We start from the raw sequence: 274,583 nt of genomic DNA on the forward strand, positions 1-274,583 counted from the left end.
CAGTTAAGACAGGAGAGTTAACATTAATAGGCCCATAATCACCATGTAATAAGACCTAAAAACAAAATCTTCATCTTGCAATGAAAAATGGCCCCAACGCAAACTGAAGGGCAATGACTGAACATATGTAAAACTTGGACTGCGTCTTGATATATCCCAAATAGATGAAGATAATTAGAAACTAGGGGGCTTTGATTGCGATCCCCTCGCTGCTCTTAGAACAGCTAATCAAGCCCTCATCATGCATAATAACGCGCTGATGGTTTGCAGGACAGCTGCTTCCATGACAAGTGATTCATGCAAATAGACGCTTTTAATGCAGGCTCTACATGTGTGCCAGTTTGCGTCATTCTGGGACTGTCACATCCATACTGATGATATTCAGTACTATAATACACTATAGCACACACCGTGAACTGGGCCTGCAGTCTGGCTGTGCTCCATGTGAGTGATCGCCTTGCACAGACACCAGAGAGAAAAATAATAAAGCTTTATGGTTTCAGGAAAGGATTCAAGCGTTAGGCAGTCTGTGACATCACAGAATCGTCCACAGAGAGGGAACATTAAGTTCTGAGTGGTGAGTGTTTCCCTTTTATTCCCCACAAATAGAATACAGTCAGACACCCCACCCCCATCCCCCCACTCCCAAACCAGTTTTGTCATTAAACAGTACCTAGACAAAGGCAATCCTCAACAACAAACCCTGTTTAGATAGCAGGTGACTAGAGCCATGTAGGGAATTCATTGTGGTAATTAAAAAGTCTGGCTGGACTGAAATGATGAATGTCAGGTACTGACACACTGTCAGGCAGGCTGCTCGTGTGTTTGTGTGCTGATTTTGTTCCAGTGTAGCCGGGGTTGATTAAAGCTAATGACGCAGGGCCTTCTCAGCATCTTGCTTCTGTTCCAGCCTCGCATAATTAGGAGTGAGAGAATAATGGTCTAATCACACAACTCTAGCTTCTCAACTACAGCTTTCCTCTGCAGCTTGTACAGCAGTCACCTGGCCCTTGGCTTCATCTGTGGTCCATCAAAACAGCCGAGCCTGCATCCGCTGGGAAATCAAAGATAGCTCCTTCCATCGAAGATTTAGACTTAATAACAGGATTCATCCAGTAATATAAAAAAAATTCTGATGATGTATGATGGCCTTGACTGCCAGACTGACTAAAGGCCAGTATTTGTTGTTTGTTTCTGTGGATTACTGTTGGAGGGCTCAGGACTTTACACATGACCGATTGCTGACAAAGCTCAGATTTTAGAAGTGATTGAACTCTGACATCATCAGATGTGACCCAGAAGTATTTCAAATTTTGAGATGCATACTCTATAGTGTTTCTTTTTGTTGTAACATCCATGATTAAAAAAAAAAGAAAAAGAAAAATCATCCAAGAATATCCTTCAAGATCCTAACATAACAAACTTTATTATTAAAATAATTTTTGCTGTCACTCTTATCCCTAACGTACATAATATTCATATAGTTGTTATGATCTATCCATCCATACAAACACTTCTGAACTGCCTTGGAGCCAACACCTGACATTGGGGTGAAAAGGTACAATTAGTACGAGCCAAATAAGCAAAATTTATGGCTTATTAAAACCTATTATAGTTTTTTTGGATTAACATGTAGTGTCTGTGTCCTTTAGCACAAACACAGTAAAAGAAGACTTTTGTGTACAATTTGTCCATTTTGTTGTACAATTTGGTATTCTAATTTAACATTGCTCACAAACTAAATCTGCCCTCGAGCTAAATATAACATCTTCATGCTCCCAGTGAGCATAGATGAAAGGCCAGTCCTTCACTGCCAGGTCACCTCAACACCATCTTTTGCATCTGTGGCATTTCTGGAGGCAGGGCCCATTTTTAAGGTGTTGCTGCTTTCCCCAACCCATCTCTGACATTCAGCACAGTCTCACACAATCCCTTTCATCTGTAGTTAGAGGGTACCTTTCCAGCAACACAAACTGTATAAGGTGGGACAGCCACTGAAAACAGAGAACAGACCATCTGAGTGCAAATAATAACCTATTATTTTGACATTTCTGGCATTTTTCTGCTCCCATTCCTGCTGCCCACTTTCAGCATATGTTTTCAGGCAATACTATCCACTTTTGCTCTGCGCTACAGAGTTTCTACATGTATATGCAATGGAAGTGTAATGGAGATAGCATGGCAGGGGCACCAAAATCTATTTCCTGTTTGTCCTATCTGTTTTGTCACATAGCACAGGTTAACTGAATAACGTTCCTCACTGGCTATTGGTATCACCAAAGGTCATCAACAAATTCTGAAGAGGCATACACATCTCACAGTATGTTAGCTTTCCACTGTTAAAGGGACCTGACCGTATGGTGTGATGCTCCACTACAGCCAGAACCTCATACAGGAAACAGCTTGTATGTCATGTGAAATGGCAGCATTGCTCAGTACCTCTGTCTGTGAGTGTATGTACTGTGAAAAACAAAAAATGTGCTTTTTGTGGAGACGAAACATCAGAGGTTTTTTTGGGTGGGGGTAGTTATGGTTCCCTTTAGGTGTTCACTGTGACTGAGCAAACTGTCTTTAGTAAGTGTTTCAGCTGATCACGTGTTCACAAGCCAAATCTCACTCTGCTAGCAGCTAGCAACTGTAGCTGTCCAATGTAGTAGAGTATAAATGCTAATCTTTCTCTCTGGAATATGATAATAAGAAAAAAAGTAGCATAAAGTGAAAACACTTAAAGTAAATACTTTATACTGAAATATGTTAATGATAGCGTTTCACTTGTCAATGATTAGTACGCTGGTGTTAGCATTTACCTTAAGCAGCCTCAAGAGTTGAAAGCATGATTGAAAGTCATTTAGATTTGTTGAATTAGGTAATGAGTGAAATGCAAATCCCTGTATAGCCAAGAAGAATACATTATACAGGATGGTACAACATAGTAAATTTTTCAGTAGTGCCAAGAAAAACTACTAATTTTTCAGGTTTCTCCTGCAAATAAAAACTAATTTGCTAAATGTAAATTGCAATGCAGCTTCACTACAAAATCAATGCCAAAGTAGCAGCGCTTGATATGATTTCAAAATATGATGTTGCATATTATTGCCTCTAGTAATGCTTATGTGAATGCGTATTCAGATACTTTCCACTTTTTATTAACTATATCAGTCTATAGGTTCCACCCATGGAACATGAGATCATGTTGAATTTTTTTCTTAACTATTTTACATTTTATCTGAGATTGTATGCAATATCTCCTAGGCAATTTACTCAGACTTACACGGATGAGAAATTCATGTTTACTGCTACCCAGTAAGTCTCAAAGCAAATTAATTTGTGCGCCACCATTTACATTTTTATGATTGGTGTGAGAAAAGACACGCACACACAACCCTAAATGTTATTGCTGCAATAAAGTGCCTCTTTAACTAATTTCTGATTAATGGATTGTTGTTCCATGTGATGCCCATTGTGTAAGCTCATGTAATTTCTAATTTTCTAGTGCGTCCCTTTTGTGTTCTGTAAATGATCCAGAGTGAAATGCAGCCTATACACAAGCCTTTCCTTCAACTAAACAAGCTGTTTCTCAGGAAATGTACTGTCTCCTTTATTTATTTATAAGTGAGCTCTGGGGTGTTCAGGAGGGTAGGCATCACAGGCATCTGTCATCAGCGCTCAGTCTTCAAACTCCACGTGGTGCTCATCGATTTTAGCCTCTCACTGCTGAAGAGCCCTATCAATCAATACAGTAACAAGTCTTCATTTATACTTGAGAAATGCTGTTTCCAGCTCAGCGGGCATGAACTCCTGGTGTTGTCAATGTAGCCATAAATTTTCAATTCTGAATTTAAAATTTTGGCTTTGGGCCTTATCTCTCTAACATGGCTGTACATCATCTGGTCATGGCACAACGAAACATAAGTGTGTGAAGGCTCATCTGCCTTCACACACACATGAACTTCAGTGACATCCCAATGTGTTTAATATGTCGGCGCACCTTTTGCAGCCATAACAGCTTCCAGTCTCCCGGGAAGGCTTTCCACAAGGTTTAGGAGTGTGTCAAATTGAATTTTTGACCATTGTGAGGTCAGACACTGATGTCGGATGAGAACGCCTGGCTCGTCTCTGCTGTAATTCATCCCAAAGGTATTCTTTTGGGGTTGAGGTCAGGACTCTGTGCACGCCAATCAAGTTCTTCCACACCAAACTTGATCATCTATGTCTTTATGTACCTTGATATGTGCCTGGTGTGCAATCATGTTGGAACAAGAGGCGCCAACCCCAAATTATTCCCACAAAGTTAGTAGTATGAAATTGTCCAGAAATGGTCCACGCACCTCACCATCTGCTGACTCTACTCTGTGATTTGTGGCTTTGTTGCCGTCGTTCCTCGTCGCTTCCACTTTGTTATAATACAGTTAACAGTTGACTGTTGAATACCTAGTAGCTAGGAAATCTCACGACTATACTTCTTTCACAAAGTTCGTAGAATTCAATGATTTAGATGTGTGACTGAATACTTTTGGCAATATAATGTATAATAATTCCTTCCTGCACCACATGGTTGCATCCCTGAAACCACTTTGCTGTCTACAATTGCTATATTGTATTTTGTCTCTTCTAATACAATCAATCAATCAAGCCTTTTATTTGTCACATGCAAAGTTTACGCCTGCAGTGAAATTTGTGTATCGAAGGAGCTTCTTTTGGTGTGCAGTACTTTACTCTTGAGACTGATATTGTTTGAGCATTTAGGAATAAATTAGGTAAGTCATCACCTCTTGTGCATTCAATAATAACCTAATATATACACTACTATACACAGCAGTTAACTTTAACCTATCTGTGGACTGTAATTAATACAAATGTTATTTATTTTGATGAAATTTGTAAATGTACTTAATTGTTAGTCTGTTCACACAGCTAAAAATAATTAAGAACACTCTAAAGCACTGCTCTGCCTATATTATAGAAGTTCTAGTACTTTCAAGCATTTCTTTCTTCCCCTTTGTTTTTCCTTTTTTGTACCCTTTGTCTCACTTTTTACCGTTCCACCAGTGTACCTCTTGCTTCAAGCTTATCTGACAGGTTTAGTTAATAGTTTCTTTACAAGTTAAGATATTGAAACACCTGCTCAGTTTATGCATGTTCATACATTTCAACAAAAATTACTACTAGTGGTTATGCCACACTTTTTATGGTATACTGCCGTACCTTATGACATTTTGCTTTTTTTATTTTTACTCAAATACATAAAGTTTTATTTATATCTCTAATGTTTATTTTGTATTTAAAAGTAAATGTGATAAATGACTTCTTTTTTTGACAGCCTGTTAATATTATTAGTAGTAGTAATATTAGTATGGATATCATGTGATCATTAGCTGGAGCCAGAACAAACCCTAATAGTTCCACAGTCGTAAACCCGTTTAAGCTTAGTGGGTCTGTTTTTGCTCACTAGAATCGTGTATTTCTTCCTTATCTGCAGCCACTGTGTCATTTTTATTCCTGCAGTGTATCTGAGAATGACAGCTCTCCTCCTTCCCCTCCCCTCTCCGCTTTCTCCGCTCTGCCGGGACGCCTGCCCGGTTTGGTTTGGTCCGCTCCTCCCCTCTCCTACGTCTCACCGATGGTAGTTTCTATTGGGAGAAGGTCAAATGACTCCGCATGTATGCCTCTGTGTACATTCCTGCCGTGGCGCACGCCTGAAGAAGAAATACTTGTAACAGCATCGCGAGTGTGTTTGCGAGCATCCGAAAGGCGTCATCGCGCAATGTTCCTCTGAAAGTAAGTACCGATGCGCAGCGACATGTTTGTTCTCTGTCAAACGGATAGCCCGGCTTCTTCTTTCTTTTCTTTTTTCTTTTTCACGTGTGGTCGGATAAGTCGTTTCCTTATAAAGCTTTAATGTTTGCAAAGTGTAGTGTTTCTGTGCGGATGCTACAGCTCAGGAACCCGGATGGTTTAAAAATAGTTCCTTGGGGATGCTTGGAGTCTTGTGATGCTTTCAGCGGTGCAGGTGAAATTCAGGTGAAGGGAGGCTCTTATTCCCACTAAACAAATAAACTGAGCTGCTTGTTCTTCATGCGCCTCAGCGGTACTTACATTAAGATCCGTTTTACCTTTGGCGCTCCTGCTGCATTTTCGCTATCCTGAAGTACATTATAGGAGCTTAATGAACGAATACAGCTCTGAGCAGCAGTAATAGGCCACATTTAGTTCTAAATAATGCAGAGGTAAAGGGAAGGTTAACAGTAATCAAAAGAAAATGGGAATTCAGACTATTCATCAGCACAAAAGTGTATTTGAACCATGTTTACATTATTTACTCAACAGTACATGTTATCTTAGGTCTGTGCTAATGTGGGAGCATGGAAAGTTCACTCCTCAGCAACTAGAAAGCTCTTAGGAAGGTAGACTTAATGAAGTGAGTCATCTGAGTGTGGCCACAACTCCCCTCCCCTCCTCATCTTCCCCTGCAGAGTAGTATGTAGCTAACTAAGCCTATTACACCATTGCATAATGCAATAAGGTATTCCCATAAGGTGCAGAATGAGCTGCCTCTGGGAGTCAAGTGGTGGAAGCCTGTGTATTGTCCTTTTAATCACTTATTATACATGCTGGTAAAACATATAAGGGAGAAGGTAGTCACGAACACAGAGCTAACTAAAGGGAGCTGGATCACTGTCCACAGACACGGTGGCTTCACTGATGCGAAAGGTAGCTTGGTCAAGGCCAGCGAGACGTTCAAAGTCAAATCAGAGTGAAAACAGGGAGAGGAGTTGTCAAGTAAAGTGTCTGATTTTTGTGATCTTGTTTCACTTGCTCAGATGATCCTTCATGCTGCTCAGGCAAACTGTTTTCTAACAATGCTGCCATCAATCCATGTAAAAAAAAAAAATCTTTAAAAAGAGCTACAAAAAGCATTTTCTAAAGAATAATCTTTCAAAGGTTGGGAGAAGTTAAACAAGAATACCAGTGTGTTTCCCGTACGCTAATGCAAAAATCTCTTAATTGCATGTTTTGTTAATATCCTGTAAAATATAAGAAAACACAGTTTGGTAATGTGGTATTTTGCTTAAAAAGTAACTTGGATTATGTAATTTTTCATTACTATGGACATTTATAAATAAAAAAAATAGTTCAGGCATAATTCAAACCTTATATATTCTCGTAAACTACAACACTATATTTAGACTGAGTGTTAACTTTCCTGTATATATAATATGCTCAAAGACAATGATATTTGAAAAGCCATAATGGTTTTTTTTTTAATATACAGTTGTTGTTTTTCCCATGTCATAGACTAAATAATGAATTGTTTAGAAAAAATATTTGTCAGTTGAGCGTTGTGTTGTAGTAACTGAGTGTTTAGCTCTGCTACCAACATTTTAGAAATGTCAAGACTAGGGCTTGGTACTGAGATAGGCCAACGATCAACAGTAAAAACAACTATCGGATTAGGTACTACTTTGCAACATTTTCAGTGCCAGCAGTGCTGTCTTTGCCTCATCCAGCTGACACACAGCTTCCCACAGCACTGCTGCAGACAGGCAGACACACCGCCCTCCCTTTAGTGGCAGCATGAACTGTAGTCTGTGTTCACAACCACTGAACAACATTTTATGAGGGTTTTCAAGGAGTCAGTAAAGCTCCCCTTTCAACAACATTGCAGTATTAAACAATTAACATACACATTAACCTGTTCAACTATTAGAATCTGCCATGTTCTTTACCATAGAACTGTTACTACAGTAGAAAAAATGGTAGTGACACACACACAGACACATGCGCACACACCTTCAGTCATGACTCTTATGATGAAATCATGCACGGTCCTGCTGGCTTTGATTAATCCTTCACCCTGCAAACATCAGGGAGTTCTTGCCATTACCAATTGATTACGGCATCGAGATTCACGTTGATGAAACTGAACTGTATTCACTTAGTGGAAATGATTTTATACATGCTGTTTTAAAAAGAAACAAATTCAATTAGTTGGCTCCTAATAAAAATATATCCTTATCTGTATTTCAAGTGCATCAAACTGCGCTTTTATGCTTTCTGATCTTTTATTTATTTTTTTCTCCGTGCTGATAAGCTGAAGCTGTGAGGGACGAGGCTTGATGTCTATCAAGATAGCCACGAAAAAAATCGGTATCTCTCGACTGTGTGAGGCTCAACAACAACTGCAGCCTCCTCTATCTCCTCTATCTCTGCACGCTCATCAATGCACACAGCTCTCAGGTAGACTGAGAACTTCTGCACTACCCTGAGAATACAGGCAAAAAATAAATTGCTAACATGAGATCAGACAGTGTTTCTTGAAAGCACTCTTTGGGAAGACTTATTTAAAGTGCTGCTAGTAGACTTTTAAATAAGCCCTTATATGTAGCACAGACTGCTTTTACCGTGAGGGCATGCTGTGATGTAAAGGTCAAGGTGTAGGCGATAACCCCGTGAGGCTTCGTGCACATATAAGTGGTTCCACTGGGATTCTGTGGTTTCTAAGCACCGCAGTTCAATGTAAAGTTCCTTATTATCCCTGATTTATCATCATATAGACCCCTTTGCTGCCTACGTCATCAAAAGCATGCGTGTGTATTTTGGCAGCGGAGGTAAAGCGTCATCCCATTAATTCAGATAAGGATGACGAGACAACACAGTTGTAAAGCTTGATTTAAAAGTGTTATCATCATAAAAATGTTGGGTTGTTGCGTGTTTGGCTGTCAAAATCACTCCTCTACAAACAGCGGGTTGAAGTTGTACAGAATTACGACGGGATCCCAGCCGTTTCTGAGAAATCTGAGGCGTCTGTGGTAGCAAGCCATTAAACGTGTTGACGAAAGCTGGACTGAGGACGCAATCAGAAATGCTCGCATTTGTAGCGCCAATTTACATCAGGTAAGTTATTTATCTACTCTGGTTACACTATAACTCCTGCTTTATATGAATAATAATATCTAAAGTAAGCTGCATTAGCAGGTTTGCTATTTGGCTATTAATCAGTGTAGTGTGACTGTCTGGATCAATGTTCTGGTAAGGATATATATTTTTTAGAATCAACCAGCTTGTGCTGTTGTGAGCTTGTGCCTGCATATCCTAACTTTTCATATTTCTGTATTAAAGCTGAAGAGGATATCCCAGTCCCAAGGAGAGAATATGATGATCTAAACCTGAGATACACTCAGCTTCAGAATGACTGTGTGAACCTGCAGCAGGAGAAAAACCTCAGGCTGAAAATGCAAAGCTTAGAGAGGAGCTGAAAAACTCTGCGTCTTCCTATGCCACTATTAAATGCAAAACGGGGCAAATGCTTTCTTTCACAGGACTTACCTCCTTTATCTTTGAATCTAACAGACAAAATCACAGACAGTGTAGAAATAATTTGCCAAAATCTCAGTCTGCAGGATCATCTTATTGGTTTTTGCTAATGAAATTAAGAGTGGGCTTAAATAACACTGATTTAGCCTACAGATTTAAGGTATTAAAACCCACCATATCAAATGTATTGTTGCATTCACTATAATGTTGTCTTGCTGTTTCCTCCATGGTTTCACCCTAAAGAACAGATGGGACATTTAACTTGGTTTTGTTGTTCTGCATTATATCCATAATTAATTTTGCTGTTTTTATCCGTTGTGGTCACACGGTGAAATTTAGTACGTGTAGTCCGATGGGTGTGCCAGTGGTGTTATCTTGACGCATTCTAGTGTTTCAAATTGATGATGCTGCATTTAAGTTTGTGAAATGTTTCTTCACTTTTCACCTTTATTTCCTGTGGTGAGAGTTCCCTGAGTGAGTGTTAAATAAAGCAGTCAAGGGCTCCGGCAAGCCTGGTTGTTCCTCCGTATCAGTGTCCAGTGACGTTGTTTCTGTGTCACTGTTCCCTAGACTTGTCAGCACTGCAGCATCTAGGTCCACAACTTTTATTTCCCGGATGTCATCATCGGTCAACTCTGATGACTGGGTAATAAGAATACATAATTATTATTATGCCGAGTATTTAAAGAAATATAAAAAATATATTTTATGAAGCTTGATCATTTTTGTTCAAAACTCATGAAGCAGAGCATTAAAACATAAACGGTACACAACACTGAGTAGCCAATCTAAGGAATCCAAGTTACGAAATAAATAATGTGAAGGCAAAGCTCAAACAAAGAAAAAAAATACTGAAATGACTGAGTGTCTATAGGTCTTTATGATTTTTTTTTAAAAAAATCATAAAATAAATTGCCATTGGGGAAAGTCTTTATTCTTCAAGCTCGGGTCCTCTACCGGAGGCCTGGGAACTTGAGGGTCCTGCGCAGTGTCTTAGCCGTTCCTAGGACTGCGCTCTTCTGGACAGACATCTCGGATGTTGTTTCTGGAATCTGCTGGAGCCACTCACCTAGCTTGGGGGTCGCTGCACTTAGTGCTCCGATTACCACTGGGACCACTGTTACCTTCACCCTCCACATCTACCCGAGTTCTTCTCTCAGCTCTTGGCATTTCTTGAGCTTCTCATGTTCCTTCTTCCAGATGTTGCTGTCACTCGGTATAGCTACATCTATTGCTCTATCACTGACTGTATCTGGAAGTCCCACAGGATCTTAGCTTGGTCATTCTCCACCACCCTAGGGGGCATCTCCCATTTTGACCTCGGGACTTCCAGGCCTTGTCGGCTTGTTCCTGTACACTATGCCGACCACTTGGTTATGCCGTTCCATCTATGTCCTGCCTGCTAGCATCTTGCACCCTGCTGTTATGTGCTGGATTGTCTCAGGGGCATCTTTACACAGCCTGCACCTGAGGTCTTTCCTGGTGTGATAGACCCCAGAACTATTGCTCTTGTGCTGAGAGCTTGTTCCTGTGCTGCCACAAGGAAGTCAGTTGCCGGTCATCAAAGTTAATCTGTTTAGATAGTTTGCATGATCTTTTGTGGATAATCCCTTTGTCTAGATTGACAGACTCTTACATCTCCTTTCCCAAAATGTGTGCACATCCTTACCTGTGTTATTACTGTTTACAAATTGTTAAAGGATCTATGGCATTTATGAGGATCAGTGTTGGGACTAACGCGTTATTAAGTAACGCGTTACAGTAACTACGTTATTATTGTGGTAACGAGCACGGTAACTAGTTATTATGCCAAAATCAGGAACGCGTTAGTCGTTACTGGGATTTAGATAGGGTCGTTACTCGTTACTTCGTGTGGTGGCATCGCGGAGCTTCCACAGATTCTGTAACATTAGCAAGTGGTGGAGGCAGCAGGTGGATGAGGGAAAGGGGACGCAGAAGGAAAAGAGACCCGAGGCAGCCGCCGGTCCAAGTGTGAACTGAACTTCAGGTAAGAAGTTATGACCTGCAGTCTATCTGGGTCAGATATAAACCAAGTTTAGGTGGAGTTTATTTTCGTTATTCTGACTTTTTCCATACTGCGTACTAGCTAGCATGACGGAGTTTCTATACAGCTGGGTGGGTGCTATGAAGTTAATGATGTTGAACTTTATTTTGTTCATAAGTTATTAGAGTTGCCAACCGTCCTGTCTGGTATTCAGAGAAAATATTACGCGTTTCTTATTGAGGTGAAAAGGAACAGTTTGTCCCGTAATTCAGCTACAATGAAAAAGGCACAAAGCTGGAGTTATTCTGTGTCTTTGCTGCACAGCTGCCTCTTCTTATCTCGTTCTCCCCCCTCCCTCTCCCGTTTCTACTTCAATCATGAAACTGATCAATGATCAGCTGATCGGCTCTCTTGTTTGTTTATCGCCCACTTTGCGCCAGAAAGAAACCAGCCTATTTCGCGTTAAACAACAGCAGCACGTTTAAGCTTGATCAGCTGTTAGAATTTATTTAATATTAATTTCTAGTATCAGCTGATGTTTGCTGGAGCCACAGCTGTAAACCTGCTGGTCATGATGTCGGTTTGTTTATCTGGTGAGAGGGAAACATGAAGATGAAGCCAGGAGATGTCCTTATGAATCATCAGAGCTGAACAGGTGATGGAGAAACAGGTTTACCTTTTAGGTGACATAAATGAGTTGAAGGGAAGTTATGAACTGTTTCTGAGAGACAGATAACCCCAGGATCCTTTTTAGGTAGCTGACAGCTGGTAACTGTGCAGGGGCGGATCTAGCAAAGCTTTTGCCAGGGGTCCAGGTAGGGCATTAACAGGGAGAGGGGGGCACAAAGAAATACTTTTCTTTCTTATTCTCATTTAAAATGTCTGGCTTTTAAAAAATAATTATCTGAATCTTACAACAAAGGATTGATAGATTGATACATATATACCATCAAAACAGTGAACATCACTGTCACAACAGCGTTTGTTTTCATTCAAAGGCTTTATGATTTTTCCTATAATGTCAGGCCGGTCTCTAGTCAAAATGCCCGGGCCGATTTTTTGTCTCAGTCCAGCCCTGTATGCAGCTCATCTGCAGTCTGGTGTTACCTACATCTTCCTTTTCAGAAGGCCGAATTTCTGAGTTCTGAGTACAATCAAAGCACCACGACTGCAGTTTTTAAAGTAACTTACCCAACACTGATGAGGATACATGCAGCTGCATACAACCATATAAGCCACTTAACCAAAAATAATGCAGTTTGACAGGCATAATATAGTATCTTTTGCAGCGACAGCAACAAGTATAACAATGAGTGACAAGACAGTGATCCCATACTGCTAATGTCCAAAAAGCATGCCTGGATAGAAAAACACACAGTGGAAAACGATGTGTCATGGATTGGTCTCTCAGATTCAGGACCTCAGCATTATTGAAGGAGTACATGATCACCTTGATACCATATGGAAGAAAGAAGAGTTTTGAATGTCCTTCAAGAAGCCTGGATAATTATTCCTATTTGAGGTATACCAAAATACACAAGAAGTGGACTGAAAACCAGTGGCAACAGATCTACTACAGTGAGTGTCTACAGCCATCTGTAAACACAGTGGAGGCTTTGTTAAGGAACAAAAATCATTCAAGAAGCCTGTAGAACAATTCATGTAGACTACTTCATGAAGAAATTACAGAAAGCTGTCTAAAAAAGTTCAGGCTGTGTTGAAGAAACAGGTGGCCATACCAAGTATTGACTTTCAAGCCCAAAACTCTGTTTTTGCCTTATTTACTGTATTTCTGTGCATATTTCAATAAATATCTGCACTTATTTCCCATTTTCCCAGCAAACTATAAAGAATTAAGAAGTAGCTAAAGACTTCTGCACAGTACTTTGCAGTGTTCTTTACTTTATTAACCTTTTCCTTATTCTCTGTCACACACACACTTAGTTTAGATTATAATAGGCCCCTTTTGTAACTCAAACAAGCAGAACGTTAGCTATGAAGCACTAATTATGATGCATGATTATTTACTCAATTTTTTGTGTGTTATCTGTTTTTTGGAAATTGTCAATAGATTGACAGTTTGATGTGCATAATTCCTACAAAACAAAAATAGATTGAAGCCAACAAAATAACCAAGCTTATGTCACATCTCACGGTAAATAACACAGAAGCTTTTTCTATATTTTACGACATGGCATAATACATACAAAAACAAAAATGTTCTGAATCACGTTAGTTTTATATTAGTGTTATATTTTTGAACATGTCAATAGGTGTTTGATATTCAGGTATTTGTTTTAATGAGATGTTGCAAAGCACCATTTGCTAGCAGTGGTTGGTGCTGTCCCAAAGTGGGGGGTAGGCCCAGGCTTAGGGTTAGCACATATGATGACTTTGACCTCAGAGGGTTAAATAATATTTTACACGTGCTTCCCGGGTCTATGGTGATCTGCTGTTTGCTTGAAATATTAAAGAATCTATCATTAATACAGTTGACCTTTATGGACAGTTTTCCTTTGTCAAAGACCACAGGAGCACACACTTATTCATGATGAAGCAACAAATCTGACTGGTTGCTTTGAAGATCTGAACAAATACAATTATCCTAACTAAGATCACCCAATCCTGGATCACCAAGTGATTCTTGGATCAGAAGTTTTATGACAGACATATTAGCTAAATGTGGATATATTTAACAAGGAATTACATTTTTGCCTGCTTACTTTTTTTGGCTGCTTTTTTTAAATTTATTTTGTAAGCACTCACATTGTATGCTGTGTTTTCAGTTTTTTGAGTGTACTGTACCAGCAGTCTGCATTGGAAGAATAGGGAAGTGTGGTTTTGGAGAGCATAAACAGAGGGATACAGACAGGGTAAGGAAGGAGATGGTCCTGAGTCCACAACAAGACAATTAGATAATGACAATGTAGTGACACAGATGATTTATTGCCTTGTGTTGTAATGTGATTCCAGGAGTCTAGCTGAAAATTCATTTTAAGCTTTCACAAAATACATTCTTCCATTATGGAGCTTGGTGGATTTAAATAATTTAAAACATTGTTTTCCAAAACAAACAGGAATCTCCTGAACAGGACGGCGCTTTCATGGCACTTTGATGCTTTATATGCACTTTGCTAGAAATAACTTCTCTTTACATCTAGACGTGGTTTATGTTATCTGTAATGAGTTTACTGTGTATCTAAAAGAAAACTGTGATTAGTCAGCCACACTGCAGGCCATAAAGTGGCCCCCCTCTAGTCCTCCCTCATTTTGGTATAAATACCCCGAAGGCTGATTTGTTTTTCTCACCACTCTCTGTACGATTCTTATGTCTGGCTCACTATCTAATGATGATAATCTAAAAAAAACAAAAACATAAGAAGAAAAAACATCAAACAAAAAAACAAAACAAAACAAAAAAAAGACAGGTGAACATTTGGGAGGGCATGAAGAGGAAGCAAAGGGTGTAGCGTACACAAGGGGGGTGTTTGGTTGGGTTCCATAATAGCGTTACGTACATACAGTAAACAGCTCCATGGGACTGGTTGGAGGATTAAAGAGGATTTTCCACGCTAAGCTACAGGAACTCAGCCCTGTGACCCCCCTCATGTTTCCTCCTCCCTTTAGAAGAGCAGCAAACCAGCCTCCTCTCTCCTTTCAGGCTGCTTGGCCCGTGTTGCATCCACCCTGTGACCCACATTGGCGATTATATGGATAGGATAAAGAAGAGGGTGGCACCACCCTTTAGGATATTTTATAGTGCGTTTCCATCAAAGTGATTTGACAGCTATGAATCCTTTGCTCTGTCTTTTTTTTTTACCCAGTTTGACATTTTCTAATAAATCTGCAAATCTTACTTTAATGACAACGCTGATGATAGTAATAGCTGTCCAGGTAAATTAAGGGCACGTTCTGAGCGCCTTTCCCGTACCCGTGAATGGAGTGATAATGTGACAGCCAGATGACATACATCACCAAACGGGCCCCACATAACTGGATGGGAGGAAGACAATGCTGTCAGCAAACTAAAATCTGATTAAGTTGAGTGAACATTGCCTTTGGTTCCACTTTGGGACACTGCTGGAAAGCTAATTGAATCAAAGCAAAGGGGATGGGGTCACTTTTGACTGACACTCTATGGGCATTTGTCTCCGTCAGCCTAACATCATGCAGGGAAGTGACTCAGCAGGGAGCCGTCCCCGACCCAAATGCATGCACGCCCTTAACTCGAACTGACAGTGTTCTAGGCTCCTGTACATACCTTGCCACAAGCAAGACTGCTGGAAAGCTGAGGTTTTCTCTTTTTATTTATACTTTTTATTTTAATTGTCGTCATCATGTGAAGCCCCTCCCCCCACCCACACACAAAAAGCAGAACTAGATCAACCCAGGAAAGCAGAGGTTCATTTTGTGTAAATGACGAACTCAGAAGAGATTCTGAGTTGTTTTCTCAGGGGCCTGTGGAGTGCCTAAATTCAAGGATGTTATGACGAACGTCCTTGACTTGAGCAATGACTTTGCTGCTTGGTTCGAATGACAATATTTGTTACTATTTCTGTAAATCAAACTTTTCAGTGACCATTTAAGTCTTTATGAGAGGTAAAAATGGTTAGGTTGATTCAAGCATATGATTGGGGGGCTACAACCAACCAATGAGGCCAACTATATCACAGTCTTGACCAATTTGTCAGTTCCAATTTGCTGCAAAGATTTTGTCTTTTTTCTGTTTCTTTGCAGCTCCTGTGCAAGTTTTTTCTTTTTAGCAGAATGTAATGCCAAAACAAATAAAATGAAGAAAGACTATTTTAGAAATGGTGAAGAGTTCCAACACTGTTTGCAGTACTTGCCACGTAGCCGACTATGATTCAACTGAGCAAACTAGTACGAGGTCAAGCAGTGTTTTCACAGTAAATTGCAAAGTAGTTTGTGAAATTTACTGGTCAAAAGTAAATGAACCATAACCCCATCAGCTTCTTGATATAACTCAACAGTATACTTTATCTCTCTATATATGTGGGCATGTGTGTATTAGCCCCACACGAGTATGGCCAAAATGATTCTCTCGATTATTGTCGTGATTATTCATTGATTTAAGTGACATAAATGTAATGTAAATATAACACTGCTTTCACATCCTTTCGATCCATTTATTGTACTTCAGCGATGCATGTGAGAGATGTGAGATTCCTCTCTGTTTTCTCTGTGATATTTTGTATACACTGCAGGTTTTGCCACTTTGGAAAAATAATTTTATATCATGTATTTTGCTTAGTAAGTTGACTATTTCCCTTTTTATCTCACATCTTTTGACATCTTTGGCCGAAAGGAATGCAACTCTAATTGTGATCATTGGGCTGGATGGATATGTGGACGCATTGAGCTGATGCTCGATGATTGATGTAGCAGCCATTATTCTTCTTTGCCTTCATGCTTGAATTGTGCTGCAATGTGATGTTTCCAGGTGGTTGTATAAGTTAGTTGTGTTGCTTTGGATATGATTTGTTCTTGGTTAACATCATCATCAAATCTCAAGTATTTCTAAATAGTGCATGATGATGTGAGGACAGATGAAGGACAGTTATTGAATCAGGCAGTGCAGAGGATTAATACGGAGGAAGTGAGGGCACTGTGAAGAGGGTGGAAAGGAGGTTGGTTCAGATGACATACTTATGGAGGTAAGGAGATATATAGGAGGAAGGGCAGTGGAATTTATGATCTGTAGTGAGAGTAGATGGCAGGTGGAAGAGAGCTTGGAGAGGTGAAGGTATGCCCTGGAGAGAAGAGGAGTGAAAGTAAGTAGAAGCAAGACTAAATACATTTTTTGTGAATGACAGGGAGATTGATGGGAAGGTAACTATGCAAGGAGCAAAGGTAGTGAAGGTAAAATGAGTTAAAAATACCGGGGATCAACTATCAAAAGTAATGGATGGTGCACAAGAGGTGAATGGAAGATGGTGGAGTGGCCGAAGAAAAGTGCCAAGAGTGAAAGGGAAGGTTTACAAGATGGTAGTGAGACCTGGTGTGATGTATGGTTTGGAGACAGTAGCACTGACAAGAAGACGGGAGGCCAAGCTGGAGGTGTAGATCTGAAGATGTGAAGACTTTCATTGGGAGTGACCAGAATGACCAAGATTAGAAATGAGTACTTTCAGAGGGACAGATCAGGTTGAGTGTTTTGGAGATGAAGTTAGAGTGACATGATATATGTGGTGGAGGAGGAATGGTAGATATACTGGACAAAAGATGTTGAGAATGGAGCTGAGGCAGAAGGAAAAGAGGAAGAGCAATACCGAAAGTGTGGAGCACACACTTTCGGTATTGCTCAAGTCAAGTCAAAATCTTAATCAAGATTAAAATTTGATTACTTGTGCAGCTCATGTGCATATATAGAAAAGAAAATATGATCAATATATCAGTATTTGGGGTTTTTACTCAATATTACTCACTCAAAAATCTCAATATTGGCAATATCTGCTATTTTAAATGAACAACTTTTACTGTGCTCCGCCTCTGAAATCTCGCTTCATGCGTAACACAGTTCTGATACTGGTGTGAATCTAATCTGCTGTCCTTTGGCTATGAAACGAATTTCCCAAATTATCACTTTATTCCTTCTCTGAGTCTTCTTCTTCTGGCATAGCATACATGTACTAGCCAAATAAGCTTTTGCTTTTGAGCCCAGTGGCAATTCAGAACTATCTTACTGTAATAAAACGTTAGTTTGCTCCTCCATGCAGTTTTTGTGACATCTCATGACAGACAAAAGTCTAACGAAAAAAAAAAAGAGCTTGCCCAGTGTGAACTTGTGTTTGAGAGAAGCAGTAATTTAGGAGACCTGCTATATTTCCCTGTAGCTGGATTTTCATAAGCATAGTTTAGCTTACAGCCAGAGCATTGAAATACTTATCCGTTATAATTCAGGCTACAATGAGACTCCCAGTGCTGTATTATAGGGTAGAATAAGTTAAATTAAACTAAAGAGCTCAAACGTATTGGCTGCAGGGAGCTTTTAAACATGTCAAAGCTATTAGCTTAATAATTATTTCTCTATAATATTTTCATCTTTTCAGTGTAAATCAATATGATTAATTAAGTGAAAGGCACTCGGAATGCGATACAATCAGTTGTCACTTTTAGCATCAATAATGGAACGCTATTACATGAACATGAAACATAATGACTCCATTATCCCTCACGGCTGGCGAGTGGCTGGAAAAATTCTCGTGGAGATGTTTGGTTTGAAGGGGAAAAGCCCTCATGCAGGCAGATCCGGCGTAGCTCCAGCAATGACGCAGTCCTCAAACATATGCCTGTGTTCCTCCGGGAGATACAGATAAGACGCTATCGAGAAGATAACAGCCGTGCATTGCTACCATTAACCCAACACAAATATGATAGTCAGAAATGACAGAGAGGGTGTTTATTCCTTGCCCAGTAATTGACTGAGCATTTCCATAATAGGATTGTGTTTCCTGCCAGGCTAATGTGACCCCTATTAGTTCAGGAAACGTACTGCAATCAGGCTCTGCGTGCGCTGCCAGACAGCCAAGAAAATGAACTGGGGAAAAAGGAGAAATGAGGGACCAGAGGGTGAGAGAGATTTAAACAATGGAGAGATGGAGACAATGGGACAGCCAGAGGGACCAGAGAGGGGAGCAGAAGGGAAGATGAGTCATATCACTGCACCAAATCGGGCCTTGATTGAAATGCCACTGCAGCTACTGTACTTAGATTTTAATTTTGGTTGGCCTAAATTGGATTTTAACTCACCATATCATTAAGCTTACATTAGACATGCTGTTCATACACTTATGCCTTGTGTTTAAGTCAAATGTCCAAATCAGGAGTTGAAAAAGGACCAAAAACAAAACGAGCACATTATTTCCGATATGAATGGAGCAGAAATGTTTGTTTCTGAGGTACTAGAAAAAGAACAGGGACGTGCAGTGCTTAAAATACCCGCTGTATTTATGTGGCAAGTGCTTGAGTTGTTTTCTTTCCTCTGTGCATCTTTGTGGCTGTTACTGATTTAGCTGCATGCTGGCCCAGCTAATCCTGCCCCCGATCGATCCTCTACTACTCTTGCTCGCACTCTGGATTTTATCCAGGAACCATGTTGGCTCGTGTCTTTATCTTTTCATCTCATCAGTCATTCGCAGAGCGAGTGTCATGGAGAGTTTGCATTAACAATAGAATGGATTTGATACAGTGAGGCTGTGGCCTTGCTGGGAACCATTTGGCATGATGGCTGTCTAAACAATGTGCTGAAAAACGTGCTTAGCTCATCTTTGTTTTCTGTAAAGCGGCTGTGTCAGCCCCCAAGCTTAAAGCTTCCTGTGTTATGTCGAACACATCGCCACCGTGTCATTGATGGTTTACGGTCGGCGGCTTTCAGCAGAAGTGCAGGTCTGAGCAGTAGGGATACCTGCTCTCCTGCTGTCAGTCCGAGGGATTCGCCTCAATCCATTACATGCTTGGATGCTGATAGTGTTTGTCAGGATGCTCTGCATGGCAAGACAATTAAGCTGAAACACAAGGCTGACTTAACGAAGCTCGGCAGGAAAACATTTTCAAACACAGTTCTGGCCATAGAGATAGAAGGAGATGAGGTCCACTCATGCCAGGAGAAACCACATGGCTCCATTCTTGCATTGTTGTGGTGTCTGTTCATGCACTGGTGGCAGTGCAGAAAGAAAATATCCACACTAATAATCTTTAGTGAATTTAGCTTAATGTGGCTACAGGTTCTTATGGTGGCATTATCAACTTGAAGAAAAGCTAACCTTTAAGAGCATATATGTTTGTAACGATAGACTAAATATTATAATTAGCTAATGTGAGTAAAAGGTCTACGCCATGATCATCACTTACAGTGTGTTAGCTGAACATCACTGTCTTCCTTGTTGACTCATATTGGCCTATTAGGAAAGACAGTGTCAACGGTTTTGCTGTCTCATTCAATTTTGTGGCTTATGGCTTCACATTGGTATTATGTATCATGTTACTTATCAGTTTTCTTCTCTCATGCCTAAACCGACTTTTCTTCCTGTTAAAGGGAGTTTTTCCTTTCCACTATTGCCAAGTGTTTGCTAACAGGGGTTCCTCTGATTATTGGGGTTTTCTCTGTATTATTGTAGGACCGATACCTTACAATATCACGTGCCTTGAAGTGATTGTTATTGTGATCTGACACTATAAAAATTAGAATTGAATTGAATGACGTCAAAGTGGCTACCTCCATCGTTTATGTACTGTTTATGGGTGTGTCTGTACTTAATATTTCACAGGTCTTTACAAAAGAAAATTATAATTTCTATTATTATTAGTTTGCCTAATAAACTATTTTAAACATTTATGTCTCATTTCAATGACTGGTGATTTCCTTATTTACATACCCCAAGACTAAGTAATGTTTATCTGCATTTCTTAATAAATCAACAGCACATATTAAATTAATTTATTACAGTTATCTTTAAAGCTGTACTGAAACTGATTTGAAATTTGATGCTGTTGACTGATACAAAATCAAATCTGCTAATGATAACAGTAAGTCTTTGCATGGTTCAGTAAAAAGAACTCCTCGTAGCGCACATTTGGTACTCTTACTGCTGGGACATAATTGTTAGCTCCCCTGGTGAAGAACAATTGTTGCCAGCCACCAGTTTGTGCCGGCCTTAGCTTGTGACAACAACAGGGTCTACATCATCAGCAATGTGCACATCACTAAAGAAAGCTTGTGGTCTGTACAGGCTTTAGAAAATGTAAATACAAAAAAAGAGCTTCATTTAGATATTCAATATGTTCACAGCTCACAAAAAAGAAATGCTGGGTCCATATCATCCTTATCTGAATTTCATACTGGCATCCTTTTTCTTTTCTTGTTATATAATATGTTGCTTTAAATAAAAGGACACTTATTAGTCTGGCTTTGAAGCTGGCCTCACACTTAGAAAAAAGTCTAACATTTTCAGTTTTTGTCTTTTTACTGTCGACCCTTGAAAGCTCGGCAGTTTGTTATTTTTCTGAGGGCAGCGCAGGGTTTGGTGAGGTGCTCTGTAATCATTTTAAGGCCCTGCGACACTGTGACGAATGCGAGGATGAGTCACATTTTAACAGCAACGGGAAAGGCAATTGTGGGACTCTTTGAAATTATCTGCCTGTATTCCCTGGGCTCTGAATTTTTCTCTCAAATTAGATAAACAGTTTGCTTTAATGAAATGAAATATTTTAAAATAATTGCCTTTCACTGTGCATGTACCTGCAACCCTTTGTGGTAAGGTTTTTTGTTTTTTTTTCAAAATCTCATTAGTGTTAACCTGCTGTGTTTATGGTATGAAATGTTTTGGAAGCACAGCTGGTAGAAAAAACACTGATACATTGTCGTAGCATTAGTCACCACACAGTTTTGGCTTGAGCTATCTCAACCTTTTTACTCGTACCAATGTGAGACTGACATTTTGTCAGTTTAAAAGCATGCAGTCCAAAGTCGGGTTGTTTAAAAGAAACTATATGAAAGAAAGGAAGGGGGAAAAAAGACGCTGGCTTTTTATTAGAAACTTTCTCTTTGTGTCTCCACAGCTGGGTAGGTGTGTCTGCCTCCGTTTGATTGGCAGCAGCAAGCAGCCTGAGTCCCAGCAGGGGAACAGAAGACGAAGTAAACAAAGTTGTTCTGCGAGTCATTGGTAGACGATGGGATTGAAGAGTGAGGACCACACCAGCATCTAAACAGGCTGAAGTGACATTTTCTGGTGTGTTTATATGCTGTTCAGTGAGCTGCAGCTGACAGACTAATTGGCTAGTTTGCCTGCAAACTGACATTAGCCGTGCTGTTTTCCCCAGCAGATTTTCTTTTCTTTTTGGTGGCTTATTCAGGAGGCCGTGGGCAGGACGAAATGTGTTCACGTTTACAAGTGAGCGTGTAATTTTAATATTCGGCTCTAATTGCAAACTCGTTTTCTCCTATTGCAGCGACACCGCGCAGAATGAGTAACAAAGTTAAATGTGCTAGTTTTCAAGTCCCAGTAGGTTGTCAAAGGATGATTTCAGCTTTTTTCACACGGGCATATTTCCCATTAACCTACACTATACTGCCAAAAGTATTCACTTACCCATACAAATCCTTGAATCCAGGTTTTCCAATCAATTCCAAGGTCACAGGTGTCTAAAGTCAAGGACCTAGGCATGCAGACTGTTTCTATAAACATGTGAAAGAATGTGTTGTTCTCAGGAGCTCAGTGACTTCCAGCATGATACTGTGATAGGATGCCACCTGTGCAACAAGTCCAGTTGTGAAATTTCCTCACTACTGAATATTCCACTGCCAGCTGTTAGTGGTATTATAACAAAGTGAAAGTGACTGGGAACAACGGCGTAAAGAGCTTCTTGGAATACGTTTTCACGGCTTAGCAGTTGCATTCAAGGCTGTTATAGCTGTAAAGGCTGGGCCGACATCACATCAAACCCTATACATGAAAAGTGGGGTGTCACTCAAAGTCATAAGGCAGTTAAGGCAGACAAGGAAAAGCTTTTCTTGTAACTCTGCTTTCAGCTTCAGCTGTGGCAAGTTGCCATCTTACATAGACCTCAGCCTAACCCAAATTTGTTTATGTGCTTTAGGCAGTGTGTAGGTTTCGTGTGTATCCCTATTATAGCCAACATGGTGCCATTACCTGACATAATGTACTCAGCATCATTTGCTGTTGTACTGGACGTGCCCTTCACTTGCTCCAGTGGTTTAAACAATGGTTGTTGCTTGTTACTGCTCAGAAAAAAATCACAGGTTTAATAGTGTAGTAGAAATCAGAACAAGATGAAACAGGAAGCAAAGCAGTCGTGGAGATTTTTCCAAAGCTTTGTCAAATATGTCTCGTCTTTTTCAACTTAGCAGTGAACTCTGTCCATACTGTAATTCATACCTTTATGTATCACATCATGGAGAACTTGCAGCGTGCACCATATTACAAGAAGTGTGATGTGCACAACCAGTAAAAACGACACTCAAGCGCTTTTTTCAGTAGCTGTGACGCTGTCATGTTTGGGACATGCAATAAGTGATAACTCCGTTTATACTGTGGTTCCAGCAGCAGGTTGTCGAACTGAGTTCAGCAGGCTTTAACTTGGGATGGTTACAGATCCTTAGCCTTTTTCATGTGAAGCTCTTGAGCCACTTTCTGATGCTGTGGAAGCCCGGTGACAGAATTTACCCTTATCTGAATTATTGTCTGTTTTGTTTGGCTTCTAACAGTGACACTAGTCTAATCCTTAATTTTCTTAATTGCATTATAGAAGTTTACATCGTTTGAAAATATTACACTGTCAGAGCAATTAACAGGATGCTGTCTCAAATAATGTTGTTGCAAGCTCGGTCTGCCAGACATGATAATAAGAATCATTTTTACTCGTGGCTTCGTGCCCGTGCTCAGAGCGTCTACGAATCCTGGAAGGAACAAAGTTGGCTGCGGCGCAGCCTTAGATTAGTCACAGACCCGGGTACTTCCACTGTCTCCATGTCACCTGAATGAATTATCAGATGTTTCCAGTGTCACACTACTTTGTTAACCTTTCTGCCTGTTCGCTCAACACCCCGCTGCTCTTCGCCAACGTGTACGAGGGAGGAAACACCCTTCAGCTGTTATAAATGAGTCGATGTGCATGTTCGCACATGCCCGCGTGTCTGAGTGATAGAGGGGCGAGAGAGGCCAGATAGGGTGGCCCCTTTAATCGCTTCCCTGCTCCTCCCTCCTTTTTTTGCTCATCTCCACTCGTCTCATTACAGACTGCAGAGGGTGAGAACTGAGGCCTGTATAGACCTTGGCATTAATTATTGAACCCTATCTTCATTTACATCCTCCACAGTTTCTGATAACCTTTACATAAAAGAGCAGAGGCTAACCTGTCAGATATTACCAGTGTGGTGGGTAGTAATAGAACGGTATATGAGAGACACAGAGAAACTCAGTTTGGAGATGCAATTACAAAATCTCTTACTTAATCACATATAAAATGTTTGTCTATATAACCACACACATGCGCACATTTACTGTATATATGTGTATGTCAAGAAAGATATACAGAGATAGATAATTATACCCCCCTCCCCTTTTTAATTATACTTTAGTTGTTCCTTGTTGTTCCAGTTGAGCTTCAGTGCAAATTAATGCCGTTCTGCTTTAAATGGGTTTTGTTGTGGTGGGGTAAGGCAAATAATTATCAAAGCTGCCATTTGACTCCATGCATTGTCTTTGTCATGTTGGCCCAGTTCTGCTCTGCTTGTTCCCTCCTGCCATGCCCAGTCAATTTGAATCGCTCAGTCGGAGGCCAGCTGATGGAGGCCGCTGAGGTCAGCGTGGCCAAGGCTTTCAGACAACTTGGTGGGGGGGCTCGACTGTGATGCTGAAAATCTCATCGTTATCTCCTTCTCTCCCCTGCCTCTGTCTTTTTGCTTTGTACTCATGTGTGTGTTTGTGTGCTTCCTGCAGGTTTCAAAGGGCAGCATCAAACCCTGACCTCCCAAAGCCTCTGAGCAGGAGAAAGAAGACTCTGCCAAGATGTTCAGCACCAAAAGGTCGGCACAATGTCACTTTTGATCAATTCTTATTTGGTCATAAAAAAACCACACACACGCACACAGACACACGCACACACAGGGAAATCTCGGCATTTTAAAATGGTTTCTGCTGATAGTGGCTGACATTTCTGTTCCGCTATGATCCACACATGACTTTGACGTGAAGAAAGGTAATGGTTGATTTCAGGTCAAAAATCACCAAAAAAAAAAATTTTTTTTCTGTTGCAGTCTCTCATCTTGGATACATCTGAGCTCATATTTATATAGTTTGTATTTCCACTTAACAAATCTATGCTAATAGTGTAAACAGCTTCAGCGGGAAATTTAGAAAGCCCAGTTTACAGTAGCCCTCGGTTGTGTGTACATTTTGTATTTTTAATGTGGCGTGTGGTAGTGTACGGTCTGCATAAATCATTTATCGCTCTGGCTTTTTCTTGATGTTGAATGGGAGGTAGAAGTGGTCACCTTGCTAAGCTATTATGTAAAATGGTTTAGGTGTCATGAAGCAGAATGCTTTTGGTTCTTTCTCTTAATGTTTCAATCCCGTGTGTTACGCCTCACAGCTCCGGGTTGGTTTACGTTTCTCTCGTGTTGGGTTGATTACTCACAGCAGCTCATTCAGTCTCCCTCTAAAAGTGCTAATTAATTCCCTTTGAATAATTAATCCCAGGATTTCTAATAGTGCATTTTCAATCGATAAGGTTATAATGTGCAGGCTTGTTTTCAGAGCTTGCAGCTCAATAACCAAGGGAGGTCTTGTGGAGAAATGGCTGCCCCCATGAATGTATTTTTTCAACAGGAAGTGTATCAGTGTATGGCGAAATATCCATGTGGAAAGCCTTTTTCTAGAACAAAAGTCAAAGAATTTAATGAGTGAGATGTTTTAAACACAGGACTATTTCATATCTGTCAAAGGATGTGGGGTCCTTTTGTTCCTAACACATTACACACTCCATATCAGTATAGATATCCAGCAGGATTTTTTTTTTATCCCATTAAGCTCTGGTTTGTTTACAGTTTCCCTCCAAGTGTTCCTTTAATTTTTTTTGAGCAGTGTGTATAACAAGAGTCTTTTTTATCCCATCCATAGTAAAAAAAAAAATATATATCACGTAAAATTAAATAAACTGATACTGAATAAAAATAATCTGAAAAGAAAAAAAGGAAAACTGTTTAATAAAGTTATCTAAGAGTGCTTCAGTTCAGAGAGGTTCATAAAGGTTTAGTTCAGCAGTTCCCAACCACTGGGCCGTTTGGTACCGGCTCGTGAGAGTTGAAGCTCGGGTGTGAAATTTATGGTTTTCAAGTTTTTATCGGGGGGTGTTATTGGGCGTTTTTATCGTTAACTCGGTTCCCTGGGTCTTTTCCCATTTTTTGGTACCGCTACTGGTTTGATTTTGTTGTATTTATCCGCGACACCTTAAAGGCCGGTCCGTGAAAATATTGTCGGGCATAAACCGGTCAGTGGCGCAAAAAAGGTTGGGGACTGCTGGTTTAGTTCAGTAAACTGGTCAGGATTGATCAGCTGTAACAGCTCTGAAAAAGGTTTTCATCTGAGAACTTTTTGACTTGCATACTACACACAGACCCACTGGTCCCATATGGAAATTAATACTAGTGGCAACAAACCCTGTGATTAGAGATTTGGTCATCGTTTTCTTCTGAAGTCTCGACTTGCACTGAAAAAGAAAAGTTGCCAGTGGCCCGGTAAAATATTGATTACTGCAACATTTTGATTGTCACACTTTGAAATGTAAATTACCAACATTTTTTTTTTGGACAATGTGTCAGCACGAACGAATGTATTTACAGTGTGAACTTTTTGTTGAGAAGTAAGAAGGGATAGGATAGAGTGTTGGGCGCTGTCACATCCACGTGTCTCCTTACACTGTGTCTGATCATCACGCTGTCATTGAGAGGATGATTAAACCAAACCGGCCCTCCGTCTTTTGGGAGCTGTGTCAGCACAGTAGATGACACACGATATGCTCGGAATAGCTGTAAAAAAAAAGATGCCATCTTTAAATTCAAACACTAGAAAATCTCATTCACTTTTTTGCTGAATACGAAACAAAGCATTTTTCCTCGGCTAAACTGCTGAACGAGATGTAAAGTGGCTCCTGTGTGCCTGTCAGAGATCCCTGAACACTTTTGTGGCTTTACTCGTGTGTGTTTTAATAATGGTTTTCTCCTTTTTTTTTCTTTCACTGAGTCATTTCCAACAGCTGTAATTAAAAAGTTGGCATGCCTGTAAAATGCTTTTATTAAACTCTAATCGCACAGTCATGTTAAAATAGCCGATTACCTTCGATTTTGATGGAGTTAAGAGTGTGCACCAGAGGCAGAGCTGTAAATCTTGAGCACTTGTGATGGTGTCCTTGCTCAGTGCTCCCTTCTCTGTTTCATTGTTGTAGATAAGCTGAGAGTGCAAAATCTCCACAGCTTGATTGTTTGTGTTTACATATGCTCATTAAAATGCAACTGGAGCGCCGTTAATCTGAGTCTTTCATTCTGGATGGGAACATTTATGAAGCGACGCACCACAGTTATGAATTTGGGTTACTTATTTAAAATCTGCCATGGTACACATGCTTCATGGAGCTCCATAAAGAGAAGAGCTGCACCTCCTTTGACTTTTCATTACATTTTCTTGGTGGAGACGCATGGATATGGCACTCAAACCTCATTTCCTTTTTGGGCAAACTGAACCGGCAGCAAAATCTGTAGCTGTTAGGAACATGTAGCTTACAACAACAACAAAAAAATCTTAATCAGAGTTATTATTGTCTGTGTGTCATTCAGCATATTTCTGTATCTAAGTTTAATGAATCCGGCTAGCTAGTTAACTTGTATGGAAATTGCCTTATCGGTTTCCTGCTTGCAGCTTTGATCCATTGATTGCTGATTGGTTTACCATCAATATCTGGGACACCACATCTGTGTGAATATCTGAACAAATCAGAGAGATGCATGGCTAGAGCTTGCATTACGTCTAACAAACAGCCAGTCTGCTTCCTGATTTAGTTCAGAAGGGCAAGTGAGGGATCACCAAACTGAAACAAATCCAGTTGGATTTGTTTCAGTTTACACACATCCAAAGAATGTGTATATAAGTCAGCTGTACATCACTTTGCCAATTGGTAGTTGACTGATTGTCCAATTGGTGCTTAAAAGCAGTGTCAGTAAATATGTTTTATGGGCGGAAGGCACAATGGCCATGTACTAGTAGTGTATTTGTAATTGTTTAACGCAAACAAAAGCGTCCTTTGCCTGGATTTGTCCGGTTTAAAACAAAACAATGCAATTCTGTATTACTAATCCGCAGCATCCCTCACATGATTACTTTCGTCAGAAATGGTGTGTGCAGCCTCGGGGCATAGCTGCATGCACTGCGCATACAATATATTGGCATTCATCAGTTGTTGTACAGACTATGGCCAGTTGGAAAGTTTTGCATATCAATGAATCCTTTTTTAAAAAAAAGAAAGAGAAAAAAAAGTGAATACACATCAGTTTTCTGTTATGATCATTTCAGAGCTTCAGAATAAGTACAACCTTTTTTGTAGCAACCTTTGCACAGAAGTCTTACGTTTCGTACTTTGTCTATTTTTGTCTTTTCTCCAAGCAAAAAAGGTTTCATGCATGACTCCTTCCTGCAGTTAGTAGAACCAGTGTAGGTGGAAAAGGGCTTTTGCTACCATGTTTCTGGCTTTTTTTGAATTATTTATTTTAAGCTGCCTCATCTTTGTAACTTTTCACATCTAAATGTCATCAGTAGGGATGCACACACTCGAAAGGTAACAATAAAATTAGGCTTCTGCTCTCACACTTGCCTGCATATTAATAACAAACATTTATTTATGTGAATCATGTGAATCTGTTTGCAGTACATTCTCTTAAAAACAGCAGAGCCTTAACTTGATCCCAGGATTTCCAGTCGGAGTCACTTAGTATTATTATCCCGGGCTGTGGAGGTGTTGACTGTCACAAAGTCCGCCCTTGGTTGTCAGTCATGTCAGGTCATCATTTCAAGCTGCCCTCCAGTTTTTTTGTTTTGCTTTTTTTTCAGAAACTGCCGGGATGGGAACAGGAAGTAAGTGTCAGTGCTGGCGGTAGCTCACACAGAGATCTCGGAGAGACAACATGACACAACCGGACCTCTAATTGCTTTCAGTGGGAGCTGCAATGAAATTACCCCAGTATGAGTTGGACTGGTTAAAGGCAAAATGGCTAACCTGAAGAGATATTTGCCAAATCTGTCCACACATTTCCCAGAAGTTAAAGAATGAATACAGCGCTGTGGTTCGGTCGTGAAGTGTGCCAAATATACTGTGTGGGACGTCACGTTACGGTGACACATCGTGGAAAGATGCTTGCCTGGGTGGCACTGTCACTCGGTGACTCATGACAAACAATTCCAAACAATAAAGAAAGTAAACACCTTTATTATTACCTGCCACACCACACACTCTCTCATTGTATGCACAGTTTGCCCTTGACAAACTTTTGTACAGTGATGACAGGACTGAACCTCTATCCTCATTCAAGTATATATATAAAGCATGCCTCATTCATGCCTCGTCATGTTAGTTAAGCTTGTAATGACTTGCTGGCAATGATATACTTAACCAGATGTCTCAGCTGACATTGACCCCCTGATGAATCTTGACCTTTATAAGGAGAAATTGTCGGCTGACTGTAGGTAGCTCCGAACTTTTGATCGACATAAAAGGAGCTTGCACTCGATTACTTAAGTATGCAGGGGAAGAGAATGGCAAGGGAAGTAGAGCGCATGCAGGGATGTGTTAACCCCCCATAAAGGCCTGCTGATCCAATCATGATTTACAGGCTGCCATCCTGATGCTGCACACTGACTCTCCTTGGACTGACCTTGAAAAATGTTGCAACAGTGTGTCTGTGAGTCACTCATTCAGAGGCATCATCCATGTTTTGCTTTGAGGACTCGGTAATGTAATTTACATCAGGTTGGACTGTACGTGATTGATTGACTTGAATACTAAGTGAGTTTGTGTATTTAATTATACTGTAACCTGGCCAGTGGAAAATAGTGTTTTATAAATGGCTTGAAGCTGTCCATTATAATCAAATCACAGGATGCTACAGTGGCTCCAGTCAGCGTTTTAACTCAGGCGGCTGTGCAGTAAGCAAAACATTGTTTCTACTTTGTTCTATAGTCTTTTGCTTTTTAACACAAATTTTAATTTGTTAATCTTATCTTAGTAGTTGTAATCATAATTCTTTTCACCTAATATAAAACTGTACTCACAGCTTTGCAGTCAGACTGGAGGAAAAACAAGACAGTAACAGGTCAGACAGTAACAAAACCAGTAAATAAGCCTTTAGGTTGGCCAGATGACAAAGAAAAGAAATCTTACATCACCAAAGATCAGTATAGGCTCCTGTTTCACCTTTGAAGGCTCCCAGTAGCATGAAATAGGGCTGTGCGATCTGACCAAAATCTCATATCCCAATATAAGACATCTATCGTCCCGATAACGATATAAATCACAAAAATTTAACATTTTCTGTAAATTCGGTGAATCTCGGGCAGCTCGACTTGCGGGAAGTGTTTCCAGCTTTTCTTTGTGAGTGTTTATTACACGTTGTGCTGCGGGGGAAAGCCTGTTCTAACCTCTAAGGTTTATTTTTTAGCACCTGGCGGCTCTCATCTGCACACTCCATGCCATGATTCAGTTTATTTTGAAAAGTCTCAAGAGGACCTTGAGCTTTATTGTGAAAGGTTTATGTGGAAAATAAACAACCAGACACACAATGGTTTTACCATTGTTGTCCGTCTGTAGTGTGGTTATATTAAATATAAGAGAAAGAGAGAACTTTAAGAAATTAATATAGCCACTACAGTGACCATCAAAACGATGAAAACAGTAAACAGTTTATTTTGCGACACCACGAAATAAACGATAGATGTTTTTATATCGTCATCCGATATATATCGTTATATCAAACAGCCCTAGCATGAAATACCGTTCATTCCACATCAGCTTAAAACCTTTCTTTTTGATAAAGCTTATAGTTAAGGCTGGATCAGGTGACATTGAACCCACGTTATGCTGCAATAGGCCAAGGCTGCATGAGTGCTTCCTTTTTCCCTCACTATGTGTTTATACACCACTCTGCATTTAACCATCAGTTATTATTCACCTCTGGCTCCACAGTGTATCTTTGTCCTGTCTGAGCCTGATTCTGCTGGAGGTTTCTTTCTTCCAACTGTCGGCACGTGCTTGCTTATAGCAGGTCGTCTATATATATTATGTGCTATATAACTAAAATTGAATAGCAGTTGATTGGAATAGATGTACAACACTGCTTCCCTTTGCAATGAGAGATTATTGCCAAAGCTACATCCAGAATTACTCCTTATATCTACAGTGTAGCACACTATAGTTACTGTCTACCACACTTTTTTTTCCTGTGAATTGGAAATTTATGTACCTCCAAAGAGCCTTTAAAAATTTCTCTCACGAAGTGAAAAAGTCAAACCCATTAATTTGCCTTTGGTAACTAAATGTCACTTTTTGTAGATGTGGAAAATTACAGTCTTGCGACAGTGCACCTGTCAGCGATGGTGATTAGTGTTAGAGAGAAGCAGAGAGTGAGCAATCATGTGACCACTGTAGTTTATAGCGCACAACTGATTTCCTGAGCACAGCATTACACTGTGTCATGGTGATAGAAACATTTAACTGGTGATATGAGATTCACTCGCAAACAAAGTTTAATTACTACAGTGGCCATAACAACTTTTTTTTTGTCAGTATTGTGACCCATATAACCAGGTATATAGTCACAATGCAACACACAGACTCTGTGATGTAAATAAAGATTCTTCGCTGGTGCAGCCGCGTTAGTGGTTAATGGCAAAAAACTTCTTCTGTTGAGGAATCAAATCAAAGGTAGCTGTCAGGTTTTTGATGTCAGCCTCTAATTGATAAAAGACAAGCGTTTCTCTCCAGACTTGCCATTTAGCTCTGATGTCGAGACATCAAACAGGGCGTAATCCATCTTAGAAAATGCTCAGACAGATGTAAAGCTCAGAAGATCAGAATGCAGTGCAGACGTGTTGCCTTTTAAGTGACAGTCAATAAACCTCAAACTTGGTATGAACTCTCACGGTAATGAAGTGCACTCTAGTGACACTGAAAACACTGCATCTGCTATGCAAGTCTGTGAGAACACTGTGGATACAATCAGCATTTTGTCTGGAGACGCCCCAGTTAGCCTTTACCTGCACTGCTTAGTCGGAGAGTGCCGATGGCAGCAGCATTTTGATCAGGGAGCTTCCGATGCAGCAGATCGTGGACATAGGAAGTGACAGCATCAGTAATAGAGACTGAGGACTACTAAACTCTGCAGCAAAGTGATGAGGAGTTGGATTTCTGCTGACACAGGGAAGAGGGTTGGATCAAATGTCAAGGAACGCATTAATTCTCCTGTTTTTTGTTTTTTGTTTTTTTCCCCCCGTGGGCCTGCACAAAGTAAGACTGCATGAATATGAAGGGAAAAGGTCTTGTCTGTGTGTGTGGGTGTGTGTGTGGGTGTTAGTGTGCCACTGAATGTGCCCCACAAACCATCTACATGTTCTCAGATATGCTAAATGTCACAGACAGCGCGTCTGTACATTATCAGGAGTTAAACTGTATTATCATCTTTTCATTAACTGATGATATTAAATGTCACTCAGTGTTATCTTCCACATCGCCTTGTCTGCAAAACTCACTTTCTCTGTATAATGAGAGCTTTGTTCAGCCCAACTTCTCTTATTGACTGAAGCCAGCGCTCGATTTAACCATCGATTTTACATGCAATTTGAAGAGAGTTTGTTGCATTCTGTCTGCAGACGAATTTGGTCAAGTGATGGTCGATAATCAGTGGCCAGAGATCAAGTCACATCCCTTCTCACGTGCCGAGCATTACGGCCGCCGGACTGGATCACAGTCTGTCAGGCTTGACGACAACATGCCGCTTTCTGTCGTGCTTGAAGGTTAGAGCTTACTGAGCGTCGTGTGCTGCACCACACAGCTGCCATGACGAGGGCAGATGTACATTGTGGTTGTCTAAAACACATGGCCTTGGTCCCTTTTGGAGTGCACTCTATTAGTCTGAAAACTGATTGTGTCCTCCTGCTTTAGACACTATTAGGCTTAGATTGGTGTTCTTTGAGTTCAAATAGCTAAAGTGGCTGTGGCCTTTTCTAGACTATTATTTAGAGGAATGGTGACCTTATTAAAGAGTACAGCTAAGTATAATTTGGGTTTTAATCAGATGTGTGCTTTAGTGTTGTGTGGAGAAAGGCTGTAAAGTTGTTGTAGTACATGTGCATGCAGAACAAAAAAACCTAAAACAAAACAAGACAAAATATGATTTATTCGGCAGCTCAATTGCAGTTACTCAAACATCAACCTTAAAGTTGATGTAAATCATTTTTGAGAGGAATTAAATTGAAGCAAATAATGTTGTCCCCATAAATATATATTTAATATTGTGTAATTATGTCTACCAACAAATTTATGTATGCTAATGAACTTAATGAATTAAAAACACATGTGAGTGGTTTCCAGTTTGTCATCTTGCCCCACCATCTTTAATGCAGTGGCTGAGATGAACATTGCTGTTCTGCCTAATTGAATTTTATGTATATGGTCCTATACATAGCACACCAAAAGTGCAGGAAAAGAGAACTTAGACACGTTTGTTTGCCAAGGAGGCAAATTTAATTTGTGTCTGCAACTTTTAACTCAAGATAAGAAGGATCATACCTATGTTTCATCATCTGCAAAGGGGTCCCCTTCACCGAGGAAGGGAAAACACAAAGACGACAATGCAATTAATGCTTTAACTCTTACTCCTCACCTCAAGCTGTATCTCCTTAACTGAAGCCAAGGTTCCAATACACAAAAATGTGCATAAATTCTGATATTGTCTAGAAATGCCAACTTCCTGTCTCTGCACAGCTGGTTGAACCACAACAACAGCTGGTCATAAGCTAACATTATGCCAATTTTAGGCTCGAGTGTCCTAAAGATCACATTTCCCTCTGATAACCAGTGTGATTACGTTAAGAGGTTTTGCTAAGTGTCCGAGTCCAGAAATGTTACATGGATTTCAAAGAAAGTTCCAGTAATTCTGCCTAACAGTGGCTAACAGCTGCTAACAGCAGCAAAAACAGCAGTGCTTCCATACAGAAAAGTTCAGGATATTCCCACCTACTCACCTCTGTCTTGCTGTCATTGAACAGTTTCACTGACTCATGGATTTGCATCATACTGGTTCCATAAAGTTTTACAGAGTAAACAGATCTGGTCACATATTGACAGCTGAGGTAAACAGTACTGACAGCCCACCCTCACTACAGATGAATGACAGCCAACGTAGTCTGTCATACAGCAGCCACTGTAACTACGATTAAGAGAGGTAATCGTAGTTACAGTGGTAATCAAGTAAAACAGATTTTACTTGATTGCGTCTAGTGGTGAGATTTTACACACTGTACCTTTAATTTCCACCCGCCATAAATTACGACCAAATTTAGATAAAGCAGAGATATTGCTTTTAAAAAAATTCATACTACATAAGCCACCATGTGACTATGGCTACCACTGATTATGGACCACCCTTCTGGCAACACAACTAATGGTTAGGCTCGTTATGCGACTAAGCATAACATGCTCATAGAGCTGGAGTTGTATCAAGTCACTTGAGTTGTTTTTGTAGCTGATATCTGTACCTAATGTTCACAAAGAACATTTCAAACACCCGTTTAAGATAATCTACTTATAGTAGAGCAGGGCGATATGGCCAAAAATATTTATCACTATATATATTTGAAAATTTGCGATAACGATATAACTGACGATATAATTGATGCGAGACAAAATACAACTCCACAACAAAACCCCCTTCCATTTATTTTCACTTAAACACAAAGCTGTTTATGTGCATTAAAGCGATATTAAAAAAACAGTGCAAATGCAAATTCCTTGCTGAAAGTTTAACCAAAAGGCATTTCCAGTAGAAATGGGCTGACATATCCTGAGCATAGCCATGTATAATATCCAGTGAAGTTAAAAAGAGGTGCTTTGCAACATTAAACTGCAGTGTGCCAAATAAAAAAGTCAAATATATTATAACACACATTAAGCGAAACAAAGCAGTCAGATAAATCAAACTTTATTCAACTCATTCTTCTTGCTTCCTCCACTTCTGTACCATTGATTCATTAATGCTGTATTCTATCACAGCTGCTCTATTCCCATGTTGTTGCAGTATATTAATGACTAACCTCGTATTGTAGATGGATTATCTCAGTTGTTCTCCTGACTGAAGTTTGGTCCGTTTACAGCATCCTGCCATGCGATTGCATTTGTCTCTAACCATCAGGAACCTTCACGTTAACTTTTATCGAGTGGAAAAGTGTTAGCGTTCATCCTCCAGCTTCACTGTTTATGTTATGCTAACATAGCTGTGTCGCTAGCGATCACGTAGCACATCATCGGCTTTTTTCTTGTTTTCAGTAGATTGTTGACTTGATTGTTTTCTAACAAAAAACAGTGTGAAACTTAAGTTAGACTTGTGTTTGTAAATGAACCACCCCGTGTTGTGTAGCTTTCTGGATTTTATACTTATTGGGCTACATGTTTATTTATTATACAGGCTATACAGTACATAACATCAAAACTCACATGTTTTATGTAACTAAAGTGTGTAATTATGTGGGCTACAGACTATAATTAAGTTATAGACTATATTTATATGAAAAACGTGTATGCTTACTGCATTTGAATCATTTTAACCACATGTAACCACCTGCATGTGTGTTTGGGGGGGAAAAAGGCTTTGATTTTGCCACCCCATTTGATTTCTTTGCCACCCTCACGCCACCCCAAGAAAATTTCTCTAGATCCGCCCCTGGTTGGAAGTGATAACAGAGCTGTACGTTTAAATTTTTTCAGAAATCTCTCAGTCAGAACATGCTATATCATGCTTAGGTAACTAGCAAAACTAGCGAGCTAACTTCCTGCTAACTTCTAACTCCGTTGAATGTAATAAATTCTGTTTTCATAGATGCCTGGATGTTAAACTTCATAGTTACACCTGGTAAAGCAGCAATGCTGATCGTTTTATTAAAGATGAAAGAATTTAGATAGTGAGTAATTGTCTCAGCCTGGCCACGCCTTTATAAACTGTGGCTGCATGAGGAACCCATGAAGGAAGCTCTTGGTGCATGTGCATTAGAGAGAATGTAAGGCCTGCTGGTTGAACTGGCGTACTTCCTGTTTGCTTTACACACATGAGCAGAATCATAAAGAAAAGTCATAACGCAGCTTTAGACGCTCCAAATGCTACTGAACTCGTAAAATGGTCACTGAATCACAGAGGGATGCCTTTTCCATTACATTTAGTCATCTGAGCCTTTGTCAATGTGAAGATATTAAGTGCAGCTTTTAACGTTAATTATAGTTTTTAAGACTGAAAATGTGGAAAGTGCATTCCATCGAGCCTAGAAATGTCAAGTCCAAACCCCTGAGATTTTAGACAAGTCGCTGAACTCTTTGGTGCCTTTTTGTCTCGCTGTCAGCTGTGTAAACCAGGCTAACGTGTCAGAAATTCAGGGCTTTTATTGATGCTTTTTCAGGATGAATTCAGTCTATACATCACTGGAGGCTAGCGGTGCATCTATTCATAACATGTCTGTTACCCAGCGTTCTCGGGCAGTAATCAACATGAGTGTTAGAAATTAGATGTAGCACCATCCAAAGCGATTGTCCTGACTTCATAAAGCTTCACATCAACACTCAGAAACATCCTAAAGGTCATTGTTTTTAGGATCTGACGTGTTTTGTTGTGTTTTTTTTTCTCTCGGAGGCACACAGTGTGGTATTTGTTCCATTCTCCTCTTCCACCTCGCCTCAGTTTTCCACCCCAACACTTGTCAGTCATTTTGATGTACTGTCTGCTGTCTTACCTCTAGCTCGGGGCTATTAATCGACAAAAAAAGAAAGAAAAGAAAACAGAGATGTTCAGTGTATTTTATTTTTTTTTTAACATGTGCACTCAGTCACGTGTTCCTCCTTGCTGCTTTATCTTGTTGTTGTTGTGACCTTTCTGTGCTTGACAGCTGGAACAACAGCAAACACGCATATAGACACGTGACTTATGATATAAAACACGACCTGATATTTAAATACGGGAGTCGGTGCGTTTTTTTAGCTTTGTGAGAAGGAAGAAAGAAACGGCTTCATCCACAGGACTCCTAATCAGTCAAAATGTATTGCTTCACATATCAGATCAATGTACGGAGGTCGAATGTCACCTAGTGAAATTGGTGAAAGTGAGCCTCCGGGCCATGGGCACCAGCTAATGAAATTTTGATGCAGCTTTATTTAGAACTATTTTAGAGGATTACATTCCAGGCTCCATTTCCAACCTCAAAGATGAGCTTTCACCACCGCTGGGGGTAGCGAGCCTAACGTCACCACTTCTTGCGATAGGAAAGTTCCACACAGTTTTGTGCTCGAGTCCCCCGCCCATCTTCTGTCATTCAGAAGGCTTTCAAGTGATCGCTTCTAATCTGACTCATTTTACTTTTCACTCATTTCCCGCTTTGCTTTGTTAATCCATGAAGTGGGATGCGCAGCAGACTTGTGTGTGGCTCTCTCGATTAGATTAGATTAGTGCTTTCATCACTCAGGGCCAGATGAGCGATAGACAGACAGAGACAGAGAGGGATGGAGTGACTGGAGTGGTGGTGGGTTTTAAAGAACTGCCAGCTATGCCACAGAATAAACACTTCACTATGTACAATGTGTATATTTGATGCTGATGATTCTGCTAATATGCAGTAATGTCCCAGAACTAATGTAACTGGTTGTATTTTTTGGTTGTCTTAGTGTGCTGGGTGTGTATAGATAGAAGCTCTGTTAACTCAAGTCTGCCACATCTGACCTTTCTGTTGGTTTACAAGTCACCCCAGGTGGCACATTTTCTGGAAGAGGAAGCAGGGCATTGATATAAATAAATATGATAGCAATCATTTGGAGACCACACGGTCACCAACTTGTTTTCTTCAAATGAGAAGTGGAGTTATCAGCTAATGCTAGCTAGCTTGATTAACAAGGTATATCAATGATACCTGCAAATTGGAGCTTTTTCCTTCCTTCGACTGGTCCCTTTTGGGGTCACCACAGCCAATCATCTGCCTCCACCTCACCCTATTCCTTACAGCCTTCTCTGCCACACCAACCCTCTGCATGTCCTCCATCATTACATGAACTTTCTCTTCGATCTTCCTTTTTTCTTTCTCCCTGGCAGCTTCTTTTTCAGCAACCTGTGTTCACAACGTACGGGACTGTTGTTAACATCTTGGTGTAGAAATCCCAGCACACCTCCGGGGGCAGCTAAAGGGGGACCAACACAATATCACGCAGATGGTCATAATGTTATGTCGGATCAGTGTATGTTGTAGTGCAGTGTAAGTAAACTACACCAACAATGGCTTTTGTAGTGCCGTTACACTAAAGTTGAAGTAACAAGATAAAAACTGTACAGTACTTAATATTTTCTCATTTTAAACAAGTCATGGGAAAGCACCTGCAATATAGTCTCTCTTAGTTGAATATACTTGAACACAAGTCTCATTTACTTGTTAAAATCAAGCAAACTTTTAAAAAAAAGGTGCTTAGATGCTGTATTAGTATGGGCCCAGTGTTGTGTCCATTTGCTTATAATTATAATACTTGATAAAAAAAAAACTCATGGTGGCTGAAAGTGCTGAGGCGGAGCGATATCTCTGCTACAGCGATAGTTTAAAATGAGTGACGGCAGCGAACGTCATACACCTTCCTTACTTCTCTTGACGATTTCTTCCTTTTCCCCCCTTCTTTCTCTCTTTACCTCCTTGGTGGATGGATAGCTTGCAGCTTAGCTGGGTGCAGCAACTGGCGCCCGAGGAGATTGCTGACCTGGGGTGAATGCCTAAGAAGAGTCAAATTAAGGTTTTATTCCATTACTCACATTGAAACACCAGCAGCGACAGCAGTTCTCAATGTCATCCAGAGGGTAAATGGTACTTAATTGGGGTGGGGGGGACACAAATGTGCACAGCCACATCCCTGTGCAGCACGGCCGTACAAATTTACATATGGAGGGGTTGTTTTTTTACCGTTACTATTAGAATTTTTTGTGATGTGTGCAGCAGCTCTCTATTATGTCATGCAGACAGGCCGGGTCAGCGGTAGCCAGCGAGCAGCAGAGAGAGCACCTCTGGGTGGTTGGATGTGTTTTGTTGAGCACGGTAATTCAGTCTCCCTCGGCTTCAAAGAGACAATGCTTCTGTAACCGTGCAGCCTTTTTCTGTCTAGGCTTTTATCCTTGTGGCCCATATTACTCCATATCTTATATAAGGACAGATTATAGGAAATAAATAAATAACTAAGACAAAACACTCATCCAGACAAAAGGGCTTCAAACAGCCAGCAGTTTGGAGCCAGATATGCAGCTTGTACGCCTATCTTCCTCTGAAGTTGTATCTAACTCAATTTGCTGACTGCTGTGACATTTTTGTGATCATGGAAAAGTGCAGCGGCTGAATTTATTGTCGCCGGGCCTCTGCTTTTTATTTATTTTTATTTTTTTTGATGAATGCGCATCGAGCGCATCCTTTTCCGGCAGCAGGCATTAAAACTTGAATGATCTCATTTATTTTTTTTCCGCTCTCTGAAGCCGACAGACCAAAAATGGCATCTGCACTGAGGACGGCATCGAGGACCCAAAGCTGTTAAAACAGAGGGCTTTGCTTTATGACTGTAGAATGGAGCAAGGTGTGTCGTAAATGTAGGGATCATTTGCTCGTAAAAATAGCATAACCGTTGCATGTACATAAGTGGAAATTTCACACGAGAACAGATGTTACTCATCCAAACTAGAACATTTTCATATATGGCATGGCAATAAAACAGTCCATTATGTTATGTTAAGCTGATCTTCATTTAGAGGACTTCATTTAGAGGCCACTCATACTCATGCACTGTGTCCCCTTTGCAGTCATCCACTCGTAGAGCAAAATGTGTGAGTCACACACAACAAGCTTACCAACTTTAGGTACTGTAGAGCACTAACATGACTGCGTGACACTGACCTCCATCATCTTCATCGAGACTTGATTGTGTAATATCTTTATACTTTCCACAACAACATACATATATGAGCATAGGAACCAAAAATTGGCCTTACCTAATGGTCACATGTCTGATCACCACTTTGATGAGATAGGATATGCAGCCTGTGTGGTTGCTGGCAGACTTTCATACGAGCTTGAATTTACAGGTCTCTGCAATGTGTGAGGAGCAGGTTTAGTGGTCTCAGAGCGCTCTAACTAAACGCTACGACCTTTAGTTGACTGGGAGGTAACCCCAGTGTGACATTAACTACAATTTATGTCTTATAACAGATGGCACAGTAAATTCTTCCATGTCGCTATTCAAGCAAATATCAGAAAAACATTAAAACACTACAATATCTCTAGTGTCGAGCGGCATGGCTCTTCAACCTGCACATGCAAAACAAGCAAATGGATCACTTGAATATGACGGAATTAAAATTATCATAACGCGTCCACGCTGTTTTCGTTGAAGCCTTATGTGCCGCTTTACATGACTGCATTTGTAAAAGAAGCCATGATCACACAGAAAGCTGTCAGTGGCATCACAAAGAGGTTTACAGGTGGAATCCTTTTGACTTAAAAAAGCACTCCAGCCTCCCACCTCTGTACCCAGTTATGACTAGAAAAGAAAAGTTTGACATGCATTAGAAAAGGTGTGGATAAATCATAGCTTATAGACATGTTCAGGGAACGCGTGGGTATTGTGACAAAGGGAAGAAGGTCCCAGTTGTGCTCATTTTACAAAGGGTTCACAGGAAGGTAGAAATGACACGCTCATCAGCGTCCTACACAGCTCCAGCTCCTTGCTCTACTTACTCCGCTGTCTAGTCTGGGTTTTTTTTCTTCCTCTTTCAGGCTTGAAGTAGTGCAGCTGAAGTATCCTGGAAGGAAGGCAGGAAGGACTGGATGAGTTTTCCTAGTTTGCCAAATTTGTCCCTAAATATTCCACAAATCTCACAAATCTGTAGCCAAACGTTCTTTAGTTTGTCGTATATATATCAAACATGTTTGGGCACACTCAGGAATAAAATTTGCACTAATGCTATAGTCACAGTGCGGAAAGTGGTTGGACGTGGTTGCATGACCAAAATTAAATGATAAATTAGATGATGTTTGCAATGTACTTGTGAACTTGCTGCCTTTGATATGGTTTCTTCAAAGAAGTGGAGCAGGTCGACAACTACTCAGAATCAGTTGGGTGCGATTGCAACCGAAAATTGCAAATCTGTTGCAAACTACATACACAATTATGTGTATTAACTCTAATTAAATTAACTCTAACTACTCACATTCACAGAACCGCAGAGATTTGAAACAGAAATTCAAAAAACCTTCCCCAAATAGTGAGATAGACCAGCTACATCTCGTGTCCTCTATCGCAAAGAGAGACAGCAGACGCATCTGTGCAAACTGACACAGACTCAATATTATAAATTCTGTCTGAGAGTGTTGTTGTCACTCTCACTCAGACCATGACTGATTGGAGGTAGGTTACTTTGCACCAGGTGACTGGTGCTTGTGATTGAAAGTGACAAAACGTCAACCTCTGGATGACCAGAAGTTGGTTGAACTATTTGCTGCCGGTCTCTGACAGCAAAAAACCCCCCAAACAAACAAAAAAACACACAAAAAGGTCACTGGGTGACTACAGATTTTTCCTAGAAGCATTTAAGTTACCGTCCTGTTTTTACTATAGTGTGACTGAGCCATAAATAAAGACATAGCTAGTAGCTTTTTATTTTAGCTTACCTAATCTTTATTAAGGTAAGGTGTTTAGCTTAACACAAAGATTTAGAGAAACATCAGCCTCTTAGCCATGGTTTTGTGTTCAGTGCAGTTTAAATGTGGATTTAAGGATTTTTCTGCAGGGCCAGGCTAAGAAACTAAGCTAACTAGCAACTGTTGTTAAATTTATATAGGAAACACAATTAAGCCAGCAGTCATGAGAGTGATATCAGCCTTTGTCATATTCCCTGAAAGGTTAAATTGTAATTTAAAATGTTGTAACATTTCAAAACATAGACAATGTTTTTTTTTTTCATTAAATAGCCGACAGATACAAAGTAACTAGACTAACCCGAGACGAGCAGTAAAACGAGAGACAAGCAGTTGTTGCCAACTGTTGTAGGCGCTACCAAGAGAGTAAGGCCTGACGCTTTCCCCTGGTGTTTTGTGATGTATGCACTTTAGAAAAATTGCATGGTTATGAAATCCTTTTGCCCCCCAAACATGTGCATCTTCACTCACAGACATACATGCCCACATATATATGCATCGAGATATCGCCTAGTTTTACGTTCCACTGGAGCATCTCTAAATGATTTCTGACAAATCTAGCCAGTGGTACAGAGGCATCTTAAAATAAACTGCCCTTTTTCCTCCATCTCCTCCTGACTGCTGCTGAATTCCAATCACATCTCCCTCCCCTTTTTTTTCCTGAGCTCTGTTGCCTGAGGTTGGGCCTGTGACTCATCATAAAGGAAGGAGAGAATTAGATAATGTGGTGGCACACCGAAGACAATGCACACAGCACGCATGGAAAGGAATACTATATGAGAGCAAAGGAATAAGGTCAAGTTCAATCACTGAATGCACACGAGGTGAGCCTGCTGTGAGCACAACCGTATTAAGGAGGGAATAATAGTAGTTGTGTACAAAGACGGCCAGAGTGCAGGTAGGCTTATTCAGTTAGTCAGAAATTAATTAGCTGTTGCATTTTAATATGTGATTTCCTTTTCACCTCCTATAAAGGTTAATAATCCAAGTGTCAAGTAAATAAATTATAGCTATAATTTATTAATATTGTAATAAATTATGAATTCCTTTGCTCGTAATTGCAAGCTAATGATTGTTTGCATGACACAATTAAAAATAAAGTGCAAAGGAAAATATAGGGAAACGTAGGGAGCATCCTCATTGCATCCTAGTCTTTATGAAGACATATCGTTCTCCCAATAGATCATAATGCAAGATGAGCTCATTTCCTATTTCCTTCCAGTAATGCTACACTGTCTCTTCCTGCATCTCCTTCATTATTTGATTGCTGTAAATTGCACAAATTAAATCAGTCAAGGTGGAAAATACAGGATCCATCTCATTTGATTTTGATGGCATGCAGGGCGCAGTGCATATTATTCTGGAGTACACTGTAAATAAACATGGAATACCTTTAATAAGACATGTTACAAGAGAGGTAGGTCAGCATTTCCCAGCTGTCAAAGCAAATCTTCAGCTCGGCGAGCTCTGTTGCTGAAAAATAGAAGCTATTTGCAAGCAGCGCCACAACTGTATCGGAGCGACGAACGTTTGACATTCATCAAACATAAGCTGGATATAAATTAATTCCCAGCTCTGCTCAATGTAAACTTTGTGAACTGCACATTATAGTCTTGTGCATTCTTTTAAAGAGCTTCATACCTTTTTTTTTTTAAACCAGTTCCAAAAATTTTAGCTTGACCTTACCCAGGAATATCTATGCATCTGATCCACAACCCAGCAACTGCAAACACTTAAATCTAATTCTAATCAAATGTAATTCACAGCCCGGACCTGTTAGCTATGAGCTGTCTGCAGTCTGATTGCAGCTGGTGATGTGTTTACAGTCTTACCGTGGTGATTAAGTGCTGGAACGGCTGTTCTCCTCCAGCCGCTGCTAAATTAAAATGGGGACGAGAGATGGGGCCTGTCATCACCAGCTTTAGCACCTCGCACGCAAGAGAGGGAATGTGCCACAGAGTCAGCAGAAACTCACCTGTTATGTTTACAGTAAATTAGTACCATTGCTTTGAAGTTGCTGAAATCAGGAAAATGCACATGATTTCCACAGTAAATTGCCAAACCACCTTCTCCCCATAGCAATTGTCCCATCATATCATATAACAATTACTACTGGAGGCCTGGCAGGTCTGTCAGGCTAACTTAGAGCTGCAATGACAACGGAAAGAAGTTGTCAACATTAAAAAAAACTGCGGCTTTGCCTTGTTTATTTACACTAATATATTAAGAACAGTTTAGATAAAGATGGCAAGCTAAATTATTTTCTCAAAGTTTTCCTCATGGATGAAAAACTACATATTCCAGCAGATTATACTGATTTTTTACTGTGCTTGCCTTCTGAAATTGATGCTCTGCCAATCTGTTTTTGATGTGGTCCCTGAGTGGGCCCTGACAATGGTACTGAGAAATGCATGAATCCTATTTAAAGTACACGAAAAACAACGATTGGACACTTCCACAGAACCCAAGCTGTAATGATCTTTATTCAACTTGATGTACAGCAAGCAACTGTATCCACAGAGAGAGGAAAGCTGCCCTAGAATTTATGATGCTAAGAAAATGGAAAGGTCAGACCAGGCTGTCTGCTCATTTTACTAATCAGCGGTCCCAAACAGCGGTTAGTCTTGAGGAAGCAAAAATGACTCATGGCATTCAGTGTCTTCGCTTTCTTGCAGCTTTCACCCTGACAGAAAATGTGTTAAGCAGATATCTTCATTCATTCCATTTATGTGTTTCTTGTTCCCTTGTTCACAGTGAAAACAGTATTGTTCACCATGTGATGAAATAAAATGAAATAAGATAGAAAGGATTCAACAAAAACAACAGCTTCCTCTACAGACCGGTTTCCTAACGAATGTTTTGCACTCATTCTTTTTGCATCTCTTACACTTTAAGACACAAAAACAACTCAGAAACTTCAGCTCATTATTTGCCTCTATTTTTTGACCCCTGTGTGTGGCTGTGTTACTGATGTCACTTGAAAAGCTGTGTACGTGTAAAAATAAATTTTGGATATCTGAACATTGAACCCACGCCTTTCTGAAACCGCTTTCGTCATCGCCTCCACTCTTCTGTGAAGACGAAATGTTGGTTTAGGGATTTGTTCCCACTTTGACTCTCGTTAGTGATGTCCTACACTAATGTGTGGTAATAGTACCTGGCTCACGTTGAATGATCCACTTTGTCCCAGAGGTGTTCATGGAGTTGGGCTGCTTCCATAGTAACTGCACTATTTCCAATGCTTCAAAGTGGTTCACTAATTCACATAGGTGTGGCCTTACGCCCATTGTTGGCTGTTTAGGCCATCTCAGAAATATCAACCAGTCCGAGAAGTGTTAACAGGACTAAGAACAGGGGCACAACAACAATGAGATTTCCCAAATGGAAAAAATGCTGAACAGACATCTGATTTTCTCCAGCTTGAAGGTACTTGGAAAGCTGTTTCCTTACTATGAAGATGTTTTCGTTTTGAAGCCAGAAATGCTTCTTTTCCCATTAAAACAAAAATAAGAACCAAAGATGTCTAAAAGGCTGTTTCCTGTGAGTGGAAATAAGAAGCTCCACCAATAACTGTCAGTAAAAAGTGTCCCAGAGCTGAAATGCACAAATACAGTGTGTCCACATAGTTCTTACCGTGTAGAGTGGACGCATCCATTAAGAGCATGTCACATAATAAAGGGGGAATCAAAGAATGCACTGCAGCTGTCTACAGTTGCAGTTATATAACTGAAAAGTGACCATACCACCCCACAACATAAATGGGTATATACACACACACACAGGCAATGTGTCACTGATGGTTGCTCTAACAAGCCGTGATAAATGATGTCTTCTCTGACCCCACAGAGAGGTGCGAGAACCAGAAGCTAAAAGCAGGGAAGTGAAAACCAACACGCCTTTTATGACCGCTGCTGGAGCATTGTTACCTTAAAGTTCATGTGTTATATAACGGCTTTGAAAGACTTTGACAGTTGTCCTCAGAGCGATGCCATCCAGAGGACACAGAGGTCCGCTTCTGTTTTTTAAGCTCCCTAATAAAATAATTTGCACTAAGCAGCAGCGTTTCTACTGTATTAACTAGCAGGGCTAGCTTAAACTAGCTATCTAATTGGGTTTGCAGTGCTAGCTATTAGGATTGCTCTGTGAGATCCACCCTATCTGGCTCCCAGTGCATCCAACCAATGTGAAACACGCAACTATGGAGCTGTGAGTTCGACATCGCAGTTTTAGATCTTTCCGAGTTTATCCGATCGTCGTTGATCACTTCCCAACAGCTTTGCTTCTTTTCTAAAACTACTACGAGTTCTGTGAATCTGCCTGCTAGTTCCTATGGTAGAAAATGGTCTTTATACAGATCACACCATGAAAGTGGCCTAAAGTTTGTCATCCAGAGGTTGTCTTCTGTTGCCATATGTGTGTGTAACGTGACTGGAGGAAATAATTGGCTTTAGAGGAGCCACCTGTAAGGAAGAGCTCCTATTTTCAGCAGATGAACCTATTCTGCTCCTCGTCATTTGATATGCTTACCTGACTTTATGTGTGAAGAGGTGTTTTCTTTTTTTTTTCTTCCTTATAGCTGTAATATTTCAGTGTTTTTTAATAATAGATTCCTAATTAGCCTGCTTGAACTGGAAGTGGGGGCGTCTGTCGGTGCTGAAAACAAGGTAACATAGTATGTTTGTTTTTGATTGGCGCCGTTGGGAGTTTCTGTGTTAATGAGACACACGCATCTGCACGTTCCTACTTTGTTTGCAAGTGAGTGAAGGGAATAAGACTACTCAACATCTGCTGTAGAAAACTTCTGCAGCTGCTTCGCAACAAAACGTTTCCCTCGGAAGCCAGATTTTGATTTGGCTGCAGGAGGCATCCGCTGGATATAACCAGGTCTAGAATTTGGTGCTAATCTATGTTTTGACGTTTTTCCCTAATCAGTGTATTTGAACCCACCTCAGACATGCTCAGACAGGTTGAACCCTAACTGATATGATATGGAAAATAATTTGGGTTTGCTTGTGAGTACGACCTATGGAGTTTCATTAGATCAAGTTATAGCTGCAGCTGTCAGGGCAGATAGCGCTGTTGTCCTTGGAGACAGCTTATAAACGCAGGTCCTGGTCTCACTGAATGATAGTAATGTGGTCCCTGCCATCTGTCTCAGGGTCAGTGTTGTTCACAGGAGATGGAAACATGCAAGAGCCAAGCAGTCATGACCCATACACATCACCCTTTTACACAGATACTATCAAATCTAATACTGTCAGAGCTTTGGCTTACGTAAACTCTTTGTCAAAGGATCAACACAGCATCAAGAGTTTTGGTGGTGAGAGGTTCTGGTGCTTTTAATCATTTGATGTGTTCTCTTTAATTGTATAAGTGGAAACTGTCTTTCAGATGACCTTTTCAGATATTGAGGTGGTTGGACTGATCCAAATACCAATAGATGCCATACCAACGCTGGTATATGTATCGGATCAATCCTAGCACAATAGGATTGATAATTTGTTTCTATCCTCTAATTTCAGTATGTATCCCACTGAACTGTGTTAAATAAGTAACTGTTTTGGAAATGAAAACACAGTGCTCTCCCCTCCATAATGTGCCTCTATAGGTTGAAAGTATCGATATCAACAATACTGGCTCCTAAACATGGAACATTTTACCTTGCATTTCCTTTTTAATAGGATTTCCATTGCACAAAGCTAAATAGATTGAAAATTCCATATAGAGGAGTAGTCCAGTAGCTACGCGTAAACAGGCCACAGTCGGTGAACCTTAACTGTGAACCTTCATCTTACAAGCACTCAGTAAAACAGTGCTGAAACCATATAGAAGAGTAATTTGGACCACGCTGAAGAATAATACTGTGAGTCACTCTAATGATTTAAATTTCATATTAGAAACTTTTAGTGATAGAAAGAAAGCAATGCCAAAAATAGTCACAAGCTGTGTAATAGTCTGTTTCATAGTTAGACACTGTTTACACAACCAGACCACCTTCGTCATCTAGTACTGTAATTACAGTATGTGGCTGTGAGGTGAGTCACATCAGATTACGTTTCAGCTGATAAATGAAAACATTGTATTGTTGCCAGTGCACTGATTAATCAGAGGAGGAAATAAAGCAAGCATTCTGTCTTTTTACAAGTTGGGAAGAGTCGTCCATTCAGTCATAGCCATTTGTGAGAAAACAGCACATTAAGCTCTATCTGAATAAATGGATATAGAGCAGGTAGTTTGATATATGGCAGATAGACTCTGCTACGCTCTATATTTCAAAGATAATTAAAGCTAAAACTGATAGGAGACACAAAGGAAAATATAGGCAGTCTTCTCAGGAGTTTAGTCATGTTGGAAATGAATTTAGTGAGCCGGAGATTTCTTACCATCCATAAAAGGTGCAGAAAAAAGAGTGGCGCCTCCTTCGTCTGGCCCTCTTATCCTAGACATGTGTGACTTTCAAAACTAACACAGAGTCCAATGTTGTCATCCCACTTGCATAATATCCACTCGCAGGCTGAAAGCCCAAGGACACTGGACCACAGTTATCATGAAAGGTCATTTAGTGTAGAGGAGCCCAATGCACCCACTCTGCTGCATACATAATTCACAGGAATGAGCTCAGGGGTAAATATATTCTCTTTGTTTGCAGGCTAGCTGTTATATAACTCATTCAAGACTTTTTTTTAAAATGCATGAAAATTATTATTTATTTTTTTTTACTGTTGTTATAAAAATCAGAATCAAATGAGCAAATAGGTAAACATTGGAGCCATACAGCCTTACTCACAGCGTGAAAGGCTTTTAAAGCTCTCAGTTTCCTCCTCGTGGTGTTCCCACTGACAAAGATTATATGACTGAACCCTGCCTTTGGATCATGTTTGATGACTCATATTTGAGGGAAACATATATTTAGCCATTAAATAACCACAGTAAGCATACTTGAAACAGTTCTAATGTTCTAGAAGTTGGAAACAATGTACTCAAAGTGGCACGCCTAAGAAGTGAATAAATGCAATTATGCCTTGAAGAAACCGTCATTAAAATCAGAAGCCCGGTAAATTGTATCAAGGCTGTGACGCTCAGTAGGAAACAACACAAATGCTAATTTAATGTGTCCGTGTGTTTCATATTGATTAGTCACAAATTATTCAGTGATTCTCGTCGCTAACGAAGACTCGTCTCTTGGCTGTGTACCTGTGAGCAGTCACCCGGAGTGAGCGTGCGAATGCAGAATGACACCAAGGGTTCCTCGCAGCTTCGACTTGAGGTGTGAGTGAGAGGAAAGCCGAACATAACACGAGCGATAGTGGGGAAATGTCTCGAGAAGACAAGAGTGTTCGACCCCTTGAGGTTTTTATGTCCACATTCTATTGGATGTCTAATTTAAATGTCAGAAGATTTGAGTTTTTCTCCCGGTTAGCTGAGGGACACACACACACACAACACTTTCTGCTATTTGTGCGTGATGAACAAAGCTGTGTTGTCACTGAGCGTCTTCATTCCAGGCTGTCAAACAGCTGCATTGCACAGTGACATTGCATCATTTGTCCTCACTATTTGTGTGTGTGCGTCGTCCTCACTCCTGCGACTCTCGCTTGAAAGGTGCCATTAGTCATGAGAGTGTTTGGGTGACTGGCTTTCACGGACCTTGTATTCACAGACAGGAAAATGGCTACATAATACACTTGGAAAGGATTAGTGCATCAGTGGCAGAGCTGTTGTGGCATTTTCTTGTTTGGATACTGCAATTCAGAGCAATTACTTGTCTTTGAACATGACAAAGTAATTTAAGGTTCCCATAGGCTGCGAATGTTGTTGCACTTCCTCTGGTCACCAGTAGAGGCCACTAACAGGAGGATAAATACTACAAATGTTGAGGGTTTTTGCAGTTGTTAGCTTCAGCTATTGTTTTCAGTTTGTGAACTATTAATCTGCTTTGCCATCATGATGTAAGCCCTTTCTAAAAATAAATCTGACAAGATGAATGTCTGATCTCATGATGAATTTTGATGCAGCCTAAAACTATTTATGTAACGCTCCCCTCTGCATCCACCTACCCCCCAGCCTTCCTCTGCGCAGGACTCGGCCTTTCTGATTAAAAGCCTATTCTCCGCTGCTCCCTTGTCACAGGCTTTACTCAATACATCACAGAGAGAGAGACAGAGAGAGACGGGGATAAAGCTCTTTGCATTCCTATTTGCCAACACAGGATTTATTTTAGTGTTTACACTGGATGTTCTCTTAACAAATGCTTCCCACGATGTCATTAAAAAAACTGTTAATCAACAAGAGGCAGTAATTCACGTATCACATTTTAAACGTGTGCTACTAGCGCAGGTCACATAAAAAGTGAAAACAACGCAAAAAAACCTATAGTGTAAATGTATTGGTTTAGCAGTCACTTGCCACAGGGTTAGTTTTTGTGCACTTTTTCATGTGATGTAAAACATGTGGGACTCATGAACAGCAGGAGTCCCTCCATCGGATGACGGGTCCGGTGGCCTAAGTTGACCCTGCTTGCTGGGTCTAAGCACTCTTTTAAAATAAAAGCTATACCCATGAAGTTTGCATTGTAATAGCTTAGTTTTAAGCTTACTTAGAAGTTTACGAAGTTTATACAAAAACAGCCTAAGATTAAACTTAATACTGTTTTAGCATTTCAGCCCAGCTTGGTCGTTCTTTGCCATCTGTGCTTGATGTTACAGTCCATATATCCATATATCCATGTTACAGTCCATAAGGTCCATATGAAGTATTAACTGGAATTAACTGGGAATTTCTGGCATTTTTATACATAGTTCCACATGCTCAGAGGCTCATAAGAAACTTGAAAAACAAAACATTTTAAAGGATTTTTTTTCTTAACTGAAGGAAAATCCTTTGCAGTCTAAATTGCCTGAAGTCTAAAACTCAGAGACATCAAGAAATGCTGTGCTTCCCCTCTTGAGATGCTCTGTCAGGCCCTGCTTGCATGTGTCTGCTGCTTGTTTGTGGGTCTCTTTGTCTTCAGGTTGGTCTTGAGAAACTGAAAATACTTTTCTCTTCCCATTATTCTGGTACATTCTGCGCCTAACAAAACACAGCTCTGCTGTAGTTGTGACTCTCAATTAGCATAATATCGGATTGATTACGCAACATCAATTGAGTGCAACGTTAGGTTGGTCAGTGTTGCTAATCTTGGAAATAAGTCTGTACCTGTATTACTCAGTATATCTGACATAAAGTCTGCGTATGAGCATGTTCAGGTAGCACACAGTGGTTGTCTGATCATTGCTCTGGTTTAGTGATGACTCAACTATAGACCCAGTTTTCAGAAAGGGAGCTGACTTAGTGAAACAGCAGCAAAAGCCTGGTTTATCTTGAACATGTGCATCAGTCCTTTTTTCATTTTAAACTCACTGTTTGCAACCTGTACATGATGAACAAAGCATGGAGTGCAGAAGACAGCACCAAGAAAGTGTCATGCAGTTAGTTGTGCTGTTGCATGCTGGAATTTAGTGCTAGCATGCAGCTTAAAATAAATTACAAACAGAATCAAAATTGCTCTTAGGGTGCAGATGCTTTTTATTATATTAGAAGGTGGCAAAGGTACACAGATTCAACTTCTTTACTTTTTCTTTTCTAATAAGTACACGCTCTGAAAAGTACTCTAAGTATAAAAGTAAAAACTTGCTGGATAACTTTTCTACCAGCTAATTTTGTGCAAAATGAACTGAACCTCATTATTAAAATAATAATAAACATCATGTACAGATCCAAAAAATGTCCAGTCTATCAAATGGCACTGAGCAGTCCTTGCGTTTATATAGAACCTCTCTTCTTCCTCTCCTGTCTTTCTAATCTTTCTCCATCTCAGTGAAGTTAGCTACGACCACCAATTATGGACATCTGCACCAAATACTTAATTTCCCACCTCTGATTATATTTACCATGACATATAGCATAGATTTTACAACGATGCGACAATACCGTCTGCCTCTAAAATGTGACACTGTTAAAACGCAAAGTACCTATGCTTCAACCATCAATCCAGCCATCTGTTCCTTTGATTAGTGCACGCTTGCATCACTTTTTGATTGTTTGTAATGTAATGTTCGCCTATTATGCACTAAGAGAGGCTGAAACATCCTGCAGCTTTCACATATAATCATAGATAGATGGATAAAATACAGTGAAAATGTGGGGAGGAAAGCGATGGCATGAGTCAGTTTGTTCCAAGAGGAACTTTTGTTTTGGTATGAAGCCCTTTTTATCCACTATTTCGTGCACTTGGCATCTTATTTGTTACCAGTTATCAACTGTTTCATCAAACTAAGACATAAACAAACCACACTTTGAACTAAAAGAAATTCTTTCTGCTATTTTGTGGGGTAAGATTAGTCCGATATTATCCCCTTTTTCCATTATCTTTCTTTACAGCTCACTCTACTGAGGTATTCACAAGTAGGTGTGCAGATTAAGGATTATTCTGCTGTAGTCTGTCAGGGAGGCATTACAGATCTCAGCCATTCTTCACCCTCTGTTCAGAAACATCATCATGCACTGCCCAACTCAAATCGGTCTAGGATACAGATGGGCCGGGTGGACTTTCATTACCCAAAATATTTCAGGGGAAAAGCATTTCTTGCAAAGATGGAAACCAGCACTGGCCCCAGCATATGCATTCTGCTCTCTGGCAGGACTTTCGCAGTGACAGACAGCCCTGTGGTTGAGTCAGCCATAAAAACTGCTGAGCCATGTGGCTCTTAACAATTCAGTGACAGCCCGTATAAAGACAGTTGAAGTGATTTGTAAGAAAGTGTGATTTTAATGTCTATATAAAACTTCACTGAGTGTCTCGAACTGATGGGAAAAGGGTTGATATATAACAATATTACAACAGTAAAATTCACATTTGAATTCAAGGTAGTCAAATAAAGCTTAGTGATCAGTTTTCACAAAAAAACATGGCCAGATGCAACTCCTGATGGGCCTGGGCCCCTACAACAACCCTTTGTTTAGCCACTAGGCTTCAGCTTTGCAAAGTCTAGTCACTGAATTTGAATGGTCAATTTATTTTGGTGTTGGTACCTTTTAAAGAATTTTAATGAAATTGCATAAAATGCCATCCATGTAGTTCGTGTTGTAGTTTTGGGGGTAAATTTGAGTGTTTCTTTAGCCTTTAAGCACTAATTAGCAGGTCTATACTTCTGTGCTGTGCACCTGTATGCTTTGTGGATGCAGCTTGCTAACCAGATGTGCTAGCCATAGCTAACAGTGCCTCCCTCTGGGTTCCAAAAATCAATTTTGTGGTGTCCAGGCCACTAACACAGAGGCTTTAAAATAAGAAATCCACAATTTAGTGGATTACAATGATGTTACAATGGCTCCTTCATCGTTTTATATACATTATATACGTATCCTGACCATACGTCTATGGTCAGGATAGATTATAATGTATAGAATCTGCAACTTGAGTGGTTTGGAGAGGCACACAACTAATACATGCTACTTTTAAAGATATAAGATGTTAAGTATTAAGTTAATTTGTTGTTGTTGTGGTAAATTTGTATTTTTTTCTACCTTTATACCAAATTAAGCTAGCAGTTTTTCCATCAGGATTTTTGCTGGCTCCACCTTTGTACTTGTATTTACCAAACATAGCAGGTTTATTAGGTCATTAGATTTTCACAGAGGCCTAACACAATTTTTAATTTGTTAAATATGAAACATATTTTTGCAAAAATGATTCAGGGGGTCTTGCCAAAACGTTACGTTTAGTTTCTATGATAATAGTGAATGTGGAGCTGAAATGTTTCTTTCTTCAGTACATTTTGTGACTAGTGTGTCATACCGTTGTTTTTTTGAAAAGCTGTGGGTTTTAAGTCCCGGGACCATAACATGCTATGTGTGTTGTTTCTTGTTACAGTTATAATGTAACAGGACAGCGCGCTCAAGGCCAGCCTTCTGTTTGGCACCAATAGTTATAAATAGTGTCACAATAGGAGCGCCGATCTAGGATCACCAATCAGGTCACATTAATGTGATTTCTTTCTTTTTTTCTTTTTTTTAACACATCAGATGCAGTAACTAGTAAATGTTCCCTATTTGTTAGACAAGAATTTACTCTACACAGTACTTCTATAGGTAGAAAAATGATAATTCACAGTTATATAGTTTTAGTTCGTCTTCTGTGTTTTTAAGAGTTTTTTAAGTTAGTTTTATTTTATTATTTTTTACATTATATTAGTACAGTGATACTTGTCTGTGGGAAGATAAAAGAAGCTTAGAATAGGTATTAGTAAGGGCAAAGACTCTGAATATCTCATCATCCACAGTACATAATATCACCAAAACATTCTGAGAATCTGGAGAAAGCTCGGAGGACGTGGCTAAAGGTCAATACTGGATGCCCGTGTTTTTCAGTCCCTCTGGCAGCACTGTGTTAAAAACAGGAGTGTTTCTGTCATGGAAATCAGTGCATGGGCTCAGGAACACTTCCACAAATCATTGTCTGTGAACACAGTTCGTCGTGCCATCCAGAAACACACATGTTAAAGCTCTATCACACAAAGAAGAAGCCATATATGAACACATATAATGCTGCCTTCATTTAAAACAGACTGAGGCAAAGGTAAAAACTGTTTTTGGATTAAGTAAAATTGTGTCCTTTGGATTAAAGATGAGAGGGACCATCTTGTTTCTTTATTTGAAAGGCCTTCATCTCTGATGGTATGGGGGTACATTAGTACCTGTGATACTAGCAACTTGCACATTGGGAAAAGGAGCATCACCACTGAAAGGCATATATATGTACACGTTTTAGAGCAGCATGTGCTTCCATCCAGACAACATCCAGAAAGGCCTTGGATATTTCATATTTCATTAAGACAATGCTACTACACCACGTACTTCATCCATTACAACAGCATGGCTTTAATAGATGAGTCCAGGTGCTGAACTGACCTGCCTGCAGTCCAAACTTTGACCAACTGAAAACATTTTGGAGCATCTTTAAACAGAAATATGTCCAGAAGAGGTGTTTCTTCAGAACATTATCTCAGAGTAATGACATACTTGAATATAAAATGTCATCACCTTGTCCTGTTAGAAATCCTTAGCATGTTTCGAGTGTATGAATTATTATTATTGTTTTTTTGTTTTTTTTGAGGTTATAATGACCATGACTGCCAAATTCTAATGCATTCACATCTGAGCACTAGTAAATTTGAAGACATCCCCTCAGAGCGTTTGAGAGATATTGCATTCATAAGAATGGGAAAGTGTATTTCCTGCTGCCATTGCTATCTCCTTCATTCACTGAAGCATAAAAACAGATAGCTTGGTTCGGACAATTGTCATGCATAAAAATATTTTCTGGGTGCTGGTAATTCAGCCCCCTTTATTCATTCTTATACAGACACACATTTACTAGAAAATCTATCTTGTGAGATTTTTCCAGTGGGAAAAAAAATCCTGCTTGCTTTTTTTCCAATCTGTGCTACAGTTTTCTGTACAGTGAAGTAAGGCTGCATGTTGGGAGATAGGGGGCAGTAAAAGTAAGGGTGCCACACCAGTCTCTCCAGCATGATAATTGTGTGAGAAATGATACTGGGATTTGAGGAGAGAGCGGAGCGCCAGAGTGTCAGAGTAAAAAAAAAAACCCATAGATTTGGGTCAGCTGTGGCCCGGAGGAGGGGAGCTGTCACACAAGAACAGAGCTGTTAGTTGGCTCCATCTATCTAGGAGGCAGCATGCATGCTGCCATCAGGCATGCACAATACTGAGGAGATTACTGTGTGCATCGCCTCCAGGGCGTCTCCATTACGTTTTGCATTTCATTTGCAGTGCACAGATGCATTTTAAGTTACATTGCTAGTGTCATTTCATTTGTCCCCAGTGGGGTTTTTTTTTTGTTATTATTAATTAATTAATTAATTAATTATTTTTACTAAATGACAGTCTTGCTTACTATATTTTTACACTCACTGATGTCTTCTGTCTTCATCTCTCAGTGACCTCTCTCATATTGCAGATGACATCCAGATACTTTCAGCTTTTACTGATTATGTCTTCTCTGAGTTTACATCATATAATAAAACAGGGTGCTAATTTGCTAAAGGGACAGGCGTGTGCACGCACACACACACACACATTGATGGTAAATGGACTGATTCTTATATAGCGCTTTTCTACTCTCACGGAGTACTCAAAGCGCTCTATACAACATGCCTCACTCACCCAATCATACCCATTCTCACAAGCACTTTATCTACACTTAGTGCTTTCTAACGACATTCATACTCCGATGGATGCATCGGAGAGCAAGTTGGGGTTAGTATCTTGCCCAAGGATACTTGACATGCAGACTGGAGGAGCCAGCGATCGAACCACCGACCTTCCGATCAGTAGGTGACCTGCTCTACCTCCTGAGCTACAGCCACCCTATGGCATACAATCTTATGCCCAGTCAGAGCAAACAAGCACAGAGACAGAGTGACTCATCACCAGATGGCTGAGTGTGAGTGTGGCACATCTCCGCCACCAGGAGCCCTTATGCTTTTACCACCTGGAACAGAATCAAGTGACGTGCCCCTGGAGTCTGGCCACGAGGGATATGCAGCGAGGACCAGGCAAAACAGGGCACATAACAACCCCCATGCCCCACAGTACCTCTAGCCAGCTTCCTCTTCCTCCTCTTCTTCTGCATTACTAGCCTTCTGTCTCTGTTTGTCTTGCTAGCCTTGACAGCTTCCCCATCCTTTTCCCCTTTGTCCTGTCAATCTCAATCTTTTCCTCTGTCATTGTAGCCCCTCCACCCACCACCCAACCCTTCCACCACCCCCCACACACAAACATACACGCACACCTCCTTCCTCAGGTCTTAACTCGGGCTACAGTAACAGGCTCAAATCGGCTTGGCCAGCTCAGGCCTCTTCTTCCTCATTCTCTCTGTGCATCCCTGCTTGTCGAGGTTATATTAAGTAAATAAATTAGCACAGTGCCCCACTCTGCTAATGAGGACAAGGTCACATGACAAGCAGACGCTTAAGTTAAGCAGTTTGAGGGATCGATTCCATTATCTCTTCGGCGCAAGAGTCCATGGAACCCATTGTAGAACGTGCTGGGTATGTACCAACTATTCTCACTAGATTCTCCTTTTTTATCCAAAGGCAATTTCTCTCTCTAATAGTGTCTAAAACAACAAAAACGTAGGTTTGCTTTAAACCGAGGTTTGTTTTGAAGGTAGAAAAAGAAATAATGAGAGAAAGCCACAATGGTAATCATTTATTTTGCTCTGCAAATGGATGCAACGTTGAGAAGGAAAAGTGGAGAAGCCACTTTGTTGTATTCAGACCTTTAATCAAGTAAGTCAAAGAAAGAAGAATGGCGGGGCTTTTTTCTTGTAAGCTTTTTAGTAATTTAATTGCAAATTCCTTAAGTACAAAGGTGAAAACTTAATTTTGCAAGAGTTACGGGTCTTTAAACTAGACCTTTTGCATGATTTGGGAATCAATTCTTCTTTGGCTCTCGGAGGAGGCGGACGCACTTTTTCTCCTCTCCCTTATCTTCCCTGCTTATGTCCTTGTCTAGTCTCGTGTTTTGTTTTTTTTGTATTTTCCCTGGAACACTCTCTCACAGTCTGTTCTCTAAAACCTAAAAGAGGAATTATGGATTGGATCAACTGGTCCCTAAATGCAATTGACACCCCTTTCTCAACGAGAAGTTTGGGCTTGGGTGAGCCTGAGTGCTGAAGATATCTACCTATTCGGAACCATGGTAACAGGGTTCTGGCTGATCGGAGCTGGCTTGGCCCTGACTTATCGAAGAATTAAGAAAGCGGAACCGGCTGTTCAAACCCCCACAAGGCTGCCCGCTGGGATTGGAACGATGGGAGAGGCGTGAGTTTCTCAAAATGGGCTCATTGAGTCAGCAGGGATAAGATCTTGGAGAGGCTATGGCTGCTGTGAATACTCAGAATAAGATCTCTGACTGCAGACTGGATACATCTCGGAAGGGCTAGCCCGGAATAACATCTCTGGGCGCAAAATTGGATGACATCTCGGGGGGCACACTGCCGTGAGTTCTCAGAAATTGGCTCCTTGAGCACAAGAAATGACAACATCACAGAACGCAAGTATGGCGAAGCTCGCGGGTCTCCAACAGGAGATTGAGAGACCAGTGTTGGACTTTAGAACTGCTTTGAAATTCATATGAGCTGTTTGCACTAAAGTAAAAAAAATAACATCACTTATGCGAATAACCTCTCGGCACCAGCTGCAAGGCCGGAGCTGAACAAAACACCCTGATAACGACTGTGTTGAGTCTGTTCCTTCCCATTCCATGCAAGGCCACCTGGGTTGGCTGGAAGACTGTTTACTTAGCCTGGCAGGGTGAAGGACACTGTCTCAGCTGAACTATGGACATGCACACATACATATACTGATACTGATAAGCACTCACTGACGCATCACCCTCCCTACCCCGGATCCAACGCCACCTCCAACGCTTACCTCCCCTCTGATGTGGACATCGGGTCAGTTGGAGGCGCAGTCGAAAGATTGCAGCGGTCCCAGATCAGATGGAACTCTGGAACTGGAACTCTTTCCCATGTTGCTTGTCTGTGTTTATTGTGCTATGGTGTGTTGATATCTGTGCATTCCTGTATTATCCTTTTGTGTTACACATGTCAATGTGTAACACAATTTTTTTTCCTTGCTACCTAGCCTGACCTGTCTCCCCAATGTGATGTTTGTGTATTTTATGTACGGTTGGCAAGGTCTGTCATCTCGGTTGTGGGCAAAAGACCTGCAACTGACAAATAAAGGCTATCTCATCTCTCATCATCTCATTTTCAGTTGGTTTTGCCGGGTTGTCTGGAAAGAAGCGGGGTTTGTGTATTTGTTTGAATAGAAAGCTGCGATTTCATATCCATATTGCAGACTGGAGGTATTTTTTTCCGAAATGGTCACAGTGTCTTTATAGGCCCTCCTGATTTTTTGACACCAGATGGTAGAGTCGTCATTAGGCTGTAGTGACAGGCTTTCTGAAGCCGTGTGTCACTTTACACTCCAGTTTTTCACAGAGGCATCATCCATTTGCAAGTTCATTTCTCTGCTATTGTACGATCGCACAAAATCAGGGCCGTCTGGCTGAATAATTGTAAAGCTTCTGTGCAGCCTCGCCAGCAGATGAGAGCAATATAATGGACATATTGGAGTAAAGGCCTTTTTAATATCATAGTGGTTATAAAATTGAGAAACAGATGATTGTTGCAGGGGTTTTTTTTCCTCGCAGTAGTTATAAAGGAAGAATCGGGTCCATACTTCCCACTGCAGTGAATTCTTTATTCAAAATTTTTTGATTAGACAGACTTTTTTTAAGCAAAAGGAAACTAAGGAAACTTAAAACTACCCCAGAGACTGATTTAAAAACCTATGCAGAGTTAAACTGAACAACAACTCGGGCCTGAATGTGTCAGAACATCACGTCCCAGTATGCTTTGCACAGAGAGTGAGTCTGGAACATCTATTCTTTCATAAAGGAAGCAAAGTGATACGGAAAGAGTGCGTAAACCACATACACAGCACATATATGAAATCAGACGTGAAACGAATCCTTAGAGAAACAGTAAAAACAAATTACTGTCAAAAAACATGAAGCAATCATTTTGACAGTATTTTTTTTTTTGAGCGTATACACAGTAACTGTAGCAAGTCCTTTATATGCATTGTATGTCTAATCAGATTCGCATTTTGTAAGGATTTAAGCATAAAAGTGGCTCCTTTTGAATTTTTTATCCCAGTGAAATATAATGTTCCCTCTCTTTGTATTACTTTCTATTCATACACTATCAATCATAGATAGTGTTTTATTTTTTATTTTTTTCTATGCAGGTATGGTATGCTTTTACTGCACCAGCAGTGTGTTTGGGATCATTGTCATGTTGAAAAATGAACCTGTTGCCAATCTGACAGATCAAAGTCAGATTCTACTTTTCTGTGTTTATAATTCCATAAATTTGGTCAAGACCTCCAACACCACTGGCTGAAAAGCAGTCCTGAACCGTGACAGCGCCTCCACTGTGCTTTACTCAGTAGACGCTTCCCGACACTGTTACTGTTGTTAATCTCTCCTGAACTCTTCCATATACTGACAATGATTCGAACCAAAAAAATTTAACGTTGATTCATAACTCCATAAGACCTGTTTGGTCCAGTTTTTATGTCTTGATGAATGTCTTGATGGACACCGTTCGACTGAGACCATTTCTGATGAGGCTTCAGCAAACATTAGAGGGATGGTCCTGAATTAGGTCTCTCTTTTAATCAAAGGCTGAGGCTGCATCTGTGTGTAACTCTCCTTTAATATTCCACTTCAGAGAACAATTAACCAGGAATGAGGAGGAAATGAAGAAGCATACTTTCAAACATTTTTATTCAGGAATCGCTTACCTCGAACATTTTTGATGCGCACAGCTGACACCTCTTTGGATGTCTTTGAAAAGACACTTTTTACAAAAATGTAACTTTTAATTAATCAGACTGAGATTCATTAAGACAGATTTAAGAGGCAGGTACAATAGAGGAAAGATGTTCACCTTACCTTCACATGTAACATTTGAAATAGTTAAAACAAGCCTGTGCCTAATTTGGCATTAGTCTTTTGCATGCTGCCAGAGCAGTTCAGACTTACCAGGGTGTGAACTCTATAAGACCTGTTGCTCCCCTGTGGTATATGGCATCACACCTTGCATGTTGGAGCCACTGTGACTCAAACCTTCCTGTAAATCCCCTAAACCCTGCCCTACTGTTTCTGAGATGCTCTGAATGAATCATTGTTGCCTTTGCCAAAGTCACAGTTGAAGACTTGTTCACAAGCAGACTGATATATGCCAGACTCTGACATGTGACAAGACAATCCGTATTTATCTATAACCATAATTTATCTGTAGCCATGTTTACATGGACACGAGCAACTAGATTAAAAGACAATTGGAATAAAAATGGTTCGAGCAAACACGTCAATCGAAAGATTCTAAATTTTGCTTGCAGTTGGATCATACCGAGAGTGCATGTAAACACTTCTACTGATGTTCAGGGTGAAATGATCCATCATCCCCCTTTACAGCAGTTAGTTGTAGATGTGGCAGGAGTGAAACAAAGCTGCTCTGTATCCAACACAAACTTTTACTTGAAATCATAAATATGAGAGAGGGGAGAGACTATAATCTGTGGTGTGTTGCACAGTGATGATAAAAGGAGAAATCCAGCAGCATTTGTTTAGATTAGAAATCAACTTCTTCCAGTATTTCCGGGAAGTTAGACGATTCTGCGCCTGTCAGAATGATTTCTGTTCAAATGCTCAATGCATGTAAACGTACGTCATGATCGCATCACTTGTGGACTTGGGTCCATGTGAACAGTGACGTTCTAATCCGAATTTTAATCAGATTGGAGAAATCTTGTGAGCGGTCCTAAAGGGTCACTGGTGTATAAATACCTGCCTTTCGACATGGCTAAAGACACGTGGTACAGCCTAGATGTTTGAAGTGCACTGAACCACACATACTGTGGAGAAACCGTAAGGAAGCCAGCGGTCAAGTTTCCCAGAAATGCATTGTGTAAATCCAAACCTAACTCAGGACAAATTCTCCATCTACCTTCAATCCATTAAGTTAATATCTGCACATACACACAGGTACCTTGGTTAACACCGATCTTGGCAGAGCAAGTGAAATGATCACTCCAGGCCATGCTTCTAATCTTCACCACTGAAACTTTAATCCACTTTGGTCAGAAAAAGTGGATTTGTAAGTCGGGACCTGGTGGCCCACATAGGCTGTCTATACACAGCTCTGAGAGGAAAATGGCACGTGGCCATCAGTGTCGTGGAAACTCTGCAGCAATCTGCTAATGCTAATCAAAACTGTAGACCTTTTCTTTTTCATCCACTCACTTTCTTTGGACTGGAAAATATGAAATACAATGTACAAGTATAAATTATGCTTTTTAGCTGAGAGCAACATAAATTCGTATACTCTGGCAGGCTTTAAATGTATCGGATTTAGATTAAGATGCGGGAAACATGGTGTACACTGTGCGAATGTCAAATCAAAGTTATGCCACATCCAAGAGAAAAACGGCAGAGCTCAACGCACTGTCCAGCAGGGTGAACATGGATTGTGAGAGGAACTGAGAAAGACTCGACTCCTGTGGTTGAATATATAGCTACATGCAGATGCACTCAACATTAGCCCACTCATTACTTCTGTGACATTTGACCGAAAGTTTGCTTCTGTTCCAGAAGAGTGTTGTTGATGAGGATGAGGCTTCACCTGGAATTAATAAACTTTATTTATTCAGATAGATTAACATTAGAGAACTTTATGTTGATATGCAGCATAAAAACAAGAAATCGTTCAGTGACTCAAACAAAGGATCAAGTACTAAAAATGACCAAAACAGATGAAGAAATACACACCGCAGAATCACCACCTGACACAACAAGCATGTATTTGGAGACATGCAAACTCTGCATGGAAAGTCTCCCGCCAGAGGCGACAGTGCTAACCACTGCACTACCGTACCACCCACATAGTATATGTTAAATATATATATCAGTATTTGTATGCAGTGGTGTTTGGATATATTGCTTCTTTCACAGATTGGAAGCTAAAAAATGCAGACTTTCTCAGCTGAATTTTTGGATGCTGATTATTATACGTGAATTAGCCAGAACTGAGTCACATGTTTTCTGTGTACGTGTACAAAGGAGTCACACCTTGAAAGTCATGCATGTTGCAGCTGCATTGTTCTCTGTCAGCTGTGATTAACATTGACCTCTTGTGGAACAGCATGTGCCGTGTGTTTGTATTTGTGTGTGTGTGTTGGTGTGTAGTCAGCTCTGTGTCTGAAAACATTAAGCTGTGATAAATATCCAGCTGTTATGGTTATGTAAGCCACAAAAACTGAAGTTTTAAGCACTAAATGATAAAAATAATAAAAATCTTATGTGTTTGTACATCTGTTCCACACTCTACAAATGCTGTATACCTTTTTGGTTTGGCCTTTGTGCCTTGTAACCAGATCATCACCAGATCAGTGCTGCTGTAGCTCAAAAGCTTCAAGGTTCAGTGTGTTCCTCATACTTTGGTTGTCATTATTTTTATTGCTCCTTTCCTGTTAGCTCCAAGCGGTTTGGCCATTTCACTCTGATCTCTGACATCAGGAAGACATTTTCACTAAGTGAATTGCTCGCTGACCAGCACGTGTGGTACTAACAGCTATTCCACGTTCAGAGACGATTAAATCGCCTTTCTTCCCCATACTGGTGCTCGGTTTGAACTTTCGCAGGTCCTCTTGACCAGTCCTACTTGCCTAAATATATCAAGTTTCTGTTATTTGATTGGCTCGTTTTATATTTGTGTTAACGAGCAGTTTAACAGGTGCATCTAGTAAACTGAACAGTGAGTGTTTGTCATCTGAGAAGCGAGATGAAATGTCAGAGGTTGGAGGTCACATGCTACACCAGCATGTCCAGTCCTTTACGACAGGTGTGATGAATGTAAACCTGCGTGGTCTGCATAACTTGTTTGTTTTGGTCCACAGACCTAACTCAGGTAAAAATCTTGTGAAGTCCACATTACTTCATGTCCTCTGTGTATTTATTTATTTTTTTGTAATATACAAATAAACAGTAGTGGCTTCTCCATTTACTAGCTAGTGATGTAAATGAACTGAGTACATCAGAGGCTGAGATTTGTTTACCTTGTTCTTTCTGATAGAGCTTTGGTGTTAGCTGGCACTTTCCCTCAGGGGCCTCACCGACTCTGAGCGAAACAAAACAGATGTGAACAACAGAGTGGAAAAACATATTAGTAACTTATCATTAAGCTGGTGCACATCTGCAGTTCCATTTTTGGAAGGTGTCGAATTAAGCAACAAGCGCTCGCGTCAACAGCCATTAGGTCAAACACAAACAGACGCCCTGTCTGTTTCTATACAGATCATGGAGCAGATGTCAATACAGCAGCGTCTAGCGTGTTGGACAGCGACTCGGGGAGGGTATGTGTTGTTTCTGGGGAGGTCTGCACTTGTGTGACCTTTGTGGGGAGCTGAAGCCAAAGACGCACTTGTTTATATAGGAAGTTTGCAGGAGATTTGCGCTGATGAATTAGTGGTGGCAGAGCAGTGGTGCAGAAGATGCTCTGGGGGTGGAGGAGTGAGGAAAAAAATTGAGAGAGCAGAGAAAAGTTGTTGCTCCATTGCATCGTGCTCGGCTCCCCGCATCTTAAAACACCCTGCTGGGGCAGAGTGGCGCTGGCTTGGCGATGATTGTGGCATGGGGTACGGGGGAGAGGGAAGGGAAGGAAACAGGGAGACTCGACGTGACAAGGACAAAGCAAAGACGGGCCGCAGGCTTACTCCTTTCTTTATGTTTGTGGGGGTTTTAAAAAGGCAGAAGTCATGCTGTAGATGCAGCATTTCACATTTACTTAGTCCTGCTGCGACCAGTGAATGAGAAAGACTCGAGTCACGGGGGACTCAGAGTTGTGCATCACCGTGCCTTTTGACAGCGTTTGCGGGGCAATAACCTCTGAAATGGTGGCTCAGCAGCTAGAGGGCCCCTGTTGCACATACGCATTTAAATGCGAACCTCCAACTGGTGACATAATCCATAAACTGCATGGGTAACCTTGACCCATTCTCCAAAATAGACCTAATTCGTATTCTAATCCTGGTACTGTATGAGAAACAAGTAGTAGATGGATGAAATAACAAAATAACAAATACATTATCAAATGAAGTCTGATATTTATTTCAGTTTTGTTGTCGTGTTAGAAGACAAAGCAATGACCCAGATCCACTTGTGCTGCTGACTGTTTCATGATTCCTTCCACCTTGAGGGGAGGGTAATTATATTGTCCTCATCTCTATATCTCTTGACCCTGCTATAGAATGTGTGTTTTCACTTTATTTACCTTTAAACGGTTTTATGACCACTGAACACAGTTTCACTGCTAATGAAGATTAACGAAGGTTGTGTAGTTCCAGACCGAGGGATAAGTTAAGGTTGTTCTGTCAACTGTGAATATTGAGCTGATGTTTGTTCATCTTTAATCACAGTTACTTGTACCTTTTCTCCTTATCCAGTTACGCTAAAATAGCCTCTTTTCTTTTAATTAAAGACTTTGTGTGACATTTACATTGGTTTTTTTTTTAATGACACATTAAAAATGGATAAAAACACGCAGTAGTTATGGATACTCGGTTGATGGATCGGTGTTAGTGAGGGTAGTCGAGTAGATAATGAATCCCTACAGCTGAATTTTGTGAGGCACTAGGGATGATAAATCCTAGTTTTTAGGTGTTTCTGATGGAATTTAATAAGTGAGAACAGTTCTGAGTTTTCCTTGGGTACATTCATCTGTGCTCCATTTCATTTTACTACCAAAGTGGTTGCGCATCTGTGCTCGTCGATATGTTCAGATGCATTTTTGTCGCCAGTACTTTGTTTTTGAAGAGTCTCATAAATGGATAGATGTCACAGAAATGTTTGTTCGCAGTAAAGGTAAATTTCTGTCATTTTCACTCTGGCTTGAGATTTCAGTTAAGCGATGTGGAAAGCCGTTAGCGGACAAAGGAGAGAGAGCGGTTGCTTCAGCGAGACCTTTTTCTTTCTGCCATTCCATCAAATACTGTCATTTTGAGCAATCGTGCCTTTTTAAAATAGCAACGTTTTCATGTGAATGATTTGTCTGTCTTCTCAAGAGGCCTGTCCACCGTGGCGACAGTGGTCTTTGATGGAATGACGTCTTCAGTTTAAAGTTCACCCATCAATTGCAAACCTTTTGCCTTTTACCGACAGGAGAGACAGCAAGGTCGCTGGAGGATAGTGGGAGCAATTGTGGGAGCAATTTCATCATTTCTCAGAAGGAATAGATTAAAGGGTGTTTAACTGGATATACCTGTCAGTATTATCTACTCTCAAACTTCTTGAGCACCAGATGTAGTCTACAGCCTCGACGCTGCTGAATTCAAATAGTGGGTCTGTATAGGAGGTAGATTTATAGCTTTATAATCTTGCTGTATCTGCATATATGTTTATTATTCTCACTAGATAAATAATTTACCCAGAATGAGCACACTGTCTGCTCTTAACTGTATAAGCTGTGTTGCAAAATTTGCTTTCTCGCAGCATATTAACTTTATATTGAGTTTCACCAGTTTGCACTGCTAATTAATACCGAAGCAGCTGGGCAGTTCTTCGATGATACCTATAAATGAAGGAGGTATTTCATGGACGCCTTGCTGCATGAAGCTAACAGATGTCCCGTTTGAGCTGTGCTGGGAATGTCAAGTATAGCTGCCTGCGTGGCGCTAGTTGGCTGCTGTAGCAGTAAGGCAGGCTGTTCACTAAGTGATGCCTGATGGGAGAATTAAGCCTCTTCTCTCACTTGTCCTACCCTAGCACAATACTGTAAGTTACTATTGGTCACTCAGATTTAGTCATGTGCTCTAGTAATTTTATTTTTTTTTAGCAATCAAACATAAACATACATTTTTTGGTTTAAATTCTTGATTACAGCAAATATAAAGTCCTCACATAAAACCAAGACTAATTGTTTTTACAATAGGTATTGTTGTTTATATGTACATGAACAGGATGTATTATATTGTAAGCTTTACTGCATGGGATTGTTGTAAAAATAGCACAGACATAGTGCATTGAAACATGCTATGTAAAGTGTTGCCCTGCCTGTTGATGGCAACCACTGCCACATACTGGACAGCTTGCAACATCCTAGCAAAAAGGTTCTCATTTGTTTTACCTTTTTTCCCCCCAAGATGTATCTATTTCCGACAATCAATGTGACAGTGATGCTGACAAAGAGGAGCATAGACAGCCATTATTTTCTATTTCTTTTTGGGGGGATTTTTGTGAAGATCATCAGGATCCTGGCAGGGACAGTGCCCAGCAAACTATCATTGGTTGATGATTGAGATGTAGTCTGTACTGTGTCTGAAACCAAGTTGGTGGCAGTTATGACTCTAATAGTCTAAGTTAGCAAACTTGTTATACATTGTAAGAACAGTGCAGTCTTAAACCAGAATTAGAGGTATCTTAGTTTAGAAAGAATCAGGACAGTTGTTTGTCTTTTGTTATTTTCTAAGCTAAGCTAGTCAGTGTTTCCATAGTCTAGTGGTTTATGCATTTGTGAAAAGAGCCCCGGTTTCATCCCACTGGGAGAGAAAAATACCTTTTGGAGTTGTGCCAGAAAGGGTATATGATGTAAAATCTCCCAGATCAAACATGTGGTGCTACATGCTGTGGTGTAGCCATATTGAAAAAGGGAGTAGCAGAAAGTAGCCTTCTAGCTAAGCTAGCTTGGGGCACGCTTTTCTTTGTGTTTTCGTCCACATGTAAATGTAGTTTTAGATCATCGAGAACAAAGCTTTAGGAAAACACCTTCCCAGGTGAAGGTTTTTTAAAAACAAAACTCTGTTTTAGCTTTTACACGTAGACAAGGAACAGAGATTTTGTCTCGCAATGTCAACGGTGTTCTTTTTTTTAAAAATCTTGCCTTTATTTCTTTTTCTTTTTTTGACATAAGACTGTGCACCATGTTATTTTTTGGCTTTTGACTTGCCAACACTTCCAACAAGAAAAAAAAAACACTACTGGGGTGTAGACATATCTGACATGCAGTTTGAATTTGTAATAGCAAGGACACCAGTGTGTTTTGCTAGCTTGCTAGCACGCGCACAAAAATTTAATTATTAAAAAATGAGCTGCAATATTTTTAACATTTGTTTTGTTGTGTTGTGTTTTTGCTTTGTGAAGTTAATCTTTTATCCTTATTAATTTCTAGGACATGTCTGAATAATTATTAGCCTACTTGTCCTTGTGTAACATTTACTACTATTAACTAACATTTGCTATTATTGCCACAGTAATGCCAGAAGTCCTTGGCACCACTCTAGGGAAAAAACAGTTGCATAAAGCCCTTCGTTTTACTGCAGGTTGTAATGCAGTCATTAACAGTGTCTTTTCAGTGGTAAAGTCATTGTAGTATACCTCCATTGTGTTTAGGCTAGTTGCCATGTAGATTAGAGTGAGAAACCTATTTTTAGCACCACCTTCCATGGGCTTTGATTGACTTTGAAATTTTAAACCTGATTTGCTGGTTCACCCACATTCAAGCTATCTGTTCACACAAATGTGAGGTTTATTGCTAAATTGCCTGGAAGAGCTTTTTTATGTTTGGATGAGATGTGACCACAATTTACTGCTGCAAAGATAAGTGATAACATTTTTCACACCAAATGAACTGTTTATCTGTCCTTGTGTAACTCCACATCGTGTTGGAGAAAACAAGAAGCGGGTCTGTTGGATGTGTGTGCTTTACTACCGATTGAAGGAGATTTCACATAAGTCAGCAATTAAATGCAATCGTGGCAAATTAGATAATTAGATGCAGAAGATTGATATGAATGTGAAGACTCTCATTACTGAAAGTTGTTTTACTTTGACTGGAAGGTATTTTTTGTACTTACATCTCATGTCAGAGCACCAGTTTATAGCTTCTGTGTAATAATGATTTGGTGTGAGAGTCTGATGTGATTGACAGCTGCACATAGACATCCTTGAGGCTCTGTCTTCATTTGCTATGTCCATCTCAACTGTCACTCTCCATTTAGGAGCTGTTCGTTCTCCGAGCGATACGGCACACACTCTTATCTTCTAGATTCGGTCTGATCTGACACTTCTTATCCTCCTTATATCTGCACTTATTGAAAGGTTAACCACTTGCCAAGCCGCTGATGTTTTCCTAACTTGTCGACCGGATTTGTCCTATCCAACAGTATTTTATGTCAAGTGTGCTGGTGGATTTGTGTGCACTTGTGAGTATGAGAGGCCCTTCCCATTTCCACTTATGTGAGTGTGCTCGGTGAATTTCAGCAGACCGCACAATGTGCCAAGCTCTGCCAATGGCGCCTGCTACAGAACGACATCAGGTTGACCAGCTTGAGCTGACCAGACTGCCAACTGTATAGAGGGCAGAAAGAGGTAGGATAATGACTGTCAAGATGAGCGTGGGAAAAGATGAGAAAAGGAAGAGTTGATTCAAGAAATAAAACTGTGGACTGGAAGGAGGAGATTTATCCTTCCAGGTATACACATTTGCAGTTCTTTGCAAGTCAGGCTTGACCAGAGTGACCTCAAACCAAAGTACGCCTCCAGCTTCGGACTATCTAGGACGTGTAACCTGATCAGCTGGTGCCAGTGACACCAGTGCTAACAGATGACGGTGCCTCCAGTCAGCGCTTGCCATCAAACAATGAACAGATGTGCAAGTGAGAAAATACAATAAAGTTAATTTTTCTTGCAACTCATAGAATTTAGCACAGATACACAGAGCAGACAATTGTACTGAGATACAAAAACAAGAATAAAAAATATAACCTTTATGTAACCTGTCACTCCTCCAGGAGCATGGTTTATTAGAACTGCACCGTGAAGGACTGCCAATCTTTTCAATGTTACTGAACACAGAAGCCTGTGTTTTGTGTTGTGGTCACCAGTTTTAATTCAGAGAAATCATATTTCGTTCTGTATGCTGTTGCTATGGAGATGAAGGCAATCACAGGTGTGAACTGTAGGGAATTCAGAACACGTTGTCTTTACAGTTGCTATCAAAATGTGGCAGCACAGCTGCTGACGCCTGTCAGACCTGACAGAATTTTAATTTGAACAAATTTTAAAGCTTGTGTTTTCAGTTTTCTCAACACTGTAATCTTTAGTTGCTCAGTTAGTGGATGTTCAAATTCTGTGTCTGAAAATGTTAGCTTGTAACTTTGAACAGGGACAATTTTAATGCGGATCCAAACAGCTCAGCAAAGACTCCAATTCGACCCAATGGATAGTTCTGGAAACTGTAGAAAGGAATAAACCTGTATAAACTGTATTTTCATAAGTTCCACAGCTTTTCCTGCTAAAGACGACCTCTGCCATGGCCATTTACGCCATACCTAAGTAATTAAGTAGTAAATATTTCAATGACAGAAAAGTTGCTGTTTTTCTCGATGTACTTTAGAAATGTTGTTTGGGGTTGTTTTGTTTTTTACAGCATGTCCATAAAAAAGGACATTTTCTGTAAATTAAAGGGAACTTTTTGTTTTATAATGATAGCACAGTGTGGGCAATGAGCAACACGGTTTTTTTTTCTGTCATTTTACGCATTTCTTTCTTTTCAGTTTAATACAAAGAGCCATGTTGACAAATTTTGTTCATTTACTCTAGCAGGATTTCTATATCATGTAGAAACACCGAGATGTACTGTTAAAATTGCACTTCTTTATCTTATATTACATATGTCGGAGATTGAATGTGTAGTTAAACATCTTTACACTGACAGGAGGGGAAATTTCCACCGTGTAAAATGAGTTTGACATCCCGGTTCTATAAGCCCACAGTGGAACAAGCTCGTATTTGATCTTATGTATGTGCATCATGTTTGTCTGACATGTGAAAGAGAAGGCCAGCTTTGGGGGTCGCAAGCAAATGTACTTCTAGTGCCATTCCCAAGCTTGGCAGGGAAGTAACTGGGGGAAAATCAAATATGTTGGATCCACTCACCCACTGTGGGTGCTCCCTTTTCCCCCTTGGGGGGGAAAAGGGAGCAGCCAAAAGTACCTATAATATTCTCTCCAACTAAAGGTCTTCCTAAAACCCCGCTCAATCAAACGCTTCACACAAGCATCTCAAATGCAATTAAGCAAGGATAAGCACTAGTATTTGCTCATATGAAAACCCAAGTCCAAATAATTTTGGGCCAGCATGTGACGGTAGTGCCACAGAAGTGGGCATCCTCATGCTCACCATAGGAAAAGAAAGGCTTAGGCCTTTCAAGGCCACTTATACCAGTTACAACATGTAGCGCCCTTCATGCGTAGAGCTCGAATCTGTCCACAGTCAGACAGCAGGGCCGCTCGGTGTTGTTTCAAGGACATGGTGTTAATGAGACGGTCGGAGTCTAGCATATGTTTTTTGTTCTAATTAGAGCAGGCAGCCAATCAAAGGGTTGCGCTTCAACAAATGAGCATGGTTTCACAGCAGCCTCTGCTCTGTGTCAGATGGGATGTTTGTATCACCGGCAGCTTTGTTTATCTCTCTCTCAGACCCAAACAAAGGAGAAAAGAAAGAAGGAAAAAATATTTTGTCTTATTTTTTTTAACTTTTGAACTACTCCCCTCCCACTAGACCACCTTATATCACCAAACCCTCTGCCCACTCCGCTCCTGAAGCTTTTCTGATAGCAATCAGACTAATTAGTAACAACAAATAAGAGCAGATTCGACACTAAAGAGAAAATTCTGAACTGATGAATAAAACCAAAAGCTCTCCAGGCTTTTGCTAGCATTAGAAAAATGACACGTTGCAGTTTTTACTTTAAAGCTATTTAATGCTCAGTTAGGTGTAGCTAGGTAAAGATGTCCTGAGTCCATGCATCAAACTTCTTGTGGACAATTAAAATCTAACAGTTGTGTTAAATCATTTAAATTAATAACAAGGACAGAAGAGTGTCATGTTCTTGTACCAAGAGTGACAACTTTTTCACATACAATAAAGCAGGAAGGAAAACAAGCTCATGTGACACCCTGAAAATAGCAGCTTAGTCCACACCCATGTGATCCGTTCAGCTACAAATGCCTGTAATCTAGAGCTTTCAGCAAAACCACAGCAGAGAAAAGCCAGGACTGTTTAACAACTTGAATCCCCTTTTGAAAGTCCAGCAGCCAGTCTGTTAAAATAAGAGGGAATGCTACACAGTGGTAAACATAGCTCTGTCCCACCTTTTTTTCTCCTGAAATTCAAAATGACCTCACTTTTTTCTTTGCAGATTCTTAGAATGTCAGGTGGAAACTTTATTTTAGGTTTGGTTGACTTTTTATGGAATGACTTTTCGATGATAACTTGATCTAACAAGGACCGAGTTTGAATTTATTTTGGATTTTCTTTAATCGACAGGATAAAAATGAAACAAAGAGGCTCAAAGTTACAATACAATATATGTAAAAATACATATTCTCCATTAGTTTTTGGTAAAATATCAGTTAGCAAGTAGCATCTTTATCACGTGCTTTTGATAGCCATCAACAGCCTTCTGGTTTAATTCTGGTCGGATATTTGACAACTCTTTTTGGCAGAATTTGTGGAGTTCATTTAAATTGGGTTTCCTGGTACAGACCCAGCTTTTAAGCATAGCCCAAAATTCTACAATAGAGTTGAGGTCCGTTCCAGGTCCAACACTATCAGTTCAAATAGCTGTGCGTAATTGCAAGTTATTTGGATGTGTCACCCCTTTGCCTAAATGTTGCAGATGACCCAAACTGTCACCCTCAGATGACAGGAAATTAGTTTGGATGTTAAGGAATGAGGCAGGAACCACCCCCGCCTAAGCTTGCCGTGAACTGGAAACTGTTGAAACACCAGCATCACTGTAGACAGTATGCCAATTTTACATCGCCTTACACCAGCGGTCCCCAACCCTTTTTGCGCCGCAGACCAGTTTAATGTTAGACAATATTTTCGCAGACTGGCCTTTAAGGTGTCGCAGATAAATACACCAAAATAAAATGATACGACCAAGACAAAAACTGTGGTATTTTGTAAATATAATAATAAACACGAATTCACTGTGTAATTGTGTAACTTTATTACCAGCGTCCTCCTGAAATGCGCCAACAATATTGAGAGTAACATCCTCCTCTCTGCCCCTTTAATGCTCTCTGATCGCTATGGTAACGTGTAAATATTTCTTTCAAAATAAGACGCACAACTACAGCACGGGAAAAGACCCAGGGAAACCGAGTTAACAATAAAAACCCTGAAAACGATACATTTCACACCCAAACCTCAACTCTTGCGGCCCGGTACCAAACAACTCGGTCCGTGGCCCGGGGGTTGGGGACCTCTGTCTTACACCAACTTCAAGATTGACTTAAATTTGCAGCTGCCCACATAATCAAGCCACCCACCGAGTTCTTGTTTTTTAAAGTCAGTAAACATGTATGCTGTAAAAATAATTCACCGTGTCTCTCTACTGACTTAAATCCTATTCAATCTAAAATTTACACTCAGTCTGAATGCATTTAAAAAGAGCTTATGCAAAATTAGGTTTTTACTTGGAAAGTCTCATCCAATTTGATCTTTCAACTCTCAAAATGAGGTGTATTTTCTAAAATCTTACACAGCACGAGTACATCTCTCTTACATTGTCTCCATTCCTGTTCAGTGTATTGTGGTCACCAAACTCAGGAACCCAACACATAGCATGCCACAAAGTTGCTATGGTTTAAAGAATGCCGAATAATGCAACGGTTATGAGAAAACTGTGCACAAATATAGGTGATGGGATCCACAATAAGCAAAAAGCAATTAGGTTTGAAAAATTAGGTTCAGGCTCATCCTAACTTTACACCAAGAAAGTAAACTAGTGAATTCAGCTAATAACTAAACAATAAAACTACAGACAACAGCCCGAGTCAACGGTCTGGTGGAGGAGATCTCTCCACTTGGCCCCCCTCTGGCTTTAAATGCATGGAGGTGGGCCACCAAACAATCAGCACTAAGGAAGAGGACAGAGAGAGAAAACACAGGCTAATCCAAAGAAATCAAAAATCATAGGAGGAACATTCTGCCTGTGCTACATCAAAACTATAGTAACAAACCAGCCAGTATAGTCACATTTTCCATTATTTGTAGCAGTTGGTGCTTCTGCTCCATGTTACTTTTTTGCACAAATGCATTATTGTTGCTCTGGGATATATTTGCACATTATTCTTTCAAACAAATTAGATGCTATGTGGGAAGCCAATAACGGTGATAATTAAAACGTTCCTTTTCATCTCCGCTGTCTGTCCTGCCCCTCCAGCTTCTTCCAGACGTAATGATCTAATATGATACTCCACACACTGCTGAAAAACTGCCAATAACTCAGAACACGTCTCTGATTTCTGCACCACCACAAGCCACAGTGGCATGACGTTGTATCCAGTACCGTCGCTGACCAATTGTGTTGCTGCCTGTCACCGGCGCTCAGCAAATGAGAGTGCAGGAGCGAGGCTGAGGCTAGCAACGAGGAGGAGGCGGCGGAGGAGGTGAAAGAGGAGGACAGTGGAAGACTGCAGTGGCAGCAGTAACGGTCCCTGGGCCCCACGGATACACACTGAGTCAAACACCGAAAGCTGTGTGTGATCGAGCAGCAGAGTCTGAAGGGTTGTGTTTGTCTCCAAGATGGGGATAAAGAGCACATGTGCACTCTCTCTTTTTTCCCTGTATGTGTCTGTGTTTGCTGTCTGAGTGATACGGAGGTAGAAAAGAAAAGTATGAGAGAAAAACATGCCCCCGAGTCAGAGACAGACACATAATAAAGCAGCGATTTTTGCTTTTCCATCTTCCTCTTTTCCCTCCCTGCCTTGTGTCAGCTAAGATAATTCTTCTGTTAGTCAAGTGAAAGGCTGTGGCTGAGGGGCGTTTCTGTGGGATATTGATACATTTTAGAGAGTGAATAGCCGCATGCCCCCCAGCTGTGTGTTCACCAGCCGAACTGTTGATTTATGGACTGTTTTTGATCAGAATGGAGCTGTTCAACATTGCTGGCAGATGCAGCTGCTAAGTGATGGAGAAATCATTAGACACATCTCCAGGGATGGTTGGCTAGTGAAGCATTATGTATGCTAGTGTCTTCGTCCGGTATTATTTTAGAGTGTAATGCTGCGCAATCAGTTAAGGCTTGATTAAGGAGGGCAAACTGGTGTCTGGAGGATTTTTTTTAACCCACAGCCATGGGGGCTGAATTTTAAACTGAAAACACAGGTGCAGGTAGACTTTCTGTACTGTACAGCTGGAGGCCTTTTCCTGTGGGGTTTGCTCGTTCTCCATTTGACTGTGTGGGTTTTCTCCGGGTACTCCAGCTTCCTCCCACACTTTAAAGACATGTTGGTTAGGTTAATTGGCGATTCTAAATTGGTTGTAGTGTGAGTGAGTGTGTGTGAGTTTTTGTCTGTCTGTAAGTTAGCTGTGTGAAAGACTGGCACCCTTGAATGAGATAAGGATAGATGGATGGATTAAGCAAAAGAAAAGTAAAAGTACTGATTCTGCCAAAACATTTATATATATCTAGAATTTTTTTCGAGTTGAGCAAAGGCTATGTTTAAGCTTTTTTATAAAGCAGTTTAAAATAGGGTATGATACCAGAAGTTTCCCAGATGATACTAATATGAGTAGAGTTACATGATTCACAATACCCAATTTGGTAGCTCGGTTTAAAAAAAATTCCATGCACTGTAAACTCCTTCCTAACAAACTGAGATATTTGTGGCAGGCTTTTCATTTAAAATGTGAACATTTTGTAGATAGGACACAGAATAAAAAGTAGCTTTACTTACATTTTGTTAGCTTAAGGATTTATATAATATAAGAACTTTAACTTTTAGAACATAGTTGATTTCACAGCAGCAATGGCAGCTGCCTTAAAAAAGTTGTAAAGTGTATTTCAAGATAACAGTGCAAAGTACTTCTATACCTCACTTTCACTGCCTTTATTATCAATGAGTCTAGGCAGAGCTATCACCGTCTGTTTAGTTTTTCTTGTGCTTGTGGGCGTTATCTCTATCTTGGTTTTGTTCTTATAGCACATCTCATTTCCTTATTATAGCAAAACACTTGAGAAAGAAAGTCACACACCGAGACACTTTTTCTTTCTTCCATCCACCTGCTCATGCTGATGTTGGCCTGTTTACCTTTGCGAGACACAAGAAGGCCAAAAGAATGTCAGGGGTCTTAAAGAATTAAATAATGGGGGTGGGGGGGTGGGGGGGGGCAAGGAATTGCTGAGCAACGAATCATGTGTTGGAAAGCTCTTTAATGTCTTCCATAACTAATAAAAGAGATTGAATTGTAGCTTCACTTCTTGATTGCATTGTTCATGTCTGGCTGAAAAGTGGCATTTTATAGATGCTTCCCGGCTCCAGATGACAAATGCTCTGTAGCAAACACCGTCACAGCCGACCTGACACAGGATTTAATAATGTTGCTGACTTTTCTGTTGTTTAACTTTTTGCCTGCGTCACGGCTGGCCTTTAGCTTTTGTTCTCGCCGCTTAGTTACAGAGGGAGAGTTTAAAGACTCATTGGTCAAAATCGTCACATGAACCTTTGACACAGAATTGGTGCTTTGGCATTTAGGAAGGGAAGATGAGCGTAATGTGGCGTAGAGCTCCATAGATCATTATGTGGAGGTGTCTAACCGCAGAGCAGAGGACGGCGGGGTCTGAGCCATATTTCATTTTGCTTCGAGACGTAAAAAAGAGGCTCATTAACATGCATGGCCACAGGTTGTTGTTGCTCTTTCTCTCTCTCTTTCTTTCTGTGTGTGTCGAAGCACAGCATCGATGGCAACTGACTCGTTCTTGTTAGGCTTTAGCTAACCCTTCAGTTGTCAAGTTGTTTTTGTCATAACTGCTATCCATTTCAAAGCAAACAATCTGATGTGCTCCTCCGTGAATTGCAACCCTATCGTGGTGGAGGGGTTTGTGTGTCCCAGGGATCCCAGGGGCTATGTTGTCTGGGGGCTTTTGCCCCCTGGTAGGGTCTCTCATGGCAAATTGGTCCTGGGTGAGGGACCAGACAAAGAGCGATTCAGAAGACCCTTATGAAAAGAACACCGAGGGAACAGTTTACCCTGCCCGGGATAGGGTTACCGGGGCCCCGCCCTGGAGCCAGGCCCAGGGAGGGTGCCCGAGTGCGAGCGTCTGGTGGCCGGGCCTTAGTCCATGGGGCCCGGCCGGGCACAGCCCGAAGAGGAGACATGGGCCCATCCTCCCGCAGGCCCACCACCCGCAGGAGGCGCCATAGGGGTCGGGTGCATTGTGTGCCGGGTGGCGGCCAGGAGCGGAGGCCCTGGCGGACTGACCCCCGGCTGCCAAGACTGGCAATAGGGACATGGAATGTCACCTCTCTGGTGGGGAAGGAGCCTGAGTTAGTGCGTGAGGTTGAGAGGTACCGGCTAGATATAGTCGGGCTCACCTCTACGCATGGCTTGGGCTGGAGAGGGGCTGGACTCTGTCTCAGTCTGGAGTTGCCCCTGGTGAGAGGCGGCAGGCTGGGGTGGGTATTCTAATATCCCCTCGGCTGGAAGGTGCTCCACCTGGAGACTCTGTTGTCCTGCTGGGAGACTTCAATGCTCACGTGGGTAACGACAACGAGACCTGGAGGGGCGTGATTGGGAGGAACGGCCTCCCTGATCTGAACCCGAGCGGTGCTTTGTTATTGGACTTCTGTGCTAATCACAGTTTGGCCATAACGAACACCTTGTTCGAACATAAGAGTGTCCATAAGTGCACGTGGCACCAGGACGCTCTAGGCCGTAGGTCGGTGATCGATTTTGTAATCGTATCACCAGACCTGCGACCATATGTTCTGGACACTCGGGTAAAGAGAGGGGCTGAGCTGTCCACTGATCACCACCTGGTGGTGAGTTGGATCAGGTGGCGGGAGAGGACGCTGGACAGACCTGGTGCACCTAAACGCGTAGTGAGGGTGTGCTGGGAACGACTAGCAGAGGCCCCAGTCCGCGAGATCTTCAACGCACACCTCCGGCAGAGCTTCAACAGCATTCCGAGGGAGGCGGGGGACATTGAGTCCGAATGGACCATGTTCAGCGCCTCCATTGCCGAAGCTGCTGCATTGAGCTGCGGCCGCAAGGTGGTTGGTGCCTGCCGTGGTGGTAATCCCCGAACCAAATGGTGGACACCAGAGGTGAAGGGAGCCACCAGGCTGAAGAAGGAGTCCTATCGGGCTTGGTTAGCCTGTGGGACTCCGGAGGCAGCTGACAGGTATCGACAGGCCAAGCGGAATGCGGCTCGGCAGTGGCTGAAGCAAAAACTCGGGTGTGGGAGGAGTTCGGAGAGGCCATGGAAAAAGACTTTCGGACTACCTCGAAGAGGTTCTGGCAAACCGTCAGGCGTCTCAGGAGGGGAAAGCGGTGCTCTACCTGCACTGTGTATAGTGCTGGCGGAGCGCTGCTGACGTCGACTGAGAAAATTGTCAGGCGGTGGAAGGAATACTTCGAGGACCTCCTTAATCCCACTGACGCGTCTTCCGAGGAGGAAGCAGAGTCTGGGGATGAGGGGAATGACCCGCCAATTTCCGGGGGCGAGGTCACTGAGGCAGTTAAACAACTCCTTGGTGGCAGAGCCCCTGGTGTTGATGAGGTCCGCCCCGAGTTCCTGAAGGCTCTGGACGTTGTAGGGCTGTCCTGGTTGACACGCCTCTGCAATGTTGCGTGGAGATCAGGGGCAGTACCCGTGGACTGGTAGACCGGGGTGGTGGTCCCCATCTTTAAGAAGGGGGACCGGAGGGTGTGTTCCAACTACAGGGGGATCACACTCCTCAGCCTCCCCGGGAAAGTCTATGCCAGGGTGCTGGAAAGGAGAGTTCGTCCGCTAGTCGAACCTCGGATACAGGAGGAATAATGTGGTTTTCGTCCTGGTCGCGGAACACTGGACCAGCTCTTCATCCTCTCGAGGATACTTGAGGGTGCATGGGAGTTTGCCCAACCAGTCTACATGTGTTTTGTGGACTTGGAGAAGGCATTCGACCGTGTCCCTCGGGGTGTCCTGTGGGAGGTGTTGCGGGAGTATGGGGTGTCTGGCCCATTGCTACGGGCCATTCGATCCCTATACAACCGTTGCAAGAGCTTGGTTCGCATTGCCGGCAATAAGTCGGACTCGTTCCCGGTGGGTGATGGGCTCCGCCAGGGCTGCCCTTTGTCACCGGTTCTGTTCATAATTTTTATGGACAGGATTTCTAGGCGCAGCCAAGTGGCGGAGGGCTTTCGCTTTGGTGGCCTCAGAATCTCATCTCTGATCTTTGCGGATGATGTGGTTCTGTTGGCTTCATCGGGTGAGGGCCTCCAGCTCGCACTGGAGCGGTTCGCAGCCGAGTGTGAAGCAGCGGGAATGAGGATCAGCACCTCCAAATCTGAGGCCATGGTTCTCAGCCGGAAAAGGGTGGAGTGCCCACTCCGGGTCGGGGATGAGTTCCTGCCCCAAGTGGAGGAGTTCAAGTATCTCGGGGTTTTGTTCGCGAGTGATGGGAGAAGGGAGCCGGAGATCGACAGACGGATTGGGGCTGCAGCTGCAGTAATGCAGACGCTGCACCGGTCCGTCGAGGTGAAGAGGGAGCGGAGTGTAAAAGCGAAGCTCTCAATTTACTGGTCGATCTACGTCCCTACCCTCACCTATGGCCACGAGCTGTGGGTAGTGACCGAAAGGACGAGATCGCGGATACAAGCGGCGGAAATGAGCTTCCTCCGAAGGGTCTCCCTTAGACATAGGGTGAGAAGTTCGGCCATCCGGGAGGGGCTCAGAGTTGAGCCGCTGCTGCTCCACATCGAAAGGAGCCAGCTGAGGTGGTTTGGGCATCTGACAAGGATGCCCCCTGGGCGCCTCCTGGGTGAGGTGTTCCAGGCATGTCCCACCGGGAGGAGGCCCCGGGGCAGACCCAGGACACGCTGGAGAGATTATATCTCTCAGCTGGCCTGGGAACGCCTTGGTGTTCCCCCGGACGAGCTGGAGGAGGTGGCTGGGGAGAGGGAGGTCTGGGCCTCTTTGCTTAGGCTGCTGCCCCCGCTACCCGGCCCCGGATAAAGCAGATGAAGATGGATGGATGGATGGATGGACAATCTGATGTGAGTGCTGCATGGTATGAAGATGAGAGGATGTTGATAAAGAGATACTTAAGAAGTAGAAGATATTCCCTTGCCTGGCCGTATGTTAATGAAGTTGTTCATGTGATCAAAATAACTCAGTGCCTTATTAGTTTTTAGGATTCATCAGATGTCACACCTACTTGTGGTTTGGCCTGAAATGTTTCAATTAAAACTGCAACAAGTCCTCCAACCTGATTTCTTGTGCTTACCCTCTAAAAGCAAGACCCTTTCGTTGTTCCTCCATCGACCCCGAGCTCCTCCCTGCACAGACGTTGTGGCTCTGTAACTACATGAGCTCAAGAGAGCAACGTCACAATGAAACATAATATGGGAAGAACATGAAAGCAGTCCTGTACGAGCAGGGCCCTAAAACAATCGTGTATAATTTATAGTTATAAAAAAGCATTAAAACCTCCACTACGCTAGCGGCCTTTGTGCTATTTGTCGCATTGCGTGGGTTTATCAAAGCTTTTCACTAAAAACAGCCTAGTGCAACCTGGAAAATGCTGTTCACTTAGTTGTGAAGGAAGGTGCAGAGATAATCCAATCTCCTTACCTTGAGTGCCTTTTAACAGCTTATTAAGGACACACTATAGTTAACCATTTGCAGTATTAGTATTACTATCAGTTCTGCTATAAATAAAAAATATGAAACATTTTTTAACTCCTTTTTTGTTCATGACAGGGAACTGGAAGTAAAGCAAAGAGGAGCACTGGAAGGCACTGCAAACGCATCCCCCTTTTTTCAAGGTCTAATCCTTCTTAGTAGGGGAGCGATAAGCGTGTTTTGACTTAGCCCCAAATTTCCTGTTGTTTATGCTTCCTTTTGCCAAGTCACGTGGATCCCTGTGGAGTTGGATAATCTTACTGATGCCAGTTTGGCAGAGCTGCAAATGTACCACTGCCTCCTGGTCCAGGTCAGATCACAAAAGTGAGGAAGAAAACAAAATGCCCGTGCGTCTGTTTTCTTTCATTTTTTTTTACCCTCCCTCTGTTCATCATCGAGTGAGCATTTGCTCGCAGATAGGAATCAGTCCGAGCCGCTGGCTTTGTCGACATGTGTCTCCCGTTCCTCTGTGGTGCTCTATAGTTCCTCACTGGTGTGAGAGGAAAAGCCTCTTATAGTTGCTGCAAGCTCCCACTAGGGCTTCTTTATGGGTTTCACAGTTGTGGTGTTATCAGTTGTGAAAGTTCCAAACATGAAGCAGCCATGTGGTTGGGAAACAGTAGCTACTGGTGACGCAAGGGTGTCCATTACATCATTAACTGCTACGCCATCTGGCAGGCTGGCTGTTGACCTTCGGCATGCTTCTTGTCTCGTTCTAACAGCTCACACTTTCAGCCTGAGACAAAGCAAACCAGTCCACTACATCCACCACACATTAAATCTGGTGTTGTAAATTTGTTGTGGTGGGAGTGCTTTGAATCATCCACGACAGCCACACTCCAAATAGCTCAGAATGACTATGCAAGTGTGAACAGTTTAGCTTGTGCAGTCCCCACTTGTTTGATTCAGATTTTTTTCTCTCTTCTGTACTATAGATTTGAATGTGCATATTTTAGATAAGTTACCATTACTTTTGACTTAAAATCTGCGGTTTAAGTTCCATTCTTAGGCTGTATAAGGGATTACAGCCATTTGCTCCTCCGTTAGTCACAGTGGGAAACAGAAGCTGCTGAAGAGTGCAGCTGATGATGGTACACAGCATCTCACTTCTCAGACTACCACCCACCTGGGTCCTGAACCTGTAAGCTGAGCTAGGATGCTCATTAGAAAAGACTCTGTGGACCTCAGATTAGCTCTCAGCACAACTTTATAATAAGGCTTTGGGGCCGAAATGAAAAGGACAAACGTGGCAAACTTTCTTTTTCCATATATATATATGTGTATATATATATCGTTGAGAAATTCATGTGTGAATGCAACGCAGGTGATCCTTGCCAGACATTGTTACCTGACTACATAGCCTGTGGCAGTGGGAAATGTCAACAGTCTGAATGCAGTAGAAAATGCTGACACTATAGTAAAACTACTGCAGCAAGAAAACAAAATTAAACAAGCATTATTGGACACACAGTAAAAAAAGAAAGAAAGAAAATCTTAAAAGCATAGAGATTAAGGTGGAATGTTTCAGACATGTCGGGGTTGTTAAATCTGATGTCAGCTTGCAGGGATGGTTGCCAGTTTAATTGCGCTACCACTGTAAAGCATTGCCATAGAGAGAGACACAGAGGTTTATATTGTATGGTTTGAAACTTGCAGTAAGGAAACTGGTCCGGTCTATTCCAGGAATAACAAAAACTATATTAAAAAAAATCATAAAGAAGCTAGGCCTAAGTCACACAGGCCTAAGGACCAGTTAGCAACCATCTGGAAACCACTGGTTGTGCAGGAAAAATATTTACTCCGTGGAAGATTGTTAGTGATTGCTGGAGGTTGCAGCTGCGGTGAAATCGATTGCTCAAGTCCCATTCATGCAGGCCGAGAGACTGATTAGCAAATACCAATCACTAGGGAAAAGTGTATTCCACAACCACTCGGTGAATGGTTTTAGGAGGTTGTTGACATTTGCTAGCATGTAATTGGTCATAGGCAACGTTCACACTGCAGGCGAAAGCGCATCAAATCCGATTTTTTGACCCTATGCAACCCATATCCGATCATGGTATGACAGTGTGAACGGCACAAATCCGATATTTTCAAATCCGATCTGGGTCACTTTCGTACGTGGTACTGAATCCGATACATATCCGATGTTTCAGAAAGCGACTGCTGTGTGAACGGTCATGTCGCATTAAATCCATCTTTTACGTCACCGACACAAGACAGAAGCCAATTATCAGCGCCAGAGAAGCGCCCGAGAAGACATCGCGATCACTTCCTGGCCATCCGGTGTAGATGAGTAGATGTAGATCAGTGAAACTGTTGGGAAGACAACGTTGGAGAAACGTGAACATTTTATTTGTACTGTATAATCGGCAGATTCTGACAGGAATCTGCAACTATCCTTTGAAGCACCGCTCCTCTCTAAAACAGCAATAAGGATAATTATTAGGTTATTTACATTATTATGTAAATAACAAAATAACTTAAAGCAAAAATAGGGAAACGTGAAGTCCGAAGTCTTTATATTAATGGCCATCTGTCAAACAATACTGTTTGCTCTGGGTCTAAACAGAGCGCGTTGTGTGTGAAGTCTTCTTTTGCGCATGCGGGCCGCTTTGAGCGTTCACACTAGAGCGCGTTTGCTGTCACATTTTATTTGTAGTGTGAACACGCAGACAAAAAAATCGGATTTGATCAAAAAATCAGAATTGAGCATTAAGACCTGCAGTGTGAACGTAGCCATAAAGAGTTGTAAACAGTGCTGCACTGAGGCCTTAAATAGGATATTATTTATAAATTTTATGGTTATTATTATTATTATTATTATTATTTTAGTACATCATTATGCCTGTACAACTTCCATTTATCCTTCTTTCTTTTTAAAGCCTGCATTACCCAAAAACATACCTTTGTCTTTGACAGTGCAGTCAGAGACTTGAGTGCTAAGCTAATAATGGCTAATGCTGAGTTGAAGTTCATGTTATGATTTTTTCCCTACATTTTTCAGTATTCATCCTAATTAAAGGGTTTAACTTGACAGCACATATTTAAAGGGCAGTTGATGGGTACTCTCTAGTTCCTTAGCTATTTGCCTTGACTTGGTTTTACAACACAGACTTGAAACTGCTTAGACTGAAAAACAGTCAAACATGTGCAGTACGGGAACAGTTAATGTAATTAGCCCTGGCAAAGTACATTTTAAACTCTTTAAAGGGGACCTGTTGTGCTCGTTTCCAGTTCCATATTTTATTGTGTGGATTATTACACTAGGGTTGAATAAATGAAAGAACAAAATAATAATTCTTACTTATGCTGTACTCTGCCTTGATAAATCTCCTTGGTTCATTCAATGTCCAAAAAACAAGCCTTTGAGGTCCCTTCATTTTCTGTGGCAGCTTCCATTTGATTGCCTGCCTCTGGTAAAGAAAATATGAAAAAGAGGTCCCCTTTGAGACGTGCATATTTGTTTTGCCATGCTAGCTGGAGGTGACAGGTGATGGGTGTGCCTTTCCACATTAATATTTTGTCTTTACAAATGTTAATTTGTTTCTTTGTTGTGCTTTGTGTGTTTTACTGTCTCGTTCTTCTTTTAAACTGACTGTTGATAATTTTTCTTTTAAAAAGACTTGAAAACGAAGAATAAGTTAATAAAAATATTGCCACTGAGTTGACTTTTGCCTCCATATTATAAAAAGAATGAAAATGTAAACACACACAAAGGCACGAATACGTTATTTTTCACATGCGTTGTCCTTCTCTTTACCTCTTTGCTTCTGTTTCCATCTTGCTTTCTTAGACACATCGATTCTGTTCTTGAACTCTGACACACACGCGTTTTGATACCGTTTGGCCTTGTAGCTTAGTGAAACAGAGCTAGAAGAAGGGCTTCTGTTCTACTGACGAGACAGTAATTAGTACTAACTCCTAAGGGAAAGCAGATAGACTTCACGTAGCTTGACACTCTCACTCTCTTTCTCCGTCTGTCTGTCTGTGTCTTTTCTCTCTCTGGTCCTGCCATTAACAGCAGCAGCATGTCTGTGTCCTCAAAACAAGTACAATCTAGCACATTCAGCTAACTTTGTGTCAGCCTTTGTCAGCTCTGTCAAAACCTCCACTGCATGCATTAATGGAAAGACAAGACAGAATGTGATGGAGAATATATGTACATGCAAATATAAAAGGTACAGAGATGGGGTCAATTTTTAGTTGGTATATTTGTAGAAATATACCAACTGTGTGTTTTCACTGAATTGACTGAAGGAAAATCTCTATATAATTTTTGCAGCTCAACCTGCTCCGTTTGGCACCTTCTCTTGACTGCTTCAGTTTGTTTGATTTTAAAAAGAGCACACAGTGAAGGACATTTCCATAGAGATGATGCATTTTCATTAGCGATTTAGACACTATGGTCATGTGTGTTGCTTTGGTCCATGTGGCGATGGGCACTTGGGTGAAATGGCCAGAAAGATTCTGTTCGCTTCAGCAGTTTTGCTGGAATGATTGAAAGTGCGAAGTGTGTGCGAGGGAGCGCAGCACTGGGAATCTTGTATTGCTGTTTCAGGACTTTTTCAGTGTATAGGAGAAAGTGTTTTAGGAGCCATTTTTTGATTGACAAAGTTTTTGCTGGAACACCCAAGAATTTAATTTTTATTATTTGTATTTTTTTACTACCACTTTAGATGCATTTGTATGAGTGTGTCAGTGTGTTAGTGTGATTTATTCTGTGTGTTTACATGTGTGGCTTTGCGACCATATGTAAGTGGATAAACCTACTGCTGAGTGTTGTGGGATTACCTGTTCAGATTAGCCCAGTTAACTCATTTATAAATGTAAAACCCAAACCTGGGATCTCATCAGCCTTTTAATAGGCTTTGACTTGTTGTTGTTGTAGGCAGATTATATTTGACCTACCTCAGCCAGTGCATGCCTTTTGATGCCCTTTACATAAGCATTCAACTTTTGTAAGCTTTTTACTGAAAAAGAGAGTTTTACATGTTGCACTGTAGCTTCTGTTTAATTGTTTAGCCATTTGAATTCAGTGTGGTAATGGAGGAAAAACTACTTTACAAAATGCAAATGCGCTACATGATTAAGATTAGCTATGTAGCTTGACAACAAGGTCTGCTTGTTGCATCTTTAGGTTAGCCAAGATGGTGGTGTAGTCATGTTAACACCAAGGGCTACTCTTTATTTTTTGCATTCTCTTTTATTATGCTCATTTCCCCATTTAGGCCTTTTTTTCTTTTTTCTTTTTTAGAATTACAAACAATTTTAACCAATACAAAGTTAGTACTCCCAGCTAACTTCCTGCTAGCTTACTTGGCAAATTTTGGCAAGTCTGCTAGCAAACTTGTCAATTTGGTTGCTTACAATGAGCACTAGAAGTTCATACAATTTATTAAAAATGTTGTTTATAGCCTAAGTTCCCATCTCATGGCTTGGCTAACGAGATTGAGAAAATGTTTTAATTTCAACAGAGGAGATTAGATATTAGCAGAGGGGCAACATGGCTAACAAAGAGAATAAAAAACCCTTCTATTTTGGTCTCTCCAGATATCCATGGAGTACTACCAGTCAGTCTGACTAGTAGTTTCTGGTACAGCGTGACATATATATCTCCAAGTGGATGGAGAAGATGGTACAGTCTAAGGAGGTCAAATGGGCAGATGGCTGCTGCTCCTACAGCCTGGTTTTAAAAGGGAGTTTTTCCTCCCCACTGTCACCAAGTGCTTGCTCATAGGGAGTCATCTAACCTACAAGAATAAAGAGTTTTCTCTTTATTCTTGTAGGTTCTTTACCTTACAACTGTTACTGTTGATGTGATTTGGGGCTATGCAAATGAAATGAAATTGAATTGATGTGACAGACAACAGTGTAAATATGGAGGTATCGAGTATAAAAAATAACCAGTCACATACATCCATTTATTCATGTAGGTGCCAGTGAGGATGGACACAGTAAGTGGTTTATCAAAAAGAACAACTTCAGGGTGATGATGAAAATTTGTGCCCAAGCAGGCCCAGTTAGTCAAAGCTATAAGTAAACTGGGATTACAGGCAGTGGTTTCTTACAGATTTGTTTTGCCCAGTTAAACAGATTCACTAAATTGATTTGGTGTTTAATTCTGCTAAATCATGAGGCATCCCAACCACAAGTCAAAAGTGAAAGCACATCTGAGTTTGTGAACCGTGGCTTCCAAGACACATGTGCTAGAGCTTTAAGCCCTCGTTACAGGGCTTTTAAGAACTAGTTAAATGTAAGATGGCATGTATGCCACCAGACTAAGCAGCTCTCTAAAAATTAATTCTGAAATCTAAAGTTGATGATGGGCCAGTGAAATGGAGCTACATTAGAGCTGTTTAATGTTAAATCTTTGCAGCAGAATTCTGGGCCACTTTGGTTAAACAGATGCAAAAGGATTTAGTATATGAAAAAGAATGAAAAAGGATTTAGTATATTCTAGATGAAATAAAAGCATTTCCACCTCCGTAAATTCTTATACCCTCTACTTGATTTTTTTTCTTTTGCAGCTTGTTACTCGCTGTTTCCTGAGCTCTGGACTCCCACTGTTCTCCTCCAATATCCCACCATTTAATCCCTTTTTACAGTAGAGACAGCTCTACACTGGGCAAGCAGAGCAATGCTAATAAATTCACCCTTAACAAGATTGCAATTAGCCTATTGATTCTTTCAACCAATTTCCTTGCCGCTGCAAAATTGCCTTGCACAATTACATTTCTGTGACACAGCGCAGTGACAGCTAACCGCCTCAGATTTAAATGTGCTTTGATCCCCTCGCCCTTGGAACGATGAAGGTCACTCATCTTTTCTCTGTCCACTCCCTGCCTTTTCATCCATACACCATGTGAATATAGCAATAACACGTTCCTCTCCTTGTTTGCCCTTCTGCAGACTGAAGAAGAAGTCTCAGTCGGTGGATATTGCCAGTCAAGGTTTCTCCCCGACACTGGTGCCCGCCTCGCCCCTCAACAAGGCTGCGCCATCTGTTGCCAAGACAACCACCGTCCTCGCGGTGCAGGAAAACAACACCACCAACTCCCAGCGCCGCAGCCCCCGGTGTGGCGAGCTGAAGAGAGGCTACACCATAGGTAAATGACACAGGGGCTGGGGCTGTGATCCTGTCTCTCTGTGTGCCAGTGGAGAACATTTCGCCTGAATTTGATGTCCAGTTATTACTTGAGTCAGCATTAAAATGCACCGTCTGAGCTGCTGACATGCATTTCTCACTCAGCTTAGCTTCCCCTTGTCACCTCTTCAGATGCTCTCCCCATTACACAACTCCTGATTCATTTCCTTCACATAATTTTTAATCATGTGGCTCTGATGAGAGTTGTTCCTGTGATGAATTCTATTTCTGGTGGTGGTGCTGGTGCTGGTGCTGGTGGTGGCTCTGCCTGCTGTGGCTCTCTTTCTGTGTCAACCAGTGGGTTGGTACTAGTGCCCTTTAGGGAGCTGACTTTTTGGAGATAATGAAATGAGTGTGAGCTAAACTAATTTCCAAACTGATGAATGCGGTGCATCCTCTGTTCACTTCATTGATGAGATTTACTTCACAAGCTGCTTGGGTTGAGGTTAGAAGGTGGAAGTGTGATCTGCGAGGTATTTCTTGCTGTAGGCCTGTTCTACTTTTATTTCACGGTCCCTTTCACACTTCCTTATTCTGGCTTTATTTGATTTTTTCAAATGTGTGCTTTAAAGCAAGTCATACCAAATCCAGATACATTGTTATTGTTGCTTTTGGACTCGATCTTTAATGTAGCAAGCTGATGAAGTTATCCGTAGCTGTGGAGTCAGATTTGAAGGAGCAGGGGAAAAAAGTGATGTAAAGCTTATAAATACCGCAATTAAAATGACACAATCCTTGGGTATGTAAATTTTAGTGATATGATGCTATTAAGGGCATGTATATGTGAGGGGAAAAAAGCATGGAAACAAGAGTAGGATTGATGGAAATTGAAGGCGATGTAGAGGAGAAATTAAAACCGAAAGACAAAGTGAGCGTTGACTTTTTAAATAGCTCCTTGCTTGGCACTTAAAATCACCTGGCAGAGCAGAGAGCACTGAGGACTCTGCCAGATTCTTATGTTTATTGATAAGCTCAGAATAATAATTGAAATGATGATATTTACTTATTTTACTCCCCCGACTTTGTTTACCTGAATGGATTAAATGGCTTTCATAAAATACATGAATAAGAAAACAGGAAGTAGCAATAAGATGGCTACTCCTACCTTTAACAGCAATTAGCCTTCTGGACAACAACTATTATACAATACAACAGAGAATTTCTTCAGAATATCACTTTTTATATAATGGACTGTATGGTGTGGTCAGTATTATTAGCCCCCTGAAAAACTGAGCTTTTTATTGAGCCATAGCACAAACCACTGATGTGCAAAGATAACTTACTGTAAAATTAAGATAAAACTGAGCATTATCTTCCAATTAGCATACAGTATAAAAACTTCAGCAAAGGTTCGAGCTGTCACTCTAGAAGACATCAAGGCAAAAACTAAAGAAATCAGTTTAGATTTGAGAAAACAAATTGTTGATACTCACAAAGCAGGAGATGGATATACAGAGTTATCACAGTGCTTCTAAGTGTCAAGAACTGGAGTGAGACATATCATCAAGAGAGCCACATAGTGCAGAACAAGCCTGGCAGAGGTAGGACGCCAAAGATTTCAAAAACTGATGAGAGATGTGTCTAAACAACTGCCAACACAAGAATGAATGACTTAGCCAAGTCGGGAATTATAGTCTCAAAGTAGACAATAAAATGCTGCACAGGAAGGGTCTCTGAGGTAGGAGACCAGGAAAACCTCATTTTCTGCAGAAGAGACACCTACCTCCTCCTCCTCCTTCGGGATTAATAAAGTATTCTGATTCTGATTCTGATTCTACAAGCCAGAGTGAAGTACGCAAAGGACAACCTGGAGAAAGATTATGCTTACTGGAACGCGTCCTCTGGACAGATGACACGAAACTAGACCTCTTTGGTCACAGAAACCAAGCAGTCAGCACCAAAATTGGGTCGTTGCTGTGAGCGACTTATGTTGTGTGCTTGACAACAACCAACAAAACATATGTCGCTCCTGGACAGGAGCTACCTCTAGAAGACCAAAGTGAACATTACTGGCTGGCCTGCACAAAGCCCTGACTTGAATCCAAATGAAAATCTGTGGGGTGAATTGAAGACCAAGGTTCATGCCAGTAGATGCTTTAGAAATTCTCAAAAGTAGAACGTGCTGGGATTGCTCAGGAGGCAAGCGTGAGACTACATCAAATGACTTCAGGCTGTTATCCAGAAAAAAGGATACACAGCTGAGGCTAATAATTCTGTTCTCATCTGTAGGAGTAGGGAGTAGTGAAGGAGTGAATGATTTGGGATAAGGTAAAAGGTCACTGTGACCTCACACATTCATTAGCTGGTTGTAACAAACTTTCACAGAAACATTTATGCAGCTACAACATTTTATAGCCAAAAAAGCAAAGATCAAAGCTAGACAAACGTGGATGTAAATTGCACCAAGCAAAGGCATACAACTGTACGATGGCAATTCTAGTCTGATGCCCTTGCAGCTCTATTATTAGAGTTCTTGGTACATTTGAATTTCACTTCATGGCTGAGCATACAGTCTGATTAATCATGTAAATCAGTGCAGCAGCCGTGGCTGTTCTGCAGGGAGAGGACAGCTTTAGAGTTGAGTTGCTGCAGGACCGTGCCACTTTAGGGTCGCAGTGCACCACTGAGCAGGCACGATTTGGCTCAAGGTGTGCCGCTCTACTGGTGCCACACCAGTGAACTTTCTATAGTGATCACACATCGACGCCGCTGCTTTAAGCAGGGCATTGAGCGAAGAACGGACTGATCCATCAGCTCAGTCGGCAATAATCAATAGAGGAAATTGTGGGATAAAAGCTTGGCCACACAGGTGGACTGGCTGTTGACAGTTCGGCCCGCTCTTGTCATCCATTACCAATTCAATGGCAGCTGCTGGCTCTTTGTAAAAGCACAGGGTCGGAAGTCACAGTCATTCAACCATTAAATGAAATGCGACCGTGACTTATTGTGCTTTTACGGCTTTTAACTACAAAGTAACAAATTGTACAAGGTTCCAAAGCATGAGTCATAGCAGTTAATCATTTGCTCTGGCTAGCGTTGGCCTAGATAAACCACAATTAGATCAAGGCCCGACTTTTCACATGACTACAGAAATACTGCATCTGCCAGTCATTTACACGGCTGGATCACATAATGAGACATTGATGAGCGACTGTCCCATCTCTCTATTTCTTATCGCGATTAGATGTGGAGCCCTGTGGCATTTTTAAACCCAGGCCAGGCTGCTCCTGCAGGGATGATCATGCTAATTTATTCTAATGGGATAGCAATAATGTGGCAGGCCACTTGCTGCGCTTGTCTGCCAAGCTTCAGACAGACCTGTCATTAGAGGCACATAGCAGATTCACAACAGACGTTTTAATAACCCAGCCAATGAACCTCCTACCAAGGCGACGCCACCTCCGAGGGTAAGTGTTGATGGTGTTCTTCAATTAAAAGTGCTACAGTTACTGCTGCATCCTGTAACTCAGAACGAGGAAGAGAGCGCGCAGCATCCAGACATGACGTTGATGAGGATCAGCCATTGCTCAGACTGCTCATTTCAGTACATGATTTGCTCAAGAAGAATTGATGGATAACTGTATAACTCTACATACATGCTGAAGGACAAAAAAGGGTGTAACCAGAACAAAAAGAGAACAAAGAAGTAAAGAAATAAGAAGAAAAAAGGGAAAATGAGAGGGGAATACACAGAGAAAAGAGAGGCTGTGGAAGAGAGAAGTGGCAAAAGTAGGAAAGGAGTGTGAGGGGAAAAGAAGAGAAGTGAGGAAAAAGAAAGGGATGGGATGCAGAAAGCGGGTAGAGGCAAATGGGAGTAAAGGAAAGGAAAACACTGAAAGGGAGGAAGAAGTTAAAGGAGAGAAACTATGGGTAAACAATAGAAAAGAAAAATGAAAAGAAAGGCAAGGAACGGGTTTTACAGGAGAATAAATAGGGAAGGAGAGAAGAGTGATGGAAGAGAAGGCTAAGGAAATTTGACACGAACAAAGAATGAATGGGGAAATGAAAAATGAAAGGAAAGAGAGAAGGTAGGACAAAGTAAAGAAATGGCTAATGAAGGAAGGGGGAAGTGGAAGGGAGGAAAATATAAGATGTGAAAGGGGTAAGCTAAGCAAAGAGACGACTGAGGAGGAAATTTAAAGAAGGGAAAAGGGGGGAAAAGAAGGCAAAGGAAACAAGATAAAAAGAAGTGAAAGGAGGAGAAATGATTGGCGCTATAATGAAGGAAAGTAAAACTAAAGACAGGGAACAAGTGGAAAGATTGGCAATAGAGAGGAAATGAAAGGAGGAAAAAAAGGAGAGGCAAAGGAAAGATTCTTGAGGGAACGACACTTGACACCAGCTCTCCCCAGAGTCCCGGCTTCTCCGTCTGACAGCCTCCTAGTCCTACTGCCACGTCTGACCTTTACATCATTATAGCCAGCCTCAAGCCTGCACTCCAGAGCTTGGCGGGAGAATGCCAAACAGGAGATGAACCTTGTGTCCCCGCAACTGTAGACTCATTAAGGATGACTTACTGTGTTCCTGCCTACAACAAGCGCATGCGAAAACTGCTTCATCACACTGTGCTCTCATTGCCGTACAAGTGCTCTTCAATCTCTTTATTCTCCGGGGCTGATTCATGCGCTCCGTGCCTATATGGAAGCACATGTGGGTCTGACTCTGCCTATGTTTGTGTACCATCTCAAGTTAAATATGGAGACGGATTATGGCTATAAGGCATCTTTGTATGGACGCAAAGGCAGAGCCCTGCACAGCATGTCACCGCACCTAATGGCTTCTAAGAGGAGAGCTGGATCCTCCCATTCCTGTTATTTCTGCTCTTTCTACCATTTTATTCCCCAGTGTCTCCTCTGCTTTCCTGCCTTTTCCAACCACCCCCCATGTCTCACCCTCTCTGTCTTCACAGTCTCTACCTTGTTATGCTCTAATGTATTTCCTGTGTTTCTGACCGGGGGGTACCGGCAGAAGGGTAATCTGTCTCAAAGACAGACGGACAGCTCCACAACAGATTGCTACAAACTGTGGCACCAACCGCCGCTGAAGTGCTGCAGAGGGGCATTTTATCACGTTACGATCTAGTCTGGCTTAATTTCTCAACTGAGACAGCTAAACTTGTGCTCATGCACATATAAGCACATATGAGCAGACCGTTGCCTACAATAGTTAAAACCGGACCTGTTCATAGAGGGTTTGGTATGCAACTTTGTTAAAAGCAAAAATGATCATCAGTGTTTTCTAAATTTACAATTGAATCTTTACATTTGTTTTTGGTTTAAGTGTGCTACGTTATAAACTAGTTTTCTATTGATTATTGATGGGGAACAATCAGACTATCACATCAGTCAGTCAGAACCTGTTTCTGAATTCCCATCAGGATCCATCATGAATAATTTCCTTTTAAACAAGGTAAACTGTGTGAAATTATTCGAATGCTGCTGTGCACACCTCGGTGAGCACTAGCGGCTTGCAGGCAGATGCAGAGGCCCGACTTTGCCGGCATAGCATTGTATCGAGGGGAGCTGACAGAGGAAATGCTAATAAACAAGGCGGGTGTGCACGTGGCGGCATAACCTAACACCCCGAGAGCGGCGGACCCTGCCACCGCCACCTTCTGACTGATTATTCCCCTGTTAGTTATTCATTGGATTCTCTCTGGAGGGTCCAAGAGGGGGAGGAGTTGGTGTAGCGGTCAGAATCCCATTAGCAGCTATTCACAAGATCGAAGGAAGTGTCGGGTTGAGCGTTGGAGCTGGTGTCCTGTTGCTCCTTTACTACTTTGTGTTTGTGTTTGTGTGTAAAGCCATCGCTACAGCAGTTGTCCTTGAAAATAGTACAGTTTTTCCCCAGTCCCCAGCAGCAGCAGCATAGTCACAGCATGATGTAGCAGGAGGAGCTAATCACTACAGCGGCTGACAGTTACAGCCAGCGCCGCGAGTGCTATACTTGTGTCACTCTTGGTTTCTGTGTTTGATATAATTGTCTCAGGTGGCACATCTCTTGTGTTTACACATCCGGACTGTAGCCAGGGGTGGCAGTTACACACAAGGCTCTTTAAGACATCCCCTCTGCTCTTTTTCTAGTAAAATGGGACAAACTTGAATTTCTGAAACTAGAAAAGAGAGATAAAAGAGATGAAAGCAGTGTAGTGGAGCATTCAGGTTCATTTGCAAATTGAGTAATGGGGAACTCCCAAGATTGTGCAGTCCAAAATTCAAACTTGTAGTCTCAGACATGCAGTGGTAGACAGGAAAGTTGGCAGTGAGGCAAAGAGTCCAAATAGAGACAAGACAAAAGACAAAGCTCAGTAGGTAGAGTGGTTGCTCCATGATCGGAAGGTTGGGGGTTCGAATCCACTGAAAGGCTACAGTAAGGTACTGTCTCTACACACTGCTCCCCGGGCGCTGCATTTGGTGTATGGCGATTGCTTCACTGGGTGAATGGGTTAAATGCAAAGGAATAATTTCCCTACAGGGACTAACACATTATTATTATTATTGTTATGTGGAATGTTGGAAAGCTTGACTGACAAGAACAAAATGACAGAGAACAATGGGAACAAGGGACTATATGTGTTACTGGTGGTTGATTAACTGATTAAAACTGCGTAAAAAGTCAGCCGTTTTCCTTTGTCTTTTTGTCTTTGCTCTTACCAGTTACAGCCACTGCTGAGTCCACGAGGAACTCAAAATTCCATAGTCCCCACTTGCCCCTGGGATGCATTGATACATGTTTTGTTGCTCCTATTATGCTCCATAGTAGTGAAACATCTGGATCTAAAGGGTTTTTTTTGACCAGTTCAATTTTCATTCCTGTTTTATTTATATAGTACAATCACAACAACAGTCCCCTGAAGTTGCTCTATATGTATGAGAAATACCCAACAATAATACAGATTAAAACCCCAACAATCAAATCAATGTGAGCAAGCACTTGGCAACAGTGGGAAAGAAAAACTCCCTTTTAACAGGAAGAAACCTCTGGCAGAGCCAGGCTCAGGGAGGGACAGCAATCTGCCACGGCCTGTTGGGGGTGAGGGGGAGGGAGACAGGATGAAAAAAAGCGTCCATTACAACCAGAGAAGATGCTAAGACTTGGTATCAGGGCTGATCCAGAAACATTTTTATGGATCATTAGCCGCGAATGAAGGCAATAAGAGTCTTATCCTTCCCACAATGCAGTGTGCTGTGTTACAAACCTTTGCCTTCTGGTGTTGCTGCTCGCTGCCTTAATGACAGACATGAGAGTGCTTGAGAGTGAAAATGACTTTGAGAAAATCTGCAGAATTAGATTATCTGAGCTGCTTATGATACCAAAAACTAATATTTCTCCTCTATTTTTGTCATCAGGAAAGATCAGAGTAAATATATTTTCAGGACGCTGCTTCTTATCACCATGTAAAACCCAGCGTTTCTATGGTCACATCATTTCCAACAGTTGAGAGGTGAACATCTCAAATGCAGGAGGATAATTTTTATTGTGTCAAATGATATGCCAGTAAAGGTACTCCTTTTATTTACCTGCTTTAATATGTTCACCACCATGGGGTAGTGTGTTTCCAGAAAGTTTTTAGTGCAGTCAGAAGTAAGTTTGCAGTTTATAGTCCATTTTTCTAAATACCTGGACTTCTACATTAGCATCAGTGCTTTCTCTGCATCCAGCGATTTTTCATCTTCTTCACATGTTGTACTCAGATTGTCCCCTCTAAGCTTCCTCCTGGATCTCGGTACTTCCAGGAGTAGCTGGTCAGCTGACCTAAAGGACCGACAGGGTGTGTAGGGATGAAGAAACCCTCCACACCAGAAGAGAGGTAAAGCAGGGCAAGATTGGGACAGTATTAAAAAACAAACATAAGAATTTTAAAATAAACTCTAAAAGACACAGGCAGCCAGTGCAGTGAGGCCAGCACAGGGGTTATATGCTGTCTTGTACGAGTTCCTGTTAGCAGTCGTGCAGCAGCATCTTGAAACAGCTGCAGATGTGAGATCAACGACTGACTGACTCCCACTGACTCCTGCGTTTCTTCCACTGGGTCTCACCGTTTTTTTTAATCCACAGAGCTTTTATATTTGTGAAAAAAAAGATAAAAAGTGAGCATAGTTAGTGAGTACAGTGTGGTTCATGTGTCAGACATGTAATTTTCACTCAAAAGGTGCAATTTTGAGTCCCTGCTTTCAAATAATTGCTAATGGCCACTTATTCTGTTTTAGGTGAGTAAGAGGTGACTTCAGACTCACTGTTTTTGACATGAATGTGTTCAGTGCAAATGGACATTAGGTATGATGTAAACTTCAGCTGTTAGTCATATATCTGTCTGATATACATTTCTGTAAAGATTAGGTTGATATAACCTATCTATTAGTTTGCTGTAGAACTCCAGACGTAGTATTTGTGGTCTGGAAAGAGAGTTTGGCAACATTTGTTCTATTAGAATTACATTTCATAAAGATGAGTCAAACTTTAAACCAGACAAATGGAAATATCCTGCTTACTCACTGCTGAGCTGTTATTACAGACCGTGTATGATGCAGACTATAAGGACAAAGGAGGACACTCTTTTGCTATGAAATCCACCTTAAGTGTGAGTTGCCACTATGCTTTGCATCAGTATAGAACCTTTATGTTCTCCACTGAGTGAATAAGAATGACAGAGGGATTGGATGAACGTTTGTCAGAGAGAATAACCGTTAAAATGAGAAGGGAGAGAGGGAGAGTAAGAGCCATCGGTCACGCTCTGGCAGCAGCACCCACAGCCATGCCAGGGTGCTTTTGCCAGCGGTGCTGCTTGTGTGCGCTGAGATAAGCTCAAGCCTTCCTGCCTTGGCGGTATAGGCCGGTCACGTAGAACCAGAAGGCAGCTTAGCCCCACTGCAAATCCAGTGAAGTGTCTTACTTTCACTTCCTCCCACACAGCCTCATTCTCTGCCTTTTTCAGGGTTTCAAGCTTTCTCTCTCCTCAGCGTCTCCCAACTCTTGTTTGACACTGCATGTTCACTATAGAGATCGGTGTTTATCCTTCCTAGGAACCACCGAGTTAGCAGAAACATGGAAGAGGTGGAAAGATGTTAGTCATGCAGATGTTTGGTGTGGAACTACAGCTGGCATATTCACAGCTACAGCTGGAGTTTTCAGGTTTGAGACTGTTGGCTGGGTAAAAGAAGTAATTTAAATAAACAGGAGATGAATTCTTATTTTTTTTTTAGCCATGTTCAATTTGAAGATTTCTTAAAAGGCTAGCCATTTCACACCAAGTAGTGTAAAGCTAGATATACAGGTGAAGACAAAATTCTTAGCCCACCTATGAAACTGAAAGTTTCTCTCAAAGTTTTGTGCGCAGTCAGGGGTTAAAATGGGATTCAGCTTTTTGGGGAATCCTAAAATCAGTTGTAGTGGCTCAGCATGGTAGAGCTGGCTGTGATCAGTTGACCTGCAGCTCTTTGTGGATGCACACAACTGCAAACTAACCTGTTTATCCTGCACTAACCTGCAGAGTATTTTCATGCAACCTTTAAATAACACAGTTGGTCTACCTCAGTTTGTTTCACAATATGAAAAAGCATAATGTCACATGTACAGACCCAATATCTGATTTACAAACACGAGGACTTACATGTAAGCTTTACATATCCAGTTTATGGAATACCACTAAGAGAGTCCTTACCTTTAAATCTAACCTCTCTTCTTCCTCTCCTGTCCTGTCTTCCTTACTTTTCTCCATCTGTGAGTGAAGTTGGCTCTATGTCTTTTCTCCTCCTGTGAAATACAGCAACTGGACTTTTAGCTAGCAACACACTGTGTGACAAACTGCACACAAACAGTTTGTGTGTTTGCTGAGGTTTGTTAAGCTGATAGAAATGTTGCATTTGAAATTACCTGTCACATAAAAAGTATTGCTCCCTTTATGCTCACTCGTCTTGTTCTAGCTGAAGTATGCGACCGCAGCTTATGGACACTTTCAATCATTCCTGTGCTCCGCTAAAAAGTAAAAACATCAGCCTACTTTAACATCTGACTTTGGCACACGGTTTTGCATCTTTCATATCTTTTTGTGCGACGCAAACAGGATTGCCTCTTATGCTTTAATGCTCAGGCTCGAATTGGTTCGATGTTTGATGGCCTGCAGTGAAACCTAAAGTAACAACCCAGTTTTGAAAATGTAAGAAGTAGAAAGTACCGATATTTATTTAAAAATGTCAGGACTAAATGTAAAAAGTTGTCAGACAATAAATACTCAAGTAAAGTCCAGATACCTGAAATTTCTATTTAAGTACAGTAACAAGGTATTTGTACTTCATTATTTACCACCTCTGACAATAATAGAGTTATTAAACAAAAAAACCCCAAAATGACCAAGACCAGTATTATTAGCTGGAAAAAAACTGAAAATTTCTTAACCATAGCACAAACCACTGCTGTGCAATGATGTGCTTTAACTCTGTAACACTCAAAGCTTGTAAAATCAAGTTAATACTTATGATTTTCTTCCAATTTTACACCCAGTATTAAAACCTCAAGAGTACGACCTGTCAGAAGCTACTAAAAACTAAAGAAGTTAGCTTAGAAATGAGAAAAAAGACTTGTGGATGCTTACAAAGTAGAAGGTGGATATATAAAGTTGTCACAGCTTTTCCAAATGTCAAGAACTGGAGTGACATGTATCATCAAAAAAATTCAAAGAGAGCCACACAGTACAGAACAAGCCTGGCAGAAGTAGGAAGCCTTCAAAGACTGTAAAGCAAATTAGTGAGAGATGTGTCTGAAGACCCCAGAACAACTGCCAAGATGTAAATACAAGTCAAGAGTCAATGAGAGTCGACAGTCGTGACTTGGCTAACTGTGAGCCTGCAGACTGAAGTATGCTAAGGACAACCTGGAGAAAGACTATCCATACTAGAATCGCGTCCTTTGGTCAGATGAGACAAAACTAGAACTTTGGCCAGAGAGAGCTAATGTTAGAAGAAAGAAGGGAGAGGCGTACCACCCAAAGAACACCCTCCCAACAGTGAAACAAGGAGGTGGCAGTATCTTGCTGTGGGTATGCTTCAGTGCATCTGGAACTGAGAATTTCAATTTCAATTCCTTCAAGTTGGAAGGAATAATATGTGAAGATTTTGAAAGAAAACCTCAAGTAGTCAACAGCAAAACTGGATCCCTAAAACATGCGTTGCTCCTTGAGAAGAACTACCTCTAACTCTGACTTTAATACCACTGAAAATCTGTGGAATGAACTGAAGACTAAGAACAAGCCAGAAGACCGTCGAATCTGGAAGAGACTGAGAGATTTGCCAAAGAAGAATCGGCTGGGATTGCTCAGGAAACTACAATAAACGACTGCAGGCACAACTGACTATTAGCATCAGGTGGGGTAATAATTCTGTCCTCATCTGCATTGTCTTCAGAGATTGGTTATGTGCAGTGTAATCCAAAGGTTATAACAAGATTTAAAGAGATTTGCAACTTTATGTGATGCAGAGTTGACGATTGGTCGTGTTTTAACCCAGTTTTAAACTACAAACTCAAAAACTACAAACCTTGCTTAGTTAGCTTAACACACACACACACACACACACACACACACACACACACACACACACACACACACACACACACACACACACACACAGCAGTCTTTGCACACACACTAGGGGTTAAGGCAGTTTGGGTAATATTGTACAAGAACTTTGACAGTTAATCCTGTGAAAGCAGCTGTGCCTACAGGGTAGCACAGTCTACACTGCATGTTGATAAGAAAAGCCTCACAACAGCATGCCCAAAGGGCTGCATTTACACTGGGCAGCACCAGAAGCAGTCAAATCACACTGTTCTTGCAAACCTTAATTGGGATATCTGATACTTGTGGATGGGCTTGTTTTCTGTCTGTAAACAACAAAGCAGTAATTAGTTTTATTCAGGTACTGCTTGTGGTAGCACCTGCAGTGTTTTTAGTTTGATGTAGACGTATCACGATGTGCGTCTATGCACTTTGAGCCCGTGCACAAGAAGTGTTTACATGCATGTACATACCTGATTTGATATATCCGCACTGCAATATGAGAGAGGTGGACAGACACATGCACTTCAGACCCGCACAGACACCCAGGAGGCCTCAGGAACCATTTTCACAAAGGTTAATAGTATGCTTTAGTCATCCCCAGACAGCAATGGAGCCGCTTTGATGTTAACTTGGTTACAGGGAGGGAATGTCACCTCTGTTTTACCAGGTTTTGACTTTTTACTTGTGCTTATTATTCTCGGAGCGCTCTCCACGTTCTTATCCAGACCAGACTAGCTGCTCTGCGGAATTAATCACATCCCATTGGTGCCCTCTAAACTTCCTCTTTGTATCATGATTGCAAACAATAGGAGTTAAAAGGTGACCTGAATGCAAATGATATTTTCTGTATTGAAACGGTTGGTTGTATTGCAAAGCCAGACGAAGCGGCTCACAACCAAATTTATGCAGGCATTGAACATCTCTGGTTCCATCAATATTACACTAATTAGGCTGCATCCAGAGTGAATTAAGGTGAGCATCCATTTAGCCAAATGCCATGTTTATAGAAGAGGAGGTATTGTTACACCTGTAGTTTAAAGAGGAGTTGCAGCTGCTGCTGCATGCAAATGCTACGAAACCTGTTTGCTGTGGACAGACTTGTGTATGCAGGACAGACATGCAACTAAGAGGATAAGAGGTTCACTTATCCTTAGACTGTCTCAATGTTACACGGATCACAATGATGTTAGCCCTGTCCCAAATGGCCTTTAATATATTTGTCTGACATTTGTCATTCCTGAATGTCCCCAGAGATGACGCGTGCACTCCCTAAATCAGTTCTGTGCACCTTTTGTGCCCTTAGTTTTTCATAAGGAAATGATATGAGATTAACTTCAAACAGACCTTCACATTCCCCTGTTTCAAGGACACTTAATGTAGATTTGTATCCACAGCATAGTATGCTGTCATATGTATGACTCAACACTGTGTGGATCTAAATCGCTGCACTGAATCACATCTTGGCCAGCAGCAAAAGCCACAGAGATTTGTAGCCACCAAGCCGCTGTTAGGTTTTTTTTTTCCCCTTCTCCTTTTTTTTCCACTTTGACAGAAACAAAAACATTAATGTTTTCTTCTGGAGTGAAAGAAAGCAGTGCAAGGAAAAGAGGCTGAATTTACTGCAGCACCACAGTAAAAGATCTATGGGTCGGATTTATTGGCCTGCCGGTGTAATTACGTTGACCGGGGAGTCTCTCGGTGGCCCTCTTCTCGTTGGGCTCAATTTATAAATGCCACAGAGGCAGTAATCCCACTGTTTCCCCACTTAGTTTGGAAAGGGCTGTAGCCATCCTCTGGCTAGGATTGATTACATATAGCTCAAATGAAGAGTAAGCAGTTTTCCACTGTCGAACGCCAAGACCGGCCCCAGCTATTGATTCATTTTACAGCGGAAGGAAAATAAGATCTGCCACTTCGCATAACAGTTGCTATTTGTTTCTCTTTGCTTGTGAATTTATGGGCTCCCGTTGTTTAAGAACGGCTCTATTTCCCCAGTATCTAATGTACATACTAAAAACAGAAGAAACCCTACTTATGCGACGGCAGGCGCTGTAAAGCATTATTACTCAGTACCTTTAAGGAGTCGATAAATCTCACAGTTATGGATGATATTTATGGAAAAAGTAACCGAATTTACGGCAGCACTGGAATCGGATTGCTCGTACGAAACACTACAAGTTGTGTTAATGTGGATCCTTAATGATATATAACTGTTTGATCTGTGTCTTGCATTGTTCATTGCTAATCGTTTTCAGACATTTTGATGCAGCTGAAAATGGTTATTATTATCATCATCAGTGATAATAATAATAATGATACAACTTTGCTGTCATCCCAATGTTTTGTTTTTAGACATTATTCATGCAATAAGCACTCAGCAGAATAATGTTCATTGTTACTGCCAGACTCCACCTTTCCTACACTGAAATCAGATGTTATGCTAACTTATTAGGGGATTTATGTGAAGTACATCTGGTTGTATTCATTTTAAATTGGTATTGTTAAATTCTACTGCACAGTTTATGCTTCACTATCCAGTTTCACATATTGTCATAACTTTCCAATCAGCTCGAATGTCGTGTTTGATTGGAGGAATTCCAGGGTTACAATGTTATTATGGCAAAAACATATCAAATGGATAATGAATATTTGCTAATGTTTGGTGAAGTACAAGACGAGAAGTATTTTTTTTCCCATATTTTTATGGCTGTGTTACTTCAGAGTGAGCAATCACTTTAATTTTTGTAGCATCCATTGTACTTGTGGCTTTTATCCCATTAGTGGATATAATGACAAGGGATGGGAAAATTTGGCTGAGCAATCAACGGCTAGAATCGCGACTCATCCACATCCACCTTGAGCTCTTCTTCCTGGCCTGATTAGAATGTGGAATACTTTATATTCTAAATGCTTCTGGGGCCATGTTTGCCATGTACTGGTTTATTCAAGAGGAAGAATAGCTGGGGGACAGGATTTAGTCGGCCAGCACAGTACGCTGCCTTTTCGCCACACGGGTCATTGCTCTGGACATTTGCTGGATGGCAGGGTTCTGGAAAACTGCCACAAAGACGTGAAGCAGCAGAAGTTACATACATACAAGTTTGAGCTCTACAAGTATTGGTACAGCAGGGGAAAACACACAGCCATCAAAGGACAAAGCTGTTATGAAAATGGGCTTTAAAATTGCTCTTCATGGTTTTGATTCAGTTGAATTCCTATCAGTTATTTAGGAGAAGTGAGTTGTCTTTGGTTTTGCTACTGACTTATCTGAAATCTATTTTTGCCTTTGCAATTTATTTTGCTTTGTAATGCATTTTGTAACTACCCCAAAATATGATTGTATGATGAAGACAAAACAATAAAACCACAGTGGATGCTGAATGCCTCAGTGCTTAGGTGCAATATCGGTCTTTAGACACAACAAAGCAGTGTAAAATAAAATAAAGTAAACTTTACCCAGAGCTATGTGTTGCAAAGCTGTGATATTATATGTCCAAGCAAACAAATGGAGCATAGACACAGCTGGTCAGCTCAGGTCTCACGTAAAGAAATGACCTTTTCTCACAGTGTTGCCCTACAGAGGTCCGGCTCCAGCTCACGCATCTTTAGCCACGGTTCACCAACAGCATTCTTTATGTTGGTGTTTGTCACAGCTAGACTTGTACAAAAAAAAAGTCAATGGTCTCTTCAAAAAAGGGAAATAGTTACCCATCTTGTTTAAAAGTTCCTCTCTTGGTGGTCACCGTGCTACTTTCTAAGGGATTTTTTTACTTTACAGCTGTAGCTGTTTACAGCCCCACGCACTACACATTTTGTAGGAAGCATGAAGTTTGTGCCACTGGGCTACATCCATTCATCAGAGAAATGTGCATCAAACAATATGCATCAAATTCTAGATCCACAGTCTGGTTGTTGTAAGCTAAAGTTGCTATCTTTGTCTTTATAAGGAGGGAAAAAACTAGCATAGCTTTGTTCAAAGAAATCAACCAACGTTTTCTAAAGCTAAGTAAAATGGTTAATTCTGCTCATTTAAGCAGGACATCAATTAAAAAGATCTTTAAGGAGAGTAACTTACCTTTTAAAAGATCTCAGCAGTCTTTAGACTAAGCTAAGCCAACACATCCCAGCTTTAGCGCCATCTAGGTCAACCTTTTAGCTCTGAGCGAGAAATCGAATTAATTTATTTTCCAAAATATTCCAAAACATTTTCAACTCAATTTATTTCTCATTTCATTTTTACCCCTGCAGTTTTTATTCTCACACTCAACCTCTTTGTGTCTCTTTAAAAGGCTATTCAACCCTACTCTTTAAATGAAAGAAAATCTCTGAATGAAAAAAAGACGTCTTGAAAAAGGCACAATCTTATCAAAGTCAGATTATCATCAGCTTTCCCTTTTTCAGTGAGAGACAGTAAGAAAAGCCTTTCAGACGATTTTTGATTTGTTCTGTAGGATATTTATTTTTAAAAGATTAACCGATTTATATCTACGTGAAATTAACATTCACTTAGCTACATCATAAGCTGCGTATCGATAGACTGACACCATATTTAACTTAAATGTGTTTCATTAACCGAGCCAGAGTGATTCATTAACGAGTTCCTCCCTGCGCAGTTAATTACGTCGTCACTGGGTCCTAATTCACTCATGTAACTACTGTGGACTCATCCAAAAGGTTGCATCCATTTAACCACGCTAACATCTCGCACCTCGAGTGATGCAATATGCCCCCAGCTCGTAACTTCCCCAACAAATTATCCATGTACTGCATCTCCTGGGGGGGCAGAGATTCATTATCCAATTTAGCGTACTCGTGGAACAAGTGATATCAGGTGATAGATGAAAAGAGCCTGGGATGACGACAGTTTTACAGCGGACGGAGAGCGCGCGCAGAGGCTCTTAGCATCTTTGTCGGATTTAAGATGTCCATTTGGCTCTTAATTCCCCCCACACCGCCCCCCATCCCACAGCACTTGGCTGTATCTCGTCACAGAGTCTAATGCCCGTCCAGGGTGAAGAGGCTTATGTAGAGGATTCTTTGTGCTTTTGTGCTTTGGCTGAAAGCTGAATGATTCATGTTAGGCTAATGATGAAATTTATGACTGTGTCTGCGTTTAAAAGAAAGCAATTAACTCCTGAAGAGTTCAGCTTGGATAATAAAGTGGACGCAGACATAACAGAGCATTTGTTTTGTTTATGTGCCCCGGTGTTGTAGCACCGCTTTTCTGCCTCCCTGTCAGGTTTATTGTGGACTCAACCTTCAGTGCAAGGCTGGGCTTTATTATTTTAATAAATTGCCTTGTATGAAGAGAGCAGTGGTGCATGTCTGATGCATGTCCCTTCCCTTCCTTCCTCGCCCCCTCCTTCTTTCTCATCCACTATCATCCTGCTTCTCCCTTTCGTCTTCCCTCGCTCTCTCTTCCTCTGCGCCTGTAATTAAGCATCTTCTGGTGGCTGTCAGGTAATTATAAACAGAATTTTGCCACGCAGTAAAATGAAAAGCATCCACACAGATGGAAGAGAGAGGCAAGCGGTTGGTGCTTCGCACCGAGCCAGCAGTCATCATTCGCCGGGGGCCCACCCAGCCTCTCGTGGCGGCTTCAGACAGGGCGAACGCCCACAGAGGATAGATGACCAAGAGTAGAGGGGGTGGAAGTGGCGGAGAAAGATAGCCCGCTCTGACGGCACCGCCCATCGATCACCACTAGCCACCTTGTAGAACTGTCCGAAGAGAGAAAAAAGGCAATAACAGGGGGGTGAATTGATGTGGCGGCAGGTCAGTGTCAGGCTGCGTGCTACAACAACAACCTTAGCCATCACCTTCTTGTTTCCTGTCTTTGCTAAAGGCATTAAGCTAAAACACAGAGGCTTATTTCAGCACTCTGACATCATGTATCAACCTGACTGTGGAGCCTTTATTCATCCAGTCTCATTTATTCCTGTATCTGTTTCTCTCTGTGTACATAAGACTCTTAGAGGCAACTAAAGATCCACTTTTTGGATGATATATTTGGATCCCGTGGTCACAAATCCGCATTATAGTGAGGAGAAACTGTTAGCTAAGGTCTTCTGAATGAGTTCAATATAAAACCAAATGTATAAAAGAGCACAACTGACTGTGACAAGCAGCTTATCTTCTAAAATAGAACACCTCTTTTAAAGGTTCAGTTTTCCCTCATGGCAGCAGTGTTGTAGTTTATGTGTTGTATCAAAGTTTAGCTCTAACCTTGAAGCATGACATTGACCTTGCCTTTTTGATATAAGCTGGCATGAGATTTGAGATTGGTTATCTCTACTCCAACTCGCAAGGCTGTAGCCCAGCGGAGAGCTTGATGATTTGCTATTTGATGGCCAGTTTAAAAAAAAACAAAAAACTCCAAACACTGACTGAAAGTACTCATTGAACTACTTACATGTGATCCCTTCTCATTTCTGTCATTGTCTTTGCTAATAAGAAGGCACGCATCTAATCTTTACACTAAGCTGGGCTATTGGTCTCTTGGCTTCAGCTCGACAAACTTGAGTGTGGTGTCGATCCGCTCAGTTTGGTCAGAGAAGAATTTACATATTCTAATAAAAACATGTACAGACTTAGAGCTGAACAAGCTTCTTGGATGAAAGGTGTCACCCTGCACGACATGTGTTAAAGTTCCCTACAATAACCTAGATGACTGAGAACCTTTACGGACATGTACAGACACGGTGTTTACAGCTCTGTCACACTCTGCAGTGTCGCACTCCAGCATCCAAACCACACCCCAGCACCACAAACACAATCCTTCTATTTCTGCACTTAAAAACAGCGCTGCTGCACATTCATGGAAAGAACCTGATCAGTGGTCTGCTTGTGGCTTATTTAGCAAGTCACAAATACACAACAGTGATACAAGAGGATAAAGCAGCATTCGCTTAAGTGAGGTCCTGGCTTGTGTCCAGTCCTCAATGCATGAGCTTGAAGTGTGCTTTCTCTATGCTATCCACCCCACAATCATCATGTCTGGTTTCAAAACACCATGATGCCAATGCACAAAATCCTCAGCTCGGGACTTCAAAGCAGGTCTTCACAAATCAGTGAATGACGTCACTCAGGCTGTGTGCATCTCTCTTATGCAGTCTATGGTTAAATGCATGGTTACTCACTGCTGCTTGCATCCCACTGATAAGAGTTTCACACATGATTTAAATATCAATGCTAGATTATGACTCATGGGCCAAATAGCCTCGCACAAATGTTTGTATAGTCCCATGTAAGCAGCAAGATGGAAGGTGCTCCGCAGCGTTCGTGCAAAATCAAGGCAAACATTTGAGTGACAGCAGTCACACTTATATAATCACTGCTCTGAGTAATTAAAAGGCGCATTTCTCCAGATGATCCGGTGACTCAGCCTGGCATTGTTCTGGCTTTAACAGGCACCACACAACATTCGATTCATGTTTCCCTCTCATGAATATTTGGCTCCTGCTGTCAATGTGAAAAACATGTTCATCTGTTGTAGTACTGACAAGCTTTTGAGAGGCAAAGCTTTACTTCCCTAGTGAAACAGCCCGAGAGAAAGCGGCATTTTCTGACAAGAGCTGTTAAACACCTGTGATTGCTGCCATTGTCTGTATGCCTCCGCTTGATTTCTCCTGGCAGCAAACCGTCTTTATTGGTCGTCATCTTGTAAGAGCTGCGGGATAATAGAGCATAACGCTCATGAAACACGGGACAATGTGTGCTGTACATTCTGTGCGTACACTCCAGCTCTGTTAGATGCTTCTAGAAATGCCACGTGAGATGCGTTCACTACAAGCAACCAGTGCCGTACACGGAAAGGCTCGTTTGTGTTTGCCAGCAGGTGCATTTGTGTCACACGAGTGAACTCTGCGCTGTGTTTTTCTAGTGATTTCCACTGCAAACGAAGAAAAAAAAGTCTGGAAGAAAGGGCAGACTGTGTGAGAAATGGGCGTACAGTAAGCGTGTGCACATGCTAACACAGGCTTTACAGTGCATGCACATGCTCAGCGTGTTGCTTCAGCTCAGACTGCTTATGCAACATTACTTGTGACTTCTGTTCATTGATAACAGGGAAAGTGGCAGCAGCTCCCCGGTGGCCTGCGTGTTTCTTCGTAATGAAAGCGTCCCTGTTCTCAGGATTAGGTGCCACCAACCTGGCTCTGAATGGGAAACTGCTGAGATTAACACCCAGATGATGACAAAGGCTCACGCACAGCACCCTCTCAGGCCCTTTGCTGACAGCAGCTGACATCAACTGTTTTTTTTTTTTTTTAATGCAGGTACTTGAACAGCAAGATTTCTCCATTAAACAAAATGGTTCTCAAATGCTGCTCTGATCCAGATAGAAATTATTAAGAAAGGTTATGATATAGCTTTTGCGTGCCTTGTAAACACGCAACCAAATTAGAACGTGTCCCTTTAGGATATTGTAAATATACCCAATATAGTGGTCTGTACGTCACACAGAAACGGGATAATTTGCAAAAATTCAGAAGGACATAACAGCGTAATAAATGTCAGTTAGCTAATTTGCTCCAGGGTCTCTTTAATCACCTCTAAAATACACGAAATACACACATCAAACATGCAGGCTTAAGGAGAACGTAACTCATATAATTTCCATGCAATGATGCTCATGTAGTCGGATGAGCACAGAGGGAATTCTTTCATTTTTCCCTCTTTGGTCACATTTACGGCTTAATTAGAGAGTGGAGGAGTTCTCTGAGAAAATAGGTCTTTAAAACTAGATTGGGTGTTATTGTTTGGCGTGCACGACTGCTCGGTATATCTCTAATCCTATGAGGTTACAGCGCAGAGGATGGCTCCCTCTGAGAATGTTATGGATGATTTGATGACCGCTCTGGGCAGCTGTACAGCAACACAGTACATCACGCAGCTACGAGGCCCCGCAGTGGGGTGGGGTTTGTTGGGGTGGCGCTGGGCCAGTGTAAACACATTGCTCAAGTGCCAAATGTACCAGCAGGGCACTACACAAGGTCAGAGAGGAAAGAAGTGGGACAGGTGCTCATGATTCAAAGTCAAGTATTCAAATATCTGCTGTCGAAGTTGTTTGTGTGCTATATTCTTTTCATTTTTGAAGTAAAAAAACACTAGTTTGAACAGTCCCCCTGCTTGAGGCTCACATATGTTTAGACTGGATCTGTCACAGAACACCTCTTCTCCCGCGTGACTGCAGGGCAGCTGAAACGCAGCGCGATAAGGTGCCAATCATTTGTAATAGCTGATTAAGTTGTTAATTAAAGAAAAGTTCGAGCATTCGGGCTTTCCGGCTTATAAGCGTGTCTCTGATTTATTTTTCTTGTAAATTAAACATCCTAGGAACAGGAATTGGGGGTATTTAGGGGACATTTTTCAGCTTTATTACAGACTAAATGAGTAATTGGCCAGTCATTAAATCAAATGACATATTAATAGACAGTGAAAACAGGCATTTAGTTGCAGCCCTGCTTGTTTGAACAGAACCACAAAGGCAGATGATGTCAAAGATAATGAGAAAAAAGTCATTTTTTTCTCAAAATAAAAAAAAAAGAAGTAAAATCTCATATATTCAAAACTGCATTCTTTCTGATGCACTATTGTAATACCCACGCTACTTAAGGCAACCAGCAGATGGAGCACTTTCAGTATTGAAAATGGCTCGCACTCTCAAACCTCACTGCTTCAATGCACTCAGATATAACAGATGCTTTAACCTCAGCTGGCCTTTCACACATACTGGGAATGAGACACGGGTGCTTTTCCTGTCTGATTATCCTCGCAAAGAAAAATTCTCCCCCCTCCCCATCTTTAACGTTTCTCATGTGAATGTGTTGCTGGATCATTACAGGGCCTGTCTTTACACTCTTTACTTACCAGACCAGCTCTGCCCCCCTGGGATAAATAATGAATCACAGGCTCTCCAGCTCACAACCTGAGGCTGCTTCCCAATCATCACACCCTGTTCTGGTCTGCCGGCTTTTCACTTTTCCATGTTCATTTGCGCACAGCAAATGCCATCTCTGCCTATCCATCAGTGGACGAGCAGATGCGTATATGTCGCAGCTCTCAGCGTTCTCACTTTGGACCCTTGAGTCACTTACAGTATGGGCACGGAGGTGTACTTTGCCTCCGGATGTGAGAGTCTCAATTTATTAGAATGTTATTAAGGTGGGAGTCAGATGGATGTCAGTCTCCAGGGTGCCATAAAGCCCCACACTTGATGGCAATCAAATCTCCTAGCAACGATGTGGAAATCGGTGTGGGCTGTGCTGAGCTTCAATTTTTTTTCCCTTTTTATTTTTTTATTTGTAAAGATTTTTTTCAAGTTCAGGTTTCATGAATGACTTTTTAAAAGTCTGCGTTCAATCAGCACTGAATCTGTAACTTGTGATTCATTGCAAATGAACTTCAGCATTAAAAAAATATTTGCAAACCTAAAGAATGTGACCTGAAGTAACAAGATGTGAACCCTGCCTGTAAAGTAAAAGCTGCATTCAAATGCTTATCTGTGGATAAAATTGTATTTTAAGCTTTGTTTGACTGAAATCCCTAGCCATACACTCATCTATGAGCATGTAATATGTGGTTTATAACACAGTGTAGCTGTAAACACATTTAAATACTTATGTGTTTATCTTCTTGCATCTTATAGCTTACAAACCTATTAATCATTATTCTGGATAAAAAAAAACCTTGAAGTGCTACACAGTTAGTAAGCAATAGGAACACAATACTACAACTGATTCAGACTTTACTAAAGCAAAGTAAAGCGGTTAGCTATGTTATTGAGGATGCTACATCAAATATAGGAACCTTCTGTGGAATGCAGTTAGTGTAAATGTAGGCCAATAGGGCAGTAGGCTGCACTGGAAGACGGCCTGTTGCGTTCGAGTCCACTAGGGGCAAAAACAGTGCGCACCCGTTGACGTGTTTCAAATAGTTCCTGTTTTGGAATGTGTGGAGTAGTTGAGGTTCGTTCACACTACGAGTTTGAGTGTCGTTGCTTTGTCAGCTTTGTTTTACTTTTTGCGCGATGAGAGCGGCTATTTAAACACTTTTAAAAACTCTTTTTGTTAGCTAAGCTAGCTAGGTTCTGCAGCCGTACAATAATGGACTACATATTTTCTATCACGGGCAGCGGCGCGAGAGTTGTCAGGGATGCAATCTCTCAGAGACTGTGGCCCGGACCCGTGCAGGACTCGGTCCACATAGAGCAGCACAACGCTGGGACGACACATGACAGAAGTACCGTCTACTCCAGGACAGGTCAGTCTCACATCAGCTGTGCTCGCTGAGAGTTTTGCTGTGTACGCTCTCAACTTTATAGAGCGAAACAAGCCTGCAGCGCACGCCTCGGAGAGTGCTTCCAAACTCCCTTTGAAAGTCGTCGAGTTTAACGTATACTCGTGGATTTTCTCCTTCCCTTACCCAACACTACACGTGTTAAGGTTTTGCAATAAAGAGGAACTCCCACATTTAGCTTCCGCGACGTTTAACTAGTAAAATCTGACGCGTTGCTATATATTTTCAACTTTTATTTTTCGAGTTTTGCCAGCCATTTCCGCAGCGATCTATCGCAGCTTTCACTGCAGTCAAAAGTTACGCGTATTAAATGAAACTGAGCGTTTCCACAAAGATTCAAACACGGATTGACACGTTGCGTAACGACTGCACTTTTTAAGTTCCCAACTGTCAAGCACTTGTTGCTCCCAGCACAGCCCCGTCAGCTGACCCAGTCACTTTTAATGGGCCCATTAAACTCACAACATTGGTCGTGTTGTCCTTGGCAGGGCCTCAAAAACATTACACAAAACAGTACACTTTAACCCAGCTAACGTTGTGTGGTCAGCTGGGTTAAAGAGCCATACTGCAGATTTATAAAGAACAGTTTAAGGCGGTGAGTAAAAAAGTATGACCCTTAAACATTTTTCCACTGATCTATAGCTCAAAGCTAAGATTAATTTCTTCTGTGCCAATCACTGTACATCAGATTTTTTGCAGTACTTTACATTGTGCAATATGCTTAAAAATTGAAGAAAGAAAGAAAAGGGAAAACAAGCTTAAGCTTCATGAGCTTTCATTGTGCAATTGTGGCTCATGCACACATGATTTATGAAAAAAAGATAACCTCCCTGAGTGTCCAGTCACAGGGCTGTATGCTTCCAGTTGCATCCCTACAGCTGAGCTCATGTTAATTAATAAGGGATCGGCTAGGTTCATGTCCTCTGTGGTTGAATTCTGCCTGTCCACATTGTTATGAGGACGCAGTGCATGTAACAAGTGAAGCATTTCAAATATTTCAGATCAGCAGGCAGTGCATGCTTTAAAGCATCCAGCCAGTGAGTGAACAAGTATGTCCTCAAGGCGTTTCACATCGGGGGAGTATCTCCATGTTAATGAAGATTGGATTTTTTTCCCCTTCTCCCCTCCTCTTTCTGCTTTGCATCTCACACTTAATTTGTGATGAGACCCATCAGTGCCTCCTCTGACTTTGAATCAAAACTGCAGAAATGTAGTGCCATTGAAGTGAAAAGCAGAAACGGCTCGGAGCTCTTGTCCCTCCTTTCGCCCAGATATCACACGGAAGGCTGTGCGCTGTTACTTAGAATTAATTGGTCGCTGTGAAAACAAGGAAAGTTGCAGTGTGAGGGCACGCTTCGGTTTTAAATGTACAGGAGGTTTGACGCTCGTGCAGAGTCATCAGGCTCCAGAGCTCGGTGGTGGGCAGGTTAATTGTTCGATCTAATTAGGACAAAGATTAATCAGATGCATGCTCTGCTGCTCTTGAAACGCCACGGATGGCATTCGGGTTCATTAGTAGTCCCCGTGCCTCTCTCCCTGTCTCTCTGGACAGCGGGGGTTGTTTGGGAGAGCAGGCTGCTGCCGCCCCACAAAGACTGAGACTAACTTGACGTGGAGTCAGGTTGTGGAAGTGTGCAGACGATGTTAGAGACGGGTAACTCTACTGTAGAACTTCTACAGGAACTGTGGGTGGGCAGTGTGCTACATTACAGCTCAATAATGGCGCAGTTGGTGCACAACTGGGCCAGTTTACCCTAACCCCTGAGTAACAGACAGCAACCTCACCTATCTGTGCTCCAGCTGCTGTGTGAGGAATGAAACAGACCTCTGTGACCTCCTATTTCTGGAGCAGAGGCCTCTCTGTGTTAAGTTACACACGGCTACTCATATTTCATATTTAGTTTAATGATCAAACCTGGTTTGCCAAAGAAAGTCAAAGGCCTTTCCACATTCTCAACCATAATAGCCAAGTCAAACAAGTCAAAGTCAGATCTGTGAATAAAGTCACACTTGAGTTGGTGATGTTCCTGTACTTCCAGTTCCAGGTGCCAAGAGGGGTAATTTCCTCAGGTAGAGTCTGCAGAAATGCACGCTTACCGAAAGCATTCATAAAGGGCTCAAAATGTCAGATTGTCTAGGAGAGTCCTCATGCACTTTACGATGTGTCAGTGGGACAGCCCTGAGACCTTAGTGGGTATTTGTCTCTAAGAGCAGATCCAAAGAGGCTAGAATAAGCCTTGAACTGAGACAAGCGTTGTAAGCTGCTTCTGTATACAACCAGGGGCGTGTGTGATTAGTTAATGACATGATAAAGCAATGCCACCCTATCTCATAAACACTAGAAAGTCTAATCAGTTAACCTAATTATTCATATTTTATTGATATACAGTACAATGCAAGATAACTGTTGGTTGCGAGATGTTACACAGCAAACCGTCGCCATCAGGAGCATCTCTCTGTCTCTCTGTAACAAAGTTGTAAAGAAGCAAGCTGGTAAGTGAAGCTTAAGCTAAGATGACAGAGTCAGAGTAAACGTCCACATATTTACTCGGCTGGGGCAATGTGTAACCACTTTCTGCACAGGCATGTGGACTTTAACCTTTAAGGAACAAAGCAAACTTCTACACACCATGTTTAAATTTGTTTGTTGAATTGCGCTCAATGTTGACTGTGTTTTCTGACTGCCATCAATACTAGAAAATCGTTTATATATAACATATCTTACATTTTTGAAGAAAATACTATGGGATGGTATAGTATGTGTAATATTAGTGTCATCCCAGGTACTTTTTGTGGTGTATGCTTTGTACTTTTACTGCCTTTATATAACAAATTAAAACAGGTTCTTGCCAGTACACTGCGCTAGAGGGAATTTAAAAGTAAACTACTTTCAGAGTTCTCACGCTAGGAAGCCTTCACACGCCCTCCGACTTCACAGTGCAACAGCCTGAAAACCTTGAACTGTGTGTTGGAGCCTGAGATGACGAGAGAGGTCGGCGGAACTGGGAGGTTTTCCGTCATGAGGAACAAAGAATAAACAATCAGAAGTGTAGCTTTGGTTGCTACACTTGAATCTTCTCAAGACATGTCCCTTTCTGACATAATAAGATGCACTGAGATGAAAAAGACATGCAAAAGCAGTGTAAACACAAAGAAGTGCCACACCTGCAGACGTTGGGTCACATGCTACAGCTCAGCATGCTGTTTCAGATCGAGTCAACCAGCGATCCTGTTCAGCTGTAATCGCTTGCATGTGAGACTTTCTGAATGTTTTCAGAGTTTGCACTGGTTAAAGTGATACAGTTGTGTGTATGCTTACAGTGTACTTTCCCTTCTGTGGTTTGTCTATGTGTAATTCTACAAAAGAAAAAGGAAAGGAAGTTCAGAGAAGTTGTTCTTCTGTTTTCGTAGACAGATGGGTAAGATAATTATGGCTGAAGACTAATTTGGATCAGATCCCTGAAACTGAGAGCTTTTCTGCAATATATGGTCCCAGATTTCTATTTTAAATAACGAAGTCTCAATTTAATAGGTGCCTGTGAACCGATAAAACAAAAACTGATGCATCATGATGATGCATGTAAAAAGGCAACAATTTAGCCCATAAAATCATAGTTTTCCTGCTTTTTAGGTTTGTTTATGTTCTTGCAAGCCCTTAAACTATAAGGTAGCTTCTGCTGCAGAGTGCATTGTTTGTTGGGAACTGGAACACGTACATACAGCACTGCTGGTAATTCAAACTTGAGCTCGTCTCTGGCTCTGCTGTCACACCGAAGTGGCCACATAAACAGATTGTGCGCCCAGACTGTATATTAATAGCAGATGATTCATCTGTGCCACGGTCCAAGAGCAGGTTTGTCCTCACGACTTTGAACTCTTCAAAGCATCTCCAGGTTCTTTCACTCCCCCCTGGGGTTTTCACTTATTTGTCAGTGTTCACGTTCACCCTTAGGCTGACACCGACTCCACTGCAGTTATCAGGATGATTCAGAAAGTGCAATCTGCTCTCAGTGCTGTAATGACTGATTTTAATCACCTTCATTTCCAAAAACAGTCCTTGAGCAGTTTGTATTAGCAGGTCACTCGCCCTGCATGCTATTATGAGGCACTCCTGGGAATTTTGATGGCTCTGTCAGGGGAACCTTAGTGGCAGGAGTCCCCGAGGGATCGGCCGACCGTGGCACCGAACACCTGCTCTGCACTTGTGTCTAGGATTTAAACTAATGACCTGTTTCCTGACCCTTAAAGAGTTCTTCGCCCATGCACGTTGCACTGCATTTCAGAGTGTAATGACCACTGTCTTTTACCAAAAGAATGACAGAATAATGTCAAATAAAAACCTGCAAAATGAGATCAGTTTACGAATAAATACATATCCAGATGAAAGGTAGAGACACTGGTGAGCACTGATGAGAGAGGAGAGCTGACTGGGCCAGATGATCTTTTTAACAAAGTGCTGAAAGGCCTGAAAGGTTTGAAATGAGATGTCAGCGTGCTGAATAACATTATGTGCTGTATTCCTCGGATGGCGGTCTTGAGGTTTCAAGACAGCAGATGTTTGAAAGAGGCCAGATGAAGAGCACAAATGCAGAGTACACTGAGGCTTAAGGGGAGGTAATTACAACCTGTTCTGCGTGACTCAACTGCTTCTTCTGCATCTTCATCACTCCGGCTGAAAAGAGCACCCAGCCTGAGTAAACATGCAAGGAAGTAATTTCTCTACTTACTGAAAACATCACAAAAACAAAACCGGAGGCTGTTAAAGAGCAGTGATGAGCAGAGTGATGTCGGCTGGAGTTTTCATCTTTTCAAAGTCTCATTTCACTTTAGCATTTGCAGACTTTCTATGTGTAGTTTGTCTGAAGCTGCCGGGCTTTGTTTTTTGGTGCCTGTTCGTGGTTTCTCGCAGTCTTCCCAACACTTTCCCCATCTGTAATAAGCCAAGCAGTGGGGAGTCTGTGCAAAGAGCTGTTTGATCTACTGTACAGATGATGCTGTCATTCCCCCTGCTGGATAGTGGGGAACACCTGGTGATGTCACTCCTCATGGTGGAAAAAATAACTCACAGCAAAGTAATCTTTACCGAGCTTTAAATTGTATTTACTTTAGTGGCATTTATACATGCTGGTTAGTAAAGCATGCATGTACCAGCCCCCAGATCAGGGTTCTACTTTAAATAATTGAGTAATCATGTTGCTGCTAATGCACACAGATAATTCCTTTTGAAGATCATCCTAAGCTTCATTAAGATTGCTTGGCTTTTTCAAAAACCTGGTAAAACTCGTCTAAATGTAGTCTGACATGCTTGTTGTGAGAACAGTTAGTGCCTTTCTCTATTGTTCCAGTCAGCTGATCTTCCTCTGTCCTCTGGGCTCAGAGCAGAAGCAGGATTTTATTAATGCCCGCTGTAGCTAAACTGTTAAAGTCAAGCATTAGGCTAAATTCTGTTTATGAAGATATTTGGTTTCGATCCAGATAGAACTGGAATACAGGGAAAAAGCTGAAGAGCTAAATAATACAGACCAGGCATTAAAGTTGAAATGTTTCACTCATTAATTAAAGAAAATAACTGCCAGATTAAAAGGGCTTTGAAACACATTGTTAGCTGCCGCTGTGCTGTTTTTTTACCAAACAGTCCAATGGAAATATTTGCAGATTCAGTAAGTCCACTGATCAGTGTGCTCTTTATGGCTTCAATCACTATCTGTAAATGTTTAACAAAACACTCTGACTGTTTGGTTTTTTACCCATGGTTTGAAATGATCACATACAGTTTGAGGAAAAGAGAAACTAAGGAAAAAACCCATAGCTATACTCCTTCTTTACCTCCTCTTCCATCGAGGGTTTCAACATTATAAAAGATAATCATTTGTGCATGAAATAGTTTGTGCTTTGTCTCATCCCTCCTGTGTGATAGTTAGTCATGCAGACAGATTTAAAGAGACGGTGTCTTAATTTTTCCCCAGTGATCTCAGCAGACTTGTCTGGCTTAATGGAAAGTGAGCTGTCTGTGTTGGTGGTGCTGTCTCTGTTACTGGTTGGCTATTACAGACTGTGGTTAAATAGGAGGAGCACTTTACATTACTCACTTAGCTGACTACCTTTATTTAACCGAGTGAGGATGTTAGATTATTAACTGAGGTATAGCTAACATTACTTCAACCTAAAACTTCTCATCCAGGATTCAAACACTCTTGTGTCACACTTTATATTGTAAGCTAAAGAATGCAGAGAAACCCCAACAATCAGACGACCTCCTGTGAGCAAGCATCTGGCAGTAGTGGGAAGAAAAAACTCCCTTTCAACAGGAATAAACTTCCAGCAGAACCTGGCTCAGGGAGAGGCGGCCATCTGCAGCGACTGACTGGGAGTGAGACAAAACAAAAAGACACACTGTGGAAGAGAGCCAGAGATTAATAATAACTAATAATTAAATGCAAAGTGGTGTATAAACACATAGCAAGTGAAAAGAGGTGAGTGGAGAAGAAACGCTCTGCATCATAAGAAGCCCCCAGGACCCTGGGCCTATTGCAGTGTCTCACTGTAAGCGTTATCTAAAAGAAAAGCTTTAAGCATAATCTTAAAAGTAGAGAGGATGTCTGTCTCCTGAATCCAAACTGGAAGCTGGTTCCACAGAAGAGGGGCCTGAAAGCTGAAGGCTTTGCCTCCCAATTTGCTTTTAAATACTCAGGAACCACCGAGGAAGCCCGCAGTCTGAGAGCAAAGTGCTCTATTGGAGTGATACGGTACTATAAGCACTTTAAAACAAGATTGGCCCAATTATTCAAGACCTCGAATGTGAGGGAAGGATTTTAAATTTGATTCTGGATTTAACAGAGAGCCAATGAAGAGAAGCCAGTGTGCTCTCTCTTTCTTGTCCCTGTCATTACTCTCACTGCAGCATTTTGGATCAACTAATTTTTAAGGAGCTTTTAGGACAACTAGTGCCCATTTCAGTGGACGATACCATTAATTTTTTCAGTCAAAAACACTTCTATATAAATATTCCAATACCACAATACCAAATGCACAGTAAATATCCCTGAAAAACAAGCAGTCGACGTATGAAGTAATCTCTTTCAGAGAGGTATATGTTGGTAACCATTAGATTACAGGCAGTGATACTTTAAGCTGGGCATACACTGTGTGATCTTTTCAGTCGCGTTATTCAGCTCCTGCTCAAACTGTACGATTGACTCGCAGGGGTTAGAAGTTCGTAGGTCACGATGCAGGGTCTCACACTATATGGTCCATAAAATGAAGGTTATAACAGAAAATCTGTCGCTCACTCTCCCTCTCTGTCTTTCACTCACACAGACAAACCACCACCATCAACTTTGCTAAATTGCTACTGAAAAACATTGAGCAGGCAGCTGTGATTGAGCAGCAATGTAGATCCAACTATTTTCACGGTTGTTGTGGTCGTGATAATTTTGTGAGGCCACATCAAAAAGGCTGAGATGAGCTTGCCAAAGTTCTACAAGTTGTGCCTCCATCGCTTGTGTCCAGATCACACGCTGCACTGCTGTGCTTCTCCGTCTTTTCACTTTCATTTCTGTGTTTGCGCGTGCGCAGTGTGACAGGCTGCGGTGACACCCTCACGACGGCCGACGGGACTTCAAACAGGTTTGACTTTCTTACGACCAAACGATTGATGATCAGGAGATGGTCGTGAGGTGTTAATCGCTTCTCGTTACCCCACGTATACTACGCGATGCGCGACACACAATGAAGGCGAAACTCAGACCGATCAACAAAACGGTCGCACGAAAATGAGCCAAAAATCACACAGTGTATGCCCATCATTAGAGGAGCCATTCCCAAACCAGACTATTCCTGTTTAAATGTACTTATTGTAAATAATTGCTTGTGGTTCATGTGCAGGTTTGTAAATCTGAACCATAGTGAAATATTTTTTCCACTTTTGCTTTTATAATGAGAATAATTTGTTGCACTCTAGATACGTTCTTGTTTATGTTGAACACAAAATAAATAAATTGGGGAATAAGCTGGTTTCATGACTTCTTGTCCACCTATTACCACTTTTAGAAAGAATTGTATAGGGTTGCTGGATGTATGATACTGTTATACAGAAGTCCAACACTGAGTGTGCAAGTGTTGCTGTAGTTTCCCTTACAACTCCTATTTTGTACTCTTTGCATTTGGCCTGATTTAAACCTAGAACAAGTCTGTTTGCTTTTAAGAACAAGTCCGTTTGCTTTTGGTTCAATAAGGAGATCTGATAATGCACAGTTTGTGTTTCTCATCGCTGAGCTCATCACTTCTCCTGCTATTGATCGGTGCTGTAACCTCTGAGGTTAGTGTTGCTGCTGTGGTGCAGGGTGCCAGGGCTCCAAAAGGCGACATAAACCAATAAAGACGTGCTTCTATACTGCAAAGTTAGACTACACAAGTGTATGTGCCAACCTCACTGTCTTTTCTGTCACTTGCTTCTCTGTTAAGGCAATCCAAGTGTCTCTTATACTAATAACTAAGTCTAAATACACTTTATAATAACTGCACTTTTTTTTAAAGATCATAACAGATTAGTGGCAGCATTGCCTTACACTAAAAGATAAGTTACAGAGTTGTTGTGCAAGCTATGCTGAGTGAACATTATGTATGTATATATATGTGTCCTATCCATCGATCTGGCTGATGCACCCGGCACACACACACACACACACACATACACAGAAACCGTCCACCCCTAACTTTGACTTGGAAAGATATATTGCTCAAAGTGCAATAACCTTAGCAGCAACGGGTGGAGGGATCTGAGTGTGATTAGTGAGCTGAGAGGCTTAATGTATGTGACAGCAGGACCTCCTGGTTTCAGCTGCGTGAACTGTGGATCAAAGTGCTTTCACTACACGTTAGCAAGAAACTAACAGCTGCAGAATTGTTTGCCAAAGCCTACTTGCAAATATGCTAGATGCCTGTGTTGGGCTTACCTCTCTACATGTTAACAGTGGAATTTATCCTGTTAAAAGATGACTAGTTTGGTCTCTAAACACTCAAAAATGTTAATATTCGAAGGTTTTTTGAGGTTAACATTAAGGCTGTTAATGTTTTCTATAAAAATCAGTTGTGTTGATAACCGTGCTGGAGGCATAGCTGTCTGGATGACAAGAGTAGTTGCTCCATAGCTTTGGTCTAGATCAGCCATTCCCAGAGTCCAACGTGCTGTGGCCCAGTTACAAACCAGAAAATCCCACAGGGATCACCCAATCCTAAATCATCACTGTGATCAAAGCACAAGAAAAAGTGAAGTATTTCTTAAATTGTATTAAAAATCACTTTGGGAATCACTGGTCTAGACTGAAATGTGCTATAAACCTGGTGGACTCCTAATAAACTTTGTGATGACCCTCATGGGCCAGGAGGTGATGACTGCAGCTGAACTCAGACATTGAACCGTCAGGAAGAAGTCCTGACAGAAAAACATATGTTAGCAGCTTATTATTTGGTAGGTAAGACAGCACTGCTGTAATAACTAGCAATTAAGGTGTTTATTAAAGATTTTTAATCAGGAAAGTGTTTACTGAGGTCATACTGTAGAGAAAAGGAGGCGAAGGCTTGTTTGTTTATATATATATCTATAGATATATATATATCTATATCTATCTATATCTATCTATATATATCTATATAGATATATATAGATATATATATCTAGATTCTTGTTTGTTAACAGAATTAGCTCTTTTTTTTCAAATTCTACATTTAATGAATGTTTGTATACATTTAGGGTTAACTTTTAGTTTGAATACTTGTTGTTACTGAGGACACATTTCAGCCAGCGCCAAAAAAGCACACCAAGGCCAGAGACCCAATTATGAAGCTCATTATGATCACAGTGAGTCAGTCATTTCGTTCTGAGCGATATCATTTTCCCACCAGTTGAATCTGCTGGTGTGTAATGCAGACGGTTTTGCCACTGAGTCCTTTAAATAACACCTTTTCTCTTTAAGTCTGCATCAGGTTCGTCACTATGGAAACAGTCATGTCCACGCTGTCAGAATATTAATTGAACCGAGTGTGTGTGGTTTAGCACTGACACACCTCGGTGTCTGGGTTATAGCGTGCAGAGTGTGGAAAGGAAGGAATTTAGGACCACATTACCGTACCAGCAGCTCAGCGGGGGTGTGATTAGTTGACACTGGGAGAGTGTTAATGAGAGGACAGGGCAGATCCGCTGCCTCCTGTTCTGGGGTGGACATAGCCACACATAAACACACCACACACACACACAGAGACACAAAACTGCAGTTCAGCAAAGTTTCAAATAAAGGCTGAGTGGTGTATAGGCTGGCCCATGGAGGCTGGTGGTTTAATATACTTTGGAGCTGAGTGGTACAGAGAGCGCTGGCAAAAGGGTGTTGCCTGTCACACTGTTTTCTGTGTGTTTAAGTCGACAGTCTCACGGCACTCATCCACTGTATATTCATTACAGTGTAAAACCTGCAGCCTATCACTGTCACACAACAATAATAGCCTCCGCTATACACTACTGGTCGCACTTAGATTCTTCTCAGCGGTATTCATTGGAGACAGGGGGAGTGTTGATTACGAAAGATGAAATTTGCTATTGTTGTTGTGATTTTATGTTACCGCAACTTGCACGGTGAGAACAAATTATAGTTTAAATATGTGTCCATAAGTGTAATTACTTTCCCCCAGGTTGGAGACGTTTAAAGTATTAAAAAGTGTGCAGAAGAATTGCTTTGCTTTATCAAATATGATGTGGCCATCCAGGGGCCTTCTAACCCCCATCAGAACTACTTTAGCATGTGAATAATATCAGTTTGCATGTTGTGCTGTCAGTAATGGTTCAGTGAGGACTTTGTGTGTCCGACCTTGTTTGTGATGGAGCCAAGAATGAATTGAGATGTTGCTCTCTCTCTCTCTTACTGTGTGGATGGAGCTTTCTGGGCTCTCTGCACAGGCCTCTCAGCTCTCTCAGTGGAACTACATCAATACTTTGCTCATAGTGGGACAATACACTTCAATGTACAGCTCTGTAGCTTCAATGTATAATAGATGACTTCCCGTTCCACATGAGACAGAGGCCCACAGCGCTTGCCACTGCGTTTCACCATTATTAAGTTGCCATGTCCAGCTAAAAGCTTGGTGCCAAGATAACAGCAGCACCATCCACCTCTAAAATGGGATTTTGTCGGCATGTGTGATAATCAGCACTTTCTCGCCCCTGTTTTGTTTTAATGCATATTTCAGTAACTTGATGGACAGTTCAGAATCTCAGCGTGCCTGAATAAGAGTTTGTCATTGCATGATGGATTCATAAGTGATTTTGATGGATCATTTGCCCACTGTCAAATACCAGGTGCACTCATGGCAAAGTGCAACCTCCTCCCCTTCTCTACATCTGAACATATATCTGTATATATATGCGCTCACCTCTGCAGGGTGTTGATCTGTTTGAGCCTCCCGTGTCACCACTTGTTTAGTAACACAAGGCAGAAAATCAAAGCGGCAAAGAAACACTGTTTTGTGTTGTGAAACAGGCCTGTAATCTTTTTAACCTGACCCTAACATTGGTTTTTGGATTTTGCTGTTGCTACTGAGCTGTTTGGACTTTGTATTTATAGGCTATGACAAGCTGTGCTAGAGGGCTGTCGATATCATTCATTCCCTTTAATACAAACAGATATGTCAAACCTTATTTAATGCCTATTAATGTCTCAGATTTCCCCAGCTCTGCCCACTGTTTCTATCAGAGTGAATGCAACAGCCACAGTATTGGATGCAGGTATAGTTTTGAGTTGTTGCAATAAAACTTCAGCAAATTGGACTAGCATGCCACGTTGTTTTATTCGCTTTGATTTTCACGGTGTCTTTGAATTTAACTGTCAGCTCTGTAGGTTGATAATTTTTATTTCCATCAAACCATGTGGCAACCTTTCATTCCTAACACAGTACCCATTATACTCGATATCCAACCTTATCGTATCTAACCGAAACATTCTGTTTATTATAATCACTGCATTGTGATTTTAAATGTAACAATTGATTGAAATCCAAAACCAAAACAGTGATTTACAACAATACAATAGTGTAAAGAGACACCATTGGTAATTGGCTGTCAGTCATTTACTGTTATTTTTGATCAATTTTCTTTGTAAGGGTAGCTGTAGCTAGGGATATATATATCGTTTCTTTCATGGTGTCGCAAAATAAACTGTTTACGGCAATATTTTTTCATAGTTTTGATGGTCTCTGTAGTGGCTATATTAATTTCTTAAAGTTCTCTCTTATATTTAAAAAGACCACACTACGGACGGACAAACGACTGTTTTTACACGTTGTCGTTAGCAACAATGACGGTAAACCCAGCATGTGGCTCTGCCGTCTGCTTGTTTATTTTCCACATAAACCTTTCACAATAAAGCTCAAGATCCTGTTGAGATTTGTCAAAATAAACCAGACCAGTCAAAACAAATCGACGACCTTATTTCTAAACGAGGAGCTACCTCTGTAGCATGGATATGGTTTGGTTATGAAAAAGCTGACACGGACCAGAAAACTGTACTGTGCAAATTATGCAGGAAACCGGTCCCCACCTCAGACTTAAACACAGCAAACCTCTTCTACCACCTACACAAGAGTCACGTGAAAGAGTGTGAAGAGAGTTTACAGATGAGAAGCAAAAAAAGGGCGGTCAAATGCTAAAAATAAACCTTAGACTCAAATGTTAGAACAGGCTTTTCCCAGCAGCACGCCGTGTAATAAATACTGGCAAAAAAATGGCGGCCGTTACAACTTATGTCTAAAAATGTATCGTTTCATGCATCAGTCAACACTTCACACAAGTTGAGTTGCCCAAGATTCACAGAATTTACAGAAAATGTAAAGTTTTAGTGATATATATTGTTGTCTGGATGATAAATGTCTTATATCGGGATATGAGATATTGGTCATATTGCACAGCCTTAGCTGTAGCATTAGCCAATGCCACACACTGTAGTATTTATAGCTGTCTTATTAGATGACCATTTTGAAATACATCAAACTAAACAAATACATGAGTGATAGTACAAAACACAAATGCAATAAAGCCACACAGTTCATCTTTAATGCTGGTTATTAACATTAAACAACATTAAACAAGTCTTGATGACTGCCCTGACGGTGCAGTGTGTTACAAGCCAGTGTAAGCTAGTGTTTCCATGCTTCCTCCGTCACAAACTTTGTAATGAAAGTCTACACCTTTGTTAATCGGTCCTGTGTAGCACCTGTGTTGTGTGGTTGTATCGCAGAGCTCTGTCCTCCCTTACTGATTAGGAGGTTGTCTAAAAATAACATCTGGGGAGAGCAGTATATAGCCAGCAGGCAGGGAAAACAAGGGAGCAAGGGGAAATTGGCTGCTTGTGTATTCTACAGACCATGAGGGAATGTTAGTCAGAGAATTGTTGACTCTCCTATTCCCTGCCTGCTTCAGTTTGTCATGGCTGTGTACTAAAATGAAGGGGACCATATATTTAGCTGCTGTGATTCATGCTCAGCAGATTGCGCGGGTGCAGAACGCCGTTTGTTTTTAGAGTCAAATACAGTAGCATTTGCATTTAGCTCGTCTCCAGATTCATTCAGATTGACTTGCCAATGCATGGCTGCATTCGGGTTTGTTAAGCACACAAGATTCTCAGCGATGAACTTCACAGGGAAACCTTTCATTCTTTCCTTTTTTTCTCCCTTGGTTATAACTCAATCACCAAGATGACACATTCATGACCATTATAAAAACATATCTGTGTGTTTCACTACCTCTTACAAGGATGTCCTTGTAAGAGATATTAAGTGCTCAGCTGTGTATGTGTTGTGGACTAAAACCTTTGCAGTCTTTTAATATTATTTTTAATGGACTGCAATTAAGAAGAGAAATGTAACTTCAAAAGATATAGGTTAAAATGTTCATCTATTTTCTTAATCTCTTATCCAATTACACTGTAGTCATATTTATCTCAAATACTTAAAGGAAGGTACACTACAATAACAACAAGTAAGGTTTTTACAGGAAATAATTACAGTATAAGCACTTCTTTAAATGTAAGTAATACATATGTAATTTTAAGTAGTGTGCAATTTACTGGTAATTTTACAGAAAACTAACAATATTTTCCCTGTATTATTGTAAATATGCTGCACTTTTCAGGGAGCAGGCTGTATTATGGAGTGGATTAATCCTACCTTTTTACATCTTTATTTAATATTCATCACGTTGATGTGCATGATGGATTACTTAATAATCCTTATGCTTTACCAAAAAATAAAACATGTAAATCCTTCTCCCTTACCAACTTGCAAGAAAAAAATAAATACCATGAAAATTTGCAGGCCTATGATCTTACAATGATTGAACCAAGCTGAGCTAAATTATTTTTTCTTTATCAATCACTGTTTAAACACAATTTTAAAAAGCAATACGCAGAAAAGAGTGTCTCCTTCCCTGCAAAATACCTAGACATTAGGCAAGGTTAAGCCACCTCCTACACCCACACCCTGAAAAGTACAGTGTGCTTACGACGTAAGATAGGGAAACGTTGTTTGTTTTTGCGTATACTGCAGTAAGATTTGTGTCTCATTTCCCTGTAAAATACGAGTTACTTAAAATTTCTTTATTTCTTCTTTTCTGTAAAATACAATGCAGTAGTTAAAATTACTTACATATTACTTTAATTTACAGATGCCTAAATTAATTAATAATATGGTTATTTCTTTATTTCCTGTAAAAGCCTGACTTGGTACGCTTTTATTGTAGTGTACCATTTCATTACTGAATTGTAATGACTTTATTAGTTGATGTTTCTTCTTAGTGATACTTGCTTTGCTGCGCCTTGCAGTGTTGTGTAGCCACGAGGCAGCGTCCACGATGTGGTCGCTTTTTTGTTTTTCTTTGGCTGAGTTGCTCAGAAAGGCGTGAGCTCTTGTGACCGTTTCCATTAGTGAGAGACGGCCTTTGTTTTTCCCGACACACGGCAGCTCCTTTCAGTGTCTGAGCCGGTCTCGCAGCCTCTCTCGCACAGCTGACCCAGTGTTATTATAATTCAGCCAATTAATGAGCCAAGTAAAATGTTCCTTATGGGGAAACGACAGCAGTAAAGAAAGCTGACATTGTGGTAATGGTTGTTTTACTTGGTTGAACCACAAATTGGATAAAAGGTGACCTCGGTTTACATCCCCTTGAATGTTTTCTCAAACCGTGTCCGTGTTTGATCTATAATTGCGCCAATCGTTTCTTCACACCGTTCCATTATGGCCTCATGCACCCAGTGCTCCTGCTTGTGCACATTATCCCACTATTCCAGTACATGTTGGGCAGTGCTTTACAGTTTTTGGTATTGACAGCAGAAACTTTATTTATTTATTTATTTTTATTGAAGAGCAACATTCCAACACATCTCGAGATTCTGTTGGATCACATGGCATAAACTATGCTGTGATTTGTAGACTTGAGGAGATTCCTTGTATTGAAGCAGCGCTTATACTGAAACAGCAGATGCTGCCGGTTTCCTGCGGAGTGGAATGAAACCAGAGCCTTTGTTATTGAAGCTGCCCTGGCGCTGTGCTCTGCTGCGTGTCTGGAGTGTGAATAAAATGCCCATTTCTTGTGCCATGATCCAGGGTGAAGTTTAATTTTAGAGCAATCACCGGCTCCCCATGTGCGAACACCCCTGCAGCTGCTAATGTAGAGCTGCTTTTTTCTTTCACCGCGTGTCTGTTTTGGTCCTCATTGCTAGTTCATGTTCTCCCACTCCTGGCATTTTCCAAAATTTGGAAGTCTGAGGCATCGCCACTGCTTTCTTGTGTTGTTAGCCCACTCAGCTTGGACCAGCTAACAAAGCAGATCAACACCTCTGCTGTCTACTTACTGAGTCGCATATTGGGTTTCAGTCTGCCATGCTGCCATGACCAGCAATTAAACAGCGACACAGTGGATTATTCATTCATAACAGGGAGAGGTTGAAATCACAGTTATGACGGGTCGCTTCTAAAAAGCACCACAAACCCCATCATCCACAATCAGCAGCTCCAGATTGTGTTTTCCTACTGAAAGCAATCATCCGTCAAAGGTTTTCATTTAGATGGAAGATAATTGATTTGGCGCACGTTCGCAGTTTGGCAGGTCAGTATGTTTTTGATCAAAACAACTTGCTTTCCAAGAATTTCAAAGTGCTACACAGGTTGTCATGTGTTGCAATTTTGCAGGACAGAGTTGATTAAATCAAACCTCATAGTGTTTCAGAGAGAGTGGCTTTTATATTGAATGAATTGGTTTCATTGCAGATATCTTGGATGGACCTGTCTGAAAATTCCACTAGTAATTTAAGTGTGATGTGTGAGCCAGCAGAGACATAGTCTACCACAGTGATTCCCAGCTTGAAGTCCTTTTAACTGATGAACTTATAATGAGGGGTGACATGATGGTCACTAGGGTAGGAATTGATAAAATGCTAAATTGTTCTATGCTTTTTGGGTGGTTTCCTTAGGAAAGGCTATATAGGCTTCAGGCCTTTAAATTCATTTATTGAATTTCATAAGAGCTGCTTATGGTCTTTAGTGGTTCCATAACAGACCATTGGACCACTGACCCAAACCCAACATGAATGAATTGATTTGGGAGACCTTGTCACAAGAAACATAAGTTACAGCAGCACGATGATCCATTCATTAGCAAGCTAATAATGAAAATACTTTGGAGCCGCCAGTGCTACACTTCGCCCTCCTAGTATGGTATTAATTCAAAGGTTCTAGGTTACCTAATTTGACCTTGACTTTGAGATCAAGGTCACTGACAACTAATCCAAGATTTTTAGTGTCACATTATGAATTATGAATCCTAGATGGCTTCTTTTTTGAGTTATCACATTCACAATCATGTCCACACTGTCCGCCCACACAGCAGGGTGATAACAATACCCCATCAGTCTTTCACGGCTGAGGGGTAATAATAATAGTGGTGTATAAGAACAAATGTAAATTTACAGCAGGTAATTCCACAGATATTGGTCTGAAAATCAATTTCTAGAAGAAAATGAAAACCAGTATTTTATTTTCCTACTTCGACAATAAAATACTCATGATGGTGCCACAAAATTAATGTAACATTACCAGCAATCAGTGCACTTAGTGATAATAATAAAAAAGTTTGCAGAGCTTGTTTTAGAACAGTACTATTCTCTTCTTTATTATGCAAAGAATTCATTGATAGTTCTCTGTACGCCTTGTATAGATTGCAGACAGGAACTGCTTATAGCTTATAGTTTCAATAGTAGACCTGCTATGATGTGCGGTTTGGAGACGGTTGTATGGAAAGACGGAGGGTGGGATGGACAGGATTAGAAGTGAGTATATATGAGGGATGGCTTTGGTTAGGCAACGTTAGCTGCCTGTCTGACATCTCTGATTATGACTGTATTGTATATTGTTTCAGAAACGTAAGCCACATCATCGTTGCTGTACACCTGAAGCAGCTCTGTTTCCCCCCTCCCCTCTCACTCACTGCCAGGCACTCCTAAGCCCCAGAAATAGCAACACTGGTGTATGACTCATGTTTTGAGCTATCTCAGATGCCTGATGATAAGGGAACGAATAACGACGCTGATTAGCCATGTGCGGCATCTACAAAACAAAGACTTACGAGAGAGGTGTCTGAGGGTATCGGGTCAACATATGTGCATCATAAATATTTTATATAAATCCAATAGCCTCCTCCAATCATCTCTTCTTTTGTCCCACACCCTACCCCTGAATAAATAAATGCTTGTATAGTATTCCTGAAGCTCAGTGGCCGACTTGCTCAAGTCAAAGAGCAAGGTTGGCCTCTTTTCAACATCATCTTTATTCCCAAGAGCATCCTTCTTTCATCTCCATCCTATCTTTTGTCTTTCATCTACTGATTTTCAGTATTCCATCCACCCTTCTTGCCTTTATCCTTCTGTCTTATCCCATCCCCACCCCGACCCTTCTCCAACTGTCTAACTCCACTTTCTCCTGTCCCCATTAACCCTTTGTCCCTTTATCTTCTGCACCACCCTAGCCTACCCATCTTTTCCCATGTCATGCATTTTTCATGTTCTCTGACTAAAACCTCAGTAGCTGCAATTGCCCTCCTGTTATCCTCTGCCATCCACCTTAAATTTGCTCTGCCTTCTACTTCCTTTACATACCTGCCAGGTCCTTCCAGGAAGAGTAGAGACGTTGTAAATGTCATTTTTAACCCCCACCCCCCAAACACTACACTTCTTCCTCTTTAGCTGTCACTGTTTCATGGAACATCCTTCCATTACCCAACCAACATGTAGCATCGAGCCCTTCCTTCCCCTCCATCCACACTCCAGTTCAGCCCCCCTTTTCCTTTTTTTTCCTTCTGTCTCCAGCTTAGCACGCCCCGCTTCCCATCTGAATCCACCTCCTTCTCCTCTTCTTGGGCTCGCAATCAGATCGGCGGTGCCCTGATGGAGGTCAGTCTGGTCTCCGTCTGCTGTGAGAGGCAACGGGGGGAGTTTTCAGCCCCTGCTATTGCGCTGCACGGCGGGCCAGGAGGAGAAGGGAGCGAGAAAGGGAGGGGAGGCAGATGAAGGAGAGGACAGTGCGATAGAGAGAGAGAGAGAGAGGAAAAGCAGGAGGGTAGCAGCAGAGCGAGAACAGGAGAGATAGAGAGAGCGAAAGTGGTCCGGGCGCTCACAGCTCACATTGCTGGCTGGCTGGCTCGCTCACTGTTGACGAATGAGCTGTCTACCCACGGGGCTGGGAAACGGCAGCTTGTGACAAGCTGGGGAGAGAGGAACATGAATGTAATGCGCACCTTGCCTCGTTTGCTTTCAGATACTGGCCAGAAGAAGACTCCAGAAAAGAAGGATGGGAGGCGCATGTCGTTCCAGAGACCCAAAGGGACCATCGAATATTCTGTGAGTAACACACAAGCAACTCTCCGCTCCTCCTGTATTAATGCCGTTGTGTGTTTTTGATGCCTTTCTGCTCTGCTCCTTTGCTGCTGCTGCTGCTGGTGCTGCTTCAGTGTGTGTCTCCTGCTGGTGGATTATGTAGCTCTGACTATCTCCAACAATATTCAAGCTATAGTGGTTGTGCTTGTGTATGGTGAAGGCACAGTGACCGACCATGCTTCGTAGCTCATTAGTGAGGGCGATAAGCATTTTGTGTATTTTGCCAGCCTAGCACGTGTATCTCATCCTCAAACTGTTTACATAAAGAGGGCAGAGTGTGTGTGTGTGTGTGTGTGTGTGTGTGTGTGTGTGTGTGTGTGTGTGTGTAGTATACATAGTGTGTGTAAACAGACGAGTGGGGTTACTGATAGAAATCTTATGGAAACAATATATTCTCTGTTAAAGACTCCCTATACAGCCTCAGCTCCATTTTGCACGTAGATGTATAGAAAGCAGAGCTCTGTTCTTTCCTCCAGCTGAACTGGACAGGCAGGCAGGAGCGCTGGCAGGATGTGCATTTGTTTTTCCACTTGTTCTGTCCGCCGCGAATCGGCGAGCATTCCACCACAGCGCTCGCTGTGCTCACGAATGACCTTCCGACTGCCTTGTCATTTCTATTGATTTAGCTGTTGTGTAGGAGAAAGGAGGGGGTAGGGGGGTTGGTGAGGTAATACGGGGAGAGGGAGAGAGGACTCTGATTCCATGAACTGAAAATGGAACTGTGTGTGCTTTGCCTTGTTGTGTTCTTCAAATGACCCTCAAATCCAGCTGCAGTCAGACTGCCTTTCCTCGCCTTTCTCTCTGTGGAAGTGGGATTGCTGTGGATCCGTCTGCCTCTCTGCTGAGGACTGAGGAGGAGATGAAAAGAGGAAGGAAAGGGAAAAGGGAGCTAGCGAGGGACTCCTTACTGTCATTCCTCTACCCTAACCCCACTGTTATTGTTTCCATCAGTGCTGTAGGCTCCAGTGTGATTTCCCAGCACCAACACTGCCTCCACCTCTACCGGCTGGCCTAACCTGTCAGTCATCTGAGACCTGCTGATTGACAAGGGCCTTGTTTACCTCACCGGGGCTGGAACAGGCTTAACGGTTACGACAGGATATTTGTCAGAGCTAGGGCACTGTGTCATGGCCCCTTCATATAAACAGAGGGGCAACAAAGAGTCAGCAAGATGGACAGAAATGCTGACATTCAAGAAAAACAGGGAGATATTTGAAGGATTTATATCTTAATCAAATGCTGCCCACCCACTAAATTATTGCTAAAGTGATGGATGCAGTGAGCAGTCTTCCTCTATCACTGGGTCCTGTAGTTTCATAGCGAGCGGTAACCTACAGCGTTCTCGGGGATATAACCAAATCTCGCCGACGCTGTGAGAGACACATGACTGCCAGTCCCAGTGATTGAGAAGCGGCTTTATCTTAAACCTATCTCCCACACTGAGGATGGGAGCAACGGCGATGTTTCCGTATTACGCTGTCCATCAGATAAGTTTAAAATCTATTGCACGGCACTGACAGGAAAAAGGAGTTTCCGTTTGTGCCACTTTATCAATACAGTCGCCCTCCCTCTTCCTCCTTCCTTCTTCTCCTTCTTCCTTCCTTTACGTCTCACACAGGCTTCTTTCTGCCCGCTCTCTTTTTTTCTTTTTTTTTAGTTTTGAGAAATCACCTGTGCAGCTCCCATCTGCCTAGACACTGATAACACCAGTTCATTCAGCCAAGTTCAGCTATTGGCTGACCTGCATCCAATTAAAAAAGTGTTTGAAGTCTCTGGAAACAACAGAGATGGATGAGGAGACAGAAAGATACAGACAGAGAGAGACAAAGAGTAGCACACAAGTGAGTCGCTATCGACAGGGTGGGGACTGTCTTTCCACAGACTGCCCGTGAGGACGGTCACTCAAAGTCAAATGAAACGAAGAACAGAAAAAGTGCTGGCCACAAGTGTTTTTCTCCAGACACACTAGCTTTATCACACCATGGAGATGGATGCTCCAGTTGGATTGCTATTTTGGATCTTGCCTGAGTTTCTCATAGATCCATTAGGTGTCCTGACTAGCTCCTGGCCCCTTTTATTGCATACTTGGGTTTTACATTTGCTCCCTTAACCATCATTTCTGTTTGATATGATAGCTTTGTAAAGTAAACTCTCGTTTATTCTGGGACCTAGAGGCATATGTAAAAAACCAAAAAAAAAAGCATTCAGACAGGGCCAAGTCCTAGTACATATTTAGGTGCATGATGAGGTAAAAGTGCACTGAGTATGTTAAGTAACAATCACTCAGTACTCTGGGAAACTTTGCACAATGCTTAGCCTCAGTTTATGCCTCTCGTGTTTTACTTTATATTGTATCATACTGTGCTCGCAGTATGTTTGAAACTGAATATAATAATGTCTTTATTAATATATTGAAAGTAAAATGAAACTAAAATTAAAAACAGGTTGTGGTTTATGACCACAGTAATTTTCATGCACCACATCAGATTGTTTGATGTCTACATGGTTACAAGTTGGGGTCCACCCCTTTGGACCACTTCTAACAACTACCGACCTCACCATTATATACTTCCTTTGGTAAAGTTGATTTGTTTATGTGCCGTTTAATTATTGTACAATAATGGGGGTTTTTTTTTCTAAGAAATTGTTGGATTTTTGAGATCCTGTCACCAATCTGTACAGCAAACATTAGCCAACTGATAGCAGTCTTCCTTTACCACCACAACCAGCTGGAATACGGGTCCTGATACACACCTGTATGCTTTTTCCACATCTGACACCTAATGGCGTTACAGTTTGGATATGGATGCTGTCAGGGGAGGATATCGCTATAGAAAAAATTACCTTTTCTTCAACAGAATCAAAAGGGGATATACATTGTTTATTTATTTCTGACACGTGATCAGTTTACTATATGCAAAAACGTAAACAGTCGGACTTTGTGTTTAGAAGCAGCATTTTAAGCTGCTTAGCTCCATTTATACCTGATTTTGATTTTGGACATAAGCATCAAGAGGAAGTGAACACATTCTGACAGCTTTAGCAATCAGCTAACTAGGCAGTGGTGCAAAAAAAAAAATCTGCATACAAATTCATATCTGTTAAAACTGGTTGCTTAACTTGAACGTTGGTAAGGACGTGAGAAGTATGAGCTGGGCTCCACCTACAGTAACTATTGTCAGCTCCAGTAGATGGAACCAGGAAGCAGGAAACTGGTCTGCAAACTAAGGCAAATATACTGTATAAAACTCCCCTCCAGTTGTCTTCCTTAGACCTCTTCCAATATGTCAGGATATAACGGATTAATTTAGTCAAATTGTAACTAGTGTCCCAAACAGGAAGGCTTGCGTGTACAAGAGGAATTGGAATCATTTTTTCATGTTGAGTCATGTTTAGGTCATTTTTTTGGCCTGAACATCCCTCTCCCTCTTTCAGTCTATTGAAGTGCTCTCAGCTGAACTGGCATAGCAGCGCTTTCATTATATTTTGTATAGTGACACTAGAGAGTGGTGAGGGGAAGGACTGTCTGGATACCAGATTTGTGGGGGGAAAAGGAAGTTGTCAGAATTTGTTATCTAGTTATTCTGGCAACAACACGAGCAGTCAGATAGATGTGAAACTGTTATGGATCTAGATGATTAAAGAAAACAAACAATAAAACAAACTGAGATCTATTCAGGTATTAACCGTAGATTTACTTTTACAACATGATTTGCTGGGTAGTGCATTGAATCTTTAGGGCCTTGTGAATGGCATAGTCAGTTGGTGATTTGATGAGTCTGTTATTCAATTAATTTGGTCCCAATAGATGGATTGCAATTAGTTTATTTACAGTATGTCAGAATGGGCAGAGAGTGAAGCCAAATTTTTGTGCATGGTGCCCGGAAGAGCAATATCAGTAATTTTAGTGTTGTCAAAATGATTGCTCAGCACGCTGACAACAATTGTGGTTTCCTGTGAAATGTCTCAACTGTTGGATGGTCATTATACATCTAATCGTCCCTCAGGATGAGTTATAATAACATTGGCATTCTGTCATGTAGACCAGACTCGTGGTCTTAACTCTGGGAATGTTTTTAATTTGGCAGAAGAGAGCAAGCTCTTGGATGTAAAGTGTCGTTTAAACACAGGCAGCCATAAATGACTTTCCTTAGTAAAATGCTGTCTAAAAATACCTACAGAAAATCTTGTGTTTTACATATTTTGTAAGTCCTATATTCTGCTTAGAATAATCATAGTGTGATGCAGGCATGGCATGACTCAGATGTGAGGAAGGTGTAGGCTTGTAATGATGGAGACCATGGTCACTCCGTATCAGCAGTCTGCAGGTTTAATGTGTCTCTGCTGGGCTCAGAGGAAGCACTGTGGGCATTGGAGAACTTCAGGGATATTAGATGAGTCATACACAGAGTCTCAGGTGTGTGTTTGTGCCATGCATGCCCACACAGAGACTTGCACACACACACACACATTAGTGGTAATCTTAACTTCACAACCTCCTGACAATTAGTCACTTTGATTTCATTATTCACTGCTGGGTGAGAGAGGGGGAGCCCACTGTTTGAGCTCGTTCAACAACTTCCTGTCTGAGAGCAGCAGTCAATAGATGATGGAGAAATGATGAAACTGAAGGGGCGTGTGGACGGGGGCTTTAAAGGGATGGAGGAGGGGATTGTGGGGAATAGATGTGGAGTAGATGGGGACCCATGGATAAGTAGTTGGATGGATAAAAGGGGGAGATTGATTCATGGCCTAGATCAAAGCATTGTTATTGAATGTGCTCAACCTACATGTTGGACTCTCTGATTTTTGATTAAAGTGAAATTGGACTCATTTCCAGCTCTGTATTTTTATTGTTGGACCCCACTACAGTACAGTACCAGTTCCTTGTTTTTCATATGCTGGGTCTTATTGCAACTCTTGACTTAGAGTGAGGGTGGCCTTAAAGAACTTGAAGTCCACCCTCCCTCTAAACCAAATTTCTTTGCATTGGCTGACCCTCGCAAACAGAAGGTTTGAATAGCAGGTGGGCGGGGCTTCTGTTCACACAGCCAGAATTGTGTGCCTGAGATAACCATGTTGCCTCTCTTTAACATCTTACAGATTCAAGAGTATAAAACTGAAAAGTATCTGAATATTTGATAAGAGCATCCAACCTTATAGCATTAAATGGTAAATGGACTGGTGCTTATAAAGCACTGTCAACTTCACATCCTCCAACTAAATGTACTCCACTGGTCTTTATGGGCACTTGAAATGCTTTTATACTTAAAGCCACAATCACCCACTTTTTACCTTTCATGCACACATTCACAGATGCAATTTAGGGTTCAGTATCTTACCCGAGGTTGACGTACAGAATGAGGGAGCTAGGGATAAAACAAGTGACCTCCTGGGCGTAGCGCTTCAGTAAACGTATGACAGGAAAATAAGGAAAAGCATTATTGGTCCACTTTCAGTAAATGGGAAAGGTAGGGAGATTCGACACAGAACAAGAGTGTGTCATTGTTAAAATTACTCTTTTTATATAGAGTTGCAGTCCACTGCTTGCCTGTAACCAGCTCTTCCCATAAAACCAGCGGCTGGGTCACTACTTTCAAGGGTTGGCATTATTTTTATTTTTTTAATTTTATGAGCTGTGAGGACATTTATGGTGGTCAAACTATAGGAGCCAGAGCCACAGGTCACCAGATGAAGCTCACACTGTACATGTCCTCATATAATCAGTCTTAAGAAAAGCTCAGCAGTGAGCGTTGTTGCCTCACATCAAGAGGGCCCTGAGTTTGAACACAGTTTGCTTTTTCTCCTTGTATCTCCCAGTTTTCTCTGGGAGCTCTTGTAGCTCCTGCCACCAGAAAAACAGCCTTTGTTTTTATTTCCTGGTTAAATAAATGTTAAGTTAAAGAAAAGTTGCACTTACTTCAGTTATGACTGGTTATTTAAGAGGTTTTTTATTTGACTTATTTTATATTTAAGAGCACTTCTTCTTATGAGTGTCTTATTGATCAGTTGAACACCAGAGATTTTTTCATTTTTGAATAAAAACAGAAATGAATAAGATATGAATATTTCTTTTATTTCTTCATGGGAGCTTTTACTTCTTCACAAGAATCACTGCTCCTTCTATAGGTCAGATTTTCGTGAAAGTTGCGCATAACGCTCACCTGATGGTCCTTCAGCTAAATTGCTCTCAAGGTCACATTTGTTCTACTATCGACAGCCTGAGAGTTATGATAGATTGTAACAAACTGTGTCACTGTTTTGTTTTCTGCTGTACTGAAAGCTGAAATGTAACCATAAGTAAAAAAAAAAGTGGCACACACAAAACCAACTTCTGTCTGTTACATGTTTAAGTCTATGTGACCTTCATAAGTATTTGTATTTGTTTCTGGCCCACAGACATTCAAAACCTGTAATTTCACATTGATGAGTTAAACATTTTTTTTTTATATTTTTGGATTTTTTTGTGTAATTAAAACACAGATATAAGATACCTCTAGGTTAGTCAAAGTGTTTAGGTTGTTTTGTCCATAAAGAGCTCTCACAGCTTTACTGTCCCTACCACAGAAGAATTACTGATGGGCCCATTTGACCTTCTTTTAGACAATCCTGACTCAAGCACTCCCTCCACTTTGGTTGTTCTGTGTCATGGTGAGCGTCTCTCTGCTTGGCTGCCTCATGTGTGTCATATGTGTTGGTGAGTCAGTGAAAAGACCATCAAAGCCTGAAGCAGCGGGAAGAATCAACGAGACTGTGGGTCACCCCAAAACGAACAGAATAATGTCACTTTCTCACATGTGACTTACTGCGGCTCCTTATTAAGGCCTGCAAACAATCAGCACACAGTACACATACCATTAGGGTAGTAACGACAAAGTCACCATGGCAACTGTCATGCTAAAGCTGAGCTTCATTCTTCATTATAAAATGAGGAGCAGTAGCTCCTCCGATGTTGTATTGTGGGTGATTCAACCGTACGCCGGAGTTTTATTTTCAGTTTGATGGCGTCGCAGTCGATTCTTTTTTACCCTTGTTCTGCCGCTTTAATTTCTTCTGTTCATTCAAAATTTAAAGAGCACAAACACACATCCTGCATACAAGTGTGCATCAACCAGCGCCTGTGAATGCTTATAATTAAACAGCTTGTGCTTATAGCGCTGTGATTACATCTTATTTCCCTTGTTGACCTTTAGCAGTAGCACTTGTAGATTTGTTCTCATGTGCCGTACTTAACATTACATGCCAGCAGACTCCTTAGCGGAGCCATTTGTCTTAGCCCAGCCGAGTAACTGCGCTTGTTGAATCTGTTCGTTCTGTCCCGTTCGACGAGGTGACCATTCACTGATGTCACTTTCAAGATGGCTTTTGTGGCCTTCCTCTACCCTTCTCCTCAAGGAGAGACTGTCACCGTAACAGTAGGAAGCTTAATTATTCATCTGCAGTTTGAGATGAATAATGGGTAATATTGATCCAGAGGATAAGAAGATGGGATCCACCTTTCTTAAGTGGCCATGAACCTGATGGCAATTGCTCTCTCTTTCTCTTTTCCTCCCTCTCTCATCCTGCTGTCAATGTGTCAGTAACGGGTCTTTATCAGTGGGTCACATTTGACTGTCCTCTGTCGTATTCCACTTAATTGAGTTACAGATGGCTTCTCTTACAGTACAATCGATGGCTGAAGTCTCTGAGGCGAGGAGCTGTATGCATTTCATTTTACTGATGTATGATGCTAACTGTGCTGCTAATATTACTGGCTTCCAGGAATAAAGTGATTAATTAGGTGTAAAAGGCAAACTTGAATCATACTATTATAACATCACACTCAGAGCCAAGACCATCCCACCATCTGGCTTTGTCGATGTTTACGTCAACATCAGATATTTATAATCATATTGATTGGCAGCAATGTGATACACGAGCCAATAGCTGTCATAGGTTTGGATAGGCTTTAAAATATCTATTTGTGGAGAAACAAACAGAGGTTTCTTCACTCTAAGCCAAAAATTTGACCTTATGCTGCAGAATTGTAAAGAAAAGCTTTGAAAAAAGGGAGCTTTATGAAGCTGTAGATGTCCTATAGGTTGGCTTTGTGCTGGGCAACAGGAACTATAAAGCTAAAAATAAACATTTCATGGAAGAGACGGCAAATAGCACCAAGGGAGAATCAATGCTCTCCGCTTTGACTCTGCAGGAGCCCTGCTGATTATTAACTGTTCACCTTCCAAACTAAAACACAGAGAAGCTCTACTGATGTTGGCCAAATACCAAGGACACATCACACATGATGGAAGCACTAAATGGAGGGTTGTAAATATTTCTAGGATGATTGATGATCAGTTATAACATATCAGTAGTCATTTCTAATATCTGGGGCATACTGAAGTGACCGGATTATCCTTCTTTTTATGGCCACGTTATAAATACACGACCAGTGCATGTCTGTGGATGTCACTGTCTTGTCACAGTGACTTTTCCGCCTTCTTGATCCAGATCTCCTGTCCTCCTTGAGACAGGATATTCATCAAGCTGATGTGCTGCTGTTGTTTGAATGAACAGTAAGACTCTCTGTACAGAGGCAATGAGATGACAAATCATGCGGATCCTCACTACTGTCATAAGGAGTCCAAGAGCAGTTGTTAATCACAGAGCTGTGTGGAGGACTTTTAAGATGGGAGACCTACCTGTCACCACAGCCTCTCTTTGTCTTCCTTGTGGTTCCCCTTCAGTGAGTTCCCTTCTGTACTGAGAAGAGAAAAGCAAGGAGTTGCTTCATAGTGCTTACATTGAGGTTGCTTTACTAAAACTACCAACAAATGTTGGCTATGACAACACCTGCCTCTGGTGGTGTAACGGCAGATGGAGTTTAACTAAGGTTCCCACAGTTCTGAGGGCAGCGAAATAACTTTTTTGTCATTTTAACAAGCAGCAGTGCTGCAGCAGTAGTAAGATATGTGTGGTTCACATTAATTAGAGATAACTGATCTGAAGTTTAGGAATGAGCTCAAACCCCTAACAGTCTTCTCCAGTCCAGATTTGTAAATGCCTATTTGCTCCACAGATCCACTTCTTCTAGTTTCTGCACCACACCCTCCTTCCCCTTATTTTCTCTCTAACTCTGTCTGGCCAAGCTTGTTGATTCATCGATTTGCATTTGTGGTTGTTGCTAGTGAACAGTGACCTTAAGGATAACCTCCATAAACAAATGTTGCATGAATATATAAAATGTATGGGCAAGGATATAGTATATAAGTATAAATAACACTTATATACTATAATAACTATAAATAAATTTGAAGGGTCTGTATTTTTGGTATTGAAAGGTTTCTATTTCTGGTAAAATTGGGCAATAGGATATGAACAACAATCGTGTTTGAACTGCCTTTGTTTGTATGTAGGTAAGCAGTCCAAAAGAGGGTTGGGTGCTAACTACTGCATCACTGTGCCACGCAGTGCACAGGACAACTTAATACGCTTTTTTACCCCATTTGACCGGTGGGTAGAAATGGAATTGTTAACCTGGATATCGACTGGCTCTGCTGGTAGCTAGCTCCTAGTAAATCATCTGTTACCCCAGAATGTTACCACATCCATCCTGTTCATAATACTGCTAATATGCAAGTATTTCAGTAGTTTCATCAGTGAGCCTCAATCAGTGATAGTGTGATAGTGACATAACATACATTTCTTAAAATGAAGGGGCCAGTTTGTCGTGTTTTTTGATCAGCAGTACAAACCCAACGATAACCACTAATCGTAATCACTGTGCTGTCCAGTCTTGCTAAAACTGAGCATCGAAGTCTTACATCAAATTTTGCATTTTTGCTTAGAAAATGATTGTAAAGTTATCAAGCTGTTAGTCAGCGAATCATCAACCATGATCACATTGTTTTTAACCAGAATTTATTTTTTTTAAGGCAGTTCTTGAAAGGCCTAGGAAGGTTGTTTACATGCAGTTTGAGACAGTTTCTATAAGTGGTACAGAAAATAGATTAAAACTGTGATCACATAAATGGTCGTGTTTTAGTAATTACCAGCTAAAAACTAAAATTATACTTCTTTTCTGTGTTTGTAAGCTTGAAAATATTCATATTTATTTAATGTTTATCTTCACGTTGTGCCTGCTTATCAGCTAATCACTTTGTCTTTGGTTGGTACCTTGTAGAAGTCCTGCTGTCTGTGAGTTCAATGCTGTTTGTTCCTGTATTTACTGCCTGTTTGCTGTACAGCTTTCGTTTATCTTAATCTCAATTTTGATTGAATTAAATCTGACGTGATGAGCAGGGACTGAAAATCTAAAGGTATCCAATAGCATTTTGAAATATGAAGGATACTTTTCTAATTCGATTTGTTTCTGAGAAAATGAACAAATCAACATTTAATAAAGCTGGATGATTGAATCAGCTCGGCAGACTGCTGTATTATTATGTATCTCCCTTTTTGACCCTTCAAGGGAGATGTTTTTGTGGAACAGGGCAGATCTGGATACACAGTTACATACAAAAATACACTTTTGGATACATATTTCACATGTATAACATACAATTGTCTGCATACTTCCTCACTGAAGCTGGTGAAAGATATTATTGTTTTGAATTTAGAATATTATGTTCAGAGTAGTGTATAAACACATAGAGAGTGAAAAGAGGTGAGCGAGGAAGAAAGACATAATAAAATTATGGGAAGCCAGCAGCCTAGGCCTTTTGCAGCAAAGCCTTGGGAGGGTTCAGGGTCACCTGAGCGAGTGTTAACAATAAGCTTTATAGAAGGCTAAAGGAGAGCTGCCGATACAGGTTTGCATCATCTGTGGTATATTTCCGCTTACAGTGAAACCTGTGACTGTCACCGAGCCAATCCATACTGCACAATGCATTGTGCAGTACTGTTTTGTTGGGTTCCACACATTGGTGATTCAGGAGGACTGCTTCCCAGCAGCATGACTGACCTGGTTGAGCTGATTAGTTTGTTCCCTTCCAGGTAGGACAATAAAATCCCAAAGTCTGGGTTAGCACTCAGCATACACTCTCTCAACCCAGATTAGTGTAACCCTGGCTAATTCAGGCTCCACTCCAGCTCTCGTAAGGACAGGACAGACAATAACAGCGATTCAGTAGTTAATTTGTCAGTTTCTGAGATTTCTGACAATTTTTGCGCAGGTTTCGTTTCGACGCCTCTCCGGCTGTATATTGTTGAGCTTCCAGATATGCTCTCTCACACTCTTTTAATTGCTCAGTAGCGGAGGATGTTCCCACCAGTAAGTGACCAGTATCACAAGGTACATCAGCTCCAAAAGCTAATGAGCTGTGCTATGGACCCCAAACAAGTGACCCAGCAGTGTTACTGTCACTATACGTCTATGATAATTAGCCTTTTGCTAGTCAGCTCTGCAGGATTTCTGCCATCGTTATCTACTTTTCTCAGATGACTTTATTGTCACTTACTCTAATAGGGTCTTTCCGGAGATAGTGGGAGTCCGATATATCAATGGCTTCTTCTTAAGTGGGTGATTCATTGCATCATCAATGAAGTGTCTTTACTGAAACATTTCAATATTTTTAACCAATTAAAAATATCTGAGTAGTTGTAGTCCAGCATGGTGCTGACACTGATGAAAGTTGATTAGTGTTTGATCGACATGCAGCACAAAGAAAACATGTCCAGGATTTTTCTGGGCTCAAAACAGGACAGGGTGACTGAGAGTGAACATGATTTATGTACATGTCATTAGGTGAAGAATGTGTGTAACCTTAATTAGCAAAAGTCAAAGCATTTTCTGTGTTCTTTGAGCATTTGATAAGCAAAAGTAAAGGTGGGAAAATAAATCCTGATAATAAAAAAAACTTGTTAGGTGTATCCAACTAAAATTCGATGGATACAAACATGTTCTATATGATGTAAAACCCATGATGTCCCAGAGCCTTTTACCCAAGGTTGCAAGTCTGTTTATTATATTTCATGTTGTCCTGCACACTTAGACAAATTTATTTCCGTCAGCTGAGGAGCTGCACATGAGTGTATCATACTGATGTCCTATTGCAGTGCGGCAGAATATCCACTTTGCAGTATATTGTATCGCTTCATCTTGTGATATTATTATGCAATACAGTGGCACCAATTTGTGAATGTGCTAAAGAGGGCAGTGTTAGTGTTTCATGAAACACAGTTTTTTTTTAGTGGTTTCTAAGTTTGTGTATTTTCTGCTTGTGACGAGCTTCTTCAGATATAACGTGCAACTGCCTCACTCGCAGTGGTTCCATGTTACTAATGTTCCAGCTTGTGACTGTCCTCTGTGTGTGTCTCTGCTTGCACATCTGTCTGTCTGTGAAGGAACATCTTCCTGAAAATAGTCTGTCATGTCAGGAATTTGAAGAAGCCTGTCATTCCTCTGTGCTTTTCTAGGAGTGTTTCCATAGATAAGAAGAAGAACAACCGAGTCGGTCCCATGACTGCTGCACTAAAACACACAGTGTCATTATCCTGTCCTGATTATGCACATTTCAGAGTCAGCCTTGCCTATCTGGTTTTTAAGGGTTCTCTCCCCCGAGCTCACTTTTTTCTTCCACATGCTCTTTCTGCCATGGTTGTCATCCTTATTTGGGAGCTAGAAACTCCCACTGGACATGTTAGATGCTTAACTAGTTCTGACTCTTGGTGCACATCTTTCTTGTGTGGATTTTAACTGGTAGAGACATGCAAACGCACCTGTGTCACACTGCAGCTGATGCTGCAGCTGAGCACAGAGTGCCGCCACAGCAGCACAACAACCCGCATGATGTTGAACATCAAATAACATGAAGCACTACAGCTTCTTCTGCTTGTTTTTTTTCCTGCTTGATATGGTTTAGGATGATTTGTTTAGAAAATAAATAAAAGTTGTTCATATAAAGCAGCTCTTTGAGTCCAGCTCCTCAATTATGAGCACTGGCTGGTAATATTTGATTTACATTCAGTGTGAATATTGTTGGATTTCGAGCTATTGATAAAACAAAATATTGTTTTTGGATAACGGCAGAACCATACTTTCTTATATAGCAACTGCACTTTTGACACATTTAGCTACCTTGCATCTGTAACAGCCCCAGCCTGCACAGTGCGCACCTGTGCGTCCGTCTGTGACAGTGTTGATGGGATATTAGTTTTGATATGTAACCAATCAGAGACAATAAAACAGTGAATACAGGCTAAAGTAAATGTTTTTTATTTTGGATCTACTTTTTTTTTTTTTTTTTTTAAAAACCCAAAACAAATCTGAGAAAAAATGCAGCCAAATAACATCTTGACTGCTGTTAACTGCCCCGCAAAATAATGTCAGTAATGCTTGTTCTTTCTTGGTGATATTCAGCCGCTGTTGTATGTTGAAAACTAACTCGGGTGCATAATAGCTGATGGCCCGATAGCCTGGAGCCACTAAAAAAAACTATGTTGGGCAAGTTCATTGGCCAGCCACCATCTCATTCAGCTCAGTGAGGGTGTAATGAATGGCAGTAAACTGTCATTAATGTTTTTTTTCCTAGTTCCATCCATCCATTCGCTTCCACTTATCCTTGTCAGGGTCACGGGGGGTGCTGGAGCCTATCCCAGCTGTGTTAGGGCGAGAGGCAGGGTACACTCTAGACAGGTCGCCAGTCTGTCACAGGGCTAACACACAGACAGGAGACAACCAATCGCACTCACATTCACTCCCGCATTCACACCTATGAGCAATTTACTGTTTCCAATTAGCCTAACTGTGGGAGGAAGCCAGAGTATCACATTAAAAAAAAAAATTTTAAAGACTTGTCAGTTTGTTTTGCACACCTGGTTTAAGAGGAAGCTAAAATGAAAGTTGTATGCAGAGGAGCTGCTTGTTAAGTTTGCCACCACCTTTAAATTTGGCAGATTTCTTGTAAAGTTTGCGTCAGGCTGACATTAACCACCCCGTCTCTCTCTCGAGTAGCAATTCCTGTGGCATGTAGCAGCACAGCAGTTTCGCTACTATATTTATTTTAAAGCTTTAGGTAGTAATTGTTTCTCTGATACAGATTTATGAATATATAAATCTATTAATAAATTACGCTATGTATCTTTGAAATTAAGCTAGCAGTTTTGAAGTAAGGAATTGACTTTCTTGTTGACTACTGACACAGTAATGCTGCAGTCACACTAAGGAAGACAGTGGTTGGAGACCGTGGCACTACCAACATTAATGCAACCATGTGCAATAAACTTCAAAAAGGTTGCTTTAAAGATGGGGGTCAGGTCTGCACCCACTCGCAGTCAGGGGGTATCTTCAGAGTGATTTTGTTAACCAAACGCCAGTAAGACTGCTGTATTTGTGTGATAATGCAACGATTAACTTTCTTACTTTTAGCTTAGTTGAGTAGTCTACATATTTTTTCCAGTATAGTGGACTAGGACAAACACAGTTTTGAGCCTGTTTATCATGTTAATTATGCTTTAGCTGTTTTATTTTTAATTCTTGGGGAAAAAAGGCAGCATCTTTTAAACAGTAGGTTACCACTCTTAACCTTGTGGGGACATTTGAATGAGCAGATCTTAGATGATAAGCTGTGATTATAGTGTTTTCATGGAAGGGGTTTAGCGAACATTAGATTAGAAAACCTACCGTTGGCATAGAGTTTTCGAGTATCTATTAAGTTAAGTGATGGAGAAAATGGGAAAAAAAAGGTACAATAATTATTTTTATTCATTGTTGTAGTCTTTGTCTGTGCTAACAAATAAAACTGCTTCTTGTTTTTAAATGAAGAAAACTTGCTACACGAGTGGTTCACAGGGTAACACAAGACTGCTGCTGACATTCGTGTCAGTTCACATTTCTGCTTGCAACACTACATCCCATGGGAATCTATTTCTGGTCAACAGCTGACAGCTTTAATCTGCATAACATCCCAAAATCTAACATGCAAAACACAAGCCACATTAAGCCCTTTAAAGAAATCATTTCACAGCTCTTCTCTTCAGATATTCTTTATCCGTCTGTCATCATGTATTGTGCTCCGTGTGTCAGTGTCTATGTATGTGAACGGGTGAATGAGACATGTATAAAAAGCAAGTAGTGCTGTATGAGAGCCCATTTATGCCTTCATGTCTGACGTGCACAGCTGTAAAGAAATGCCCTGAGCCGGAGCAGCAGTGTGATTTTTCTGTCCTCTCTCTTGTTTTGTGGTCCAGGTGGAATCGCGGGACACGTTGAACAGCATTGCGCTCAAGTTTGACACCACACCCAACGAGCTGGTTCAGCTGAACAAGCTGTTCTCCAGAGCAGTGGTGCCTGGCCAGGTGTGACCCGCCGTGCACGCTTTCACTGATATATTCAGCTGCATCACTTCATCACTGTCCTACAGCAGCCTCACATCCATCCACAGCCACCCACTGACTGCCTGATCTCATAATGACTATTTTTGACAGTTCATAATGCATTCGCAGAGCTCTAAACATTTTCTGAATGTAGCTGGAAAAACTGGAGATTTTAGGGAGCATTACATGCTGCATGTGTTTAGCCCTCTACTTTCTCAAAGCCCCTCCCTGACACACTAAACACATCCCTATTCTCTGTATCCCTCCTTAATTGCCTGCTAATTACAGCATCACTTGTCCCATTAGGATGTAGTTCATTGCAAAAGACCTATTTTGTTTCTATAAAGGAATAATGATACGTCTCCCAGTGACGCTGTAGTTCCGACAACATGACACAAACTACCCATGTTTAGCCTGCTAAACACGCTGCCAGTTTCCACGTCTTTGATGTTTCCTTCCACAGCAATAGAGCCAAATTTGAAATCTGTTTTTTTTAAACGGGGAAAGTGACAAACATCCAAAATGATATTTTGTCTCTGTATTTCCTGGCTTGAAAATCAAATCCGGTCGAATGGAGATGAGCCACATACGCCAATCCCGCTGGCATCCCACCCTTTCTCTGTCTCTGTCTCTCTGCTCTCGGCAAACAATGCAGAGTTGATCTGCGTCCAAACAGTAGGGTGCTGACAGCGCTTACTGAACCTTCGTCTCTACGTCTACTGCTGAGACAGATGCTATACCACAGCAAAAGCAGCTCCATGGTTTTTACACTGAAGCTTTATCTAGATATCAGCTCAAAATCCCCCCCTTGTTGAGACCAAACATCGGAAGAACCTTATATAGACTTACGACTAAATAAAAACCTTAGTGCAAAATGTCTAACACAAAAAACTAACCGTTTTTATTGCAGTGCATAGTGCAGATGTCACTGCAGAGGTAGCACTTCATTAGAAGAAAGTCTGCCTCATTGATTTTTCCTAAAAAAAATAGTTTGCATGATGATAGAAATCTGCACCTAAATATGGAGCTAAAGCTAAGACACAATTCGCTTGCCTTAACATGACTGGCTGGCCTTAATCCAAAAGTTGCAAAATTTCCCTGTGAACACCTGCAAACGATACTATGTGTCCAACCTCACCAAGTAACTCCAGGTAGCATCTCATCACTAGTAGCTGCTTATTATTATTATCAGTCTCCTGTCTGTATTCTCTAATACGACATACACAAATTTAAATTAACTGGGCGGAATAGAATAAATACAATCTATCAGCATGGACTTCATTTACAATATGTATCTTTTAAACATGAAACCAAACACACATTACATCTGTCTCTGATTGCGAAACACTGACTTACCTTCATGACTGTCACTTTCCCTCCATGTGTTAATTGTGTTATTATCATGAAACTGTTCACTTGATTTCATGTTATTTGCCATGTCACATTTGTTGAGCTGTGTGAGAGATTCTCTACCTGTTGTCTGTGTGTGCGTGCGTGCATGTGTTTGTCTTTGGTGTGAGGTGCACAAAGGTGGTGCTTGTGTAAATACAGACGTGGATTGTGTTTGCAGGTTCTGTACGTTCCTGACCCCGAGTACGTCTCCAGTGTCGGAAGCTCCCCTTCCCTCAGTCCCATCAGCCCCTTGTCTCCCACCTCCTCAGAAGCTGATTTAGAGAAGGTGACGGTATGTAGACCACACCTATGACGCACAATCTCACATGCTAGGAACATTTTCCTGTACGGGTAACTAGTCTTGTCACGTGTCACTCTGATCGCCTCCCAAAGTGAAGAGTTTACTCTTTCTGTGCTGCCAAACACAGTGAAACAGTGTTAGCCTCTGTGCCTCTGCTGCGTATGTGTGGTATTTTATCATTCTAAGCACTGAAGTTGACAGGTGTTACATATATTCGCATTAGCCTGTAATGCGAACTGGAAAGAAAGCCTAAAATTCTCTTATATTTGGCTCTTAAACAGTCCTCATTATTTCAAAAAGTATTTGTAGAGGGCTAGTAAGGGAATTATGTTGATGGGGTTTTTGCAAAACTATTAACTGCAGGAGTTTTTCAAAAGGAGATAGAGCTTTTGAATTGAAACCCCTGGAAAGCCAAATTTTAAATCTGGCGCCTGCACTTCCTGTGGTCACCACATATTGGGCTATATTGTAAAGGTCTTTTTTTATTCTTACATCACACCAAATTTTTTGTCAGAATTTTAATTTAAAGATGACCAGTTTGCTTTTGCAGCTTTTTCATTGTATCTGAGAGTAAGTAAACTGGAAGCGCTAGTTTTAGACCATAAGGTTCCACGTGTGCCCAGTGAGGAATATCATCTGTTGATAAATAAAACATAATGGACCTCAGCTGTGCTGCATAATGATACAACAGTAAGCTTGGACATTTCTGCCCCCTTACAATCACAAGGCAAGTATAACAGAGGCAAACACATTTCTGTTTTTTAATTAATATATGAATCTCACAGCTAGTTGGGGTTTTTTGGAGGTGACAGGAGAATGTTTTGGCTAAAGATAACAATAGGAGCACATTCATCTTTAAAATAGTAATTCTACCAGTTACTGAATAGGCTGAATCATTCATCCATCAACTGAGTCACTGATTTCTTCTATCACAGGTGCATAATTAGCCCTCACAACATGTTCCTGAAAGTATGTCAGCTGTAGTTTTATTACTAATGGGGAGTCTGAGATGATTTGAGTTTTTGAGATGGTATGCAATCCTGCTGGAAGCAATTGTCAGAAGATGGGTACACTGTGGTCATAAAGGGATGGACAAAGTCTGAGACAATACAGCAACTGCTAAATGATGCTTAGTCAGACCTAAGGGGCCCAGGGTGTGTCAAGAAAATATCCCAAACTCTATTACTCTATTACACCTCCCTTATCAGCTGGACCGGTTGTTACAAGGTAGGAAGGCAGGTCTATGCTTTTGTTTTGTTTAAGCAAAGTTCTGGCCCTACCATTCAAATGACTCATCAGACCAGGAAACATTTTTCCAACTGGGTTTTAATCCATAATTTTGTTAGTTCTCTCAGCTCTTTTGTACAGCTTGGTTGTAACAAGTGGGTATTTCTGTTGCCTTCCTATCACCTCGAAGTAGTCTGGCCATTATCTACGGTATCAACAAGACATTTTCACCAAGTGTGCTAGTCTAGATCAGCAGTCTCTGAAATACTCTGAAATACCAACATCCACATCACGTTCAGAGTCATTTGAATCACTTTTCTTACTCATTCTGATGCTCAGTTTGAACCTCAGCAGGTCGTCTTGACCATGTCTGCATGCCTAAATGCATTGAGTTGGTGCCATGTGATTGGCTGATTAGTATCAAAGTGGCCTGTGTGTGTATATTCAGATTCCTTTCAAGAACATCAGAATGGTGCGTGTGTGCCGTATGAATATGGTTCTATTTCTATTCATGTTTGACCTTGTGCAGCTTCTGGTCTTTTTTTAAGCGTGAGGCAAAGATGTGAAATGGGCCAAGCATTTAAAGTGTATGCATGAAAGAGGCTATTAGAAAAATGGTCTCTGAGCTGGTAATTAGTATCCAAGCTGACAGCACTTTTGGTTTGCTTCTCTACTGTAATTGCGTCGCACGGGGATCAAGATACATGACATTAATGTGGCTAACTAAGCTAGTTACTAGAGCAAAAAATATCTCTGCAATACCCCTTTAATTCCAGCAGTAATGATTATTTCTAACATAAAACCATATCTGCATGCTATCGTCTCTCTTGCTACTTCCTTCTTGCTCCTCATCTTCACTAGCTGAGCATAAAGCATGTAGAAAAGCTGGAGGTGGGTTTGCGTCTGATGTGACTTCAGGTCTGGTCCAGTCAGCCGTACACATGCTGGCCTCGTAGCTCTCAAGGCCAGCAGTGTGAGCCATCTCCCTCGGGTACTGTGTCTGCAGCATCTGAATGAGCCAATCGTTAAGCACCACTGAATGCTCAGCGGTCCCTTAAGAAATATTACTGTTTGCCGGTCTCCATGGAAACGTCGGTCTTGTTTTGCCATTTTTGTAAGAGCGTGGATACTGCAGGTCTCTGTCACCAACGCATTCACTGGCACTCCACTTGAGTTTTGATGCCCTCCCACCACAAACGCTCTCCCTTTGGTCTGCTCTTTCCTCCTGTTGTCCGTTAATTTCTCCATAGTTGCCAAAAGAACACCACCACCCCCCAACCAACCATTTACCACTTATCTATTTAGGTCATTGCCAGTGGGAACGGGAGCATGCGGTTCTCGATGGGGGAAGGATCAGAGACATGGGCTGTGACTGCAGAGAAATTAAGCCTTTAAAAGTGATGGCGTGATATTTAGAGTAACTAATGAACGGAGCAGCTCGCTCTCTCCCAGACAAGTGCTACGCAGCAATTACTCCAGGCAGAGGAAGTGTGCTTGGAAGGCAGAAGGGAGGAAACGTTACCTCACTCAAAGTGTCAACTCAGTGCGTGTGTTTGTCTGTCTGTGAGCAAAAGTACGTGTCTGTATCTGTCAGCTCTGTATCTGCCTGTCTGGATCCTCCAATGCCTTCCACTTCCTGTGTCTGTGTGTGTATGTGTGTGTGTGTGTGTGTGTATATGTTACTGTGTGTCTGTGGGTGGGTTAGTTGGTAGTTATATAGAAGGATGTGGCATCCAGGTGCCGTTTGGAAGGAAGGACCTTAATAACCCCCCACCCCTCCCTCCGCTTCTAAATCCCCAGCATCTTTTAATTACGAGCCTATTTTGGTGCTCGGCACGCTTGTCTCAATGAGGATATTATCTAAATGAATGGTTGTGGGAGGTTTATAGTAATGGCAGTGCGAGCAGCAAATAGCTGGTATAACCCTGATGAAGATGAGTGCCCTGAAGAGAAACTACTTTCCGATGTTTCTCTTTAAGATCATGATATGAAAAGGAGTCAGATATGGCACGAGATGTTTAAAAAGCCAATTAGATGTTCAAAATAGCCTCAAAATATTAAGGCCCTGTTAAAGTTCTTTGCCTGCAGAGTGTTATGCATTCATATTGAAGTTATGTATATTTTGGGAATGCTGAGTTTACATAAGCCCTCAAAATCATCACACGCAGCAATAAGCCAGAACATGTAGATGTTGGGAAAGGATCTACATCTCTTTTCCCAATAAGCTGTTGGTGCTTAACGTGATATCAAACTAGCTTCTGCATGCTAAGTCTCAAACTCTATGAGGCTTTTGAGCTTCACCGGTGCTGTCTGATATCGTGGCTGTGACGTTATCATCTTTAAGGTTGTTAAAATTGCTAGGTGGAACCCCAACACGTTGTTAGTTTAAGTTAGCTGGTGGTGTGCTGTTTAATGATGGTGCTCGTCTGTGCTCTAAATTCTCCAACAGAGGGTGAGGTAAAAGTACAGTACTCGGATATCTAGACTGCTTAGTGTTCCTAGTTTTGTCCTGTCTGATACTGAAGCAAATACTCTTCATTTTCCATTATAGGAAAGCAGAGGAGAAAAGAGTGGATATTTATAGCAGGTGTCACATCAAAAGTCTATAGAGTATCTGCAGCGAAATGTGAATCAGTCATACGCTTTAATGGACTTGTTTAACAACAGCGCCCATGCTTCAGTGAGCGAGCTAAAAGTTTTTACCATGCAGTTAGATTGTTTAGTGTTTCTCTGACGGAGCTAAAGGCCAGATCAGTCAGCACTGAAGAGTCTTCATGCTCTTGGTTTGCCTGCTGGCCTGCTGGTACTGGCAACAGAAAGTAACACATCTTGCAGGCATGGATTGTTGGCTGTCTGTCTGACTGGGTGTGTTCGTGTGCACGCATGTGTATGCAAGCTTGCATGTGTGCACGGTTAGCTGGCTGACTTTCTGACTGGCGGTCTTACTGTCGATGGATTATTTGGCAGCCAACTGTTCATTGGCATAGTTGCTCTCTGGTCATCTGTGTGGGCAGGCGTGCTTTCTTTATCCTTTCCAGACCTTCCTCGTGCTCATACTGACACACGCACACACTTATTCACCCTGGTGGTGGAGCTACTACTGTGACCTTCTCTGTGTCTTCCTCTTTTGGCAACAGTTTTACCTCCTGCCTTCCTTCCTTCCTCTCTTGTACTTGGACGTGATCTAAAATTAGTCTTTCAATCTCTGAAAACCCAGCACCGTCTACACCTGCTGTATTTTAGCACCAATCTTAAGATTAACTTTAAAAAAAAAGGATCTTATGCTGGTAGATTCATTATATCAGCTCAGCGAGGACTGTAGTACTAGATAGTACAAACAACAGTACACATTGTACTTGAGGATTTCTGGTTTCAGGCAACTATTGTGTGCTCTCTCTTGCAGAACCCACCCATGTCCACACGGTGGAGCTGTGGAATGATTTTCTTTTGCTTGCACCATGTGTCACTGTCAAGGTCATAGCCGTGTGGCACCTGCAGGCTTCCTTCCTCTGCATGTGGATGAGTGTTCATCAATACAGCCTCTGTCTTTGTTGTCTCACAGTGGCCTGTGTTGAGACCATTTCTATGACAGCCACAGCCTCTTGTTGTTATTTTTTCTATTTGTGGGCGAAAAGAGAAATACTGGTTTGAGACTAAAAGGATATTGATTTGTGAACCCACCACACCTGTCATCTAACACAGCTACATTCATCTCCTGTCCCCAGCATCGCTGTCACCTTCCTGCAGAGGAGATTTACCACCCTCAGTCCACCTCCCTGAAACCCTCAGATGAGCTCTTGGTGGCAACATCAGGCCTTCTTTGGCAACACTTTCTCCTTTTCTTTCCTGTATATTCAGTTCAACACTCCTCCCTGTTCTGCCTTTCCGCTGCCCTCAGATGTTACTCACAGTCTAAGAATCTGGTCACTTCAGGACACCAGCACACCAAATACAGTCAAATAAAGTCTGTTTGGCTTCTTAACAGGCTTCCTCGCTGAGGTTGTCTGAGTTCTCCCTTTTTCTCCCTTGCTGTCTGTTGCCTTGCTGTACTGTTCTGGTAAAAAGCCGATGGTTAATATGGGCTGCAATAAGGAGGCAGGTGAGGTTAGTGTCCCCTCACCTGCTAAAAAATATTGGATGCCTTAGAGGCCAGTGAAAAATATATCCTGGTCGTATATTAGAGAATAAAAAGCAGAAAAGCAATATTGACTACAGTTATGTGAGGTAAAAGTGTACTGATCTGTCAGCTGCACTTCTTAGCAAGTTCAATCAGCTTCTATGTCAGTGTTTATTTGAAATGAGTAACCTGAAAATGCAACTTGAACTTGCCTAAAAAAAAAAAAGTGATGGATCGTTTTAAAATATATATCCACATATTAAACTGTAACATCTGAACATTCACTAGGAACAGAATAGTAGTCTGTTTAAATGAAATGATACCCATATTTAGCCTGAAGTAGTGCTTGAAAGTGCTTGAAACAGCCATATATCTGTAAACAGTTGAAATAGTTAGCTATAAATATGAGGCAAATTGTTTAAAAGCTAAATTTAATTGATAAACGGATAAAATTGTTTGCTAATTTTCTCAGCACAACATTTCATTTATGTTGAGACCTGAATTTTGACTGGACAATTTCAACACCTTAATACTTTCAGTGTCTCTGTTTCCTGGTGTGCTTGGTATCCTGTTGCATGATCTCATTTTTGCCAATTGTTATTTGTCAGACAGATGGCCTCATATTTGACTCTAAAATTTGGTATACAGAGAAGTTAATGGTCATTTCACTGACTGCAAGGTGCCCAGGTCCTGTGGATGCAAAACGCCTAAGTCTTCACCCCTCCTGGTATGAGCTGTTTGTACTGATATGCTGTGTTTGGTTTATGCCAAATGTTGTGCTGTGCATTTGGACCAAGCACCAACAAAGAATCAACTTTGTCCTAAAATCTTGTGGATTGTTCAGATCTAACTTTGTAAGTCGTGCTGCCATGTTCTTTTTTTAAAGAAAAGAAATGTTCTCGAAACCCTGCGTTACTTATTCAGTCATTTTCTAATTGTACTGTCATGAGTTTTAACATTTAACGCTAACTGAGGCTTGTAGAGTCTGACGTGTAGCTCACATGTAGCTCCCTGCACGGTCTGACAATGAGGCGAATTTCACTGGGAACACTCCTGCAAAGATCGGCAGCTGTCTTGAATTTTTTTCCACTTGTGAAAATCTTTTTTTCTGTAGAATGATGAACTTTAAATTTCCTTGGAAATGGGCATTGCTCTCTTGCTCTCTTTCCTCCTTGGTATTGTGTTAACACATACCTAAATGCTCCTGACCAGCAAACTGCTAAAACATCTGCTTTTATAGACGTGCATGCGCTTCCTGATGATCAGTTAAGTAGATTTAATAAGCACCACCCGGATGGTATCCTCTTATTTCCTGTGTAAGTGTGTATTTATTTTTTAATACACTGTTTTTTCCCCAATAACTGCAAATAATATTATATGAATAGTCGTCGGGTAGAATTTCACTGTAAAGACAGTATCTTTGGTGGTTACAATTATGTCATGAACGAGTGCATTTTACAAATTAAGAGGTGCTATCACAAGTTTTGTTTATAAGGAAGCAGACAGCTGGAGGTGGGGTGTTGGAGCGAGAAGGCAGAACAAGCAGCCAGTAGCAGCATGCTGCAGGAAGGAATGAGCAGTGCAGGTAGTCGTGGAGGAACCACAGGGAAGAAAGGAGAAGTTGGCAGTTTGGTTAGATGTGATCAAACACGATTGGATGCTTGGATCACATGATCGTTTCCCGATGTTTAATCACTGTACAGACTTGTAAGAAAGGAGAGAAAAAAAGTCCTGCTTACTTTTAAGGACACATCCTCACACCAGCAACAGCAAGCAACTATTTACTGTTTTATTGCATTTATGATATTTATATGTATTTATTTGCTTGCTTGTTGTTCACCTCAAATGAGTAAACATTTCTCAAATTAGCACAAAAGCTTAATTATCTGTCCTCATATTGCCTGGTGAGCAACTGGTCTCAGCTGACGGACAGCGAGCATGCCTTCTCATTCCTCAGTCTCATGTGGACTGTGTGGGATGTGCGATGGGTGTTAATTTTGTTACCGACACATAACACCCCTTTTTGAGACATGCCAGAGTTAATGACGGGCTATGCGAGACTGTTTGTTTTACGCATTTCTGTGCAGGAGGACATGTTTTGACATCTGCATCTGCTCATTTTAGCCCAGGTGTGTACCACATGTACACTCAGGTGTTTTCTAGTCGGTCTATTTTAAATGCCTCCTACTCTTTTCATATTTAACCTTGAAACAGGAAGGCCAGATTGAATGAGTCACTAGGAAGTGACTTGCCTGGAAAGTGGAGCGATAAAGTGCAGTTGTGTAGGTGTAGGTGTGTTGAGTTGAAGTGGATGACAAGCTGGTTAAATTCCCACACGTTTCCTTCATTTCAACAGCTGCGCTTCAGATCTTAAATTCCACAACAGAAGCTCCCGCAGATCGGAAAATCCGATTTATTTGCTGTTTTGATATCGTTTTTTTATTTTCAGCTCCGACCTCTACTGTTTATGTCTCTTTTAAAAATTTTCAGTCCCTCTAATCCTCTCCTTTTTCAGAGATGCTTGTTTTGGCTGTAACAGATTGGCCGGCCCCCTCAGCCGTCCCCTGGCTGCCAGTGTCTGGGCTGCTTGTGTTGGTGTGGGTCAGTAGCTGCAGGCTGTTTGTCGACTGCACTGGGAGACGGAGAGGGAGAGGTGTGGGGGTGGATGTCAGGAGGACAGCAGACAGTTGTTCCAGGCCCGGGTTCTCTCTTCTTCTAAGCTCTTCACTTTGCTGCTACTGTAGCTCTTCACCGCTCTTCACTTCGCCACCGGCTCTAAACGCCCTCCCCTCGTGGTCAAAATCCGCCCTTGATGATAACGCCCACACACTCCTCTTACGTCCAGCTCTTCTTTTTTTGTTCTTTGTCCTCACTCCAATCGCACCCCTCATTGCCTTCAGCTTTCTTTACCTCCTCGCCTTTTTATTTCTCTACAGCAGCTACTGTATCCACTGCTTCTGCTGCTGTTTTCTGCCCAGCTCAGACAGTCCTTCCTGCAGACAATAATATGCGGTTAATCAGACTAACAGTTGTCCCTGTGGACTCACGCCGGTTACTCTCTCCCCATGGCTCGGTCATTGCATGGCAACAGGCAGCTGGTAGACTCACCAATCCACCTCGCGTTTCTGGCCGAACACACACGCCATCTGTGGTGGTTTGCATTAACCATGGTGTAAATAAAGAACACTAATAAAATTGCCTTAGAATGTATATGTCGTTGTACTACATAAAGGACCAATGTAGCTGAGACATAACTGAAATTCCTTCTTGGTTGCGTGCCATCTGGCAGGCTCCAGAATAATGTGCGGTTGAGGAAAATATATTTACTTAATTACGTCCGCACGTCTGCAAATGCTTCATTAATGTATTGCTCCGCGTGTCTGCTGGTTAGCATTAAAGCCCTGTCTTTACCTTTATACATTTTATGCCTTTTTATTACAGTTGGACCTGGATGCAGGAGGCGGGTATATGTTGAAATACATGCTTGATGTCTTGTTTTTCGGAGATTCGATAACTTCAGTTTACTTTCGACTTCACAGACAACCACTTTCTACTTCTCATGCACGGTACACATGCTCAGCCAAACTCATAGACTCTTTTACACATGAACTGCCTCGGCTTAATTGCACGAGTAAAAGAAGCTGCTGTGGAGAAGGTGATGGGTATTGGAATCATTTATGGATTACTAAACAAGACTACTGTGCACAGCCTGCACACAGCCCTGGACTAAACTTCTGTATTGGCTGACATTTAGCTTTTTACATTTTACTTTAATGAAATGAATGAATCAAAGGATGCTGAGATACATAGAATCACTCTGAATGGATACAAAACTACTTATGAGAGATAAAGATGTACAAAAGTACTACACACAGGAATGAGAAAGATGACAGAGCGCTCAAAGATCACTGCAAACAGGCACAAAGAGACAGCCTAGAAATGCTAAATTGTCAAGAAGCTCAAAACACAGCTGCTCCTTTCTAGTAAATGTGAAAGGCCTACTGTCTGATAATCAGTTCATGACTGTACAATATTAAGAGCTGAATGCTGATTTTATTACATGTGAAGGGTATTTTTAAGTTTTTGCCATCCATTTATAAATAAAATAAGAGCCTCTCTTTGTTCTCTTTAAAACTGCGCCCACTGTGCAAAAGTAACCATCACTCTTAACTCAAGGGCATGTTAGTCTTTAATAAAATTACACTAACTAAACATTGGGTTGTGTGTAATTAAAGCTCTAGTCTCGTATTGATGTTTTTTAAATAATTACCCCGTGTGACGTGAAGGCACACAGGAGGTGCATTCATTTGACTCATCACTGGGTTTCTTTTAACCTGATTGTCCCGCTGTGCAGAAAATATCCGTTTATATATAGATAATACATTTAGGGACTCAAACACATTAGTTTGATGAAACGAAGCACAGATTAGTTACACCATGTATTTCCAAGTGAAGCGAGCTATGCCTGTTCTTCATTTATGGTCTCCTTGGTTGAAATCTATTTAGAGATTTGGACAACATGATTACAGTCCTGATGAAAGAGACTGAATTCATGTAGACCAGTCCAAGCTTTATATAAAAGATTGGCGAAGCCACCATGATGTCAACTACAAATATCTGGATTTTTAAGCCTCAGCGTTGTCATTTTGGCCGTCACCAGGTTTTGGTTTGTTTGTTTTTTTAGGCTGGAGTCAAAGGTGACCGTATATGGACAAGAGAGTGGCGCGTTAAGTTATTGACTAACTTGTGCCACACAGGGGCATGCATATCTGCTATTTAGTGCTTAGTAACTCATAAAAACCACCAATTTCGTAGGCTGTACCACACAGCAGATCATTTTACTAATAGTCTTCAAAAGGCAGCAAAGAGTCAAGAGGTCCAGTTAAGCGGATTAGCTGAGGTGAAGGCTAGCAGACAGCAGTCAGCTACAGCACCTTGTATTGGCACTTCTACCAATTGAAGAGGCCACACCCCTATTTTTAAGTCTTAGCACATTTTAAACAGATACAACTCTGCTTATAAAGTGGAAAACAATCACTAGAGGACAACACTTTTTTTGCTAGACTGTAGACATGCTATTATTGTGTAAACTTGGGTATTTTCACATAAGAGTCTATAGGGATTGACTCGCTTTTGTAGCCAGCATCAAGTGGACACTCCAGGCTTTATTTTTCAGCCCCAGGTCTTTGCGCTAAGTCCAAAGAGTTCTGCTTTAAGGTCACATTATAATCAGAGAAGCAGTCTAACGCATGCTATTTCCCCTCTGTGCCACCACCCATCTTTCCTCTAGGACTCTGATGGCCCTCCCAAACCAGAAGCCATTCACCCTCCAGTGTTTTCAGCCCTGCGCCAGTCCAGAGTGGTGTCATCCACGTCCGAGGAGGAAGAAGCCCTCACAGAGAAGTTCCTCAAGATCAACTGCAAGTACATTACTGATGGCAAGGTGAGCTATGAATATAAAGAGCAGCGCATCCATTTAAAAGTGTTCACAACTTCACAATTGCTGACAGCAAAAGTATAAGTAGGAAGCGAGAGGTCTGAAGTGGGTGTGCTGGTGAGAAGTTAAATTTGCAAGCTGCCAGATGCAGGAGGTCAGTACTTCAGAAAAAAAAATAGCAGAAAATGTCAAAAGTATCAGACAAGTTTAAAGAAAAATGATGTTCAGTGAAGCTGTTGTTAATCACCGCCATTGTATAGTTACTCAGTGCAGGGGTCAAGTGCTTTTTTTAAGAGTTCAAGCCAACAATTGAGAATTATACAAGAACTAAGCAAAGAAAATATCAAATCCTTCACTTGAACATACCAGAATCAAATAAATGCGCAATTCTGTCTGTGAGTCCTTGTGTCCATTTTAATATTCTTCTGCTCTTCTAGTTGCTTTTGCTGTGCCCTTCTTAATAACCTCAGCAACATCAGAGTCATTACACCAAAATGTGTTTGCGTTTACTTACATTTTCCCTGGTTGTTTCCATTATGATTATTATTGTTATTGTTATTATTTCCAACATAAAAAAACAGATGAATTGTAATAAAAGCACATAAAAAAGTATAGAAAATACTGATGATGTGGGCACATGTGTGGGCAGATATGAATAACCCTGTGGAGCAGCACATTAGGCCAAGTGTCTCTCCTGCTCACTGTAGTTTAATTCAGCTGATAATGGCTAATGTTGCTCAGAAGGTCTATAAGCAGGGAGTTTGCGGCTCCTTGAAGGGCTGTAAACTGTGTTCTCTAAATTCAAGCTCTTAAAAGGTCTCCAGTATGGCTAAATAGTGTGTTTATGTCTTCTTTGTCTTCTGGGGCCAGGATTACGAAGCAAGTTCCACATACCCAGAATATCTTTTCATTATCTGTGCTCACTTACCCCTAACATCAGCAATCAGGCTAAACAGCCACATGCAAGGTTGTTATCAAGAGAGAAAACTGCAACATTAGAAAAATATAAAGAGGTTAAACACACGACACAGGCTAAATGCTTAAGAGACATTTGAGTGGAAAAGTGCAAGCCACTATTTAAGGCTATTTAAAGCTAGGAAGAAAAACTGACAACACTGAAGATCTGACTATGATTACAACTGACTATTCTGTCAATTATTGTGTTTTTATACTGTGTAAGACAGCCTTTCGGTATTCACCTGCAGCTCTGGTGGTTTTAAAATGTGTAAAAAAAAAGTGCAGTCAACGTGATCAAGGTTTAGCTGTTCTCTTTTAGGTTTATATCACTGTATGAAGGCTTATAGGGCAAAAACGCTTTAACATTGCATCAGGGAAAAGCACAAAACTTGTTGACAGTCTCTAGAAACTATAGAGGGGTCTTCCAGGTCAGGTGATGATTGGTCAGCAGGTGGTATCTTTGTAAAACGTGATTGGGTATGCAGGTATGCAGCACCGTGGCTCATCTAGAAGTAACGTTACTAAAGCCCAAATCCTGCCTCACACTCCAGGCCCCTGCTCTAAATGTGATGGAGGCAAATTTAATTAGTGTTTGCAGTTCTTCTGACTAAATTGAGCTGTGACATTAGTGTGAATAAAAACAACTGAACAGAAGGGAAGAAAAATTTCACCTTTAAGAACACCCACACCCCCTGGTCAGTAGTATGAAATACACACAGCCTGTCACACACACACAGATCCATTGTATTGAACTGCAGCTGATTCACTCCCAGGTACCAAATGAAAGCACTGAAGTGGTCAGCGCTGGCAGTCAATAATTCTACTTGATTTAGGACATTTGTGGTCTAAAATGGATTCGGCCTCTGGTTGTTTGTATTGCAGAGTGCTTTTTGATTATCTTTCATGCTGGATAACATGCTAAGTGCTTCCTTTGATGTATTAAAAAAAAGGGTGTGATGGATCTCCTCACCCACCCCTCTTTTTTCCCTTTATTTTCTGTGTTGCTTTCAGGGCGCAGTTAGTGGGGTGTTGCTGGTGACGCCCAACAACATCATGTTCGACCCTCACCGCATGGACCCCCTGGTACAGGCCCACGGGTGCGAGGAGTACGGCATCATGTGTCCCCTGGAGGAGGTGCAGTCTGCTGCCATCTGCAAGGAGATCACTGACCCCAAGATCAGAGAGACCGTCCCTGAGTAAGAGAAAACAAAGACGTACAGTATGCGCAGGCTGTGCTGTACTAGAAGCTGACTTGTGGACTACAGATGTCATTATTTAAAGCATATGCAGCCATAAATGCCTCTAACTCTGATTTCTTCCTACATAAATCCCTGTTCATTTACTCTGAGTTAATATCTTCCACGCGTCCGTCTCTTACTTTCACCCTGACAGAAATGCAGCAGCCTCGCTGTAATCAATGTTTTTTCCTCTGCTGCACCCATAGTCAGATTGCATCAGCAGCCAACCGACAGTTTAATTCCTTTCCCCTACACGCCAAAATAAAAAGGAAACGGCAATTACAGCGGGGTTAATGAAGTGTGCCTTTGCCCTCCTACATTGTGATTGCTCACCTCTCAATGCAGGGAGGAAGCAGCCACTTCAAACGATTCACTTGTGTTTCCTCCCACAGATTAATCTGTTTTGGGTTTTTTTCTTTACTTTGGTTGTTTAGTGTTGCTGAAGTTAAGTGATAAATATTTTGCAGCGTTATGAGCCCTGTTGAGCTATTCTCCCACCCTGAACACCACGCTTCCTCTGGTGGTAGCAGGGTCCAGGCAGAGCTGTATTTAGTTGGTTGATTGTTGCCTGTGGAGCAGTTATAATGCTGGCAAATGGCTGGTTTTTCTGCCAGACCCAGCTGTTTCTCAGCTGTGGCCTGTCGCCTCTGTCTCCTCTCCCTCTGCCCCTCTCTACTACACAGCTGAGCAACAAGTGCCTGCAGGATGGGTTTCTGCACACTGTGCTGGTTTCGCTGCACACAAGTGTTTCTTGTTTGTGCTTGACCTCTCCAAAAAGGAGACATAGAACATTTTTTTTATTTGGACCAATTTATTTATTCAGGATACGGCTAATGATTAACCACGGGTCTCTTTGAGAATTTTCATGACACAAATATGGTGAACAAAATCAGTTTAATGATGGGAGATCGCATCATAATTTACTATCCAGTTGAGTTAAATCTCATTCATTAGTACATTACAACCTATAACTACAAGAGCAGTTATAGGAAACCTGTTGCTGAATTTACTAATCTGGTGTGTGAATATTAGATTTCAGTCAGATTTTATTTGGGAAACACATCAAATTATAGATTCACTTTAAGTAATCATTGATCAAGAAGTGGCTAAAGGACACAAACTTTAGAAACACTGACCAAAAAGGATGCAGCAGAAGTTGACATTCCTTAGCCTGGGTCTCCAAAACCTTTTGGTTAACCCTTACACTTTGAAATGCCACCCGTCTTTCAAACTTAATGGCCCCAGTCTGTCAAACAGGATTTGTGTAAAGATTTGATCCCTCTGTGGAATGCATGCTGAACTTTGTGATGTTCTGCTTAATGTTTCCAGTGACCTGGAGCCCCTGCCCGCAGAGAGACATCCGTCACAGCAGAAGGAACCAGACCAGCGCCTGAAGGAGCCCGGGACCAATGACAGCGGCAGCACAGCCCCACGCAGCACAGAGGGCTCGTTCTCCGAAGACGTCTTCACCGAGACAGAGCTATCCCCCATTCGGGAGGAGGAGCAGGCATCCAGTGAGGATCTGCGCTTAGATAAATCGTCTGGCGCTTCCACAGAGTCTGTGCAAACCATCACCCAGGTGGAGGCTGCCAGCTCCCATACCGCAGGCAGTGCCCGTGGCTCGGCCAGCCAGCCTGAAGAACCTACTGTGGCGAAAGCAGAGGACAATCCACCAGAAACTGCCACAGAGAACGATAACCAGTCCCCAATGGGATCCAAGCAACACAGCGTAGAGAAGCCACCAAGCACACCCACTACTACCAATAACACCACCACCAGCAGCACCACTAGCCAGGCCCAGGGTCCCAGCAGCAGCAACTCTCGCCCAGGGTCCCAAAGCTCAGCCACCACTGGTGCCACAGAAACCACCTCTGTCTCAGCCAGTCCACAGGTGGATGCCAACCAGGGTGCAGATGCCTCCCAAACAGACACTATGCAACAAGGCAAGGAGGAGAAGGAGGAGAAGGAGGATGCAGAGCAGACGCAAAGGGACGGTGTGCAGAACTCTGCAGAGGGTAAACACACATGCTGACTTACAGTTAGGAAACGAATCATTTCTACCTGAGGCTGCAGCTGCAAGACATTTCAGACCATGAATCTGGCCTCATGTTGTCTTTTAGCTGCACCTCTGCATCCACGTTTTTTTGAACACTATCAAAGTGAGTTTCTCTGCTCTATACCTGCCTCTGAATCGCTTCTCTCGTGTTAGTTCCTGATAACCTTTCCGTTTCTGCTCTGCCTGGCTGCTAGTAATTGGAATATAAAGACGAAGGGAAATGGCATCGTCTGCTGGTATCAGCTTGGCGGAGCTTTCCAGGCTTTATGGGGCTTTATTCAGCTCTTTGATCTCTGGCTTTGGTGGTCCGGGCCACTCCTCCTTGGCGATAAGCTAAAGCCTATCAAACGGCACAATGCCACAAACACACCTGCCCCCTTCCCCCCCTCAAAGGGGAAACACAGTGACGATTAAACCCCAACATCAAAACACCTTCTGAGATGGCATTCACAGAGGTGTTATTCATTTTCACCTCCTTCTCTAGTTTTTCTTTCACATTCATTTAGACAAACTCCACAAGGAGGAATCAATATGATTGTGTTCAGTGGCATGATAAAAGCATAATACAACAGGTTACTAATGTTCTGACAATGTCAAACATCAAAAATACCTTTTGGTAACTTATAAAAAGCATCTGTCAAAAAGAAAAAAAACAAAAGCTTTAATGATACTTGCAATTTTATACATTTTCTAAAGTTTAGGTTTTCATTTTTTGTAAGTAGCTAGTGCCATAACTGAGCTAAAATTCCAGGGCCATTGTTCCCTACATTCAAGTCTCCCCACACCAAACAAAATATCTCTTTCTGTGGCCACAAATGCCAGAGAAATAATAAAGTGCAACACAAAACAGCCTTGAAGAAGTGAAATACGTAACATTCCTACCCACTTAGTTTTTCCAATGCTGCATGACCTTCCAGGCAGCCGCTGCTTTCCATTTGTTTCATTATGGTATCCTCGCCTTCAAAAGCAAACAAAATGTTGCTTTTATTTAACGTTATTGTCTAGAGTGCGGGCAGCTCAACAGGAGCCACTGTAATGCAACAACTCACGACTACACATCATTGTTTTTAAAGCGTCTGCGCTGGCTTATGATTTCTCTTTCGAGTTCAATTTTGAGACAGCTTGCAAATGTAGTGCTTGACTTTCTGTAACTTTATAAAGGAAGCTGTGGGTTCACTGTGATGGATTACCTGGCTGTAGCAATATGTCAGTCGGGAACTACATTAAGCGCTCAAGAGATCCTCGGAAAAAATCATCTGTGATTTGGAAAATGGATTGTAAAATGTAGACAATTATCAGTTGAAAAACTGCAGCAGCAGTCTCGTTATCCGACAGTGGCCTCGAGTCTGTCTCTATCACTGACTCACATGTGTCCACATAACCCACTCTGGCTGAACACGTACTTGTGATTCCGAGCAGATTTCTCTCCCCGAGAGGAAGGCAGACGAGACAGTGGGAGAAAGATTTACCATTTTCTCCCTGGCAATTATTGTCGCACAGAGAGCTGAGCAGCAGAAGCAGTTCTAATTCCCGGGCATCTCAGCAGGGCTGCCCTTTTATTCTGTGTGCATTAGCACAGCCCACACAAGTGACGGCAGCGGCTACCAAAACAAGCAGTTTCAAATCAAATTAATGCATTTGAAAAATGTATCTTTTTTTTCTGTCATCATTTCCCAGTTACATACTGTCCGATCGGGAGCGCGTGCCATATGACTGCCGCGGTGATATTACACTGGCCCTTTTCATTGGGCTAGCAGAGCTGTGGCCTCATAATAGGCCAATGATAATGCACCATGGGCAGAAACCCAGTGCCACTATCAATTATAGTGTGCCACTCTATTTATTTCTGTCATCTGCTATGTTTCTGCCACAAAATCACTAATGCCAGCTGAAGTAACCAGTAAATAAAAGACAGAAAACTAGGTCACATAAATAAGGCCATTAATAAGAAGAGTGTGCGACTTTGTTAGGCAGCTGTATTTTGTTGTAAGATGTCATTGGATACAGAATATTTAACTAAGCCTAACTGGCCTGACTCTAACTCTTGCTAACATATTTCTTTTCAGCTTGATCCATTTAAAACTCAAGTAAAGAATGAGAGCTAGGGTAGAATAAACAGTCATTTAGCCACGCTAAGATATTTATGCTGTGACCATGTGATCAATCCCTTGTCCAGGTACAGGGTCGGCTGAGAGGCGGAAGCATCGTTCTCACAAGTTCTTGTGTCTGCGAGTGGGGAAGCCTATGAAGAAGACATTTGTTTCCAATGCCAGCGCCTCCATGCAGCAGTACGCCCAGCTGGGCAAGAAGCATGAGTACTGGTTCGCTGTGCCGCAGGAAAGGTCAGTATCTCTGCTACACCTCCTGCTACTGCTTAGCACAGTGTGTTTGAGTGCAAGTTTATGAGGTTTATAGTAATCAAAATAACAGGCTTTAAAACTGTACAGCTAATACTGAAGTATCTGAGATAGAAACAATGTAAAGTGAGCCTGTATGATCCTTTTATATCCCTAACAAACCACAATAGCTCAGCCACCTAACCTCCACTGCCCTTAATATTTGAAACCAATCAAACATGCTTTCAGTGCCAGATCCAACTCCCACTGTGGCTTGTGCCCGTTTCCCTTTGCCGCCTGTGCTAGACAGCAAGATGATTTATTATTTATTCACTCTGCAGGGAAACGCAGGGGCACACACGCGACTGATTGTCTTATTTCTTTCCAAAAGCCCATGATTTGTGTTCTCAGAATACCCACGAATGTGTTCATGAACTTTTCCTGACCTGAAATCTGTAATGTTTCACGTCAGCTGAAAATAGCCTCGGCTTGTTGATGAGTTTTTCCAAGATCAGTGTGGATGTACAGTTCCTGCCAAGTCAGCAGTAGTCGTAATTACATTAGAGCGGTTCACACTGAAAGGCGACATATCACAAGAAACTGTGTGCTTCCAGTCCAATTCCTTGTAATCGGTTTATTTGGCGTGTTAATCCCAATTGAACTAATAGTTTAATTTAATAAGTCAATTTTCTTTAATATGTAAAAAAAAAAAGGGTCATTTTTTGACAGACTGGACTGCAGAGTCGCTGGTTTGTGGATACTTTAGGACTCCTTTTAAAAGTAAGGAGACAAAAATGCTGCACAGTGCTACTTCTGCTCTTAGTATTTTTCTATAGTTTTACTGCAGCATCGTGGCACTCATCCAGGCTGCTAATCACATTTGAGTCAGATAAACAGGCCTGTCTCTTTTATTTAGTCATGGTACCATAATCATGGCCTCATCATGCAATGTGTTGAGTGTCTTGAGTGCAGAAACTTCCCTGCCATCATTGTTTGTTCTGAACTTGTAAAATCTTGCCCGTTAAATCCCTGTTTTGTTTTGTTTTTTTAATGCTTAGCTACACTATTCCCCACCTGATAGCAACAAGTTTGCTGTGATGCTCGTTACTTTCATGATTAATTGCCCAGGGATATGGCAGATTCAAAGCTAGTATTAAAATACATGCCACTTACTAATTTTTGAAACCAGGCTAAGATGTAGCTGTGTTCTTCATTAACAACAATAGCTGCCAACTGTGCTTTTCATTATACACTGCTAGTCTCTTTGTAGTTTGACCCAGATGGGCTGCGACCTGGATGATGTGTCTTTAAGTGTCCTTGCATAGCTGTTGGTAGAAAAGGAGGGTACTGAATGAACCATACACAACTGAATAGAGCCTGAATAGAGCCCAACAGCGTGTCTCTGTCACGGCTCTTTCTCTATACCAACCCGAGCAGTGCACAACACAGGCTGTGTCCTGTTTTTGTTTGCAACTTCTTCATGTGTTATTTGATATTTTCAGTTGTTTGCATGGTTGACATCAAGTGATTTCCTCTTCTGTCTCCAACATGAGAGGGGAGGGGGCACAATGGTTGCCACATTGTTGAGAGACTGACCACTGATGTCTCTACTTAAAGCTGCTCTGTCTTTGTAGAGTGGACGAGTGTCACTGCATGTAAAGTGAAAGATGAAAAACTTTGCAACTTCTGCAGGTTCTCTTATCTTTTTGATTTGTTTTGCTTTCCTTTATTTTGGCACATGTAACTTTAGTCTTTTGGTTCAATCATATGGTTTACATTGATCTCTTAAAAAAGCACCCCACCCACTCCGATAAATCTGCTCCATACTACCTGCCCTACATGGTAGAATAACAAAGACACCAACTAACCGGATTCTTAGCAGCTAAGAATCCAGTCGTCTTCTCCAAGAGACGGTGGGCACTTTAAAAAAAAAAAAAGGACTTCAGATAAGTTCTGAAGTCCTGAACTTAGCACGGTTCCCATAATATGAAAGTAAGTAGCTGTTAGCAAACACATTTGCCAAATAGGATAATAATACGTGAATGTTGTGTTGACTGTCTCTTGCAGGTCAGACCACCTGTATGTATTCTTCATGCAGTGGAGCCCAGACATGTACGGTGAAGGGGTCGGAGGGATTGGACAGGAGCCCGGCTTTAGGGTTGTCAAGAAGAATGAGGTGAAGGAAACAAATGAGCACGAGCCCATCACCGATCTCAACGTCAAGGAGTGGGAGGTATGGTCAACACAGCTAAAACAGTTTCTTCACTTTACTAAAAGTGCACATGTTGTGTTGTCATGAGTCAAGCGGACATGGATTAAGTGAGTTCTCCACTGTGCTTTAATCCATATCCTGTGAAGCAAACGATCGTATGTGTTAAAATTGCTCTTTATTGTTATATATGTTAAATTAAATGTTAAATAACATTAATTTGCTTTCATTATGCAATGCATAGTGTAAACGTAATGTGTGCTATCATTTGAGATGTGTACTTGTTGAGCCTCAGTTTTGTATTCTGCTTCTATATTTTGCACCTCTGGGTACCACTGCACATTTCTTGGTTTAACCGTAAATTTTTTTGTGTCTGTTTTCTATCACGTGTAAATTCTTCAAGACGTGTGAACACTTGCTTTGCTTGGAATTGCGCTTCTCTGAACTTCCAACCAAAGTGTTTTGCATGTTTGTGTAATTGTTGATTCTTCTCAGTCGCTGTATTGTAGCTTCACCACATGTTGTGTGACTGTCACTCCTGTTCGTCAGCCTTTCACAATGTCTTTTGCTGAATGGCAAAAACACCATTATGAGTTGCTCTTGCTGTTTGAGTTGTTAAAAGTCCCCCCAATCAAAAAAAAAGTGGCACAGATGTTAGTCCTTCCTTCTTTGCAAAACTTGCTATTCATAGTGTCTTTAGTCTAGATTTACAGAAGTGATAGTAGAAAGTGCAGAGGAGAGGGCTGTTAGCCTCTGTAGGGTGAATGAGATTTGGTCAAATGAGACTTCAGACAGCCCTGTGGATAATGAAAGGATGAATTCATTGTGTGAAGAATTTGATACATGGGGGTACATTTAACTTTGAATGTAAATAAATGATGTAGGAAACAAAGTGGACTGATTTGTTTCTCCCTGGGCTTCTGGCAAACAGAGGCTACACGATCCATTACAGAATCAGTAAATAGGAACCTGAGCCATGAGTTTAAAGCAATGTCTTTTTCACAGCGCGTTGTTATGGATATTCAACTAGTAGTTTTGTGTTTGTTTTTAATGCAAGACTGACAAAACAGACTTTTAAAGCAGCTTTACATTTAATTGTATTTGTTTTAGTTAAATATATATATTTTAAACTTTATAATATATGTAATAAACTTTAATGTTTTCTTTTTGTTATCACTCAGAAATCTTTAAAATATACAAGTGTATACCTCCTGAAATATTGCTGTATTGTGTCTTTAAATTTTGTCAGTTAGGGGATGGCATCATCGTTTTTTATCCAATAGGAAACCGGGTCTCCTCCCAACCCGTGTTGTTATTGGATGTTAGCAGTGTCACACAACTCACACGGAGTAGAGACCCCTTTGGGGGGGGAAAAAGTGTTTCTATTTTAGTCAAGCGGGCTGTCAGGCTCAATACCAACTCGGGGCTACACTGGGAGAACTTAAAGGATCACTAATATGACTTTCCAGCTTTAACCTCGCCCAGTTCGACAGGAAATGTTTTCTAGGAGGGTGAAGGAGCAAGAGAAACAGCTGACCCCTAAGTACACCTGTGTATGTCGCTTACTTCATGTTTTCTATCTACACCAGTGTATATCCCTGCTTTCTGTTATTGTTGTTATTATTATTAGCATGCCGCTAAGTCGCTAGCAAGGCTAACTAGCCTGCTAGCCCTTTAGCTTGACCCGGTGCAGTTTAGTGACTGGTGTTTAACAAAGTGGCTACTATGTGACCACTGTTTGGCAGTCAGGACAGAGCTCATATCCGTTGTCTGTCTCTTTTGGCCAGCGAGGATGTGCGCTGCTCTGTACGGGGTGTGAAAGTTTCCAGACCCAGGTGACACATGGAGGATCCAGCTCTGTAGTCATACCCCTGTTTATTTAAAGTTACGCTTTTTGACTTTTTTCCTTCAGTTTCATAAACCGTACTTCTGCCTTTCATTTAGCCCCTTGTTTTATCACACTGGTAAAATTCAATCACTGACCTGTCTTTTTTTAATTATTGTTTCCTCTGACATTGATCGCTCCAGGTCATCATTTCAGTCACCGTCTGAGTCTGCCGCAGCCCCTCCAAGCTAACGTGCTACTAGCTTGCCCGTTTTCAGGTTCAGTCTTACCAAAGTGCCCTTAGCTGCAGGTGAAGGTTAGCAGAGATGCATTTTTGATGAGGGCTGTCTTTTACCACTCCTGCTGCATTATTGAGACTTGTATAAAGGTAGCCTCTTACTAAAAATGTATTTACACTTGTAGCAACAAGGTGACTAGAAGATTATCTAAGCTGTGTGAAAAATTAATGAAAAGAGGCTCTCACAGTGTTCATGATTGTAAGAGAGATCTCTGAGAGTGTTTAGATGACTGTTTGTCTGTGATCTCACACATGAGTCTCTTCCCTCTGCTGAGACACAGTGGATTATTGGAGGCTGCAGCTGTCTGTGGGGTGGAACTTTGTTGGAATGAAGCCATGCTTAGTAGGTCACTGTGTTGTGTTGGTCTGTCTGAGTTGTAGTTTGGTGGATTGTGATTTCCAGCAAACCGTGTTGCAGCAGTCAGACCAGAAGCTGTTTCTGTTGTTATCGCTGTATGTTCACACATCCAAAATCTAGTGTAACTTCTAAGGAGCCCTCTCACTCCTGCTCTGTCTCCGTCTCTCTCTTGCTCGTGCTTTCCTTTCCAGTGTAGCGATGTTTGGTTCAAGTTAATATTTTATATAACCAAATCAATCTAGTAGGAAAATTTTATTGATTACGTTACACAAACATGCAAAACAACTGAGTGCTCTGAAAGACTCCAACCCCTTCTCTTTTACCCAAAGTAAACATTTTGTTAAGTTTGTTTATTCAAAGCTCAAACACGAACCATCTTGGAATAGAGGAGTGTACATTGAGCGCACACTGACTTCCAAAACGGCATTAGAAGTGGCAGAGTTTTATGTTCCACCTGTTCCTGTTTTTGTACTACCAGGTAGTGTCTTTGACGGAGTACCACCGTCGGATCGATGCGCTAAACAGCGAAGATCTGCGCTCGCTCTGCAAACGACTCCAGGTGCCCTGACCAAACCCCGTCTGCCCCCTCTTTCTCCACTCTGCCCAAATCTGCTGCACCAACACGGTCTACTTTAGACTCCCCACTGAAGCTTTACTTGCTGCTGCTGCTATTCCTGTTCCTGATGCCCCTGTTGCTTTAAATAAACATAAGTGTAGTACTTTCAGCTCACAGATTCTCTTCAAAGCTTGTTAGACGCCAAACATTGGCAATAACTTGTTGAGCAGTCGACTGAAAATAGTTTTTATCATTCCATTACAGACAGGTTGTTCGTAGCGATGAGGTTTTCACGTCACAGCAGCCTTATCTTCATGCGTCAGGCTTCTTTTTAGACTCGGTGAACATTTCTAGTCTTCATTCCACTAGATCAGTCTGGTAGATCAGTGTCGCTAGCTCTATATGGATATGTAGATTGTATACAGGAAACACACAGATGGGGTTTTATTGTAGAACTTTTTTCAAAAATGCAAATTGCTTGTACTACTCAAATGAGCTGAATGTAAAGAGCGCGGCCTGCCTTAGGACTGATCGAGAGACATCGAAGGACTGCAGAACAAAGAGATGGCGTATTGGAAAGAGGGTTGAAGTAAGACTCCCCTGACAGGATGAATGATGTTCTCTGAGGACAATGCAGGCAGGCCTCATTTGAATGAGGACCGAAACATGATAGCATCCCAGTCATTAGTGGTGAAGTGCTCCACAATCAGCCTCTGTTATTGAGAAAGATAAATAACCCAAACAGTCGGCTGGTCAGAGAAAATGTCAAACATAGGAGTGCAAATTATTCATTGGGTCGATTTCCTATTCACTTAGCATTCTCTTCTCCCAGACAGTGTCTCTGCAATGCTTCTCCCACTTGTGCCAAACTGATCCTAGTCATCTGGCATCAGAGAGTGGCAGGAAGATATTCAGCTGTCATCATCACATTGTTGGATTATCAGTGTGTTGCTAGCAAACACTGCATTTGTAATTTTGGCAGGACAACAGCTACATTGAAAAGCCCCCAAATGGAGGAAAAATGTACATTTTGTTAGCAAGATTGAGCTATGGTTAAAAAGCTATTTTTCCCCATCTTTCCTCTATCACCCACCCTGTTTAGCTGAACTTGTTATGCTTTGTGGAGTTGGTTATCTAGTTCTGCGTTGTTGTCTTTTTTTTTTTTTAATACTTTCCTGTCCAATTTTTTTGTAGCCTCAGCAGATCACAGATTACAGTCTGTTGGAAGTTAGTAGACAGCCTGACTAGTAAAGCCGGTCATGTCATTGCCCTTTTATGAAAAGTAGCAACTGGAAGACTGTAGCTATTTTGAACGCATCCAGTATCAGAGCTCTTTGGAAGTGCAGCTCGTCTTGTCAGTGCATCTCTAACAAGTATTTGTGCTTGTAGATTACCACCAAGGAAGAGGTGAACTCTAAACATGGCACGGTCAAAACTGAGCTGGAGCCCGACACCTTCAAACCCAACCTCAGAGAACCCAGCGAACTCCTGGAGGCCGACCAGATAGAGAAAGTAAGTGCTGCTGCAGAAAATCTCATCTCATGCAACTTGACGGTATTCCAAACTTAATATTTTTCCAACAACAATCCAAAACTAAGAGCACATGCCTGTTCCTCTTTTGTTATCCGGGTTGCCTGTTCCTTTGTTATAATGAACATTGACGCTGTATTTTATTCCATGTTAGTGTTACGTGCGCAATTGTTACTGTAAATACACAGGCGTGTCAACTGATGAAAATAATCCCACTGTCTAGTGTATGTTGAAAATGAAAGTGAATATAATATAATAGATAGATAGATAGATGTATTTTTAAAAAAATAGATTCCCTGTTTTCATTATAACCCAGTAGGCTTGGCAGTAAGCTTTTTTGTTTTTACAGATACAAAATGAATATTTAGAAATTTCTTATGATTTGATAATGATTAGCATTAAATGTGTTTTTTTTTCTTTTTCTTTTTCTTTTTTTTTTAATCTTAGTCTTTAAATCTCTGTGAGAAGCCTGTGTGTTGTGTCAGGCTGGAAATCTGACATGTAAAAAACTGAGGATTTGTTCTACTTTCAAAATGTCGTAGCACCCAAACAAATTAAGTCATCAGTTCATAGAGCTGCCTTGCAGTCTTGATTTCCAACTGTGTGTTTGGGAAAAGGATTCATTCACTGCTTGAATAAGTTTAGTAGCATTTGTTAGGTGGGTAGGTGGATACACTGAGCAGAAGCAACAACACCGACAAACAAATCGCCTGATTTTTGTCAAGTGCTTGTTTTCAGTGACCAACATTTGTATGATAGCCCTGTTACAATGTTTATGATGTCATCACAGAGAGTACTGCTGTCCATTCAAAGCTTTGTCAGTTAGTGGAAAACTAAACACTAACATGAAAGCTTTAAAATATACCTTTGGGTGTCAGCTACTGCTGCTTTGACGTCTTTTGTAGATTAGCTTTCCTTCCACCCTGGACATTAGTAACATAAACTTGCAATTGTTGTTTCTCTAAATATCATATAGAGATGAGAATCTAAAAAATAATTGTTGGATCCACAGTAGATGATGTTTTCTTAACTCTAGCTAAAATGCTAAAGCTAAAATTTAACCAGTAAAAATGAGCAGGTGACCAGCTGGTGACTGGCTTTAATATATATTGTCAGTACAGGTCCAGACTCCTAGTGCAGGTGATAAGAATTTTAACATAAAAGTTATTGTGAGGATTTAGCAGTGAAATCTCATTAGTTTTGACTGTTTATAACCTGGCCATTCCTCAGGTTAATGTTACATTCCTTCCATGAAAAACACTGATTTAATAAACGTTATCAGTATCATAGTATTGATTAAGCTGTAAAGTACGTGTGTAAAGTTTCATGGCGGTCTAACTTACAAATTGTGATCTCAGGACAACAGCCACTTGAAAATCAGGACGCCTTACATTAGGTGCTGAAACATGAACTGGATAGTTTGCTCATTTGAAGCAGGAATCAACGTGTTCTCTTTTATTTATTATGTTCCGGATGATTTCAGATAGATTTGGTTTGTTAATCCTGCCAACGCAAAGAGTTAGAAATAAGCAGTGACAAAAATGAAAGAGAAATGCATGAAACAGACATCCAAGTCACCAACCTTTCATGTTGTTGTTAGGTGTACTGTGTGCCTTGCAGGCACTGCAGGTTAACACACACCCAGAGCTCCAAATTAGTCCCACTTGGCTTATTAACCAATAGAGTGCCAATATGCAAGCTTTCTTTAATCACCCTGTGGACAGAGCTTGGGGCTCAGGCCTGGCTCAACGCAGTGCAGAGGTGAGCTGAGTCAGGCCTCGCCTAATCGTGGCTTCATTCCCAGCCTGCTGATTATATGACTGCTGCAGTTCCACCACTGGAGCAAGTGCTGATCCAACAAGAAAAATGCCAAAAGGGACTGATGAATTGTTTGAGCGTGAACAGAACATTTAAAGGTCCTTGTTCTGTATAGCAGTAAAAAGTTGTCACTTTAATTCCATGTTTTAGTCAGTGTCTGTTTTATCTGTCCATTAAAATGAGACATAAGTTGTACCGCTCCTCCGGCGCCTTGTCGGCATTATCTCCCCATACACCACAGCCGCCGTTAATCCTCGAGTCAGTCAGCAGCAGGGCAGCGTGCTCTCTCAGGGTCTGCTGGGCCTCTCTTTCTCTTGAGACTGCTCTCACTGTTTTCAGCCCTGTTACTCCTCCTTAAACGCCAGAGAGTGTTAAAAGGTCACCGCAGATGTAATTGAGCGTTGGTGGCTGTGGCCTTTCTGTGTTTCATTTTCTTTCTTTCATTTTTTCCCCTTCCTTTTTTCAACTCTGTATTTTTAAATTTATTTTCTCCGCACACAGCTTGCCAGGAATCTCCCTCCGCGGACCATCGGGTACCCATGGACGCTGGTCTTTGGCACCGCAAAGCACGGCATGAGCATTAAGACGCTGTACAGATCCATGCAGGCCCAGGACACCCCGGTGCTCCTGGTCATTAAAGACAGCGACGGCCAGGTACGCCCAAATTTAAGAAGCTAACCACAGTGGCACATTGTTATGGTACTGATCACCTTTTTTTGTTGTTGTTTTTTTAATAACTTCAGGTGTTTGGTGCGCTGGCATCCGAGCCCTTCAAGGTCAGCGATGGCTTTTATGGCACCGGAGAGACCTTCCTCTTCACCTTTAATCCAGAGTTTGAGGTATAACATTTTGTCACTGTTAGATTTTGTAACTTTTTTCCACTTCTGAATGAATATGTTTCTCCAATAATGGAGGAGTGAGGAGAACTAATGTTTGCATTTGCTCATAGCGACACACCCTGCAGTTCTCCCCACCTCTGCAGAGCTTTCAGCAGCTTGTTTTAGCTCTCTGGCCACCAGCTTTACCGCTTTGGTTCTCTGTAACTTCACTCCCAGTTTTAGCAGGCAGCTGTTTTTGGTGCAAAAGCCCTGTTAAAACCCAGTGTATACTCGCTGTTCAGCACCAGTCAGTCAGCAGACTGGCACAGTTAGCAAGTAGTTGGTGAACAGAAAGAAGCATTTAGCAGCTAAGGAGCCAAATATTTCCCTCATGAGTTGGCAAAGACCTAGAAGGAGAATGGTTGTGTTATATATGGGAAGTGGCTGTAAAAACCACTCCGAAGGACTGCTCAGGCATGTTTGCCTGCTGTGTATATAGGAGACTTAACACGGTGGGTATTTAACCTTTATATGCTTTTGTGTTGTGTTTAAAGCTTTGAGAGACAAATTATTTCATACATCAGCTGCAGACACAGAATTAAATATGATGTATGTGATTTATGGTATATGCTAATGATGCCTGTGAACATCAAACATGCACACTGTCAATGACTATATCCTCTTTTATATGTGACATCTGCCGTATTCTTTTAAAATGTTTCAGAGATGCTTTCTTTGCAGCGGTCTTAAAGTGTTTTTTAGTTTGCATTTTCTCTTTTTCTCTTATATCATCACTGAATATGTCAGTATCTTCTAATATGTGCTCTGTTGTATCATGGGCAGGTGTACAAGTGGACCGGTGACAACATGTTCTTTATCAAAGGGGATATGGACTCCTTAGCTTTTGGTGGAGGAAGGTGAGCCAGAAATCTACAGACCACTGGTGCAACATATTTGTCATAATTAAATATGACAGCATGTCAAATTTAAATTCAGATTGACATAAAGTAGACACAAGCCTGCTATGATGTCCAGAAGTGTGGACTGCATTAGAAGAATGGTGTTATTAAGATATTTGCACTTTTGTGGAGCTCATAAGATCACATGCAGATATAAAACGTCCTTTTGTTTTGATTAAAATAATTGATGTCATGGTGACGATCAGTAATATAAGTTGTATTTGTATATGTATGTGCCATTTGTTAGCTATCACACTGAGTAGTTGGTACTTTGCCCAGTACACTTACACCTGCAAGTTAAAAGCATAAATTGAGATAAAATGCAGGCTTTTTACTGCTGATCCTGAAATAACTTGAAGTTGTCTAATGTATTTTCTTCTTTCTTCTGTAGTGGGGAGTTTGGCCTGTGGCTGGACGGAGACCTTTACCACGGCAGGAGCCACTCCTGTAAAACATTTGGGAACCCTATGCTCTCAAAAAAAGAGGATTTTTATGTACAGGACATAGAGATTTGGGCTTTTGAATAACCAAACAGTGCAACACAGGGGGGGGGGGAAACAAGTCCTGGAACAGGGCAAAAAAAAAAAAGTGAGTAGGAGTCCTGTAGAACAATGGCAACGTCCCAAACCTAACTGCACATCACCAGGGCTCCCCAGGCTGGAAGCCAGCTATTGGATGCTTGTTGTGCGTTACTACTGCAGTTATTACAGAGCTCTTTCTTTTTCTTTTTTGTTTTTTCTTTGTGAAAAATGACCTTTGTGTGTATCTTGTTACAGCCTTGTGCAGCATCTTTGCAGAGTAGGGGGAAGTGAATAAAGTGTCGCTAATATGAGGCTGTATGTGAGGAATGACGGGAGGGAATCGGGGCGGGGATGACTGAAGAGGACCGTCGGAGCTCCTCTCCATTCAGAGGTAGTGAAGATGATGGTGGCTAAGGTTTGGGACTGCTGCAAGAAGAGAGAGGTGCCCCACATTGTGCATTAGACCTTTACGGAACCTCAAGGAGTCCCCCACCTGCCTGCACCCTATCAGACCCCCGAAAATCTCCTTGGTTCGGTAGGACGTTACTCACTGTGCTGTCAGTTTTGACGGAGGGAGACAAAGTTAGGAGAGACGCAACCTGAACACATTCCATTCCTCTTGGCGATGGTGGACTGTCAACAGTACAAGTGGTGATTTGTGGTAAACACGCGCATACAAAACACATCAGCAGCAGGATACGATGACACTCGACTCAGAGAAGGGAGAATATTTGCTGTGTGTGTGTAGTTTTTTGGGGCGGGGTAGTGTTTTCACAGTACAGTACAGTTTTTGGTTGTCCTCTGAGGCTAAACTTATAGAGTATCGTGTATTGTAGTCCTCCTGTTGTTCACTGTCATAGCACACCATCTGAAAGCACATAGCTATAATCAGATCACCCATCGTCGTAATGTTCTGTTCAGTGGGTGTACGTGTGAGTCCAGCTAACACCGGCTCCTCTCGCAGGATGCTGGCTGTACTGTTTGTAGACAGTAACGTGTTGCAATAGATTTGTGGAATATGCAAAATAACTGTCCTGTGACCTCAAATAACCCGCAGGTCGTGGCAATTTTGTCGCCGCCTGTCGCTCTTTCAAGAGAGAAGACTTGTAAAGCTTTTACGTCTTGATACACACTTGCTTTTTCTGGGTATCGTTTGAAGAGCCTGAGACGTGTTTAACTGTTTTACATGCATATATGACAATTATATATTGGTATATATGATTATATATGTTTATATAATCATATATATATTTTGCTGTTGAGTGTGACAGTGATTATATTTGTGCTGATATTTCAGCTGTTACTATATAATGTATATTACCCTGTAAATTAATGTTAAAATAGTAGATTTGTTCCTTATATATATAGATAGATATCTATAAATACATACTGCTATAAATATATATATATATATATATAAAATAAAGTGTGGATTGATGGGTTGCTTCTAGCACTTTAATCTGGTGTAAAAGCGTTAAGGCCAGGTTCTTAGGTTTTCTTAGCAGTAGTTGTACAGTACCTTTTGTTTTTTTTATTACTATTAAATAGATCATTAAGATGTTAACTGTTAATAGAAAGCTTGCTGCTACCTACATCAACAGGGGGTAAGCCCTTTTACTGTGTCTAAAAGGAAAAATGACACAATGGAAGAAGGGTTGAATGTGGTTAAATGTGATAGCAGGCTTCGGTTTTGCTCCTCACGTTTGGCCGCCAGGTGAGTCCCAGTAGGTACAGGTAGGTATGCAGACAGATGATGGCGGGTGAAGGAACATGTGTACATTACATGACCCTCCCCTTGCCGTGACGCTTTCTCCCGCCCCCCCTTTCTGGTCTTCCACGCCAGTATTCGTGTCCTCGTGGAAAGTCACAAAGAATAATATGGATAATTCTTCCAATTCTTTCACCAGACTATGATGTACCAGTGATGTATAAATACCAATAAAGCTGAAGTAATTGTTCTAACCTTGTTTTCTGTTTTAATTTTTTGTCTTTTGTGTGGTTAAGGCTGCACTGATTGATAAGTATAAGGTTGCAGGTGTTTGCTGTCTGGAGTGTGCCACTGTGGTAATTACACTCATGCAGTTTCAGATTATTAGTTGCTACGTGTTGAATGCAAAATCATAAACTTTGTCTTGTCATGATCGTGTTTCAGTGTTACCTGGTGCAGCTACTTGAGGGAGAAATACAATTTTAAAGCTAAATTATGCAACTAGACTGACCAATTCAGTCAGTCCAATATTCATTTCTGTGTTTTTGAGTTTTTAATTTTACATATCAAGTATTTTTAAATCACAGGGGACTCCCCTCTGATCTGGTTTAATAAACAAAACTTGGTTTGGTCTCCCTACAGTTGTATATTTATACATAGTTTATATATAAAATAAAATGTGACACCATTTTAATTTTGAAAACCTCATCATATTCTAATGGATATTAAATGCTGTGCTGCTACACATGACGATGGATCCTGCAGCTGTGAGTGAGCCCCACCTACTGATCACAGTTAATAGTGTCCATTTGTGTCCTTGGTATAGTCACTCTTTTTGTTCTTAGACATCTTAGTATTAAAAAAAAATGACGGACAAACAAATTAAGTTGCAGTAAATTGATACACTGACAAAATTGTGTCCTGATTTATTTCAACAAAACAGGCAAACACACGGGTAAACAGCAGTGCTGAATCTTCTCGAGTTCCTTGTCTGTCAGCTCAGAGGAAACAAATACCTGAGCTTCATGCTTCATACTTGTTCCTGATGTTTCAGGTCCCACACAATCCAAATGTCCCCCGAGGCATTCATTTGTGCTGTGTCAGGTCTTTATGGACACCCAGCATGAGTAAAACAGTTTGGGGATCATTATTGGGTTCTGAAATTATAATCTTCTGGCAAATAGCTGCACAGCCAGAGTAAAGAAACAAATGTCTTACAAAACGTCCCGGATTACAACAATAAGGTTAAAGCAACAGTCTTGTTTAAAGCGGAAACAGTAGAAGACAAAGTTTGACAGTCTTTAGACTTTTTCCTCTGTGAAAACAGGCACAACACTAGATTCACTTAAAGTGCAATTTACAGGCAATTTCCACAACATCCTCTGTAGGACACTGTCATCATCAGTGCAGTAGATCTCAAGTGAAGCAGAATGATTCTCACGTTAAATACTGTCCAAATTACCCAAACACCGCATCATCAAAAAAAGAGGCAATGTATTTTCATCAAATTCAGGTTTGGCAGGAATAACTGTCACTAATGTAGTCCCCGGTCCTCTTGGGAGACAGGGCAGACTGTGGGTGAGCACAAAACGAAGCTACCGCAGAGCTAAAAAAGGCATTATGTAGAACCATCTTCAGTAAGGCAGAAGAATATTGTAGAAAATCATCAAGAGAACAATTCTGGCTAAAAGTGCCATTTTCAGCAGGAAGTCAACTTTTTTTCTTCCAATTGAGCCCATTAAGTGTTCCCGCAGTTTATTGCTAGTACACCAGGTACTTGACTTCAGAGTAGATGAGAGGAAACATGACTGTGCAGGCTCGGTACAGGATGGCTGTGCTCTTAAATAAAGCTCGGGGTTTGGTGCTCCAGGATTCAGACTTGAAGTTGAAGTAGATTGCATACAGCGCCACGGCAAAGAAGTGTCCAATAAGGGTCAGGGGTTTGGGCGACAACCTGTCCAAAAAAAAAGAAAAAAGTCAGACTTACAACCCCCTAAATCATATATCTAAAAGTGCTTTTAGATTTTGAAAATTATCAAAGACAAACAAAATTGAAGCAGTGAGGAAAAAGCCAGCATGGCTCTCTGAACACAGATTTCTCTAAAGCTCACTGATAAATGTGTAGTATATGTAAACACTTGCTGGGTGTTACATGAGAAACTAACTACCTCCCAGCAGCAGTTGAAAGAGATGCAGTGTGAGCTTTGGAAGATCTGACAGAATCTGAGCAGAAACAAGCTTTTATGCTAGGCTAAGCTAACAGTGTACCTGTTGTAATGTCACATGTCACAAGTCTCACTATTCCTATATTGAATAGGGATAATGAAGGCAACCAGGTAAACTTCCACAAATGTCAAACTCTTCTGTTCAGTTTGGTTTGCTGTGGAGGAAAGCGTTTAGCACTTACACTGAGAGGAGTCCAATAGGCCCAGCAACGCACTCTCCACCGAGCTTAAAGTACTGGAAGCAGGCCTTTCTCAGCTCATGAAGAGAATCTGAATAACAGAAAACCATGGATGAGAATCCAAAGTAAAATTAATGCAGATTTTGGATTTAGTACTAAAAGCCAACATTTATTATCTTCCATCAGTGCTTTTCATGTGCCATTAGACGGAGGCAGGCAGACACTCACTGTCAGTGGCTGCAAACAACTCATACAGCGCCTGGGCCAACACATTCACCACAAAAGAATGTGATGACTTGCGTTCCCAGTGGAATTTTTTCTTTGCCTGTTGAGAAGAGGAGGGGAAAAAAAAGTGTGATATTGCACACATTGGGCTGCAGCTTCTTACCAACAGCAGAGGAAATAAAAGGACACAAAAAATCTGACAGCATAAATATAGCTGCGGCTTGCAGTCACACAAAATGTGACTTAGAAAAAACAAATCAATGAATGTGCTTTCTGTTATTTTTACACTATACGCTATACGGTTTTGTTTTGTTTTTAATAATCCTTTGAATTTGGGGAAAGGTGTTCTAGTTACAGCAAGCAAATGTGTGCTCACCTGCAGCACGGCCCTGTCGTCATATAGATCGGTAATGCTCTTCAGCAGACTCCTCCAGATGCGAACGTCATTAAGAGCAACACTCATCCCTCCTCCCGTCAGAGGGTGCCTCATGTTGTAAGCGTCACCCAGGAGGAGCACGCCTGCGAACAACAGACAGCTGTTTGTCTCGAATCTTATCTCCAGATGGTCTTTTTCATTTTCGGCACTTTAGCAAACATCTCAGCTGGAAGCGAAGCACATCTTTAAGAGTTATACTTGTCTCTCTTTGACGCATTCAAAAAACATGGTTTCTCTAAGTTAAGCCTTTCTTACCCCGGATTCTACTTGTTTCCTAAAAGGTCAAACAAATCCTTATTTACCTCAAATACAAATGAACTGTTAATTAGTCCAAAGAGCTCTTTTCTTTTGTTTCTTTCACCTTACATGGAAACATACATAATCACGGAAACATACATAATCACGGAAACATACATAATCACAAAATCACAAACAGACCTCGGGCCACCTCCAGCAGAAATCATTCAGTCAATAAGACTTCAGTACCTGGCTTGTTGACAGGGGAGGGCGGTAGGAAGCTGGCAGGCATGGACCTGAGTCGATCGTTCTGTAGAGCCATCATGAAAGGCTCCTTTAGATGCTCTGAAGGAAGGAGAGAAAGGGAGAATGCAGGAGGTCGGTCAGTGAGCCAGCTCTGTGGATGAAAGCCCAAAGGTGCACGCTGCGCACATGCACAGGGGAAAAAAAGAAAAAGGTTTTTTTTGGTTTCTGAATGTACATTTATCAATTCATCAGTGATCCTGACTCCAGCATTCCAGCTGGACCTGTGTCAAGGTTACTGGGGTGGCTGCTTTAATACTGTGGCTTTGATATTTCAGCTGAATAGCAGAGCACACCGTGAATGTCAGTTCTGTCGACTGCAGCTTCACGGGAGGTGCGCACCTTCTCCTCACCAGCAGCACTCTGAATGGTTTCCTGCTTCTGGCACCATGGTCTGACTGTTCTGATCTTCACATAACCTTCATTTGTCACTCAGCAGAGTGTTTTTTTTCTCTTCTCTCTCTGCTTATCAGGGATTGTCACACAAAAACACAACCCTTCAAGAATAAATAAATTCTTTATCATTCACCTGGCAGCTGTGGGTAGATTTTCTCAGCCATGTACTCTGGCAGGTTACGAGGCATCTCCCCCCTGATATCCACGAGAACTCTGGTTTGAGAGGAGGAGATCTGGTAGATGAGCACTGGGCTGGGATTGGCCAGGACCAGCTCAGCGTGGTTTGCCTTGAACTGCGGACAGTCCTGCAGAGAAAAGCGGTGGATTCATTATCATTATTATTGTTTATCATATATTATTATTATACTACATATTAATGCTAACTAACTAGGTATTTCTCTTTACTATACAGTCTTTAAAAATATAACATATTTTGTGGTGAACTTGAAAGAAAGGCAGGTATGAAATGTAAAAGTTTTGAAGTAATAAGGCTTTGCATTGATTTTCAACCAATAAATCATTGGGCTGATCTTGAAGACCTTAGGAGGATGTATGCCAGATTTTCATGGATTGCCAACATGACCCCATCCTACACCCCTAAAAGTTTTGGTTATGAGTTTTACAGTTCTGGGACGTTGTTTTCAGTTTTCTGTAGGAACTCTAATGGAAAGGCAGTCACAACAGTTTCTTACAGCTGGTTGCAGACTGCTTTTCATCTTCTTCTAGTTTTGTGCACCTTTGTGTGATTTGTAATTCTTGTTTTAAAATTGAAAAATATACTCTTGGGAAAAAAATGAATAGGATTCATCAGTAACAGTACACAGTTCAGCGGGTCACTCTTTCAGCCTGAGCTCCACGTACCTTCATCAGGCATCCAACAAAGTGAGAGGAGATGCGAGCCTTCCCGGACACCAAGCTCTTTCTGAATTTGGAGAAGCAGCCGTCGGCCACCACTGTCAAAGCAGCGTGGACCTCCTGCGGGACACACAGTCGTCACACACCCTCTGATGTAAATACGGTATTTCTTTCAGCGAGGCGACAGGGAAACACAAGGCGGTGTCTAACAGTTTTGCTGGTACCACTGAGCTCCCTCTTCTCACCTTGATGTCTCCAGTTTCTTTATCCTTGTACTGGACTCCAGTTACACAGCCGTCCTCTTCCTGCAAACTGGTCACGGTGCCTTCTATGAATGTGACACTAGGGGGCGCAATCAGACAGTTAGAAACGTCTGGACTATCTGTCCACAGAGCAGAGAGATTATAGAAAAGTAAAGACTGACTCCTTAAGCGCAATATGTGTCTCTGATTTAGCTGAATGTTAAATCTCTCTAACTGAAAGTCTGTCATTGTGTATAAAGACATACAGTGAGTAAACCAAGATTCTTATTATTACTCCGAGCAATCATGTAGGACAGAAGAGCAGGTTCTATATTCTTCTGTTCATATCAGCCACTTGGCACCTACAATCTTTCTTATTCGTGACTCTGCTTACTTTGGCTCGGCCATGGCGGCTCTCCTCAGGCCCATGATGAATCGGCCGTGATGAAAAGCTCGGCCACAGTGGATGTTTTTCTCCTGCTCTGGGTAGGGGATCTCCACCTCAGCGCCACTGTCTATGTCGTGGATCACGTAGCCGTGCACCAGATGAGCATCCAGACCCTCCACTGAACCTGAAGCCGAACACAGAAACAGTTAACTATTACACATCGCATATTCACTATTTATTTAGTCCACAGATGACTCGGCGCTACAGTGGGTTAAATAACACAGGATCAGGTTGAAATGACTGGTGCGCACTGAAAGTCCAAAGTTACTGACAGGATACATTTGATGTCCTTAAAGAGTGACATCGAGATCTAGAAGTATTGCTCCAAGTATAATTTCACAAAGCTTTGAGGGAGCTGCTGGATTATATTTATTAATAAAAGTTCATATCATGTATGCATGCTCTACACTAGTGGAAGGCGTTTAGAACAGAGAGGGGAAAGCAGCGGCTTTTTCTAAATATCTGCTGCAGCTTTAAGTTTCTAACAGTATCATTTACAGCAAGATGGAGCCCCAAACACAACGTTAGACGGACCCCAAGCAAAAAGTAACCAGCCAACATCACGCTGAATGCTGAAAAAACGACTAAATGGAGATCAAAGGGGAAATATGAAAAGTTTTTTTCCTTTATCTTCTTCTGTCGTTTAACAGTTTTATTATTCTCTAAAAGGTGGGAGGATCGAGCCAAATATCGCTAGTATCAGCGCTAGTATTGGTGTTGGCACCATGTTATGCTTTGTTTTTCTTTTTTTTAACCTCCTAGGACCCTGCGTCCACATATGAGGACATCACATTTTGGGTTATTAAGACCAAAATACTCAATTTTGGTCTACAAGGGCCTGATATCCACTTACAAGGACATTATACTACTGTTCTATCGAAGTTTTAAACAAATATCCTCATATGTGGCTCTCATTTTTCTTAGAAACAAAAATTAAGTTAAAAAAAAATCTGGTAATTCTTTGTTTTTACATTTATCAGGTCCCAATCAGCCCAAATATCAAAGAGAAATTAAAAATGCATGCCATGGAAGAGTTCGGGTCTTAGGAGCTTGTGAAATGAAACATTTTATGATAACGTGAAACTTTATCTTCACTTAACCTTACCTTAAATTTACTGCATAATCCTGATAGGTGTATGGAAATACCCGATATTACCTTTCACTGATGCCCGCTCAGGGAACACAGCAAAGCAAAAATATATGACGGGCATGATAAATATTTTAAAGCCACAAAGAAAGAAATAATAATCGGCTTTTGACCTCATTGCTTTTGAAAAATAGTTTCCGAGGCGCAAATGCTTAAACTGTCATACAGGTGAGTGCTTGTGAAGTAACCGACCTTCCAGTCCGAGCTCTCTGAGTGCTTTATATCCTCCAGGCTGCAGCAGCTCCCCCACTATCCTGTCCGGCTCCTTCAGGTCCCTCTCCACCACCGTAACACTCCTGCCATCCCGGGCCAGGACGGCCGCCATCGCCGAGCCCAAAACCCCTGCCCCAACTATCACCACATCCGGGTCCCGATCCCCAGGTGAGCCAGATGCTGAGGCACCGAGTGAGGCAGAGGAGCCCGTTTCCACTCTGTTCCTTGTTCTCCGGCCCTAAGAACAATCACACTTTCAATGTAGGTGTAAAACAGTCATATAAGCTCTGACCGGACACACTTCAAAACTTCCAGGCTTTGCAGAGAGCAAGAGAGAGAGAGCGGGGGGGGGGAGCGGGGGGTGGAGCACCGCGGTAAAGTGAGCCGTCATTTGTGAGCCGCGGTCAAGCCAGCCGCCTCTTATCCGCCGCATAAATTTCCTTGCGCTTTTACACCAGTCTTTACGGTAGCGCCTTTTCGCTTTATATCCCGATTGAGAGCCTAGACCCACGCGCACGCGCGCGCACACATTACGATGGAACAGCCCAATACAGTCAATACAATTATGTCTATTACAAAAATTCATTAAAAATCATCCTTAGTAGTTGAGGTCCAACTTTCAACACATCCCTCCTCTGGGACACCTACTCTACCTGTGTGCCAAGTTTCATCCAGATTTACTGTAGAATTCCTCAGAAATTAAAGGAAACTTATATTCAATGCAATACAGTCAATACACTACAATTATGTCAAATTTCAAAAGTTCATTAAAAATCATCCTTAGTAGTTGAGGTCCAACTTTCAACACATCCCTCCTCTGGGACACCTACTCTACCTGTGTGCCAAGTTTCATCCAGATTTACTGTAGAATTCCTCAGAAATTAAAGGAAACTTATATTCAATGCAATACAGTCAATACACTACAATTATGTCTATTACAAAAATTCATTAAAAATCATCCTTAGTAGTTGAGGTCCAACTTTCAACACATTCCTCCTCTGGGACACCTACTCTACCTGTGTGCCAAGTTTCATCCAGATTTACTGTAGAATTCCTCAGAAATTAAAGGAAACTTATATTCAATGCAATACAGTCAATACACTACAATTATGTCAAATTTCAAAAATTCATTAAAAATCATCCTTAGTAGTTGAGGTCCAACTTTCAACAGATTCCTTCTCTGGGACACCTACTGTACCTGTGTGCCAAGTTTCATCCAGATTTACTGTAGAATTCCTCAGAAATTAAAGGAAACTTATATTCAATGCAATACAGTCAATACACTACAATTATGTCAAATTTCAAAAATTCATTAAAAATCATCCTTAGTAGTTGAGGTCCAACTTTCAACAGATTCCTTCTCTGGGACACCTACTCTACCTGTGTGCCAAGTTTCATCCAGATTTACTGTAGAATTCCTCAGAAATTAAAGGAAACTTATATTCAATTCAATACAGTCAATACACTACAATTATGTCAAATTTCAAAAATTCATTAAAAATCATCCTTAGTAGTTGAGGTCCAACTTTCAACAGATTCCTTCTCTGGGACACCTACTCTACCTGTGTGCCAAGTTTCATCCAGATTTACTGTAGAATTCCTCAGAAAATAAAGGAAACTTATATTCAATGCAATACAGTCAATACACTACAATTATGTCAAATTTCAAAAATTCATTAAAAATCATCCTTAGTAGTTGAGGTCCAACTTTCAACAGATTCCTTCTCTGGGACACCTACTGTACCTGTGTGTCAAGTTTCATCCAGATTTACTGTAGAATTCCTCAGAAATTAAAGGAAACTTATATTCAATTCAATACAGTCAATACACTACAATTATGTCAAATTTCAAAAATTCATTAAAAATCATCCTTAGTAGTTGAGGTCCAACTTTCAACACATCCCTCCTCTGGGACACCTACTGTACCTGTGTGCCAAGTTTCATCCAGATTTACTGTAGAATTCCTCAGAAATTAAAGGACATGTATATTGAATTCAATACACTTACTTAAATATTGCATCATATTCAAAAATTCATTAAAAATCATCCATAATAGTTGATGTCCAACTTTCAACACCGTCTTACTCTGGGCGACCTACGGTATCTCTGGGCCAAGTAAACAAAAACAACATACAAAATATCCCTAACCCATACTACATAACCTAAAAAGAAACAAAGGGACACTTAGAAGCACAAGAAAACAATACTATACTGAAAGGGCAAGAGACACAGCCCAAACATAATCCACAACTAAAACGCCAAAAGAACAAGTCATCCCACATAGCAGACGGGTGTTGCCTGGATCTGGTGTGAAGCCGGCACTGCTGGCTGACTTCTGGCATGGTAAGATGGCACTGTTTATGTGATGGCATGCTACATCTGGCCTGATTGGGTGAATGTGACATGTTGTATAGAGAACTTTGAGTAATATGGGTGAGTAAAAACGCGCTATATAAGAATCAGTCCATTCACTGTCTGAACAGAGTTTTGTCATGACAGCATATTTGATTGTCTTCACTGACTCGCTATCCGCCTTAGTGCAGCTGCCATACCATCCTGGGATGCAGTAAGTTAGTAGGCTCTCAATGGGCGAGTGGTGGAAGGTCAGCAGAGGATGTCTGGGACGATTGCATTAAAGGCTGAGCTGTAGTCCACAAAGAGCATTCTGGCGTAGCTCTGCCGCTTTTCTGGCGTAGCTCTGCCGCTGTTCACCCTCCACTCAGCACCGAGTGGAGGGTGATGGCATCTTCTGTGAATCTGTTTGCGCGGTATGCAAACTGGTGGGGGTCGAATTCTGGGGGGAGGTAATCCTTGGTGTGCTGAAGGACTAGTCTCTCAAAGCATTTCATGATTACAAGTGTGAGGGCCACAGGGCAATAATAGTTCAGGCTGGTGATGGGAGACTTCTTTGGCACTGGGATGATTGTGGCTGATTTTAGACAGGATGGGATGGCTGCTTCATCCAGTGAGAGGTTGAAGATTCTGGTGAAGATGAGGGTGAGCTGGTGGGCACATGGTCTTAGCACTTTACCATGTATTCCGTCTGGACCGGCTGCCTTCCTGGGGTTCACTGCTTGGAACACACATCTGACATCGTGCTCCGTTACAATGAATGGAGCGGTGCAGGAACTAGGTGAGGATGAGGATGGGAGCAGGGCTGAGGCAGATGAATGCTGCTGTTGTGGTGTTTCAAAGCGGGCGAAGAAGCCGTTTATTTCCTCTGCTAGCTGCACACTCAGGTTTTCTGTTTTCACAGTTCTGCCTCTGTGGTTTATGATGTCTATTATTCCCTGCCACACCTCTCGTGTGTTGTTGCTGGACAAGTGGGACCCCTGTTCAGGTCAGCTCGAGCAGACCTGTACAGAGCTCTGTCAACAGACCTGAAGTCGGCATTGTGGGCTTTGAGCAGACCTCACTGGTCATCCAGGGTTTTTGGTTTGGGAAAACCCGAATGCTTTTGTCCACAGTCACATTTGTGGTGTAATCTGTTTGAGTATAACCTGTTTTATTGTGAAAGGGGGTCCTGAAACAGGAAGTAGATAATAAAGGTCGGAGTTTGAGTGCTCTACAAGGTGTCGCCTAAATTCTTGCCTAAAACCACGACAACATTTGCAATACAGAACTTGATATAGTCCAGTACTGATCCTGTGAAAGTTTCTAATGCAATATATTATACTTTACCAATGTAACACTGCATGCCAAATCACTTTTGAAAATATCTGTGAATTTTGTATTGAAAAATGCAGGTATCTTTCAGATTTATTTTTATGTTATCAAAAATGTATTAAAAGTACAAGCATGAAAAATTACAAGAATGCAATAAAAAATATAACCAAACAAGCTTAATTTACAGTTTGAAATACAGAACATAATAAAAATATATAAATAACTACCTATTAATCCCCATATCCAAGTATCAAGACGTGTAAAAACAAATTACATTCTTTCCTCAGTTTCTATTAATAAGACTTAAATTTACATGAAATTATTCAAAATTATATACATTATTCATAAGGTGACAAAGAATTCAGAAACAACACGGAGAATGTCATCCAGGTAATTAAATCTCTAAAGGTTGATTCTGTTCATCTGGACGTAGCGTTTTCAATGGGAGAAAAGTTTCGTCACTCATCCAAGTGACTTCTGCAGTCTCAGTTGACTGCAGGTTTCCCTAATCTTATAATAATAATAATAATAATAATAATAATGGATTCCATTTATATAGCGCTTTTTGGGACCCCTCAAAGCGCTTTACAATTCCACTATTCATTCACTCTCACATTCACATACTGGTGAAGGCAAACTACAGGTGTAGCCACAGCTGCCCTGGGGCAGACTGACAGAAGCGAGGCTGCCATATCGCGCCATCGGCCCCTGTGGCCAACACCAGTAGGCGGTAGGTGAAGTGTCTTGCCCAAGGACACAACGACCGAGACTGTGGGAGCTGGGGCTCGAACCAGCAACCTTCCGGTTACAAGACAAACTGCCAACTCTCATTATGCAATGTACTGTTTAAAAGAAAAATCTTTTTTTTTTGCCTTGACATCATACATTCATCTTCATTTCAAATAAGTAGTTATTTTTCACACAGAGAGCAATACCATTCTCCAGCCTCTGCTGTCCAAAACTACTCTGTATTCATCTGGAGGCACTGTGTGTGAAACCACTTTAAATAGCTCTAATGCAGGAACAAAGCAATTGTATAAAATGAAGTGAGGGAATGGAGCTATAAATAGATTAATATAGAGATATGAAAATAAACTTATATATAGACATAGAAACACAAGTTTTAACATTAATGTTTCTGGGATATAATAAACAATATAAGCATACAGGTGTCTAAGCAAACATTGTGGCATACAAAGTGAGAGAGTGCAGTGAGTCATGTTTATTCCTGTTCAATATGTGTCTGACACAAGTGGATGAATTAAAAAGTCTGACAGCAGCAGCAACAACAGGCAATGCCTTCCTGATGACTTTCTATCTGGTTACATCTTTGTCTTTGATGCCTGTATCCCAGCTTGAAGAGTCCTGGACCTTTTTTCTAGTCAGTGGGTGTGTAGGCAAACAACTCTGGCTTGTCACCCAGTTGGATTTCCTGGTAATTGTCAGGTGGCACTATCTACAAATCAGGACACATTAACTATGATATTAAAAAATTGACATGATGACATAGTCCTTGGTCAGTTTACCAAGCATTTCTCAGTTTTGTTCTTTATAGTTCTGTTCATCATATCATTGTTTGTGAGTCCTGGATTATTTGATGATATGTTTACATTATGTATTCTTTTGTTTTCAGTTCCATATTGCTTTTAAGTGTAGTTCTTTTTAAGCATTCCACAAGTGCATGGAACACTCTAGTGTTAAAGCCAGTCTTGTATTCATGTCTGTTTACGGTTTTGTCTGTGTCAAGCTCGTGTGTCTTAGTCTGTGTTTTAGTTTGGTGGCCTCTTGTCTCTTTCTTGTGTTGAGTCTTACTTCCATTGTCTTCTTATTCCCAATGTATCCCTGCTGTGTTACACAGCTGTCTCCAATTCCCCTAATCACCATCCTATTTATACATTTTGCCAATCTCCCGGTCTGAAGTACATTATTCTATTCGATTCTATTATATTATATTTATACAGCACCAAACCACAACAACAGTCACCTAAAGACACTTTATGTTGCTGGTTAAAAACACAACAATAATACAAAGAAAGCCCCAACAATTTAAGTACCCCATATGAGCTAACATTTAGTGTGAGTGGGAAGGAAAAACTCCATTTGAAGAGGTAGAAACCTCTGGCAGAAACAGGCTCAAGGAGAGACAGCCATCTACTGTGACTGGCTGAGGTTGATGAAAAGGAGACAGGACAACATATACACTGTGCAAGAGATACATACTAACTAATGATTAAATGCAGAGAGGTGTATAAACACAGAAAGAGCAAAGAAGGAAAAAATTCATACATGATGGGAAGCCCACAAGAGCCTAGGCTTATTGCAGCACAAATAAGGGAAGATTCAGGGTCACATGATCCACTCTAACTGTATTATTTGTCAAAACTGAGGGTTTTAATGCTAATCTCAAAAGCAGAGACGGGTGTTTGTCTTCTGAATTAATATAGAATAGAATAGAATTCAACTTTATTGTCATTGCACATGTCACAGGTACAAGGCAACAAAATGCAGTTTGCATCCATCAAGAAGTGCTTTAGCCATGATATAGATATATTACAATATATATTAGCAATAATATAGGTATGTAAGTATATTACAGAAATGGGTCTATTATGGTATGTTACAATGTACACGGTATAAAGGTATGTTATGAATATGCTATAACTATAAGTATGTACAGGCTATGAACAGGATATAAACATGAAAAACTATACAGAATATGAAATTAAAAAAACTATACAGAAATATGAGATATACAGCTATACACAAATGTGAACTATGCAGGTTATAAACAGTTGTAGAATTAAAAATTATCGTATTGTACAGAATGATGTGAGCTGCATCCACAAAAGAGAGGCCTGAGAGATGATTCCTGTTCAACCTTAAAATTCTATAGGAACCACAAGTACACTTAATATTCCAAAATTAAAATCTGGATTTCAAAGCGAGTCAGTGAAGACAATCAAATATGCTGTCATGACAAAACTCTGTTCAGACAGTGAATGGACTGATTCTTATATAGCGCGTTTTTACTCACCCATATTACTCAAAGTGCTCTATACAACATGTCACATTCACCCAATCAGGCCTTTTTAGGTTATGTAGTATGGGTTAGGGATATTTTGTATGTTGTTTTTGTTTAATAAATCCGCCTTTTGGATTATTCCCTGATGTGCCTGAGTTCTGTTATTTAGTGTCACTTTGAAAGGCACACAGCCAGCATTGACATATAATTGTTCTTTCAATTTTTGATAAAGATTACAGTGAATTGAGATGTAACTTGGCCCAGAGATACCGTAGGTCACCCAGAGTAAGACGGTGTTGAAAGTTGGACATCAACTATTATGGATGATTTTTAATGAATTTTTGAATATGATGCAATATTTAAGTAAGTGTATTGAATTCAATATACATGTCCTTTAATTTCTGAGGAATCTTACAGTAAATCTGGATGAAACTTGGCACACAGGCACAGTAGGTGTCCCAGAAGAGGAATGTGTTGAAAGTTGGACCTCAACTACTAAGGATGATTTTTAATGAATTTTTGTAATAGACATAATTGTAGTGTATTGACTGTATTGCATTGAATATAAGTTTCCTTTAATTTCTGAGGAATTCTACAGTAAATCTGGATGAAACTTGGCACACAGGTAGAGTAGGTGTCCCAGAAGAGGAATGTGTTGAAAGTTGGACCTCAACTACTAAGGATGATTTTTAATGAATTTTTGAAATTTGACATAATTGTAGTGTATTGACTGTATTGCATTGAATATAAGTTTCCTTTAATTTCTGAGGAATTCTACAGTAAATCTGGATGAAACTTGGCACACAGGTACAGTAGGTGTCCCAGAGGAGGGATGTGTTGAAAGTTGGACCTCAACTACTAAGGATGAGTTTTAATGAATTTTTGAAATTTGACATAATTGTAGTGTATTGACTGTATTGCATTGAATATAAGTTTCCTTTAATTTCTGAGGAAGTCTACAGTAAATCTGGATGAAACTTGGCACACAGGTAGAGTAGGTGTCCCAGAGGAGGAATGTGTTGAAAGTTGGACCTCAACTACTAAGGATGATTTTTAATGAATTTTTGAAATTTGACATAATTGTAGTGTATTGACTGTATTGCATTGAATATAAGTGTCCTTTAAGTTCTGAGGAATTCTACAGTAAATCTGGATGAAACTTGGCACACAGGTAGAGTAGGTGTCCCAGAGGAGGAATGTGTTGAAAGTTGGACCTCAACTACTAAGGATGATTTTTAATGAATTTTTGAAATTTGACATAATTGTAGTGTATTGACTGTATTGCATTGAATATAAGTTTCCTTTAATTTCTGAGGAATTCTACAGTAAATCTGGATGAAACTTGGCACACAGGTAGAGTAGGTGTCCCAGAGGAGGAATGTGTTGAAAGTTGGACCTCAACTACTAAGGATGATTTTTAATGAATTTTTGAAATTTGACATAATTGTAGTGTATTGACTGTATTGCATTGAATATAAGTTTCCTTTAATTTCTGAGGAATTCTACAGTAAATCTGGATGAAACTTGGCACACAGGTACAGTAGGTGTCCCAGAGAAGGAATGTGTTGAAAGTTGGACCTCAACTACTAAGGATGATTTTTAATGAATTTTTGTAATAGACATAATTGTAGTGTATTGACTGTATTGCATTGAATATAAGTTTCCTTTAATTTCTGAGGAATTCTACAGTAAATCTGGATGAAACTTGGCACACAGGTAGAGTAGGTGTCCCAGAAGAGGAATGTGTTGAAAGTTGGACCTCAACTACTAAGGATGATTTTTAATGAATTTTTGTAATAGACATAATTGTAGTGTATTGACTGTATTGCATTGAATATAAGTTTCCTTTAATTTCTGAGGAATTCTACAGTAAATCTGGATGAAACTTGGCACACAGGTAGAGTAGGTGTCCCAGAGGAGGGATGTGTTGAAAGTTGGACCTCAACTACTAAGGATGATTTTTAATGAATTTTTGAAATTTGACATAATTGTAGTGTATTGGCTGTATTGAATTGAATATAAGTTTCCTTTAATTTCTGAGGAATTCTACAGTAAATCTGGATGAAACTTGACACACAGGTACAGTAGGTGTCCCAGAGGAGGGATGTGTTGAAAGTTGGACCTCAACTACTAAGGATGATTTTTAATGAATTTTTGTAATTGACATAATTGCATTGACTGTATTGGGCTGTTCCATCGTAATGTGTGCGCACGCGTGCGCGTGTGCGCGTGCGCGGGTCTAGGCTTTCAATCGGGATATAAAGCGAAAAGGCGCTACCGTAAAGACTGGTGTAAAAGCGCAAGAAAATTTATGCGGCGGATAAGAGGCGGCTGGCTTGACCGCGGCTCACAAATGACGGCTCACTTTACCGCGGTGGGGGAGCGGGGAGGGAGGGAGAGAGAGTTCAATTCAGCTGCTCAAAAAAATAAAAATAAAATAAAATTTAAAAAAAAAAGGATGGGGACACTTAAATTAAACACCAGCTCTTGGTGAACAGGCTGAAAATCTTCACACCGTGTAATCTGTTGAGAACAAAATGACACGACAGTGGGGGCTGGATTCAAACTCAGGCCAAAAGTCTCCCAACAGCGGCTGTCTCCTGGTGCCTCATCCACACTCTTGAGGCTGTTCTGGGCAGTGTTGCCAACTTAGCGACTTTGTCGCTATATTTAGCGAGTTTTCAGACACCCTAGCGACTTTTTTTCTAAAAAAAAAAAAAAGTCGCTAAAAAAAGACGTGAAAGCGCATATCGCTTTTACTCTCAACAAGCAGCGGGTGCTGTAATTAGGGCTGGGTATCGTCACTGATTTTTAGAATCGATTCAATTCCGATTCACAAGGTCCAGAATCGATTCGATCCACGATTCGATTTAATTCGATTCGATTCGATTCACTTCGATTTGAATATGGGAAATTTTGACAGTCAGAAATATTATAATTCTGATTAGTACGTTTACATATTTTTGTATCTATAAAAAGGAAGCTGACACACGCAAGACTTTATCAGAGGTGTGAGCGTCACAGCAGATGCCTTTGTGTCAAAGTAGCTGAAGATAAAACACAGAAACACATGAAGGTGATTTTTCCTGGCCTGGATTTTATAAAAATATTCTGCAGTACATCAAAAACGAAAGAAAACCATTAATCAACACATGAACATTACCTCTGAAGTTACAGCGGTTTTATTAGAGACACGGCTAAGCATTTTGCATTTTGCATAATTTTAAAAAGTTTAAATTTGTTCAGCATTGAACGGCAGAAATTAGGTTTTCTTTTCGGAAGTATATAAAACAGAAAAAAAAAAAGTCGGCCGATAGCGCTGTAAACAACGGTAGACTTGTGTAACAAGCAAGCGAATGAGAGAGAGAGAGAGAGAGAGAGAGAGAGAGAGAGAGAAAGTAAGAGTGAATACTTGACGATGTTTTTGTGAAGCTAGTTTGGATCCTCTTTTGCTGCTGGTTCGGTCAATATTGTTTGGAGAGACATCAAACTAACAGCTTTAGAATCAGCGCATAAAGGGCGTGAACACAAAGCGCAGACCCGCCGTCAGATCAGAATCAGCGGGCTGTCGGCTTTCAGCCCAAACTGTGAGAAATTCGACATCTAACTGATTCTGATCTGCGGGCTGCGCTGTGTGTTTAAGTCTTTGTGCAGAATCCGTGTTCCTGCTCTCATTTACTGTTTTAGCTGTTTGGTGGTTGTTGAAATTTTGTGAGATTTCACCTGAGATTCTGGCATTTCGGGCAAAATAAATTTATATTAAAAAATCGATTCAGGATTTTAATGAATCGATTTTACGTAATCCAAGCCAGAATCGATTTTAATCGATAAATCGATTATAAAAACCCACCCCTAGCTGTAATGCAGTCAGTTCTTCTTTTACTCTTTTACTCTTATGCTGTTTTGTGGATCACAAGGTTTAAAACTACTTATAAACACACACACACAAAGTAACTCCACCAGAGTGCCGGTCCAAGCCCGGATTAAGGAGCAGGGTTGGAATTGTGACATTAAAAAAAACAATAATTGCTAAAAGAAATTTAATTTGTAGTTCTAAATAAACTCTAAATGCATTTAGGACGTTTTATGTCTCTTCCACGATGTTATTTCTCTCTCCAACTACGTAGGTTACAATTACATTAGCATGACCAATTATGCAAATTAGGTGGTGACGTCATTTAGCGACTTCTAGCGACTTTTAGGACAGCCAATAGCGATTTTCCTTACTGAGGAGTTGGCAACACTGGTTCTGGGGGACACAGCGGACCTTTTTGTAAAGGCACGTATGAGTTTGCCATCCTGAAGGTTCTGGGCTACCTGTGCAACCCCACTATCATTCCGCCAGCAGTGACAAGGACACTAGCAACAAACAAGTCTAGAGAGGAAGAAGAGAAGTGGTTTGGGCCACCACCCGTAAACTCTTCTCATTTGGATGGGGTGGGGGTTGGATTATTCCCTATCCGGCACCTGCTGATCTTCTTCATGAGTACCAAAGCAAGTTTAACCGACTTTGTGTTAAATCTCTGTGATTATTTTCTTTACTCTCTCTATAAAACATAAGTTGACCCGAATAGAAAATGAATCTAGTTTTCTGACTGTTAACACCCCGTGTGTCCCTTTGTTCCCATAATTAAACCTGGAGGAGTCCAGCTGAGGTGTCTTACCTTTTTGCAGCTCTTCTCTGTTTTCTCGCTCCTCGGCGTTGCAGTTTGGGGGATTAAGTGGTTGATAACAGGTAACAAAGACAGGCTGCTCAGGAAGAAATTAAGCACCCGAGAGACTCGGAGCTTCTGGCCGTGAAAATAGGCGATATACGAGAGCAGCAGGCCGGCTGTGAAGAATAAGGCTGCAACCATCGCAAGGTCTCTCTGAGCAAAACTCAACACCATGTTGGACTTCTTATAAAGGTACGTAAAGCTTGCTATTCCCAGGAAAGTCCACATCTTTTTTTTTTTTTTTTTTGATTTACAAAAAAGTAAATTAAGGCTAAAGTGCAAAAGCAGGAGGAAGAAAAAATGTTTTAGGCTGACAAATAGGTTCAAATAATAATTGTTGTATTGTATATTTGTTTAGGTTCCTCTGGAGTAAATTAGTGAGCCCGGAGCCAGCAGGTATCTTTGTAAGTCATGGTCACCGGGTCACGGACAGCCGGAGTGATGCTGCTGAATATTTTATGACAATGACAAACACGGACCACTTTCGATTGGCTGCTTTCACATTCCGCCGCGCCCATTGCTCAGCCCTCCAATCAGGACAGACGTGATGGTGAGCAGAGCTCACGCTACGAGCTGATTGGTTATTCACGCCGGCACCGGGCCTCTTCTGGCCTGCTGATTGGACGGCGGTCCAGTAGGATGGTAGTATGATTTGATGTCAGTGGAAAAGGTGCGCTTTCTTTCTTTTCTACAGTTCAGAGGCTGAGTGGGAGCAAATAGTGTTCCTGTGGGACAGGAGTCCTGCTCCGCGTCACTCATAACCGCTGCCCACGCGCTCTGACTCGAGCAGAAAAGAAAAGCCGCCAGTACGGAGTAAATCACAAACATAATTAGCCTGGACTAAAACACACCATAGTGAGACTTTTAACGTCGACCGTCTTCACGTCAAAGTGGCACTTAACAGTCCAAGTTAAAACCTGAATCACACGCCCTGTTATCCGGGAAAAGGTGCAGAGTGAGAGCTCTTACTGAAGACAGCGCTGTCAAAAAGTTTACTTAATACACATTCAATCAATCGATCAATCAAATCGACGATATCACACAGCTGGAGAAGCTGTGATAATGAGTCGTGTTTGTTTGGGTAGGATTAAAAAGCTGCTTCAGTCTGTAAGAGTTCAAATTATATAGAAAAAAATACAAAGTGTGATGTTCTAATACATTTAAACAACACAGTCTGAGTTAAAATGCCTTCATCTCACATGTAAACACCTAAGTCAGCCCGCATATGTTAGATTAGATCTTTCTTTATTAAAGTCTGTTTTCATGCAGAAATGTGCAGTATTTTATAATTCCAGCCTCTAAATAATTTTCTGCATTTCTCCCTAGAAGTGTGTTTTTAAACACTGCTAATTAAAAATGTCCTTGTAACTGTCTGAAGGTGTTACTTGGGACTAATAATAGTGTCTATTTCACTCATTTTTTCTTAAATATTTCAAACTAATCAAGAAACTAACTACTAGATCAGTCCATAAACTACACCAACACATAACAGGTAAGAGATATTTATGCTGTTAGCTTCAGCTCTGGCAGGCCTTTGTTTTTATAGACTTATGAATACTTTTATTGTGTGATTTTAGTATTTCTATGTGATTAAAGGCTCTGAATATTACTTCCACTAGTGTTGAATCTAGAAAATGACTAAATTGTTAGTTAATGATTAATATATCTGAGCAATGTAAATTCACCAGATACACACTGGGCTATAGAAACCATGAAATAACAGTGTATGACAATAATAACGCATGCCAGCAACTCCTCAAACACATATTGACAACATTTTTATTGAATTTAAGTGTCACTTTAAAAGTTTGCGTGACTACAAATGCATGACAGGACTAAATAAAGTACAGTGTTGAAAATGAGTGGGCTTTCCTACAAGTAAGGCATCACCTGACGGCCCATGCTGCATACGCAGAGAGGTGTTTTGATTATATGTAGTGGTTAAAGACGGACTCATACTTTTCTTGCTTCCCTGATGTTACTTCTGGCTCACCGTTCTGCTTGATGAAATCCTGAAATAACAAAAAGACACATCATGTAGAGTTGCTACAAATATAAACTCCAGTTTAAATATAAGCTCAACCTGAGTCTTACCTCCATCTCCTCTAAGGTGGCAGTACCATTCTCCACCTTCTGTCCAAGGCCGTGACTAAAGCTTGAGTACCGCTCCTGTTTAACATTACACATAACTTGCATTTTCCTATTAATATTATTAACGTATACTTTACACTCAAGTAGCTGCACACATACCTGCATCATACTAGCAATAACCCCATCCTCAATGATGTGAACGGCGTTCCTGAGTCCTCTTGCAAAGGCGTCCATGACTCCGATGTGACTAATGAACAGGTCCTCGAGGTCAGTGGACTCTCTGTGCGCCTTTGCAACAAAGTTCAAGCCTCCTGGATGCAGGCCGCCTTGTTCAACGATCACCTGGACAAACAGAGGAACGAGGAAGTTAGATTATTTCTCATCTAATGTTATTAACAGTGAAACCATTGATCTAAAAATTCATCCTTTGTTTTAATCTAATCTAGCATCATTCTAACAGATGCTAGATTAATGATTGATTCATCTAAACTAGCCATAGTAACTCGTAAAGTGCAGTTTTAGAATTTTTATTGTTTTGAGCTCACAATGCATAGCTAATGTTAAATATTGGCTTGTTGTCCAGTGCTAATGTATTATATGAAAAAGGTTCACTGTCAGTAATGCACATACCAAGCTTCAACACAGACTGCACTAGGTAATCTCTGGTACTGGAAGCTTTCTGGTCATTTTCTAATAATACACTATTGTAAGTGACCAGAGTTCTGTTGACCAACCACCTTTGAGTAGGCTTTAGTTTCACGCTAAACGGTCAATATGGATCACAATCATCAGATATTCACTTGTAGCCAGGCAACACTGGAAGAGATAAAAAACACACTGGCCACTGCTCCAAGTAGCCAAATCAACAACCAACCTAATAAGCTCTCAAATTACTGTCTTCTTCTGTCCAGTCTGCAACAACTTAGAATTTCATTTTATCAGAGGCAGGCAGACCAATTATTTTGATGAGCATTACTGTATGCCATCTCCCAAGCACAAATCAGATTATAAAGCTAGTAACTACCTAGCTAACAATAAACATGCCACAGCACTTAGCTGCTAAAGACTTTTTCTACACTTTCCTAAAGAGGAAGGAAGAAAAGTGCCTGCCTGACAGAAATTTCCAGTCAGCAGCTAGCTAGTGAACAGAGGACTCAGCTAATAGTAATACTTTTTTTTTTTTTTTACTGGAACCCAACCAACCTACACTACCTCTAAAGGAAGAGTGATCACTGGATTTATATTTGTTGTACATGCAAGGCATCAAGAAAGTGTAACCACCTATTTAATCATTCCAACTGCTGCAGTTTACCAAATCTTGTAAATTTCACCTAAAATATAGCAAACTTAACTTATATTGACTAACATCAATTTAAATAAACCGTTATATATTTAGTTAGCTTACTTTCATGACCAAGGTGGTGTTCCTGATGTCCAGGGGGCACTGATCTGTGTCCCACCCCAGGTAAGGATAGCCTGTGTTGGAGTCAATCGATCCCAGCATCCCAAAACTGTGCACCAGCAAGCAAGAATGATTAAAAAACAAAACAAACAAAAAGCATGAACATGGTACAAAGTTAGACTTCTGTTACTTCACAAGAGAGTGACTCACGCAGATGCCATGACGATATCGTGTCCTCCTAGAGTGGTGTGGTTGGGCTCAATTTTTAACTTAAAGTCACTGTCCAAACCAAAATGCTTTAGGAATCCTATAAGACTCATAGCATCTACAGAAAACAACAGACATAAGATGCAACACTGAAGAAGTGTATTGGCTTACTTTATGATGAGCTTTGGAAGCCTCACCGTAATCATACTGGTGTTTGCTGGGCTCCTTTTGTTGGGGTGCAATTAGAAACTGACAACTCAACCCAATCTTCTCTTTGTAGTCTGCAGACAAAAACGCAGACATGAAACAGAACAGACACAGCTGACAAACTCAAAGCCTGTTTGCTGTTCACGTGCACACTTACTGACAGCCATTTTGAAGAAGATGGCCATGTGATTGAGTTCAACAGCAACATCAGTGTTATGGATGGAGTGGAAACCTCTTCCTCCCCAAAAAACTAAAAAGCCAAAAATGTTCAGATTAAAGCGCCACTTACACAGAAGAGTCATAACATTACAAGATCGTAACCATCAAATCCATCATACCAAAGTTTTCTGCACCCAGCTTCTTGGCGATTTCCAGACTTTTTTTCACCTGAGTACCAGCATAGGCCAGCACATGGCAGTCAGGGTTAGTGGCTGCACCATTCATGTACCTGTAGTATGATGTTTATAGACAGAAATCTGCATAACTGACTGAACCATTCATAACTTTCTGTGCTCCTAAAACTCAGGTTTAACAAAAAAAGAAAAAAAGTGAGGTTTAAGGTATGACTACAGTGTTAACCTTAAGTGAGTAAAGAGGTTACAGGTGATCCACAGCAACTTCACTCCAGTCTGGTTCTGTAGCTTGAGAGCCAGGTCTGTTATTTCATCCAGATTGCGGTTGGACTCCTCCAGCGTGGAGCCCTCAGGGGCAATGTCTCTGTCGGAGGCACAGGGCTAAGCACTCAATTTCAGAGCACCAGAATAATACAGTATACAGATACTATTACCACTGAGTGAAAATACCCTCTTATCTCCCAGACGGAACAATTATACATAAAATTGTTGCAGAAAACATGTAGAAATAAACGCATATGAGGTGATTATACTGTAGATAATGAGGGAATGTGGATAAAAATGTTCGTAATCCTCATATAGTTAATGCAATACTTTTGTTAAAACCCTTTAATTAAAACTGAAAGTCTGCACTTTAGTCACATCTGGGCCTTTTGATTTTAAAATCATGATGGTAGTGTGCAGAAGCAGGTCTACAAAAATACTGGTGGCTGCCAGTGCTACCCCTCAGCCTCATCGTAGATGCACCTACAGTATAAATTAGATAATGTTAGGTCATTTTGAGAAAACCTGACCTCTGACCTTGAATTCAAGGCCACTGAGACTGAAACTCTTCTGATTGTTAGTATATGCACCTTTGGAATGAATGTGAAAATCCTATCTCACCTCATTCTCAAGTTATCGCATTCCCAAACTCAGATGTCCACGCCACGTAAGAGCTGAGTTTGTGTCTGTCCATAATTATGACATGGATGAAGTTCCAACCATATTTTGAGCCTAATCAAAGCATCCTGGTAGTTCTAAGTATATCTGAAGAAAACTACAGCCCAGACTGCACTGGCTATTTTCATGAATTCAATGTATAACTATATGCACCCCATAAACATTGTACATTATGTTCTTCTACATTCCTCCAGAACTTTGTCAGGTCAGGGTGAAATCAAGATAACTTCAGCTTTCTTACCTGTCATGGAAAGTGTAATATTTTACCTGTGAAAACAAACAGACGTCAATGAGGAATTATACTGTGATCTGATCAGCTCTGAGATATTAAAAGCCTCACTCCAAGCTTGGTGAAAAACTCAAAGGCTGCACAGAGTCGCTTCCTGGCTGATTTCATAGGAGACCCTTTATTCCAGAGCCGGTTGTGGGTTGGAACTCCAAAAGGACCGGCACCTACCAAACAGAAAACAAGGCAATATTATAAAGGGTTGTGTTGATCTGAGAAAAGTAAAACTGTTTATGTGTGCATGAGTCAAAGCCTGCAGGGCACATTTGTAACCATCGACCCTCAGACTGTTTAATGACTTGCACGAATGTTGGCTCAATTGCAACATTACCTGGTCCACAGAAAGAGTGCCAGTAGTAGACTGAAAACCTCAACCAGTCCTCCATCGTCCTCCCCATCAGCACCTGCACACAGGAACACCGAGCTCCACACAGCCTCACACAACACTAACTGTGCAGTCAAAACCATGACACAAACAGAGTTAAGTCAGCATGTGATTGTATTAAGCTCCTGAGTGGCCCCGGAGCAAAAATATACAGCTGACATTATGATTTTTTCTAATATCAAACTAAGACGACTAAAAACATCTGCATAGATAAAGCGGTTTAGGTTTACTGTGCAGTTAATTGGATTTTGAAACAGTGTGTCCTGGAGCATGCCGTTATTAATGTCCCACTTTAATAACAAACAAGAAATAATTACATCAAATTCCAATTATTTGCCCACTTTGGTTTTCTACCCCTGAGTCTGCCTGACATATCTCTGTGTGTGTGAGTGTGTGTGTGTGTGTCTCTCACCTACCTCTTCTGCATTGTAGTGTTTAAAACACATGACATCACCAGGTCCAGCGTCGGGTTTATACTGGATCTTGGGAATTCCTGTGCAACATGTTTTTTAATATTTGTTTTAAAACATCCCAAGGAGTGACAGCACTTTCAATATCAACTTTGGAAAGACCAGCCTGAGGATAAAAAGGCTCACAGATTTAGTTACTGCCATCAAATCACATGTAAAACACATTTTACAGACTTGTTTTTACGTGATTCCATTTTATCTTTTATCTTCTTGTTATCATATTTCATTTACCTTTCTTATTGCCTGCATCTAACCTTTCATTGATTTATTTACATTTTTAATTGTTTTTTTCTTTTTTAATTATCTGTGTGCAGGCTTTGTCTATTTGTTTAAATTGTTCCCTGTGAGTATTCCTTTTGTCTGTTTGCCAAAGTACTTTGTGATCTCTGTTTTTGTAGTTCATTATTATTATTATTCATCTTGGGAAGATGGGAAGAAATACATTTTTAAACAAGTTATTTAACTCAGAGTGAAGATCATATAAGAGTGGTAAAAGACCACAGACTGCAGCAGGACACTAAGCTTTAAGGTCTATGAACCCTTGTGGCCTCCCTCCCTCAGACACACTTTACCGTTTCAAAAATTTCTGTTTACCTGCAAAGAACTTCTCCTGCGCTGCCATTTTTCGATCCGCACTACGAGCCCTGCCAGCAGGCGCTAATTTCTTTCGTCTTCCTCCCTCGTTGGTTCCACTACGCGGCCTCTGAACATGTACACGTTTTCAAGATTCAGCAAAGGTTCGTCCAATACCAAAATTACCTTAACTATTATCAGTGCATATTAACTGAAGTCAGTGATATATAATTACATCCGCATGTGGCGACCCGTATTGTCTTTGAATTTGAATCTACATGTTTTGCTTGTTCACAGTCACACTGCAAAATGGGCGCACTGTTCATTTGGACATCAATTTATTTTTCATTCACTGGTCAAGGTTTGATCTAGCTTTAACAAGTCAAAAAACTTCATAATGGTCACAAAGTGATGCAACTATTGGATATAGAGTGCATTTTAAGTGGCACTTGTACATCTGTACAAAATAAGACATTTTGAGACTGCATGCTGACAAATGTCAGGGTTACTTGAACAATTATATTCCTTTATAATTATAACAAATTTTAGTCACATAGACTTATAATGTCATCTATGAACTTTTACCTATATAAAGTATACAGTACTATAGTGGAAAAGGGGCGTAATATTTACCTTAATACACTGCAACGGCTGCACAGCAGCCAGTGGTTTCCCATCTTTTTGACACTGGTCACATTCCAGAATCTTTAAGGTAAAATATTTATAAAGTATGAGTTTTTATTCTTATGTAATAAAATTACTTAATTGCGTTCTCTCTAAAAATCAATCAATCAATCTAGCGACAGTACTTGATATGCATGTCTTAAAATCTCTGCCAGGTCTACAGGTTATTAATGTAATATAATTACTTAAACATATTTATTTATATTTTGATAATGTACAGTTTGTCTTTTAGTTGCTATAAACAAAATTGTTTATTTTAAACACTATTTAACTACGATACAAACAGTTAATACATACCCAATTTTTAATGTCAACCGTCATACTAAACCAGTAAAATCCGGAACACACTGCTGCTAGCGTTTTCTGTGTGCCAGTGTGTCCTCTAATTGGACATGAATGAAACTCATGAAAGATCCTCCTGGCATCGTCCTTAGTTTTTACTACTCTTCTGGTTCCAAAAAAGAGTTCTCCATCTACAGAAAAAAATATTTACAATGTATTTAACCAAATATATGATTTGTTAATATTAACAAAAAATTACTGACCATTCAGTTTGAATTTTGAGGCATATCTTCTGAGGTTTTGCCTCTGAGCCTTGTCATATTCTGAAGGGTAGGACCCAGCAGAAAGGAGCGAGTATATCTCTTCCCATTTCTTCTCCATATCTACAAACGTAAACAGACATTTTCTTTTGAGCTTCAATATGTGCAGCAAACAAAGCATACAATTTAACCTATTAAATAACCACATTACCTAAGTAGACTTAACAGAATATAACGGTCTTATCACTCAGCAAGAATGCACTGCAAACTTTCTAACTTTCTAGATAACATAATATGTGTACAAGCTTAAATCATGACTTGAAACTAGACTTAACCGAAGCTGCAAATTCGATAATTTTGTGGAAAACGCAGACAGCATGTTCACTTTAAAATTAACAAACATTCACAATGGCTTAAAAAGTCAAGTATCCACGGCAATAAAGTATCAATACTTACCTATTTTCCAAATATCAAAAGTAGCATGAAATTACAGGCGGACGCTATCCCTGAAAAATTCCGGTTTTGTGTTGTGCGCATGCGCAGCTCATGCGCAGAAGCAATGGATAGGATGGTTTGTCAGGTAGGATGGATTATCGGAACATCTCTGCACATGAAGGTTTGCTCATTTTAAGTGGCAGTTGTAAATTTTATAACCTGTAAAGAGAATTAATGAAACAAATTCATTCATTTTTCTTTCTGCTATATCCGCCCGTCCCTTTTTTACATTAACAACTACAGAAACCACTTGTTCTTTTTGATGGCTAAAACGAAATGGTGCTTTACCGCCATCAACTGGCAGGGAGTGGGAATAACAAACAAGAAGCGTTCATATTCTCTTAAATTGGAAACATTACAACATCTGCATTTCCCGGAGGGGTAGAATTGCAAGGTATCCATCGTCCATCTTTTTAGCACTGCTACTTGAAGCCCACTATAGCGCAAATGCTTACACATTCATAGGCCAATAGTAATATAATAGTAGACAATAAAAATATAATCCAAGCAACACAGTGCTTCCAAATCTTTTTTTTCTTTTCTTACACGTTCATTGCTCATATATAAAGAATGAGTGAGTGTGTAGCCATCAGTTCAGTCAGTGTTGAAAGTGCAGAGAAAACATAAATATCGTAGAGAACTAACAGGAGAGTGAGAAGATCCTGTGAAACTTGAGAAATCATTGGTGGACTAAACATATGACATGACAGGTCGCCCTCACTGCTGCTGAAAGTGGCACACTTTTGCCCAATGGCAAGCCATTTAATGGCAGCAGCAGGAAGAATGCCAGAGTGCACAGAAAAAAAAATGTATCTGAAAAGCAGTTTCTTCAAAAAAACAACAACAAAAAACCCCAAACAATCTGCATCAGAGACAAAAACTGGCTAAGAAAACAACCAGGTTACAGAAATAAGTTTAATGTTCATTTCTGTCATAGGGATGTGGACTCAGTCACTGGATTAAAGTCCCATTCAGTCAAATATTAGTTTTTATCACCATGGTAGCTTTACTCATCCCTATTTCCTACAGAAATAATGACAGTCAGGTAGATATTTATAGACATTCAACACCTGGTTTTGGTTTTTTGTTGTTTTTTGTATGCAGGGCATGCACACTTTTGACTTCATTCTCAATGACTGAATACATATAGACCTAGTCTTAATCACATAAAGTCAGTCTATGTTACTTTAAGCAATTAAAGTAACAATATTTAGTTCAGACATATTTAATTGCTCATATTTAACTAAGTATATAGGCTGCTGCTAGCCATTTACCTTATAACACACAGTGACGCTGAATTCAACCAAAATAGGAAACTAATAAAGTACATCAGCTCCTTGGCTGCCAACAAGTGATGTGTCACCTGACCTGTGGCTAAAATGAGCTAAAAAGCTATCAAAAAAGCTAAAATAAGCTAATATTCTCTAGTGATTAGCTTATGTTCTTGGTGCTGTTGAGAGAACAAAGGTGGATAAGCAAACACTTTTTAAGTCACATAAATAACCTCGCATTATCAGAGCAATTTTTACATTTGCTTGCCAATGTTTCAGGTAAAATGTGTTTTAAATCAGCACCACAGATATGTATCATGAAGTTACCTCTTTGTCTTCTTTCAGGGACAGCTACAAAAGTTTTATACATTAATGACGAGCAGCGCTGCTGAAGCATGCAACACCTTTGCGTGCCTGCACTGTAACATCTAGAACTGGATATTTAAACCTGTTTTTGTTGTAACCTATACTGTCGTCAGTAGACAAGTTTGTATAGACAAGTTTACAGTAGTTTTATTCCTACTATTACTGCAGTTATTTTAGGGGTGCTTTAGCACTTGCCAATATTATGATTGAAAATCCCCAAACTAATAATAGCAGATGAGTGTGTTTACTTGCAGGTTGAGGAAACTACATCATCCTGGTAATTAATTTTCAAGGTAGCCTCATCGAATTCATCAGGATTGTTGATGCTGATCAGTCAACATCTCTTCAGGTGAGGAGGAAGATGCTGAGGTTGAGGACGGAAAAGTCCAGATCGAAGCTGAACCTGAGGGTATCCTTTCACTCCTTGATGACAATTATGAGTAAGAAATTTTGAGTAATGGAAAGAGATGCGGACAATGAAGTCATAAATAATGATGTCTGGCTCAGTGAGGACTCTGGATATTACTCACTAAATCAGGATGAGAGATCTGATTTTGGTCTTCTCTCATACAGCAGTTAGCATGAGACATTTTTTGGCAGGGTTATGAGATTGCTGTGACCATCTTGTCGATGCTCCACATGTAGTTGTTCTACTTGCAACATGTAACATGTAAAGGATAATGGGCAACATGTTCTACACCAAGAACCTTCAGTCACTCAGAGGTTAGAAGAGGCTGCTCCCTCAACCTCAGGCATCAGCACCACCACAAAGAGGAACAGGGAAGAGAGCTGTCCTGAGCAGGTAAATAGGTGTGGAAAAATATAGAGAGCTGATGAACAACCCGAGAAGTCTCTAACCATCGTCTTCAGGGCTCAGCTCTTCAGCCAGGAGAAATGTGGACAGGGACTACTAGGAGTCAGCATTCTCCACATGAGGCATCAGCTTCCATAGGAATGGAAATGGAAAGTCATAGCGAGTCAGCTCCTTTAACTTTACGCTTAAACTCCACTTTTAGTCCTCACAGAAGACTCTGCAAGATGTCTTTTGGGCGCTCATTGTGGGACAATGACAAGAACTCCTGTTGGTACCTGACAACGCCGTTTACTACAGGATACAGAAGCTATGACACCTTTGTCTGTGAAGGTATAGTTTAAAATTTGGTAGCCTTAGCTTCTGGCATGGCTAGTATAAATTTGGTAGCCTTATGTATGGCAGAGCTAATAAAGCACTTGTTAGCAACTTGCACCTGGGGTTTTCTGTACATATCTGAGAGTTGGATTGTTTAAAACTGATGCAGAAAATGTTACTGACTGTAAGGGAAAAGTGAAGTATATTAGAAGAATCCTGATGGATTCTCATTTGTTTTATTTTTTGCAGAGTGATGCTTGACGGTAGCAGCTGACAGAAATAGTGCTTTTTTGTATAGTTTATTAACTTACTCTTTGTATTTAAGGAGTGGGCAGCCACCAATCTAACCAATCTGTGTGTAGGGACAGTACCTTGCTCAGGTTCCTCAGGGTAGCCATTCGGTAGATTTGAAGCCCCGACCTTCCGATCATAGGACAAATTGGGGCGATCATGGCTCAAGAGTTGGGAGTTCGCCTTGTAATCGGAAGGTTGCCAGTTCGAGCCCCGGCTTGGACAGTCTCGGTCGTTGTGTCCTTGGGCAAGACACGTCACCCGTTGCCTACTGGTGGTGGCCAGAGGGCCCGGTGGCGCCAGTGTCCGGCAGCCTCGCCTTTGTCAGTGCACCCCAGGGTGGCTGCCATCACCAGTGTGTGAATGTGTGTGTGAGTGAGTGAGTGGGTGGATGACTGGTTGTGTAAAGCGCTTTGGGCCCCCTTAAGGACTAGAAAAGCGCTATACAAATACAGACCATTTACCAAACGATCTACCTGCTGAGCTGTTTCCTCCCCTAGTGGTGCTTGTTTTGCTCCATTAGATGATCACACTAAGAAAGCAGCAGTGATGAAGAATGAGTCTCAGTTTACAGCAGTTGTGACGACCGGATGGGAAGAATGGATGCTCAAGCAACAAACTGGATAACGGTGGCTGTCTTGTAGGAAGCTAGCCAATCTGCTCTCAAACCCTACAAGGTATCAAAAGTGAGATAAAATGTGGATGAGCTCATTATGTTTTCATATAATGTGAAAAAAAGTATAATTGATCAGTATGTATGTATGTATCAGTATGAGTCTTTGTTTTGCAAATGTCACAGTGCTAACAGGTCTCTTTTAATTTATTACACAAGATACTCCTACCTTCAGGTCGTCCCTCTTGCAAATTGAGCTCATTATTTTCAGACCAATTATTATTTTTTTACAAGCCTGCAAGAAAACCTGTAACATGAAAGTTGTGTTTTCTGTAGCGCTAAACTTTGTAGAAGCGGTAACTAAATAAACACAAAGTGCTTTGCCTCAATTTAATTGAGGCAAAGCACTTTGTGTTTATTTATAGCTTGCATGTGCACAAATAAGTACTGGAATAACAAGCAGCTTCTTTTCCTGTTTAATTAATTTTCAAGATTAATTAAGAGAAATGAACTCTGCAACACAATACCATGACGTTTTGTGCAGCATAACAGTTTATGAAGTAGCAATGTCGTTGCAAGTGTCGGTATAATCTGTCGTTATATTCACAAGAATGTTGTGTCTTGTGTGAAAACTTACACTACCTAGTGGACACTAGAGGAATAAAAAATAATCGGCAGAGAGGCAATGCAATGGTCACATGTGTCTGTGTGCTGCAGTCAGCAATAAAGTTATGCTGCCAGCACGGTCTGCTTCTTATAAACACCAGAAACACTACATCTGTTTTCCCTTACTGTGCGCTCAACTTGTCAATCAGACAAAAAATAGAAAAACAAAAAAGCATCTCTGCTTTGTACAAAGCCATCCATTTATCAAGTCTGCAGAGTGTCCTAAAACTTGTTTTTATACTTGCAAGAAAATCTGTCTACTAAAGAGAAAAATCAGGTTTTCATGTTAAACAATAAATTTTACTCTCAGGGTCCACTGTTTGCCTCTGACTGACTAACATATTTCCTTTATTTAAGCAGTCTAATCTTTTTAAATGATTATTTGCCTTCTTTCTGCTCGGTTTCTCTGACACCACATCAAATGGATCCAACTCTGTCTTGACATCATTAGACTTTTGTCTAACCTCCGTAGCACTTCTTTCTCAGCCTTTGCTTTAATCTTGTGAAAAAAATGTCCTTCCCCTCGCTATTGTTTCCCCATCAGTTTATGCCTAATAATCAAAAACATCAAGTGACTCCTCTCTGTGGGTTCGCCTCTAACCACAGACCCCACCCAATCATATGACATTAACAGCAAACTGTCTTTCTACATCTCGTGTTGTTCTTGTGACGTGGAAATGTTCTGCCTGATATGCCCACTTAGCTTCTCAGACTGAACTGAGTGCAGTTTCTTGTTCACACACAGGGTGCCACTGAAATCCCTTTGAAGGAAAACTGTTTAGCCTCTGCTACATTTACCTCGGTCTTTGGGTCGACCCTGAACTGCACGCACATTTTTACGCCGCTAAACTCACTTTATTACTCCCTGTGCTGTTTTCTAATTCTAGTTGGGTCTTTGTAGCAAATTCTCCTGTCTAAAGTTAGAGTGGGGTGACCTGTGATCTTCACACTCACCTTCATTTTGAGTGCCATGAATGTTGGAGTGGTTTTGTCCACTCCAACATTTGTGACTCCTTCTTCCAAGTCAGTCGCTGTTTCTCCTAGCTTTGCTTTTGTGGGGAACTTAATTTACAACTTTGATCCATTTCCTCTTGATTTTACATTTATATGAAATATATACTATGTTTCTAACTGCACGAGTCATGTGGTCTTTTAACTCCTGACTTAGACTGGTCAGGCTCACTGCATGACATTGCTTTTGGTGTGTGACGCTACAATTGTACAAAGTTGAAATCACAGATATTCTTACTTATGTTCAATCAAAAGTCCGCTTTGTGATATGAATTCTGACCCCACCATCTGAATGTCTCAGGAGAAATTGAGACTCGTGAGACCAGGCAATGTTTTTTTCAATCTTCTATTGTCCAGTTTTAGTGAGCCGCTGTAGCCCATCGAGGTTCAATGTGTTGTCTATTCAGAGATGCTCTCTTCCGCATACCTTGGATGTAAGAAGTAGTTATTTGTGCTACTGTTAAGAGAATAGTAGTTTGGCTAAACCCTGGAAACGGTTTCTCAGGAAAATCCCAGCAGTTGCTCAGTTCGAATTCAGCAAGTTGTCTTGATAATGGCTACATGACTACATGGATTAAGTTGCTGCCATGTGACTGGTTGATCAGGCATCTGCATTTGTTGTTGCAACCAAAGGAAGCAGAAGAGCATCTCTAGATACACAGCATGTTTAGCAGCTGAAGAGCAGAGCCACATAATGTTATTTACAAGATATCAACGATGTAAAAAGACCAGATAATGGGTCAAAGTTCATATGGTACACACTTATACCATTAAACTGGCAAGCGAATAACTTAAACCATCTTACAGTGCAGTGTTCTGCTAGGAAACCTTGGGTTGTTTAGGCTAGAAATGATAAACGTCAAAGTCACAGTCCAATGCATGTTCAGTTCATCGTGTTTATTTTCCATTTACAATGGCGCTTTTATAAAATATTTGATGCCGGAACATCAAAACAAATGTAGAAATGACACCATACACACATTCCCCATGAATACATATTAACACACTTTAGAAAAGTACACACTGTCCTCTTTAGAGCCTTTGGTCTGGAACATACGCCAGGTGGAAACAACAAGCATCTGCAGAAGAAGAGTTCTCTCTGTGCACCATTGAAGCCTTATCGTGTTTCGTATGAGTAAAGATTATACAGTGCACACATGGTTCCAGTTGCCTTCTCCTAACACCTTAGAATGTTTTGCATCACTGAGGCGTTTATAACCGTGCGGGATCCTGATGGTTGTCCATTTCCATAACGCTAAAATTATTTGCATAAGACAGAATGAAAGGCAAAGCAAATCGAACCAAGCACCAGGCACTGTAGAGCGAGGCACTTGAGCGCCCAACACTTCTGGTTTGGCTTCATGACATTTGGCACATGAGGGTGGCTTTGCACTTTAAACTGCATGTATGTGTTTGTGTAGGTGTGTTGGTGAGAAAAAGAGAGCCCTGTTGAGGGAGATTCACACCTATTGCTGTCTCCTAATTATCTTGTTGTGCCTCTGAAAACTGGCTAGGCAAATGACTTACATTCATTCTCCTCATATTTACACACCCACCATATAAAGTACGCGCTCTCGTGATTCAAGAGTGATATTTGAGCAGCCCTCTCACTGAGGCATAATGTAAAAGTCCAGAAAACCCGCTCACTTAGAGGGCTTTCAAAAAAAAAAAAAAAAAAGGTAATCCATTAGTTCATGAGTGTTTTTTATTCCCATCATGCAGCGCTTAAACTTTCCTTGGCAATCATGAGGTTAGCAGAGTGATCCTGTGCGGGCAGATGAAAGCAGGGAGCTGCTATGATGTGGAGGTGTCTGACTGGCTGAGGTCCTTCTTGCTCTTGTTCTTCTTCTTCTTCTTGTCCCCTTTGCAGGGCTTGCAAACACAGCACAGGATGCAGGGCGAGGCCAGCAGGAGGAGAGGTGACGTCACCAGCACAATGATACTGACTCCCACCAGGATCCCCACCACCTGAGCAGACACACAGCAATAAATACTGTTATTACTCTTCTTATTAGCACTGGGTCAAATGACTGTGTCAAAGGACTTGGTCATAATGGCATCAGAGATCCATCATCTGACTCTCCCTACAGAAGTCGTTCAGTTCCCTGTTTTGGTTTTATCGTTTGTAACTTTACTGTCTTCATTTTCTGTTTAGATTCAGTTCTGGTGCAAACCTTCTTTACATCACCTACCCAGCAATAAACATTCAAAAAACATTAACAGGTAGCTGGTAAACACAACTGAACTTTTGGGAACTATGGAGACTTAAAAAAAAATGAAATTAATGAAAGTGAACTTACATTTACCAGCAAGACAGAACCAGGACTTCAACTGTCAAGAAAAGCGACTAAAGAACGCAGTCGCTTTTTGAATACTAGGGCTTGCTGTGTGGTTTATGAGTGTATTTTGCTAACTAAGCTTGCTAACTTTGCCCGATAACGTAACACTCGTACCTCTTTTCACATTAAGTTCACTTTTGATGCCATAAAACCAACCTGGTGGCAGCTAAAATGCAACGCTCAAGTTTCTCAAGTGTGAAGCCTAAAAGAAATGAATGATGTTGTTTTAACAAAGTTCCTCTTTTATATACAGTCTGTAGTTTTAAATCACTGTAACTGTTAAAACCTGACAGACTTTATTTATGTTAAATTGTTAAATCATTTATTCAGTAAACTTGATACACATACCATTATATGAATAATCCCTGTATGTGTAAACAAATAAGGCACACATATATATGTACATATCTTCGTGGACTTCCTGGTTTTCTGTTTCCCTTTGACAACACTCCCATGCACAAGCTGAAGTCCGTGGAGACATGTTTTGGAGTGAAAAGGCATGGCCTCCACTTAATCAGATACAGCACATCTGAGATGATCAGGAATGCCAAACTGTGACTCAATCTTTATCGGTCAACCTCAGCAGCTTACCTCAATAATTCTTTGGATGACTGTATGCTGCCGTAGCAGGGCAGACAGTAATAGCTGTGGTAGTGGATGTGACATGTTAAATAACCCCAGATACATGTCTTATACCGATGTCAACATTGTTTTGGATATGTAGTTACACTAAGGGTCGGCAAAAAACATCGCAGGTTAAATCTAACCAGACTCAAGTACTTAAATGCAGCGGTGGAAAAATAATTTAAGGTGAACATACTTAGAGGACCTGTTAGGCAAGGGTGTAACCAGCTCTATAATGAGTTGTTTTGCACGAAACAACTTCGCTGCTGTACTTCGGCTCTTCACATACTTAGCAACCTGTACACACCGAGACGTAATCTGGAGATCCCAAGCAAACTTATCATGTGATAATGGCATTAGAGGAGGAGAAAGCAGATGGAAAGTAGGTCTGGTGGGCAGTTGTAATCTTTTTGTTGCATAGTTGGTGTCGTTATGGGCCAGGAATTTGAGATTAGCTTAGGGATTTGCTGAGTTTAAAGGACTTCTTCAATGAACTGTTGGAAAGCAAGAAGTCGTAAACAGCAAGCTATGTGAGGCTTTAATGTTCTTAAAGTGATATATAGTAATAAACCAAGCAGCTGATAAACTGAGAGACAGTAATTATATCCCATGTCTCATGGTGATTGAGAGCTGGGTTGAAGTCCAAAATCCAGGTTATGTGCTGGTATGATTTGACTCAAATCCAGTCCATATATACAACAACCAGGTGGTTCTGTGGTCTAATCCATTCAGACAATAGCAACATCACAAAATTCCACGCACTGCTGCCTTACAACTTGGCTCACCTGCGTTCTGTTCCACATAACCGAGGCCCTGGAGTGTCCCAGCTTGTTTCTGCATGGCCCCTTGTCATAATGTCTCAGAAAGATATCACCCTGCATTTAAACACAACATACACATGCATACAAAGACACGAACAGGTGACTATGCAGTAAAGGAAATATTCATTTTGAATTTGGAAAAAAAGTAAGAAAAAAAGAAAAATGCATCACAGCTATTGTTTAGTTAGCAGGGGAGACTTACATCCAGATTCTGCAGACAGTACCAGCAGAAGGTGTGTTTACAGCTTTTACACAGCATCTGTGCACAGCCTTGGTTTCTCTCGATGTAGATACCACACATAGGACACTGCTTGATGGGCATGTCGGAGTCACTGTCTGAGCGTGTCCTGTGAATTGGAACAAAGGCACACACGAGGAATGCCGTTAATGCCGCGAGGGCCTCCAGGCAGTGCGTGCAATCTTTATTTAGAGGCAAAGGTGAAGTGTTGTTATTCAAAGTAAAGTGGAACGCAGAGTCTTGAAGTTATGGTTAAGAGTTTACAAATACATATTTCTCAAGGCCGTTTCTTTAAACGCGCTAAAGATAACATCTCTCTCATTCTAGATGTCATGCAGCCCTCAAAAAACCCTGTTTTTGATTAATACGAGATAGCAGAAGCTATCGCAGCTCATGTGATGTCAGAAAACAATACTGCAAAAAAACCAAACAACAAATCTGCTCAAAAAAGACAAAGTCAGCAGGAGACAGAGAGCAGTTCCTTGTTTTAAAAGAGGAAATTGAGCATTGTTTTGGGAAATAAAACTATAAGATGTAAGATAAAAAGCAAATGCAAACACTACTGAAAGCCTCTGCAGGCTGAAAACCCCCCCAGATATTATGCTGCCACGTTCAACTCAAAATTGGATTTTAACTCATCTTTCTCATCCCCAGCGCAGGGATCATCACTTCACTGCTGTACAGTGAGGTAATTGGATCGGTGCCCATCCTCCTCCTCCTCTGTTTGGCACAGAGACAATGGAATTCCGATATAACTCAGTGACTCCCCAGTGACATCAGTCAGTCTGGCAGAGTCACAGCTCAGCGCAGCGCAGTAATGTCCCTGCTCAACTGGGACGCTTCTGAGGCACACTAAGTTATTAATCCTGAAATAATGTTTTTATAGAGCAAAGGGTTTCTACAGAGAGATGAGGAGCTACCCATCACTTATGTGATTCATTCAGTGTGCTGTGAACATCCTACACCGGTGAAAGTCTGGGATTTTCCTCATGGTGTAAAACACCACAATTGAAAATAAATGTAATCCACGCAATGTCAGAGAAAAATTCATCTGCCTCTGTCATTTCATCACATGCATGGCAACTGATTTGTGCAATCATGCATTGCTCACCAGTTTGGTTACAGCAAGTCTATCTCAGTGTCCTGACCTAATACCCTCCTCCAGCTTTTAGCCCAGTATCATTTCCAAAGTGCAGCTCTGTGGCTGCAGGCGGTGGGCAGCGGACCAAGAGGCTGGCTTTACTGACCTGCTTTGATGAGAAGGCGTCATCATGGCCTGCCGCTCGGGGCAAGCGTGGCCATCCTGCCAGGGCCCTCTGCAGCCGGAGCAGAAGACGGTGTGACAGGTCGGGCAGGGCACAGCGGCGGGGTGGCCTTCGGTGCTCTGCTCCACATTACACACAGCCTGACATTCAAGCACCGGGCACCAGGCTTTACTGGGGTCAAGCTTCACTCCTGTGGAGAGGAAAAGAATGGATGAGGCACATAGTCAAGATTTTGTAATTGAACTCTTTCTGTCAGTATCGCTATCATTAAAGCCACATGCCAGGAAGTAGAGTTAAAAAAAAGATAATCTAAAGCTCCAGTGGTTAGAACATTTTTGGAGTGGCTCAGATCAAAGATCACAGCTAGAGGACGATCGTTATTATTCACTGTAAACTTTTTTAAAGGAGCAGAAGCACTAATTAAATAAAACAAACTGTGACAAACTCACACAGAAAAAAACGTATTATTTTAAAATACCTGTGGTGGCCAATGGTACCAGCCTCCTAGAATATACACCTGTGGTATCAATTTCAAAATAAAATACAACATCCCATCACTCTTTTAAGGCTGAGGGGTAAAAAGCCAACGAGCATGAGTCATCATGAATAAACAGATTTTTCCACTGTTATCAAATTGTTTTGGGCAAGATTATTTACCTTTTCCCACCATTATCAAGTATTATTTATTGTGACGATCAGCTACTTTTACCTTTATTAGATGTTTTCACCACCATTATGAAGCAGTTATTAAGTAATCGTTGCTAATTATCGAGTAATTTTTATCATTACAAAATATTTTTTCCATCATCATCAAGCAACATGAAACAAACGTTTTCACCTTTAACATATAATTCTATCTAACAAAGGCATGCATTTGATTGGTTATTTCTGAAGATCAACAGTTTTCCTACAGGCTTTTGAGGAGTTGTGAAGAATGGGATTTTCCCTTTCTGAAAAAAATGAGCGTGACGTGTCGCAGACAAAACAAAAAGCAATCGTTGTGAGCTGACTCAAGCCCTTTACACTCCCAGCACATGCTTTCACTATGAATCATAACAAAAGGAACAACTGTAGTAAGACCGACTGCACTTTGCACTTTTTGGTTCTTCCAATAACACGAGTTTTATGATTTATGGACGGAGTAAACAATAACTGTTATTGGATTTGCAGTGTATTATTGCTGTGCAAATAGAAAATGTCAATATAGCTGCACAGCAAACTACCCCTTTGTTTGCAGCTTATAAATATCAACAGCGTTTCCCACAGAGGTGCTGTTTGCCTTCACAAACATTTACCTAAACCAGTAGTACACAGTTTATCTCCACTGAGAATCTCTTTTCTTCAGATTAACAGATTATTAACATGGGTGTCTTATAGCATTTCTTATAGTAGTAATCCCTTTATTGTTTTATAGCTAGAATTTAAGTAACTTCTAGGCTAAAACTGTACCAGAATTAAACAGGACACAAAAAAATGGCTGCAGGCCTCACAATATGCCAGGCATGTTAAGATAAATACTGGCTGGGACTGTTTGTGTGACCTGCCTGTCATCAGACAATAGCATGTAAACACAACAGTGCTTACCTCTCTCAAACTTGAGACGCAGATACAGCTCCACCTGACCTGCTGCTGCCAAAGCAGCTATCTGCAATCACACAGAGGTACTTCAGTTGTTTTACTGACTCAGATTTTATGATGCAGATTTCAGAGATGTGGAAAAAACAGCACTTTGGATACCATTAAATGATAACATTTTCGAAACCAAATTCTTTCATGGTGCTCTAGATAAAAATGAGGTTGTTTAGCATCATAGTTGACAATCTGACACTTCAAGTCATCTGCAATTTGCAGCATTATTTTCTAAAACTCATAAGCTGGTAAAAATGACACACTATGCAGTATTTTCCAGAAAAACACTACTAAAGGATGGACTTCCTAGCACAAGAGTCTTAATAAAGTTGTATTCTGATTAGCAGAAGATTAAGGAAGTGGCACTTTTCATGTGGTTTTGAGTCAGCATTTTCAGCCTCCCCACTGAAACGTTTACTATGTATTGTTTTAATGTTTCCATCTGACGTCATTTCATTTATAGCTATTCACCCCTAAAACCAAAACTAGTTTCTTCAGAACTGTGATTAAGGGTGGATGTGCAGTATTTACACGATTTACACACTTTAAAAAGACAAGAATGAAAGTCCAGCTTCCTATTTCTTGAGAAGTATGGAAATGGCCTTTATGTCTGAAACCAAACCGGTTGAACCACCAACATGGGACATTCGAGGAATGTGCAACAACAAAAACGCAGATCACTGATCATGTTTGCATTTTATCTCCTCTCATCATTTTTTCTGCTAGGTGCATTGTTAAACAGGCCGTACCTCTGAGTCCAGCAGCACTCCAGTCTTTCGGCACGCCATGTCGGGGCAGGTGATTGGTGCCCCCCCACCCTCCATTATGGCTAGCTGAACATACTGCTGCAAACACTGGAGAGGGAAGAAGGACAATAGGGCATTAGACTGGATGTTTAATCAGACAGGGAGAACTGTCATATGCTCGCCAGCAGCATTTTATCTGAAACGAGCGCAAGAGCTCAGAGAGCCACAATGTTACTCAGGACGAAATGAAAGGAAGCTGTTGGGTTAAACCGGGCAGCTGAAATGTCACAGAAAGAGAGCTTCCTCACGAGTGCTCACAAAGTCAAAAGTCATGTGTTGCCCAAGCCATGACATTGGGTAAGGCAGGAGAAACTGTGGAAGCACTGTTCAAAAAAGCAGTGCTGTTTTCAAAAATTAAAGTTAAAAAATTCTTTAAAGAAGAAAAACTTTTGCATGAGCACAAACCTGTGCTTGCTTTGTGAATACAGCCCTCACACAGCATGAAGCACTGGTCACACAAACAGAGCTGGAACAACACCAGCAACACGGTGTGCTCTTTAAGCAGACAGAAGGAGATGGTTCACATTTTTATACTAAAGATAAGTACGTGTTTCGGTATCAATTTCCCTCGCTGTGTCGTACCCTGCGCATGTACGTGAGGTTTATCTGTGCGACCTTGTGCGTGCCGCTCTGACAAATGCAGCGAGCTTGGAAAGAGATTAACACCTGCCACTATCTGGCTCCGTTTTGATATTCAGGCAGGCACGCTTGAGACCAGAACAGTGCAGCAGCAGACCTTTGCACTCCTGTTATAAATATTACAGCTCTGTTATCTAAAGATAGCGCTTCTCATCATCTCACATGAAGGAGTGAAACTGAAACTCAGGATAAGTTTGTGAGTTTAAAAACAACAAATAAAGAACGAAGCGATAAAGCACATGAAAAAAGAAATTCCACGGACAATTCAAAGACGGTAAATGTGAAAGACAGACAGCCCTGTGTTGAAATCAGCATAATTTTCATGGAATGGAAGTGTGATAGATTTGCCTATAAAAGGATCTATTATAAGGTCATAAAGGAGGAAGTGGTGTTGTAATAATAAAAAAAGAAAAAAAAAATCTCATTCCAAGTAATTTAAACATTTGCCTAAATTGCCCAAATTGTAAAAAGCTGGTTTTGGATCACTGTCCTGAAATTTTCAGCACCTGCAGGAAATGATGAAATGCATGAGAAATGAAATAAATATATTTATATAGCTTGACACATGCACTCTGAGTCACTGACTCAAATGAAGACCTGGACACGATGAGCAGCACCTCCTGAAAAAACCTGAATGCATCATCTGTACCTACCGCTGTGCAGTAGATGCACTTGCAGCTCTGCAGTCCTGTGGTGGCTGTCGATGGCTGCTCGCTGAGGCACAGTTTGCAGAACACCTGCAGGTTGGCGGCAGCCTCGGGCGTCTCCGGCGCTGATTCCCGGGCTTCCCGGCTCACGGTGGGACTCCCGCTGGCCATGACGAGGCGAGGGCGGCCGGCAGGAAGAGAAGACACGAGGATAGACGAATCAAGCCTCTCTTAGCCTTTCTGCTGGGAACGGAGAGCAGCCATGGCCTCCATGTTCCTAAAAAGCAGAAACAGCACTAATCTATTTGTCTATTCAGTATGGGTGTAACTCTTTGCTTTGCCTTTCCTGTCAGATAACACTGCACCCTCTTTCTAAAAACCGCCATCCCTTCTGCCTGCAGCAATGCCCTGTGATTGTTTTGTTAAATGAGTGACGATTACTCACAGCTTAAAGCTGCGTGATGTACGAAGCAAATTTGAGTTATGTGTTATTGCTACAGTAATATGAAAACAGCCTCATTATCCTTTGTTGTGTCTCCATATATTCTTGCCATTTTCAAGTCCAGAGTCCAAGGCGTGTGTTTACTAAGCCCGCAGTTATTGAGCAGCGCTTCATTTATCCTGACAGGAAGAACTGGCTGCTGACTGTCACGTCCACTTTACAGAAACACGGCAAAGTCTTGTGTAATTATAGGTTGGAATTTTGTGAACATAATTCCTCAAGAGACTAAATTACATCAGGGGAAAGGTGGTTTTGAACACTCTGAACTGTATTTAAGTTTAAAAAGTATTAAAAGCAATTAGCCGAGACAGAATGGTGATGCTTCACGTTGTCTTTGCTTCAGTATTTAGTTGAAGCTGAACCTCTGAATCGGGCTTTGTGGGAGCAGCATGGTGACCTTGTTTTTGCGTTTATGGTGACAGCCTCTGTAGCGCCCACTGCCACAAATGGGAGAGAGCATTCTCTGAGCTAACAAAGAGAGAACGACAAAAAAAAACCCCAATACAAAACAAAACAAAACTAGGAAATATGTATTTATTCTCTGAAATGCCTTTCAGTGTGTGTATTATCACATCATTATTATTAGTCTAAATGACATGTGACATTCCCAGTGATTTCAGTCTGGACCAAATTAGTGAACTGGCTAACCAGCCAATACCAACATATTACCATCTACAAAGCCACAATGCAAACCTTCTTTGCTTATGAAAAAAAATAAAAATAATTATGGACTACTTATTTTAGGACAGCAAGACAAAGGTGAGTAAAACTCACTCTAGTCTGAACTTAAAGGAAACTCAAGTCACCCTCCAAAAAATCCCTTTTGGTTCAGTCCTGTTCCAAAAAGCATGAGAAATAATAACCCCATAATCTGGGATTTGAGATTAATCGCGTGGACAACAGTGGTTGGACAGAGAACAGGGTCACACAGGAAACTGTGCCGTTAAAAAACACACTGTGCAGCCTGAGCGGCTGCTGAAATCACACATGATCTTGTACATGATGTTCTCTGCTTCAGCAGCCTATTAATGTTGGCTGGAAACTTTGGAGCCGTTCAATCAATATAGCAAACTCCGCCACTGGTGTCCTCCTTTGTAGTGTGTCAATGATCGTTCCCTGGTAACACACACGATAGCTGGGCATGCTGAGCTCTGTGCACGTTGCTATTTTTGCACAGTCATAGTCTGCTCTCCTGCACTACTTTCAGGCAGACGTGCTGAGCCGGCTGCAGTCATCGTCCCACAATGCCGTCAGCCTGTCCTGTCCTGCCTGAGCATAACCACCCCTGTGGTTTCGCATGGGAAATTACAGCTTTCGTGCCTGCTAGCCTTGCTTCATGGAAACTCCAGCATTATTAACAAAGTGAAGCATTCATCCCGAAGCAACTTCAAAGTTTAGAACTTAAGATTACCTGGGTAACGTTCAGTCAACATATCACACAGGCGGAAGGCTTCATATCTTAGAAAATTTGATAAATCACATTTTTGATTGTCGTCTGCCTTTCAGATCATGGATAAAAAGTAATTGTGATGTTTTCAGTGCTGCACACACAGCGAGTGTAAGGTGGAACAAATGATTACTTTGCACCTAAATTTGAATAATGCAAAGTCCTAACAACTGGAATCTTTAATCCAAAGCCTTCCCTTTCAGAACTGTCCTTCAAAAACACACACACAAAAAAAAAACCTTCTGATTGTAATCCAAAAGCTCACATTCAACCTCGAACCTCCACTGTTGCAGCACTTCCTTAATTAGAATGCTTTTGTGTGCAATTGCTTTCTTTTTCCGTGTGGAAGCTGGCCATTCAGCGATTAAAACCCCTCACGGATCAAGGTCTAAATGGCATTCCAGACATTGAGGGCAGGGTGAAGTGGGGTGAGGTGGTGGGGATCAAAGCATCATTGTTGACCAGGGAGGCAGAAACGGAAAAACCAGATCTGCCTGGTAAAAAGCTGCTGCTGCTTTCACACAGACTGTCACTGTGCTGTGGAAGGAGACAGCAGAGAGTGTGCACTGGGGTAGCAGAATTTATATGGCATCATTTGTACGTTTCAAATCACACCATGTGTGTGTCTTTTGGGGTTTTTTGTTTGTGTTTGTGTGTGTGTGGGTGTGTGTGTGTGGGGTGCATAGAATAAAATGGCACATAAAGTTGAAACATAGCAGAAGGAAATGACAGTGTGGGAAAATGTAAGCCTTGATGGTAATGCACACCAGATAATCACAAGTGTGCTCAGTACAGATATGATTTAAAGGCTGCCTTTGTGCATGCATATTCCCAGACTGCTGATATCTGGTCTTTCTGCACTGCGATCAACCACAAACACACACGTGAAATCTGAGACATCTGCAGCTGTGTCAAGGTTGTACACCAGCACAGGTCACAGAGCGCTTTTTTCATACGCTTTTTTATGATACCACCTTAATGAACAGCTTTGAGGGTGGACAGTACAGGTACAAATGGTGCGGAACCTACCTTCCCTGTGGACCACTGGGCGTAGAAGCAGTCTGAGTCCAGATCCACAGCCGCAGTGCTCTTGTTACTGTGGCACAGACACATGTGTTATAACACAGTCTGGTGCTGTAATAACCTGCTGTCAACGCCTAATGCCACTGCGGCCGCCTCGATACCGCCTCCTCCAAGTGCGTTGCGGGATTAAAGAAAATCTAAATCATGTTTAACCCTCCTGCTCTCTCCTGTCCTGCTCTCTGCTTGTGTCTGAGTTTCGGTTCTCCTGCCTCTCGTCCCCATCCAGGAAGCTCTTTGCTCTCCACTTATCTGGACTCTCGACTGCGCCTGCTGGCTGCTTCAATAAACTCATGCTGCTTTCAAGTACTGTCGGAAATGTTCCCGCAGGAACAAAAAGAAGGCTTGACATAAACGATATTCCTGCAGCATACATTTTTGATGGCACGGTTGTTGTCTGTAGTAGAAATAACTATGCCAAGTTCATGTTATTAATTCAAGCTCAGGCTATCAGAATTTACAATCTTAAAATGTGGGCATTACTTAAGTAAAGGGGCTATTTGCATTTTGGGACATTTTTCGGAGCTACTTGTGCACGAGCTAGCTGAGCCATAGCTTGTGACTTTACGAAGCAAATTCTAGCTAAAAAAAAAAGAAAGACGAAGGAAAACAAATGCAGTTTTAATGATTACTCTTAGAATAAATATTCAGCATATCTACAAATCCTTGCCTCTTCGAGCCCCCCAGACAGAAAAACACTTAGTTCACAGTGCAGCAATTTCCTCTAGGGTTCTGGTACACCTAGCAACCACAGCCTCATAAAACAAATCAGAATGGCCTCTGTTGCCTTGGTGTTGTGGCGCAAACAGTGGTACAAAAATGAAAAACAGATTATGGTGCTCAATACATACAAAATCCACCTGTATGCAGATGCTCTTTAATCAGAACAATATGCTTAATGATAACATATAATTATTGTTGTTATCCATATGTAATGGTTATTTTTTAATTTACCGTTCAGAAAATTTCACTTTGGTGTGGAGTTCTGTTTCTGGAAATGAGCAAATTTGTGAAATCTACAATATCATAAATAAACAGGTCTACCACAACATCTTGGTGCGACATGGAAACCCTTCTCTATGGGAATTGATTGGGTCGTACACCAACGAGACAATGGCACCAAGTATACTTCAACGGAATCTGGAGTACTGGAACTGATGGAGTCTGGACTTAAATGCTATTGAACAGATTTGGAATTTAGTGGTCTCAAAGATGGATCGCAAAACACGTTTCATCCAAAAGAAGGAAGCAAAGAAACTTGTGAAAAGTACATAAAATAATGGCAGCAAAAATGCGAGCTGCTGTCAAGGCTAAAGGAGGCCATACAAAATATTATATTCTTTGATTATTATGTGTGAATAAGGACTGTAGTTATTTCAGTTTGTTATTTGCTTAATAAGTAACAATATCATTTTTGGTTATAAACGCATTTTTGTTTGCATTTTCTTGTCTTTATGACAATTATTATTAGGCCTGTTAGTTTGTTAAGATTGTTACTCCAACTGCTCAGTGCCCTGAGGTACTGGTCCCGATAGATTGCAGCCTCCTGATGGACTACAGCCCCCTGCAGTAATCTTCCTTGCCCGTCTGTGTCCTGGATGTATACAGGTGTGCAGAAATGGAGAAAGATGTAAGAAAGATATCATCTTACGTAAGATGATATCTTTCTTACATCATTCTCCACTTGTAATGCAATAACCAATTTTAGAGTTTTGTGGTCAAGTTTATGATGAGGCATGCACAAAAGCTAAACAAGGGGTTTGTGGTCATTGTTAGGTTACATGACGGGGAGCAGGCATCGATATTTAAGGCAATGATGATTAGATTTCCTTTTATAGTAGCTTTATACTCTCACGGGGTTAGAAATCAGACATATGCCTTGTGAAACATCTGCTCTAACCCGCCCAGCTTCGACAGGTAAATGCTACTTATATAATAATCGGGCATGGGGGCTAGAATAAGCTTTAATACATTACAATTAAGAAAACATTTTAAAAGTTTACACTAATTTCTGGGTCTTCGTTGCTGTGTGCCATATTAGCTTACGGTAGATGCCCACAGTTTGCCTCGCTACATTCAACAATAGGACTGGCCTGAAACGGAAACAGTAAGCGTGTGCGGGGATGCCCCATTACCTCATGAGAATGACTGGTTATTGTTTATCTTGTTAACACTCTTTATCTGCTTTATATACATCTATACCTATACTTATTTCATGTAATGCCATAATTTAGAAGAACAAATGGAGCCTATGATATCTGACTTTATTGGGCGTATTTAAAAAGATTTCACTCACACATTGAAAAGATTTCTCTGTTAGGCTACCCTGCTAGCAGCCTCAGCAGGCTAACCACAAACCAAAACCTACTTGCACGAAGTTGCATCATTTCATGCTATCGGCCTCGATGCTACAGTGCAAAATATAAGTAATTTAGATTTGATCGTGTCTTTTTTGTTAATTAAATCATTAGGACATGTTTTGGATTTCAAGGGGAAAATAAAAAGTCCGAGGTTTAGTGAAGGTCGCATCTGCGTGAAAATAAAGAAAGAAATCTTTAACTTAGTGTTTAGCAGCATCTCTAATGTTACTGTCTCATCACAATATCACATCACATAAAACACTAAAGTATAACAGAATAATGTCCACAACAATACAAACATTACAGAGAAACCCCTCTAACCTGAAGTTAACTGCATGGAAACCCCGAGTTAAAGTACGCATGCGCAGGGGCTTTTCCCAAACTATGGTTTATCAGTCGGCGTGAGTACGAGCTCGTCTCACAAGGACAGTATCACAAACAGGCGAAAGATGGATAGCACTGACCCTCTGCCACTGTCTCCTTTTATTAACAACAGCTTTGCAAAGACGAAAGAAGGAAGCTTGTTAAATCAGGTGAGATTATTTAGAGCTTTCTGCTTCAATAACGGGCGGGATGTCATGTCTCAAATCTGAGTATGCCTCTCTTCTGTTAGTTATCATGTACTATTGTAGAATACCATGTATTTCATTTCACTATTTTTAATGTGGGGGAAATACTTTTAAAGTAGTTTTGCTTCAGTTTAAAACTTCTTTGGGATGTAGCACGGTTTCCGTGTTTTGTTTGTGAAGAAAGAAAATTCTCGTCGACTTGTTGTAGGGAAGAAGTCACGTGACCTAGATATAATACACAGGTGGTCTGTCCGGGTGGGATGTGGTTTGGAGACGAAAAAACCGCCCACTCAGTTGCCTCTGCAGAAAAACACGTTTTCATTTTAAAAGAAGTGATGTCATCCATACTCATATTTTTTTAATGTATTTTTTTTGTGCCCCCTCCCTCCAGGTGATGCCATCTAAAACCTCCACCGTGGCCACCGTGATCCAAGTGGTGCAAAGAGTGGTGCAGAACAGCTGCATAAGGGCCTGTCAGCTGCTCTGCCTGCCTTTTGACCCTGTGATGTGTGAAAAAGTCACATGTTGCTCAGGTAAAAAAAACAAAACCGAACAAAAATGACCTTACTGGAGGTAGATTTTACATTTATTCTTTACATAACTATAATTGCACAAATACATCTGTTTATTTGTGTTTTGTCGTTATATTCATGATGAACTTTCAGTTTGTCTATGTAAGCTGGAAAGATAATATGTCATTAGTAAAAAAGTAACCTTATAACCTCTCTTATTGCCTTTACAGCTGAAACTCATCAGCCCAAGGAGAATAAAAACATTCAAGGTAACATTTAACTTTATATGTTTAATAAAACGTTGGCTTCCTTAAATCTTTTTTGGTAAAATCTTTTGCTTCCCCTTTTCCCCCATCTTTATATTTTCCATTACATATTTTTCACGAGCCTGGAGGCGTACTGCATTGCGGTTCATTACACATATTAATTGTATGCGTGATGGAAGTTTTTTAACTCCAACCAGCTTTCGCCGTACATTCAGGAACTTAAAACTGTGACATCACTATGGATCAACAACTTCTCATTTTCTCTTCCCTTTTCTTCTGCTTTCCCCCTCACACAGCAATGGCCCTTCAGAGTCCGCCGTCAACAATACTGATCGTCAACATCAGCAACTCCACGTTGATTGACTGCGTCATTGGAAACGGCACCCGTCCGGTGGTCGAGTGTCAGCCTCTCATGCAGGAAACTGAGCGCCACATGAAAGGTGTGTAACAGCAAAGCCTGGCCAGCTGAACATCTCTTTAAAATATGCTATGCCGACTGCACTCATGTGAAGTGCAAGCTTTTAATTTGAGTTGTGTTACAGGTCAGATGAGGTTTAGCTGCTACGGCGGGAAACAGGAGTCAGCACAGGATGCTGCTTTGCCACCACTTCTTCCATCAGAAGAGCATCCGAGTATCAGCATCCACAGCTCCCACGTCAGCTACACCATCATTGGAGACAACAACAGCATGCATGTTGATATGAGCCAGCCGTCCAACTAAAACGGAAGATTCACAAGTGTGCCACATGTACACACACATGCAGACTCAAGAAACACTGTAGCCACGATTATAACTTCAGCTTAGTATCAGGGCAAGGGCAGTTCATTATTATAAAACACAAAAAAAGAGCTGTTTTGTGGACATTTTGATTGAATCGTGGCTCAAGAGTTGGGAGTTCGCCTTGTAATCGGAAGGTTGCCGGTTCGAGCCCCAGCTTGGACAGGCTCGGTCGTTGTGTCCTTGGGCAAGACACTTCAGTCGTTGCCTACTGGTGGTGGTCAGAGGGCCCGGTGGCGCCAGTGTCCGGCAGCCTCGCCTCTGTCAAAATGTAGCTTGCCATCACCAGTGTGTGAATGGGTGGATGACTGGTTGTGTAAAGCGCCTTGGGGTCCTTAGGGACTAGTAAAGCGCTATACAAATACATTTACCAAATGTTATGTTATGTCTGTCACGCCATGATACGGGCTTGGGTTAAAATGTATGGCCTATGGTCATTAACAGTAGACTATTTAGTAGTATTTATTGCCAGAGGTAATTTTGATTTCTTGTGTCTCTATATTTGATATTGCTTAATATAAAATAACTGTGACTTTGATATGTACATAAAACTGAGTAAGAGGACTATGAATGAATGAGTTTTAACTGTTGTAACGGTAACTGCTATTATATTTATAATAAAGACTTCACATACTGCATTAGTGTTTGTTTTTATTCATATCATCATGTCAATGACATTCAGCAGCACTATCAAAAAGTCATTTCTTCTTTTTCTTTCTTTCCTTCTTGTTCCCTTTCTTGCCTTTCTTAGCTTTTTTAAAACCGCAGAGTCCTCGGCGTACGATGCAGCCTCTCCACCAGGCCTGCAGCTGCACAGAAACAGGGATTCAGTTCAGTTGTATTTATACAGCGGCAAATCAAAACAACAGTCACCTCAAGGTGCTTTATATCGTAAGGTAGACCATACAATAATACATACAGCAAAAACCAACAGTCATATGACCCACTATGAGCAAGCACTTTGGCAACAGTGGAAAGGGAAACCTCCCTTTTAACAGGAAGAAACCTCCAGCAGAACCAGACTCAGAGAGGGGCAGCCGTCTGCCGTGGTTGGGAATGAATATGCCGCAGTCCATGTTCATTCTGCCTGCTGAATACCCTCGTATTCCTTAGCGTTGTTCTTGAATACGAGAATAACCGAACTTAAAGAGCATGAACTGTGCTGGCGAGGCCTGTGCGCCAGTTGGATACTGTTACCTTGGTGGCAGCTCTGATCCGTGCCTGCTGTTGGTGCAGTTTCTCTTGCTCCTCCCTGTCCTCCATCACCATCTGCTCCATCTCCTTGAACTGAAATCAGGAAGTAATTGACATTCACTTAATAACGAACTAATTAGCATCTGCATCTGTTCAGCACCGTGAGCCGCCGACCTTCATTTTCATGTCCTCCAGCCTGTCTAAGTTCAGGTCCTTTTTGAAGCACATGTTGTGGAGCTGCTTGCTCTTCTCCTGCACCATCTGCTCTGTGTGCTTCTGCAGCTCATGCAGCAGCTGCTGCAGCTCCTGATCAGCAACAGTGCAAAGTTAGGTTCACCATATTATCAGCAATCAAATTAATGAGATAAACAGTCTTCTGGAGAATGACGAACACAAAAAGATCAGCTACTTGATAAAGATGAGCCCAAACCACAGAAACGATGAATCCATACAAGCGACAAACCAGGAAATAACTTTTTAGTTTCAGAGAAACTGAAAGGATTTGAGAATCTTATTCCTCTCTTACACACACACACACACACACACACACACACACACACACACACACACACACACACACACACACACACACACAAAACAGCACAGTGTTGGTTTAGTTTGAGTACATCTCAAAGCTGCTTTGCAACCCACCTCCCCCGCCGCGTCTCTCTGTGATAGTATTTCTGACTTTATCTATAACAAATGTCATATTTGTTGTCATCGATGCCTACCCTGTTCTGTGCTAGCGACTTCCTTATGCTCTCCATGGATACAGATAAAATACCAGGGAAAAAATTACAGCAGATGGAAATCTTCTTTTAAATATTGAGTGATCTCAAGTGAACTGCTCTGAAGCTAATTTAATTATGTAGCACTAAATCCCAACACAGTTGCCTGAAGGTGCTTTATATAGTATGGTAAAGACCCCACAATAATACAGAGAAAACCCCAACAACTACATGACTGTCCATGAGCACGAACTTGGCAAAAGTGGGAAGAAAAAACTCCTTTTGGAAGTACAGCTAAACTAATCACAGCCTCTAAGCCACACAGCTGCACAATGCTGCATATAGTATTACTTCACCAACCTCATGCTGCCTCAGCAGGAATTTCTGAGACTCCTTGTAAACTCTCACCTCCTCCTTCAACTGTTTCTTCAGCAGCTGAGACAGGATGAGCCAATAAAGGTGATTATTTAGTCATTAAACATTTGACTTCTAAATCTAAAATGTAGAGCCGAGCGTCTTATATTTGGACCTACCTCCAGCTGCCCTTCCAGCAGTGCCTCAGCCTGACTGGTCTCACTCTGGCTCTTCCTGAGCTGCAGCCCAGTGTCGTTCTCCTTAGTGTTCTCTTTGATTCTCATCTTTAACAAATGATCTTTCTTGTTTGCTTCATGGTGTATGACCTGCAGATACAGGCCCGGATGGAGACCAAGTAGTGGGATTACTGAACTCTTATTTTTTCGACCCTTACAGCTATTCATGAAGACAGTCGTTCCCTATGGGTCAGTTTCTTACCTGCAGTTTGAGAGTTTTCTGTTGGAGCTCCTCTTGTTGTTTCAGAAGAGTCTGTCTTCTCTTGCCCACTTGTTTCATTTCCTCCCTGAAAGGAGAGCGACTTACATTATGATGCTGATTATTTCTCCATGTGTTTTTTCTCCTTGTCTTCTATTTGGAACACCCCCCTTCTTTTTTACCACCAAGGTCAGAATTACTGGCAAATCATTCAAAGAAGAACCTTTTCATATTCGTATCCCTTCTCCTCTGCTCGACTTCCTCCACAGCCTGCAGCAGAGAGCTAAAACACTGTTTCTCCTCCAGCTCCAAATGTAGCTTGGACATCAGCTGTGAGATGTATTCACTGCAGTGAGATGAATTATTGAGAATAAAACTTTATACTCGATAATGGCTTTGTTTATTTGTTTGTTTTCAGTGTGTTCTGTGCTTCTTACCAATCCCTTGTCAACTTCCTGAGCTTGGCTTTCTCCTGCACCACACACACACACACACACACACACACACACACACACACACACACACACACACGTAATGTAATAACGCCCAAAATACAGTTTTTCACAACACTGCTAGATCAAAGCAGCAGGCAGCTGTTGACAGATGTTCCCGTGGTAATACTGTGAAGTCACCTGTGCAGATCTTTCCCTGCGTATCCGCATTGTGAGAATATGTCCCAGTATTTCCAGCTGGTGTGAACAGTCCTCCAATACTGCTACCAGTCTCAGACTCTGAATCCTGGATAAACACATCCTGTAGAAAATGCAGTGATGAACAGATAGATTCAAAGTTACACTCTTAAAGATGGGTTATTTTTAGCACGGCGCTGTCTAAGAGCTTGCTTGCGGAAATAAACCACAAGCTCTTAGAACCTCGGAGACATTGGCACTGGTGTGTGAAGGCTAAAAGTTAGGCTCGGCGCTAGCTAACATTTCCGCTTCACGACAAAGAACATGGCAGGGGTACCAGGCAAAAACTGTGGCTTACTTCTCTCTTTCTCGCTTTGTGAATACCAGTAACCATTTCTAACACGAAACCAGAGCCCGAGATAAAGTTGAGGCTTTATGTTACTATGGTAACAAGGCCACTCCCCCCCTTGTAACTTTATTGACAGAGTAAAACATTTACAGACCTATTTAACACTCCGTTTGTTTACATTTATTTATTAATATAGAAATAAATGTAACTTCAAATTATGTATTCATTAATAAATAAAATCTAAAGGAACAACTTGTTTTTCCCCCGGTCAATCAGGCATTATAAAAGATCATAACACAAAATTATACAAAATTTCCTTCTTCTGATTGTCTATTTACAACACCATTACTACTACTATTATTATTATTACTATTATTATTGTTGTTGTTGTTCTGTTTTATGATTTGGTGTTTTATAGTTAAAAAGAAATTTAATTATTTTCATTAGTAACCCTCATGGGTATCAAATTATGTTCCAGGACTGAATAAAGACTTCCTACCATCTCTAGTAGGCACTTGGAGACACTTGAAAAAACAAGACATTATGTTTTTGGATACTTTAAAATAAAAGATGAATAAATAAATTATAAGGATAAATAAATGATGAGGCTGTGGTCAGCTATTGCATTACAGTTTATTGTTTATACTTGTCATTTGTTGCACTCTCTGCAGGGAGTTACAGCTTGAAGGTAATACAGACTGAAGGTACAAGCTACACTGTAGTACATGCATGATGCTGTCTGTCACACTGAGAGGTTTCTTCTGAAGACTTCGCAGCCCTCCTGTTCTCCACAGATGGACAATTTCCCTCTCAGCTCTACAGCAGTCTCATTGTCAGCACTGTCATCTTTGAGGCAACACACCTGAACGTTAGAACAAACCCTTTGAAACGATGTATGTACAGTAACAGCAGAGGACTGTTCAACAGATGAGAGCGATAACAAAAGGCATCTTTTAAGGCAAAATATGAAAAGACGTGGAATGCGATGAAGTGTAAAATAAACATCCAGGCTGTGAGGAAGTTATATCTCTCTGCCAGTGAGACTGTGAATGACAAAAAATAAATCATAAAGGCATTGTATTAACATTAACTCTGAGTGACTGAAAGCTGGGCAGCGTGCTGTTATTTTATGTATTATGATTCATCTTTGCAAACATACAGAAACAAATCATTAACGTGATTCATGGGAAAGCAAGAGCGTTGCATCAGTTTAAGGTATGTTTTGAAAAGATGCTGTAATGCACATATTTCAGGTAAAATACTTAAAGGCAAATCTGAACCATCTGGGTCATAGTAATGTCTGAAATTATTATTATTATTATTTTTGTTACAGTCCTAAAATTGTGTTTTTCCTCAATCAGCCTCTGAGTAGGAGTGAGGGGATCGCAGGTGAACTCAACATTTGTTAGATGTTTTGATTCCCTTTAATCAAAAATACTTTGCTTGTGCTTTTGCTTCTCCCTAGAAACAGGTGATGTCATTCATATGCTTCCATTTCCAAGTCGGGATTTAATGATAGTTGGAGATTTTTGCTTATAAGTTATCTGACGAGCGTCGACGCTCGTCAGGGTGCAAGGATAACTTCACAACTGATCAAAACTGGTTCATCACAAAAGTGAACTCGGATAGATTTTGGTGAGATCATAATTTTAGACTGATTGGAGAATTAATTAATGTTATAACTTGTCTTTTGAAAAAGTTCAAATCAGCTTTATTTATACCACACAAATTAACAAAAAAAAGCACCTTAGAGATATCTGTGCATACCAAGTGGTGTGCAGTTTAAAAGATTTTAAAAGGCATTTACCAAATAATGGTAGGGACTAGAAATCTCAATAACATAGCCTCAGCTGTGTTTTGACCTTTTTTCCTCCTAAAGCACCTTTGATAAGATATTTCTGAGAAAGGCAAAACTAAATAACTGGAGCACCACACTGCTGTCACTTATCCCTGATCTAAACCACCTGCACAGATCTGATTAAGTACATTTATAATATTTATTAGCATTAAACACTGATAAATGTTTTTCTTTGTTTTTCAGAGGGCATTTTGGGCTTATTTTAATTTCTATATTTTTGTTAAAATCCTTGTTTATCATATACTGGGCCTTGATGGAGCCAGATCAACTTTATTCTGATTGGCTGCCCCTCACAAACACAACGTTTGCATGAGCTTTTGACTCCGAGAGATTATTTAGACATAGGCTGGTATCAGTATTTGAATTGTGGCAATGTTTAATATATTACAACAATATATAGATGGCAAAAGAAAAAGCATGACAGGAGTGTTTTAAAGAACTTTGTCTAATTACATGAATATTTCATTTTAACAGAGACTGGAGCGATTGAGGTGGTCTTCCTCCATTAGCAAGACCACTGCATAAATCAATAACTACATCAGGTGACATATATATTTAAGGAGTTATTATTTGGCACTATAGTCAACATAAAAGCAGGTGATATTTCTCTTTGTGTAGGAACCTTTGGAGGAAAATAAAACGGGTAATTTATGTTGAATTCCTCAAGGAAGCATGGTTTCAAGAGCGCTGTCAATAGCAGAGAGGAGTGAGAGTCTCCCTGAGCATCATCAGCAAAAGTCTGAACTGAAAACAGAGGGTGACATTTTATCGAGTAATTATTTACTGTACATACATGTAAAAAACTAAATTATAGCCCATACAAAATGTACAGTTTGATCTTCTTTTTGATGACCGTCACTCTTAGTTTACAATACGATCACTTTTCTGTTTTGTGCTTTTTATGTGAACGCGAGTTTAGGTGGAACAGACCGTGGCACCATCATGGAGGAAGGAAGTCAGTCCCCTTTGCACTTTGTCTCTGTTGAGTCAAATGCCTGTGTCCACACATTAAAGGTATTTCTGTTATATTAATGATATTATTTAAAAAAAAACACAAAAAAAGACTGGCAGATCTACAGTATTGTCTAGAGAAGCTGATCACGATCGGGACACAGCAGCCAGAAACCTCACTATCCACCACTAAGGTTCTTACAGCCATTCAGGCAGCTTTCTCCAACTCACGTCTACTAATACAGTAAGATCATATCCAGTGTTGTGCCATTGGAGCTGGAAGCAGCCAGAAGGAGAGATACAGAGTTTCAGATTTCATTGATTGTTCGTTCAGAGGGATGGTACTCCTCCCTTCCTTTAGGGGAGGACATGTAGAATGACTGTGTCTTGCGTTTTAAGCGAGCCCTCTTGGTGGCCAGTGACAGACTGTGTTTGCTGGAGGCGATTATGTCACAGATGAACTTCTTGCAGTCCACACAGACCTCCATGGTAGCCCAGTCCTCCGTCAGCTCTGGGGGAAGCTCCAGTTCTTCATGAGACTTTAAAGAGCCGTGCTTCGAAAACCTACAGAGACAGAAACAGCAGAGGAGCTCGGCTTGAACGGGAGCAAAACACAACATTGTTTTGATATATTAGCAATGTGAATTAGCTTTGGTTTCAAATGATCTAAAATTTGCATTCATAGCTAACCTAATCGATGGATTAGCAATTAAATGTGTTTAAAAACAAAAAACACATGAAACAACTCATCCTGAAAAGACTTAATGAAAAGTTCAGTCATGCATGATAATACAGGTAAATTAAATCCAAACGTCATGATTTTCTTGCTGCTTTTGTGATAAGGACGCTGAATGATTTGGTATTTGAATTTGATTTTGACAATCAGCCAAGCAGTTTCTGATGTAGTAGTTGCAATTTTATCCACTAGATGTCAGCAACACCCAACAAATCTTCTGACTGAAGAGGACACGCTGTACCAAGCAGTAGTAGCTACAATGAATAAGGCCTTTACTTTGCATTGTGTGTTTGTGTTTTCAGTATTGCAGTTTGTGATGATGAACACGAGATGTTCTGCACAATCAAAAGGAGGAGATCATATATGATCTCCTCCTTTTGATTGTTGCACTGCTATTTCTAGTTTGAATAGTGTTGTTCATAGCTCTTACTTAGACATAGTCTTCTGGATGCTGTGGCGCTGTGGGTTACTGGAGGACTTGTCAGTTTTAGCAGCTGCTGCTGTTGTCGCTGCCCCAGGAGCTTTTCTGGGACCTTTAGATGCTCCTTTTGCAGGTTCTTTCAAAGCGGGGGATGCAGCAGCCCCTCCTGGTTTAGATGGACCTGGGGCTCCAGCCACTGACAGTCCTTGTCCTACAGAAGCCATGGCACTTATTCTCTCCCTGGGGAGAGTGTTGGTGGAGCCAATGGAGTAGATGGGCAAGCTGGAATAAGGTTTGGATGGCAGCCGCATCTGTCAGAGATGGAAGGCATGTATGAAAGAGATAAAACTTCCTCACAATGCGTATGGAAGCACAGTAATGATGCAAAACAAGAGAGAAGAGTGTCGTCAGTTTGAATTTGGTTGATTGGGAAGTAATTAGCCAAAGATCAGTGACCACCATTTGCCACATTAGGAAATATGTTACACTATTTACTTATTTATTTTAAAGAGGTCCACTTTATTGTCACCAGCACAAAGATAAAGGAAGATGTGATACTGCGGAAGAGGACTTATTTATCCCACGTGCCTTACCTTTTTGCAGCACTGTGCGCACACAGGCCTGCAAAGAGACGATTGACAGAAATTACAGGAGAAGGAATAAACGAAAGCAGCCATAGATCCTTAAATAATTATAAACAGAAGAGTATTAATGAAAAAGATGAAGATAATCATCTGAAATTGTTTACTTTTTGCAGAACTGGCAGGTGTAGGACCAGGTGAAGAAGGAAAACCTTTTGGCTCGACAACAGAAGCAAAGCTGCAACAGAAATATAGAGATCGCAGTAAATATAAAGAAGGTATTTGGAACCAAAAAAACATTTTTCTCAGGATAAAAGTTATACTGTTTCCCTAACCCACTTATGGTGTTATAATTTAACTGTGCTCATTTAGAAAGAGTAAGTAATCCCTGTTTATTAAAGAGAGATTACTTCTTTATAATAGAATTAACCTAGGCAATAAAAAAAATGCATTACCTTCCCCTTCTTCATGGCATTGTAGATGTCTTTGTACTGCTGGAACTTCTCCAGCTCTGCCTTCACCAGCACCTGTCTGATGTGCATCACCTCCTCCACCGTCAGAGACAGACACTCCACAGGAAAACAAAACTCCTCCTGCAGCAACAACAAGAATTATACGCACAGCAGTGAGTGGACCCAGCAGACTCAAAACACAGGACTCAGTGTTTTTCATTCAGCACACACATGCACAACTCTCCTGCACCTTTAAGAGCACTGAGAGTGGGTCCGGGCTACAACTGGGTCATAAAAATATCCTCATTGTTCAGTGAAAGAAAAGGCAGCTCAGAGGAGAATCGTGATGTGGGAAAAACAGTGAACACTTTTTTCCTGCAGCAGTGCCGAGAAATAGTGTTCACAAAGCGTGCACTGATTGTCTTCAAGAACTGGCTAAAAAAAGAGAATTTCTTTTTATATTTGTTATCCAGCTGGAAGCAGCCATCAGAACATGATACACTGTGGTCATAAGGGATGGACATGGTCAGCAACAATACTCAGGCAGGCTGTGGCATTAAAACAATGCTCAGTTGGTCCTAAGGGGCGAAATGTGTGCCAAGAAAATATCCCCCAAACCATTACACCACCAGCAGGTGGTGTAATGGTTTGGGGGATATACATTCTGGTTTATACAGACATTGTGACGCTAGCGTCTGAATGTGGCAGCAGAAACAGAAACTCGTCAGACCATGCGCCGTTTTTCCAACCTGTTCTTCTATTGTGCAATCTTGGTGAGCCAGTGTGAATTGGGCCCTCAGTTTCCTGTTCTTAGCCCATAGGAGGGGCACCTAATGTGGTCTTGACCATGTCTACGTGAAACTCAAGGAACAAAGAGAGCAATATTAAATAAGGGAACATCCTAGATGACTGTGGTTTTATTGTAAGGGGAGGCTGTATATGTTTGTAGCCACAAGGTGTGTTTGTCTGCTACTCAGGGCATCCTCAGGGCCTTTGTAACAGTCGTACATTATAAATCCTTGATTGACTGCTGAAGTACAAGTTAACGCACCGTGGTTCTTCCCATTACTCTCTGTTACCAGAAACGAGGAGGAGAGGAAACTTCAAATTCACTTTTTAGTGTTCAGAAACATGAAAAAAAGAGATCTTTGATCCTATGTTCGTCTTTCCTGTTATTTCCTGTAAACGCTCTGACAGTTCTTTGTTAGTTCTATGTTGCTATACGCTTGAGCCACTGTGTTAGATATCCAAAGCAATGTCCTCAGCCTGCTCTAGGTGAATGATATCTAGTGAAGAATTAGGAGGATGAGCAGCTACGGTTATTATGACGGGACAGACTGATGGGAGACGGGCAAACCTCGGCCAAGTCTCTTCGAAGGATGTAAACCTTCCTGCACAGAGCAAAAAGTGTCTTCACCAACCCCAACACAAACACCTCGATAGGGTTGGAGCTCCACAAAGGGCACAGAGTGGAGGGAGAAGGGTGGAGAAGGAAGGGAATCCAGGAGTGATGCAAGATTTCGATTCCAACCTGAGCAAGAGAAGGTGGAGGTGTGTGTGTGTGTGTGGGAGGGAGGAAGAACAGAAAGCCTGCAATTTAACAGAGATACAGGGACTCGATGGTTCTGGTAAAAGAAGGAGGAGGGAAGAAATCCTGAGAAAGGGGCAAACAGAAGAGAGATGACAGCATGTGTGTTTAGTTTCAATCCTTCCTCATTTCCCTACAGATCTTGATGCTCTACATACTTATCTCGTTCTCCCTCTGCTTCTTTTGATTATTAAGTTATTTGACCACACTGGACACTGACAGCCAGTGGAACAAGTCAAAACAGCAATCGAAGGAATATCCTTTGAAACTAATGCATTAGTAGATTTGATTTTTTTGATTTCAATCTGGTCCAGTTCTGACTCTCTTCCAAAGTGTGTCTTTTGTCTTGTCTTTCTCCCCTAACCCCCCAATCAGTTGTGACAGTTGGCTGCCCCTGTAGTGTATTTAACTTATAACATAAAGCGCCTTGAGGTGACTGTTGTTGTTATTTGGCGCTATATAAATAAAACTGAATTGAATTGAACTGAATCCTATTTCCAAATGTTTATTTTTAAATGATACACGAAGCTCTGACTCACCAGGGACTTGGAGCTCTGCTTGGAGGGCGGCTGAAACGGTCGGACATTTGTGGGTGTTTCCTTCTCAATAGAGTGTCTTCTCTGGGGGGTCTTACGCCTCTCTGGTTGAGGTGTAGAGGAGATGGGCAGGAACATGGGTGGAGCTGGTGTTCATAGATAGAACGTAAGAGAGAGAGAGAGAGAAAAAAAGAGCAAGTTTAACTGCAAAGAAGCAATTGATTGGTTAATCTTTGGCTCAAGACCTACTGATTATAAATAATCTTTCAAATGAAAAGACTTTGGGCAACATGACTGGCAAGGCTGCAAGATTAAAAGCCATCGATCACTGCCAGCAGATAGCTTAGTTAAGGAGGCAGGGGGCGTCAAAAGGCTTCCTGACTCACTTTTCTTCCCCAGCACAGATTCTGGGGAAGTGTCATCCATCAGAGATGTCGCCACGCTGGAGCTGCTCGCTGATTTGTGTCCAACAATCTCATCCTGAATGCACAGAATACACATGCACTTCAGTCATCACTTTTTCTGCACAAAGTAAATGCATCTAGGAAAAATAAAATTCAAATACACAGAAACGCACTTCAGAGTCAGAGCTGTCCAGTTCAGCGAGGCTGGGAGCCTTCAGGAGCCTCTTTCTCTGAGGAACTGACTGAGATCCAGAGGGTTGGACTCTGGGTGATCCAGATCCGTTGGTGAGAGACAGAGAGCTGGATGTCCTCCTGCCCATACGTGGGCTGAACTCATCTGCATAGAGCCACACAGGAGAGTGTCATTCAGGCACAGCAGTTGAAACGAAACCCAAAACACATCCTCTCTTGATTCTTTGCATCCAAACAGGTTATACTTTGCATCTTTCTTTTACTATCCCATTTGTTATATGGGGAAACAGAGCTTTCAAGTTGTAGTGGGTTTCAGTGGGTGGTGAGGTGAAAGGATGCAATGAATGATGTTACAGAGGACTGAGTTTTGAGAGTTGCCGAAAGGTTAAAGAGGTTGATGAAGGTTAAGTTTTTCCTAAGGGGAAGCATAGGAGCAGGGCGGTGTTACACGCAGAGCATGGATGCCTTCTTCATGAAATATTTAAACTGTGGACTCCTAAAAAAAAAGCTTCTCTTTCATATCAACCCCCAGGGAACGTTTTTAGGGAAAGCTAAGTCCTTGAAACCAAATTTCCCAATTTACTAAACAGACACTCTTTACTGGCTAAAGTCTACAGAAAAGACAACATTAAAATCAACCACCTACAATACCAAGCTGCCTGATTCTGACTAATTTCTGGGTAAAGCAAAAAGACAACCTGATGAGAGGGTTTGGAGACAGGGAGCATGGGAAAAGCAGACAAGCGAGTGCTGCAAGAGACAGATAAAAAAACACAGCTGATAGGATTGGTGGGAACCCTGAAACTCTCCTTTCTCCCTTCAGCCTCTTGTTTGTGGGAAAAGCATCCACATGAGCTCATCGTCTCAACACGAGCTCTGTTCCTGCTGCCCAGTCTTTTTATGACCAAAGATTCCTAAGAACCTACATCACCAGTTTTTCTCTATTCAGCCATCATTCTAAACCCTTTCTTTGTTTCACCCAAGTCTCAGCATTCACATATTCAAAAAGAGGAGATATTAGTTTAAAGCTGGCAGGCAGGGGACAGACAAAACAGACAAGACCATTAGGTTAAAATGCAAACATGGCCTTCCAAACCACAGCATTGCTCATACGTTACCTATTCCAGTACGGAATAAATCCTGCGGCATACTGCGAGTTTTGCCGAAACCTAAAAGGGAGACCTCCTTTAATAGGATGGCTACAAGTAAATTCACCACTCAGTACACCTGCAGTTTATATCCAAATAAAATGGAGTGACTGAAGTAGTAAACAGATTCGTGTTTGACAGAATAATTTGGGATATTTTGTGTATGTGTGCAGCTACAGGGAAATGGGTCTGTTGTCTGCATTACATCACGAAACGTATAACTGCTCAATGTTAAAATACCGATCCTACAAAGGAGTCATTTTGATTCTAAAGTATTTAATGCAAAATCTGATATTAAATGTTTTTATTTTGTCTATAAAATGATTTAAAATAGACATGTTTTTTAACATATTATCTGTCTTTGTGTGGGTTAGAAGAAGAAGTTTAGTATCACTCTCATGTTGCCTAGCTAAGTCAAGATGGGTCAGCTTAGTTCAGCATAAAGACCACAGCTTTCAGTTCAGTTAAGGTTTCATTTGATTTTTTTATGTCTAATGTTTAAGCATCTTAGCCGTGCTTCAGATCAACGACATGACCAGGGTGTAGCCCAGCTCTCGCTCTATGGTAGATGGGATAGGCTCCAGAGAGAGAGAACTCCAGTGATCGACTGGTCCCCTACAAGCAGACACTCAGAGATAGAGGGGTAAAAGACCTTCCTTTTAACAGGAAGAGACCTCCAGCAGAACCAGGCTCAGGGGGGGGGCAGCACATCTGCTGTGTAGTTTTGCAGTAAATAGAACAAACACTTGCATTGCATACCATGCAAGAGTTCTGATTTGAGAGTTTGGTTTGTTTGGGATCATTGTCATGCTGTCAGCCAATTTCTAGCTGGTATTGGATGGTGGATCAAAAAATTAGCGGTGTTTTTCTTTGTAATTCCATCAATTTTAACAAGATTTTAAAAACTGTCTGGAATGCAGCACAAAACCATGACAGAGCCTCCACCGTGTTTTACAGATGACTATGAACACTCGCGGTTTTACGTCCCTCCTCCTGAAAATGTCAGATTTTCAAGTTTCATTCATCAGACTTATTTCTACTGATTTTAAGTCCACTCCTTGTATAATTTGGCAAACCTACCTGCCATTTCTCCCAGTTTCCCTTCTTTAAGAATGGTTTCTTAACAGCTACTCTCTGTGTCAGGTCTTTGATGGATTTTCCCCCTGTTTCTTAAGGATGTGACCTTTCAGACACTGTTCATTTGCATTTTCAGGCTTGCCTCTTCGTTAGTCTTCAAAGTCTTTAAAGTTATATTGCAAACACTTTTTATACTTGAATGATTCACAGATCCTTGTTAAGAGGCTTAAGAAAAACTTCAGAAAGTTTGAAGAACTACTGCTCAAGACCACTTAAAAGATACAAGAAAGCCTGGATCCTTAAAAGCAAAATATAAAGAAACAAAGAGTGGCTCAAGACTTTTGCACAGTAGCAAATAGTTGTTGTTTTTTTTTTTAAGTTGTACCATTACAAGCTGATAATGTGCTGATAACAGTGATGCTGTTAGGTCACAAAATCACCACTTATATACTTTTCTACAAAATTGTAGTAACACTACAGTAACAACATGCAAACAGTGTATTACTATGATACTACTATTACTATGATATTAAAGCAAAAATTAGGGTAATGTTATACAATTTTGTTATTAAGTGTTTTTAGACCTAAATATGTATTTATGTATAATATAACGTTTGTCTTACGTTTTTATTCTAGTGTTATGTAATTTGAAACATCACTCCCATTACGGATCGATTAATTTGACATTTTCCTTTCAATTTTTTGTAGGGGACCCTAGGGAGCCAATCAAATTACCCAAGTCACACCCTTGTTGCTAATCTAATCACCTGCTGACTCTAGCATTAAACAAAAGCACAGAGAGAGTGGCATCAACCTTCTCAACTAATGCACAACTAAAACAAAATACTTAATGTCACATTTTAATGACAATTTAATTAGAACCAAGCAGCACCGCCTGCTCACGTTGCCTTTAAAACAATAAGCTATCACAAAGGCCCAACGCTGCGCGCAGGGACATGATACCTCACTGAGACTTGTGATCGCAGCATTTAATCTCATGAAATCTATTTCCCCTTAGCCATACTCATTAATTTGTCACCGGGAATGTAAAATCCCCACAAAGTACAGAGTTATCAATATGGTCACATCATATGGGAATGAGTGATTATACAGGGAAGGTTTTACACACAGGTCAACAGACAACACAAATGAGGGAGCTGTTTTGAGAGACACTGGCTTCAGTAGGAGAGAAAGTGGAGCACAGGTTTATTCTAAATTGTCCACCTGAGCACTGTTCCCTCATCGCAATCACAACACTAAATGTCCAAATTTGAACCCTGGGCATGTTCCACTGCTGGTAGCCTGTAGCTCGTTATCTTAGACTATATATTTTACTATGCTGTGCAGAGCATGAGGCTGCGCACCGGTCCACCTGCGCACTGGCTCGATTCTGCAAAGTCACTGCTGCACACGACATACTCTAGATTCTTGGAGACGTTGAGGTGTCACGTATGCTTTTGGCTGTTCCTTGCCAACCCTTGATTAGATAGCTGGCAGCTCACTTCTACTGAAGTTTCACATTATAGAGGAACCTTTAACAGACTAAGTGCTTGGAAAAGGTGACACTTTTCCCAAGAAGCAACAGCAGGGATATTTTTCAGGAGGTACAGGAGTTTCCTTTAACATGAAGACTGACTAGAATAAACTGTTTTCTCAAGGCTGCAATCATTTTAACAGCCAACAGTATTTTTTTTAAAAAAAAGAAGAAGATGTTGTTTGTATAGAAAGCAGTGATGTAATTTTACCATCCTTCCTTCAGAACGCTACATGCAAAAAAAACCCCAAAACAGCGAAATTGCGAATAAAATTCTTCTCGTTTTTAGCACCTCTAAACACTTTAAATATCTCAGTCTGGCTGTGAGGCGATGTAATCTCTTCCAATCGAAGACATATATTATACAAAGTAAAGATTCCTTTTATGACAAATGAAAGGCAGTGAGTTTTGAACATAAGCTCGTTTTTTGTTGGTCTGTAGGATAACACAATAAATACTTTTCAAGATTTCTTTTAAATGATCTGTTCATATATTTTCTATTTTTTTTTTTAATTTTCTTTTGTTTTGCACACTGAAATCTAAGGCAAAGTTTGAACATGAAGACCTTTTTTTTTTTTTGAATATTTGAGAAATATAACAACATAACATTCAGACATTGTCACTAATTGTCTTTTGCAATGTGAAATGAATCAGTGTGTGCTAAAATATGAGACTTTACAGGACAGATTGTTTGTTTTCCTCGTATTTTAACTAGCCAATACTCAGACAGGTTCGGGTTTTTATCTTTAAAGGTTTTCAAGATTTTCATGTTCAAGCTTTGCCTCAGATTTCAACGTGCAAAAAAATGGTCTGAACGTTCATTTGATTTCTCTGGTTTTAAGGTTAATGTTGCTTATACTAGCATACATAATAGCATGTAAAACACACCATGCACAGCTTTACAAGTTTAAAGCATGGCCTGTGGATGTAGTTCAGCATGCCACTCATGTCACCTCGCTCTCATCAGCATCCTCCTACTGACCAGTGTCTCACGGGTCCATGTTTCACCTCCAAAGGAGGCAATCACCAAACGATGAAGCACAACATGAAATGTGTGTACAATATGCAGATTGATGCACTAAAAGTGTGTATCTGTGTCTGTGTGTTTGTTCGTGCTGACAGAACAGATGAGCAGCCACAACAAAGCGGGGAACAGAAAGTGATGAAAAGCCAGGTAAGCAGCGAGGGAGACTTTACCTGACGCGTCAAAACTGAAAGACATGCTAAGTGGCCGAATTACTGCAACGAGAAACGCCATGGACAGTTATTGTTTGTGATAGAGGCACATCAAGTCAAGACTTACTACTGTATATACAAAAAGTTGGTATTTAGTGAGAAAAGAATTGAAATGGCATGCTTATTGTCTTATTTCAGATCCCAAAGGTTTCATTGCTTTCATGACGAGCGATAAGAGGATTTTTGAATAAGTCAGCCAATGGGGAGACACTGCAGACAACACAGTACTGGGTTCAGTGTGTTAATAGAAGTTGCAGACACTTAGCATTATTGCGGCATACGACTTATACTCTGTTGCAAACAATATAAGCCATAAAACAATAATAGGCATTAGTTGCAACACAAATATGAACGGTTAGGCAGCAGCAGCTACAATAGCACAGAGCATAGGCACAAAGTAGGAACATATAAAAGAACAGAAACAGTAATGAAGCTAGTGCACACTTCTTATGTGATTCTGAGGTGCAGGCATCAGATCCATACTTCAGCTTAAAACGTCTTAAAATTTTAGAGCGAAGTATGGTTGCATGTGTATGGGAGTGTGCACGTGAGTGTGCACCAACGGGACTAAAAAATACCAAGAGCAGGGACAATGAAGCGGGACGCCTCCTTACCCAGCCTTCCTCTGCGGACCTCGTCAGGAGAGACTGGGCGAAGTTTCCGCTCTGCTTTGATCTCTTCCAGGATCCGCTCGTGCAGCGTGGGAGGAGGCTGAGTCTGTGGCTTCAGCTTCCGAGCTGACACCTAAGTAGTGTGGGATGATGATGGGTGGCACGGAGTGAAAAAGGGAACATACCAACACTGACACAAATGTACAGGGTTGTAGCCCGCAGGCCTGCTTCTCTTCGCCTCTTCGGGTCTACTTTGATTGATTGTTCACCTGATTGCTGAGAGATGAGAGCACTGCTGAAAAAGCAGCCTGCTAATCCTGCTGCAAGATTGATATCAGCACAGAATCCATTATTTCTCTGAATTCAGGCTGCAGTGAGACGTTAACACCCGTGTGCTTTACAGAGTCTGGATTTACAGTCGATCACATGTAGTGGAAATAGTCAAGTCTAATCATCGGGATGATTTTGGCTTTAGCAACAGCAAATCAACCTATAAACCATCTCCTGACATGAGAGTCACAGTGTTTCCCACAAATAACATCAGGTTAGAAGCAGGAAATGTCTTTGTTAAAAATCCTTATTTTTTTCAGAGTGTTTACTAATTTGCAAATGTGTAGAGGGATTATTGGTTTAATCTCAGTTCTAATGTTTAAATCAATCAGATTTGTTAGTACTCACAGGATTGAGAGGGGGCCTGGACCTGATGAACTCCAGGATGACTTCATGAGCACTTTTCTTTAATCTTGGTGGGATGTCTCCATTGACCTGAAGCAAAGGAACAATTGGTCTGCTCATATTAGCTCAGACAAACGCTGCTTCTTTCAGGAGGTCATTTACTAGATGGAGAACATGATGGATGGAAAAATTAAATAATCCAAACTCAAATAATAAAAAAACACAATATCAAAAAAGTATATATGGACATTTTTAAATTTTCTGTTGCAAGACAACCAAACCCAAGACCATTACATAAGGCTGAGATTGATGATTATTTTTAATTATCATCAAGGCTGTCAAATTTTCCAGTGTCGTTCTCAGAGCCCAAGAAGTTAAATCATGCTTGGGTCATCTGACAGTCAAAGAACTAGTAATATTCAATAATGGTTCTAATATAAAAGCAGCAACTCCTCACTGCTAAATAGAAAGACTTTAATCAGCGATCACAATAGTTACAAAATATTTTTTAAAGTTTTCAGTTTTATTATGAATAATGCCAAATGGAAGAGTAAAGTCATGCATATGCAAGTTTACACCAAAGCAACCCGTTATGGTATCGTTTTCTGGAGCATTTCATTAAATGATTTGAACTGTGGTGGTGTTTTTTCTAGATGTGGACTTACACAAAAACTTCAGGTATCACACTGAAGCCTTAAAAGACTAAAAACAAAATTCAATAGTACACTAAAAAATGTGATTCTTTGCCCTCATAAACATGAAGCCATAATGTTTGAGTAAAATGCAGCTGAAATATATAAAGTCAAAGGTTTATTTATTTAAATCATTAAGGAAAATATGTTTGGTATAAAAAGAATCTAAAACAATCAAGTGAAATTTCCATTGACTAGATGCCATTAAATGTAACAGAGCATGTAACATAACATTTTCTGAGTGTATGCAGTCATCATTTCATCACATTAGTGAAAGGCACAGTTATACTGTATCCAATAATAATCAATGCAACCTTATGATTTTCATGAAGCAAGCTTTTTCCTGCTTGATCAAAACAACAGTGCAGCACTGAGTGCAGCATTCGAGTAATATTTTCAAAGCTGCAACACGTGTTTTGACACTGACCATGACTTTACGCAGTTTGTAGCGTTTGGACCTGATGTCATCCATGAGCATCTCATAGGGAGTGAGCTGGTACTCAATAGGCAGAGGGTTGTACTGACGCTCCTGCACCTTCTTCAGCTTGACTCCTTCACGCAGGTCCCTCATCACTTGAACCCAGAATCGAGCCTGAGAGGAGAAGAAGTAGTGAAAGAGGAACCCAGTGTAGAAAAGAGAGGCTAGCCTCTGCTTGCACACAGAACAGGGAAACAGGGCGCCATCATCATGTGCAGTGGCCATATCAATCTCAGCATGGTTCCTGAGAAGTTCTTTGATTACTGTGTGTTTACCGTGATATATGAATTCATGGAGATATCTTCACGTGAACATTTGAGGCTACAGTCAAAGGTTGAACATTGCATACCCAGTCAGCATTCTGTAACTCGTTCAGGTCTCGGCCAGGCTCCTCTGATGACTCCTCCTCCATCTTACGGAGGTTCTGGTGAAAAAGAACAAGATCAAATATAAAAAGTGCTGTTTTGGTAAATAACAAGACATGGACCTCATCCAGTTCCTATATGTAAGCTGTTAAGTGGCTTCACTCAAATAGCTTTGAATTCACAGCTACACAAATCTTTATTTCTCTCATGCTGCCTGTTATGCAGTTCCTGATGTTAGTCTCTGGCTTCAAACACTCACTATTAGTTCCAGACTTTTAAAGATCCCCCTCTGTAAAATCATAGTTTTCTTACTGGAAAGTTTTGCAGAAACTCAAGCTGTAAGAACTGTAAGCTTAATGCATATCTTTATTAGTATTATTATTGGAAAAAGAAATAATTTAAGACATTATAATTTAATAATTTAATAATTTGAGACATTATGACAAGAAGTATGAAGTATGGAAGCAAGTCCCCTTTAATGTTCCCCTTTAACTTTTATATTAACAGGATGAGACCATAACAAGCTTGTAAAAAGCAGTAGACAGACTGAAAATGTGTTTCCTCTGGTTAATCTTTGCAGTGAGGCTGTCCTGATCATGTCACCGGAGGGGAAAGTTTGGTAAGACAATCACGGGAGTTTGCCCAGCTGACTGCCGAGTTAAAACCTCAGGTCACAGGGGAAATTAGAATTCACCATCATCCTACGGGGGCACAGCTGTGTTGACTGACTGCTTATAACATCACTCGCAACAGGCTTTTTGGTGCATCACAAGTCAATATGTCTACAGTGCATACAGTACTCCAGTCAAAAGATAACAAGATGGTCCCTGATGCTTTATGACAGCCCATCAAAATAAAGCACTGATAATCTAGCCAGTGAAGAGCATAACAACAGCTTAGTTCAACCGCTGTAAAACACCATTATCTCATTTGGATGGACAGCAAAACTCCAGATCAGATCAAAGCAACATATTTTCCATTCCACTTGAGCAGCTTCTTCCACGTGTTCTGCATTAATTAAATCATGAAAAGTAATCCACAATGTGAATGAAACCTTTTTGCTGCTAAAGGGGCCACAAAATAAAATATTCAGGGCATTTGCCAACTGCATGTAAAACCTTAGTAATTCTGCCTTCTGTTGATATTATTCATTAATTTTCTCTCTTAACAGCTGACAAGAAGCACGTAACCCTGAGCAAATAGGAGCACAAGTTGTCTGTGAATCACCACTAATTCAGCTGCTGTTCAGCTGCAGGAGGCATCTCTGTGGAAAGATAAAGGGGCTTTATTTGGCAGCGATGTCTGGTAGCAGTGGTTGGATGAAGATGAACTTTTTGAAATGTGTTTAACAAAGAACACCAAAACACACAAACAGGACAATGGGTTTGAAAGGAATTTAGGCACATTTGGTTCTTTACAGAATAATTACTGAGAGTCTACAGTTAGGTAGCAGGTATACAAATCTGTACACGGACTAATCGCTGATTGATGTGTTTAGATTAAATAGGGATGAATCTATATGCCATTAGGGGAAATGGCAGATGCCGCTCATTTTATGCTGCTGCTTCTTATATCAGCTTACTATTAATTCTTAGGGCCAAATTTCTTTAACGTGCAAAAATAGATAAAATAACATAATTTTTACTTAATCACAGTTAATTTCACCATCAAGCACAAACAAAATAAGACATGCTTTTGTTTTGGTGCTAAAGAATTTGAGCAATAAACAGTAAAGTGCATACTGCAAATGTATCCATCATTTTTGCCTTAAGAAAGAAAATTCTGAAAAAAACATTTGCAACAGGTTCAGCACAAAAATCTGTGAGTTCCCAGCTTTTACATGCAAACTTGTCACTGTGCTCTCTTTGTAAGTACTGATAGTATTTTTTTTAATGCAACATATTATTAAATCTGCCCCTTATTGACTTCTTCTGTTGCATTTGCTGAATAGTCTAGATTGTATTCCTGCACAGTTGGCTATCCTATTCTATTTTTCTTGCCTCAAAGGACACTAGTAAGGAATGTCTTAGCAAAAAACAGTATAATGGCTATTAGACAGGAGTATGGAAGAGTAGAGCTGCCACCCAGGCAAAAGAAAAATACAAGTGTATCACGTTATAACGTGAAAAGTTTATTGTTCTAACAAGATACTTTTCCTGTTTGTACAATATACTATCATGTTTGTACAATATACTATCATGTTTGTACAATATACCTTTCACGTTTGAACAACATAATATCACGTTATTACAATATACATAATTATCACGTTCGTACAATATAATTATCACGTTCGTACAATATAAATATTATATTGTACGAACGTGATAATTATGTATATTGTAATAACGTGATATTATGTTGTTCAAATGTGAAAAGTATATTGTACAATATACTCGCAGATTTTCACTTGCTAGTGCCTCTCACACATATATGGGGTTTGAAAATATAACTGCTACTGGAATTGTTAATCATACTTATGGTAAATAACTGTTAATAAAATCTGTTTACCGTGTTAACTTTTTACATTTATTTGTGGTGACGTTTTGATGTTTAGCATGTTATGTTTACCATCTTGCTTTAGCACTTTAGCATGCTAAGGTCTTTTGACATTGCATGAGAAGAATGGCATAGGTGGTCACAATGACAATGCTAAGGTGATGTTTAACAGGTATATTATTCATAGTTTTAACTATTTTAAATATGTGTTAGCATTAGTAAACTCGTTAATTAGCACAAAACAAAAAGTAGAGCTGAGGCTGATGGAAAGGTCAGTTGTTAGCATTAGCATTATAGGTTCCACACATGAGTCCTGTTTCTATTATAGTATAAATGGTACAAAATTTTATGTGGTACAAGAACCATTGCAAAACTATACAATGGACTCTAGTTCGTTTGGCACTTAAAAAAAACTGAGTACAAGAAATACGTCTGTATGCTATTGAGTTTTAACAAATGACAAACACAGCGATGGTAACGACTTCAGTTTACAATTACTGCAACCCCCAACTTTCCTCAAATTTAAGTTTCTGTCTTAGCCCGTTCCACTCTGCAATAAAACTCTCCTTTCCTAAGAGTTGCGTAACTGACCTAATCCTCCCCTGTATTCATTCAGATGCATTACACGCAGTGAAAGGGCAGCAGCAGTAGTGCATAGCAGGAAGGAACCCTGAGGTGAGACGTACAAACACATACACACAGCTCCTTAAGGAAACTGTTCCAACCCACAGCTGAGCTCCAAAATGCTCCCAAGGAAAACAAAGTCCACAATGACTCCTGCCTGCGATCTTAATGGCTGGGTAGAAAAATAAAATAAAAACAGAGCAACGAGACATGACTTGAAATAAAAAAAATGAGTCACTAAGACATCTTTGGTAAAAGAATAACGTTGTCAACTGCCATTACATTTGCTCTCAAAGACTTTTCTTTTGAAAGATTTAGAAAGATCTGCATTGTGTCTGTGCAAACCTGCTAATCACCGATCTCTAGGGAACATTATTAGAAATCACCTGCCAGGATCCCTGCCTACAACAGGCATTACACCAACAAAATGCTGTGGAGAGAATTAATCCTCGGTGGTATGAGAACAACTTGTTAAAATATTATGGTGCAAACCTTCCAGCCACTACAATAGGACTGTTTTCATGATCATGCCAGGCTGAAGGCTAGCTATGAGAACCTGAACTCAGCGCTCTTGGAAGACTGAGAGTCAGCATGTCTGCAGATTTAGTCATCTATGTCTGACATGCACGACAAACATGTCACTATTTTTTTCATGGTGGCTCACTTCAACCTGTCAGCTGGGAGGGTGTCAGTACATGGCATGTCACCCGCACACAGCACCCTTGCCTTATCAGTTTATATCAGAATTGCTACTGCAAGTGTTTTGCTCTTAATCATCACCGTCACCATAAATGTGTTGCTATTTTGTAACCTCATAGCTTGTTCTTGTATAAGGAAATCAGTAGTTTTATTTCTGTTCTCATTCCTCTATTCCATGTATTCATGTATATTAGAATTAATGAGAGGCCCATAAAATGAAGACAATAAAATCTTCATTTTTAAAGCTGTGAGTCAGAATCATTTGTGGTTATATCACAGTATGAGTAATGTAGGTTGAGCACGCATGTATATTAATTCATTCGCTCTTTCCCCAGCCATTCCCACAGATGCCTTTCTGCATCAGCTGACTGCCTTCTGCGCTGTCACACAGTAAACAGGGCTTTCACACACATACTGTCTTTGTGAGTCACATTCATGTGTATTGTAAGCTACAGTCCAGCCTAGTGATGGTGATATAACTAAAAACCATTAAGGTGGTTTATAAGAATCTTTGATACTTAAGATAAGATTTATGGTCGTTACATAAAAATTGTCTTCTCTGTCAATAGTTAGTTAGTTGTTCTCAGGGCTAGCCAAGAGGTCAGCTAAATAATTAGCTGTGAGTCATAACGTTATTATCCATCATTAAAATTTTAAGTTATGCAGATTTTCCTCCGTTTTGTCTTTTATTGCCTTTCTGACTTTTGGCTAATGGAAATTCTTGTTTCATTTGGACACAGCACAATTTGTCATGACATCAGTCATCTTAGGCAGACAGCTAGCTTCCGAGCATGAAGAAATCTGTGAGCCAGTCCATCATCATCAATTAGGCTGTAACAGATCCAGTTAAGTCAATTATGAAGGTATCCTTGCAAGATATTTGAGAACTCTTTGATTAAGTAATACTACACTAAGTATTTTTGGCTGCAATTAATGTAAACATAGCTTTTTACTATAATACTGTAAATCCTATGTGTGTTAGCAATATAAAAACATACACTGATCAAGCATAACATTATGAGCGCTGACAGGTGAAGTGAATAATACTGATCATCTCTTCCTCACAGACCACTGAGTCAGAACATCTCCAGAACTGCAGCTCTTTGTGGCGTGTTCCCGGTCTGCAGTGGTCAGCATCTACCAAAAGTGGTCCAAGCGGTGAACCAGCAACAGGGTCATTGGCAGCAGAGGCAGTGTGATTCACGTGGGGAGACAGGGCTTGCCAATGTGTTCTGATCCAACAGAGTTGTGGCTCAAATTGCCAAAAAATGTCATCCATTCTGATAGAAAGGTGTCAGAATACACAGTTCATCACAGTTGGTTGTGTATGAGGCTGCATAGCTGCAGAACAGCCAGGGTGCCCATGCTGACCCCTGTACACCAGCAAAAGCATCAACAATGGGCGCGAGAGCATCAGAACTGGACCACGGAGAAATCAAAGAAGGTGGTTTGGTCTGATGAATCACGTTTTCCTTTGCATCACATGGCTGTCCGGGTGCATGGCTGTGGCTAACCTGGGGAACACCTGGCACCAATGGAAAGAAAGGAAGCCGGCAGAGGAAGTGTGATGCTTACAATACAATACTCCCTTATGGCTGTGGCCTCTCTCAGCAGGATAATGTGCCCTAACACAAAGCAGTAATGGTTCAGAAATGGTTTGAGGAACACAACCACACGTTTGAGATGTTGAGATATTTGAAATCTTGGCCTCCAAATTCCAAAATCTCAATCCAATTGAGCATGTGTGGGATGTGCTGGACAAACAAGTCCCACCTTGCAACTTGCAGGAGTTAAAGAATCTGTTGCTAACATCTTGGTGCAGATACCACAGCAAAACTCGATGGGTCAGGGCTGTTTTGACAGCAAAAGGACTCACACAATATTAGGCAGATAGCCATAATGTTATGCCTGATCTGTTTATCATAGGACCCTACCTCTTTGGCACTCTTGATCTTCTCCAAGAAAGTGCGCAGCTCTCTGGTTTCTGTGTACAGGGCTCGGCACACTGCCTGGTAATGACTGGGTGCATCTGACACACTGGGTAGATGAGCTGTGCACAGCTAAAACAGAGGAAGCAAAAGGATTTTCAGTTCACACTTCACACAGCTGCACTGAAAGAAAATCAAAAACAACAATCAACAATACATTTACGGTGACACACAATTCATTTCTAAATTTCACACTCTTACATTCACTTCATTAAGTTTCAAGATTTTCTTTGTGATTTGATTGTTTATATGAACGCCTGATCAGGTTTTCAGGTCATTTATGACTTTATTAATTGATTGATTTTGTGCTAAGACAATAACAAGCTATTATTTTGCAAAGCATTGTATTAGATCAGATAATTTAAAGTATAGCAATCTAACAAAAGCTGGCATGACAATGACAATAATTAATTTGACTATTTTGATTGCTGGTTTCATGGCTACAACAACAGCACGCGTTTAGGCTTTAAATTAAGTATAGATAGTCGTATCAAGCTAGCACTTAGCTAATGGATCTCAGTGGCATTATATAAAAGGAAAATACCAACCAAAAGACACTTGTAAACAGCTGTTATTGACTGATGAACACAATTCACAAGACAGCTCTGCCTGAGGTCAGCCACACTGCTGCTCCACAAACACACACACAGCGATGACAAAATATGCCCTTGTTTCTCTCAGAGGAACAGAAGGTACCTTTGGCCAACACTCTGCATGTTCTTGGCATCCGTTTGTCCAGACTGCAAAAAATTCACTAAACATGGAAAACACCAGACAACTGTCTCATTTTAGAAACTTTAACCTGCCAATAAGTGTGGGAGTAACAGAAAATAATGGGTTCAGTTAAGTGTACATAAAATTCATTTTCTTTAATACAAAATCAAAACAGTTCCATTGAGTGGATAAATATGGCTCTAATCTAAAATAGTGTCATCGGGGTTAGTACAGTAGGACAAAAGGTAAACCAAGGAGCACAGGGGGGGAATGGTCTCAGGGGGAAAAAGCAACAATTCAAACTGACAGCTAGAAAGCCACAGGCCAGACTGCCACACCGCTCCCATGCATCTCCTTGGAGAGCAGTGTTGGTGTGCATGTGTGCACTTGTGTGTGTGACTGGGTACATAGTTATTACGTAAACAGTGCACAGGGATGCGAGGACTGACACAGTGACTCTGCTCCATTGGACAACAGAGATGCATGCCTCCCAGCAAAGATGAGCCTGGCAGCCCGAGTGCACTGTGGTCCTGAGCTCTGCTTTCACTGCTGAGTTTAATATGTTGAATATTTAATAGTTTAATTTTTCCACACAGACTTTTTCCTAAACACTTGCCCTCTTGTTGGGCCTCCTGTTTGCAACTTGTTCCTGGAATACCTTGGTAGATGATGTTTTCCTCAAGAATTGGAGAACCGTTTTAGCTTCACACATAGTAGAGAAAATGTTTTATAAATGTGTATAGTTCCAAACACTTACACCACTCATGTCTGTTTGGAGAGATTACTATTTTATTTCACTTTCCTTAGATTTGGAATTATGGATTTTCACTTGCAAACGAGTGATTACCTGCTCTAAGTAGGAATTACATCGCCTACGTCTTCCATTACTGGAATCATTAAATTCTGTTTTCTCCCAGCTGTTGCAGGAATCCTTGATCAAAATTTTTTTTTATATGTGACTGACAGTGATGGGAATAACAGCGTTACTTTTTCAGTAACGAGTAAAAAAATTCTTGAATTGTGAGCGTCAGGAGTGTCTGAAGATATATCGGGACAAGCCTCATGTCTTAACTTCGCTTCGTTAAGGAGATATGACGATTCGAATATGCCTCTCATTAGAGAAATCCAGCTGTGATTTTGAACAAACTCTCCATTGACTTTCTATGGAGAGTTTTCCGACTTTGTGTTGGTCTGAGGAGATTTGCCAAAATTCTATAAATCCCACAACAATGATAGTGACATTTTCTGAAAGCCAGCAAAAATACCTACGTTTTGATGTACAATTTGTGGGAGTTGAGTGAAAATTGAGCAAGTAGCAAGAAGTTGTTCGGACATGAAGAGAAGACTGCGAAACCTTCAGTGGCTCACTTAGAACCAACTGCATAGCAACCATAACAACGCATGTATTTTGTGAAAAATCACAATTTTGCAACTCAAAACTTAAAGAGGGATAAGATGAAAACCATAACAGATATGAAAAAGCTGAATCATACATGAAATACCCAATAATTTGTGAACATTTTAAAGTTTGAATGGTTGTTCTAGGCGAAAGTATAAGGAAGTAGTTAAGTTTCAAAAAAGAGCAAGTTTAAGCAGAATTGTGGAAGTTTTCCATTCATTTCAATGGGACAAATTAAAGGATGCCTACAGCATTCACACAATAACAATAACAGCTGATTGGTGGACCCTCAGGCTCTTACCCAGCACTAACTACTGCACCTCCATTCTGCCCTATAGGATTAATGTTTTCATGGGTGACCACTTTGTCCACTATTTGAAAAAGCTGTTTTACATCAGTATGCAGAGCATACTGCCTCTGCTTTTGAGGGGATTACTTTTACATACTTAACACTTATTAACTAAAATTACTTTATCTCTTGGCAGTATCCTTTTTAACCACCAGCCATCAGTGGCTGAACATACATATTAGCGTCCACCAGCTGCTTACATTGAATATATCTCTGTAGCCACGAATGCCAGAGACGTTATCAGAGTCCTCCACCTCGTCCTCTTCCTCTGTGGCCTCGTAGCCTTCGTCAAGGCATGCTTCCCTCTCAGCCTCAGCCATGTTAGTCATGAGATCAATGAGCTGCTCTAGAGGAGGACTCAGCTCCCTTTCCTCATTCTCCTTCAGCCCGTAGTCCAGAGCTTTGTAAATCATGATCCCCAGAGACTCGAGCACCTGCAAGACAAAAACAACTAGTTTATATGCTATTACTAACTCATGTCTATATGTTTATTAGAATCATCTGTTTTCATTAATAAATAAAATGTAACATTTGTACATCTAACATGCCTTGATCATTTAAAATAAAATTCATCTATAAATATGTTGTATCTGATAATAAAGATGTGATCATAATAAAAATGATACTCTTTATTATACATTTACTCTTTATAACTGTTAACCATTTGTCACATAATAAAAACAAATATAGATTTGTCCCTTTGTTATTTAATATGGCCTGAGCGGAACACGTGCAATGCGTTGACTGCACGGCTCTTTGCAGAGGCAGCTTCCTCTGTCACCACACAAACACTCCCTCATAAAGATCATATGCACAATCAATATCATATGCACACAGTCATGTCCCAGTCTGGTCCCATGTAAAGAAAAAGACACAGTAAAGGCTTTATTTAGGGTGTGGCTACTTTTTCAGCTCCTCCCATTTTAACCTGCAGTATCCTCATGTTTGTCAGGCAGATGATATATAATCAGTCACTAAGACTGTAACTAGCTGCTTGCTTGCCTCTTACCATGTACCAACAGCCATCTCTATTGGCTGGAAATGACTGTAAAATACTCCACGTCAGCGTGGAGTATTTTACTCCAATAAATTGTCTTTTTTCTGTCATAATGAGTCACACCTTTTATGTACAATAATTGTATATTAGTGTAAAATTAATGATTCGAGCAGTTTCAGCTGGTCATTTACATGAACGTTTCTGTGAATGAGAGAACAATAACCTTTATGCAGCTGTATGCAATCAAAACACTTTTAAGACACTATACTACTTTCTGTGGCTTCATCACATGTTTGGGTTGTAAACACAAGCAATAAACACACATTAATATTTAACAAGTTTAGCAAGAATCAGCCTGTTGTGACCTTACCTCATTCAACAATAATACACACTTGACAAAAAGGATAAACATTAGAGTAACTATGCCAAAAAATTCTTACTAGGTGGATAGCTTTTGTCAAACCAACAGCGGCAACAGCAGCGAAAGCTTAAAAAATTACAGAAAATTACTTTTAAAAATCATATATTATTTTCTTTTTCACAGGCTGATGCATGTAGGTCAGGAGATGGTGCGCTTGAGTTTTCCTGGAATTGGGGAGTCATGGTGGATAAAGCAGACATTGCCAAAGCCAAGATAAAAGAGTGAGAAATCACAGAGAGGATTATTCTGCAGCCCTGAGCACTTAGACAAGACTGAAAGGGGCAAAAACCAAAGCAAAACACTGGGAGAAAAGACAGTAAGAAAGACATGGGACGAAATCAGAGGAAATAAGGGGAGGTCAAATATCAGGAGACAGGAAAAGAGGAAAAAAACAGATAAAAAGTGTGTGTGTGTGTAGACATGAAGATCAAGGGCAAATCAATGATTGCTCATGGAAGGAGGAGTCATATGAGACATCCCCCCATCAGTGGGTAATGGCTGAGTTTTCTCAGGGGGAAATGAATGCGACCTCTTTGTCTGAGCTCCACCTGGGCCCACACCCACTGACAGATGAGACATATTCAACCCAGGATGAACACACCCCACACCCCGATTTAACCAATTATCAATGCATAGTCACCCCACAGTATGTTTTACACAATAATGTTTTAACAGTACGTGTTCAGTTTGTGGATTTTTAGGCTCCTGTTTCTTATCTCCTCCTCCTCCATCATAAAAAGCCACGCCTTAAAGTATTCAGTCAAGGTCTGAAACAGCATTTGATCTGCAAAATGAGATTAAATGGAACAAGACGGACTACAGCGGATTCAATCACATTTTTTTCTTCACAGCAAAGAGCATCGAGGGACTCACATTGAGATATATTATTCTCCATTTTGCTGGAGTGGGTGTTTAGTTTAAACCAGCATCAGGACCAGAATGGTGCTCATTTAAAGAACAAAAGGCTCATCTTTATAAGCTGTAAGAAAACCAGGCAATGAAGTTTGGTTACAGAGAATTATAACAAATAATCTAAATAATCCTTGGCATAAAATTGGCATTACAAAGCAAACAGATATTCCAGTATTTTACAATCCTAGCGTCTCTTTATTAAAAATAATATGTTTGTAAATTTATGTAATTTCTCTCGAACTTTTCCTTGAATTGCAACTTGAAAAACAAAACTTTCAAAATGAGCTCATCATTTAAGGTAAAGGAGACTAACACATTCTTGACAAATAATAAACTGCAAATTGCGATTAATGGACAAATCTGAGCTGTCCCTGTGACTGTGAGGCTAAAGCAAACATGTCTCCATTCTACTTTAAAGTCTCCCTGAATAGTTCCCAGGCTTTCGGGCGACCAAGCGGAATGATGAGATGGAAAGGAGGAAGCAGGGGGAGTAATACTACAGCTTTGTATAGAACCTGACCTCAGATACAAGCACCAAACATCTAGCAGGATATGATGCGAGCACAGAACCTTATATTTACATGAATCATGAAACATTTAGCCTCTGTCCTAATTAAGTACATTATTGATGTATGTCTGTGAATATGACCAGGTTTCCGCTGCCACGTGTTCACTGTTTTAACATAAAGTTTCCTGCGGTCTGGAGTCCAGTATATCACAGCTTAACTTGTTAAAGTTGCTTACATTTCTATGATCTGTGTCTCTGTTAGAAATATGACTCCTTTTTGTTAATATACATCTCCTATCTGGAGATAAAATAAAGTTAACTAACAGTCCACTTAGCCAATTAATATTTTCAGCACCATATATTAATAGACACAATTCAATCCATTTTATTAATATGTAGCAAATTTAGTTAGACGTGTATGTGTGAATAACCAGTTCAGGTAAAAACAAACTCAAGACAACAGTGTCTGACTGAGGAAGGCTAGGAAGGACCACATATGGAGAGGAGGCTGGCTGTAACAATGCCTATGAATGTGGCAATGAATACCAGCTGTAAGAGACAGTGACTCACACTAGCTTGAGATATTTGGCTTTGGGTGGCCAAACACCAGTTCCAGCTTTACAAATTGAACAACGGCTGAAATGTGTGAGCTCTGCTCTCTAATATACAAAAGCACTCAGCAAAGGGCCATAGTCTAATTACCTAGTAAAGCCTTTCAAATTTGGAGGATTGTAGGAACAATGTGGGGATTTTAAATACTTATATGTCTTAATTACAGGGAGCAGAGAAATTAGGTCATGTCTGTGGCAGTAAACAGGAAACAAGAACTGGAAATCCTTTATTTTTAAAAACTAATTACTAGCACTACAGTCGATTTCAGTGTTTTCAGAATATTGTGTTAGGAATTATACCATAAAAGCTTATTTCATATACTTTTTTGACAACGACAGGTGGAATTTAGGATCAGTGACCGTCCACCTGGTGTCATTTTATTTTACAAAGGCATCGTGGGTTTGCCTGGTATGGTGTTCTTAGGGCAAGGGTTTCAAACATAGGGCCCACATATGAGTGCGAAATAGCAACAACATTTCAAAAAAGACCTAAACCATTCAATAACAAATAACTGCAAATAAAGACAACAGTCTCCTTTTGGTTATAATCGTCATGACTGAACTCAAGTATAGCATTAGTTCCAGGCCAGAAAGTCACGGTCACACCAGCTGATCTCAGGGCTAGCTCACATTAGCTACAGCCTCAGCTGAGGCTTCTACCCATCCTACTGGCATATCTCCTATAGGGTCCACTATTTCATTTTCTAATCGAACATTTCTCTTATTAATCACTCCCTCATAAAGTTATGCTATGCACAATGTGCACCAACTTCTACTTCACAAGTGAAGACTGTCTATTTAAGTTGGGGAAAAGAGAGTGTCTTTATTTTGGGTCTTTTTTTTAGGAGTTTACCTTTATTATTGGCTACTGAATTATTACAATTGCTGAACAGCACAAAATGCAAAGATAACAGGTGCTTTGTGCTGTAGTGTCCTGTTTTCCTCCTAAGTTAGGGAACTGTGTCACTTAAAAAGCCTTAAGATAGCACATCAAATGTTAAAACTTACATGTTTTACTCGTTCTTTGGAAAAAATATACTTATCATGATTGTGATGCCAACAACGCCTTTCTTAATGGCTACATTTTGAGCAACTTGCTAACATCAACATGCCAGTGACATGCTAGTGATATAGAGTCGGAGCTGAGTGGAATATCCTTTCTGTTGTCAGAAAGAAAAATATATGTCTAATCTATTTTATTAATATTAGTTTTAAAAGGTCAGAGGGAAACCAAATAGTAATACTTCATTATACGAGGGAAATCAACATGCCAGACCATGGCAACCTTTTCAATAGTCATCGAGTATTTCAGTTTTAATATGAGTGGTTCACTGAATGATGTAACATCCCTCTATTTCTTTTCAGACCACTTGCGGGTCTTCCAAGACCAGTGTTGGGTCACCTTACATTTTTCAGTAACAGACTAATGTAACTACTGTACTACATTCATTCTTCAGTTATTTGCACACTTAGCAAATAGATTTTAAAAAAGCTAGCTAAGCACCCAAAATGATGTTATTAAGCTGAGTAAGACACTTAAGCAGCAGCCATCACTGAAATTCATCAGGTAACAAAAGCAGTGGCAGTGGCGATCACTTCAGTCTCCTTGGGCTTGTTTTCACCTTTATCTACGTATTACAGAAATTTAAATGCAAAAGATCATATATGTGTCCTCATTAGGATAAGGATTTGTGTTGGCATGTGGAACTGAAGTCTAAGGTTTATATTGTTAACTAACAATTTGTTTCAGGTAATTTAAACACAAAAGTAACGTGATGCAAAGTGTAACAAATTGCTTTCTCCAGTGAGTAATTAAGTAACAAACTGGATTACTTCAAAAAAGTAACACAAAATATATAATGTGTAAAAAGACATTTTTACATCTAAACTAAAACTGTTAGTTTCTGCTGCTGTGGTACTGTTTTGGCAGTGCCACAGCAGCATGTCTGCCACACCTTCAAAGTCTGACAACAGAAATCTGAACTTTTTTTTGCTTCTGATACTGACCAACATAATAATAATAATATATGTCAGTGCAGTTCTCTACATCGAACCTATTTTAAAACAAGTGAATTCAGTGAAATTCACATGATTACAAAAAGCTTGAGTAATAAGAAACAGTGCAGATGACTATACGTCATATGTCAAAGCATAGGCTTTTTCCTCTTAGGCATCAATTTTTTTCCAGTTTCCTGGCCACGCTGCTCTTGGCTCTGACTATCATATGACTGGGAACAATTACCTTGGTTTTCTTGGAGATGTGGAACCCAGTGAGTTCACATATAGAACAGAGAAAACCTTTGAACCACACAACATTCTTTCCCCCGTAATAGTTTGCCTCTACTTTTATACTGTCTGTTTCTCTTCTTTCATGGCAGCACAAGCCTTAATGGGAGAGTAAATGCAAATGAACATTAAACTCGCAGAGAAAAGACACATAACATCTGACTGAAATTTCTGTTTACATTAAACACTGGATGTGATGTTAAACTCTAATCCCTTTCATGGCGTTAAAGCTCAGGACTTGAAAGAGCACAAGGTATGCACGGTTAAACTTGGCAGAGGGGAATGTGATGAAGCATAATCCACAAATGCCTGAGGTTACACAGAGTCACAGGACTAGGATGCTCTACTGAGGGGTCAACAACAGCCTTTTTGCTAAAGCAGGCGCACATAATCATCATATTTATGTCGAAATATCTGCAACTCTAAAACTGATCCATTTTCAGTGAACTCATCTATTCTGATTATCAGGCAAACAGCGTGAGGCTGCCTTATGCCGTGTCGGTGAATCCAGTTCACTGGCTATGAAGAGAAGCAAATCATCTGACATTCACAGCCAGATCATTTGCAAGAGTTCCTGCTGTTTGAAGCCATGTGCTGATAATGCCCATCACACATATGCTCTCGTTCAGCTAACTCTGGGCTAATTCTACACTGCATGCTATAGCAGAACACCTTCAGTCCTGTCAAGCATCAAGCAGCTCCACCAACTTGCAGTAGCTTTCTGATCCATTCTGCCACACACTGCATTGTGAGAACTCATTTGTGGTGCAAAGCTGCTTAGCGGGGATTTGTCTATACAGTTTCCCATTCACTGCTTCTACAGCGGACTGCATGTGTATGTGCTTGGGTTATTTGCTGACAGTCCATCTGTTATTGCAGCTCTATTACACGGCAATCCAAGTCCTCAACGCCTTGAAAACTACTGCGCGCTATCTCTAATAAACCGGGAAGAAAAAGTGTGGTAACTGCAGTGACAAAACCGTTTCTAAAAATAAATAGCAGAGACGCCAACCCCTCCGTACTGTAAGACATTTCCAGAAGCTATTATCACGATCATTAAGAGCAGCTGATAATAATGCAGTGAGAGTGCACACTGTCAGTTTTACAAAGACATTTAATTAAGGGTGAACATTCTCCCAGAGTGCTCATCAAAGGAGGAGGCCTTGCTGGGTGACATTTTAACTAGTCAATCAGAGTAGCCAGCTGGGAACTCTGCAGCTGAAAGAGGAAATAGGTTGGTAGAATAGACAGACATACAATAGATATAGGCTTTATTAATCCCATATTCAATTTATTACAGCAGCACAAGGGTCAGAAAGGAAAAGAGAATTAGTGATATATTAGAAAATAATAAAATAAAAAAGTAAGTAAGAAAAATAAAGTAATAAAAACCCCAAACTGCTAAAAATGCACAATCAATAAAATACTATATAATAGTAATTTTTACTGTGTACAAATTCTACTTCACATAGTATGATACACTAGAAGACATGTCACAGAGATATTGTTTTTTACATGTACATTAAGTGCAGTGGGAATGATATATATACATGCATTTGTTTGTAGGTATTTATCATGTGTGCATATTTTACAGTCAAACTGCTGTTGGCATGAACTGTAAAAGTAACCAAAACAGAATAACTGCTACAGCCGCTCTGTGTTTCAAACGGTCAGTTTACAAATCAGCTTTGGAAGACTCATCACGGTAAGTCTTGCTCAGCCTGTGAAAACAGTTTTGTAAAATGTCCTGTCGATCTACAGGAGATTTTCAGTTCCTGAGAAAATAACCCCTGGCTTTGGATTAATGCCTGCAGATTTAGAACAAAAAACTGTACACAGACCCCAGAATTACAGGAGTTTGTAAGGCAGCAGTGAGGCTACACAAGCTTTACCTATAGCGACTAAAAATCAAGCTATTTTAGCTTTTGTTTCTTTATTTCATTGTAATAAACCTAGATTTATGTAATGGTACATTTGTCGAGTAATCCCTTAAAGAAATACTACAGTTTCCTTTTGCTTGAAGGTTAATTTAGAGGAATGTTCAGTTTTTCCTCCACGTCAGAGCTGATGATAACTGTTCGCTTGGTTCATAATTTATTACTTTGCCTCTTAATACCAGCGATCAAGGCTCATTATCCATCTGTACTGTGATGTCATGTCCAGCACGTCTTCTCAACAACTGACAGAAAGTAAGAACAGAAAGTAAGGACCTATACGATTAAGAGTTCATCCTGATACCTCGAGCTGAGGTCTCATCATCAGCTACAAGGACGCTTGGAGAGAACATTGCTGGCCAAGATCAACACCCTAGTTTATGTTTTTACCACCTGGCTACTATTTTTTCAGTGTTACCTGTGCTTTGCACCCTAAGGTAGACCAATAATGATCTGATTTCTCTCCCTAGGACAGAGCACTGCTCTTCTATCTACTTTAGTTGTCCTTCAGGGCTTATGGCGTTACTGGGCCTCACAAGTTTATATATATTTTTTAACAATGAACAAGATGATTTGACCACCCTTAATAATTCTGCAGTCACATACCTAGAAGCAGAGATATTAAATGCAAATGAAACACAGAAGTTCTCTCCTTAATTTCTCATAAACTAACAACAAACCATGAAACTCTCCCTGCTCGTGAGAAGTGGATAAACCCAGAATCTTAGTTTCGTCCTTTTTCTATCAGGACCGGCTCATCATAGCATGATGTCGCTTCCATTTTTTTCACAGTGCGTTTTTTTCCACATGAATTCTTCTCAAAATTTAAATAGTTTTGTAAATCTGAAATTACTTCAAGGTATTAAAAAGCACATCTCATTCCTGTATCAGAAAATGCCCAGCTGTCAGCGGTTGTCATGACATCAGGACACTAACCACAATTTCGCTGTTGAACATGCAAAAAATGTGTAAATACCTCAGACTAGAGACAGTCTGGTATTTGTTTTGTTGGACTGTTCAGGTCTTTGTAAAGCCTAAAGTGAAACCAATTCCTTACTGAGAAAATGAAAGCACATTTTGAACTTCTTTCATTTGTTAAAGGTATTAGTTTTAGAGGCAGGGGAGCCAGAGCAGTGGCACTGCAAACATCAGGATTAACACACACCCAGGACTTACGACAGTTTCAACCATAGCACTATCTGACACTTGAAATAATCCTACAGGGTGTCCGCACTGTAATCTGAATGATATCTCTGTTGTTGTGACTGACTGCTAGCTTACTAGCTAATGAAACCATTCACAAAGAGTAAATATTTAAAAAGATAATCATGTCATTATTGTGGACAAGAAGCCATTATTTGTACGTACAGCCACATATTTCTCTTCATAAGTAACTCGCTAATTGAATGATTGGTTGTGTTCCAGAAAATCTGCATTTGCTCAAGTCTCAGACTTAATCAACTGCAAACAATACTCACAAACTAACTCCACCCAAAGTAATCACTTTGTGTGAGTATGCTCATTTAAAACACGTTTGAAATTAAATTTATTTATCATTTATTTCCACTCAGCAAGTGGATTCCACAACATATATAAATACCAAATAAAAAAATAGATACCAAATTCTATTCACCTGCTACTCTATAAACAAGTAAATACATCCACATACAAAACATGTGGAAGTGTGTGATGATGAAATAAAATAACAACAGCAGTATTAGAGTGCAGTTACTCACCTCTGTTGTTGTGCAAGGGCTGTATTTACCTGCAGATTAAAAAAAGAAAGCACTGTTATCATGAGCAGCAAAGAAGCATGAGGTGCTCAAACTTTGATGCATAAATGAAAGGTAGCATATTATTCAGCTACAAATCCCGGTTCAGCTACAAAAGTTCTTTTTGTAGGAATAAAACAGCACTGACAGGACTTCCAACCAACTACGAAAACTGATTTACGTCTATAATATCAAGGATGAGAAATTCTCAGAGAACATAATATTACTGGTACAGTGGTGTAGTTGTTAGTGCTCTTATCTCACAGTGCTTCATTCATCCATCTATCCATCCATCCATCCATCCATCCATCCATCTTCTTCCACTTTATCCGGGGCCGGGTCGCGGGGGCAGCAGCCTAAGCAGAGAAGCCCAGAACTCCCTCTCCCCAGCCACCTCCTCTAGCTTATCCGGGGGAACACCAAGGCGTTCCCAGGCCAGCCGAGAGATATAATCTCTCCAGCGTGTCCTGGGTTTGCCCCGGGGCCTCCTCCCGGTGGGACATGCCCGGAACACCTCACCCAGGAGGCGCCCAGGAGGCATCCTTGTCAGATGCCCAAACCACCTCAGCTGGCTCCTTTCGATGTGGAGGAGCAGCGGCTCTACTCTGAGCTCTTCCCGGATGGCAGAACTTCTCACCCTATCTCTAAGGGAGAGGCCATCCACCCTTCAGAGGAAGCTCATTTCCGCCGCTTGTATCCGCGATCTCGTTCTTTCGGTCACTTCCCACAGCTTGTGATCATAGGTGAGGGTAGGGACGTAGATCGACCGGTAAATTGAGAGCTTTGCTTTTACACTCCGCTCTCTCTTCACCACGACGGACCAGTGCAGCGTCTGCATCACGTAGCAATGGGCCAGACACCCCATACTCCTGCAGCACCTCCCACAGGACACCCGGAGGGACACAGTCAAATGCCTTCTCCAAGTCCAAGTACTTCATTCAGCGCTTCTCAAAGTGTGTCCATCAAAGGTAACATGTGAATGGGACGTGTGAAGTGCTTATATGCATGGGTGAATGAGACATGTTGTCTAAAGTGCTCGAGCAGAAAAGCAATATATAATAACCAGTCCATTTACAAAAAATGATTTCAAGCTAAATTCAGTGCAGTATCATCAGCAACCTCCTTTTTCTTTATTTTCCCCACAGAAATCAAACTCGTTTACCTTAATTTCACTTCCTGTTTTAAAAACAATTTTACCTTTATTTGATTGGACAGTGATGGTTTTTAGACAGGAAAGTGGGGCGACTGTGAGGAAAGACACATCACAAAGGGTACAGGGTCAGGATTGGTCCCAGGGTGCTGGCCTTCCGGTGTATGGTCACCTGCTCAACCAGGTGAGCAAAAATGGCACCATCAACAAGAGACCCAGAGAACTGCTGCTCAGTGGATATTTCTCTTTTTCAGACAATTTGCTGTAAACACCAAAGATGTTTGCGGAGGAAAGTTCTTGTAGATCAGCAGTTTTCTGAAATACTCAGACCAGCCCATCTGCCATCAACAATCATGTCACTATCATATTCTGATGCTTCGTTTGAACTTCAGCAGGCTGCCTTGACCATATCTACATGTCTAAATACTTTAGATTGCTGACCAGTGATTAACTGATTAGATACGTGCATTACAGTTTTCTCCATCCCTGTGATGGATTGGCAAACTGTCCACTCGGTAACCCGCTTCTTATCACGCATCAGGTGAGATGAGACGTTAGTCTGCTTGACAATAATATTAATTCATCTGTCTTACTCTTATTTGTTGTATAGATTTGGGGCATTATAATCACCAGTGTTATTGTTTCAGAAGTCACATTTTACAGTAGAGTAAAGTATCATCACAGGATTTTTAATATGTAGCACTTGGGACTTATATGCAGTTCCTCTGTGGTCAAGCACCTCCTATTTATCAGTGATAACAAGTTTGATTTCTCAATAAACTGATTTTGGCCCTCTTTGTTCTTGCCATCATTATGCAAGCTGGAATCAATTTTGACAAAATCTCTAAGCTGTAACTTATTTATCACTTTGAGTATCATGACCAGTGACGACAAAATTCTCCAGTCGAGAACCCGCGTCGCATGAATGCGCTCCCTTCAAAAGGAAGAATGTAGCATTTCTCCAGGCTACATCAGCAGAGCTTTTACATCATGAGTAAACAGCCTGCAAACAGATGACCCTCTAAACAAACCCCTGTTTTGTATTGTAATACGCAGGAATGCAACATCATGGCACCAGTGACATCAGCACACAACTTTAACTCGCATCAGTAGATTTGAATGCCGTGCTGCTGAGGTGAAGATGTGTTAACTGCATCTAAAATGAGCAGACGATCAAATGTGCCTTCAAGATGAGTCAGTCAAGGAGCATACTGGCATGAAATTCCATCTATTTCTAACAGGCATGAGCAAAAACATTTACACTCATTCTGATTTAATAAAAAGTGTCAGGTGGCCTGGTTAAATGCTGTATTACATAGCAGACACGATGTGGGTTTAAACGACAACAGAGTCTAAAACAAACTGTGTTAGGATTTAACTTGAAGCCATGTTAGCAGATGATAGCTTCAAAAGGCCTTAACCTTTAAAACCTTTACCACACATTTATCTCATTATTTACATAAATGGCTTTGATTATTAAGCTTGTGCATTAGGAAGACAAAAGCACAGCACTTAGTCCAACAGTTTAGCTCTATTAATCAATAAACATGCAAACACATTCCCAAAATTACAGAATATAATGGATAACTGAATGAAAATCCCAACTATGACTCCAAACAGTAGAAGTTGAGTAGAAGTAGAATGCTGAATACTGTATAGCCTACATTAACCATTTAAAACCGTTTAACAACTGTTACATAATAATATTTATGCGATTGCACTGATAAGTTCAAAATCCGTTCATATGAAAGTATTTGGTGTGTTATGTATGTAGGTGGGGCCAATAAAGCAGTCTGGGGATCATCTGAAGAACCATAGGGGTATATATTTAAAAAAAAATAACCCTCTACTTTTCTCTGACAAACTTAAAAAACAGTACAAGAACAAACAAATGCAAAAAACATATTGATATGCAGCTGCTATTTGCAGCATGATGTCACAGTACACAGGCAACAGAGGAATAAAGGCTAGCATGACTCCCCTCTCCAGTGGTTTCATCCATGTTCCTAAAAATAACCCATTCATTCTATAACCATATAGACATACAGGCCAAAACCAGCATGAGCATCACAGCTGAGCCTCTCAGATTTGCTCAAAGACAAAGCAGGATGTGAAATGTATTGAATCAAAGGCCCTAACACTGACTCAGCAGGGTTGTGTAACAGTGCGTGTACGTCGGAGCTGAGTTGAGAGCACTTCCCTCAGGCCCTCAGGTAGTCAATTACAAAGACAGAGATGGATAGGCATTAAGTCAGTCTGCTCTGCACTCTTTGGGCAAATGTAAATATAGACGAACATGAACACGCCAGCTCTTAGTCTAACAACATCAGGTGCTTAATTTAAGCAAATGTTCACAGACGCACCCACAGAATAAGGCAACACAAATATCACATAGCATGCAGTGTCACCTGTTTTGTTTTGGTTGGATTCCAGGCTTATCCCTCAATTTAAAAGCTCGACCGTGCTAGAAAAAATATCCACAAACACTAATTCTGCCTCATCTTACACATGACCTACCATAAAGTACAATAACATCAGGATTACAACACTATAGACACACTTTAAAGGCCCGTAGGGGTAGCTTGAGAATAATACAGCGGTTTTTCAGTTGGCACACTGCTACTACTCTCTCCCTGACTCTGTTATATTTCCAGCATGGCACTAAAAACACTGCTATAACTCCAACTAGCTCTTTTTGTTTTATTGCCTCTCATTAATTGCAGCCAATGAATGAGGCTCCCACAGGTAGAAGTAACAGCTAAATATAACCAAGACCTAAATGAAAAAAAAAACAAGGGTGATGCATCACTAATTGCCCCTGTTCTGTTCAGGCACAAGCAGGGCAACAGTCCACGCCTTGATCTGATCAGTGCCCGCATTTCGGCTCGTAATCACATGCTTTAATCAGATGAAGCGGAATGAACAGCCTGATCTGATACGAGGTGACAAAACAGGCTGACGGGCTCTTCATAAAAAAATAAATAAAAGAGATGAAACCACATGATGCCCACACACGTGTGTTTGCTGAAGAGGAAACAGTGAAAATGAGCGGAGAAGCCATGTGAGGGAGAGAGCGGCGGGGGTTTGTGATGGTATTTCTTTGTGTAGATGAGATCAGGTCATGGAGCCTTAAGTACTGGATGTTTTGGTGCTGCATGATGCAGATTATGGACTAATCCTGACATGCAAACTGAGCACCTGGTCAGAAAAAAAAAACAAAAAACACACACGCACACACACACTTATGAATCTTTCACGCGTGAGCTTAAAAACATGTGCGGAGCTATTTACAGGATATTTTTGCATCGCACCTCTAAAATAGTCTCATTGGGGCCCTTTCTTTTAGGTCTAATGTTAACATTATACGACAACGTGTTGGAACAACACACGTATATTATTTAAAAGACCAGTGATGGTTTGGCCTAGATCTGAGTAGCTCTAGGCACAATCACACTTATATAATATTTTACCTTCACAGCCCTGGTGGTCCACCCTCACAGACCCGTCCTTCTGTATCCTAACACCCTCCGGTCCGGATATCCTCCTCGGTGTAGCCGCTGATGATGCTCCGGTGGCGGCAGCGCCCCGGTGCTCCTTCGCCAGCGTTCTGCAGCACTGGTAGCACACCGCCCATGCCTGTTCCTCGTTGATGGGCTGGTTATAAAGCCTCAGTATCTCCTCCAGAGACAGATCATCCGCTCCCGCTTCTTCCGGCGAGTTCATCGTGTTGTGATGCTGCTCCTCATCCCGGCGAGTCGCTGCAGCAGCATCCTTCAGCCCTCTGTTGTCCCCGCCGCATCGTCGTCCATCCATCCTTTCATTATCTCAGTGCAGGAGGCCCGATGGCGAGAACAGGTCCAGGCTCATGAGCGAGTACTGACCCGGAGGCATCGATGCTTCCCTCTTGCCTTCCCAGATAACAGCAGCAGCAGCAGCAGCCAGTCAATCAGCACAGCACTGGATCTGGATCTTTCCCCGCCCGCCTGATGTTCAGGCTTTGCTACCAGCAGTCATAAGATACGATGTGTTTATGCGATTAAGCCCCGCTCGGTGTGTGTGGGTTTGTCTCACATCGCAATTCAGCAAGCTAGGCTCAGTCATTTGTCACATGATCTCTCTCTCTCTCTCTCTCTCTCTCTCGCTTTCCTTTTCTCTCAAAGTCCCGAGTGTACACTGGCATCAAGTTAAAGAACAGTGGCCCCTGTAACGCAGTAAGTTGTTTGGTAATTTGAGTAGGTCTGCAATATAAACTAATGTCTGCTCTCCGTTAATACCTGTTCACACGTGTTCACATGTGTCCCTGTAGAATCTGAGGTCTAATAGTCCTGTCTGAAGTTGGTCTCTGTGACTGATGTAAACATAAAATGTACCTACTCTGCTCGTTTACTGCTGCTGCTTCTTTCTTAATATCCTTTTTGGAGTAGACTCCCAGTTCATAACTTTCTTCTGCTTGGCCTGAACAGAACGTTTGAACGCATATCTGCCATTTTCCCCCAGCTATTTATACATCTAACAGTGTATAAATAGCAGTGCTTTTATACACCATTTATACAACAGTTTAAAAGGGGAAAACTGAAATGCAGAAATGCAGGTGGAGAGTGAGTCTGTCATGGGCACTAGGTTTTATGCCTACGTTTTGAATTGTTGCTGATTGTTTGGTGTTTATGGTGTTTTGTTTTCTAGTTTCTAGTTTTGTGATATCCTTTCTCCCCTGTATTTTCCCACTTTTAAGGTTTTGTTGTTTCTTTCAATGCCATTTCCTCATGTTATGTTTACTTTTTTATCCAAATTACCTGTTTAATTATTGCCATTCATTTCCTGTTTTAGTTTGCTAGTTAGTTGTCTCCTGTGTTTGGTATTTACTTTGTCACCTGCTATTTGAATTGTGTGCACGAGTGTCTAATTCCCATCCTTCATCAGTGTGTCTGTGTGTGTGTGTGTATAAGCCCACTCAGTCCTTTAACAGTGCTTCTCTTTATCCTTTTAGTGTGTCTAGCATGGCTTAGTTCCTGTTATTTCTACTTCTAACCAAAAAGGTGGATAATGTCAGCAGTTAAGGAACATTTTGACATGCTATCGCCTACTAATAACATAAATCATTCTCAGAGAGGATGGTTAGATGTGTGTGTGTGTCTGTTTGTGTATTTATATTAAACATACACATATGGGTATTCTACAAGTGATACATCATTACATGTCCACTGGAGTCCACATGTATTATCAGAGCAGGGCTGCTGTAAATCGAATGAGCAGCAGGTGTCAGTACTGTGCTGTTGAACCGGGCTTCATGTGATCTGCCTTTTGGTGAAGCAATTGGCTGGAAAGATTCAACACCTTCATTCAAACATAAGTCTTTGTTTCCCTTTCGAAGTGTATCCACTGCTCTTATTTTAGTTGGATTAGCAGTCTATGATTATCGTCTTATAGTTATTTGTCTAAAAGGCCCTACTTTTAGCTGTTGTGTATCATCTCAGGTTTTTTTTACTTGTCTGATTAGTCCTCTCATTAGAATCGAACAGGCACTTGCACTTCTAGGTTGCGCTAGACTGTTTACTGCTCCCTTCACTATGGCCTACTTCATGCAGTGGCAGTTTTTGATATGGGCGACATGGGTTGTTGATCAGGGTGGCATCGTGGTGGGCATTAGCAAAAAAAGTTGCTCGCACCCATGCTGCCCTGACATCAAGCCAGCGCATTTTGGGGATTGCATAGGAACCAATCGGTTTTCTAATAAGAGCTCCCTCCATTTGCGAGGAGCTCTTGCGGTGCAGGGAAGAGAGGGGCGAAGCGGCCAGGGATTCTCTGGCGGGCCGAAGTGGCATCTAAAAACCAGCTCGCAAAATAAAAGGAAATAAAAACAAACCATCAAACACAAAAATAACAGACATTATGATATAGACTTATAATTGGCACCGATGTGTTTTCTAAATTCTATCACACACATATACGCGAAAAGTAAATGTGAGATCCCTCGGTGCGCCTTCTTGCTGCTGCTGTGCTTAAGTCTCACACACAACCTGTCGAAAGGGGAGGGGGCGGGCTGCTTCCAAATAGAGCACATTTCATTCATAATATTGGAATGGAAGATGGACAAAAAAGGTCAAAGCCAGCAGGTCCTCAGTTTAGAAAAAAAGAAAAGAAGAGGAGGAAAAAAGATAGAGTTAAGCAGATGTGTCATTGGATAATGGCACTTATTATGCATCCTGAAACAAGAGAACATTCATTAGTAGGGATAGTGATAAAACTTCTGTTTACCTTTAGCCACTTGGCTATGATAGTAAAACAGTAGACTGACAGTAGACACTGAGATGTGGCTTATTGAATCTTTTGGACTGTGTTCAGCATAATATTAATTAGGCATTAATTGGAAGAGGTGTGTTGTTGATTTGTCTCCTATATTCTCAAATTATAATTGTAATGTCTGTTAGCTGTTTGCATATGATTAAATATTGTTATTATTATCCAATGTTTGGTGTACTACTGATACACATTCAGAGTATATTTATAACACAACACAAGAACAGTGATTATATGAGCAAGAATGATCACTACTGTCATTATTTATTGACATTCCTGGGGTTAAAAAAAGTTGAAAGACAGAAAGAAACTATTAGAGAGACTGTTTAGCATAGTAACATCATGATAATTATATAATATTTACATATAATAATAATGAATAGGGTGAACTGTAGGGATGCCAAATATTTAATATAAAATGTAAATGTTTACATAATATTGGTAAGAACTCAGTGGTGAGCTCATAATAAGTTATTAACAAAACACAGTTATTATTTATAACTAGAAATGAATGGTAGACTTTGTGAGTTAGTTAAAGTAAAATAATCCATCCATCCATCTTCATTCACTTTTCCAGGGCTGGATAAGTAGTACAGAATACAGTAACCAAAAAGGCAAAAAATGTTATACAGAATACAGCACAGAAATAATACATCACAGTACCATTTCTACCATTAGCTGTTTCCGTAATTTTATGAGGGGGGGTTATTTGAACAAAATTACCCTGGAGTAATATTTACAGCTAGTAAAAAGTCCCAAAGAACATTTCTGTTCAAGGTTTTAACATATTTATATACCTCATATACAGCCTTATACCTCAGTAATCAAATCTGACTTCTCTCTGCTCTGCCTGGTGTTCACTGACTTCATGTCAATTGGAGAGCGTGTCTCCTCTTCTTGGAAGGTTCTCCAGCACATTCAGGATGGATTTTCGTATTTCAGCCTTAAAATCTTGTCTCAAGAAGACATACAGCAGTGGATTCAAGCAGAAGTGAAGAACGACCAAATTTTTGGCAACAAAGATCCCAATTGAATGGCATAGTGAAATTTTTCATTTGGTGGAATTTAATGGAAGCAATAACTTTAAAGGGGCCACTTGATTGGCTGGCAACACTGTGGTTTCTCCTAAGACAATGGATGATGACAGCATAACAAGAGACAATGACAGTGAAGGGGACTGCAAATCTTAGTAAGAAAAAGGTTATGACAACGGGCTGAAAGACAGATGGTGTTGCTTTTTCAAAAAAATTTTGCTCAAGCAGTAAGTTGTGTTTTCAGTTTCTGTTTTTGTGTGCATGGAAAAAAAAGACTATTGACCATTTCTGAGCACACCAAGGACAGAGACCAGGGATCTAAATGATGCAATCTTTTTGTGAAATACAATATTTAAGTTTATTCAAACCATGCTATTTTAATCTATTCAAATCAGTGGTGCAAAAACACACAAAACAAAAAATCCACAGATGATGGATTTTCACAAAGCAGCATGACACAACATCAGTTCTCCTCATTACAAAGACTTTTTGTGTCTGTGTAATCAAGGTTTAAGGTTCAAGGTTACGTTATTTTTGCCGGTATTTGCTTTGCAGAAAAATGATACCATTTGGCATCCTTTCACAAAACACACACACCTACTGATGCCAACGATAAAAACTTAGGATGCGAAGCTCTCATTCACCGCCGGTTGCTGCTGCGCATCCACCCATGCATCTGTAAGGAGCACTGTAATTCTTCGTGTTTGGTTTGAATACACCTTAAAACAGCAAAGCTGCATTTTTACAACTACAGTGGCTTGCAAAAGTATTCGGCCCCCTTGAACTTTCCCACATTTTGTCACATTACAGCCACAACCATGAATCAATTTTATTGGAATTCCACGTGAAAGACCAACACAAAGTGGTGTACACGTGAGAAGTGGAACGAAAATCATACATGATTCCAAACATTTTTTTACAAATAAATAACTGAAAAGTGGGGTGTGCGTAATTATTGAGCCCCTTTTGGTCTGAGTGCAGTCAGTTGCACTTTGCCTGATTAGTGCTAATGACTAAACAGAGTGCACCTGTGTGTAATCTAATGTCAGTACAAATACAGCTGCTCTGTGACGGCCTCAGAGGTTGTCTAAGAGAATATTGGGAGCAACAACACCATGAAGTCCAAAGAACATACCAGACAGGTCAGGGATAAAGTTATTGAGAAATTTAAAGCAGGCTTAGGCTACAAAAAGATTTCCCAAGCCATGAACATCCTACGGAGCACTGTTCAAGCGATCATTCAGAAATAGAAGGAGTATGGCACAACTGTAAACCTACCAAGACAAGGCCGTCCACCTAAACTCACAGGCCCAACAAGGAGAGCGCTGATCAGAAATGCAGCCAAGAGGCCCATGGTGACTCTGGACGAGCTGCAGAGATCTACAGCTCAGGTGGGGGAACTATTAGTTGTGCACTGCACAAAGTTGGCCTTTATGGAAGAGTGGCAAGAAGAAAGCCATTGCTAACAGGAAACCATAAGAAGTCCCGTTTGCAGTTTGCCACAAGCCATGTGGGGGACACAGCAAACATGTGGAAGAAGGTGCTCTGGTCAGATGAGATCAAAATGGAACTTTTTGGCCAAAATGCAAAACGCTATGTGTGGCGGAAAACTAACACTGCACATCACTCTGAACACACCATCCCCACTGTCAAATATGGTGGTGGCAGCATCATGCTCTGGGGGTGCTTCTCTTCAGCAGGGACAGGGAAGCTGGTCAGAGTTGATGGGAAGATGGATGGAGCCAAATACAGGGCAATCTTGGAAGAAAACCTCTTGCAGTCTGCAAAAGACTTGAGACTGGGGCGGAGGTTCACCTTCCAGCAGGACAACGACCCTAAACATAAAGCCAGGGCAACAAGAGAGTAGTTTAAAACAAAACATATCCATGTGTTAGAATGGCCCAGTCAAAGTCCAGATCTAAATCCAATCGAGAATCTGTGGCAAGATCTGAAAACTGCTGTTCACAAACACTGTCCATCTAATCTGACTGAGCTGGAGCTGTTTTGCAAAGAAGAATGGGCAAGACTTTCAGTCTCTAGATGTGCAAAGCTGGTAGAGACATACCCTAAAAGACTGGCAGCTGTAATTGCAGCAAAAGGTGGTTCTACAAAGTATTGACTCAGGGGGTGAATAATTATGCACACCCCACTTTTCTGTTATTTATTTGTAAAAAAAGTTTGGAATCATGTATGATTTTCGTTCCACTTCTCTCGTGTACATACTTTGTATTGGTCTTTCACGTGGAATTCCAATAAAATGGATTCATGTTTGTGGCTGTAATGTGACAAAATGTGGGAAAGTTCAAGGGGGCAGAATACTTTTGCAAGCCACTGTATTAGACAAGTTGTAATTATGACAGAAAAAAACAAACAGTGAAGTCCTCAGATTAGTGCTCTCTCTTAAATAAAACCGTTTAGCTAAATTACCTAATATTAGTAAATTAGCTTATTTTTTTACTAATTAATTTACAAGATTAGTCTTTTCCTGAATAGAAAATAACAAGTGATTATACAGTTGTGCAAAATAACAATATTACAAACCTTTGGTTTAAGTGCTCTTGTTGGCTGTTGATGAATACAGAAAAATGACTGATCAAACTGACTGGTTAACTCAGACTAATCAGGGCAGGAACTACTGTGGTGGCATGGGGGTGGCATGTGTCATCCTAAAATAGTCTTTCGCCACCCATTGGGCCTCCCTAATTTTTGCATATGATAATGTTGTTTATTTAAATAGGTGAGCCTTAACACTTTGAGACTAGTTACAATAAACACTGAATATAAATTCTAAAGCTAAATATATTGCATAATGTCACCCCGTCCCGCCCAATTTAAAAAATGGTTCAGCCCATAGCCTCTGACTGCTTTATTTCTTTTTTTTCAGTAGCAACTAATACCTATAACTGTAATTAAGATTTCAACAAAGGTGATTAATTGTTGGACTTTGGAAATGCCATGCAGGTGAATGTTATTAATCCAATAAATCATGAAAAATGAGGTTTACATTTTTGTTGAAAACAGGACAGATTTCTGACATTTTGTGTAAATTTAAGCATGTAAGAATTTGATTATTTCTAGAAAAAACAAAACAAAACAAAAAACAATGTGAAACTTAGGTTAGACTTGTATTTATAATGAATGTACGTCATGTTGTATAGCTTTCTTGCCCACACATTCATAGGCTATAAAGTGCACACAATCAAAATTGACATCAAAAACAAAACAAATCAAAATTCACACTTTTTTATGTGGCTTAAATGTTTAGTTATTTGGGCTAAAGTCAATAAGAAAGTTACAGACTATGTTTATTTGAAACGTGTGTATACCTGCTGCATTTGTATTTTAACCATATACAATACTTATTACAGAATGTAACACCTGCATATGTGTAAAGAAATGGCTTTGATTTTGACACTGATTTCCACGACATACTATAAAAATTTCAAAGAAAGAAAAAGAGAGAGACAAAGCAAAAGGGCTGTGTTTTTACCATCAGCGTAACAGCGGCGTAAAGCAGTTTTAAGGCCCAGGGAAATGAACCCGCCAGCACTCTGTAGACTGCTGTGGTTAGGGTGCTCTTCTTAGAGGACTCATGCTCGAGGAGACGTTTTGTGGTTGACTCTGGCAGAAGAGCCTCGGGAACTCTCTTGTTGTCTCTGCATACCTCCACAATGGTATATTATTTAATCTTTAAAAAAAAAATTGGAGATTTCCCGTGTACCCCTGAGATAGTCCAAGTACCACTAGTGGTACATGCACCACAGTTTGAGAAAGACTGCTCTATCACATGTGTTCTACACGCACAGTGGGGTGAATGATGGAAAGAGACGTGTTAAAATGTGGATTGAAGAATCAGAGAGAGGGAGAGAGAGGCCTTGTTGAATCCCCAGCTCCACTGCACACACATGCAACGAAGATCAGCTTATACTCATGAACATGCCCACATCTCTCATCAATGTTAAAGCAAGGAAAACTTAACAGACAGTTTTTTTTTATAAAATATTGAGTTCATCCGCTGCTGATAATTAATGCTCCAGGGTGCAGGACAACTGGTTAATGTTTGTGAAAGGAAAAAAAAAAAGAAACACCTCTGATTACATGAGAACAAACTTGTTTTGTGAAATACGTCACAGCATGTCACGTTTTATTTTTGGAAAAAAAAAAGAAAAGCCAATAAGTAAATATCATGTGGGGAAAATGA

General features: G+C 40.9%; 7 protein-coding genes across 16 annotated transcripts; 2 read left to right on the forward strand and 5 right to left on the reverse strand.

Annotated features, from left to right (window-relative positions):
• The first annotated feature begins 5,631 nt into the window (after positions 1–5,631).
• On the forward strand, positions 5,632–176,403 carry oxr1a (oxidation resistance 1a). 6 transcript variants are annotated; one of them, XM_006794777.3, is made up of 17 exons: positions 5,632–5,778; positions 24,799–24,884; positions 87,143–87,339; positions 129,076–129,158; positions 144,363–144,470; positions 146,059–146,172; positions 156,816–156,968; positions 158,931–159,115; positions 160,487–161,172; positions 163,390–163,555; positions 165,617–165,782; positions 168,718–168,798; positions 170,185–170,307; positions 172,645–172,797; positions 172,887–172,982; positions 173,805–173,878; positions 174,312–176,403. In XM_006794777.3, exons 2-17 carry the CDS (start codon positions 24,868–24,870, stop codon positions 174,445–174,447), a joined length of 2,538 nt encoding a protein of 845 aa, XP_006794840.2. In that variant the 5' UTR covers positions 5,632–5,778; positions 24,799–24,867; the 3' UTR covers positions 174,448–176,403. The 6 variants fall into 6 exon arrangements, with proteins under 6 accessions (XP_006794840.2, XP_087704236.1, XP_006794839.2 ...); XM_087848110.1 differs by lacking the exon at positions 5,632–5,778 and adding an exon at positions 22,049–22,068; XM_006794776.2 differs by lacking the exons at positions 5,632–5,778; positions 24,799–24,884 and adding an exon at positions 56,941–56,969.
• A 644-nt stretch (positions 176,404–177,047) lies between these two features.
• sqlea (squalene epoxidase a) lies at positions 177,048–194,922 on the reverse strand. Its single transcript, XM_006794775.2, has 11 exons — positions 194,408–194,922; positions 183,035–183,293; positions 181,642–181,819; positions 181,251–181,347; positions 181,012–181,125; positions 180,284–180,455; positions 179,701–179,796; positions 179,155–179,297; positions 178,782–178,878; positions 178,557–178,644; positions 177,048–178,103 (listed from the first exon to the last, which is right to left on the reverse strand). The coding sequence occupies exons 1-11, from the start codon at positions 194,684–194,686 to the stop codon at positions 177,911–177,913; spliced, it is 1,716 nt and encodes a 571-aa protein (XP_006794838.1). The 5' UTR covers positions 194,687–194,922; the 3' UTR covers positions 177,048–177,910.
• Positions 194,923–196,219: 1,297 nt separating this feature from the next.
• Positions 196,220–203,125, reverse strand: LOC102797954 (uncharacterized). The gene is made up of 18 exons (XM_006794773.2): positions 203,057–203,125; positions 202,604–202,723; positions 202,356–202,531; positions 202,008–202,079; positions 201,396–201,504; positions 200,748–200,824; positions 200,278–200,350; positions 200,001–200,113; positions 199,902–199,927; positions 198,945–199,082; positions 198,704–198,813; positions 198,523–198,615; positions 198,356–198,439; positions 198,162–198,276; positions 197,955–198,060; positions 196,709–196,891; positions 196,553–196,627; positions 196,220–196,470 (listed from the first exon to the last, which is right to left on the reverse strand). The coding sequence occupies exons 2-18, from the start codon at positions 202,719–202,721 to the stop codon at positions 196,387–196,389; spliced, it is 1,752 nt and encodes a 583-aa protein (XP_006794836.2). The 5' UTR covers positions 202,722–202,723; positions 203,057–203,125; the 3' UTR covers positions 196,220–196,386.
• A 6,193-nt stretch (positions 203,126–209,318) lies between these two features.
• rnf144b (ring finger protein 144B) lies at positions 209,319–220,722 on the reverse strand. Its single transcript, XM_006794772.3, has 8 exons — positions 220,429–220,722; positions 217,457–217,727; positions 216,108–216,212; positions 215,314–215,374; positions 213,712–213,919; positions 212,429–212,573; positions 212,191–212,280; positions 209,319–210,410 (listed from the first exon to the last, which is right to left on the reverse strand). Exons 2-8 carry the CDS (start codon positions 217,619–217,621, stop codon positions 210,237–210,239), a joined length of 948 nt encoding a protein of 315 aa, XP_006794835.1. The 5' UTR covers positions 217,622–217,727; positions 220,429–220,722; the 3' UTR covers positions 209,319–210,236.
• Positions 220,723–223,240: 2,518 nt separating this feature from the next.
• On the forward strand, positions 223,241–225,592 carry LOC118454504 (uncharacterized). Its single transcript, XM_035909548.2, has 5 exons — positions 223,241–223,372; positions 223,800–223,941; positions 224,151–224,189; positions 224,483–224,626; positions 224,729–225,592. The coding sequence occupies exons 1-5, from the start codon at positions 223,289–223,291 to the stop codon at positions 224,905–224,907; spliced, it is 588 nt and encodes a 195-aa protein (XP_035765441.1). The 5' UTR covers positions 223,241–223,288; the 3' UTR covers positions 224,908–225,592.
• An 11-nt stretch (positions 225,593–225,603) lies between these two features.
• drc9 (dynein regulatory complex subunit 9) lies at positions 225,604–228,746 on the reverse strand. 2 transcript variants are annotated; one of them, XM_087847746.1, is made up of 10 exons: positions 228,663–228,746; positions 228,308–228,428; positions 228,113–228,147; positions 227,899–228,005; positions 227,679–227,763; positions 227,420–227,566; positions 227,247–227,321; positions 226,333–226,464; positions 226,162–226,251; positions 225,604–225,773 (listed from the first exon to the last, which is right to left on the reverse strand). In XM_087847746.1, exons 1-10 carry the CDS (start codon positions 228,696–228,698, stop codon positions 225,663–225,665), a joined length of 939 nt encoding a protein of 312 aa, XP_087703872.1. In that variant the 5' UTR covers positions 228,699–228,746; the 3' UTR covers positions 225,604–225,662. The 2 variants fall into 2 exon arrangements, with proteins under 2 accessions (XP_087703872.1, XP_006794834.2); XM_006794771.2 differs by having other exon boundaries at positions 227,899–228,021.
• Positions 228,747–229,273: 527 nt separating this feature from the next.
• On the reverse strand, positions 229,274–267,129 carry LOC102796662 (protein spire homolog 1-like). 4 transcript variants are annotated; one of them, XM_087848111.1, is made up of 19 exons: positions 266,522–267,129; positions 261,866–261,894; positions 252,661–252,894; positions 249,945–250,070; positions 244,173–244,247; positions 243,773–243,937; positions 242,657–242,743; positions 241,982–242,111; positions 241,329–241,370; positions 237,491–237,541; positions 236,354–236,517; positions 236,163–236,256; positions 235,780–235,922; positions 235,010–235,183; positions 233,656–233,793; positions 233,368–233,438; positions 233,213–233,240; positions 232,629–232,930; positions 229,274–232,026 (listed from the first exon to the last, which is right to left on the reverse strand). In XM_087848111.1, exons 1-19 carry the CDS (start codon positions 266,862–266,864, stop codon positions 231,771–231,773), a joined length of 2,652 nt encoding a protein of 883 aa, XP_087704237.1. In that variant the 5' UTR covers positions 266,865–267,129; the 3' UTR covers positions 229,274–231,770. The 4 variants fall into 4 exon arrangements, with proteins under 4 accessions (XP_087704237.1, XP_006794831.1, XP_006794832.1 ...); XM_006794768.2 differs by lacking the exon at positions 235,010–235,183; XM_006794769.2 differs by lacking the exons at positions 235,010–235,183; positions 237,491–237,541.
• Between the last annotated feature and the right edge of the window lie 7,454 nt (positions 267,130–274,583).

Source organism: Neolamprologus brichardi, chromosome 11 (genome assembly GCF_056152115.1).
Source record: "Neolamprologus brichardi isolate AB-2024 chromosome 11, ASM5615211v1, whole genome shotgun sequence".
Taxonomy (NCBI): domain Eukaryota; kingdom Metazoa; phylum Chordata; class Actinopteri; order Cichliformes; family Cichlidae; genus Neolamprologus; species Neolamprologus brichardi.

Coding starts and splice junctions, on each gene's coding strand:
- LOC102797954 (XM_006794773.2), bottom strand. CDS start 202,721: ATGGAGAAGAAATGGGAAGAGATATACTCGCTCCTTTCTGCTGGGTCC. Junction 200,114..200,277: donor GCACTCTTTCTGTGGACCAG/GTAATGTTGCAA, acceptor TCTGTTTGGTAG/GTGCCGGTCCTTTTGGAGTT. Junction 198,814..198,944: donor AACCTCTTTACTCACTTAAG/GTTAACACTGTA, acceptor ATCATACTACAG/GTACATGAATGGTGCAGCCA.
- LOC118454504 (XM_035909548.2), top strand. CDS start 223,289: ATGGATAGCACTGACCCTCTGCCACTGTCTCCTTTTATTAACAACAGC. Junction 224,190..224,482: donor GGAGAATAAAAACATTCAAG/GTAACATTTAAC, acceptor CCCCTCACACAG/CAATGGCCCTTCAGAGTCCG. Junction 224,627..224,728: donor AACTGAGCGCCACATGAAAG/GTGTGTAACAGC, acceptor GTTGTGTTACAG/GTCAGATGAGGTTTAGCTGC.
- oxr1a (XM_006794776.2), top strand. CDS start 56,944: ATGGAACCCATTGTAGAACGTGCTGG. Junction 146,173..156,815: donor CTGATTTAGAGAAGGTGACG/GTATGTAGACCA, acceptor TCTTTCCTCTAG/GACTCTGATGGCCCTCCCAA. Junction 161,173..163,389: donor TGTGCAGAACTCTGCAGAGG/GTAAACACACAT, acceptor TCCCTTGTCCAG/GTACAGGGTCGGCTGAGAGG.
- rnf144b (XM_006794772.3), bottom strand. CDS start 217,621: ATGGCCAGCGGGAGTCCCACCGTGAGCCGGGAAGCCCGGGAATCAGCG. Junction 212,574..213,711: donor ACGCCTTCTCATCAAAGCAG/GTCAGTAAAGCC, acceptor TCCAATTCACAG/GACACGCTCAGACAGTGACT. Junction 212,281..212,428: donor ACTGTCTGCAGAATCTGGAT/GTAAGTCTCCCC, acceptor GTTTAAATGCAG/GGTGATATCTTTCTGAGACA.
- sqlea (XM_006794775.2), bottom strand. CDS start 194,686: ATGTGGACTTTCCTGGGAATAGCAAGCTTTACGTACCTTTATAAGAAG. Junction 181,348..181,641: donor GCCGCCATGGCCGAGCCAAA/GTAAGCAGAGTC, acceptor TGCGCCCCCTAG/TGTCACATTCATAGAAGGCA. Junction 179,797..180,283: donor AATCTACCCACAGCTGCCAG/GTGAATGATAAA, acceptor TCCTTCCTTCAG/AGCATCTAAAGGAGCCTTTC.
- drc9 (XM_087847746.1), bottom strand. CDS start 228,698: ATGGTTACTGGTATTCACAAAGCGAGAAAGAGAGAA. Junction 227,322..227,419: donor TGCTGGAAGGGCAGCTGGAG/GTAGGTCCAAAT, acceptor ATCCTGTCTCAG/CTGCTGAAGAAACAGTTGAA. Junction 226,465..227,246: donor TCCTGCTGAGGCAGCATGAG/GTTGGTGAAGTA, acceptor GTTGCTGATCAG/GAGCTGCAGCAGCTGCTGCA.
- LOC102796662 (XM_087848111.1), bottom strand. CDS start 266,864: ATGGATGGACGACGATGCGGCGGGGACAACAGAGGGCTGAAGGATGCT. Junction 237,542..241,328: donor TTTCAGTTTTGACGCGTCAG/GTAAAGTCTCCC, acceptor TCTCCCTTTTAG/GTTTCGGCAAAACTCGCAGT. Junction 233,794..235,009: donor TTCGAAGAGACTTGGCCGAG/GTTTGCCCGTCT, acceptor TTGTTGCTGCAG/GAGGAGTTTTGTTTTCCTGT.